This window comes from Macaca mulatta, chromosome 16 (assembly GCF_049350105.2).
Source record: "Macaca mulatta isolate MMU2019108-1 chromosome 16, T2T-MMU8v2.0, whole genome shotgun sequence".
Lineage (NCBI taxonomy): Eukaryota > Metazoa > Chordata > Mammalia > Primates > Cercopithecidae > Macaca > Macaca mulatta.
In genome coordinates, this window is record NC_133421.1 from 61,265,880 (window position 1) to 61,544,985 (window position 279,106).

The 279,106-nt window shown below is 48.4% G+C and overlaps 13 protein-coding genes, 7 long non-coding RNA genes, 2 other non-coding genes and 1 pseudogene across 83 annotated transcripts; 15 read left to right on the top strand and 8 right to left on the bottom strand.

Moving 5' to 3' along the window:
• Positions 1 to 6,127: 6,127 nt before the first annotated feature.
• Positions 6,128 to 28,094, bottom strand: LOC144335621 (uncharacterized). 7 transcript variants are annotated; one of them, XR_013406577.1, is made up of 6 exons: positions 27,176 to 28,094; positions 17,001 to 20,219; positions 15,838 to 16,464; positions 11,556 to 11,688; positions 10,726 to 10,843; positions 6,128 to 6,678 (listed from the first exon to the last, which is right to left on the bottom strand). It is a non-coding gene; the product is annotated as an uncharacterized LOC144335621 (long non-coding RNA). The 7 variants fall into 7 exon arrangements; XR_013406575.1 differs by having other exon boundaries at positions 6,130 to 6,986; positions 16,909 to 20,219; XR_013406572.1 differs by having other exon boundaries at positions 6,132 to 6,986.
• Positions 21,624 to 25,712, top strand: HOXB13 (homeobox B13). The gene is made up of 2 exons (XM_001089620.5): positions 21,624 to 22,462; positions 23,403 to 25,712. Exons 1-2 carry the CDS (start codon positions 21,862 to 21,864, stop codon positions 23,654 to 23,656), a joined length of 855 nt encoding a protein of 284 aa, XP_001089620.2. The 5' UTR covers positions 21,624 to 21,861; the 3' UTR covers positions 23,657 to 25,712.
• PRAC2 (PRAC2 small nuclear protein) lies at positions 25,789 to 27,071 on the bottom strand. Its single transcript, XM_077971290.1, is given in 2 exon segments — positions 25,789 to 25,887; positions 25,890 to 27,071. Coding segments are annotated over 2 exon segments (273 nt in total). The 5' UTR covers positions 26,067 to 27,071; the 3' UTR covers positions 25,789 to 25,791.
• A 1,281-nt stretch (positions 28,095 to 29,375) lies between the features above and the next one.
• Positions 29,376 to 32,349, top strand: LOC144335622 (uncharacterized). The gene is made up of 2 exons (XR_013406579.1): positions 29,376 to 31,622; positions 31,735 to 32,349. It is a non-coding gene; the product is annotated as an uncharacterized LOC144335622 (long non-coding RNA).
• Positions 32,350 to 43,286: 10,937 nt separating this feature from the next.
• Positions 43,287 to 104,137, bottom strand: LOC114673139 (uncharacterized). 22 transcript variants are annotated; one of them, XM_077971297.1, is made up of 10 exons: positions 98,591 to 98,730; positions 93,626 to 93,679; positions 93,087 to 93,190; positions 70,215 to 70,318; positions 68,577 to 68,806; positions 68,247 to 68,340; positions 63,839 to 63,887; positions 54,388 to 54,527; positions 45,045 to 46,646; positions 43,287 to 44,574 (listed from the first exon to the last, which is right to left on the bottom strand). In XM_077971297.1, exons 5-8 carry the CDS (start codon positions 68,784 to 68,786, stop codon positions 54,506 to 54,508), a joined length of 375 nt encoding a protein of 124 aa, XP_077827423.1. In that variant the 5' UTR covers positions 68,787 to 68,806; positions 70,215 to 70,318; positions 93,087 to 93,190; positions 93,626 to 93,679; positions 98,591 to 98,730; the 3' UTR covers positions 43,287 to 44,574; positions 45,045 to 46,646; positions 54,388 to 54,505. The 22 variants fall into 22 exon arrangements, 10 of the variants coding, with proteins under 10 accessions (XP_077827423.1, XP_077827428.1, XP_077827424.1 ...); XR_013406580.1 differs by lacking the exons at positions 45,045 to 46,646; positions 54,388 to 54,527; positions 70,215 to 70,318 and adding exons at positions 75,498 to 75,701; positions 76,045 to 76,164; XM_077971302.1 differs by lacking the exon at positions 54,388 to 54,527.
• On the top strand, positions 54,534 to 60,146 carry LOC144335623 (large ribosomal subunit protein uL6 pseudogene; annotated as a pseudogene).
• On the top strand, positions 98,614 to 133,967 carry LOC114673140 (uncharacterized). 4 transcript variants are annotated; one of them, XM_077971294.1, is made up of 6 exons: positions 98,614 to 98,814; positions 108,641 to 108,785; positions 109,658 to 109,731; positions 111,684 to 111,940; positions 114,436 to 114,483; positions 115,678 to 115,817. In XM_077971294.1, coding segments are annotated over exons 1-6 (726 nt in total). In that variant the 3' UTR covers positions 115,679 to 115,817. The 4 variants fall into 4 exon arrangements, with proteins under 4 accessions (XP_077827420.1, XP_077827418.1, XP_077827419.1 ...); XM_077971292.1 differs by lacking the exons at positions 114,436 to 114,483; positions 115,678 to 115,817 and adding an exon at positions 133,839 to 133,967; XM_077971293.1 differs by lacking the exons at positions 114,436 to 114,483; positions 115,678 to 115,817 and adding an exon at positions 130,164 to 130,294.
• LOC144335624 (uncharacterized) lies at positions 110,629 to 115,881 on the bottom strand. The gene is made up of 2 exons (XR_013406592.1): positions 115,743 to 115,881; positions 110,629 to 111,224 (listed from the first exon to the last, which is right to left on the bottom strand). It is a non-coding gene; the product is annotated as an uncharacterized LOC144335624 (long non-coding RNA).
• MIR196A-1 (microRNA mir-196a-1) lies at positions 112,892 to 112,961 on the top strand. The gene has a single exon (NR_032036.1). It is a non-coding gene; the product is annotated as a microRNA mir-196a-1 (primary transcript).
• On the top strand, positions 119,039 to 124,230 carry HOXB9 (homeobox B9). The gene is made up of 2 exons (XM_015119385.3): positions 119,039 to 119,645; positions 122,259 to 124,230. Exons 1-2 carry the CDS (start codon positions 119,129 to 119,131, stop codon positions 122,492 to 122,494), a joined length of 753 nt encoding a protein of 250 aa, XP_014974871.1. The 5' UTR covers positions 119,039 to 119,128; the 3' UTR covers positions 122,495 to 124,230.
• Positions 130,725 to 132,231, top strand: HOXB8 (homeobox B8). Its single transcript, NM_001190887.1, has 2 exons — positions 130,725 to 131,148; positions 131,924 to 132,231. The coding sequence occupies exons 1-2, from the start codon at positions 130,725 to 130,727 to the stop codon at positions 132,229 to 132,231; spliced, it is 732 nt and encodes a 243-aa protein (NP_001177816.1).
• On the top strand, positions 133,839 to 137,892 carry HOXB7 (homeobox B7). The gene is made up of 2 exons (XM_001088822.4): positions 133,839 to 134,925; positions 137,042 to 137,892. The coding sequence occupies exons 1-2, from the start codon at positions 134,526 to 134,528 to the stop codon at positions 137,293 to 137,295; spliced, it is 654 nt and encodes a 217-aa protein (XP_001088822.3). The 5' UTR covers positions 133,839 to 134,525; the 3' UTR covers positions 137,296 to 137,892.
• Positions 137,893 to 139,896: 2,004 nt separating this feature from the next.
• HOXB6 (homeobox B6) lies at positions 139,897 to 149,329 on the top strand. Of its 3 annotated transcripts, XM_077971330.1 has the most exons (4): positions 139,897 to 140,250; positions 140,501 to 140,637; positions 146,892 to 147,384; positions 148,437 to 149,329. In XM_077971330.1, the coding sequence occupies exons 3-4, from the start codon at positions 146,970 to 146,972 to the stop codon at positions 148,694 to 148,696; spliced, it is 675 nt and encodes a 224-aa protein (XP_077827456.1). In that variant the 5' UTR covers positions 139,897 to 140,250; positions 140,501 to 140,637; positions 146,892 to 146,969; the 3' UTR covers positions 148,697 to 149,329. The 3 variants fall into 3 exon arrangements, with proteins under 3 accessions (XP_077827456.1, XP_028692239.1, XP_014974876.1); XM_028836406.2 differs by having other exon boundaries at positions 139,897 to 140,637; XM_015119390.3 differs by lacking the exon at positions 139,897 to 140,250 and having other exon boundaries at positions 140,497 to 140,637; positions 146,860 to 147,384.
• LOC106994015 (uncharacterized) lies at positions 142,790 to 154,682 on the bottom strand. 2 transcript variants are annotated; one of them, XR_001440403.3, is made up of 3 exons: positions 154,495 to 154,682; positions 144,573 to 144,672; positions 142,790 to 143,052 (listed from the first exon to the last, which is right to left on the bottom strand). It is a non-coding gene; the product is annotated as an uncharacterized LOC106994015 (long non-coding RNA). The 2 variants fall into 2 exon arrangements; XR_013406599.1 differs by lacking the exon at positions 154,495 to 154,682 and adding an exon at positions 152,707 to 152,844.
• On the top strand, positions 149,713 to 153,828 carry HOXB5 (homeobox B5). The gene is made up of 2 exons (XM_001088160.4): positions 149,713 to 151,952; positions 152,615 to 153,828. Exons 1-2 carry the CDS (start codon positions 151,391 to 151,393, stop codon positions 152,860 to 152,862), a joined length of 810 nt encoding a protein of 269 aa, XP_001088160.1. The 5' UTR covers positions 149,713 to 151,390; the 3' UTR covers positions 152,863 to 153,828.
• Positions 154,683 to 154,829: 147 nt separating the features above from the next.
• HOXB3 (homeobox B3) lies at positions 154,830 to 196,222 on the top strand. Of its 23 annotated transcripts, XM_077971314.1 has the most exons (6): positions 154,830 to 154,959; positions 171,017 to 171,194; positions 189,456 to 190,286; positions 190,443 to 192,442; positions 192,588 to 193,048; positions 193,894 to 196,222. In XM_077971314.1, the coding sequence occupies exons 4-6, from the start codon at positions 192,327 to 192,329 to the stop codon at positions 194,745 to 194,747; spliced, it is 1,431 nt and encodes a 476-aa protein (XP_077827440.1). In that variant the 5' UTR covers positions 154,830 to 154,959; positions 171,017 to 171,194; positions 189,456 to 190,286; positions 190,443 to 192,326; the 3' UTR covers positions 194,748 to 196,222. The 23 variants fall into 23 exon arrangements, with proteins under 23 accessions (XP_077827440.1, XP_077827453.1, XP_077827435.1 ...); XM_077971327.1 differs by having other exon boundaries at positions 189,456 to 192,442; positions 192,985 to 193,048; XM_077971309.1 differs by lacking the exon at positions 190,443 to 192,442 and having other exon boundaries at positions 189,456 to 189,543.
• Positions 159,200 to 167,518, bottom strand: LOC106994016 (uncharacterized). The gene is made up of 4 exons (XR_003723782.2): positions 167,397 to 167,518; positions 161,539 to 161,606; positions 160,706 to 160,784; positions 159,200 to 159,336 (listed from the first exon to the last, which is right to left on the bottom strand). It is a non-coding gene; the product is annotated as an uncharacterized LOC106994016 (long non-coding RNA).
• Positions 165,060 to 165,168, top strand: MIR10A (microRNA mir-10a). Its single transcript, NR_032369.1, has one exon. It is a non-coding gene; the product is annotated as a microRNA mir-10a (primary transcript).
• HOXB4 (homeobox B4) lies at positions 166,299 to 169,514 on the top strand. Its single transcript, XM_015119389.3, has 2 exons — positions 166,299 to 167,156; positions 167,996 to 169,514. Exons 1-2 carry the CDS (start codon positions 166,700 to 166,702, stop codon positions 168,292 to 168,294), a joined length of 756 nt encoding a protein of 251 aa, XP_014974875.1. The 5' UTR covers positions 166,299 to 166,699; the 3' UTR covers positions 168,295 to 169,514.
• LOC106994014 (uncharacterized) lies at positions 193,835 to 202,541 on the bottom strand. 6 transcript variants are annotated; one of them, XR_013406594.1, is made up of 7 exons: positions 200,710 to 202,541; positions 199,535 to 199,603; positions 199,152 to 199,277; positions 198,349 to 198,438; positions 196,625 to 196,716; positions 195,130 to 195,180; positions 193,835 to 194,741 (listed from the first exon to the last, which is right to left on the bottom strand). It is a non-coding gene; the product is annotated as an uncharacterized LOC106994014 (long non-coding RNA). The 6 variants fall into 6 exon arrangements; XR_013406596.1 differs by having other exon boundaries at positions 198,349 to 198,433; positions 199,535 to 199,674; XR_013406597.1 differs by having other exon boundaries at positions 198,343 to 198,433; positions 199,535 to 199,674.
• Positions 199,658 to 202,491, top strand: HOXB2 (homeobox B2). Its single transcript, XM_015119387.3, has 2 exons — positions 199,658 to 200,598; positions 201,399 to 202,491. The coding sequence occupies exons 1-2, from the start codon at positions 200,211 to 200,213 to the stop codon at positions 202,079 to 202,081; spliced, it is 1,071 nt and encodes a 356-aa protein (XP_014974873.3). The 5' UTR covers positions 199,658 to 200,210; the 3' UTR covers positions 202,082 to 202,491.
• A 485-nt stretch (positions 202,542 to 203,026) lies between the features above and the next one.
• On the bottom strand, positions 203,027 to 218,786 carry LOC144335625 (uncharacterized). Of its 2 annotated transcripts, XR_013406600.1 has the most exons (4): positions 217,895 to 218,786; positions 216,597 to 217,393; positions 209,904 to 210,013; positions 203,027 to 203,244 (listed from the first exon to the last, which is right to left on the bottom strand). It is a non-coding gene; the product is annotated as an uncharacterized LOC144335625 (long non-coding RNA). The 2 variants fall into 2 exon arrangements; XR_013406601.1 differs by lacking the exon at positions 203,027 to 203,244 and having other exon boundaries at positions 204,427 to 210,013; positions 217,895 to 218,783.
• On the top strand, positions 214,250 to 215,615 carry HOXB1 (homeobox B1). The gene is given in 2 exon segments (NM_001080760.1): positions 214,250 to 214,835; positions 215,287 to 215,615. Coding segments are annotated over 2 exon segments (915 nt in total).
• Positions 218,787 to 279,106: the final 60,320 nt, after the last annotated feature.

Here is a 279,106-nt window from a genome sequence, read left to right on the forward strand (position 1 = left end):
GGCCTCTGAGGTCCCTAGGATCGATCCTTTCGACCCCTGGCTTTCCTACCTGGCCCCCAACTCCTGCCCCGCCAGCCCTCCCGACCCAGCCTAGTCCTTACTGTCCCACTCCTAAGCAGCCGCTTGTCCTCCAGGGAACATACATAAGCTCATGGCGATCACCAGGTCCCAGGAGCTGAGAGTGGGGACCGGCTACTTTCTCTCAGTTCACTGGGAACTGGAGGCCAAGGCGATCGACACCCCTCTGCCTGGGAGGAAGGGGTAATGTCAACAAGCCAGCTGCCTGGAGGGGCTACAGCTTAGACCCTAACCTCCTTTCCTTCTAGTGGTTTTCCGTGAGGCTCCGGCGTCGGAGGCTGATGACCTGCGGAGGGGAGCTTGCTCTAGGCTGAGGCTTAGAGCGAAAGAGGCTGCCGGGGCGGAGATGGGGACGCCAGGACTAAGATCTTGGTTCTGCAGTGATCCAGCCTTTTCCATCCCGGTCCAACGTGGAATTTTCCGTGTCTTCTAACCTTAAAAACAGTCAGAGATGGCGAAAAAATGATTAAGAAACAAAGCAAACCTCTCCCCATCTTTTTCAATAAGGTCGGAATTCCATGAGAGAAAAAAATCTAAGCTGACGATAGTCCACATTCGGCATCCCCTCCATTTTGTCCTCCCTCTCCGGGAAAAATTGTCGGGAAAATTCCAATAAGTATAGACGGATAGACTTTGCATTAGTCACGAGCATAACTTTTATTGACAAAACCAAACCGAAACACAATCTCACATTTTAGCAAAATACCATAAAAACAAATTATGAGAACAACGAAACGCAAAATACAATAAAAACAAATTATGAGAACAATGGAAAACAACAGAAAATGGGAAAACATGAACAAAGTTTTCTGGAAAAGAACATACAAATTGCTTGTAATTCGGAAAATATGTTCAACTACTTCAAAACTTAAAAATGCACAAGTCCTTTGAGATCACCCATTTCTAAGAATATATCATACAGTTATACTTCCATATACACAGAATAGTGTATATTGTGTGCACCACCCGAAAAAAGAAGCAAATAAAATTGGAAACAATCTAAATATTTCTCAATTGTTATCTAGTTACATAAATTAAAATATATTCAGAATACAAAATGGAACCATTATCAAGGAAGAGACCGTAGTAAAGGTACAAAATCATCATTAAGATGCACTGAGTTTTCAAAATACAAGGCAAAATATAAAGCACGATATATGGAATGTTGTCATTTGTGTTAAAAATTTTTATTTATACACATTTCTGTAAGGATACTATGGGAATAGTAGTTGCTTTTCAGAAGCGAAGCTGGGATAAGAGGTGAGAGGAAGACTTATTTTGCTTTTTAATGTATATCCCCAATGTAACTTATGACGCTTTCCTTTAGCATACATTACCTATTTTTTCTTTTTCTCTATTTTATTTTAAAAAATAGAGATGGGGGTCCTCGCTCTAATGCCCAGGCTGGTCTCGAACTCCTGGGCTCAAGAGATCCTCCAGTCTCAGCCTCCCAAAGTGCTGGGATTACAGATGTGAGCCACTACACTGGCCCCTATTTTTTAAAGATAGATCAAAATCGGGAAATTATTTTAGTAGTGCTTGTTTTTATATATGTAGGTAATAAAACTACTATGGACAATTTTGAAAATGTGAAAAATTTTAAATTAATTACATTTCTGCTTATTAAGGTCTGGTCTACATACTGTTTATCACAACTAAAAGGCAGAGTTTTCTCAGATAATTAAAACCAATGAAAATCAGACTGCTGACCTAGTAATTCATTTTGTAAAATAAAAACTTTTTTCTGAGGCACGCTTTCAGAGCTTAATTCAACAAGAACGATATCTAAGCAGTTGCTTAAGCTGGTAGCCCGGGTTAAAAAAAAAATGTTGGAAGGGGTTGGGGAGGAATAGATACTAATTTCCTTTCAGCTCGCAGAGCAGCTCTATGCAGCTGAGATCAACTGAAGAGTGAAGAGGAGAAATTATTTGCACCATTCACACCAAAAACTAAGCCAAACTGAAACCTATTTGTCGTTGCTGGGCTTCCCGAGTTCTCCAGTTCTTTCTGGCAGTGTAGATCTTCGGACCTTTTCGCCCTGGGACCCAGTGGAGCCCGCTCTAGGAGATCCTGTTTCGGCGGGACTTGGCTGGCGGGAGTCAACGCGCAGCACTGGGGCTGCTGCTTCTGGGTGGACGCCTTTGGAGGAACCAAGGGGGCCCTGGGAGTGGAGCGTGGGCCGAGATGGCATTCACCATGCCCCAATGGGAATAGATACTCCTGGAGGGCAATGCCTCCCTCTGCGCCCCTCTGCGCCCCTCTGCGCCCCGCTTCTGCTCGGGTAGGCGATGGGTGACCGAGCAGCCGGAGGAAGGAAATGGGGAGACCCTCTTTCTCTAGACCTACACTCTCGACCGCTGGGCCCCGCTTCGGGCCATCTAGCTGGATTGGACTGTCTCCGGTGCGTTACGCAAAACACAGCCGGCCCTCTGTGCCTGCGTCAGTTCTCAGGGATTTGGTGAGGAAGCTCGCAGGCCGAGAACTCTCACGCTCTCTCCATGGAGCTGGAGGCCCAGGAAAAACATGGGGCGGGAGCGGGGAGGCGGCTGGAGGCCCCTGTGGGTCTGCTGCTTCCCGCTGGACGGCGGCGCGGGCTCTTGGCGGTGCGGGCTCTCGATGTTCCTGGAGCGACCTGAGACAGACTCCGACCCACGCAGGAGAAACACGGGTCTTGGGTCTGGGCCCCTACCCACAGATTTGCCCGAATTCTCCCTTTTCCTCCCCGGACAATAGCCTCAGTTGTCTTCTAAATCCTCCGCAGCGAAAATATAGGGAAACCGAGGCATGGAAATATAAAGAAATATGCCTGAACCGGGTCAAGAAGGAAATCCTGGGGATGCTTTTGTAGTCAGCAGGAGCCTTGGCTACCCCAGAAGATCAATCGTGATGGAGAACAGGGAGATAAGGATGGCCCAAGGTGGGGGTGCGGGGCATCTATGCCAGGAGAGGAGCTGCAGGATGGACAGAGAGACCCCCCTGCCCCGGAGTCCCCAGAAGGAGCCACGGGAAGGGGGACTCTGACTTGAGAACCAGCAAGCGAATTTCCCAGGCTTCTGGTGTCTCCTCAAAACGCAGCCTCTGAGAAGCCAAAATGATGCAAACATCGTGGAATTATGAAGGGACTGATTTACCCCCAACCAGCAACCCCCTCTTTCCTTCCTTCTCCATTTCACTGATGGCAGCATTCCACCTCCTCCACTCCCTTCCTGGGGATTCTGCTCTCCCTCATCAGTCCCTCCGAAGAAACTACTAAACGAAGGAAAGACCACTGTCAGCCAAGCGAATCTTGTTCCTCAATCCCCTATTCCACTCCCATTCCCCTCCCCCGCCCTCTGACTGATGGGGCTAAATGGAGGGGTAGGGGGTTGGGGAGTAGACTGGAATCTGCGTATTTGCCCAAATGCTTCAGCTTTCTTTCTTGTGAATATAGCTGTGACTCTGTCACATCAAACAAGTAGAGATAACCAAGAATAAGACTAATGATGAAAATGAAAATAAAAATAAAAACTTCCCAATACAGGCTACAAAACACACACACACACACACACACACACACACACACACACACACACGTGTAGGCTTTCTAGGGCTTTAAAAATGTGGGTGGGTCTCTAGTACTGTTTTTGGGCCTATAACTTGATGAAAGAGATTAGAGCTGATAAAACTTCTGGATCACTCTAGATTGTTTTGTTTACAAGCAACAAACCAAAACACTTTCCTCTCAATATTCAGTCAGTAGAGGTGAGTGATTGAGAGATTTTCCCCCACTGACAGGTCGATCAGCTCTTGGCTGGGAGAGAAGGCTCTGGGGTCTACTCTTAGCTAAGCACAGGGACCTTGACTAGCTCCCGGCAGGAGCTAACAACTCAGGGAAAGTGAAAATTCCAGCCAGTCAACTATTGTTTGGTCAAAGAAAAGCCAAACAATGGCACTGGCTGATTTCTCCTAGAATTGGCAGGGCTGGTTGGTTATTTTGTCATCCTAGAAAGCCAACCTAGTGGGTGCTGAGCTGAGCGAGGTCTACCTGTGTCAAAACAAGTTCTGGATAATCCCAGCCTCCACTACCGTCCTATCCAGCTCTCTGGGACTTCCCATCGGCTCTGATCTGAGTGCCCTGAAAGTCCCTGATTTCTTTAACTCCAGTTTTCATGCTTCTTCTTTTCCCTATGTGAGCTCCCATCTGTCCCTCTGTCCCTCTGCCTGTCTGTCACAGACTGCTTCCATTTCTCTGGAGTGGGGATTATCTGGATTCAATACCTCGGGTCTGGCGAAGGAATTAACCCATCTCTGGTTAATTGGCTCCTTCAAAGGCTGGATCAGCTCATCTGCGTGTGAGGACGCAGCTGCTGTTGTTCCGGCACTGTATCTTTTTGCAGGTGGGTGCTTGTTGGCACGGTTTCGGATGGCACTGTTTCAGATGCCTCGTGGGGCAGACAAAGCTGTCTTCATGGGGAGAGTGACCCTCCACAGCCTGCATTTATTAAATTCCCACATACTTTGAAACTACATCACATTTATTTCTTTCCTCCTGGAACTGAAAGTTCAAGTAGGTCAGAGAGAGGAAGAAAATTTTATTTTTTTCAAAAGTTTAGAGTCCCTAGGCCTGCCCATGCATGAAAAAGAAATTCCAGGCTGAGACTCTAGCTGAAACACAGACTTTATTCACTGTTTGGAAGGCCCAGAGGAGCTTCAGAGACCAGTCAGGACAGAGTTCTAGGGTCCGCAGGGAGCTGAGGGGGTATTTGCAATCTAGCCTCTCTTTTACTTAGGGAAAAAAAAAAAAAAATGTCTGGCTTCCAGGTCAAGAACGGGAATTAAAGGAGGCAAAAGGGAAAAGAAAACCAGGAAGAAGAAAAGCTGAAAGAGGCTTCCTCTACTTAGAACTGGCTGAGTGCAGGGTCCCTAGCAGAGCCTTCCGCTTCTAACTCAGGGGTCAGACAAAAACGGAGAGAAAATAAGCCATCCCATTCTTCCTTCAGTTTCTCCTTCCTTCCCCGAAAAAAATCAGATCTTACCTTCTTTTCTGGGGCAGAAACCCAGGTGCAATGCCAGAGTCTCCCCTTTCTTCTCTGGCTGAAATCTGGGTAGGGGGCTCACAGTCTCCCTTGGATCCCTTTCCCTCCCCCACCCAAACCCCTCCTCTGCATTGCCCGGGTCTGGAGAGGGCACCTGGCAAACAGGTGGAGCTACATAGAGTAGCCAGATGCACTCCCTCCCCATTTCCAGATTCTGTTTACATGAACAGACTCAGCCCCTCAACCCTACCATCCCAAAAAGGTTTCAAAAACGTAGACTCTCTAATGCTGTAGACCAAGAGGCTCTGCAGTGTTAACGGTTCTATGGGAGAGGCTCACACCCATTCTGAACAGAAGCCTGTTTTGTAGATGTGGGGCCTGGAGTTTTTAAAGTTACACAGAAAGGAGTATAAATCCCAGGCAAGAGCAATTCCACACTGCACAGGAGAGACCTTGAGATATGAGGTGAACACGGATCATGGGTGATAAAGACCAAATTTCAGAGGCCCTGGCAGTAGGAGGAGCTTCGGCTGCCAGGTTCGCTATAGAAAAACTCAGCATCAATTTATATTCTGCAATGAGATGGCTTCACATATCCTTTGCAGATATTGCAAAACAAATGATTAAAATATATAAATGTATATGTGTGTACACATGTATACATATATGTTATATGTATACTATACATATAAAAATACCAGATGTTCTAAGAAGTAAACCTCATCAAATCAGCAGTTGAGAAAACAAGACCCAGTCTCTTGGCACTCCTAGCCAGCCGAGTGAGCTCTCTTTAAACTGAAGTCACCCTTACATTTTGCCCCAATACCCTCAAAGGATAAATATGAGTTTCATGTAAGTCTCTGGAGAGGATAGCTCGCAGCCAGTTACTTAGAATGGATTATGTGAGATTCAGTTTACGAGTGCAAATTGTGTTTCACACATGAGTCACCTTGAATAACCCAATAATTAATTAAAACCATGTCCTGCAGGGGAGAGTTTATTACATTCCCTGGCTTTTTATGAGCTAGGTGTAGTTTGGAAATGAAAAATGTGAGGCCTCTTCAATAATGTCTGTGCTGCATTCTGCACTCACGGAGTCACCCTCTCACCCGGTCCCAGTGAACAAAGTTTTGGACAAGAGAGACTTCAGCTTAGAAGGGTAAAGCAGGTTTATTGCAGCCTGGTTGGGGCCCCTTCAACTTCTGGAACCAGATTGATCAGTGTTTCTTGAAATTCCTCTTGGAGAGAAGTTGGGGCTTTGAGTAGTTGGCGCACCAAAGCTAGGAGCCCTAGAAAGAAGGAAGGGGGGAGGCCGGGCGATTACACACCTGTAATCCCAGCACTTTGGGAGGTGGAGGCGGGCAGATCACCTGAGATCAGGAGTTCCAGACCACTCTGGTCAACTTGGTGAAACCCTACCTCTACTAAAAATACAAAAATTAGCCAGGCGTGATGGAATGTGCCTGTAATCACAGCTACTCGGGAGGCTAAGGCAGGAGAATCACTTGAACCTGGGAGGCGGAGGTTGCAGTGAGCTGAGATTGAGCCATTGCACTCCAGCCTGGGTGACAGAGCAAGACGCCATCTAAAAAAAAAAAAAAAAAAAAAAAAAAAGTTAGGGGTGTGCACGCTGGGAGAGGGGTACTCAGGGCTGAGATAAGGCCAGGCTCCAGACTCCTTGGTGGTTCCTGGGGAAGAGGACTGGGCATCCTGGTACTCTTCCCCATGCTAGGACGTCACAGCTTCTCCAGTGGGTCAACATCCGGCCCAGGTATCTTCCTAGCTTGAGGGATGTGGGGTGTGTTATGGCTTCTTTTTATACACAAGAGAACAAGTTTGTCTGCTGGTTCTTCTTCCAACCAAAATCTTCATCTTCTCCTCAAATACCACCAACTATGAGAAAAACAATACTTTGTTATATAGGCATAACACTCTTTGTAGAATCTCAATTTCCCTCATCGTGATTGATTGTCTCGAAGCAGTCCTGTAAGGAAGGATGGGCAGAGAGGATCACTTCCATTTTATAAATGAGAAGACCGAGGGCTGCAGAGAGGATATGGCCAGTCCAAGGACACACAGCTTGAGCACAAGCCAGAGCAGAGACAGCAGTTCAGGCTTTCCACCTCAGTGGTACCCTAAGGGTAGGAAGGAGTGAGAGATGGCAGAGCTAGACTGGCCACTCCACCTCTGAAACAGACCACATTCTTTCTTTGGTTCCCTTGGGAAGCATTCAGGCCTCTGGGTGCATCCCCAAGGCAGGAAATGAACAGTCCTGCCCCTAGAGCAGCAATCATGGCTTTAGATCTGGAGCTATGTATCCAGTGTTTGAAACTTTCATAATCCAAAGACCCACCAGAGAATCCCATTCTTGGCTGCCTCCAGTGAGAGAAGGAGTGAGGTCTCTCACTCCAAGAGCAATGAAGGGACCAACAGGAGTCAGAAAGTGACTAGTGGGTGGGCAGGGAGGGCGCTGCCTGTTCCAGCTCTCCTTTCTTTGGCAGGGTGCGGAGGGGAGGATGCAGCTCTCCTGTCCATACCTGGCTGCCGCAGCCAGAGGACAAGTAAGAAAGAAACCTGTAAGAATCAGTTGTTTGGTTCAACATAGAGCAGTCATGTTTTCTGAGGATGTCCAATACCTTTTGAGAACTGGGTTGGTCCAGGTTTTTAAATAAAGTAATGGCATGAAAAACAGGGATTTGGAGCAATTGTTATAGGTTATAAGACAGTTAAGAGACATCAAGCAAATGTAATGTGTGAACTTTGTTTAGATCCTGACTTAAACTAATTGTAAAAAGACATTTTTGAGACAACTGAGGACATTCAAACAGGGACAGTATTAAGGAATTATTCTTAATTTTGTCTTGTGTGATAGTCACATAAAGGTTATACATAAAAAAAGAAAAAGAACAGTGGCTTACGCCCATAATCCCAACACTTGGAGAGGCCAAGATCAGAGGATCCCTTGAGGCCAGGAGTTTAGAGACCAGGCTGGGCAACAAGCAAGACCTTGCCTCTACAAAAAATAAAATAAAAATAGGCTGGGCACAGTGGCTCATGCCTATAATCCCACCACTTTGGGAAGCCAAAGCGGCAGACCGCTTGAGCAAGGGAGTTTAAGACCAACCTGGGAACCCCTGTCTCTACCAAAAAAAAAAAAAGTACCCAGGCATGGTAGCACATGCATGTAGTCCTGTAGTCCTAGGCATGGGATCACTTGAGCCCAGGAGTTCAAGGCTTCAGTGACACTGCACTCCAGCCTGGGTGACAGAGCAAGATCCGTCTCTAAAAACAAACAAAAATTTTTTTTAATCTGTTAAAGATTCAAACTGAAGTATTCTGGAGGAAAAGAAAAAAAAGTCTGGGATTTGCTTTAGAATACTCCAGAAAGAAGGCTGGGCACGGTGCTCTTAACTTTGGGAGGCCAAGGTGGGCAGATCACGAGGTCAGGAGATTGAGACCGTCCTGGCTAACACAGTGAAACCCCGTCTAAAAATGCAAAAAATTAGCCAGGCGTGGTGGCGGGCGCCTGTAGTCCCAGCTACTCAGGAGGCTTAATGGTGTGAACCCAGGAGGCGGGCGGGGGTTGCACTGAGCTGACATCGCGCCACTGTGCTTCAGCCTGGGCCATAGAGTGAGACTCCGTCTCAAAAAAAAACAAAAAAAAACAAAAAACAAAAAAAAAACAACTCCAGAAAGAAACGCAATACAATGGGCTATGAGTTGATTATCGTTGAAGCTGGGTGATAGGTATGAGCAGTTGAATTACACTTTTTTTGTTTACTTTTCTGTATCTGTAAAATTTGCCATTAGAAAACAAATCACTAAGCTGGGCGTAGTAGCTCACACCTGTAATCCCAGCACTTTGGGAGGCTGTGGCGGGCAGATCACAAGGTCAGGGGTTCCAGACCAGCCTGACCAACGTGAAACCCCGCCTCTACTAAAAATACAAAAATTAGCCAGGCATGGTGGCGTGTGCCTGTAATCCCAGCTACTCAGGAGGCTGAGGTAGGAGAATAACTTGAACCCGGGAGGTGAAGGTTGCCGTGAGCCGAGATCATACCACCACACTCCAGCCTGGGCAACAGAGTGAGACTCCCTCTTCAAGGAAAAGAAAAGAACAGAAAGGAAAGGAAAAGAAAAGAAAACAAAAGAAAAGAAAAGAAAAGAGAAATCAATAAAGCAGTGGGCTCATGTCCTTAAAAACCACACATATACACCAATGTTTACCCTCAATTTTAAAGGGTGAGACTTTGAGAGCCACCCATAAAATCAAATTCAGAATCCTCAGTGCCCACCAAATACCCATTTTTTTCCCCCATGGAAGGAACAGGCTTGGAAGGTGTTTTGGCACCAGGTTGACCCAACCATACTTCCCTTTCTGCTGTCAGTGTGGGTAACAGAGCCATTAGAGGAGGTTGAGCCTCCCACAATTCAACTCTAGGTGAACATTTGCCAGGTATAGCTCCTTTGTTACTCACATGGACTCAGCCTCCAAAGTGAAACCGGGTGGCATGAATGGGGTGGGAGGAAGAGGACAGAAATTGGTCTCCACTTTTGTAGTTTTAGAAGTCATGGGGGGCACTGATAAAAAAGATGACAGTGGCCGGGCGCGGTGGCTCAAGCCTGTAATCCCAGCACTTTGGGAGGCCGAGACGGGCGGATCACGAGGTCAGGAGATCGAGACCATCCTGGCTAACACGGTGAAACCCCGTCTCTACTAAAAAAAAAATACAAAAAACTAGCCGGGCGAGGTGGCGGGCGCCTGTAGTCCCAGCTACTCGGGAGGCTGAGGCAGGAGAATGGCGTAAACCCGGGAGGCGGAGCTTGCAGTGAGCTGAGATCGCGCCACTGCACTCCAGCCTGGGTGACAGAGCCAGACTCCGTCTCAAAAAAAAAAAAAAAAAAAAAAAAAAAAAAAAAAAAAAGATGACAGTGTATTAAAGGGTTTTATTTATTTTATTTTTATTTTATCTTATTTTCTGAGACAGAGTCTCACTCTGTCACTCAGGCTGGAGTGCAGTGGCTCGATCTTGGCTCACTGCAACCTCTGCCACCTGGGTTCAAGCGATTCTCCTCCCTCAGCCTTCCGAGTGGCTGGGACTACAGGAACATGCCATCCGAGTGGCTGGGACTACAGGAACATGCCACCACGCACGGCTAATTTTTGTATTTTTGTATTTTTTTTTTTTTTTTTAAGTAGAGACAGGATTTCACCATGTTGGCCAAGCTGGTCTTGAACTCCTGACCTCAAGTGATCAACCGCTTTGGCCTCCCAAAATGCTGAGATTATAGGCATGAGCCACCACTCCCCGCCGGGTTTCTTTTCTTTAGAGTTCATGTTTTGATTTTTCCAAATCCCTCAATTTTTCCCTTTTCCCTTTAATAATTTTCCAAATATCTTAGGTCTGTTTTTAATATTAGTTTGAGATACTAATGAGATTTAATGAAATTTATTTCCATTTTAAAACTTGTCATGGCCAGGTGCAGTGGCTCATGCCTGTCATCCCAGCACTTTGGGAGGCTGAGGTGGAAGGGTCGCTTGAGCTCAGGAGTTTGAGACCAGCCTGGGCAACATGGCGAGACCTCGTCTCTATAAAAAATTTTAAAATTAGCTGGGCGTGGTGGTAAGTACCTGTGGTCCCAGCTACTCAGGGGACTGAAGTGGGACGATTGCTCGAGCCCGGGAGGTCGAGGCTGCAGTGAGTCGTGATCGCACCAATGCACTCTAAGCTAGGCGAGGGAATGAGACCCTGTGTCAAAATAAAATAAAATAAAATGTGTCAACGATTTGTGTTTGGAGAGGGAAGAGAAGTAAAAATATCGGAATCAGGATTTGGTGGCATAAAGAGTCGATTTGCCTCTAGAAGTTGGACAAATTAATCTCCTAAACCTCAGCTTTCTTATTTTATTTTTCTTTTTTGAGACTGGTTCTCGCTCTGTCTCCCTGACTGGAGTGCAGCAGCGTAATCACGGCTCACTGTACCCTCCAGCTTCGGATTCAAGCCAGAAGTTCAGGGTTCAAGCCAGGCTGGTCTGGAACTCCTGGGCTCAAGCGATCCGCCGGCCTTGGCCTCCCAAAGTGTTGGGACTGCAGGCGTGAACCACCGCGCCCCGCTCATTTCTCTTATCTACAAAACGGAAGTAACAGTTTCCCCCCCACTCCTGCCCCGTTCTTTTGTTGTGCGGATTAAATCAAAGGCACCTACAGGGTACTTAAAGTACCCGGCACTTCGCAGACTTTCCAAAGGGACCGCCCCAAGGAGCCTTGGAGGGCTATAGGATTAGAGATGTAGGGGTCTGCGCGGCCCAAGGTGCTGGCCATAGTGGCGTCAGGGAGTGCAGCTTCTCAGTCCCGGATCAAGCAGGCGGCAGCTCGCCACCCGCCAACGCACTAAGCGGGTTTTAGCCTTGAGGTACGGCCTCCGCTCAGGGTGGGGATCGGTGGAGGGCAGGTGCACCTACCAGCAGAGAGGAGATCTTTGCGTGCGTGAGTAGAAGGTAGGGACTGCAAGAAGACTCCCCAGCTCTCTAGCTGCGCTGGCTGGACGGTTAAAGACCTCACTCGCGGGCCGCAGAGCGCTTTACCATCGAGGAGCTGGGGAATAAACCCCGGCCGGTGAGATGACTCAGTCCCATTACTGAAAAATCTGCCTGACCAGGTGTTTACACACGCGGAAGGAAGGAAAGAATGTCTCTGGGACAAAAAGGGGAAAAATTCTTTAGGCTGGCCTCTAGTCTTGATGAAGAGTTGGCGGGTTCCCCTTAGTTCCTATGAATTCTCCCACCTGAGAGCGATCCACCTTGCCCGCTTGACCTGCACTGATCTCGGGCCATGCAAGGCCGGGGAGGATGGGCTGGTCGGCGTCAGTCTGTGCCTTCCTGTGTCCAAAGCTTGGCCTGCACTCCCGGGGCAGGTGATTCCCCAGGCTAGAAAAACCATGCAGATGGGGGTGGAGGACAAGCAGGCAAAGGAGGCAGAATCTACCGGTAGACTGGTGTAGGGGATTCCAATTCAAGGGCAGAGAGCACGCCTGCCCCCACAATCCCTATCTGCATCCCCCACCCAAGGCAGCCGGAGATCTGGGCTGGGCCTGGGCCTGACAGGTTATTGAGAGGTTGGAGGGATTGGAGAGACCAGGGTTTGCTGACCAGGGTTTGCTTCCCACGGTTCTTCCCCAGCTCCCCCACCTAAGTCTCTGGGGCTGAGCACCATTTCCAGGGGAAGTTTCCAGGTTCATCTCAAAATTAAGAAACTAGGAGCCCCGGCCTTGCCTCATAGAGCTAGACCAGCAGTTTTTCAACCTGGGAGGTACTACCCTTGTGACCAAGCTTTGGGTTCTTAGGACTTGGTGGGCATTGAGCTGGAACCAGAACACCATCCTGAATGTGTGAGCTTCTACATACGCAAGTCCCAGCCTGCCTGACTTTTTGGACTCCCCTGGGCCAGGCATGGAGAATAGTCAGGGCATCACCAGAAACTCTGAAACTGCATCCAGCGGCCATAGCTGTCTGCCTTTTGTATTCTTATTTCTTCTGCTCCCACTTCAGTAGCTCAGAGCTGCCTGGTACCACAGAACTGGCCATGGGTTGCCTGAGGTCAGTTCTCTCTGAACTGGGCAAGACATCAACCTTGCCTAGGCATCTGCCCCCAGCTACCCAAGCACAATGCTGGTTAGCACTGAATGATCTCTAAGGAGTCTCCTGACCCCAAACACCAACTGACCCGTTTGGGGAGCCAGGGAATGCGGAGCTCTCTGCTCATTAAGAGAAGGGAAAGGCAGGGAGCTCTACATGTCCCCTAAGCTGAGAGTCCTAATTAAGGACTTCATAGGGGGAAGCTCATTCCTTCCTCTCTCTCCTCTCTCTTCTTTCTTTCTTTCTTTCTCTCTCTTCTTTCTTTCTTTCTTTCCTTCTTTCTTTCTTTCTTTCTTTCTCTTATTTCTTCTCTCTCTCTCTCTCTCTCTTTTTCAAAGAAGTCCCTCTTAGTTACCTGGGCTGGAGTGCAGTGGCACCATCTCAGATAACTGCAACCTCCACCTCCTGGGTTCAAGCGATTGATTCTCGTGCCTCAGCCTCCCGAGTTGCTGAGATTACAGGCACCCACCACCATGCCTAGCTAATTTTTTATATTTTTTAGTAGAGATGGAGTTTCACCAAGTTGGCCAGGCTGGTCTTGAACTCCTGACCTCAGGTTATCCATCCGCTTTGGCCTCCCAAAGTGCTGGGATTGCATGCTTGAGCCACTGTGCCTGGCCAGGAGGAAGTTTTCTAAGCTTCTAAGCTTCCCCTGGTGTCAGTTGCAACACAGTAGCCTCCAACATTGGAATCTCCTCTCAAATCCAAGCCCTGCCTATGAGCAACATGAAGGGAGAGCAAAGATCTTCACTGTCTCTTCAGTAGTGGCTAGAGTCCCTTCCAATTATGAACAAAACTATAGACATTACAGGGACCAAATAGAAAACAAACAAACAAAAAAACCTGTGAGTAATTTTTCTCTTTTTTTTTTTTGAGACATGTTCTCAGTCTGTCACCAAGGCTGGAGAGCAGTGGCACAGTCTTGGCTCACTGTAGCCTCAACCTCCCAGGCTCAAGTGATCCTCTCACCTCAGCCTCCCAAGTAGCTGGGACTACAGGCGTGTGCCACCATACTGGGCTATTTTTTGTAGAGATGGGGTTTTGCCATGTTGCCCAGGCTGGTCTCAAAATCCTGAGCTCAAGTGATTCTCCCACCTCGGCCTTTCTAAGTGCATGATTTTACAATTTAAAGTGAAAAGCATTTTACTTTCCCTCTCAGAACTTTTAGAAAACCTCTGAAGGAGTAGAAGGGAAGAATGATCAGTTTAAGCTCAAGTGACTCACAGCCAAGGCAGATTAAAAGCCCAGAGCTCTGTTCCAATCCCAAATCCCACTTTGATGAGGAGTCCTATGTGTATGGTCCGATATCACCTCTGGACTAGTAGGGTCAATGCAGACAGGCTGCAGACAATCAGCCAGACTTCTCCAGTTTCAGAAGGTGTCAGGATTTGGGGTAAATGGCTGGCCCAGAACCTTGAGGGCCTGGCTAACATGGACTTTCCCCAGGTTAGAGTCCTCAGGGCAGTAACTAGGAACTGCCCAGTGCTCATCTCAAGCTGGGGCTGAGATTCAGAAAGGCAGATACTCTTGGAGCAGTGTTATTTTCGAGGCTTCATTGAGTCCCAAGAGGGGTAGTCTTTTGTGGCACTCAAGAGCAGGAACCCATGGGCACCATGAACTGGACAGTACTTGGTAGGGATGAATTATGGACGATTTTTTTGCTCCACCTTGTGTGTCTGTGTGTGTGCGAAATGCCTGCCTTCTTCCTCTCCCAACTTTGTTTCTTGGAACAGAGATCTTAGTGGGAAGAGAAAGGCTTTTGCTATAGGGATTGGGGTTGGGGGGACAGTGAGGAGGGAGGTAGGTCACAAGATGGTCATGTTCTGGGTTTTTGGAAGGATCCCAGGACTTTCATTAAGGTAAATGGGGGAATCAAAGTAAGAAATCATATCTTTCAAACTGTACTTTCCCCTAGGCCTTAACTCTACAGCTCCACTTCAGGCCAAATAGGTGGGTTTGGGACTTGAGGGGCCAGGGCCCTGGTGCTGACATTCTTCTTGATTTAAGGAATGAAGACTCAATCTTTATCTCTGGCAGAGTCTATACTAGCAGTCCTGAGAGCAGCCAGCATTTTCCTAATAGTCATGTCATCAACACCCACATTTCCTGAAAGGAAAAACAAAGTGGAGGTGGTGGGAGAGATGGAAGTGACTCAAATTGCTTTCTTCAATTTGCACATAGATTTTTTGATACATTCCTCATTTCTGAGTCCTATCTAGGATCTCAGGGGTTGGAACAAAGAAAGCCCAGTCTCCCATGACCCTGGAAGTTGCTGAAACCCCTAAAGACACTAACTGTGGGTCCCCATTTGAGTATCCCATTCCTATTCCTTTACTTCCAAGTGTCTCTGTGCTGGGTGACTGGAGGGATTTATAGGAAAAGTATGGAGGAGGTGATCTCCCAGGCAATTTGGTCCCCTTTAATGAGCCACTGCAGAATTTAAACTGTGAGGCTGGCTGCCCCAACTGAGTCAGAACATGACAGTTGCCTCCACAGTGGCTGGGCTCCCTCAAAGCACTAATAACCGTGCCTGCACTAGACACACATGGAAAAATGCGTGGCAGCTTCCTGGACTCTTTATTGTTCCTTCTACTGTTTTCTCCCCTCTCCTTCCGGTAAAGCTCCCTTCCCTTCTGCTGCCCGCCATCACTCTTCTGTTCAAGGTGAACACTGGCAGGGATTCAAAGGTCTGCTGATCCAGTCCTTCCCTCCTTACACAGTGCAGATAGGAAAACTGAGGCACAGAGAGGGCTACTGACTTGGTCCAGCACACTGAGCTAGAACAGAACCTTACATGAGACTCTGGATTGCTCTGCAGTGCGGCCACGTAGGGCCAGACTTCCTAATGGTTGGGGTCTGATCTGGGCTGAGTTTCTCCTAATTGGGTAACTCCCCATTAAAGCCCAGGGTTGGAGAAGGGGGCTGGGGACCCTGGGGCCAGCCAGTCTCCCTATTCAGCACATGTGATGCGTGATAGGCAAGAAACAGCTGGCTTGTTCACCTAGACCTGCCGGACTAAAGGGAGACTCTTGGTCTCTGCTCAGTGACCCTCATATTTGACCCCCTTCCTCCCTCTCTCCTCCCTCCCTCCTCTTTGGACCCCACTCACAGTTCTCTGGGCTTGGCTACGCCCTCCTCTGGTTTCTAGGCCGTGTCAGGGTGCGCAGCAGCTGCCGTGGCCGCCCTGAGGTTGGAGCAAGCCTCTCCCTTCAGCTGTCCATCCTTTGATTCCTCCTCAGATCCATTTGTCCCATGGTTTTGAGGCCATGATGGGCTCTAATTTCATAGCTGGCTCCCTCAGCCCTGGCCTCAGAGGCACTTAGGCTTGTCCTGAGAGGGTTCTAATTCCTGAGGATGTCTCAGGGCTGACTGGGTTGGGGAAGGAAGGAGGAGGTGACAGTGGCCTCCTCCTGAGCAGCCATGCCTCCATCCTCTGAGCTCTTAGCTCTCGGATCCCGCTGTCAAGTTGTCCAAAAGATTTTCCTCTAAGGCCAGGAGAGACCACGCTTGACTTCATTTCAGGGAGAAAGGCCCAAGTCACCCTTCATCTCCAGCTGGTGCTGTTCTAGCCTCAGGCAGAGCCCCAGGGCAGGGCTCCACGGACCCACCAGCCACACTAGGTCGTCCTCCAGGCCGTCGTCCCCTGCCAAGCGCAGGCTCTGGCCCCTGAGAGCTGTAGCCTCGCAAGCCCTTTCCAGACTTCAGAGAAGAACAATGGAAAAACTGGGTGAGAGTGCTGCAAAGGAAAAACGTGTATGGTGGGGTGAGGAAGTGAAGTAAAACGGAGATGAGAGAAAGAAAAAAGAAACAGAGAGGAGAGAGAACAAAAGGAAGAAGGAAGGAAAAATGAGAAAAGAGAAGAAGGAAAAATAAGGAAGAAAAAGCAAACAAAGAGAAAAATAGTGTAAGTGAGATGAGAGACAGGGAGAAAAGTACTAAAGGGAAAATGAAGACAAAGCAACGGGTGGGTGGCGGAACCAGAGTGAACAATAACAAGAAAAGAAAAGAAAGAAATCAAGAAAGAGCACACAAAAAGCAAGATAACTGAAATGGAAGGAAGCAAAGGCGGTGAGAAAAACACAAATATAAAAAGAAAAGAAGCTATCAAGACTAAAGACAGAGGAGATAAAATGCAGACGGAAGGAAAAGATGAAAAGAGGAAGGAAAGAAAAGAGCACACCTCAATTAGGCCATTTTCATAAAACCAAGAGGAGCCAGGCGACCCCAAGCAGTTCAGCCAGACCCGCGCCGCCGGCGGACCGCGGAGCCCACCTTTCGGGAGAGCGGAGCGTCGCGCTGCGGAGAAATCTTCTCTATTCATCACCACCAACCTGACAGCCGCCATCGTCGCCGCCACAGAGGTTGCTCCAGTTGGGAGAACGCAGGCGGCGGGCACTCACTTTACAAAAAATAAAACATAGTTTAGCAAATGCCCTCAAGTGCGGCGGGTGGGCGCCTCCCGCCCCCACCCCTCGTTGGCGGATCCCTAGCCCGGGCGGGGGCGGGAGCTGACACGGAGGTGCCAAGTCCCCGTTGCCGGAACCCCCGGGGACGCGGCGGCTGCGCTCAAAGGCCGGGCTGTAAAGGTCACAGGCGGTCTGTGGGGCCGAGCTGAATGGGCTCCCGGAGGTAAACAGACTCTTAACTTTCAACTTGGCCTTAACCTTCCTGGAGGTGTCTGGCCGGTATGTAAAGGAGCACGCTGAGGCTTTCAGCGCTTTTGGTTGGGTCAGTAAAGAAAGCTGGGGGAGGCTCCGGGCTCCCGGAGGGTCTGCCAGGAGGCTCCCAGCAGGACACAAAGGCATCTGTGGGGCTGGGGGAAGGGCAGGCTCAGTCCAGTCAGTCTGGAAGATCAGGACGCCTGGGTTGTGCAGGGACTTCCTCGCTGAACTCATGTAGAGCCCCAGGGAGGACTTGGAGGCTCTGAGCCTCAGTTTCCCGATGCAAGAACTATGAAGCTTATGCAGGGCTGAGGGGGTGAGAAGTGGCTGGCACTCTTTAGGGCAACTCTTAAGGCAATTACAAGCAGGTTGCTTGTAATTCATTAGAAGCAGATACACATGGAGGCATACAAATAGAGCTCATATTTATTCAGATTGGGAAAGTCTTTTATGTGCAAAATCTCATTATATCACCACAGTATTTATGTGAGGAAAGAATTATTATCCATATTTTACAGATAAGGAGACTTAATCTTACTTTAACTGATGCCAGTTGAGGTCCATGATAGCTCATGGGCAGATGCACACACATACCTATGCACAGGAAATAGGGGCACATACCCAAGTGTTAATAAATATGAGATCCAAGACTGGGTGTGGTGGCTCATGCCTGTAATCCCGGCACATTGGGAGGCCAAGGCAGGGGGATCACTTGAGGCCAGGAGTTGGAAACCAGTCTGGCTAACACAGCAAAACCCCGTCTCTACTAAAAATATAAAAAATTAGCTGGGCCACAGTGGCACTCACCTGTAATCCCAGCTACTCAGGAGGCTGAGGCATGAGAATCACTTGAACCCAGGAGGTGGAGGTTGCAGTGAGCTGAGATGGTGCCACTGCACTCCAGCCTGGGTGACAGAGTGAGACTCTGTCTCAAAATGAATGAAACAAAATGAAATAAAACAAAATAAAAAATGAGATCCAGAACTGTTCCCTGGGATCTAGCAGATGCTAAATAAATTGTAAAGCAAATAAAACAAGCACTATAGAATTTATTTGTACTGAAACGTATCCCTTTATAGGAGGGTCTCCAGCATAGCTGGTGACCTTCTCCCCACTCCATCCACGTTTAAGTTAACCATCTCTGCATTCCACAACACTGCAGTTACATGCACTTAGCTACTTATTTCAATGAACATGGATAAGAACGCTATATATCCAAAAGCACAATTTCAGGAAGTGTTGAAATGAATTTTAAAAATTTTTGTTTTTAATTATTTTTCCTTAGTATTTGAGATACAGCTGATATGCAATAAAGTGCAGAAATCCCAAATGTACAGCTTGATGAATTTTCACATCAACAAAGTCTTGTAACTAGCATACAGATTGAGATGGAGAGTATTTCCAGCACCCCAGAAGCCTTCTTTATGTCCTTTTCCAGTCAGGAGACCTCTCCCCATGGCAATCTCTATTCTGACTTCTATCACTATACCATAATTTTGCTTGTCCTTGAATTGCATAGAAATGTAGAAACTGAATCATACAAAAGCTACTCTTTTGTGTCTGGCTTCTTTCACCCACATATCTGTGATTCATCAGTGTTGTGTATAGTAGTGGTTTATTCTTTTTCAAAACGCTGTGTAGTACTTCATTGTTTAATTATACCATGCTTTCTTTACTCATGCTACTGTTGACAGACATTTGGGTTGTTTCTAATTTTGAGTTACTATATTTTGGTTTCATTTTGAGAAGGGGTATCCCTATTATCCCTATTACCCCTGTTGCCCAGGATTTTTTTTTTTTTTTTTTTTTTTGAGACAGAGTCTCACTTTGTCACCCAGGCTGGAGCGCAGTGGCATGATCTTGGCTCACTGCCTTCCAAATTCAAGTGATTCTCCTGCCTCAGCCTCCTGAATAGCTGGGATTACAGGTGCCCACCACCACACTTGGCTCTTTTTTTTTTTTTTGGTATTTTTAGTAGAGACAGGGTTTCACCATGTTAGCCAGCCTCGTCTCAAACTCCTGATGTCAAATGATCCGCCTGCCTTGGCCTCCCAAAGTGCTGGGATTACAGACCTGAGCCGCCATGCCTGGCCCCAGGCTAGTCTTGAACACCAGGGCTCAAGCGATCCTCCCACCTCTGCTAGGATTAGTTGCTAGGATTACAGGCGTGCACTGCCCTGGGTGGGTTTGAGCAACTATGGATAAAGCTGCTGCGGACCTACTAGTACATGCCTTTCGATGGATATAAACATTCATTTCTGTTGGGTTTATGCCCAGGAATGGAATTGCTGGGTCATAGGGCATGACTATGACTATTACTATTTTTTTAATTTAGGGATCTATTAATCCCTCTACTGTACGAGGATGAATAAATGTGCTTGTGTGTGTGTTTGCCTAGTGGAAGCTAAAACTGTGGACATGCCCTATGTATCTATCATCTACCAAGTAAAAATTGGTGAAAAATTCTTAGTGTTTAGGTAAAAATCTGGATATTTCTGCAGTTCATAATTAGACAAGCAAGAAACTCTGGTGAGAAACTGGAAAGCACTGAAGAGACGACGTCTCCCTTTTCTTCCATATTGTTTTCAAATGCAATAAAATCTAGTGAAGATTTCGTGCTTGGTGTCTTCAGTTACAGCAATGCTCATTAGGAGTGATGTGCACTACAGCCTGTGGGCCCTTTCCCACAAAGTGGCTTAAGTTCAAGGTCAGGTTGGTGAGAGGCTATGATTGAGTCCGCCCAGAGTTTAGGGTAATCCATTCCATATAATTGCCAAGACCCTCGTGTAGAATGGAAACATTCCTGTCTTCTCCAGAAAAAACGGGAGTTCTAGAAAAAGCAGACAGAAGAATTTGATTTGGGAGGGGTAGTAAAGGAAGCGGAAAACCTCTAAAGACAGATTTATGAAACAAACCGTTTGGTTCTTCTGAATTGCACTGCACAATAGGCCCCAACAGAGGGGCCTCAAGCAATTCTGCTAATGGTTGGGGCTTCCCCTCCCATTCCCTTTTCCTTCTAAGGAAGTTTAAAACTTGGAGAAGGCAGATAGGGGTCTTGGACTTTCTGGGCACTTAACTTGGGTGGGAGTGTGCCAGCATCAGGACAGTTTCCTAGGCTCCTTGCAGACCATAGGGAGAGGGCTGCAGGGCAGGGAGACTGGCATCTCCACACAGGCGTCTGTATTCTTGGGGTCCAGAACTCCGACAGCTGGTTTCTGGCAGTCAGCCAGGCCTGGCTTCCTCAGACTTCCTTAGATCCCAAAAAAGGGGGAAAGCGACTCTCTTTTCTTTCTCTTTTCTGACTGGCACTTCAGGATTTTACAAGATTGTGTCCCATCCCCTCTGTCAACTTCTCTCTTTCCCTCTTTGTGTTGCTGTTCTGGGTCTCATCTCTCCCTCTCCCAGTCCCTCCCTCAAGTCCTGTGGGTCTCCGTTCCTCTGTACGTCTTTCCCCACACTTAAAGGGAAATCCAGACCCTTCCACAGGCCACTCTAGAGGCTCCATTTCCCCTTCACGTCCCGACGTGGAGTGTCCTGGGCTCCGTCTAGATCGCGCGTCTTCTACGTCTGAGTTCGTGTCTCCCGCCTCTTCCCTCAGCCTCACCCGAATCAGGGCCTCCAGAGCATTCTGGGCAGTAGTGAGTCCCTGGGCAAGGGGCGTCCAGGGCACCTCCCTGGGGCCCGGAGCAGCTCATTCCAGGACATCTGGGACAGGAAGCGTACCGGGAATGAACCAGAGTGCTAGTACCCAGGACCCAAAGCCAGGGGCTGCCAGAAATACCCATTAACCCCCATTTCCCAGCCTCCTCTTACACAGGCGCATTCCCGGGTTCTCCTTTGAGGCCGGGAGCGGCCTCCAAGCCCCACCCCCGACTCCCCTTCCCCCCCAGGAGATGGACACTTTATAGGGAGAGCTTTTTATTCTCTCGTTAAACCTGCCAAAGCGCAGGAGACAGAGAGCCAGGGAGGGAGGGGAGGAGAAAGAGGTGGGGACCGGCTCCTCATCCCCTCTCCTCCGCCTACCACGCCTCCCCTCCCCCCGGACGTGGAACTGGGACTCTGCAAACTGGAAAGCAGCGAAAGGACGCCTCCTTCCTTTTCTCTCGTGTTGTTTTTAAGTGCAATGAGAGACAGAGAAGAGTGGAGAGGGAAAAGAGAGAGAGAGGAGAGAGCTGAGAGAAAGAGAGAGAGAGAAAGAGCGAGAGAGAAAAAATAAGCTGGGGTAAAGTATTTTCGCAGTTTCTGCCTTTAGGATTTTATTAGCTTCTCTCCCCCAGGCCGCAGCCAATCAGCGCGTGTGCCCGGGCCCCTGCGTCTCTTGCGTCAAGACGGCCGTGCTGAGCGAATGCAGGCGCCTTGCGAGCTGGGAGCGATTTAAAACGCTTTGGATTCCCCGGGCCTGGGTGGGGAAAGCGAGCTGGGTGCCCCCTAGATTCCCCGCCCCCGCACCTCATGAGCCGACCCTCGGCTCCATGGAGCCCGGCAATTATGCCACCTTGGATGGAGCCAAGGATATCGAAGGCTTGCTGGGAGCGGGAGGTGGGCGGAATCTGGTCGCCCACTCCCCTCTGACCAGCCACCCAGCGGCGCCTACGCTGATGCCTGCTGTCAACTATGCCCCCTTGGATCTGCCAGGCTCGGCGGAGCCGCCAAAGCAATGCCACCCATGCCCCGGGGTGCCCCAGGGGACGTCCCCAGCTCCCGTGCCTTATGGCTACTTTGGAGGCGGGTACTACTCCTGCCGAGTTTCCCGGAGCTCACTGAAACCCTGTGCCCAGGCAGCCACCCTGGCTGCCTACCCCGCGGAGACTCCCACGGCCGGGGAAGAGTACCCCAGCCGCCCTACTGAGTTTGCCTTCTATCCGGGATATCCGGGAACCTACCAGCCTATGGCCAGTTACCTGGACGTGTCTGTGGTGCAGACTCTGGGTGCTCCCGGGGAACCGCGACATGACTCCCTGTTGCCCGTGGACAGTTACCAGTCCTGGGCTCTCGCTGGTGGCTGGAACAGTCAGATGTGTTGCCAGGGAGAACAGAACCCACCAGGTCCCTTCTGGAAGGCAGCATTTGCAGGTAACCTCTATTACCCTCGGTCCCCCTGTCTCTGAGCCTGGGATTGTGGGTCCCACTGGCATTTCCCTGGGAGGAGAAGGAGGGAGACTTGGGCTGGTGAGGATGAGCTTGGTGCTCCTCCCTTGGTAATTAGGACTCTGAAGGAGGGTCCAGGCAGCTGGATGGAGGTCTGTGTGAGGGTCCTGAGCTGGGTGCTATCTGAAGCCTGAGGGCCACCTCCCTTCTCCAGGAGGCCCTGGGACCAGCCTTTCAACATGTCTGAGAGGTTTGGATATCTTTGCTGTTGAGTGGGGATCAGGGTGTCCCTACCCAGCACAATTCCAGACTAATTCTACACAAAGGCTAAATAACTCTCAATTCGGTGAGGGGGGAGTGGGTGTGGGAGATAGGATGTACTGTAGAGAATACCACCCCTCACTTTCTTTTAGATGAGTTTTCCAATTCCAAAAAGAAAAATTTAGGTTTCCTGCAGTCATGACATAGATGTGTGCATTGGGATGGGTGGATGTGTGTGTGTGTGTGTGTGCGCGTGTGTGTATATGCATGTAGTGGGAGTGGGAGCAGAAACGTGTTTCCAGAAATTTGCCCGTAGAATCTAAAAGAGTGGTCAAGAGTCTGGAAATGCATGAAGAGTGGACGTATGTGATGGTGGGCAAAGGCCTGTGTGTGGTGTGGGGGTATGTTTGCAGATTCGCGGGTGTGAGAGCAGTGATGGGTGAGGATGGCCTTCAGGAACCAAGGCGGCTGAGCGGTGGTGAGAGAACAAGCCGGAAGCCAGGGTGGTGTCCCGGTATGCTTTGGAGGAACAGGATTGCACGTGTGCCTGTAGGGTGACCTGTGTGCACCTGTGGGATGACTTAGCTTGGGGCTTGCAGGGTCTGGGTCTGCATGGGTGGGGATCTGACCATGCCTTTTCCTCCCTCTCTTTCCCGCCGTGCAGACTCCAGCGGGCAGCACCCTCCTGACGCCTGTGCCTTTCGTCGCGGCCGCAAGAAACGCATTCCATACAGCAAGGGGCAGTTGCGGGAGCTGGAGCGGGAGTATGCGGCTAACAAGTTCATCACCAAGGACAAGAGGCGCAAGATCTCAGCAGCCACTAGCCTCTCGGAGCGCCAGATTACCATCTGGTTTCAAAACCGCCGGGTCAAAGAGAAGAAGGTTCTTGCCAAGGTGAAGAACAGCGCTACTCCTTAAAGAGATCTCCTTGCCTGGGTGGGAGGAGGGAAAGTGGGGGTGTCCTGGGGAGACCAGGAACCTGCCAAGCCCAGGCTGGAGCCACGGACTCTGCTGAGAGGCCCCTAGAGACAACATCCTTCCCAGGCCACTGGCTCCTGGACTGTTCCTCAGGAGTGGCCTGGGTACCCAGTATGTGCAGGTAGAGGGAAGCCCCTTGTGACAGCCCACTCCACCAGGGTCCCCAGAGAATCTGTCCCAGTCATCATCATTCATCCTGACAGTGGCGATAATCACGATAACCAGTACTAGCTGCCATGATCATTAGCCTCATATTTTCTATCTAGAGCTCTGTAGAGCACTTTAGAAACCGCTTTCATGAATTGAGCTGATTATGAATAAACTTGGAAGGCGATCCCCTTGCAGGGAAGCTTTCTCTCAGACCCCCTTCCATTACACCTCCCATCCTGGTAACAGCAGCAAGACTGAGGACAGGGGAAAGGGCAGATTCGCTTATGTGGCTGTGATGTCCGTTTAGCATTTTTCTCAGCTGACAGCTGGGCAGGTGGACAATTGTAGAAGTTGTCTCTTCCTCCCTCGTTGTCCACCCTATAGGTTGTACCCACTGGTCTTGGAAGCCCCCATTCTTAACATGATGATTTTGCCGTCGTGTGAAAATGAAGCCAGCAGGCTACCCCTAGTCAGTCCTTCCTTCCAGAGAAAAAGGTTTGAGAAAGTGCCTGGGATTTCCTCCCGCAAACTCTGTTTTCTTTTAGTATTTCTGGTGGTTCTCACCAAAGCAGGTCATGGTTTGTTGGGCATTTGGGAGCCCAGTGAAGTAGATGTTTGTGACCTTGCCTACTCAGCCCTTCCCAGGCACAAACAGTGGCAGAGTGGTGCCAACCCTGTTTTCCCGGTACACGTAGACAGATCCACAGTGCGGAATTCTGGAAGCGGCAGACAGACGGGCTCTTCGCAGAGCCCGGACTGTGAGAGGGACATGGGGACCTCTGCCTCTGCGTTCATTCTCTGATGTCCTGTACCTGGGCTCAGTGCCCTGTGGTACTCATCGCCTGGCCGCACAGCAAAGCCAACGGCTTCGTGCTGGGCCCTTCTGCATCTTAGGCTGGGGGTGGGGGGTGGAGGGTGGGAGTGAGTGGGCCTGCAGGCCATTCTCCACAATTAAGCCCACAGGCCTGAAGTCTGGAGAACCCGCAGAACCGAAGTTCCGAGCAGCGGGTTGGTGGGTCGGTGGCAAGCAGTGGGTCGGTGGCGAGCAGTCGGTAGGGGGCCGCGTCCGCCACTACCTCGAGGACCTTTCCCTTCCGGAGCCAGCTCTCCAAGAAACCCCGCGGCAGCCGCCGAAGCCAAGGGATTCGAGTGTTTATGGCCTGCGGTCGGGTGGGATCCTAGCCCTGGCTCCTCTCCCGGGAAGGGGTGAGGGTGGGATGTGACTTAGACTCCTACAAATCTGTTTACCAAAGAGGAGCACGGGGCTGAGGGAAAAGGCCAAAGAGTGTGAGTTCATGGGGACTGGGGGTTCGGGGGAAGAGGACCAGGAGGAGGAAGAGGGGGTCGATTTCCTGATTTAAAAAATCGTCCAAGCTCCGTGGTCCAGCTTAAGGTTCTCGGTTACATGCACCGCTCAGAGGAGGTCACTTTCTGCCTTCCACGCCCTCCTTCAAGGAAGCCCCATGTGGGTAGCGTTTAATATCTCAGGTTCTTACTCCTCTGTCTGTATATGCTCAAACCCGACCAACGACCAACGATCCAGCAAGTAAACCCCTCCCTCGCCGACTTCAGAACTGGCCAGAGTTCAGCGGAGATGGGCCTGTGGGGAGGCGGCGAGATAGATGAGGGGGAGCGACATGGTGCGGGGTGCCCCCTTGGAGAGAGGAAAAAGGCCACAAGAGGGGCTGCCACCGCCACTAACTAACGGAGATGGCCCTGGTAGAGGCCTTTGGGGGTCCGGGACCTCTGGACTCCCCGTGCTCTAACTCCCACACTCTGCTATCAGGAACTGAAACTTAAGGGTCTTCTCTGTTTTTCACTCGCAATAAATTCAGAGCAAACAAAAGATGTGGAATCTTAGAGATTTATTCCACTAGTGTGTTAGTACCATTAAAAAGACAAGGGCGCCCCCTCCCGGCAGAGGCTCACCACTCCAGGAGAACTTGCGGGCAGTCTTTCATCTCCCGCGGAGCTACCGGCTTCCCGCAGCCTGGGGCCTCCTGGGTACTTACTGGGCTGCGTGTGGCGGCTCCAGGACGCGATGTCGCCTGCCATTCGGCCAGGGCATCGGCAGATGTATTGGTCCAGCCCCTGAGAGACCCAGGAAGAAGGCAAGGAGGTTCGGTACGAGCGATCTCGAATGGAAGAAGGCGGTCGGGCTCCGGGAGCCAGGCCGCAGCGCCATCCGCCTTCTGTCCATGTCTTCGTTAGTAATATATTTATCTTCCTCGCCATAACAATTCGCGGTGGACCCCCTACTTTTTTTTCGGATTTACTTGTATGGAATCTGTGCAAAGGATACTTAATTTCGTTTTGTATTAAACCCTTTTATTGGAAATCCCTTCCCAAACAATTTTAGTCTCCCACCTATCCCCGGCCGACCACATTGAAATCTCTCACTTATTTGTGTTTAAATAACAACAAAATCTACAAACCTACACTCGCCTGCAGCTATTTACTCTTAAATAAGGGCTATGTTAAGCTACAGGAGGAAATGTTTTGCTTACCATTCGGACAAACACGTGAACACAATGTCACAATAGGTGAATCCAGACAACGATCTCACAGACGAATAAACGCAGAGGCACACACATATACTCCGGAAAATAAGCAGGGTGCCTTTTCACCAACAAGGCGCAGTTGTACTCTGAGCTGCCCTCCAGACCTTTCCCCTCCCTCAGAGCCAAACGCCGCCCCCCGCAGCGAGTCTTTCAGCAAGCTACCAAACGGGATCGGAGGGTCGCGTCTACGCGGACTCTAGACCTGAAATAATTTCTAACTCCAAAGCAGGTGGATGTTATTAGGCCTCCAGAGCCGAGTAAGGGAGTAGTGGCGCAATGCGTAGAAACCACCTCCGGAAGCTCTTTTGGAATCTCGGTTCCGGCACCCGCAACGCAGAGTGCGAACCTGAGGCTCCATCTTTTGGGTTTTACTCCGGCTGGCGAGAGCTTCGGGGACCCTGCGAGGCAGCCGCCAGCCGAGAATCCACCCCGCCTTCCCTGCACGCGATCCGTACTCCAAGTAGTAGTTCCGGGGCCGGAAGGTGGAAAGCCCCCGAAGCAGGAAAAAGCCTCATCCAGACCCCCCAGTTCTCGGGAGCAGCTCCAGCTTTCCTTCCCCAGCCCAGAGCAAACTTCTCGTCCCTGCAGCTCCCCTCCTCCCCTTCATTAAACTTGTATTCAAGGTTCTAAGTGCTGCACTCTAATTAGATTTCCTTCAGGGGAGACCCTGTGCCCCCCAGCCCCACCCCGTCCTGTCTAATAGAAACCCCCGAGCTCCAACCGCGAATTAAATAAATGAACTCGTTACCGTAAACTTGCAATAAAGCCCGGAGGCGACTGCTGCGGAGGGGGCAAAAGAAGATTTCGTTGTTTTTGAAATTTATACCATTCTCACCCTCCCGAACAGTCGCTCTCCAGGAAAGAGGGGAGAAAGCTCAGGAGCAGCCCTGGGCCTCTCGCCCAAGAGCAGGACACCCCGCCCCTCCCCCCCAGGCGCTGGCCTGGGCCTGAGACAGATTTAAAACATCCAATGGGGAACCAATGCCAGCCTTTCTTCCTCTCTCCTTGCCAGTTAGTTCTGTGTAGAGGGGATGAGGGGGAGGGGAGGAAGTGGTAGGGAGAGTGAAGGAAAGAATTCCACCATTACCCCTTCTCCTCCCCTAAAACTGCCCCCCGAACTGGGAGGGGCACAGGGGGTAGCAAAATAGTTTAATCGCTCCTAGAATAATGCTGGCGCCAGCCTCGGGGGAGGGTCAGGGACTTTGCCGTTGGACTTGAAGTTCCAGGCTGGTGGTCTCCACCTCCATTTTCCTAAACGTTTTTTTGGGAAGAGGGAGGAAGGTGAGGGGAAGAGAGGACATCTCTGGCCTTGGGAAAGAGGGAGGAAGCCAGTCAAGGGAGGAAGGGCCACAGCAACCAGGAGTTTCCAGGGAGATTCGGAGGTTTGCCGGGAGGAGAGGAGGCTGCTGGGAGGAGACACTCCAGCTTTCGCCCCGACTTGCAGCTATGAGGTGGGGAGCCACCAACCGCAGGCCTGCTCACTGAGCCCCGCCCCAGACTCTACAGGGAGGGGGGCACCCAGTGCTGTGCTCCCGTCCTTCCTTTCCTAGCCTAAGGTGTGTGAACAGAGCGCCACTGGGAGGCCGAAACCTTCAGGTCGATGCCTGCTTGCGAGCTCAGGCAAGCTGGATTCTGGGCCCCACCTTTGCAGAGAGAACAGCGATGTTGTGCGCCCATTTCTCAGATCAAGGACCGGCCCACCTTACTACCTCCAAGAGTGCTTTTCTCTCTAATAAGGTAAACTAGCTGATCGGTGGGCCAAGGGCGTTACCGATGGATCTCTCAGTATGGTAGCTGCTTCAGGAGGCCTTAGGAGGCGGTCTTCCAGGATTTTGGGAGCCTTCACTGGTTTTGGGAAACAAGAGATGGGTGAGCAGCAGGCTTTCACCGATACCACCTGGCGGGAACACCTACTCGCTGTTTCCTGGGGAGATCAGCAGCCGCCCTGGGCAGAAAGGGACAAAGAAAATATTTCGCAGCACGCGGGACCTGCAGGGCCTGGGCGGGGGAGAGGCTTAGGAGTGGGAACTAGTACCCGCTGTAAGGTCCGCCATAAGACTTAATATTTGTCTCCAATCGGATGGAGTCCTGGCACAAGCAAAATTAATATTGTTAATGTTATTATTATTTAAAACTATAATATTTTACAAAACATCTACTTTGAAAACTGGACGAGGCCGGGCATGGTGGCTCAACCTGTAATTCCAGAATTTTGGGAGGCCGAGGCAGGCGGATTCCTTGAGCACAGGAGTTCGAGACCCGCCTGGGCAATGTAGCAAGACCCCGTCTCTAGTTATATAATAAAAATTTTTTAAAAAGGAAACTGGGTGAAAATTAACTGTGATTATATAACAATTATTATTATTCTTTTTTACAAACTCATCCTTAAGGCAAAAACTCCGGCCCTTAAAAAAATAAAAACGGGCCAGGCATACTGACTCATGGCTGTAATCCGAGCACTTTGGGAGGCTGAAGTGGGCAGATAACTTGAGGCCAAGAGTTTGAGATCAGCCTGGCCAACATAGTGAAACCTGTCTCTACTAAAAATACAAAAATTAGCTGGGCATGGTAGCTCACACCTGTAATTCCAGCTACTCAAGAGGCTGAGGCACAAGAATTGCTCACACCTGGGAGGTGGAGGTTGCAGTGAGCTGAGATTATACCATTGCACTCCAGCCTGGGTCACAGAGCGAGCCTCTATCTCGAATAATAATAATAATAATAATAATAATAATAATAATAATTGCACCTTTTTCTCTAGGCCCCTGGCTTCCTTATTCCCTTTCCTGCACCCTCTCAGAAGCTCTGCCTTGGTAAGTGTGAGATCAGTGCCACAGCAGGCATGTGTGTGTACAGGGGCTCTGGGCCCAGCACAGAAGCAGACTGGGGGCCACATGCTCACATCTTCAGCCAGCCACTGACAGGACTGGTCTTGGGGTGGGCACAGTAATCCACAAAAACACTCAGGACTCACCTAACTCTCTTCTCCCCACAGCTGGCTCCTTCCCTGCCAGTTCCCCCTCCCATAATGACAAAATCCACAATTGAGTGAGCACTTTATAACCTAAAGAAATTGAAACTAAGAGGGTAAGTTACTTGATCTGGGTCCCAAAGCAGGAGGGCTTAACCTCTACCACCAATTGGTAAAATAGAAAGCCCAGTGGCTCCTCCATTGTCAACATACCTCTCCCCACAAGGCCCTTCAGATACTAACAAGCACTTGCTTCCATCTGAAGTCACCCAGCTGAGATCACACAGGTGCACCCAAATGCCCTGGACCCAGTCCCTCCTCAGGCACTGGACAGATCTGCATATATGCAAGCTTGGGAAGCACGGGGGATTAAACACATGTGGACATTTATGTCAACCAACTACTCATTTATCGAGTAAGCAAAATCTTCCACTAGGGGTGGAAGACAGGAGGAAAGAGATGGAAATATGCTCTCCCTTCCCACCAGGCCTGACTCATATGCTGGTAGATCTTGGGTCTGCAGCTTCCCCATATGTGACCTGAGGCCAGAGGATTATATTCCATGACCAAATGACCACAATCAGAACAAATGGGGAATAGGGTGGGGAACAGGGAATGAGAAGGACACACACACACACACACACACACACACACACACACACACACACGGCTTCTGGGAGGCTTCCCTGGAGAAGATGCTTGGAATATCGAATCCGGGAGGGAAGATGTGAGCAAAACTCGGAGGAGGAGGCCAGAAAATGCAGGTCGCGGTGGGTAGAAGGACGGTGTGGATCCTTGCTCCAGGTGAGCTAGAGCTGGACCGGCAGAGAGCAGGGGCATCTCACAGGGTCCTGGACCCCCGGGCGAAGCCTGGGCAGTAATCAGACGTCCCCTTGCCCACTCAGACGCTGATCGCCTTACCCCCACCCAGGCGGGCACGCACCCGCACTACCCGCCAAACTACGCAGACCCCAGGCGGAGGGCAGAGAAGCAGCTCTCGGTCCGCGGGGTCCGTACCCATCCTGTGGACTCTCAGCTGCCTGACTCTAGGTGGGCCCAGCCCGTCGTCCCCGCCCAAAACCTGCGCCCAGCCTTTGTCAGGTTGATGGCTGAAGCTCACCTCACCTCCCATTCCAGGCAGGGTTTTGTCATTGAACTTGAGTCAGGCAATAAACATTCCTTTACCCCTCCGGAGCCAGGCCGAGACGCGGAGGGGTGGATGGGAAGGGCGGAGGGGGCTATGGAGGGACGCGGGACCCGCCAAGCCAGCGCGGCTTTATCAAACAGCTTCCAATCCTTGCCTTCCCGGGAACACTCGCCGGGTCTGCAGCTGAAAGCCGGATTCTTGAGGCCATCCGGCAAGTCAGGCCAATGTTTTGGTCAGGATCGACATGGTGTAACTTTTTCTGTTTTTCTCCTTGGCATTTCATGTTCGTTTACCTTATTTTAGGCAGTCCAATCGTTAATTTATTTTAATAATCAGGATAAACAAATGCGTACACGAACGAATACTAGCTAAGGCCGATGAATTATTAGAGAGTGTTCGAGTCAGTCGTAACGAGGCCGTCGCAGCTCGGTTTTACAAGCGCCCCTCCCTCGGCGGGATTACCCGGGGGGCTGTCGCCCGCCGAGCTATCCGATCCCGGGCGGCCACCAGAGGCTGCCGAGCCCCGCGGGTCTCCCAGCCGCCTTCCCAGGACCTGGAAACTTCAACTTCGCAAATGGGGCGTCACCCTACTCGGTGGCGGAGGAAATAGCGGCCTGGAGAGCCGTCCGACCCGGGAAACCGGCGCGTCTTTCCCGGCGATCCGCCGACTGCGGAGGCTGCTAGGAGCGGCCTGCTCAGACTGTAGTAGTGCTGCGTGTGTGTGTGTGTGCGCGCGCGCACGCTCGTGTGCTTAAAGAATTCAGGATCCTGGAGCAAGGGAAGATCAAACACTCGATCCCCGGGTCTCTCCCTGGCTCAGTAACATCCAGTTGAAGGTGAACCCGGCGCGCCGGGGCTCAGGGAGGCGCGGGGGCCGCTCCGTCTGGCATGGGGCGCTCCGAGCGCGGGGCTTCCTTTCCACTCCGGAGCCCCCCGCGGCTCAGCGACACCGGCTAACGAGATACCAAATCCGGCGAGGCAACGAAAAGCTCCCGGCCTCGGTATCTGGGGCCAGAGACACCGCAGGGAGGCAGGTCCCCGCCGACAAATCGGAAGAGGCCTGCGGGAGTTAGCCGGGTAATGCTCTCTCTTTCCTACCCGCCCCCACCAATTTGGCTTTTACCTGCCACAAAGCTTGCTTGAACCAAAGGGGTTTGCAGTCTTCTCTTCTTCTACTTTTGATCCCCAGGCCTTCGCGGCCCGGGAAAGAATCCATTCAACCCTTCCGCCTTTGTCGGACCTTCGGGAAAAAGAGGCGTGGGCGCCTGGGTCAAGTTCACGGACCTGGTCTGCGTCTTTTAGGACAAGCGGGGGCACCGTTCCCATTCTGACGAGGAGGGTTCTAAGCATTTGGGACAGTGTGAGGGCGAAAATGAAGCTGCGAGAAAGGACTTTCAATTTTAATCTATTGCCTTAGTCTCACATCCCCTCCCTCTCCCTCAGTCCTGCAGAGGAGAAAAAATCAGATCCGAAGGGAGGCCTTTTATTTGGAAAAATGCGAAGGTCTTATGGAATGAGCTTCCCAGAAATGGTCTTTGGCACGCACTTGGGTAGTTTTGCGTGAGTTCGGTGTCGGCGTTTATAAAAGTTAAGGTTTTACAGTATTCGGCACAACGGTTTCTGTGGAATTCGATTCAGAGCAAAAAAGATCGCATCTACACTGCTTTCCAAAAAGCTTCGGACTCAACACATTGAAGTAATTTTCCCCAACATCCTGGTTCCTACCATACCCTTCCACCCCCCTTTTTTTTTACAGCGCCTGATGCAAAATGATATTCCTGCCCCTTAAAAAAAAAAAAAAGAACCTCAAAGTGGAAAAAAACTATCTCGATCGCAGCAAGTAGAATATGGGTCTTAAAACACAGAGCTACCTTTAAAACTTTTTTATAAATAGCCCCTTTTAAATTAAAAAAATTTGTTTCAATGTGTATGTGTTATACTTTTCAACCACTGTTAATAGTTACTTTTTGTTTCCTTTCCCCTCAGCCTAGTTATATACAACATAATCTGGTTTGAAAACATAGTGTACATTTTCTGTGTCATAAGCAATTCCTCAAGTTATTGCAGTCTTCTAAGTGCTGTTTTTAGATTGCATATATGCAGTGAAAGAAGTTGTCATAATTTAGAAAACTATTTCCCTAAGGTTAGGCTGTATCCATATTTTTAAAGAGGAGTTTCAGCTGGACACGGCAGCTAACACCTATAATCTCAACACTTTGGGAGGACAAGGTGGGATGATTGCTTGTGGCCAGGAGTTCAAAACCACCATGGGCAATATAGCCAGATTCAGTCCTACAATTTTTTTTTTTTTTTTAATTGGCCAGGCATAGTGGCGCCTGCCTGTAGTCCCAGCTACTCCAGAGGCAGAGGCAGGAAGATCGCTGGGGAGTTTCAGGCTGCAGTGAGCCTTGATCCTGCCGTTGCACTCCAGCCTGGTCAACAGAGCAAGACCCTGTATCTAGAAAGCAAATAAATAAAAAGAAGATTTTTTTTTCTTGATGAGAAAAGTAACACATTCTTATTATTAAGAATTTCAAAAATATGAAAATAATTATAAAGAAGGAAATAAAATTCACACCATATACTACCATCCAAAGTTTACCAGACTACTCTTTTGTTATACTTTCTTCAGTTCTTTTTCCTTGCACATATGTACAATTTCAAAACTGAGATTCTGCAAGAATTTTTTTGTCTTGCCTTTTATTTAATGTTAGATTATGAACATTTCCCAGTGTTATTAAATATTCTTCAAAAGCATGATTTTAATGATTGCATTTATTTATCTAAAAATCATTTAGATTTTTTGTTTCCATGTTTACTTTTAAAAATAATTCATAAGAGATAAATTGTTATGCCCCTAAGTATGTGTGGTAGAGATGAGAGTAGAATCCCCTGGAATAGGACGCTTCAAAAATTCTAGGTTAAAAATTCCCCCTTCTGAAATAGCCAGGTGTGGTGCATGCCTGTAGTGCTAGCTACTCAGGAGGCTGAAGTGGCAGGATTGCCTAAGACTGGGAGTTCGAGGCTGCAGTGAGCTACGATCACACCACTTCACTCCAGCCTGGGCGACAGAGTGTGACCCTGTCTTCTCTCTCTCTCTCTCTCTCTCTCTCTCTCTCTCTCTCTCGATAGGGTCTTGCTCTGTTGCCCAGGCTAGAGTGCAGTGGTGTGATCACTGTTCGCTGCGGTCTCCACCTCCCTGGCTCTAGTGATCCTCCCCCTCCCACCTCAGCCTCCCAAGTAGCTGAGACTACAGGTATGCACCACCAAGCCTGGCTAATTTTTTGTATTTTTGGTAGAGATGGGGTTTTGCCATGTTTCCCAGGCTGTTCTCAAACTCCTGGGCTCAAATGATCCTCCTGCCTCGGCCTCCCAAAGTGCTAGGATTACAGGCATGAGCCACCAGGCCCAGCAGACACTGTGTCTTAAAAAAAAAAAAAAAAAAAAAAAAAAAAAAAAAGGACCCATTGTTAGGAGGAAATAAAAGGGGGCCTTTTAAGGTGCCCAAAATGTTCCATGTTTTGATCAAGGTGGTGCTTACGTGCATGTATACATGTGTAAAAATTCATTAAACTAAACATTCAAGATTCGTGTGTTTTACTTTAAAATTTTTAACACTGCTCTCCCACCCGCTGAAAGCCTGTATCTGTTTACAAAGAAAAAGAGCAATGCAGGAAATAGGTGGAGGAAGCAAAGAAGGAGTGGAACCAACCAAAACAGGATTGGTTCACCCCTTCCTAGGGTATTATCTTTGGTTCAGAGACCAAAATATTTACCAAAAGTAAATATTTGACAGTTAGTGATGATGGCTGGGTGGGAGAGGGGAGTGCTTGGCCCTTCTTCCCAACCCCTGCTCTAGCTAGCCCTTGTTAGATAGAGAGGATTTTTTTCCTATTATGGTTGCACTCCTGTGGCTTTGACCTTCTCTAATGAATAGAAGAGGGATAAAAATAGGGTAGAAAATATTTTAAAAGAGTTAAAATGAACAGATACGTAGCTGACTCATCTAATACTGTCATGTGAAATAGAAATGCGATTTTAAAATATAAAAATAATTTTTTTCAGAAATAGATGGATTTTTTATTTATTTTGTAATCTACTTTCAGTTAAAAATACAACAGGCAGAACGTGGGGATTGCAAGGACAGCTGCTTTCGCAGGTGACAATAAGGACCTGGAGGGACTGGAGTGGAGTCTGGTGTCTGAGTCTGGTTTTATTGGCACTGTCGTGTGAGGTCACTCGGGCTGCATGCTGGCCAGAGCATGTGCTTAATCCGTGGGATGCTGAGGAGAAGGGGGAAAAAACCCTCTATGCTATTGGGCACCAGAGTTACTTCCTGTTTGTGCTTCAGATAGGGGACTGCTACAATGGCTTCACACATTCATATTTAGTGGTGACTTCTTATTTTTTTATTGTCATTTTATTCCTTTTCCACTTAAAATCAGGATGAAGTTGGATTTTTAATATTTTATAAAGAAAGACATGAGACACCTTTTCATGTCAAAAAAAAAAAAAAACACTGTGGATGTTTTACAAAACAGCTTTCCTTTTTCCAAGTATAACATATATCCAATAAAGTGTATTAATCTTAAGTGTATAGCTTGAAGTTACCTAGTTACCTAGATAACCACCATTCAGAATAAGACAGAAAACATCTCATTTCCTCTAGCCCTGTAGGTTCCCTCCAGACCCTTTCCAGTATAATATTCCAGAGGTAACTGCTTTTTTTTTTTTTTTTTTTTTTTTTTTTTTTTTTTTTTTTTTTTTTTTTGAGACGGAGTCTCACCTGTCGCCCAGGTTGGAGTGTGGCTCACGGCAACCTCTGCCTCCCAGGTTCAAACAATTCTGACTCAGCCTCCTGAGTAGCTAGGATTGCAGGCTCCCGCCTGTAATGTAACCATACCCGGCTAATTTTTCTATTTTTAGTACAGATAGGGTTCATGTTGGTCAGGCTGGTCTCGAACTCCTGACCCTAGGTGATCCACCTGCCTTGGCCTCCCAAAGTGCTGGGATTACAGGCATGAGCCACCGTGCCCGGCCATAACTGCCATTCTGATCAGTCTCAAATCCCCACATCTATTGACATTGATTTGTTTTGGCTGTTCTTGAACTTTGTATAAGTAGAATTACACAGTGTGTACTCTTTGGGGTCTGGTTTCTTCCAATCAACAAAATGTCTGAGAGATTAATCCATGTTGTTGTGTATATTGGTAGTTTATTCTTTTTAATTGCCCTCTGCTATTCTATTGTATAGCTATACCACAACTAGTTTATCCATTCATTTGTTGATGGACATTTGAGTTGTCTGTATTTTTGTCTATTACAAATAAAGCTACTATCAATATTGAACAAGTCTTTCGGTGAACAAATTGAATCATTTCCTATAGAATATCTGGGTTATAGGGTAGGCACTATATATGTTTAATTTACTCTGTGGTATTTTTAAAAGTTAATTATCCATATATCAGTCTCCAATCCCCACAAGCAAGTGGTCAGATTAAAGAACATGATTGATTATATTTGCTTGGATTTCTCTCTCTCTCTCTCTTTTTTTTTTAAGACGGAGTCTCATTGTGTCACCCAGGCCAGAGAGTGCAGTGGTGCAATCTTGGCTCACTGCAACCTCTGCAGGTTCAAGCGATTCTCTTGCCTCAGTCTCCCGAGTGGTAGTGATGGGTCACCACACCCAGCTAATTTTTTCTATTTTTAGTAGAGACAGGGTTTCCCCATGTTGGCCAGGCTGGTCTTGAACTCCTGGCCTCAGGTGATCCTCCCACCTTGGCATCCCAAAGTGCTGGGATTACAGGTGTGAGCCACTACACCTGGCCTCTTTTTTTCATTCCATTCTTTCTTTCTTTCACTTTCCAATAAGTTTTATTATTAGTCAAGTCATGATTCAGGGTCCCAGGGTGGGGATCATCATGTATCCAGGTCCCCTTTTACTGCCCTGGGAGAAGGATGGAGGACAGAGGAAAGGTGGGGTGCTGCCAGTTCAGATCTTCCCAGGAAAATGTGCCTTCTGCCCAGTGTTCGTCCCAGGCTGAGACTCAGGATATGGGAATGAGGGACTTGTACACAGGCTGGTACTATTCACACACACAGACATTGTCCCTTTTAGCAATCATTGCCTTCTCACAGAGGTGGAAGTCCAGGTAGTCCTGCAAGCAGTTCCTGGGCTGGTTCTGGTTGGGGAAGCTGCTGTCAAAGGGAGCAGTCTTGTAGGTTTTTTGGTTTGTTTTTGAGATGGAGTCTCGCTCTGTCACCCAGGCTGGAGTGCAACGGCACGATCTTGGCTCACTGCCACCTCCACTTTGCGGGTTCAAGGAATTCTCCCGCCTCGGCCTCCTAACTAGCTGGAACTAAAGGCACCTGCCATCATGCCCGGCTAATTTTTGTATTTTTGTAGAGATAGGGTTTTACCAAGTTGGCCAGACTGGTCTGGAACTCCTGACCTCAGATAATCCGCCTGCCTTGGCCTCCCAAAGTGTGCTGGGATTACAGGTGTGAGCCACCATGCCCAGCTGGTCTTATAGTTCTTGATTTGGGTGTTCTTTTCTTGTTTGTTTGTTTTTTAGTTAGGGTCTCACTGTGTCACCCAGGCTGCAGTGCAGTGGTGTGATCTTGGCTGACTGCAGCCTCAGCTTACTGGTATCCAGTGATCCCACCGTCTCAGCTTCCCACGTAACTGGGATTATAGGCATGTGCCACCACGCCCAGATAATTTTTGTATTTTTGGTAGAGATGGGGTTTCACCACGTTGGCCAGGCTGGTCTCGAACTCCTGGCTTCAGGTGATCTGCTCACCTTGGCCTCCCAAAATGCTGGGATTACAGGTGTGAGCCACCGTGCGCTTAAAGACACCCCTGATGCCTCAGCAGAGATGCCAGTGTCTGACAGAACTGCTTAAATTTCTATCGTGAGCTTGTTTTGAAGTCTTCATGGCCTGGATCCTTGGGACAGCAGAGATTTGCATTTGCTCACGGCAGAGCATCAAGACTCAAGGCTCTGGTCCTCCCTATGATCTCCCTCCACTGACCCCAGTCCTGGGGCACAGTCACACCTACAAGTTATGCCCTTGTGGATCTCACCAGACTCCCCTAGATGCAAGCACAATGACTTGGGCAAAGAAGAGCTGTGACTGAGGTTAATGGTCAGGGTCAGCAGGGACCAGGGGCCAAAGGGTTCGTGCCAGAAGGTAGAAGTGATTCTCCTGAGACCTGATTTGGAATCTGAGTTATGACTCAGGAAATTTATTGCCCCATGGTCTTTTAACAAGAAGCAATTTATCTTCCCCGGCAGAACTTCCATTACTGGTGACAGGTGCCTGGAGCCAGCTTATTAAAAACCATCATTTCAACCCCCAAAGCGAAGGCCCCACAGTGTGTTGGAATAGAATGCCAATTTCTAGCTCCATATCATAATCTAGGACATGGGGAGAGTATTATGAGGCATTTTAAAATTCAAGAGGAAGGAAACTCAGTGCTATTTCTGCACTCTGGGTGCAGGCAGCATTAGCATCTTTATTTCACAGGTCAGACTCCCCTGTTTCAGCTGGTTAATGCAACTCACCGGCTCTTACCTGCTGCCGTGGGCTGGCCCTGCCCTGACCCAAGATAGAACTGCCTCGTTGCTCAGCAGCTGTGGCAGAATAGAATGAGTGCTGGACTTTGAACTAATGGGTTGGATTCAAGTCCTGCTGTGGTCCAGGGAAAAAGCCCTCTTATATAGGTATGATACTTTTTCATTTTCTAAGTACCTGTGTACTTCACATCTTTTATCTCATGTATGGTGAGGTACAGGGAGAGGGAAAGAATGTCCATTTTACAGAAAGGGTAAATGGGTATTTTGGAGGCAGTTCCTTCTTGTTATTGCAGGTGAGAGGAGCCTCCCCTCATTGGTGCTTTTTTGTTTTGTTTTGTTTTGTTGTTGCTGTTTTTTTTTGTTTGTTTGTTTGTTTTTGAGACAGAGTCTTGCATGAGTGAAGTGGCATGATCTCAGCTCACCACAACCTCTGCCTCCGGGGTTCAAGCGATTCTCCTGCCTCAGCCTCCTGAGTAGCTGGGATTACAGATGCCCACCACCACACTTGGCTAACTTTTGTATTTTTAGTAGAGACAGGGTTTCACCACGTTGGCCAGGCTGGTCTCGAACTCCTGACCTCAGGTGATCCACCCGTGTTGGCCTCCTGAAGTGCTAGGATTATGGGTGTGAGCCGCTGCGCCTGGCAGGCTTTAATTTTAATTTAATTTTATTTTATTTGAGATGGGATATTGCTCAGTCGCCCTGGCTGGCATACAGTGGCACAATCATCACTCAACAGCAACCTTGAACTCCCAGTCTCAAGCGATCCTCCCCCTCCCCCTTTGGAGTAGCTGGGACTACAGGAGCATACCACCACGCTTAGCTAATTTTTTGTATTTTTTGTAGGGTTTCCCTATGTTGCCCAGGCTGGTCTTGAACTCCTGGGTTCAAGTGATCCACCAGCCTCAGCCTTCTAAAGTGCTAGGATTACAGGCATGAGCCACTGCACCTGGCCCCCTCATTGGCTTTTGTCTCCAAATCTTTTCTGTGCAGCTTTGAGAGCAGCTCTGAGAAATTTGGATGGGAGGGAGAGGAATCGTGGGGGAGACTGTTCCTGGAGCTCTACCAGGATTGAGCCAGCTTTTCTGCCTCCATAGAGCTTCTCTACCAGTGTGGTCTTCCAGGGAACCTTCCTGGCTGAATTATTCAAACTGTTAGTGAACTTTCCGTGTCACACAGGCCTGGGTGTGCTTAGGCACAGTAAAAGGGAAATCTAAGCAAATGATATGAATGGCCAGGTCAATAATTGGCCACACAATTGAACAAAGTGCATTTTTAACACGTTGGTAGACATCCCATTGAAAATGCTTGGCATGGAAGCATGGGAATTGAGGAAACTGGTTACTTAGACATGACAATGGCAGAGATCCCCCTAAGGGGTGAAGTTGAAGGATAATTTACAGCTGCATCAGAGCAAAATATCTATGATTTTATGAGTTTTGGTTTCTATCTTAATGATCTGCATGCATTTGACATGGTTGCCATGGAATGTCAGATGTTTCACAATGAATGTGGATGATTTAATGTTCTTTGACAATTTATAGCAGTTAAATAAAACTGCCCTAAAAAGTTTTGTCCCTCTGGGAATTTGGGGAGCACATGCTGTGTCCCTCTTCTTGTCCCTCCTTACCCTGGCAGTCTACCTGATTATTTTCTTCTGCCTCTTCTCCCCTTTATAAAATATTTAGATAAGCAACACAAACTCATCTAAATTTCCAGTTGTTTTAATACCTCAGTAACATGTAGAAAACTAGTGCCTGTGTGTCTAATTGAATTTTTCATCTAGATGTTTGGTGCCACGTGGTCTGAGGCTTGGGAGAGCTGAAAACCTGGTTGTCAGGGGCCCTTGTGGAGTATGTGTACAGGTGACAAAACCAGCATTGGGCTGGGCACAATGGCTCATGCCTGTAATCCCAACGGGAGGCAGAGGCGGGTGGATCATTTGAGGTCAGGAGTTGGCCATCAGTGTGGCCAACATGGTGGAACCCTGTCTGTATTGAAAATACAAAAATTAGCTAGGCTTGGTGGCACACACCTGTAATCCCAGTTACTCAGGAGGCTGAGGCAGGAGAATCACTTGAACCTGGGAGGCAGAGGTTGCAGTGAGCCTAAATTGCACCACTGCACTCCAGTCTGGGTGACAAAGTGAGATGCTGTTTCAAAAAAAAAAAACAAAGGTAAAAATAAAAACAAAAAAATAAAACCAGTGTTGCTTCATTCCCAGCTTGGCCAAAGGTGGGGCTCACTCCGCCTTAGAGGCGGAACTACTTTCTGGGCTTTGGACCTAAGAATCAACTGTCTCCCTTCCTAATGCCCTTTCTCTGAACGGTAAGCCATGGCTCAAAAACAAAGCATTCCCCATTCATGTGTAAAGCCACAAGGGATTCCCCAGAGGAGCGGCTCCTTCAACCCAGGTGTGAGTAACCGGAGACTGTTGTTTCATTTTAGAGATGATTTAGATGATAGATGCAAGCCCTTTCTCAATAAAAACATTTTATTTGTCCCCCAGAAGGTTTCCTTGGAAGCATCTCAATATGCCCCATATACTATTTTTACTCTGAATGTTTCCATGGCCCAGAATCATATTTGGCACAGCTGTTAGGTATAAGTGTGACTCTGGGCTGAGGGGTCTTCCTCCAACTTGGCAACGGTTTTTCCAGTGGCTGGGCTGAGGGTGCCATCTCTGCCACCTCAGCTCATTAAAGAGGCAGATGGGCTAGGCGCGGTGGCTCACGCCTGTAATCCCAGCACTTTAGGAGGCCAAGGTGGGCGGACCACTTGAGGTCAGGAGTTCAAGACCAGCCTGACCAACAAGGAGAAACCTCGTCTCTACTAAAAATACAAAATTAGCCAGAGGTGGTGGTGCATGCCTGTAATTCCAGCTACTTAGGAGACTGAGGCAGAAGAATTGCTTGAACCCGGGAGGCAGAGGTTTCAGTGAGTGAGACTGCGCCATTGCACTCCAGCCTAGGCAATAATAAAAAAAATGAGCCAGAGTGAAACTCCGTCTCAATAATTAAAAAAATGAGCCAGATAAGGCTCACTCTGTAGTTTCTACCATACCTCAATCTATATCCTCAGCTCCCTAAAAGCAGAAAACTGCATCACTGCAGGAGAATCTGGTCAGAAAGGCAAGTGGGAATGAAGCATTTCCTCTACTTGGCTTGAATCCCCAATGGGAGAACAGAGCCTAGTAATGATACATCATCAATTCCCAGTTACCTGAAATAAAATGTTCTGCCCTGGACTTCTCTTGGTTTGGCTAATCTTTTTTCTCTTCTCTTCTCTTCTCTTCTCTTCTCTTCTCTTCTCTTCTCTTCTCTTCTCTTCTCTTCTCTTCTCTTCTCTTCTCTTCTCTTCTCCTCTCCTCTCTTCCCTCCCCTCCCCTCCCCTCCCCTCCCTTCCCCTCTCCTCTCTCTTTCTTCCTTTCTTTCTCTCTTTCGATGGGGGTCTCACTATGTTGCCCAGGCTAGACTTGAACTCCAGCACTCAAGCAATCCTCCTGCCTCAGCCTCTTGAGTAGTTGGAACTACAGGTGTGTACTATTGCACCCAGTCTTGGCCAGTCTTGATCCACACTGTTGACATCAATGACTTTATCCTCTGGACCTGACTCTTCTGTTGTCCTCAGCCCTGCCGTGGTTGACTTCTTCTAAACGCAGGGAGCTAGAAGTCAGAGAAATATGTGATCTTGCTTTCTCTGCCATGATGTTCCAAAGAGGCACTGGGGTACGATTGAGAGTTATGAAACTCAGCAGACCCTCTTTAGTCAGCCTTCGTGGTATGTTGTCTGGTAAACTGACTTCAGGATAGAAGGTATGGCACAAGTGCCAAACTGTTCGTAGGTGCTGGACAAATGTTGGTTGAATGAATAAATAAATGAAGAGTGAATAAATCATATATTCCAAGGATGCCACCATACAGTTACAGAGTTACTACGCACTGAAATTGCATCCCTAAGTGAAACTATCAATCATTTTTATAATAAAGTAAAAGTTTATCTGATGTGTAGTTGTCTTTCATTGGTAACCAAGAGATAAGATTTATAGCATTTCATGAAATGCCTGTCCTACCACCCGCACCTTCTCTCCTTGGTCCTATATGTCATTTCTTTATCCCAAACACTTCACTGTTCCCTTCTCCAAAACCTTCAGTATAAGGCCTGAGCTCTGATTCATGGCCCCCAGGGCCATATAAGATCAAATTCCTATCTGTCTTTTCAGGCTTAATACCTCACACTGTGCAGTCCTTCATTGTGAGGTCTTCATGATGTTGCCTCATTTAATCCTCTAATAATGCAGGAGATAATTTTTATCCCATTCCACAGATGAAGAACTGACTAGCTAGTAGGATTAGACCCAGGACTTAAATCCAGGTGGATGACCCTGGTTCTCTGTTTCCCACTGCACACACTACCCCTCCAGCTGTATCCTCCTCCAACCCCCTGGGCTTCTGCCTTTCACTTCCTTGTATATGCCATGTGCCAGAACTTTCTCACCTTGTCTCTGACCACATGAAACCCTCCACTTCCCCAGCTCTGTGTGTGCAGAATCCCATCCATTCTGCGAAGTTCAGCTCAGACACCATCCCCATCATGAGTCCTCAAGGTTGGATTTAATCTCCTTCCTCTTCTGTGCTCTCATTGTTCCTTGATTTTACTTATTTTATTTATTAGTTTTTTGAGACAGGGTCTCGCTCTGTCACCCCAGGCTGGAATGCAGTGGCACAAACCATGACTCACTGCAGCCTCAACATCCTGGGCTCAAGCAAACCTCCTACCTCAGCCTCCTATGTAGCTGAAACTACAGGCACACACCACCACACCATGCCCAGCTAATTTTTTATTTTTTGTGCAGACAGGGTCTCACTATGTTGCCCAGGCTGTTCTTGAACTGCTGGACACAAGCGATCCTCCTGCCTTGGCCTCCCAATGTGCTGGGATTACAGGGATGAGCCACCATGCCTGGCTGACTTTACTTATTTAAAAATATTCAGCCCTCTATAGCATGGCTGAATGTGGATGAGCCTGTTGGTCATTTGTCACCAGACTGTCTTCAGATCCTTGAATATGGGGATAGTGATTGTGTCTTGTTTACCCGTGTATGTTCCACAGTGCCCAGCAGGCACATAGCACATGGTAATCACTCCATAAACACCCGTTAATAAAATCATGTTTTTATTATCAAGTGATAAAAGAAAGTGCAGAATGGAATTATGGTAGTCTACCTTTTGTGTAGTAAGGGGAAAAATAGGAATATATTATCACAATAATTTTCATTTGCATAAAGACACTCTGGAAGGACATAGAATAAACTAATCACAATGGTTTCCCCTTTCAAAGCACAATGGAGAGACCAGGAGAGGTGGAGACAGTGTGAGAGAAAGATTTTTTTACTTTATACATTTTTATAGTTTCTTAAAATCATGTGAACATATTTATTTAAAAAATAAAAAAGATAGCTGAAGTGGTTTAGACATCAGGGCTGTTTTTGATGCTGTCCCTGCACTTGTGACATAGCAATATCCACAAAATGTCATTAGCCTATCAACTCTATGGCAGTGGCAGGGCTGCCCCTGCATAAGGTGATAAAACTTTGCTTGATATATTGAAGGCCAGGCAGGGGGTGGGAAGAGAGGGAGGGAGAGAAACAGAAGGGAAAGGGAGGGGTGAGAGAACAGAGTGAAATATGAGGAGAAAGAAAGAGAAGTGAGAGACTGGAAAAAAGATGGAGACAACAGAGGGAAAAAGGAGAAAATCAGACTTAAGAAGATTGATAAAAGAAGAGAGAATGGGAGAGAAAGCATGTGCCTGGGAAAGGCTTGGAGGGAAACTCCAAAATCAGGCCACTTCCAAAAAAACTCACACACTGGGTGAGAGAAGCCCATCCCGCCAGAGGCCTGCTGGACTGTGAGATGAGGATGAGGCTCCACATTGAGGGAGCAGAGTGTCATCAAACGTATGGTCCCAGCTGCCTCACCGGATGTGGGCAGCCCTCCCCAGTACCGCCTCTACAGCATGAAGCAACAGAGAGAGGCAGGGTCCTCCGGGCTTCCATGGATCTTCTCAGGACCCAATCCCAATTTACCTTCAGGAGTTGATTTCCCAAGGGCAGGTACCTTTGGCAGCCTGAATTGTGTGACCTCCGGGGATAGTGTAGTCCATCAGAAACACATCTGTCCTGCTATTGGTAATGGGGGTGATTGCCAGAGGACCACCCCTGGCTTCGGGTTCCTTGCTTAACAACTCTGGGGAGGTGTGGCTGGTACAGTCTTGGCTCCAGAATCTCCCTTCCTGGGTGGAGAGGGTTTTGAAAAGGAAGAGAGAGGGCTAGGGCAGGAGTTAAAGTTGGTGGTGGGAGAACTCTGGCCTTAAGGATGGATGTCCAGTTCAGACAGGATGAGGCTCTCTGCTCCCCACTATGGACAGTTTCCATTCAATTGGCAGAACATCTGCAAAAGAGGAATTCAACAGCATCTTGTTAAAAGGAGTTAAAAAAAAAAGAAAAGTTGCATTCTGACTTTTGCCCAGGATGCCCTCCCTAACTAAAACCAGCTAGGAAGTTCTCTTCTGTCACCCACCACCTGGGTGCCCGGCTTCTATCCCCTTCTACATATTTCTCTCAGTGAAAGTCCTATCCTCAGGCTACACACTGGATTTTGGGTGAAGGGGACATTTATTTCCTAGGGCTTTTGAAGCCTTTCCACTCCTCCCTTTGGAGACGACAGAGAGAGTTGCCTGACTGCTAATGGGAGAATGGGGACCCCAAAATCCTTTGAAAGCAGGTAAGATCGTGTGTTCCTCCATTTAAATCTTAAGTGGTTTATACCTCCTTGAGCTTTTAGGAATAACAGACACTAGTCTTCTACGACCATATACTTCTCAGCTTCATCTTTAGAGGCTTTGGTTCTTCTCTGACTACCTGTGTCCTTACTGAGGCTGACTCTGCAGATCGTCTCCACTCTAGACCACGAGGATGCTGATCAGATTCATGTTTTCTCTGATCTCTCCCTTGACCTCCAAGCTCTTGTTTCCTGCAGTCTTGAAACTTCCTTCTATCCTTCCCGTCCTGCCCTTGCTCTCCTCGGAGGTCTGCTGGGGAGGTGCTCTCCTCTGAGGAAGGAAGGCTTCTGAATGGTTAAGATAACTTTTCTTTAAAGATATACCCGACCTGCCTTTGTGGACCCAGCTGTCAAGGGCAGCACTGTGTCTGGATATGAGCTATATTTGCCAAGATGTAGCATGAAGCTGAGTTGGGGAGGATGTGGGGAGCAGCGTGAAGAGGGAGCAGGATTAGAGAAGCAGGAGACTCTAGATGAACACCCTAGATTTTATTTCTATCTCTTCCCCAGTCCTCTGACCAGTTGGACCCAACATCTGCATGTAAGCTGGAAAAAAAAAAAAAGAAATGAAAAAACGAGCTCATAATCCAGACATTTGGTTTGCATGCCACTGAACATCTGGACACCGGAAAATATCTGGTTTGGGAACTGTGACTTTCAGTTTCCTTCAAATTTTTGGAAACCTGTAGTCATATTGGATTGCTTGAAGAACTTAAACACATCTTTAACTCTTGTACATCTTTAGAGGATCATTATCTAGCTGATTCATACTTTTCAAGACTTCACAGCAGGTAAAGGAAAAATCCACAGTCCAAGAGATTCAGATCACTGAGTGTGGTTAGGGAAGACATGACCTCTATTTACCTCAGAGGACAAAGAGAAATCTCTAGAGAGCATTCTTCCCCTTCTCTCCCCACTCCCACCACTCAGGATATGTATTGGAACATCCTCTCCTTTGTCCATCAGGCAAATGAAATCCCAGGCAGACTGGTGCTTGGATACCAGGGCAGCGATGAAGCCTGAGTTCGTTGACTTTAATAAGCTCTGCTTTATTGGCCATCCAGTAACCACCTAAGGAGCTGGTCCAGGAAATGAGGCAGGATCCAGGCCACTCTGGGCTCCATGCAGCCTTCTTTTTCCAGGACACTGCTTATCTTGGCTTTGGAGTGGTTTTCCCAGCCCATCTCTGACCCGATGCAGAACATAACCATTAGCTCTCTTGCCCAAATCGTCAGTTTTTCTGTAACAGCATGATTCTTCTCCTCCTCCGGGAGGAGGCCAGGGTGGGATAGAGATTACCTTGTCCAAATGGTCTTGGGAAGTTTGGGCCCAGCCGGAAGATGCTGAGAAGGTCTGACTCTGACGGGCAACATCTTCCTAAATGCCAGTTGAATAGCTTTGTAGATGCCTGCAGCTTCTCAGTTCCCTCTCCTACTAATTCCTCTCAGAATCCTCAGAACAACTGATGACATTGTTATCAGTTTTCTCATTTTGCAGGCAAAGAGACTGGGGCTCAGGGAAGTCACACGCAATCGGCCTAAAGTCACGCAGCTCTTTAGCACTGGAATTGGGGTCTGAACCTGGACTGCCTGATTTGAAGCCTTGCGCTCTCCATTCTACCCTGAGGTGCACAATATTCACTGTAGAGACAGCACCAGCCTTCGTGAGGCAGGAGTCAATAGCTAAATGTGAGAGGAAAAAGAGAAGTGAGTTGGGGTAGTTATGGGAGGCTTTCATGAAGAGGTGCTACTTGGGACTCGAAGGAAAAGCAGGATTTGGCTAGAGGAAGGGGAAGGCATTTCAGCCAGTGAATGATGTGAGCAAAAAATATAGGCAGAAATGGGCATGGGCAGTTCACAGCCCAACAGGCGAGTTGGTTGCTTAACTGGTATTCTTTTTTTAATGCTTTAATTGGTATTATTGACTAATTGGTATTCTTTATTTTATGCTTGAGTTTTATTTGAAATGCTCCTTTTCTATAAAATCATCTAAATATTTAACAAATAATTTGGAACTTTTGACAGCATTCTAAATATAAACTTTTAAATATTCCTTCTAAACAAAAATATTCTTTCTAAAACCGAAAATGTGTGTGAAATAGATTTTTTTCCAAACCAGAACAGATATTCCCTTGCTTGAAATGCTATTTCTTTTTAATTATTGGTATTCTGATTCCAAATAATAACCAGAAATGGGAAGAACTGAAAAATCCACAAATGGGCCCCATGGAAAAGAGTTAGCCTTTGGCTACATCTGGAGAGCTCCAACACCTGATTAAAACTATAACAGACACAGGATCTTTTCCTGCCCCGTATTTCTCCTTGATCTCTCTCACTTCAACACTAGTGGAGCCAGATGTAACACAGAAAATAAAGGGGAGCTGAGTGCTGTAGTCCCAGCTACTTATGAAGCTGAGGCAAGAGGATCACTTGAGCCTAGGATTTGAGTCTAGCCTGGGCAATATAGCGAGTCTCTAGCTCTAAAAATAAATAGAAAAGAAAGAGGGAGATAGGGGAGGAGAAAAGAGTAAGGAGGGGAAATAGTAAAGAAGTTAACCAAGACTCCCAAGACCCCCTCTTTCTACCATAGATATAGATAGGCCCTGAGATAGGTCCAAGTTTGGGAGGGCAAAAGATTAGATTAGACAAGAGTTCAGAAGATTGATGTTAATACAAACAAACATGCATGCACATATTTATAACTGAAAGGGATTGAAAAGGCTAAGAATCTGCCTAAAATTTCATCTAGAAGAATGAGGCCACAGGCCAATTTGAAAGAGATAGTTGTGAGAAAGAATAAAATTGCTTTCTGCTTGCCCTCTTGTGAGTTTGGCTTGTTTAAAATCAGAGAGGCAGAGAATTCCACTCCAGGAAAACAGAGGAGCTGTACTTCTCCCTATTCCTCCTCCTAAATACAGCTAAGAACTCTGGACATTGTCTATAAAACAGACATTAGAACACTAGGAAAGATACGAAGACGGCAGACAGGCTGTGGACCTGGGCCGAGGAAAACATGGTGGTGCATTCCCTCGATTTTCTTATGGTGTCATATATCCAAGGCTTGGAGCAGCAACCCAGAGATGCCAATGGGTTCAGACAGGAGGAGAAGAAGAAGGAGAAGGAGGAGCCTGAATAAAAGCCTGCTCTCACTAGCCAAAAGACTAGGAAAGGGACAGCCCAGCAAGACAGAAAACTTTGAAGACAATAACTGTTCTGCTCCAATCAAACACTACAGAAAAAACTGTGGTCCCACCCACACCAGCAAAGGTTGAGGGAGAAGCTGAGACTTTCATGCTTTTGAAGGCAAAGCTGTAACAAGGCCCCCCAGCACCTCTACTGGGTGGTGTCAGAGGAGGCCATGTAGAGATCAGGGACTTTTATCCTTGTAGGCCTGTATCCACATCCCTGGGTCCCACCCCCACCTCCCCAATGTAAACCAATGTCAGTGGAAACTACATGGGAAACCTACTCTTCACCTGGAAGCAATGAGATGTCCTTCTCCCTTTCCACTAGAGTAGAGACCTAGTAAAGAGGCAGGACTTTCACCATTATGTAGTAGTAACAAGGCTATCCCCACCATGATATCAGCAGAAACCATGTGGGGAGGCAGAACTCCCACCCCTGACCAGCAGTAGTGAGAAATATCCACTCCTTCAAGTGTGAATGGAGGCCAAGTGGAGAAGCTGGACTTCTACCTCTACCTGGCAATAAAGAAGTAACAGTCCCCCACCCGTCCTGTGTAGGAGCAGAGAAAACCAGCTAAGACTGAAGACTTAAATAAGATCCAGAGCCTATAAAATAATATGAGATATCGAGGTATCAATTGAAAATCACGCATGATACCAAGAATCAGAAAAATCTCAAACTGATTTTAAAAAAGACAATCAACAGATGCCAATACAAAGATGACAGATGTTAACATTATCTGACAAAGGCTTTAAAGCAGCCATCATAGAAATGCTTCAACAAGTAATTAAGAACACACTTGAAACAAAGCAAAAAAGTAGAAAGTATTAGTAAAGAAACAGAAAATATAAAGAAGAGCTAAATGGAATGTTTAAACCTGAAAAACATAATAACCAAAGTAAAAAAACCTCAGTAAATGGACTAAACAGTAGAATGGAGGGGACAGAGGAAAGAACAAGTGAACCTGAAAATAGAATAATTAAAAATCACTCCATCTGAAAAACAGAGAGAAAACAGTTTGAAGAAAATGAAAAAAGCCACACGGACCTGTGGAACTAGATGAAAAGATCTAAAATTCATGTAATCAGAATCCTGGAAGAAATGAGAAAGAGGGTACAACTAAAAAAAGTACTCAAGAAGTAATGGCTGGCCTGGCGCAGTGGCCCATGCCTGTAATCCCAGCACTTTGGGAAGGCGAGGTGGGTGGATCATTTGAGGTCAGGAGTTTGAGACCAGCCTAGCCAACATGGAGAAACCCCATCTCTAATAAAAATGCAAAAATTAGCCAGGCATGGTGGCAGGTGCCTGTAGTCCCAGCTGCTCAGGAGGCTGAGGCAGAAGAATCACTTGAATCCAGGAGGCAGAGGTTGCAGTGAGCCGAGATTGCGCCATCGCACTGCAGTCTGGGTGGCAGAGCGAGACTCCATCTCAAAAAGGAAAAAACAAACAAACAAACAAAAAAACCCATATTTGGCAAAAAAGAGCCACATTAGCTTACAGATTCAAGAAGCTGAGCGAAAAGGATAACACATCAAAACAGGATAAACTCAAGAAATACATACCAAGATATATTAAAGTCAAACTTCTAAATATTAGAGGCAGGCCGGGCATGATGGCTTATGTCTGTAATCCCAGTAATTTGGTAGGCCGAGGCAAGAGGATCACTTGAGCCCAGGAGTTCAAGACCAGTCTGGGTAACAGTGAGACCCTGTTTCTACAGAATTAAGAAAATAAAAATAGGCCGGGCGTGGTGGCTCAAGTCTGTAATCCCAGCACTTTGTGAGGCCGAGACGGGCGGATCACAAGGTCAGGAGATCGAGACCATCCTGGCTAACATGGTGAAACCCCGTCTCTACTAAAAAACATACAAAAAACTAGCCGGGTGAGGTGGCGGGCGCCTGTAGTCCCAGCTACTCGGGAGGCTGAGGCAGGAGAATGGCGTAAACCCGGGAGGTGGAGCTTGCAGTGAGCTGGGATCCGGCCACTGCACTCCAGCCTGGGTGACAGAGTGAGACTCCGTCTCAAAAAATAAATAAATAAATAAATAAATAAATAAATAAATAAAATAAAAATAAAAAGTAAAAATTAAAGGCAAAGAAAACTCTTGAAAGCAGCAAGACAGAAATGATACTTTACCTGTAGAGAAAAATAATTCAAACAACAGCAAATGTTTAAAAAGAAACCACGGGGGTCAGAAGGAAATAACACAATATTTTCAAGTGCTGAAAGAAAACAAATAGTCAACCCAGAATTCTATTGCCTGTGAAACTATATTTCAGAAATAAAGAGTAAAGCAAGATATTCCCAGATGAAGAAAAACTAAGAGAATTTGTCACAAGCAGACATACCCTAAAAGAATGCTCGATAAATTTCTCTAAAAAGAAAGAAAACAAACATCAGGAAGGGAGAAAGAACATAGTGAGCAAAGACATGGGTAAATATAAAACACTTTTCTTCTTCTTCTTTTTTTTAAATTATACTCTAAGTTCTGGGGTACAGGTGCAGAAAGTGCAGGTTTGTTACATAGCTATACACATGCCATGGTGGTTTGCTGCACCCATCAACCTGTCATCTACATTAAGTATTTCTCCTAATGCTATCCCTCCCCTAGCTCCCCACTCCCCAACTGGCCCTGCTGTGTGATTGCCCCGCCCTGTCCACGTATTCTCATTGTTCAAAACACATTTTTTCTTCTTCTCCGTCCCTTCCCTTCCCTTCCCCTTCCTCCTCCTCCTCCTCCTCCTCCTCCTCCTCCTCAATATAGGGTCTCACTCTGCCACCCAGACTAGAGGGCAGTGGCACAATCTAGGCTCACTGCAACCTCCGTCTCCCAGGTTCAAGCTATTCTCATGCCTCAGCCTCCTGAGTAGCTGGGATTACAGGTGCCCACCATCACACCTGGCTAATTTTTGTATTTTTAGTAGAGACAGGTTTTTGCCATGTTAGCCAGGCTGGTTTCAAGCTTCTGACCTCAAGTGATCGGCTCACATCGTCCTCCCCAAGTGCTGGTATTACAGGTGTAATACCAAGCCCAGCCTCTTCTCCTTCTCCTTCTCCTTCTCCTTCTCCTTCTCCTTCTCCTTCTTCTTCTTTTCTTCTCCTTCTCCTTCTCCTTCTTCTTTTTTTTTTTTGAGACTGAGTCTTGTTCTATCACCAGGCTGGACTGCAGTGGCACTATCTCGGCTCACTGCAACCTCTGCCTCCAGGGTTCAAGTGATCCTCGTGCCCCAGCCTCCCCAGTAGCTGGGACTATAGGCGCCCACCACCATGCCTGGCTAATTTTATTTGTATTTTTAGTAGAGACGGGGTTTTGCCATGTTGGCCAGGCTAGTCTTCAACTGATCTCAAGTGATCTGCCTGCCTTGGCCTCCCAAAGTACTGGGATTACAGGCGTGAGCCACCTCATCTGGCCTCCTTTTCTTCTTGAGTTTTCTTTCTTTCTTTTCTTTTCTTTTTTTTTGAGACAGTCTTGCTCTCTAGCCAGACTGGAGTGCAATGGGTGTGATCTCGGCTCACTGCAACTCTGCATCCCAGGTTCAAGCGATTCTCCTGCCTCAGCCTCCCAAGTAGCTGGAACCAGAGGCATGCACCACCACGCCCAGCTGTTTTTGTATTTTAGTAGAGACAGTGTTTCACCATGTTGGCCAGGATGGTCTCGATCTCCTGATCTTGTGATCCGCCTACCCCGGCCTTCCAAAATGCTGGGATTACAAGCATGAGCCACTGCACCTGGCCTCTTCTTGAGTTTTCTAAATTATTTTTGATAGTTGAAGCAAAAATTACAATACAGTCTGTTGTGGTTCTAAAAATATGCAGAGGAAATATTTAAGGCAATCATATCATAAATGAAGGTAGGCAAAGGGATGTAAAGAGAAGTAAGATTTCTTTTTTTTTTCTTTTTGAGACAGGGTCTCACTCTGTTGCCCAGGCTGTAGTGTAGTGGCATGATAATGGCTCACTGCAGTCTCAACTTCCTAGACTTAACTGATCCTCCCATCTCAGCCTCCCGAGTAACTGGGACTACAGGCACACCACCACACCCAGCTAATTTTTAAACTTTTTTACAGACAAGGTCTCACTATGTTGCCCAGGCTAATCTTGAACTCTAGGTCCAAAGGATCCTTCCATCTGGGCCTCCCAAAGTGCTAGAATCACAGGAGTGAGTCACCATGTCCAGCTTGGGAGGTAAGGTTTCTATATTTCACTTTAACTGGTAAAATCAGTACACTGTATTAAGCCATGTACATACAATGTAATACCTAGATAAGTCACTTAAAAAGTTACATGTAGGCCAGGTTTGGTGGCTCACATCTGTAATCCCAGTACTTTGAGAAGCCAAGGCGGGTGGATCATGTGAGGCCTATAATTCGAGACCAGCCTGGCTAACATCTCTACTAAAAATACAAAAATTAGCTTGTCGTGGTGGTGCCTGCCTGTAATCCCAGCTACTTGGGTGGCTGAGGCATTAGAGTCACTTGAACCCAGGAGGCAGACGCTGCAGTGAACTGAGATGGTGCCACAGCACTCCAGCTTGGGCGACAGAGTGAGACCCCCATCTCAAAAAAAAAAAAGTTACATGTAAAGAAATACCCCCAAATACTACAGATAAATAAAAAAAAGATTCTAAAGAAAATGTTCAAGTAGCCCACAGGAAGGTAGGGAGAAGAAAATAGAAAAATTAAAAGTGGACTGGGCATGGTGGCTCCTGTCTGTAATCCCAGCACTTTGGGAGGCTGAGGCAGGTGGATCACTTGAGGTCAGAAGTTCAAGACCAGCCTGGCCAACAATGAAACCATGTCGCTACTTAAAATACAAAAACTAGCCAGGCATGGTGGCAGCTGCCTGTAATCCCAGCTACTCAGGAGGCTGAGGCACGAGAATCACTTGAACCCGGGAGGCAGAGGTTGCAGTGAGCCGAGATCATGCCACTGCATTCCAGCCTGGGAAATAGACCAAGACTCCGTCTCAGGACAAAAAAAAAAAAAAGTGGAGAAAACAAACATAAAACAAAAAAATAAAACAGTAGGCTTATTCCCTAACATATCAATAGTTATATTGAATGTAAATGGTCTAAATGCAATTAAAAGATTGATATCTAATTAAAAGATAGAGATTGGTAGAGTGGATTAAAAAACATGACCTAACTAGATGTGGTGCATAAGAAAGTCATTGTAAGTATAGCAATAAAGGTAGATTGGAAGTAAAAAGATGAAAAAAGATATGTTATGTAAACATGAAACAAAAGAAAGCAGGAGTGGCTATATATATATATATATCGTGTATGTGTATATATGTCAGATAAAGTGGGCTTCAAGCAAAGAAACTTTTCTAGAGACAGAGACATTGTACAATGATATAAGAGAAGCGAGAAAACAAATCATCCTAAATGTGTATGCACCAAACAACAGAACTGCAATCCATATGAAGCCAAAACTGATAGAATTGAAAGGAGAGATAGAAAAATCTGCAACTGTGGCTGAAGACTTCAATCCTCCTCTCTTAATAGTTGATATGACAGCTAGACAGAAAATCAACAAGGATATAGAAGAGTTCAACAAAACCATCAACCAACAGGATCTGATAGAATATTTATAGAACACTCCACCCAACAACAGCAAAATGTTCATTCTTTTTGACTACTCAGGTAACACATTTCAAAATAGACCATATCCTGGGCCATAAAATAAACCAATGAAAAACAACTGAATTAATACCAAGTGTGTTCTCTGACCACAATGGAATCAAACTAGAAATCAATAACAAAAAGGTAACAGAAAAATTTCCAAATGCTTGGAAACTAAACAACACACTTCTATGTACTTCATGGACCAAAAAGGGAAGTCTCAAGAGAAATTATATATGTATATATAAAAACTATTTTTATATACTATATATACACACATCTATATAATGTATGTGTATATATAATACATGTATAAATATACACATATATAGTATATGTATTACATATATTATTATATATTATATAATAGCATACTATAATAGTATACTATTATTATATTAATATATAATATATTAATAGTATACTATTATAGTATGCTATTATATAATAGTATACATAGTACATATAATAATATATACATTTATTTATTTATTTATTTATTCTTTTTTTAGAGATGGGCTCTCGCTCTGTTGCCCAGGCTGGAATGCAGTGGCACTATCACAGCTCAGTGCAGCCTCAACCTCCCGAGTGTCTAGGACTACAAGAGCACATTACCATGCTTGGCTAATTTTTGGATTTTTTGTAGAGATGGGGTCTCCCTGTTTTGCCCAGGCTGGTCTCCAACTCCTGCACTCAGGTGATTCACCTGCCTCTGCCTCCCAAAGTGCTGACATCACAGGTATGAGCCACTGCATCTGGCAAAGAGAAATTGTAAAATACACTGAAGCCAGTGATATGAAAATATAACGTAACAAAATCTGTGGGACACAGATGAAGAAAATGTATAGCATTAAATGCACATATTAGAATAGTAGAGGCTGGTATGGTAACTCATGCCCATAATCCTAGTATTTTGGGGGGCCGAGGTGGACAGATTGCTTGAGCCCAGGAGTTTGAGACCAGCCTGGGTAACATGGCGAAACTCCATCTCTACAAAAACACACACACACACACACAAACAAACAAACAACAAAAACCCAAATACAAAAATTAGCCGGGTATGGTGGCGTGTCCTTGTGGTCTCAGCTACTCAGGAGGCTGAGGTGGCAGGATCACTTGAGCTGGGGAGATCAAGGCTGCAGAGAGCTGAGATTGTGCCACTGCACTCCTCCAGCCTGGGTGACAGAGCGAGATCCTGTCTCAAAAAGAAAGAAAGGAAAAAAGAAAATAAATGAAAAGTAGGAAAGTCTTTATTAAATCAATGATCTAAGCTCATACCTCAAGAACCTGGGAAAAAAATAAATCCAAAGCAAGCAGAAGGAAGGAAATAATAGGATAAGAGCAGGGCTGGGCATGGTGGCTCACACCTATAATCCCAACAGTCTGGGAGACCAAGGTGGGGGAAGTGCTTGAGTTCAGGAGTTTGAGAGCAGCCTGGGCAGCACAGCAAGTCCCCATTTCTAAAAAACATTAAAAATTAAAAATTAACCAATCACGGTGGTACACAGCTGTGGTCCCAGCTACTTGGGAGGCTAAGGTGGGAGGCTCAGTTGAGCTGAGGAACTGGAAGCTGCAGTGAGCTATGATCATGCCACTACCCTCCAGCCTGGGCAACAGAGAGAGACTTTGTCTCAAAAAAAAAAAAAAAAATCCATGAAATTGAAAATTAAAAAAGAAACAAAATCGAAAAGAAAAAGAGAAAACCAACGAAACAAGGAGCTAATTATTTGAAAAGATCAATAAATCTCTAGCAAGACTGACAAATTTTAAAAGAGAGGAGAAATATATTAGCAATGAAAGAAGAGATATATGGACCCTGTAGGCATCAAAAGGATAATAGGGAAACACTATGGAACTTAATAATAGGGAAATAAAGAGAAATAGAGAATTATCTTTGGAGGCCATTAGTCAGCCTCAGTAGGCCTCCAAAGCATTAATTAGGTCCTAATATTGGGAACCTGTAAATATTACCTTATATGGAAAAAGGGTCTTTGTAGATGTGATTAAGTAAGGATCTTGAGATGAGATCATCCTAGTAGACCTTAAGTGCAATGACAGATGTCTTTATAAGAGAGAGAGAGGGACTTGTGGACGAAAGAAAAGGGAATGCAACCATGGAGGCAGAGATTGAAGCAATGTGGCCACCAGCCAAGGAATGTTGGTTGCCACCAGAAACTTGAAGAGGCAAGAAATGAATTCTTCTATAGAGCTTCTGAAAAGTGTGTGGTCCTGCCAATGCCTTGATTTGACCATTGATGCTGACTTTGAACTTCTGGCCTCCGTAACTGTGAGAGAATAAATTTCTGTTGTTTCAAGTTATTAAGTTGTGTTAATTTGTTGCAGCAGCCCTAGGAAATTTATATCCTCCAAAAAATCTCTACACACATAAATTTGGCAACTTAAATAAAATAAACCAATTTCCCTGAAAACACAAACTACCTAACTCATCCAGTATGAGTTTATATGTGTAGAGGTTTTTTTTTTTAAGGGTATTAGTTTAAATTAGTTTAATTTTAGGGTATTAGTTTAATTTGAATAGCCCTATAACCATTAAGAGAATTGAATTTGTAATAAAAACCATCCTCCCTCCCTCTCAATATTTCCTGATCCAGATGGTTTCACTGGAGAATTCTACCAAACACTCAAAGAAGAATTTAATTCTTCACAATCTCTTCCAGAGAACAGAAGAGAGAAAATGTTTTCCAATTAATTTTATAAGGTTAATATTATCAAAACCAGATGAGGACAGTAGAACAAAAAGAAAACTATAAACCAATATCCTATATGAATATACAGGCAAAAATCCTTAACAGAATAGTAGCAAATGGACTCCAGCAATATAGAAAAAGGATTATACACTTGCATTTCAGGGATGCAAGGCTGATTCAATATTCAAAAAGTGATCAGTAATCCACCATGTTAACAGTATAAAGAGGAAAACCCACATAATCATATCAATGATGCAGAAAAGACATTTGATGGAATTCAACACCCATTTAATAATTAAAAAAAAAACAAAACTGGCGGGGTGTAGTGTAATCCCAGCACTTTGGGAGGCTGAGGCAGGCGGATCACCTGAGGTCAGGAGTTGGAGACCAGCCTGACCAACATGGAGAAACACCATCTCTACTAAAAATGCAAAATTAGCTGGGTATGGTGGCACATGCCTATAATTCCAGCTACTCAGGAGGCTGAGGCAAGAGAATATCTTGAACCCGGGAGGCAGAGGTTGCAGTGAGCGAAGATCGTGCCATTGCTCTGCAGCCTGGGCAACAAGAGCGAAATTCTATCTCAAAAAACAAAAAACAAAAACAAACAAACAAACAAAAAACATCTGTCAGAAAAAATAGGCATACAGGGGAATGGCCTCAACTTGATAAGGAGCACCTGTGAAAAACCCACTAACATTATACTTAATGGTAAAAGACTGAGTGCTTTGCCCCTAATAGTGGAAATAAAGCACTGCTTTTATTCAACATAGTGCTGGTACCTCCAGTCCGTGCAATAAGATAAGACAAGGAAATAAAAGATTGGCAATGAAGAGGCAAAACTCTTCCTATTTGCAGGTGACGTGATTATATATACAGAAAAATCTCAGGGAGTCTACAAAAACAAACAAACCTCCTAGAAATAAGTGAGTTCAAGAATGTCACAGGATATAAGATAAACATGTAGGCTGGATGTGGTGGCTCATGCCTATAGTCCCAGCACTTTGGGAAACTCCATCTCTACAAAAAAAAAAAAAAACCAAATACAAAAATTGGCCAGTTGTGGTGGCACATGCTTGTAATCCCAGCTACTTCGGAGGCTGAGGCAGGAGAATTGCTTGAGCCTGGGAGATCAAGGCTGCAAGAGCTGTGATTGTGCCACTGCACTTCAGCCTGGGTGACAGAGTGAGACCCTGTCTCAGAAAAAAAAAAAAAAAAGAAAAAAGTAAAAAGAAAAGAAAAAAAAAACCTTTTAGAAAAAAAATAGAAGAAAATCTTCACGGTCTAGGACTAAGCAAACAGCTCTTAAAGTTGACACCAAAGTACAATCCACAAAAGAAAAATTGATAAATTGGAAATTATCAAAACTTAAAACTTTTGTGAAATAATCTGTAAAAAGACAAAAAGACAAGCTAGAGAGGAGAAAATATTTGCAAACCACTTATCCAACAAAAGACTAGTAAATAAAATATTAAAGAACTCTAAAAATGCAACAATAAAAACACAAATAATCCAATTAGAAAATGGGCAAAAGGCATGAAGAGATACTTCACAAAAGTGGACATACAGATGGCAAATAAGCACATGAAAGTTAATCAATGTCATTAGTCAACAGGGAAATGTAAAATAAAACCATAATGAGATATGGCTACACACCGATCAGAATGCTAACATTTTTAAAAGTGACAACACCAAATGTTGGTGAGGATGTGGAGAAACTAAGTCACTCACACATTGATGGTGGAAATGTAGAAGGATACAGCCACTGTAGAAACAGTTTGGAAAATTTTGTGTGTGTTTTGAGGCTGGAGTGCAGTGGCGTGATCACTGCTCACTGCAACCTCTGCCTCCCAGGCTCAAGTGATCCTCCCACCCCAGCCTCCAAAGCAGTATGGAACAACACGCATACACCACCATGCATAGCTAATTTTTTGTATGAGATAGGATTTTGCCATGTTGCTTAGGCTAGTCTTGAACTCCTGGGCTCAAGCGATCTGCCCACTTCGGCATCCCAAAGTGCTGGGATAATAGGTGTGAGCCACCACGCCCAGCCAGCAGTTTCTTAAAAATACTAAACATGGAACTACTGTATGGATTCTTGGGAATTTATTCCAGAGAAATAAAAATTTATGTTCACAAAAAAGAATACATGAGTGTTTATAGCAACTCTAAGTGGCCAAAAACTGGAAACAACTCAAAAGTCCATCAATGGCTGAATGGTTAAAGAAACTGTAGTACATCCATACCATGGAATACTATATAGCAATAAAAAAGAATGAACTGTTGACCCATGCAACAAACTGGATGAATCTCCTGAGCATTATGCTGAGTGAAGAAAGTCAATCCCAAAAGGCTACATACTGCTTGATTCCATTATATATATAACACTCTTGAAAAAAAAAATTGTAGAAATGGAGAACAGATTAGTAGTTGCCAGGGGTTAAGTGGGGAGCAGAAGGCCTGGCACAGTGGCTCCCACCTGTAATCCCAGCACCTGGGGAGGCCAAGGTGTGAGGACTGCTTGAGCCCAGGAGTTTGAGATTAGCCTGGGCAACATAGGGAGACCCAACTCTAAAAATAATTTTTAGCCACGTCTACTGCGAGAATGAAGACCATTCTCAGAAATCAGACTGTCAACATTCCAAAAAATGTTGACATTACTCTGAAGGGACACAGTTATTGTGAAGGGCCCCAGAGGAACCCTGTGGAGGGACTTCAGTCACATCAGTATAGAACTCAGTCTTCTTGAAAAGAAAAAAATGAGGCTCCGGGATGACAAACGGTGGGGTAACAGAAAGGAACTGGCTGCTGTTCAGAGTATTTGTAGTCATGTACAGAACATGATCAAGGGTGTTACACTGGGCCTCAGTTACAAGATGAGGTCTGTGTACGCTCACTTCCCCATCAACGTTATCTAGGAGAATGGGTCTCTTGTTGAAATCCAAAATTTATTGGGTGAAAGATATATCCACAAGGTTCAGATGAGACTACGTGTTGCTCGTTCAGTATCTCAAGCCCAGAAAGATGAATTCATCCTTGAAGGAAATGACATTGAGCTTGTTTCAAATTCAGCAGCTTTGATTCAGCAAGCCACAACAGTTAAAAACAAGGATATCAGGAAATCTTTGAATGGTATCTATGTCTCTGAAAAGGGAACTGTTCAGCAGGCTGATGAATAAGATCTCAGAGTTGTCCAGCTACAGAAACAGGATGCTGGATGATTCCTACCTATTTGTGATATTTAAATAATACAATAAAAGACCAACAGATTTGGAAAAAATAATAATAATAATTTTTAAAAATTAGCCAGGCATGGCGGCATGAGCCTGTGATCCCAACTATACAGGAGGCTGAGGCAGGAGGATCGCCTGAACCCAGGAGGTCAAGGCTGCAGTTAGCCATGATGGTACCTAGTGATCGCCAGCCTGGGTGACAGAATGATATCCTGTCAAAAAAAGAAATAAAGAAAGAAAGAGAGAAAGAGAGAGAGAGAAGGAGGCAGGGAGGGAGGGAGGGAAGGAAGGAAGGAAGGAAGGAAGGAAAGAAGGAAGGACAAAGAGGGGGGAAAAACCCCTCTTTCGGTGGCTGAATCCGGAATGTCACATTTTTCCATTGAGATTTGGTTGTGTGAGGAGCTGGTCTGCAGATAAAGAAAAATGCATCAGACCTGAAGAAAAAAGAAGCAGAGATGAGAAGTAGATTACAACTTGCTCTGTGAGAGGAGGTCTGGATTGAGTGCATTCTATTTTCTTTTCATCAATTCCCCCTCTTTTTGTTCTAGCTATATATATGTGTGTGTGTGTGCATATATACACATATGTATATATGTGTGTGCATATATACACATATGTATATGTGTGCATATATACACATATATAATTATACACATTTATGTATGTATAGATACACACACACACACACACACACACACGGCTCACTGCAGCCTCGAACTCCTGGGCTCAGCTTCCCCCAGAAGCTGGGACTACAGGCTGGGACTGTGTATATATATTTTTGAGACAGGGTCTCACTCTGTCACCCAGGCTGGAGTGCAGTGGTGCAATCATAGCTCACCGCAGTCTTGACCTCCTGTGCTGAAGTGATCCTCCCACCTCAGCCTCCCAAGCTGAAACTACATATGCACACCATCGTGCCCAGCTAATTCTTTTGTGTTTGTAGAGATGGGATTTCTCCATGTTGCCCAGGCTGTTCTTGAACTGGGCTCAAGCCATCTGCCTGCCTCAGCCTCCCACAGTGCTGGAATTACAGGCGTGAGCCACCACGCCTGGCTAAGCTATCTTGTTTTTCGTACAATCCATGGGGTACATGTGACATTTTATTACATGTATATAATACATAACAAACAAGTCAGGGTTTTTAGGGTATCCATCCCCCCAATACAATACATTTTTATTAACAGTAGTCACCCTACTCTGCTATCAAACATTGAATTTATGCCTTCTGTCTAACCGTATGTTTGTACCCTTTAACCCACTTCTCTTCATCCTCCCCTCTGCCCCCAACTTGTTTAAGCTATCTTGAGTTGGTTTCTGGTGTTTCAACAAGATTCATAATGAATGCAACTGCTAATATTCCTCAGTAGTTTGTCAAATACCATTTGGCATCTTCTGTTGTTCAGTCATCGACTCTACATCTACTCTCGGGTCTCCCTGAACTTCTCCACTCCGTCCATCCTCCTCCTCCTCCTCCACATTCAGGGACCCTTTCATAATTCACGTCAGGCTTTCACATACGCTATCTGTGATTGTTCCAGTAAGCCTGTGAGCTAGTTCTTGTTCTTATTTCAGTTCAGCAGTCCTTTATCAAGTACCTACTAAGTGCCAGGAACCAAGCTGTAGGGTCCATTCTCCTGTTCTCCCATAGCACGAGTACACAGTCCCTCTCTAAAATCTCTGGGGCTCAGCCAGGCACGGTGGCTCATGCCTGTAATCCCAGCACTTTGGGAGGCCAAGGTGGGTGGATCACCTGAGGTCAGGAGTTTGAGACTGAGACCAGCCTGACCAACATGGTGAAACCCCGTCTCTACTAAAAATACAAAAATTAGCCAGGTATGTTGATGGGCACCTGTAATTCCAGCTACCCAGGAGGCTGAGGCAGGAGAATCGCTTGAACCCGGGAGGTGGAGGTTGCAGTGAGCCGAGATCGCGCCATTGCACTCCAGCCTGGGCGACAGAGACTCCATCTCAAAAAATAAAATAAAATAAAATAAAATAAACAAAATATCTGGGGTTGATGTACAGACTCACTTGAACACGCAGGCCTGGAGGCCCACACATCCATGCCTAATATATTTACGATATGTAAATCAAGTTAATAAGCTACTAAATAAGAACTGTCTTCTGAGCTGCGCGTGGTGGCTCATGCCTATTATCTGAGCACTTTGAGAGGCTGAGACAGGATGATCACTTGAGCCCAGGAGTTCAAGAACAGCCTGGGCACCATAGTGAGACCCTATCTCTATTTGAAAAATAAATAAATAAGAACTGTGCTCTGTCCTACGTTGATAGGTATGGCCAGGGTCAAATTTACAATTTTGGATAACTACTCTGTCCCCTTTCTCTTTGCACACTCGATTCTATCCTTACCTTGAGTGGTTTCATGGGCACGTGTGTGGACATTTTAGTTTGCACAACCAGCCTCTATCCATACCTGCTGCAAACAGCTGCTCTTTGGTTATGTCTTGGGCTTAAGAGTGCATATGACAGCGGTAACCCCCACCCTGCACCCATCCAGAAGGTTGACCTATTAAAGAGATCTGCACAGGCTGCGGACCACTTGGGCAGCAAACTCCAGTGTCTCAGGTACCTGGGACATGGTCTAGAGTTGAGGGGTGCTCAGGTGGTTAGAGGCCCTTCATTTTGCCTCACAGTCCTACCTAATTAGCAAGGGCTATCTAGAAGAAGGGCAAAGTAAGGCCCTCCAAAGTGTGGGGTCCTCTTGCGTGGGTCTAAGAGGAGCCCTGAAATTTAGAAGTGTTTGGTTTTCAGAGAGATAATATGCTCCACACACTGCATATTATTCAATCCCCCAGTGGGGTCTGGGGAGAGCTTAAGCAAATATGTTGGCACTTCTGCAATAAAATACATTGATATTCATTCTAAGAGAATGAAATAAAGACTATAAAGACTATAAATAGTCTTTATAGATGTCTCTATAAATTCCTCATGTCATTTCAAGTCAGATTTTGCCACCACTTGAGTCTGTGCCAAACTTAAGAAAAAACTTTTGGCTGGCCTCATGCCTGTAATTCTAACACTTTGGGAGGCCAAGGCAGGACGATCGCTTGAGCCTGGGTGTTCAAGCCCAGCCTGGGCAACATAACAAGACCCCGGTCTCTACAAAAGTAAGAAAATTAGCTGGGCACAATAGCACACACCTGTAGCCCTAGTTGCTTGGGAGTCTGAGGTGGGAAAATCCCTTGAGCTTGGTAGGTTGAGGCTGCAGTGAGCCGTGATCATGCCACTGCACTCCAGCCTGGATGACAGAGAAAGACCTTGTCTCAACAACAACAACAACAACAACGACAACACACACACACACACACACACACACACACAACCTTTCAATTTTCACAGCTTTTGAGATTTCAGAACTTGGAGATAAGGAATTATGGAGCTATAACAGAGTTGTAATACAGTCATTGCTGTTCAATTGATGACACATTTCTAGCCTTCCTTTCAACTAAGTGTAGCCATGTGGCTAAGCGCTCAGCAAGAGAATATGAGCAGAAGTTATGAGGGCCGCTTTGGGTCTGAACTTTTAGGCACCAGGCATGTATTTTCCCACAGTCTTTTCCCTCTTCCTCCAACCTGGAAGACAGATGTGCTTGTTATCCAGCTTCTGTCAAGCAGATGAGGACACAGTCCTTATATTTGCAGCACAACAATCTGGAAAGAACTAGAGTCCTCGGCCAGGTGGGGCAAGATCCTTACCGAACTGCACTGCTCGACTCAGGACTGCTATGAGGGAGGGAAATGAGCTTCTATTCCTCCTTAAGTCACTGTATTTTTTTTGTAAAGATGAGGTCTGGCTCTATTTCACAGACTGATCTTGAACTCCTGGGCTCAAGTGACCCTCTGCCTTGGCCTCTCAAAGTGCTGGGATTACAGGCATGAGCCACCATGCCTGGCAAGCTACTGTATTTTTGAGCCTCCAACCCACTTAGTCTTGAACTAATTAATATAAGAGACAAGTGCTGGGCATATTAAAGATGGAAAAGATACAGTCCTTACCCCCAAGGGATGATAAGGATATTTTAAGTAAGGAAAACCAACCCATATGTGGAGACAACTAAATGTGCTGCGTGCTGATGTGGCCGCCATGGAAGAACACAGGCCTACCTCAGGGCTTCAGGGAAAACTTCCTCGAAGAGAAGGCGGCTCAGCTGGCCTGTGAAGGTTCAAGAGAGGTTGGTCAGATGAGAAAATGGAAAAGGGTATGTTAAGGGTTAAATTGTGTCACCCTCCAGCAAAAGACATGTTGAAGTCCTAAATCCCAGTACCTCGGAATGTGACCTTATTTAGAAATAAGGTCATTGAAAATGTGGTGGCTTATGCCTGTAATCCCAGCACTTTTGGAGACCGAGACAGGAAGATCGCTTGAGTCCAGGAATTTGAGACCAGCTTCAGCAACATGGTGAGACCCCATCTCCACAAAAAATAAACAAAATTAGCAAGGCGTGGTGACACACATCTGTGGTCTCAGCTACTTGGAAAGCTGAGGTGGGAAGATTGCTTGAGCCCGGGATGTTGAGGCTGCAGGGAGCCTTAGCATACTGGAGTAGGGTGGGCTAGAATCCAATACAACTGGTGTCCTTTTTTGTTTTTTCTTTTTCTTTTGAGACAGAGTCTTGCTCTGCCACCCAGGCTGGAGTGCAGTGGTGTAATCATAGCTCACTGCAGCCTCCATCTCCAGGGCTCAAGAGATCCTTCTGTCTGTCTCCCGAGTAGTTGGGACTAGAGGTACATTACTAACGCCCAGCAATTTTTTGTATTTTTTGTGGAGAACGGGGACTTACTATGCTTTCCAGGCTGGTCTTGAACTCTTGGCCTCAATCCTCTTGCCTCAGCCTCCCAAAGTGCTGAGATTACAGATGTGAACCATCATGCCTGGCTGGGTGTCCTTTTAAGAAGAAGAAAATTTAGACACAGAGACAGACACTCAGGGATAATGCCATGTGAAGATATAGAGACACACAGACTCAGAGACGATGGCCACATGAAGATGACCACATGAGTTTGGTGTTGTGCTATACAAGTCAAGGAATGCCTGGGCCTACCAGGAACTGAAAGAAGCAAGGAAAGATCCTCCCCTGGAAGTTCTGGAAGGGGCATGATTTCAGACTTCTAGCTTCCAGAACTGTGAGTGGATAAATTTCAGCTGTTTTTAAGTCCTGCACTTTGTTACTTCAACCCTAGGAAATTAATACAGGGCGTATCAGGCATAAGCAGAGGCAGAGAGGTGAGAAACAACATGGTGTACTAAAAGAGACTATAGGCAACTCTGTATTTACAGCTATAATGTGCAAGGCAAGGCATGTCCTGCAATGAAGCTGGAGAGTGGAAAAAACCCACTCACTGCATGTATGATACATAATTTTTAAAAACAGGAATGAAAAATGCAAAGAAGAATGATCACCAAAATAACATAGTTCTTTCATGGTGGTAAAATTTTAGGCAAAGTTTACATTCTTTTTATTTTTTTCCTTATTAATTTTTAAAATGATTATGTCTTTTGTTGTTGTTTTCTTTGAGACACGTCTCGCTCTGTCACCCAGGCTGGAGTGCTGTGGCAGGGTCTTGGCTCACTGCAGCCTTGACCTCCCGTGATTCAAGCTATTCTCCCACCTCAGTCTCCCCAGTAGCTTGGACAACAGGTGTGTGGCACCATGCCCGGCTAATTTTTAAATTTCTTACAGAGATGAGATCTCACTATGTTGCCCATACTGGCCTCAAGCAATCTTCCTGCCTCAGCCTCCCAAAGTGATGGCATTACAAGATTGAGCCACCATACCCGACTGAACATGTATTTTTAATGTAATCAGAAAATAATCTATTTCATTTAGGAAAACAAAGGCAGATGCTGCCAGCAGTGAGGACAGTAGATTAGGGGAGCAGGACTAGAAGCAGAGAGACCAGCTAAGAAACTATTGCAGGCCAGGAGCAGTGGCTCACACCTGTAATTCCAGAACTTTGGGAGACCGAGGCGGGCAGATTGCTTGAGGTCAGGAGTTCAAGACCAGCCTGGCTAACATGGCGAAACCCTGTCTCCAGTAAAAATACAAAACTTAGCTGGACACTCCAGCCTGGGCAACAGAGCAAGACTCTGTCAAAAGAAAAGAAAGAAGAAAGAAAGAAAGGAAGGAAGGAAGGAAGGAAGGAAGGAAGGAAGGAAGGAAGGGAAAGAAAGAAACTATTGCAATTGCAATGTTCCAGATCTGTGAGGAGCGTCTGAGCTCAGAAAACCGAAGTAGCAACAGACAAGAGAAATATTTAGAAGGTGGAATTAGAGAGACATGGTGAATAGCTAGAAGTATTTGGGTTGGCGATAGGGAGGATTCCAGAATGATTCTCAGATCTCTAGGTGGGGTGACTTGGTAGATGACAGCCCCTTCATGGGGACTAGGAGAAGAGGAGATTCAGGTTTTCAGGAGAAAATGATGAGTTCAGAGGAAGATGGTGAAATACCCGTGGGGGTATCCAAGTAGCAATGTCCTCAGCTGGTAACTTTACATGGTGGTCTGTCCAGCACTCCACTCTAGGCTTCCTCTGGTAAATTCTCCTGCCCCATTCATCTCCATGATTCTCATGGTGGTTTGTTGTGTTTGTAGGACTCCACTTCCCTAGCTACAGCTAATTGGTCAAGGATGGATGCTTGACCCAAAGTTGGGTTTTGTTTGTTTGTTTGTTTGTTTTTTGAGACAGTCTCACTCTGTCATTCAGGCTGGAGTGCAGTGATGCGATCTCAGCTCACTGCAACCTCCGCCTTCTGGGTTCAAGCGATTCTCCTGCCTCAGCCTCCCAAGTAGCTGGGACTACAGGTGCTTGCCACCATGCCCAGCTAATTTTGTATTTTTTATAGGGATGAGGTTTTGTCATATTGCCCAGGCTGGTCTCAAACTCCTGGCCTCAAGTGATCCGGCTGCCTCGGCCTCCCAAAGTGCCAGGATCTCAGGCGTAAGCCACCGCACCCGGCCCTTGTTTTCAAATTTAAAGAGTAGTAGAGAAGACAGGACTGGCGACATAAACCTGGGAATCACCCCACATGGGCAGCAGTTGGATTCACAAAAGGATGAGATTTTCTAATGAGAGCATATAAGAGGAGAAAAATAAAAGTCAGCATAGAATCTACCAAGGGTGCAGGAGAGAGCAGCAGAAGATCTCACAACCAAAATGAAAAGGATGTTCAGAGAAACTGGAGGAAACCAGGAGAGAGGAGAGAATACAGCCCCAGTTAGAGTGGAGGAAACTGGAGCCTGGAGGTGAAGCTAAGAAGCTCACTGATCCAAGACTCAGATTCAGGTCTTTGCTCTTTGCATGGCACCACTGCCCATGGCTTTGATGGTACTGAGCCTCTTTTTTCTTTAAATGGACTTCTAGGGAGACAGTCTGTATAGACAACTTGTTTTCATTTCCCAGTTTCCTTCTCCAAACCTACGCCTGCTCTGAACTGAAGCCTACCTCTACTCTGCCCTCTCGATGTTGCTGTCCTGTGGGTTCATGCATCTGCCTAGGATTTGATATTTTAGGCCTGTGCGCCTGATTAACACAGGGAAGAAGAGCAACAAGGTCCTCAAAAATGCTTTGGACAAGGACAAATTGATTACTGAAGCGGAGTGAGGGTGGACATGGGACTGAAGGTTGCTGAAGCCCCTAGAGCCACATGGGAGAGCATTCAGGGCCACATGCCTATGACATTTTCTCAGAGCCATCGGTTTTATCACATTTATCATTACCCCACATCTTATTCTTAATGTCATAAGTCATGAAGATGAGTCATTAAGCTGGGTTACTCAGTTTGTCTTGTGAACATACCAATAAAAAGACTGTTATTGAATCCCCATGATTTAGAGGATTGTAGGAGTTTCAGGGGATCCAATAAAACCGATGAATTAAGCTCAACAATGGTCATGAGAACTAGTAATTGGCATGACTTGCCTGGTACTTGCATGGTTGGTATGAAAAATGACTCTGTGTTAGAAACTATCTTATAATGAAGGTAGGAGGTGTACACATGTATACATTTCTTCATATTTCTTGTGCATCTACTATATATCAGGAATTATGTGAGCAACAGACTCAAGACAAGTGAGACCTCTGCCCTTCTGGAGCTTGTATTCTAGTGGGCTATTTCCATTTCATACCCCACTAACTGAGGATGTTTCTAACCATTGAAAAATGCCTTTCCCTGCTTCCCCCGTTAGTAGAAGTGAAAGTTCACCCGCCAGGATCCAGGCCAAACTTCCAGAAGAGAATAATATACATTCTACATTTAAATTCTCACTACAGCCCTGCAAGGCAGGTTAACATGATAGAAATAGATAGACCTGGGTTCAGAGGCTGGTTCTGCTACTTCCTGCTGCTTGTTCATCTCTCCGGGCCATAGTCTCCTCCTATTAAACCCTCGAGATGATAACACACACAGTGTATGGCATATAAATCCTTGGCATGTGGCATCATAGCCATTCCTATTGAGATCAGCTCATTTTTGAAGATGAGAAACTTGACACAGAGAGGTAAAGCGACTTACCCAACATCATACAGCTGGTAATTGGCAGAGCGGGAACTTGAACCCAAATCTTCTGACTCCATGCCATGTCCTCTTTCCAGTCTCGCATCACTGTCTGGTATAAGGCCAGGAAGTAATTATCCATGTGTTCAGGGATCTATGCTTCTGGAAGGGTGCAGGCCTAGTGACTTAGGAAGGACAGTATGGAGGTAGTGGTCGGGGGGTGGGGAGAATATGAGGAGTCTCGATAGGCTAGAACAAATTAATGGCCGGGGGACAAGTCCAGGCAGATTGGCACGGGCAAGACCCAGCTAGAAGAACCCGATTCAGCCCCGGCCGCTGCCTGCTCACCTGCGGCCAAACACTGACCCCTGCCGACCGCCCAAGGGAAGGCGGCGCAAGGCCCAGCTCCGGGAGTGTTCGGGGGCCCTCGCGGCTGGAGCGGGCGGGGGAACGCTCATCGCGCAGGCAGGAGCCTAGGGGGCTGGGGTCACAGCGCGTCCCCCTCCTAGAACCTCGAGACCTGAGTGACTGCCTTGGCCACCCAGGGTGACGTTGCATCACCTCCTTCGCTCACCTGGCTTTTGACAAGAGAAAGGGGACAGAGCTGAGGGTTTTCCCTGCCCTGGGCCCCGACCCCAGCATCTCCTGGGTTTCTCCTTGCCGCGCAGCCCCCCACCGTGTTTGAGACTTGAGGCTGGAGGCCTGCCCTTTCTGTCCTGTCTAGGGTGCTGGCCACCTGGAGCAGGTGGGGGGGCGTTTCTAGGGCTGGATTTGAGTCTCGTATGGGGCAGATGGACCAACTCTAGACCAAAGGCCACTTGCTGGGGCTGAGGGGACGCTGTGGCAGTGCCACCAAATACGGCTGCTTCTTGCCCCTCCTGGCTGCTCCCATCCAGATGGGTCCAGAGATGTTGTCCCTGCAGAAGGAGCTCACTAAGGACTCTTTACCTCTTCCCTCCTTGTTCAGAACTGAGAGAGAGAGAGAGAGAGAGAGAGAGAGAGAGAGAGAGAGAGAGAGAGAGAGAGATGGGGGAGTTCTCTAGCATCCTATGCAGGGCTCAGCATTTTATTCTTTAAGATAAAAACAAGGCAGACAGGCTTGTTAGCAATTCAAATATATTGATTTGGGAGGATTTTTTTTTAATTTCAATAATATTTAGAAAGTAACAACATGCTTTCAAGAGTAAGGATTGATGTCAGGTCCTTTATCTTATTCTCTCCAAATCAAGAATCTCCATTTGCAATGGAAGGGATCTGACTCTTAAGTTTCCTGTGAAAAGGGAGGGAGGGAGGGAAGGAGGGAGAGGAGGAGGAGGGTGGAGAGGGGGAGTTGACTGAGCTGACCACTGCTCAGGGTGAGAAGCCTGTAGCCAGTTGCCTGTAGAGTGAAGGCAGTTGAGCCTGACAGGAGTAGGCAACTCTCATTTACAATGCATAAAGAACTTTCTAGTGCATCCTTGGGTCATCTGAACTTCAGTTTGACCCTTTGAGGTGGACCTGGATGCTAGTGCTATTCTCATTTTCAGATCAGAAAGAGGGAACTTGAGGTCAGGCTTAGTGGCTCACGCCTGTAATCCTAACACTTTGGGAGGCCGAGGTGGGTGGATCACCTGAGGTCAGGAGTTCAAGATCAGCCTGGTCAACATTGTGAAATCCCATCTTTAGAAAAAATAAAAAAATTAGCCAGGTATCTGACACACACTTGTGATCCCAGCTACATGGGAGGCTGAGGCATGAGAATTGCTTGAGCCCAGGAGGTGGAGGTTGCAGTAAACTGAGATAATACCATTGCAATCCAGTTTGGGTGGCAGAGGAAGACCCTGAAGAAGGAAGGAAGGAAGGAAAGAGGGAAAGAAGGAAGGAAGGAAGGAAGGAAGGAAGGAAGGAAGGAAGGAAGGCAGGCAGGCAGGCAGGCAGGCAAAAACCCATCTCTACTAAAAATACAAAAAATTAGCTGGGCATGGTGGCGCATCCCTGTAGTCCCACCAGGGGCTAAGCGGGGAGGATCTCTTGAGCCTGGAAGGTTGAGGCCGCAGTAAGCCCTGATTGTGTCACTGAACTCCAGCCTGGACGACAGAGTAAGATCCTGTCTAAAAACAAACAAACAAACAAATAACAACAACAACAAAAACATGATAGACCGACTGAAAAATTTACGGTTTCAGGTTCCACATTGCAATTAACCTTTAAGAAACTACACTTGTCCAGTTTTGGTGTGTAATCTAAGAAAAATATCCACAATTATTTGAAAAGGCTATTAAGATAGTCTTCCTTTTTTCAACTACATAACTGTGTGAAGACAGACTTTTTTCATATATTTCAACCAAAACAACCTGTCTCAACACATTGAATGTAAATAGAAGCAGGTATGAGAATGCAGCTATCTTCTACTCAGCTCTAGACATTTAACAGACAACAAAAATCCAAAACAATGTCACTCTTCTCACTAATTCTTTTGTTTTGGAAAATACAATTATTTTTCAACTGCTACTTATGCTAATATGTATAGCATATGGTTTATTAATGCTATTTTAAATGAATTAATACATATTTTTAAAATTTCTGTTTTACTTTCTAACATGGTAAATTTAATGGATATTGAATATAAGCACACAAAAACAAAAACAAAATACATAAACAAGAGCTATTTGGGGCTATTTCAGTAATTGTTAAGAGTCTAAAGGGGTTTTGAGGCCAAAATGTTTGAGAATCATGGAGTTATCTGTGAAGAAAATATCAACTTTTTTCTCTTTTTTAAATTGAGCTATAATTCATATACCATAAAATTCACCATTTAAAAATATATGACTCAATGTTTTTTAGCAGATTCACAAGGTTGTTCAACAATCACTACTATCCAATTCCAGAGCCTGTGCCTGTGTGCAGCCATTTCTCATTGCTCCCTACTTCTAGCCTCTGACAACCACAAAGCTCAGTGAATGTGCCTATCTGAATATTTAATATAAATGGAATCATATAATATGTGGCCTTTTGTGACTGGCTTCTTTCACTTAGCATAATGTTTACAAGGTTCATCCATGCTGTAGCTTGTATCAGTACTTCGTTCCTTTTTATGGTAGAATAATATTTCACTGCATGGATAGACCACATATTTGTTTATCCACTCATTGATTGATAAACACCTGGGTTGTTCCCTGATATGGTTTGGCTCTGTGTCCCCACCCAAACCTCACCTTGAATTGTATTAATCCCCACATGTCAAGGGTGGGACCAGGTAGAGGTAATTGGATCATGGGGATGGTTTCCCCCATGCTGTTCTCGTGATAATGAGTGAGTCTCAGGAGATGTGATGGTTTTATAAGCATCTGGCATTTCCCCTGCTTGCACTCACTCCCGTCCTGCCGCCCTGTGAAGAAGGTGCCTGTTTCTCCTTTGCCTCCTGTTTCTCCTTTGCCTCCTGCCATGATTGTAAGTTTCCTGAGGCCTCCCCAGCAAAGCGGAACTGTGAGTCAATTAAAACCCTTTCCTGTATAAATTACCCAGTCTCAGGCAATTCTTTATAGCAGTGTTAGAATGGACTGATACATTCCCACTTTTTGGCCATTATAAATAATGCTGCTATGAGCATTCATGTATACTTTTTTTTTTTTCTTTCCTTTGAGACAGAGTCTCATTTTGTTGGCCAGGCTGGAGTGCAATGGCACAATTTCGGTCCACTGCAACCTCCACCTCCCAGGTTCAAGCAATTCTCCCATCTCAGCTTCCTGAGTAGCTGGGATTACAGGTGTGCGCCATCATGCCCGGCTAATTTTTGTATTTTTAGTAGAGATAGGGTTTCACCATGTTGGCCAGGCTGGTCTCGATCTCCTGATCTCATGTGATCTGCCCGCCTCGGCCTCCCAAAGTGCTGGGATTACAGGCATGAGCTACTGCGCCCAGCTACACATTTTTTTTTTTTTTTTTTGAGACAGAGTCTTGCTGTGTTACCCAGGCTGGAGTGCAATGGTATGATCATAGCTCATTGCAGCCTCCAACTCCTAGGCTTAAGCAATCCTCCCACCTCAGCCTCCCCAGTAGCTGGGATTATAGGCATGTACCACCACACCCCGCTAACTTTTTATATTTTGTAGAGATAGGATCTCATTATGTTGCTCAGGCTGGTCTCAAATTCCTGGGCTCAAGGGATCCTCCTGCCTTGGCCTCCCCAAGTTCTGGGTTTGTAGGTGTGAGTCAATGCTCCTGGTCTCATGTACAAGTATATATAATGTTCTCAGTTATCTTGGGTATATAGCTAGCAGTGGAATTGCTAGGTCTTATGGTAACTCTATGTTGAACTCTTTGAGGACCTGCCAAACCGTTTTCCACAGAGGCTGCACCTCTTTATATTCTCACTAGTAATTTATGAGGGTTCCAATTCATCTACATCCTTGCTAATACTAGTTATTGTCTTTTTGACTATAGCCATGGTAGTGGGTTTGAAAGTTTTGATTTTCATTTCCCTAATAGTTAATGATGCTGAGTTTTTTTGTTTTGTTTTGTTTTGTTTTTTTTTAGATGGAATTTCGCTCTTGTTGCCAAGGCTGGAGTGTAGTGGTGCAATCTTGGCTCACTGCAACATCCACCTTCCAGGTTCAAGCAGTTCTCTTGCCTCAGTCTCCCTAGTAGCTGGGATTACAGGCGCCTGCCACCACACCCGGCTAATTTTTCTATTTTTAGTAGAGGCGGGGTTTCACCATGTTGGCCAGGTTGGTCTCGAACTCTTGACCTCAAGTGATCCACCTGCCTCGGCTTCCCAAAGTGCTGGGATTACAGGCATGAGCCACCATGCCTGGCCGACGCTGAGTATCTTATCATGTGCTTCTTTGCATTTGTATATTTTCTTTGGAGAAATGCTTATTCCAGTCATTTGCCCAAATTTAAATTGGGTTATTTGTCTTTTTATTATTAAATTTTAAGAGCTCTTATAGGCTGGACGAGGTGGCTCACTCTAATCCCAACACTTTGGATGGCAGAGGCGGGAGGATCGCTTGAGGCCAGGAGTTCAAGACCAGCCTGGGCAACGTAGTGAGATCTCGTCTATACAAAAAAATTTAAAAACTTATCCAAGCATGGTGGTGTCACCTACAGTTCCAGCTACTCGGGAGCGAGGTGAGAGGATTGCTTGAGCCCAGGAGGTGGAAGCTGCAGTGAGCTATGATGATGCCACTGCACTTTAGGCTGGATGACAGAGCAAGACCCTGTCTCAACAACAACAGAAAACAGCTCTTCTATCTTCTAGACACAAGATCCTTTCTAGATCTATGATTTGCAAAGATTTTCTCCCATTCTGTGATTTATCTTTTAACTTTGATAGGGCCTTGACACTCAAATTTTTAATTTTGATGAAGTCTAATTGATCTATTTTTTCTTCAGTTGATTGTGCTTTTGGTGTTGTATGTAAGAAACCATTGCTTAATCCAAGGTAATAGAGGTTTACACCTATGTTTTTTCTAAGAGTTTTATAGTTTTAGTTCTTTCTTTCCTTTTCTTTCTTTCTTTCTTTTTTTTTTTTTTTTTTTTGACAGAGGTTTGCTCTTGTAGCCCAGGCTGGAGTGCAGTGGCACCATCTCAGCTCACTGCAACCTCTGCCTCCCGGGTTCAAGCGATTCTCTTGTGTCAGCCTCCTGAATAGTTGTGATTACAGGCATGCACCACCATGCCCGGCTAATTTTTTGTATTTTCAGTAGAGACAGGGTTTCACCATGTTGGCCAGGCTGGTCTCGAACTCCTGACCTTAGGGGATCCGCCCACCTCGGCCTCCCAAAGTGCTGGGATTACAAGCGTGAGCCACCGCACCCGGCCTAGTTTTAGTTCTTATCTTTAGGTCTTTGATTAGTTTTGAGTTAATTTTTGTAGACAATAAAAGATAGGAATCCAAATTCATTCTTTTGCATGTGGCTATCCAGATGTCCCAGCACTATTTGTGGGGGAAAAAATTATTTCCTCATTTAATTATCTTGATACCTTGACCATAAACATACAGGTTTATTTCTGGACTCAATTCTATTCCACTGATGTACATGTTGATCTCTGTGCCAGTACCACATTGTTTTATTACTGTAGCTTTTGAAATTGGAAAGTGTAAGTTCTCCAACTTTTTTTTTTTTTTTTTTTTTTTTAGACAAGATCTTGCTCTTTTGCCTAGGCTAGAGTGCAGTGGCACTATCTTGGCTCACTGCAGCCTCAGCCTCCCTGGGCCCAGGTGATCCTCCCACCTCAGCCTCCTGAGTAGCTGGGACCACAGGCGAGCACCACCACACCAGGCTAATTTTTGTATTTTTTTGTAGAAACTTTTTTTTTGTAGAAATTTTTTTTTTTTTTTTTTTACCACATTGCCCAGACTGGTCTCGAACTCCTGAGCTCAAGCAATCCACGTGCCTTGGCCTCCCAAAATGCTGGGATTACAGGCATGAGCCACTGCACTGGGCCAAGTTCTCCAACCTTGTTCTTTTTCAAGATTTTTGCAGCTGGATGATATAAACTTTAATCTTTTTTTCATGCCAGGTGATGAGTACATGGGTGTTTGTTATATCATTCTCTTCACTTTTCAGTACTAGCAATGTACTAATAGAAAGGATGACATCTAAGTGTATAGCAATTAAATGACTTAAATGAGTTAATAAATGTAAAACATAGAAAAGTATCTGGCCCCCTCCATACTGTTAGTTGCTGTTGTTGTTATTCTTTTAAGTGAAAATTTTTAAAAGCATCTTTTGCTACTAGACTATCTGGGTTCAAATACTGTCCTGTCACTCCCTGATGGTGTGATCTTGGGCCCGTTATCAAACCTCGCCAAGTTCTAATCTGTAGAATGCGGATAATAACCTTAGTCTCAGAGAGTTGTTGTAGGGATTAAATGAGATAAAGACACAATTAAATCAGATAATGGAGATTATAGGAGATGCTTGAACCCAGTAGGTGCTAAACTATTATTTGCCTTCCTATAAGTCTGCAGGGAGCGATCAACTTAGTGAAAAGCCTAGCAATCATTCCACAGAAAGGACATGAAAGAAATGGAGCAGGAAGCTGTTTTTAAATATCCAAAAGCCAGATGTGGAAGATCTTTTCTGTGTACTCCAGAGAGTGCCAGGGCTCCTGAATTTCAGGAAGCCATTCTGGCCAGTCATCCCCAGCCCCCATTCTTCTGGGAGAGCCCTTAATGCTCCGTGATCATCGTGCCAGCACTCCCCAATTCGGAATTATAATTATTTAGGTCTTAGACGCCCCCATCGGTTGGTCCCATTCCATAAATATTTACAAAGCGCTTACTATCTGCCAGACACTATGTGTGCTACACCCTGGGACTCCTGGGTGAATGAGACACTGCTCGTATTCTCCAAGTCACAGTCCAGCAGAACGCCAATTGGTGAAAGTTTGGAGGAGCCCCATTTCTGCTCCATGTAGCCGCTTGCAGTCTCCTCCTCCTTCCGTAAAAGCCTTTAGTTTCAGAACCAAGGCAGCAGATACTTCTCCCTAGTAAATTACCAGACCCAAAGAGAAAGTTTCAGGACCGGCAGTCCAAGCGCTTCCTGGCAGAGGTCCCAGGCCTGGCAATACGCGGCTTTCTGAGCGAGGAGCACCCTCTAGTGTCTGTCCACGGTAAGGCGGGTCCAACGTAAAACCTTTCAAACATCCCTATTTATTGCGAAGAATTTCTTCGCTTAGTTGAGTGCTGCTCATGGTTAAGCTGCTTTCAGGTCTCCGCCATAAGACAACAACATTGACAGTTTAAAAAATAATAAATACCATAGTTGCCAACATCTTTTGAGCACTTACTATGTGCCAGGCCCTGTGTTAATTGTCTTACATGGCTTACCCAGGAGGCAGGTACTATTAGGATGATGATGTCCCAGATATTGATGAAGAAACTGAGGCAGGTGGGGCAGCCAGCTCAAGCAGTCAGACTCCATAACCATGCGCTTAATTTTTTGGTTTACTGTCAAAAAGAAGCAACAACCAGGGGCAATACCAAGATAGTTCTAGTCAAATTTCTCCTGGTTATTTGGGCGAATTGTAATTTAGCTAAATCCAGCAGATTTATGTCAAAATATCAAATATGGAATGATGATGAGCCTTTCTCATGTTCATACTGAAGGGAGTAGCAAGAAAAAAATCTAGACTAGGGTTTTCAAACTGTGGATTGTAACTCGTTGATGAGTTGGGTAAACAATTTAGTGGATTTTTTACTAGCACTTTAGAAATTGAAATAGCCGGGCGAGGTCTGCAATCCCAGAACTTTGGGAGGAGGCCAAGGTGGGCAGATTACTTGAGCTTAAGAGTTCAAGACCAGCCTGGGCAACATGGAGAAACCCCATCTCAAAAAAAAAAAAAAAAAAAAAAAAAGCCGGGCATGGTGGCGTGTGTCTGTAATCCCAGCTACTTGGGCGCTGAGGGGGAAGGACTGCTTGAGCCCAGGAAGTCAAGGCTTCAGTGAGTCGAGTTTGCACCACTGCACTCCAGCTTGGGTGACAGAGAATGACCCTGAAAAAAAAAAAAAGAGAAAGGAAGAAAGAGAGAGAGAGAGAGAAAGAAAGAGAGAGAGAGAGAAAGAGAGAGAGAAAGAAAGAAGGAAAGAAAGAGAAAAGAAAGAAAGAAAGAAAGGAAGGAAGAAAAGAAAGAAGAAACTGAAATACAGTCATGTGCCATTTAGCAAGAGGGAAACATTCTGAGAAATGCATGGCTAGGTGACTTTATCGTTGTGATAACATCAGAGTATACTTACACAAACCTAGATGGTATAACCCACTACACACCTAAGTTATATGGTGTAGCCTTTCGCTCCTAGGCTACAAACTCATCCAGCATGTTGAGTACTGTATACTGAATGCTCTAGGCAACTATAACATAGTGGTGTTTGTGTATCTAAACATAGAAATGGTACAGTGAAAATATGGTATTATAATCTTTTTTTTTTTTTTTTGAGATGGAGTTTTGCTCTTGTTGCCCAGCCTGGAGTACAATGGTGGGGTCTAGGCTCACTGCAACCTCCGCCTCCTGGGTTCAAGCGATTCTCCTGCCTCAGCCTCCCGAGTAGCTGGGATGACAGGCGCATGCCACCAAGCCCAGCTAATTTTTGTATTTTTAGTAGAGACAGGGTTTCTCCACATTGGCCAGACTGGTCTTGAACTCCTGACCTGAGGTTATCCCCCTGCCTAGGCTTCCCAAAGTGCTGGGATTACAGGCGTGAGCCACTGTGCCTGGCCTGGTATTATAACCTTATAGGATGACTACCATATATGTGGTTCATTGCTGACCCAAACACTGTTATATATCACATGACAGCATAACAAATCAGGACTATACTAGCATGCATAACGAGGCAGTACATATTCTCCTGCCCCACCTGCCTCTCTCTCTCCACACACACGTGATACATGATATATATTTAAGTGACTCAAATCTTCCATCCAGAAACCTTTCAAGAAGGTTCCACCTGGCAGCCCACTCCTATCCTGAGGTTACTGATTGCCTTAGGCAGTTTGAGCTGCTATAGCAAAAATATCCTAGACTGGGCAGCTTAAACCACAAACACTTCTCAGAGTTCTAGAGGCTGAGAAGGACAAGGTGAAGGCGCTGGCAGATTTGGTGTCTGGCGAAGGCCTGCTTCCTGGGTTGTAGATGGTCATCTTCTCAGTATCCTCACATGGCAGATGGGAGTCTCTTTTATAAGGGCTCTAATCCCATTCATGAAGGCTTATGACCTAATTACCTCTCAAAGGCCTCACCTCCAAATACCATCACACTGGAGATTCTATTTCAACATATACATTTTGGAGACAGATAAATGTTTGGTCTACAACATTGATGAAGCACTACATCGTTTGCATCTTCTCTTTCAGCCAGGGTGAGAAGCAGCTTTCCCACCCAGCACAGTGCTGTGGATGTGTGGATGCTTTGCTGATTGGGTTGGAGGCATGCTAGGCCCCTGTCCTGTCACTCTCCTCTGCCCCAGCACACAGCAGCTCCCCAGTTGCTCCACTGATCCACCATCATTTCTCCATAATTTTGTATGCACTCCTTGTCCACACATATATGAGCCTTTACTTATCCTTTAATATCCACTTGACCAGGTGAACTTATCATGATGAATGTAAAATATTCATAAAATGGTACAAAAAAGTGAGCATGTGTGATTATGTGCTTTTTTCTGTGGTGAGGGTCTGTAGCTTAGGTAAGATTCTCACAGGAGTCTGTGACCCCCAAAATATTAAGAATTAACCACTACATTTGCCTGGAAGCCCCACAGGGTCAGGATCTATCTCTTTTATTAATCTGTTATTTCTCTGTCATGTGTTTCTAGCTGACAAACACATAGTAGATATTCGAACACCGCTAGTCCCTAAACACTTCTGCCTACTTCTGCTGTCACCACCTTTATTCAAGTCACTATTTGTCCCCTTGACTACAACAGCAGCTTCCTAAATGGTCTCTATTTCTGCCTTTGCCCCCTAGAAGCCATCATTCATACAGCAATGTGATCTTTAAAATCAGATCATGCCACCCTCTTGCTTAAAACCTTTCAGTGACCTCCCATTACACCTGGAATAAAATCCAAGCTTCTCACTCTGATGTCCCAGGCCTGGCATCATCTGGCTTCTAGCTGGCTCTCTAATCTCATCCTACACCACTCTCCTCTCTTCCTCTGCTCTGGCCACATCTAGCCAAGTTCCTATTCCTCCAATGTCCCAAGCTCTTTCTTCCCTGGCTTGGTAAAAGGTTCTTGGGAAAATCTTCCAGAGACGAAATCACCTTCAAACCAATTAAATATACACTTAAGTAGGTGAAGCAGGAGAATTGCTTGAACTCAGGAGGTGGAAGTTGTAGTAGCCGAGATCATGCCACTGCACTCCAGCCTGGGCAACATAGCTAGACTCTGTCTCAAAATATATATTAATAATAATAATAATAATAAAGCTAGATACATCTAAAAGTTTGAATTATAGAGCCATTTCAGTACTTCATTTGAAATATTAAGTACATGGTTGGGTTTTAGACATGTATTTTATTTATTTATTTATTTATTTATGTTTTTTTGAGACAGAGTCTTCTCTGCTGCCCAGCTAGATGCAGTGGTGTGATCTTGGCTCACTGCAAGCTCCACTTCCTAGGTTCAAGTGATTCTTGTGCCTCAGCCTCCAGAGTAGCTGGGACTACAGGTACATACCACCATGCCCGGCTCATTTTTGTATTTTTAGTAGAGATGGGGTTTCATCACGTTGCCCAGACTGGTCTAGAACTCCTGGCTTCAAGCAATCCACCTGCCTTGGCATCCCAAAGTCTTAGGATTACAGGCATGAGCCACTGCACCTGGCCTAGCCATGTATTTTAAAGGGATCACTGTGGGGCTTCCACTTCTGCGCATGAAGGATAAACTGTTGTAGAGATTGCTTCCCCCACCGCACACACCCAAAACTAGTAAATTAAACAAAATATATGAAACAACTGTTTTCACTCATTGGACAGCAGGCAGTGCAAGACTAAGATCTCTGAGAAAAGAAAAATAAGTTCAGCCTCACCAGAGCCCCAACTTACTACAAGGAGACAGTGAAGAGAGTGCTACATGGAGTACCCAAACAAAGCCCCGTGGTCTCACTGAGTTTAGGAGACAGGGTTTAGAGTTCAAGGACGTGAAGGCAGCTAGAATTTGTGGGAGAGAGTGCCAGAGAAGCAAGAGCTGCATGGGGGGAGAGAGAGAGAAAGCAACAAAGTCTCATAGATCATTAGAGATTCCCTCAAGTCTTTGGGGACTGATCTACACAGGTGTGGGGTGAAATTCCAGACGGTTAGAAAAAGTAAAATCAGAAAGCAGAAGACTGAACAAGTGTTGGAGTTTACACAGGGCTGGGCACAGTTTGTGTTTCCATCAACCAGAGTGAAGAGACCTCATAACACACAGGTATTGGGTAGAGTCTTCAGGAGGATAGAGACTTAGTGGGGCTAAATTATTAACAGCTCTAGAATAGAGGCCAACCTGGGCTTTTCCTAACAAAGCTTAATAGCAAGACTTAAAAGAAGAAAACAAATCACAAGTAACTTAATTATAGGCCAGGACAAAATTCAGAACTCTGTTTTTTTGTTTGAGTGTTTGTTTTGTTTTGTTTTGTTTTGAGACAGAGTCTCACTCTGTCTGTCACCCAAGTTGGAGTGCAGTGGCATGATCTCGGCTCACTGCAACCTCTGCTTCCTGAGTAACTGGGACCACAGACGTGTGCCACTATGCCCAGCTAATTTTTGTATTTTTCTCCAGTACTCTTTAAAAGAATACAACAATATCTTGCACTCAACAACCCAAAATACATGATATTCAGCATCCAATAAAAAATTGCCAGGTAGTCAAATAAATGGGAAAAAATTACCCATAACCAGCAGATAAATGAAGCAATAGGAACAGACCACAAAATTCAGAGATGATGACATTAGTAGGCAAGGATCTTAAAATAGCCATTATAAATCTCATAAATTATGCCCAAGGGTATAAAGAAAAACATAAATATGATGAAGAGAGAAAAGAAATATATTTTTAAAGTACCCAAAATGGAACTTCAAGAGATGAAAAGCATATGATCTAAAAATGAAAGATGCACAGGAGGAATTAACAGCAGATTATACACTGCAGAAGCACTGCATAAGAAAAGATTGGTGAATTTAAAAATATAGCAATAAAAACTATTGAAAATAAAGCACAAAAAATCCACAAAAATAACAGAGCATCAATGACTTATAAGATAGTATCAAAACCAAGACACATCATAATCAAATTATTGAAAATGTTGACTGGGCACGTGGCTCAAGCCTGTAATCCCAGCACTTTGGGAGGCCAAAGTAGGTGGATCACTTGGGAACAGGAATTCGAGAGCAGCCTGGCCAACACAGCAAAACCTTGTCTCTAGTAAAAATACAAAAATTAGGCGTAGTGGTGCACGCCTGTAGTCCCAGCTACTCAGGAGGCTGAGGCAGGAGAATTGCTTGAACCTGGGAGGCAGAGGTTGAAGTGAGCTAAGATTGCACCACTGCACTGCACTCCAGCTTGGGCAACAGAGTGAGACTCTGTCTTAAAAAAATAAGTAAGTAAAAACAAATAAAAGAGGCTGGGCATGGTAGCCCATGCCTGTAATTTCAGCACTTTGGGAGGCCGAGGCAGGCAGATTACATCAGGTCAGGAGTTTGAGACGAGCCTGGCCAACATGGCAAAACCCCATCTCCATTAAAAATACAAAAATTAGGCTGGGTGAGTTGGCTCACACCTATAATGCCAGCACTTTGGGAGGCTGAAGTGGGTGGATTATCTGAGGTCAGGTGTTAAGAGACCAGCCTGGCCAACATAGTGAAATCCTATCTCTACTAAAAATACACAAATTAGCCAGGTGTGGTGGCAGGTGCCCGTAATCCCACCTACTCAGGAGGCTGAGGCTGGAGAATCACTTGAACCCAGGAGGCGGTGGTTGCAGTGAGCTGAGATTGCACCATTGCACTCCAGCCTGGGTGACAAGAGCGAAACTCTGTCTAAAAAAAAAAAAATGCAAAAATTAGCCGAGCATGGTGGCACATGCCTGTAATCCCAGCTACTCGGGAGGCTGAGACAGGAAAATTGCTTGAACTCAGGAGACAGAGGTTTCAGTGAGCCAAGATCACACCACTGCACTCCAGCCTGGGCAACAGAGTGAGATTCCATCTAAAAATAAATAAATAAATATTAATAAAAATTAATAAAGAAAATCTTAGAGTACCTAGAAAAAAATGAACACATTACCTAGAAGAGCAAAGAAGACAAATACAATGGACTTCTTGTCATAAACTATGCATACCAGAAGATAATGGAATAACATCTTTAAAGTGCTAAAATAAAAACTATTAACTTAAAAATTTTTCCATCTTTAAACTATGAACATGAGAGACCTATTAGCATCCTGTACCTCATAATGTCATGAACTGAGATGGGTACAACATCACATCTGTGGTTTTCATGCCAAGAGGTATGCTTATATATTTAGTCATGAGGGATATCAAATTCAAATTGAGACGCATTTTACAAAATAATTGACCAGTGTAATAAATTACTTGATTCCATTTTTGATGTTTGACTGCTGAGTTTTCAAGTCCACAGCCCCACTCCTCCTTTCCCTTTTACCCAAAACCTGGGCAAGCCAATAATAAAGGCAGAAGCTGGGCATGGTGGCTCACACCTCAGCACTGTGGGAGGCCAAGGTGGATGGATCACCTGAGGCCAGGAGTTTGAGACCAGCCTGGCCAACATGGTGAAACCCTATCTCTACTAAAAATACAAGATTAGCTGGGCATGGTGGCGCATGCCTGTAATCCCAGCTACTTGGGAGGCTGAGGCACAAGAATTGCTTGAATTTAGGAGGCAGAGGTTGCAATGAACCGAGATTGCACCACTGCGCTCCAGCCTGGGCAACAGGGTGAGACTCTGTCTCCAAAATAATAATAATAATGATAATAATAATAATGCCAGGGTACTCTCCTCCTTTAATGCCAGGGTACTCTCCTCTCTTGCACCAGTAGGGAAATTCAAACCACAAAACCCTGGCCTGTGCATCAGAACCCTCACCCCGGCTTTACTCCCTAACAATAAAACCCAGAGCCACTTGCCTCTCCTTGTTCTCAAGCTGTTTTTAGGCCTGCTTAAGAGCCTGCCCTGTTCTGAACAGAAAACCTCATAACACGAGTAATAAGCTTTTCCAAACCCTCCGTATGTGTGTATTTGGCATCACCAATCTTGACGTCTAAACCAAATCTGGGGTAGAGATTTGATCCCTTCCCCTGTGGGGCAATCACAAGACAGCTGGCACAGAGAACAGCGTGCCTTAGATGATAGCCACCTACCATCAGGGGTCTCTCTCCTCTCGCTTTGGCTTGCTATTGATTCTGCTGCCTATTGGCAAGCTCACACTTTGAGCTGTGCTGCTTTGTTCCACATTTGCTGAGTACTACTAAATCTCTGTTATGGATGTAACTGACCTGAATTGAAAGTTTCTGTAATTGGCATTCTGAGACAGAAGTATAAAATTGAAGATGTCCTTAAAGTGGCCCTAAAATATGAGCCCCATCTGGACCTATCTGTGCATCTCAGATTGAATCATATGTCTTGATTCTGGCATAAACCATGGCTGATACTAGACTCAAGGGCATGACACTTATTATTTTGTGACTATTGGTTGTGTGTCCCAACTAGGCATTAGCCTATGTTCTATAGAGTGTGCAGGAGAAAGGCTGATACCCTGTGCAATATACAGGGCCATCTGGTGGTTGCTCTGGTGAGGAAGCACAGTCACCAGGATTAAAGATAAAAACACTCAATAGCACTCCATGGCATGAACCCTTATAAAAACTAGGCCAGAATGCATTACTCCATCTCTCTTAAAGGGTCAGAGGACACCATCATCACCCTACCAGATAACTATAAAACAGACCCAGAAAGAAGCTGGGTTTGATTAAGTGCTTCAGCTTAACCTATCAAGGGATTCATTCAAATCCAACTCAAGGCTGGGTGCAGTGGTTCATGCCTGTAGTTCAAACGCTTTGGGAGGCTGAGGTGGGAGAATTGCTTGAGCCTAGGAGTTCAAGATCAGCCTGGGAAACATAGTAAGACCTCGTCTAGGCCGGGCGTAGGGGCTCACCCCTGTAATCCCAGCACTTTGGGAGGCTGAGGCAGGTGGATCACAAGGTCAAAAGATTGAGACCATGCTGGCCAACGTGGTGAAACCCCATCTCTACTAAAAATACAAAAATTAGCTAGGTGTGGTGGTGCGCACCTGTAGTCCCAGCTACTCGGGAGACTGAGACAGTAGAATTGCCTGAACCCAGGAGATGGAGGTTGCAGTGAGCTGAGATTGTGTCACTGCACTTCAGCCTGGCAACAGAGCGAGATTTTGTAAACAAACAAACAAACAAACAAAAAACACCTCATCTATATAAAAAGATTTAAAATTAGCCAGGTATGGTGGCATGTACCTGTAGTCCCAGCTACTTGTGGGGGCTGAGGTGGGAAGATTGCCTGAGGTTGAGGCTGCAGTGAGCCATGATTGTGCCACTGCACTCCAGCCTGGGTGACAGAGTAAGACCTTGCCATTAAAAAAAATCCAGGGGTTGGGTGCAGTGGCTCATGCCTGTACCTGTAATCCCAACACTTGGGAGGCCGAGGCGGGCAGATCACTTGAGGTCAGCAGTTTGAGACCAGCCTGGCCAACATGGTGAAACCCCATCTCTACCAAAAATACAAAATTAGCCAGATGTGAGGGTGTGCCCCTGTAGTCCCAGCTACTCAGGAGACTGAGGCATGAGAATCATTTGAACCCAGTAGCAGAGGTTGCACTGAGCTGAGATTGTGCCTCTGCACTCCAGCCTGGGCAACAGAGTAAGACCCTGTCTCAAAAAAAAAAAAAAAATTCCACCAGCCTGGGCAACACAGCAAAATCCCATCTCTACAAAAAATACAGAAATCAGCTGCGTGTGGTGGTGGGTGCCTATAGTCCCAGCTACTCTGGAGGATGAGGTGGTAGGATCACTTGAGCTGATGAAGTTGAGGCTTCAGTGAGCTGACATCACACCATTGCACTCCAACCTGGGAGAGAGAGTGAGACTGTCTAAAAAAAAAAAAATCCAGCTTAAGTCCAGGGTCCCTAAATCAAATAAAATAACAATCGCCATGAAAGTGGCTGCCGCGAAAGTGGCCCCTTACCCTGAGGGTACTGATTTGTGACTCTCCAGAAGAATAAACATAAATATGAGCAGAGAAGAGAAGCTTCCTCCTCCTGAAGTACATCCAGTAACTCCCCCAGACACACACACACACACACACACACACACACACACACACACACAACTTAACAGAGGTTCATGATTTAACCCAATTGTAAATCTGAAATTTACTCTAAAACCTATACAATAAAAAAGATATTTAAAGGAGGAAGGCGGGGGGTCTCTTTGGCTTTCGCACTTGTACAACATAAATTCTAAATTAACTTTAGGCCAGGCACAGTGGCTCATGCCTATAATCCCAACCCTTTGGGAGGCCACGGCGGGTGGATTACCTGAGGTCAGGAGTTCGAGACCAGCCTGGCCAACATGGTGAAACCCCATGTCTACTTAAAAAAATACAAAACTTGGCCAGACGCGGACTCACGCCTATAATTCCAACACTTTGGGAGGCCGTGACAGGCGAATTATCTGAGGTCAGGAGTTTGAGACCAGCCTGGCCAACATGGTAAAACTCTGTCTCTACTAAAAAAATACAAAACTTGGCTGGGCGCGGTGTCTCACACCTGTAATCCCAGCACTTTGGGATGCCGAGGCAGGCAGATCACGAGGTCAGGAGATCGAGACCATCCTGGATAATACAAAAAAATTAGCCAGGCGCGGTGGCAGGTGCCTGTAGTCCCAGCCACTCAGGAGGCTGAGGCAGGAGAATCGCTTGAACCCAGGAGGCGGAGGTTGCAGTGAGCCGAGATCGTGCCACTGCACTCCAGCCTGGGCAACAGAGCAAGACTCCGTCTCAAAAAAAAAAAAAAAAAAAGAACTATTGATTTCCCTAAATTCCCCATATTCATAGTGCCTGTTGCCCTAAAATATTCTACAATGGGCATGTACTCTGGCCTAGTCAGTACTAAACAAAAGCAAAATTAAGTTTTTGGCAATTACAACTGGCTTAACAAAATGAGAACCTGAGCCTTTATCGTAACCTATTAAAACTGTTCACACAGACCAACATAGATTAAACTAGGTATCCTGAGAGTGACTCTGTATAAAATACAAATAAATAAAATGAACTAGGACCTTTTAGAGACAGGGTCTCACTCTGTGGCCCAGGCTGGAGTGATCACTGCAGCTTCCCCTTCCCAGGTTCAGGTCATCCTGCCATCTCGGCTCACTGCAGCTTCCCCTTCCCAGGTTCAGGTCATCCTGCCACCTCAGCCTCCCAAGTAGCTAGGACTACAGGCACATGCCACTTGGCTCGGCTAATTTTTGTTTGTTTGTTTGTTTGTTTGTAGAGACGGTTTTCCCCCCATGTTTCCCAGGCTGGTCTCAAACTCCTGGATGCAAGCAATCTACCTGCTGCAGCCTCCCAAAGTGCTGGGATTACAAGTGTAAGCCACCGCACCCAGCCATAAGCTCAAAACCCATTACATAAGACCTATTTAGAGAAGGGTGATTGTCCCCAGTTTTTCTCCACTCCAAATTGTCCTGGTCTTACTAGAATGAATGAAGGATGCCTGATGGTGGATTACCACAATCATAATGCTGCAGTTCCACTTAATGAGTTCCTGGCACTCCTGAAACCCTTGAAATCTTTAGGCTAATACATGTCTTTTGCATGTTAATGAAATGATTAGCTGGGGGTGCTAGATAGCTTCAAGATGGGAGCTGATGATCAGAAAGACCAAGGCATTAAAAGGTTGGAACTTTCAGGCTCATCTCAGACCTATGGGGCGGGGAGAGGGCTGGAGATTGAATCAGTCACCAATGGCCAATGATTTAATCAATTATGCCTATGTAATGAAACCTCCATAACCCCTCTACCCTACAGGGTTCTGTGAACATGTGGAAGTCCTGGGAAAGTGAAGCACTCAGGGCATGGAAACTCTGGGTGTACCCTCCCCGACCCCCGCTCAATATCCTGCCCTGGGCATGTCTTCCAACTGGTTGTTCCTGAGTTGCATCCTTTATAATAAGCCAGTAAATGTAAGTAAAGTATTTTCCCGAGTTCTGTGAGCTATTCCAGTAAATTATGGAAACTGAGGAGGGGGTCATGAGAACATCCGATTTTTAACTGGTCAGTCAGAAGTACAAGAGGCCTGGGACTTGTGATTGGTCTCTACAGATGGGGCAATTTCATGGGAACTGATGCTAACTCCAGGTAGATAGTGTCAGAATGAAACAGAATTGCTGGACACCCAGCTGGTGTTCAGAGACTTGGAAAATTGGTTGGTGTATTAGGCTGTTTTCATGCTGCTGATAAAGATATACCTGAGACTGGGAAGAAAAGAGGTATAATGGACTTACAATTCCACATGGCTGGAGAGGCCTCACGATCATGGCAGAAGGCAAGGAGGAACAAGTCACATCTTACATGGATGGCAGCAGGCAAAAGAAAGAGAGCTTGTGCAGGGAAACGCCCATTTTTAAAACCATTAGATCTTGTGAGACTTATTCACTATCCTGAGAATAGCACAGGAAAGACCCACCCCCATGTTTCAATTACTTCCCACCAGGTTCCTCCCACGACACGTGGGAATTGTGGGAGTTACAATTCAGGATGAGATTTGGGTGGAGACACAGTCAAACCATATCAGTTGGTATAGGGGGAAAAAATCCATACATTTAGTGTCAGAAGTGTTGTGAGTAAAAAACAGGACAGCTTCTATATTACTAAAATTACTGCCTCCCTCCAGTCAGCAACTGGCAAATACTTTGCTATCATATATTTGAGCTAATATGTTCCTTAAGTTCCCATTTCAACCAGCTTGTCCATTGCATGGACACAATATACTTTTATCTAGCTACCCATGGGACCCCCAACAGACCTGTCATTGCACACAGTCTTTACAAACAAAACCTTAACTGCATCCAACTGTCTCCAGAAACACAAGTATGATGTTAGATTGATGACATCCTTCTCAGAGGAAATTAATTTTTTAAAAAGACAGGATCTTACTATGTTGCCCAGGCTGGAGCACGGTAGCTATTTGCAAGCACAGTCATAGCACACTGCAGCCTCAAACTCCTGGGCTCAAATGATCTTCCCCTCTCAGCCTCCTGAAGTAGCTGGGTGCAATGGAAATTCATTTGACACACTAATTTAAGGCATACAAACATTCAAAAGGGAGCTCATAAAAAAGGATGGGTCATTGCTTCCACACAAAGTACAAGGTAAAAGCACAAGCATACCTCAGTAAAATTTCTGGGCATTATTTGGTAAACAGAGCTGTTTATCCCTGGCATTGTCAAGAAATCTCTGTTGATCCTCTTAGCACCCATAATGCTAAAAGCCCAGTATCTTTTAGAACTTTGGGGGTCCTGAAGCAACATATTCCTCCTTTACACATTTTACTTAAGGCATTTTTTTTTTTTTTGAGTCAGAATCTCCCTCTGCCACCACGGCTGGACTGCAGTGGCATGATCTTGGCTCACTGCGACTTCCACTTCTCAGGTTCAAGCGATTCTCCTGCCTCTGCCTCCCAAGAAGTTGGGATAACACGCACCCACCACCAGGCTCAGCTAATTTGTTTTTGTATTTTTTTAGTAGAAACGGGGTTTCAGCATGTTGGCCAGGCTGGTCTCAAACTCCTGACCTCAAGTGATTCACCCGCTTCGGCCTCCCAAAGTGCTGGGATAACAGGTGTGAGCCATCACACCTGGCCCTACTTAAGCCCCTTTTTGCTGTTCCTTACAAATTTGTTCACCTAAATGGGGTCCGCTATAACAAAAGGCTTAGAACCTATTCAAATTGCAAAAGGACAGAACCTACTGTTAGTGCTCCCCAGAAATTCCTTCACTGTAGAGGCTTTAGCAACCTCCTCTCATACTTCTATAGTCTTTGGTTCACTTGTGATGGCCATAAATTGCAGGTTTCTGATGCAAGAAATCGCCTTCCTCAGCCCAATGCTATACATCATTAGAGTGACAATTGCTGATTGCATACTGGACTCTTCCAAAAAGGGAGGCTCTTACAGGCCTTGAGACCATGGCACACTAGCTGCCCGCTATGCCTTGGGCCATGGAAGCCACACCTCCAAAGCTTGGCATGGCTATTGAGGCTTCCTTGCTAAAATGAAAATAATATCTATAGTATGGAGCCAAATCTGGATCCTGTAGCATATCCCACCTGCAGGATGCCATGGGCTCCCCTGTCCTCGGTTCCTGACCAGATACCACAGTGCTGAAGGAGGCCATTCCTTTCTCAGACCTCTTGGCTTCTTGGGGATCCCTTGGGATCAACTAAGTGAACAGCAAAGGGAATTCGTATACTTTAAAAATGGCAGTGCTACCGTCATATCTGATTCTACGTTTTCCATCTCTTAACAGACATCCCTGATAAAATACAGGACCCAAGGATCCACACAATTTGCCAAACTTCAAGCAGTCATCGTGGCAACAAAGGATGCCCTGGCCAATAAGCGACCCCATCTTAACATTTTTCAGACCCTAGGCCATTGCCAATTACCTGGCTATCTGGTCCGACTAATGGCAACAACAGTTCTTTATCCAAAGTCATCCTCTTTGGGGTAAAGAACTCTGGAAATGTCTTGCTTGAAGATACCCAGAAATATAAATCAAGGTCAGATATATCTCTGCACATACTCAAGCCACAATACAAGGCCTCGCCAAGACACTCCTTATCCCCTTCAGAGTTCCACAAATCTTGAGAGTGACCAAGGCATTCATTTCATTTCTCAAAATACATAACATTGGGTTCTTTAATAAGAAGGAATTCAACAGAAATTATCCCTGCTTTACTGGCCTCAGGCTGCAGGTGTCATAGAGTACCATCATAGCATACTTAAACAAGTTTAAATTTAATTAAATGAAACAGGACACATTTCAGTAATCCATTAAACATCAGGGGTGAATTGTAACAGAATCTGATTCCATATTTGATGTTTGACCACTGACAGTTTTGAAGCCCCACAACTCCTCCTTAATCTTTGCCTTCCATTTGGTAGACAAAAAAGCCTAGGTGTTTCCTCCCTTGGCTCCAGCAGGTAAGTTCAAACACTGACTTGTGCATGGGAAAACCATGACCTATTCCCAGCCCTTAACCCCAATAAGACCCAAGGCAACTTGCCCCTCCCTTGTTCTCAAGCCATTTGGGGGCCTTTTGGGGAGCCTGTTGTGCTCTGCCCAGAATGTCTCATGCCGTCTTTGTGTATATGTGGCATTATCAGTCTCCACATTCAAACCACATTTGGGTAGAGGAGCTGATCTTTGCTCTGCAGGGCAACCGTAAACAACCGGCACAAGTGTCAAGAAAGGAAGCCTGAGGAACTATCCCAGATTAAAGGAGACTAAGAAGAAAAGACAATTAAAGGCAATAAGCAACCCTGGACTGAATACTGGTCAAGAAAAGGGGCAATAGTAGGACAATGGACAAAACTGGAATGAAGTCTCCAGGTGAATTAATAGTATTGTATCAATGTCAATCTTCTGGTTTGGATGGTAGTTTTGTTGATGTTACCATATGAAGAAATTGGGAGATACGTTTATGGAAATTTTGTGTGCAATTTTGTAATTCTTCATAAGTATAATATTATTGCAAATTGTAAAGTTTTAAAATGTTTTAACTTTAAATGACTTTTCCAGACAAAAACTGAAAGAAACTGTCACCAGCATACCTGCGGTATACAAATGTTAAAGAAAATATATCAGGAAGAAGGAAAGTTACAAAGATGGATATTTGGGTCTACACAAAGGTATAAAGAGCACCAGAAATGGCAAATATGCACATAAACATAAAACACCTTATTTCATTTTAATATGTTTAAAAGACAATTTACTATTTAAGCAAAACATAATAGCAATGTACTGCAGGGCTCATAGCTATAGACAAATTATATGTCAGCAATAGCCACAAAAGAGGAGGAAATAGAAGTATACTATCGTATCACTCACTATACATGAGGTAATATTCTTTTTATTTATTTATTTATTTTTTTAGAGACAAGCTCTTGCTCTCTCGCCCAGGCTGAAGAGCAGTGATGTGATCACAGCTCACTGCAGCCTCAAACTTCAGGGCTCAAGCAATCCTCCCCACTTAGCCTCCTGAGTAGCTGGGACTATAAGCACACAGCACTACGCCCAGATAAGTGATATAATATTCTTTGCAGAAAGACTGTGATAAGTTAAAGACGCAAATTGTGCATCTCAGATGTGATGGTTAATTTTATGTGTCAACTTGCCTAGGCCATGGGGTGCCAGATATTCAGTTAAACATTATTCTGGGTATGTCTATGAGGGTGTTTCTGCATGACGTTATTTGAATCAATAGACTGAGTAAAGCACATTGCCCTCCCTAATGTGGGTGGACCACATCCAATCATTTGAAGAACTGACAAGAACAAAAAGGCACTCCTGCCAGAAGATGAAGGCTCTCCCTGCCTGTTTTTGAGCTGGAACACTGATCTTCTCCAGCCTTTGGACTCAGATTCAGACTGGAGTTATGCCACTGATACTCCTAGGTCCTCAACTTGTCAACTGCAGATCTTGGGACTTCTCAGCCTCCATAATCACGCAAGCCAATTCCTTACAATAAATCCTCCTCTGTCTATGTATGTATGTATGTATGTATCTATCTATCCATCTACCCATCTCCTATAGGTTTTGTTTTTCTTGAAAAATCTGACTAATACATTAAATAACAGTAACCACTAAAAATTAAAACAAAAAAGTAGAGTTAATAAGCCAACAGTCAGTTGAAATGAAAGAAATCCTGGCCAGGCCCGGTGGCTCACACCTGTAATCCCAGCACTCTGGGAGGCTGAGGTTGGCAGATCACCTGAGGTCAGGAGTTCGAGACCAGCCTAGCCAACATGGTGAAACCCCGTCTCTACTGAAAATACAAAAATTAGCCGGGTGTGGTGACATGCACCTGTAATTCCAGCTACTCAGGAGGTTGAGACAGGAGAATCGCTTGAACCCAGAAGGCGGAGGTTGCAGTGAGCCCAGATTGCGCCATTGCACTCTAGCCTGGGCAACAAGAACGAAACTCTGTCTCAAAAACAAAACAACAACAACAAAAAGAAATCCTAAAACATATTCAATCTAAAAAAAGGCAGAAAAAGAGGAAAAGGGGAACAAATAACAGATAGTATAAATAAAAAGCAGATAGCAAGATGGTAGATATCAATCTCACCAAGTCCAATAGGTTTAAATATCAATATAAGAGTCAGATTGAATAAAAACACAAGACTCAACCATATTCTGCCCACAAGAAATTGCTTTTAAATATAGAGACACAGATAGGTCAATAATAAAAGGATAAAAATTCCCATTCACATAAAAAAATCAAAAGAAAGTTTGAGTGACTGTATTAATATGATATATATACATATACTATATATATATATATTTTTTTTTTTTTTTTTGAGACAGGATCTCTGTTGCCCAGGTTGGAGTACAGTGGTGGTGATCATGGCTCACTGCAACCTTTGCCTCCCAGGTTCAAGAGATTCTTGTGTCTCAGCCTCCTCAGTGGCTGGGATTACAAGCACACGCCATCATGCCAGGTTATTTTTTTATTTTTATTTTTATTTTTTGAGACAGAGTCTTGCTCTGTTGCCCAGGCTGGAGTGCAATGGCGCCATCTTGGCTCACTGCAACCTCCGCCTCCCTGGTTCAAGTGATTCTCCTGCCTCAGTCTCCAGAGTAACTAGGATTGCAGGCATGCACCACCACGCCCGGCTAATTTTTGTATTTTTAGTAGAGATGGAGTTTCACCATGTTGGCCAGGCTGGTCTTGAACTGCTGACCTCAAGTGATCCACCTGCCTCGGCCTCTTAAAGTGCTGTGATTACAGGCGTGAGCCACCACGTCTGGCCTAATTTTTATATTTTTAGTAGAGGTGGGGTTTTGCCATGTTGGCCAGTCTGTCTCAAACTCCTGGACTGAAAAGATCTGCCCACCTCATCCTCCCAAAGTGCTGGAATTACAGGCGTAAGCCACCACGCCTGTAATTCCAGCACCTCCTAGGAGCCAAGGGAAGAAACACCTATTTTATACATATAAAATAGAAAACAAGTTACACTTTAGAACAAGGACTACAGCCATGAATAAAGAAAAGCATTACATAATGACAAAAGGGTCATTTCACTAAGAAAATATATAAATCCTAAATGTGGTACATACCTAAAAATAGAGCTTCAAAAATACATGAAGCACCAAAAATGATAGTATTGAAAGGAGAAATCCACAAATTATAGTTGGATATTTCAACACTCCTCACTTGGTAACTGATAAAAGAAGTAAAAAGAAAATCAGTAAGTATACAGAAGATTTGAACAACATTAAATACTTTGACCTTATTGATCTCTACAGATATTCCACTCAGTGATAGTGGAGTCCACATTCATTTCAAGTGCACATGGTGCATTCACCAAAATAGACCATAATCTGAGCCATAAATTAATTCTCAATAAATTGAAAAGGATTGAAATTATACAAATTATGTTCCCTGACCAGAACAGAAGTAAACAGAAAATCAATAACAACAATAGCCAAAACTTCTGGAAATGAAACAACACAATCTTAACCCGTAGATCAAATTAGAAAGCATGAAGAAAATTAGAAAATATTTTGAACTAAAGGAAATTGAACAATACCACATGTCACAAAGTGTGAATGCAGTTAAGGATGCTCACAGGGACATTATAGCATTAAATACTTACATTACAAGAGAAGAAAGGTCTAGCAGCAACACTTTAAGCTTGTACCTTAAGAAGCTAGGAAAAAATAAAAGAGCAAATTAAACCCAAAGTAAGCAGAAGGAAGGAAATAACATAGATGAGTGAAAATCACTGAAATAGAAACTGTAAGCAATAGAGAAAATGAAATCAGCCAGTTTTAAAAACAGCCAGTTTTTTAAAAGGCAGACTGATCAAGAAAAAAAGAGAAAACACAAATTACCATTATCAGGAATGAATGAACATCACTACAGATCATATAGACATTAAAAGAATACTAAGGAATATTCAGAACAACTATATGCAAATAAACTCAACACTATGGAATACATTAACAAATTTATTGAAAAACACAAACTACCAAAGCTTTCCCAAGAAGAAATATATAATATGAATAGTCTTATGTATGTACAGAAATTGAATTGAATTTGTATCAAAACTCTCCCCACAGCTGTGCATGGAGGCTCATGCCTGTAATCCCAGTGCTTTTTAAAATAAGCCAGGAGTGGTGGCATATGCCTGTAGTCCCAGATACTTGGGAGGCTGAGGTGGGAGAATCACTTGAGCCCAGAAGTTCAAGGCTGCAGTGAGCTATGATTGTGGCGACAGAGAAAGACTCTATCTTTAAAAAAAAAAAAAAAAAAAAAAAAAAGCCAAAGAACAAAAAACTACAGTGAGACATCACCTCACACCCATTAGGATAGCCACTATCAAAAAACAAAACAAAACAAAAATTAACAGATGCTGACAAGGATGTGGAGAAATTGGAACTCTGTGCACTATTGGTGGGACTGTAAAATGGTGCAGCCACCATGGAGAACAGTATGGAGGTTCCTCAAAAAAAAATTAAAAATAGAATTACCATATGACTCAGCAATACTACTTCTTTTATTTATTGACAGATTTTTTTTTTTTTTTTGAGATGGAGTTTTGCTCTTGTCGCCTAGCGCAATGGAGTGCAATGGTGTGATCTCGGCTCACTGCAACCTCTGCCTCCCAGATTCAAGCGACTCTCCTACCTCAGCCTTCCGAATAGCTGGGATTATAGGTACCCGCCATCATGCCAGGCTAATTTTGTGTTTTTAGTAGAAATGGGGTTTCACCATGTTGGCCAGACTGGTCTCAAACTCCTAACCTCAGGTGATCCACCTGTCTTGGCCTCACAAACTGCTGGGATTACAGGCATGAGTCACTGCACTTGGCGGATACTACTTCTTAATATCTACCCAAAGGAACTGAAAGTAAGAGAGAGCTTGAGGAGATACTTGCACACCCATATTCATTGCAGCACTGTTCACAACAGCTAAGAGGTGGAAGCAAGCTAAATGGCCATCAACAGTTGAATGGATAAGCAAAATATAGTATATAAATATAATGGAATATTACCTAGCCTTAAAAATAAAGAAATCCTATTACATGCTACAATGTGGGTGAACCTTGAAGACATGCAAAGTGAAACAAATCAGTCAGAAAAAGACAAATACAGTATGATTCCACTTATATGAGGTATCTAAAGTATTCAAACTTATAGAAACAAAGTAAAATGATAATTGCCAGGTGCTGGGGAAAGGGGGGAATGGGGCGGCAACTTTTACTCAGTGGGTATTGAGTCCTGTTTTGAAAGATGAAAATATTCTAGAGATCTGTGGCACGACAGTGTGAATATGCTTAACATACTGAACTGTACACTTAAAAAAGGTTAAGATGGGCTGGGTGTGGTGGCTCACGCCTGTAATCCCAGCACTTTGGGAGGCCAAGGTGGGCGGATCATGAGGTCAGGAGATCGAGACCTTCCTGGCTAACACGGTGAAACCCTGCCTCTACTAAAAGTATAAAAAATTAGCCAGGCATGGTGGCAGGCGCCTGTAGTCCCAGCTACCCGGGAGACTGAGGCAGGACAATGGCCTGAACCCGGGAGAAGTAGCTGGCAGTGAGTCAAGATCATGCACTCCAGCCTAGGAGACAGAGCAAGACTCCGTCTCAAAAAAAAAAAAAAAAAAAAAAAAAGGTTAAGATGGAAAATTTTATTACATGTTTTTACCACATTTTTTAAAATGTACAAAAAAAAAAAAAAAAAACCCAAAAAGCAAACAAGCAAAAAACCTCATTGCAAGATTACCACAAACCCACCAGAATGAAGAGACAGACAGTGTCAGGTGTTGGTAGGCATATGCGGTAACTGAGTCCTCTTTGTCTTTTTTTTTTTTTTTTTGTAAAGCTTACTTCTCTATGTATCTCACACATTACTAGTAGGGGTGTAAACTGGTCAACCACTTTGGAAAACTGTCATTATTTAGCAAACATAAACATATTCCTACTCTGTTAACCAATATTGTCCACTCCTGGGTCTCCAAGTGCAGGCATCCATCAAAAGACACAGATGTAATGTTCATAACAGCTTTTTCATAATAGCTCCAAACTGAAAACAACCCTTAAGGCCACCAAGAGTCAAACAGGTTAAATACATTGTAATAAGTTCATACAATTAATATAACACAATAATAAAATGAATGAACTACTGCCATATACAGCACCATGGATAGGTCCCACACAAGTAATATTGAGCAGATGAAGCCAAACAAAATAATACATACTCATGTTTATATGAAGTTGAAGGATTAGACAAAACTAATATATGCTGATAGAAAGCCAAATAATTGTTAGGGGGTATGGAGGGATTGACCAGAGGGCTATTAATTGGAAGGAGTTACAAGGGGCCTTCTGGTAAGCAGGAAACATCTTGATCTAGGTGGTAGTTACACAGATGGGATCTATGCAAAAATATATTGAGCCAGAGGTTTAACATTAGATTCTTTACCTCATGTATACTATATATCAACAAAAAGTGAAGAAAAAGTAGAAAAATAGACCCAAACAGAAAAAATTCTGGGGCCGGGCACGGTGACTCACGCCTGTAATCCCAGCTACTCAGGAGAATCGCTTGAACCTGGGAGGCTGAGGCTGCGGTGAGCCGAGATCGCGCCATTGCACTCCAGCCTGGGCAACAATAGCGAAACTCCGTTTCAAAAAAAAAAAAAAAAAAAAAAAAAAGGAAAAAAGAAAGAAAACATTTTGGAAGCAAAATTTAGTTTTGTCATACTTCTACATTCATGTTTAAGTGGATATAGAATAAAATTCCCATTTGGACGTATTTTCTCTCAGCAGTTCAAGCTCAACAGAACCTGCAAATGAGAGGAGGCTGCAGAAGCAAAGGATAAGAAGACACATCATGGCTGGCGCGGTGGCTTATGCCTCTAATCCCAGCACTTTAGGAGGCTGAGGAAGGCGGATCACCTGACGTCAGGAGTCAAGACCAGCCTGGCCAACATGGTGAAAACCCGTCCCTACTAAAAATACAAAAATTAGCTGGGCGTGGTGGCGCACGCCTGTGGTCCCAGCTGCTCGGGAGGCTGAAGTGGGAGAATCGCTTGAACACAGGAGGCGGAGGTTGCAGTGAGCCGAGATTGCACCACTGCACTCCAGTCTGGGCTGGATCAAGACTCCATCTCAAAAAAAAAAAAAAAAAAAAAAAAGAAAAAGAAAAAGGACACATCAATCCTAAATCTAAATGTGGTACACACCTAAGAAGACACATCAATCCTAAATGTGGTACACACCTAATAACAGAGCTTCAAAAATACATGAAGCACCAAAAATGATAGAATTGAAAGGAGAAATGGGCAAATTCACAATTATAATTAGATATTTCCACACTTCTCACTTGGTAAAATCACTTGTAAAACCACTCTGCCCATTTTACAGAGGAAAAAACTGAGGCCTAAAAGGATAAGGGGTGGGGGCTGAAGTCAGTGGCAGAGCCAGGCTTAGGACCCAGACCTCAGACACTCTCTACCTGCCTCCTGGACCACCACCTGCAGGAAGGGACTGGATTGTGAGGGGGTGTCCCCAGTCCCATGCAGGCTAAGGAGGAAGCAGGGTCTCAGGGCTGAGGTCAGGCAGGGGGGCCACTCCTTAGATACCAACCAGCCAGGAATGCCACTGTTTGTCATAGTTTCACTGATTGTAGGTAGGTTAGAACCTCTATTTGCGTCTCAGAAATAAAGAGAAGAGCCTGCAATTCCAGGATAGCACGCTAACGAAGGGCCAAAACGCAAAGGCGTCCTGAGGGCTGAGATGGAAAGTGAAACTTTCAAGCTCCTTCTCTGACCTTGGCCAAGGTCGTTCCCTCTGGGTTCATAGAATAGGAATGAACCCATGTAAGGCACAGGGAACAGAAAAAAGGAGGCAGGTAGAGAGACAGCCTTCAGCCTGGTGCAGCCATCCCGGTGGGACAACCCCAGGCAGGAGCCGCTCGGTGTCCGAGGATGGCGGGAAGTCACTGGGCTGCGGCTGGGGCCGGAGGTGGGCGGAGGAGGGTCCGGCGCTCTCTTTTTCTCCAGATACGGAGCCCTACGTGTAGATCAGTCGCCTCCCGCCCAGGGTGTGAGCGCCCCCTCTCTTCTCAGCCTCCTTCGGCCTCGCCCCTCCCTCTCACATTTCCAACTCCCAAGGATAACTTGTCGCTCGCTTCAGACGCCCATGGCTTCTTTCAGTCCCTGGGACTCGGCTTTCTCCTCTACCTCTTTTGTCTATTTGTGCATTTGATGGTTTCTCTGGGCGCGCCCTTGGATCTGCTTCTCTCTTGCCTGTTATATTCTCTCTCTCTCTCTCTCCCTCTCCCCCACCCCGCTCTTCTCTCTCTCTCTCTCTCTCTCTCTCTCTCTCTCTCTCTCTCTCTCACTCTCTGCTCTCTCCGGCCATCTGGGCGCTGCTCCTCCGCGCCTCTGGCCTTCCCGCGGCGCGCCAGGCCCATCTCCTCACCAGCCGCTCTGGGATCCGACGGCGCCGCGGGTGGGGGCAGGTGAGACGGCCGAGCCCCCCCCCGCGGGCGGAGGCAGGAAGCGCTCGCGCCAATCCCCCTCCCGGACCCTGTTCTCGCCCGCAACTCACCGGCGCCAGGGGGACGCAGGAGCATGAGCCCCTTCGCGCCCCAACGCCGTCGGCGTCGCTGCCCCAGACACAGACACTGCCTCGAGAGGCCTCACAGAGCGGGGGGGCAGAGGGCGGTGACCCGGAGCCGCCTTATCCCCCGCCTTGGGCGCCGTCACAGTCCCCAGAAGCCCTGGGCTCCTGCAGTCTACCAGGACGCGCGGCGGACGGCGTGGTTCCGAGAGGTAGGTGAGGAGGCGGGCGCAGCCCTTCCTCTCGCAGCTGGGGACTGCGGCGTGAAAGGCCCCTCTCTAAGCTGGCCAGCCCCGTGGCCTGAGCTTTCAGGACCGACCGCCCATGGCAGGCGTGGGCTACCCAGGGCCACCGGCTTAACCTTGATCTCCAGACCGAGGCAGTTCCCCGGGTGGGGCTCGGGGCGCACCCGAAACGCCTTGGCCTTCCCATCCGCTCGCACCCGACCCTACCTCTCCAAGAGAAGGTTTGTGTATGGGGAAAAGGGTTGCCTCCCCTCGTTCTACCGGAAACCCTGGCTCCCCAGAGCCGGGTGCTCAGTGCCCCGCCCAGCCTGAGGCCCTGCGTCCTGGGCCGCCTGCTCACAACCCCCGATTCCAGGCGGATGAGAGAGGCATGGGCCAGGCACCCTGAGCAGCCTTGGGGATGAGGAATCGCTTGGGAAGGAAGAAGGGCCACTTTTCCTAATGGAAATTAGAAATTGGCCTGGAACTCTTAGTCTAGACAGAAGCCCCCAGGTCCCCAAGGTGCAGAATCAGCTCTCCCGCGCGCTGTCTCTCTAGCTGCCTCCTAGCGTGGAAGGGGCAGAATACTTGGGGGAGTCTCTTGCTTTAGCTTTTGGGGGCCGCATAGGTTTCCTTCCCCTCTGGACTGTGAGCAGCCTCCTGCCTGAGAGACTGTGTATCTGAATCTAAGGAATGCCAGGAGCCGCCATCTTATTTGAAACTCACACTCACAAAAACAGGGCATATGCATTTTTGTGGAGGGGCCTGTTGTTTATGGGAGTGGGCAGAGGGCATCCAAAGGATTTCAAACTGTATGGACTGACTCATGGGTCAATACAAAAATTATTCGCCTTTGAAAAGGCATGTAGAGAAAAGCAAGCATAAAGGGGTGTGCATCGTGCATCGTGGGTATTGTGGAGTCTGGGAGGAATTAGTAACCCGCAGGAGTCGGCTAGGAATCTTATATGACAGCAACTGTGCCTCTCGGAGTAGTTAACCACCGTTTAAAGATTAAGGATTTATACAGACATGCGAAAGAGACATGAAATTATGTGCTCCCAATTGTGCTCAATAATAAAGGCAGTAGAAGGGAAATTCATATTTTCATCTATATGCCTCCTCCCTCCCAAAGTAGACCATTGCTTGGTATATTTCACATATTCCACATAGCAGAGGCGGAATGTGCAACTGACTGCCCAGGACTGTGCTTTCCAGTACAAATGGAAGCACAAAGACGCCTAATGGAGAAGACTTGAGTTCTCTTTTCTCAGTGCACTTCCCTAATCCTTTGAGGAAGCAAGTCGGGGGAGCCTTTCCTGATATGATCTTCCCTCAAAATCCCCTTTTGGAGCTGCAGCTCCTCGCTTTCCCTAAAGTCTGGTGCACTTGGCTCCAAGTCCCCATTTCCCCAGTTCAGAAAGGATGAAGCCTCCGCCACCCCAAACATATAGCCCTTGGCTCACCAGGAGAATTGCTCACCTTCTGCCGTGGTTTAGAACACCACCCTACACAGGCATACACATACACACTGCCCCAGAAGAAATACAAAGAAAAGCTTTGCTAGTCCAAGCAAGGTGTTGTGGGAGACCTCAGAGACCCTTAGAAAGAGCCTTATTCTCCACACTGCAACTTGAAAGACCCAGGACATCCCTCCCACCCCCACAACAGACATGGTTCTCACCACCTGGGAAGGCACCAAGCCCATGAGGACAGGAGAATCTGTGGGGCTGGGAACTTCACATCCTACCCACCCTGCCTCCAACTTCTTTTTGTTTCTGGCCAGATTAAAAGTCAAGCTTAAAGTGCTGTTGGGTTGGAGAGTTTTGTTATTTTAGTCTATTGATTCCTCTCCCTCGTTTTCTTCTCCCTCATCTTCCTTTTACTCCCAGGTTTTGCCCATTTTTTTCTCTCTCTCCAAACAGAAAATCTGTGAATTTTCTGGGCTTGAACAGAAGGAATGAGGAGGGAAAGGAGGGAATATTTGACCTATCCAGGCAGCAATCAGAACTGTAATTGACACCAAGTCATCCTAGCAGACCTTGTCCTCACAGGCTTAGAGGATATCTGATTCTACAATCCCCCACCAGCACCCCAAGATCGAATGATACCTCCTTCCTCAAGAGGGACTAAGGATTTGGGGCTTCTGCAGTTTTCAAAAATGGGAGAAGACAAAAATGCCATCATTATTCCAGTGGCCAGGTGTGGAAGGAGTCTGCAGTTTGGCCAGAGGCCTGGTCTCAGAGAAAGGAGTCTTGAGGGCTGACCTAGGGCCGACTTGGTTCTGACCCTGCCTGCCAGTGGGGAACCTTGGGCTCTTCACCAAGTAAAGGCAAGATCAAGGAATTGGAGGTCTGAGTCCCTCTCTTGCCTAACTGCCCCAAAGGCCCCAGAAACTACTCTGGGCCAAAACTCAGGCATAGTTGAAAGAAAGAAACAAATACTGGAAATACCCAGATTTATAATCTGCTTAGACACCCAAACTCATCCTTAAAGCGGTAAATACAATTTATCTCCTTGGCTGCCTTGCAACTTTCCACTCAGTTTGGCAATGTGTAGATGGGGTCAGCTTGAGTTTCAGAGCTTGGGGGTCCAGCGCTCAATGTCTAGAGAGCTAGATCTGGGGCCTCTCACCTCCTTTCCTCATGTACCTCCTCTTGCGTCCTTCCCCTCCCAGGGCTTCTCAGAAAGTGACAGCTGACTTTCTTGTAGAACTGTGAAATCCCACAATTTCAGAGGATTTCAAATTCCTTGAACTTCAGGTTGAGAACTATTTGGATTAATCAGAGAAGTTTGTGTCTGGAAAATGTTGAGACCAAATGTGGGTCTTTACTTTGTTTTTCCTTTAGCTGATCTCAGTGCTTACCAGGTCAACCTTCACCTTTAAAAACACCCTGGTGGCAGTGTTTCTTTGCCACCACTGTCTGTAAAGCAAAGGGCAAAAGCATCTCGGAGCTTTTAGTTGGGCCGGGAATTCAAATGCCTCCTTTCTCAAGAAGATGCCAAAGTGGCCACCCTCGGCCCACTTTCCATCCTTGCCTCCTCTGCCCTTTCCCCAGCTGCAGTTATAGGAATAATGGCCTTTAACTTGCAGAGATCATTAAAGCCAAAGCCCCCACTCTTTCCCATCACCCCTCTTGGGGCCGTCTGAATCGCTTCTTCCACAGCCCTCCTCTTTTGAAGCACTCTCTAGTACTGTTAAAGGTCGAATTTCGGCTGGAGCGAAGGTGGGGGCTTAGTCCAAAATAACCTAGATATTAAGTAACAGTAATGACTTTTTAAAAGATAACTATGAACTCTCAAGCCTCGACCACCCAGAAAAGTTCCTCCTTAAATTGTTGACGGCGCTGGGTGCAGACACGCAAGGACTGGCCAGAACGCCAGAACCTCCTTTAAGGAGAGAGAAGTCAGTGCCCAAATTCCTCATGCTTTAAAGCAATATAAGAGGAGACAGTCCAAATTTTTACTCGTTAAACCTCCTCTTACCTCTTCCTCAGGTCTGTTCACTCCTTGGTCCAGGGAGCTCCTGGGCTCCAAGGTGAACTAGAGGGAACCAGAGGCTCCCCGCAGCAACCTTCTCGCTTCTGGGCTCCTCCTGGGGGCTGAGTGGTCCCCTTTGCCTTGCTATTCCCGCTGCGGCTCCTAGGGGGACAGCTCCACGGGACCAGGTCTCTTCGAGGGGTGGAGGGTCGCGGAAGTCGTGACCAAGGGTTGGAGACCGCTGAGTCCCTCCGCTGCGGACCTGCCTGGGACTGCGTGGAATGGACCAAGTCCTCCGTCTAGGATTCCCTAGTGCACGACGGCGAGCACTCCGCAGTGCTCCGCTGGCGATCTGCACCTGTGTCCCGGGGCTGGGCGCAGAGTGAAGAACTCCGTGCAAGCTGCTGACCGGCTCCGCTACTGCCTCCCTGCTGTGAGCGGGAGAACAGGAAGTCTGCCCCATAGGGAGATGGCCGGGCGGGAGCCGCAGAGTCAGCGTTGAGAGGAAGGTCAGCGGCACCTCGGGATTCCGCGCACCTTCAGCTCCCTCTCGCAGACAGCCCAGCCGCGGGTTGGCGCCGCAGTGATGGAAACTGGGGAGGAACTAGGTTGGAGTCCCAGCAGTCCGGAGGAGGGGGCCAAAGCAGAGGATTAGGAACCGGGCTTTCATATCCAGCCTCGGTGCCCGGAAGCGGTACTTAAGGGGCGAAGTGAGGCCACAATTACAAAGGTGCGCCCTCCGACGCCTCAACGTCAAGGGCCTGTAGATTCACAACCTCCGCCGTCGGGGAAGGGGGAAGATGAGGTGTGATAGGGAGGCTATGTCCAGCCACCAGCGCAGGGAGTGGCTCTAAACGCTGACCCAGCGCCTCGCCCCAAGCGGGATCTTGGCGCGCGGATAGACCGAGCCCGGGGTGGGGCGCCTTGCAGGGCTCCCTCGCCCTTACCGAATGAGCATCTTCTTCCCGATTTGCTGCTCAGAGAGGGAGTGGGTCCTGGTCTCTGAATCTCAGCGCTCCCGACTACCTCGCTGCTCCTAACGAACAGTTCATCTGCTCCCTCCTGGCCGCCTGTGCCAGCGCCGCTCACCCACTTTTCCAGCCCTGGATTTCCTCTCCCCGAATACGACCTTCCTTCCCACAATTAACAAATGATCTAGCGAAACCCCGCCAGGTCCCCAGCAGAGGAGCACCTCCATCCGCCCGAACCAGCCAATTAATCAGAGCATTAAGGAGCCTGAGGAGTTGTAATTGGGTGGTTTGGGACGAGGGGGCGCTGAGGAGGTCATTAACCCCAGCGTAAAGATGGGGAACGGAGACGCGCCTGGCCGCCTCTGCCGCCCCTCTGGACTCTTCTTAGCACGCGGGTTTTGGCCACTCCACCTGCCTGCTGCGCTCCAGTTCCCGCCTCCAGTCCAGCTACTTCACTTCTCTCTTTGTCATTCTCCATCTTTTCTCTGACAGCCGTCCAGGGCCCCTTTCTTTGTGCCTACTTCTGTCTACCTGTCCAGCTGTCTCTTGCACCCTTTTTGTGGCCCAGCGGCCAAGAAAACTCAAAGGTCATGGCTGTTGGCCCCCGCTGATGGTCTCTGGGCTCTGGGGTTTCAGACAGTTCCTCAGGGCTGGTTGGAAATGATGGGAGTTGGAGATTTGGACATTATACCCATTCCCCAAGAGAAGGGCATTTGCACAGGGGAGGTGTTTCCTGAAACGTTCAATTCTCTTTCGGTATGAGATGGCTTTGGACGAGGTGGCAAATGGCGGAAGGTCCAGGCCCCAGTGGATAAAAGCTCCATATCACTTTGATTAGAGACACAGAGACCTTGCATACTCCTTGTCTGAAAAGGCAAATACGGAGGAGGTAGTGACTGGGTGTTGTGGCCTGCCTGGTCTCAGTCCAAGAGTCCCCAGCACCTGTGACCTGGTGCCTGGTGTTCCAGGAAATCCAGGTGACAGTGTCTATTCAACCTTGTGGAACAAGAAATTGTTTGTCCTTTTAATTTGTCTTGTCAGATACCCAAGTCTATTACAACGCCTCCCTTTGCATTACGTTTTTGGTTGGTTGTATAAGATTAGCGGATGAGAGGTTCTTAACATTTTGGGGGGCCGCTCCCTGATAAGATAATTTAAATTTTGATGAACAATATTGATTTCCCTCTACCGAGAAAAAAAAATGCACTTATGTAGTACTCACCAAATCCCACAATTTCAGAGAGTTTCAGTCTCCTCAGACACCAAGTTAAGAACTACAATTTGGATAGATCAAAGGAGCTGGTGTCTGGGAAATGCCGAGGCCAAATATAGTCAGTTTACGTAGCTCTTCACCCTTTCTCTTGGCTGACATCTCCATTTTGCCAGGTCAACCTTCACCTTTAAAAACAGTCCAGTGGCAGTGTCCTCTCCCCACCATTACCTGTAGGGTCTGGTCTCCCAGTGGGAGTCAGTCTTTCCTTCCCAGCGGGAGTCAGTCTTTCCTTCCCAGCAGCTGGGAGCCCGAGAACGTGGGAAGAGCTTTGCTAGGGAAAGCTGATCTTGCAGTGGCCAGCAGTTGGAAGTGCAATGGAAGGAAATCAGGCTTAAGCAGCTTCCCAGGAACTTAAAACCATACCAGAACTCCTGAAAGGGAAGACTATCTGGAAACAGCCTCCTAACTAAAGCTGTCTGTAAGTCAAGCAAATGGGGATTGGGCAATAGAATGTTCCTTTGTGTCCCTTATTGACTCACTTATTACTTTTTCTCAGGGACCCCGGCTCTACTTGGGGCTGATTTAGCCAAGGTTAGAGGCTGGGGAATACCAAATGCTGGACTTAAAGGGGAAGGATTTGCTCCCTAATATTTTAGTAATCTTGTTTGTAAGAGATAAACAGCATGTGACCCCTGACTATCCTGGGGGACCTCCTAATTACGCCCAGCCTCATGCGTTGTGGCCTGTTTAGACACAGAGTGTAAAGAAGGACTTAGCTGTTCTTCCCCAGCCTATTAAGTTTCCTGGCCATCTCCCCACCTGTGTGAATTGACCAAGCTAAATCTCCCAGGAGAAAAATCAGGCTTCTTTGGGGTCTGGGAAGTAAATAAACTTCATTTTTCGAGGACTATGTTAAGACAAATTAGGATAACTGGAAATTATCTGGCTAATTGTACCCTCCCCCTCCAAACATACTTATACTCCAAACCCAAGCCCTCCTGGCTGCTCCTCAATTGTCTATATATTTCAAACAAATGTGACTTGGCACAGGAAAGACTCCAACTCATTTCTAGTTGCCACTCTCTGCGCTGTACAACCACCACCCACCTGCCCAGCAGTTCGAGGCTGTGACAAGAAACCAATGGTTGGCTAATAGTATTCAGACCCCTGCCTGAAAATACAAAGAAAAAAATAAACAATTCTCTTCTTGGGACAGCTTAAACTGGATAATCCTGGCTGTGAAAACCTGACCTAAATGCTTTTAATCAGAGCAGAAGAAATATATGCTCATTGGCTCCTTACTTTACTAATTAAAGAAAGCTAATTGGTGTTCTCAGAAACTTCCGACTGAGGGTCAGGAGCCTCTAGCCATCTCTTTGCCTGCCCCACCCCTCCCTGCACTGGGCCCTGCACCGTGGAGTTGGCCTTTTTCTGATAGACAATTGGAAGGGGGTGCTCCCGACCTTCTGGCTCCGCCCCTGCATTAGGACTTTGGCCCTGAAAAGGCAGTGCTGCTATTGGCCAGAAGTTTTGGCCCAGCAGGCTTGTCCCCTTTCTTGTGTCCTGGACTTGTTTCTAGGAGCCAAGACCTCTTGCTGGCTGCCACATCAGCACTGCCAACTGGTAGGGTGCAGCCCTGCTGAAGCTCCAGAGCTCAGCCCAGTGCTGGGCACAGTAGGTGCTCAGGAAATGATTGCTGAATGCGGAATGAAAGTCCCCAGCAGGCAAAAGCCTATGACTTCTTTCGGTGGGGCGGTGGTCCTCTGGGGAGAGTGCATAGAGAACTTCAGGGCCGCCTCCTGGGTACCCAGGAAGTGGGTAAGACCTGGTTTTTGTCAAGCATTTCTCAGATGTTCTGTTTAATTCCAGCTTCCTGGCCCCCTATTTCTTGTCTACCCATTTTCTAAGGCAGGACCGTGCTCACCACAGCAAAGAGAAAGAACTCCTTGAAAAGTCAAAGGAATACAAGTCACCACTTCTCAGACCTTTCTCCCATGAGATCCAGATACTTCAGGCTAAAGGGAGTTTGAACCTGAAATGAGCCAGATAATTGCCCCAATTCTCTGTACCTTATTGAAGAGGTAGTTACAGGTCAAGGGGTCCAAGGGGCCTCACTTTTATAGACGTTGCTCTAAGTCAAAAGAATACATTATACATATACAGCTGAGACACACACTCTCCGTCCTAGGCCGGCTCTCTGTGAACAAAGCAGATTTCCTCCTTGCCACTCACCCCCTATTCCCGTTTTCCCCCTCCTCTTTTCTCTTCTTTCTCCTCCTTGTTATTAGTAGTTACTGTTTACTAAATGCTGCCTCTGCACCAGGTGTTGTGCTAAATGCTAGACACATAGTAAATCATAGTACATTAATTAATCCTTACATTAACTTTAAGAGTTAAGATACCAGATTTTACAGATGCAGAAACTAAGAGTTACTTTTCAAGCATGAAACACGTGTGTGTGTGTGTGTGTGTGTGTGTGTGTGTGTGAGAGAGAGAGAGAGAGAGAGAGAGAGAGAGAGAGAGATACGGGCAGATCTGAGTGCTCAAGTGTTATAAAGATAGAAATAAAGAAAATTGAGAATGAGGAGATCTTAAAGTTTTGAAATATAGAATGCTTTAATAGGATGCAGATAGTTTCTCCTGCCCTAAAGTGAACAAAGAAGTGAGGCAATTAACTGGCTAATTCCAAGACCCAAATGCTTTCCCTTGAAATGGGCGGATAATGAGGCTGACAGTATGTTCGCAGTTGAATTCGCCTGATGTTGCTCCATTTTTTCCCCTTAACTTTAGCGAATCCATTGGGCAATCACAGTGAGATGCACAGACGTCGCCCCGGACGTGCACATATTCACACACACACTCACACACAGGAATGCTGACACACACAGACCTGACTTTATTCTGCCTCTAGAGTCTTTTATGACTCAACCTCCGGAATGAAAATAGGGGTTGGAGTGAAATAATGTGTCCGAGGGCGCAGCTGCTCCAGATGTGCGCTGGGTAATTAGGCATCCTCAAGAGCTCGTGCCCGGCTGGGAAATGCACCTCTTGTGGGACTGCAGATCCCAGCAGGCACCCCATCGTAGTCTGGCCCATAGTAGGTGCCTGTCCTTTGCTGCCTGGTCCCAGCAGCCTGTCCCTCCTCTTCTTCCCTTCTTCCTCCACAAATGATTCTCTGGCGCCTCTGTTTTAGGAATAACTGCAGAAATGTCTCTCAGAGGGCTCTGCAGTATAAAATGGCATCTCTGCCACAGGGGAACGGGAAGAGGGACCCTGGTTTCTCCTATCCTGCTCTTCCTAGGCCCTGGACGTCTCTGAGGGGCTCATTCCAGAATAAGACCTCTCTTTCCTTGCTCCACAAGAATTTAACAAAGAGGCCCTATTTGGGTCAAGTAGGAGAGTGGCCTGACTGGCCCTAACACCCCTGGTTTGGGGGCTGCGGAGCAGTCCTGTTGCTGGCAGCTTCTCTTAGTTGTGGAGCCTCTTTCACAAAGTGTTCGCACTTCTCAACTTCCCTGTCCAGTAGGTCTTAATCTGGGCACCTCGGGGCCTAAGGCACTTGGCCAGGGTTGTGCAGCCAGGGAGGTCATAAGTGAGGAGTTAGCATTTATTGGAAGAGAGGGGACTGGATTTGTCCTGGCTCTGAATCCTGGCCCAGCTGTCCCTATGTCCGCCTCCAGTTTTCTCATGGGCCTCCACAAATTTGAAACTCAAGAAACGCCAAACGTCCAACATAGAAAACACCAAAAAGCTGCCTTTCTGGAGATGAATTTTGCTTACAAGAAAGACACGTTTTGAGGGGGTGAATGGTTATGGTAATTTCGGATAAAGAACATTACCCTTGGAATAGAGGGCTCCCCCTCCAGCCCTGCTTCACCACTTTTAATAGCTGCTCTGATCTTGGGCTAATCACTTAATTCCTTCGGACCTCAGTGTCTTCTTTTGCAAGCTGGGGGAGGGGGTTAAAGATGCTGGCGCTGCCCTCTAGCCTGCTGCTGGGGAGATCAAAGGAGATTCGGGCTGTGGAAGGCTCCCTAGCGTAGGAGATGGGGTTAGAAGGTAAGGGCCAGGGGGTGGGGGCGGATGGGGCCTTGATTAGCTGTGGATTTCTGTCCCAGCGCACTCATTTAACCGTGTTTCTCTTGGTTGGCAGAGGGCGCCAAAGGCGACATGCCGGCGGCCAGCTCCAGGCCGAGTCCCGAGCGCCTGCGGGAACAGGCCCCTTCACCCGGCGCGGGACGCAGAGCTGGGCGAGAATCTTGTTCAGCGCGGACTCAACGCCAGGGCGCCGCCTAGAGGTCGGTTTCTCTCTCGGCCTCACCCGCCGGGAGACCACAAGAGCTGCTTCCCCAGCCGCCCGCCGCCAGAAATAGGAAAAAAAAAAAAAAAAAAAAAAAAAAAAAATCCAGCTGGGGTCTAGGAACTCGGCTTCTGGCACCTCTGACTTCTCCGAGACTGTCTCCTCCCTCCCCGCCCCGTAATGAACCCCGTGAAGGGAGACGGGCCAGGAAGTCCCAGAAATATTTATTCTTGTGACTCTCACAAAATGGAAGAGGGTCTCAATTTTTAAGGATCTTGTGTTCTGCGTCTGTTGTCTACACTGCCTTCTCTCACTATCCAAATTGCCAGCCCCCCCTCCAGTTATGCTAGAACTCTGCTTTATCTTCAAGGAAGAAAGGGAGTGGGGAGAAGCTACCTCTAAACCCTCCAGCGCGGCCATCAATTTTCTTAATTTGGAGATCAACATGCTTTTGGAAAAATGTTTGGAAAACGTTTGGGGGTGAAAAGAAATGTTGCCTAACTGGCCTTTACTCTCTGAGTGACCATCATCTCAGCTAGTTAGTGTATGAGCGGCACCAGCACCCCGGCCATGGGGGTCCGTGCTGAGCTTCTGAAAGTTGACTTCTCCTTTGGGGAGCCCTCGGAAAGACACAGCTGGTATCTGTGGGAACGGCTTTGGGGTGTCCTTTGGCACCATACAGAGAATTTTATTTTTTTTAACTGGAATCCATGGCCTGGGTTCTTGGGATGGGGGTAGGAGGAAGCCACAAACCCCCTGGAAATGTATGCAAAACATATGGGTGTGCAGGTGCATCATCATAGGGCTATAGTCTCTTCAGTTTTTCCTAAGAGTCTAAGACTATAAAAGATTTCCATCTCCTTTTCTCAGCCAGGGAGCCACAGCGACCCAGGCCAGCAACAGGCTGGGAACCAGCACACCGACCGGCCCCCACCAGGTGCCTGGTAGGTGATGGGTAATAACACTCTTGAATGGTCTGGAAACTGCTGGCCCCTCAGTCCAGCCCTCCTCCCAGAGGGAAATCCTGATAGAAGGAGTGACAGCCAGTAGCTGCCATCTCAGTATTTTGAATAAAAATATAACATGATAAAGAGCAAATGAGGGAGGTTGGAGGGGCCTCCCCATGCAAATCCTGGAATATGAATGTTGGCCAGAAATAAGATACTTCCTGTCCTCCAGCAGTTAAAGAGCTCCCCACTTCCTCCCTCTTGGTGCTGGGAAGGGGCCAGAGGGCACGGCCCCCAAACCACCACCCACCTCTGGAGAGCTGGAGCAGAGTGGGATTGCCTGCAGCAGAGTTAGCCCTTCAGAAAATTCAAAACCTGTACTGCCTAGTATTTTCCCTGCCTGTTTCTTTTTTTTTTTTTTTTTTTAAATCAGATTTTTAAAACATCCAGCAGCACTTTGGTGCCTTTTCTTGGGGTTGGGGAGTGGGGTTATCTATGTGTGTATCTATGGGAAGGTGGATGCCTTCAGTGCACTAAACCCCCTCCTGGGCCTGCAGCTGGACCTCACTCCTGTACCTGAACACTCTGCCTCAGCCTGAGCTAATCTTAGCCATCCATTGTGTCTCAAAACTGAACTCGCGGTGTTTTGGGGTGAATAACTGTGAGGCAGGATGGAGAACCTTTTGCTCTCCCATCCAGAAAGGCACCTAACCAGGCCCCTGGAGCAGACAAAAGGAGCAGGACGTCAATCACTTTGCTCCCAGTTCTCTGAAGCCCAAGATGAAAAGGGATTGTCCTTCATTTTGGTTCGGAGGCCTAGTAGAGAATTTGGATTCCACGAAGTTTTGAACAAAGTAAATGGTTCAGAGCAGGCAAAAACTATGGAAACTTGAGGCCTGGGTAGTAGTGGTTTTATTTGATGTTGAGGCTTTAAAGAGATGAGGAGATGGTGGTGGAGCTCCGCCACGCAGAGTGGCTCTCACTTCCACCCCGAGGAAGACCGACGGACCCCTGGGTTTATCCTCTGGGAGCCCGCGGCCCACTCAGCCCCCTTCAGGCCTTGGGAGTCACCCGGACGCAGTCTTATCTTCTGCCCGCTTCCAGCAAGTACCCGGCAATAAACAGGCAGGTCTGGGCAAAGGTCTGGTCGCTAGAAACGGAAAAGGAAAGATAAAAGTAAAGTTAAACAAAAAACAAAAACAAAAAACCCTTGGGCTGGGCGCTGTGGCTTACGCCTGTAATCCCAGCACTTTGGGAGGCCAAGGAGGGTGGATCACGAGGTCAGGAGTTCGAGATCAGCCTGGCCAATATCGTGAAACCCCGTCTGTACTAAAAATACAAAAATTAGCAGGGCGTGGTGGCGGGCGCCTGTAGTTCCAGCTACCTGGGAGGCTGAGGCAGGAGAATCGCTTGAACCCGGGAGGCGAAGGTTGCAGTGAGCCGAGATCCTGCCACTGCACCCCAACCTGGGTGACACAGCGGGACTCTGTCTGAAAAAAAAAAAAAAAGAAAGAAAGAAAGAAAAGAAAAAACCCGCTTTCAGCGGAAAGATGCAAAAAATGGAGGCCACCGGGCGTGGTTGGGAGAGCCTGGGCTTTCACAAGGAAGCGCCAGGGAGCCCAGCTCTGCTTTGGCGAGGAGCGGGGAACCTCATCCCAAGCCGGGCGAGCCGAGTGGATCGTAGGGTGTGCGCGGGGTTCTGTGGATTTTCCGTGTAGGCGGCGGCTTCCAGTCTCTGCCCCGCGCGGGCTGGGTCAGCGCGGACTCCTCCGAAAGAAGAGCGCGCCTGGCGGCCGGTTCGGCGGACGCCAAGGCCCGGGGGCCGGGGCTGCTTCTCTCCACGCGGACAAAGTGTGAGGGCAAAGAAAGGGGCCGAGGCGGGTGCTTCTACCGCTCGTAAATTTGTTTCCCCTTCCTTTTAATCCGCCCCCGGACGTCTTTCTTTTCAGGACAGGAGGGGATGTAAACCGTTTGAAGTTCATCAACACGGTGAAGTTTTATTGTATTTCCGGTCCCCAAGATTTATACCCGGGAGGGGGAGCGGGCGGCCAGGCGGACTCCCTCGCTACCTCGGACTTCCCTGCCGGACACGTGGCCACTCGGACCCTCGCTTCGGGGCGAGGGCGGGCGGGAGCCTGGACTGGGCCGCGGCCGCTGGCTCCGCACCTTCCCATGGCGGTGCACGGCCGGCACCGCCGCCGCCCAGGTAAGTCCGCCGCCGCCCTCGGCCTGCACAGCCGCGGTTCTGGGATGGGTGCGGGTGCGGGTGTGGGCGTGAGTACCTGTGACCAGGCGGGTGTCTGGGGAGGCACGGGTGAGGAGCTGGCACGTTAGGGGGCCAAGTACCCAGACCCAAGGTCAGGAAGGAGGAAGCAAATTTGTTCTCTGCGCCCCAATCACAGTCCTTAGCCTCTTAGTCCTTATTCTGCGAAGATTCTGAATGAATTGTCTTACCTGGAGCAGCGCGGCCTCTGCAGAGCCAGGGCCCTGGGACATTTTGGGCAGGGTGCCTTCACAGCAACTGTTCAGATCAACCAGCTTTCCCCTCCAAATCCCATTCTTCCTCTGTTTGTTCCTAGAATTCCCGATACTTTCTGACACTCTGCTTTTCCACCTTTCTCTCTGGCACTTTCTCGGCGCTCTTTTGCCCCACTCTCCTGTCTGCGCCCCAGTCTCAAAGCTGGAGGATGTGTAGGACTTGAAGATCTAGCCTCTCAGAGCTACACTGGGAAGCTGGGTGAGTTGAAATACAGGGGCTAGCGGGGTGCTGAGTGTAGATGCACCTTTGTATCGGTTTGAAGTTGAGAATTCTTTTTATCTGTGGAGACCTCCAGCTGGGCTGAGAGACAGAGACTGAGCAGGTATATCAAAGAGGCCCTGCCCAGGCTTGTGCCTGTGCCTAGGGTCTTCTCTGGCCAGGGCTCCTGGAAGGGAGTAAATGTCTCTGCAATCTGAGCTGTCAGGATTGGCTACAAAATGGTTTTGCCTAGAGTCCTGGGTTCAGTTCTTCCGACGTGTTGTTTAGTAGCAACTGGGTTCTTCTCTTGGGGAAGAGGTGGAGGAAAATGAAGTTAAGCCGCTTTTTGGCCCACAAAAAATGGCCACAAGGTTTGCCCCCAGTGAGCCCTTGACCTAGAGCTTGAACTGGAACTGCTGAGTGAATTAGGTAGTTTCATGTTGTTGGGCCTGGGTTTCTGAACACAACAACATTAAACCACCCGATTCACGGCAGTTACTGCTCCTCGCTTAGCTGGAGGAGTTGGGGGGAGGGGAGCAGAATCAGGACTGGAGGATCAGCCTTGCAAAATGGGGAAGAGGTTTGAGGTCCTTCATCCAGGAGCAACAAGGATGTTTCCCAGAAAAGATCTGGGAAGTGTGTGTGTGTGTGTGAGAGGAGGGAAAGGGGGATAAGGAGCAGTCATCTCTCCCAAGGCACCCCCCTGGCCCTGTTGAGCTGTTCAGCCCAACCCAAAGATGGCAGTCAGAGCTCCAAGCTTCCAGCCTTAGGGTCTCTGAGCTCTCACCTACATCCAAAACTTTCCAGAGAAAGTCTCCCCAACTTCACAAATATTTGATTTCAAAAGAAACACAGGGGGGTTCTTGAGGTTTCTGTAACTCTTTGGGGGTTGGTGCTCCACCTCAGCGGGAAGCTTCAGGTCCTTGAAGAGGGCTTAGTAGGTCTCATTCTGAAAGGGAAACATCTAGAGCTCTTGCACTCTTAGTCTGAAGCCCTTAGGGTCTTGTCGAAGGCCCCCTATGGGACCGGACCTACAGAAATAGGTCAAAAAAGTTCTTCCTTTCCTAATCCCTCAGTTGACTTTTTCCTCACCACCCACCCCAGTGGCCAGAGCTTCCCTCTGGCCTTGGGCTGGGCTGGGGGTACACATAGGTCCTGAGTGCCACCCCCTTGGAGAGGGGCCTGACTTGCAAGCTAATGGGGAGCCCAGGTTGTTGGACAATTCAACCCCAACTGATGCAGTGACAAAGGACAGAACCAGGGGTTGGACAGGGTGAGACTGTGATACCCTCTCTGACCTCGGTCCTCTTAAGGCTGCTGGTCCTGTGGCCAGGAAAGGAATAACTAGAAGTGCTGGTGGAAGAAGGGGGACTTTCCAAAGCATAAGCTAACTTTTGTTCCCAAACTCCCCCACCCCCCAGCCCGCCTGCTTGAGGCAGAGGAAATGTGCAAAAGGGCCCAGGAAAGAGGCCGGACCGGATGGGGCTTCGGCGCCAGGCTGACTTGGAGGGCCAGGGGCTTCTGCTAGAGCAGAGGGGCATTAGGGAGACCCACCCCTAGCCTAGGGGAAATGCAACCTTCAACCCACTGTCCTGATAAGCAAAGGCCAACAACTCTGTCCCTTGACAGTTTCTCATCCTCTGGTCTGGGTGGAGATGGCCTGGCACGTCCCTGCAGCCTTATCTCACTTCTCCCTGGGCCTCTCACAAACCTGCCCAGTCACTCAGAGCCTGACTGTCTTCCATCCCTGGCGTCCCTTGGCCACCCCCTCCCAGGAAAAGTGCTGTAAAAAGAAAAAAGGGGAATGTTAGAGAGAAAGGAGGAAATAAAGTCTTTGGAAAGCAGAGTTTTACAACAGCCACAGGTTTTATGGAAGCAATTTCGTAATAACCTTCTACCTGCTCGCCTCCTTTCCGCCTGCCTGCCGCCCACCCCGTTTGGCCTCCTGGATGCCCCCTCCCAAGGAGTCAGCCACCCCCACCGCCTTGGATATCCTTGATGGCTGAGAGTTGGTAAGAAGATTCCTGAGGTCGGCTTGGGCCACTGACCTCTCAGTCCTTCCTTTCACCTCTGACATCCTGGGAGGGAGGTTTGGCAGAAGATTTCGTTACTTCACTATTAAGATCCCCTCTTGGGGGGTATGGAAGCACCGAGGTTTGCACCTGAGTGTGCAGATTCAATGTGATACCTGTTTTGGAGGCCGTTTTGCGTAAAGGGTAAGGATTCTGGGATCTTGTGCCCTTTCCCACTGGGACAAGTGTCCTCATGCCTCACTCTTTCCCAGAGTGGGTCTGGACTGTGATCTGGAGTCAGAAAAAATACCTCTGGTGCTTGAGGACATAGATTTGGGGACTTTTCTAATTTTGTTGTACACAGCAGTGCTTTTGCTTGACCTCCACAGTCACTTTCACACTCGGCTCATCTCTGTCCACTGCTGCTTCATAATTCTGTGAGACACATGTGCTTGTAAGTAACTGTGCCTCCACCCCCGCACCCATCGCTATCATGAAATAAGCATCACACAATGCACATCGTCCCTGTGGTCTTGGGTAAGAAGCACAGTAAAGGATTTTATGGTCCAACAAAGAAGTCACAAAATTTCATAACCTCTTCTGGGCCAATATGAAGCATTTCTTTTACCTTCCAGAGAAACATTTTGGAAAGAAGTTGTCGTAGAATCTATCTAGTGTTAAGTCATATGCATTTGTTTGAGGATACGCTGTATATTTTGCTTGAATATCAAGTCAAGGGACAGATTTTCAAGTGCGACATCCGAATTAGCTAGTATTTTATAGCCATAATTCAAGTACACAAATACCCAAGCTTTTGCTTTTCCATAGGTGTGTGATGGTTATAAAAATGTACACACAAGCTTTTGGACAACTGATCTTCTTACATGAGCAGAATCTTAAACCTCCATCACTCACAGGGGTTACCTGCATACACGAATACCCAAGCACATCAAGTTTCATAGCTGGGCAGATTTATTTATTACATATTCTATACACAGTATAGAGCACAGTGCATTTGCACACTGGGTTTCCCGTACAGAAATATTGATTTGAAATATACATATAGGACACACACATCTATTTACATAAAACATGCATACATTTCAGCTAAGCTTATTAATTAAAAACAAACTATTTTTCCCCATTCTCACTTACTGTTTTTCTTTCTTCTCCCATTTCCTTCCCTTCCTCTAGATTTTATCTCTCTTCTTACTGACAAGGACTGTTCCAAAAGTCACCCCCACAGCACAGGCACTCACCGGCTGGTCGGCCTCTGCTCTTCAAACCTCGGCCTCGCTGTTGGCTTCTCTGGGCCCCAGTGTGGCCGGGAGCTGCCGCTTTTTCCTGCTTGCCCTTCTCCAAGCTACCAGCTACTGGCCCCAGCTGTGTTCAGGCGAGGCTCCAGTGCAGGGAATGGCAAAAGGCTGCAAGGGAAGGCAGGGTTTTCCTTCTTTCTGTTTAGGATTGGGGGTGGGGTACGGAGCAGTTTCACTCTCTTAGGATAAAGTGACCCCCACTGAAGCAACCCCTCTATTAAGTGTCTTTAGAAGCTGGGCTCCAGGGGCCACAATCCTGTTTGCTGTGCTCTTTCATAGTGGGTACCATTGTCTGGGGAGAAAACAAGACTTTTTTGGTGGGAGGGAGTCCACAGGCTCTCAGCTGACCCTTTAATCATTTGCCCGAGCTGGAGTTGAACTACAGTTTGGAGCAGCAGTGCTTTCTAGAAAGCTTGGCTGGGGTGGGACTCCTTGCTTGGCGCATTTACCTGGAGGGCAAAGAGCTGGGATGCAGACTACAGGGCTTAGGGGCCAGTTCATTCTCTTTCCTCTGGAGTCATTGCTCCTTGAGAAGACCAAGACCTCCAAAACCTGTCATTTTAAAATTGTCTCCACTCTCCAGCTTCTTCGTGAGCAAAGGCTAAGTTCCGATCTCAGAAAAGAGGCCTGAGTCCCCTCCTCACCCAGCACTCAGGAGCCACCAGGGAATAAAGGGCAACTCCTCAGGCAGATAGCAACCCACAAACCCAAATCTTGTCTGCTGGGAGAATTCACCCTTGGAGAACACAAGCCATCAGCCCAAATGTTCTTCTTCCTCTAACTTCTTCCCTAAACTGAGTGGCCCTCTTGACTCCTCTCGTTGCAGAGAGGCAGCTGCAAAGTCAGGGCAGGGGAGGGAAGGGGAACCGGGAAGCCGGCAGTCAGAGCCCAGTGCCTGCTTTGCTTGGGTCTTACGGACAGCCCAGCACTGACTTTTCCATAAATAAAAAATCCCCAGGCCATAGTACGCATGTCCTTTTAGGTCCTAATTTATATATTACAGAAATCATATACTCAGCCCACCATGCTTCATAAAGCCATTATTTATGGCAGGGGAGGGAATCTTTTTTCTTGAAGAGTATATTTATGACAGGTAAAGCCTACAGCAGACTTCATAGGGCTGGCAAATTGAGAACAGGTGCTTTGCCTTAACTGTGATTCATTCGCTCAGCGCCCAGCTTTTTCGCTGGTGAGTCCGGGGAGCTCCCTCGACTTTCCCAAACGTCCAACAGCTACTTGGAAGAATTTGCATTGGATTTTTGTTTCCCCACTTGGGTCCTATGGAAAAGGCAGATCTTCATGCTGTTTGGTTATGGATCTGCCAGGCTGTCACCCTCGGAGAGCAGGGGTGGGAAAGGAGGGGACCGGCTGGGCCCCGGCATTGATCTTTAAAAAATCATTTTGAAATCGCCATAATGTGAAGAAATATGGCGCTTCACCCTCGTATTTCACATGTAACGACACGAGATGGCTTCATTTGGAAAGAAAAGCGGGTGGGAGTGTGTGCCTGTGTGGGAGGTGATCCACAGCCTTCTACAAGGCAGAGGGGTAGGTGGCCAAAAAGATACGGCCTCAAGTTAGAGAGGCCCCACTTTTGCTAAAAGGACCAGACTGAGGGCAGCCTACCTTATTAGGATGCAGAGTCAGAGAGTTGCGGAGAAATCCTTCCCAATCTACCCCTGAGCCCAACCCCAGGAGAACTGGGTCTGTCCAAGGGTCACACCTCCGCCAGGAGAGGCAACTGCAACCAGGGCAGAAGCTGAGGAGCAGGGGCTGCCAGAGGAGCGAGGAAACCAGTCGGTGGGCCCCAGGGGTCCCTGCCCAGGGCCACAGAGTAGATATATATAAAAAGGGCTATTTGGAAGTTCCAGTGAGACAGTCTGCAGGGGGTAAGGCAGCGAGGGGAAGAGACTGACTGTGGGCTCCCTGTCCACACTGGCCCCTATATCGGTGTTTGGAAGTCTCCAGAGCAGGAGCCCTGGGTGAGAGGAGTGATACAGGAGGGCTGAAAACTCAGCCCAGGCTCCTTCCTCTTTGGATGGAAGGGGAGATAACTTGGGACCCCTTCCCTTGCTGACTGGGGATCCTTTCCCAGGCCTCTACTCTGGTGACACCTCAGGGGAGTGTCCTTAACCCTTTCTGCTATTCAGCTCCTTCATCAGGGCAATTTTAGGGGCCTGGGTGGTTATTCAGTTATTCAGTGGAGAAAAGGAGAAATGGCAATTCCCCCCCCCCTGCCGCCCCCACCTCACCACCACCATCTTAAATCCATCCTTCTGGCCAGAGTCAGAAAGGCCCAATAAATGTAAAGGCGCTCTGGTTCCTTGTATTAAACTCTTTCCTAGGCTCACGTTTCCGGGGCCTGATGGATCCCTTTAACCTCAAGCAGTTTCTAATTTCAGGACAAATAGTGGATTCTTGGACACTCAGCCGTTTTATTCACCTCTCTCCTCTTCCCTCAGCTACTGAGGGGTCCAGGGAAGCTCCCAGTCATGTAAATCTCTACAAATAGTGCACAGAGAGCCCCCTCCAAAGCGGACAACGTCCTAAAATCCCCAACTTTTCCCCTCATCCTTTTACTTCATCTCCTGTGGATTGCTGCTGCTGCTGTTGTTTAATAAACATCTTCTGTCAAGGGGACAGAGAAGAGGAAATGAGGGCCTGTGGGGTGGAGGTGGAGGTGTGTGTTGGGGGGGACAGGACCACCTCCTCTTCCAGTATCCTCTCGGGCCTCTGTGGCTGCTCCCCGGGCTGGGGCTCTCTCCCTCCCTCCGCCCTTGCTCTCCCTCCCTCCCCGACCCGCCTGGGGAGAGGGCTCCACAGCCTGCGTCCCTCCCGAGGCAGCCCGCCGCTTCCCTCCGCCTCTCCTCCGCCCCCGCCGCCCCATGTCGAGAACTGCCCCCCTTCCTGCAGCGGGAGGGGGGACCGGGCAGCCGGCAGCTCAGGCTGAGGTTACGTGGCCGCCGGAGCCCTGACGTGATAGCACATTGCATCAGCATAAAACAATCCATCCTCGATATGGAATGCGGTGCGGACGGATGACAGCGAGAGCGCAGCCCCCTCGCCCGATTGATTTATGTCGGAGCTGACGCTTTATCAGGCAGTCGGAAAAACTTTGACCAATCATTTTGCAAGGAGCGCTGAGCCTGGCTGCTCCACTGTACTTTGTTGGCTGAGAAGTTGAGCAGGGGGTGGGGGTGGGAGGGTGGGGGGCTGGGGGGGTCGCGTCCGAAAGCCCTCACACCGGTCCGGGTGCCACCTCTCCCTGCTTGGGCGCCGCCGCGCGAGCGCTTCCCTTCCCCCTGCGAGCGCCCGGATAATGTCTGAGAATGTCCATTTCTGGGACGCTTAGCAGCTATTATGTCGACTCGATCATAAGTCACGAGAGTGAGGACGCGCCTCCAGCCAAGTTTCCTTCTGGCCAGTACGCGAGCCCGCGGCAGCCGGGCCACGCGGAGCACCTGGAGTTCCCCTCGTGCAGCTTCCAGCCCAAAGCGCCGGTGTTCGGCGCCTCCTGGGCGCCGCTGAGCCCGCACGCGTCCGGGAGCCTGCCGTCGGTCTACCACCCTTACATCCAGCCCCAGGGCGTCCCGCCGGCCGAGAGCAGGTACCTCCGCACCTGGCTGGAGCCGGCGCCGCGCGGCGAAGCGACCCCGGGGCAGGGCCAGGCGGCGGTGAAGGCGGAGCCGCTGCTGGGCGCGCCTGGGGAGCTGCTTAAACAGGGCACGCCCGAGTACAGTTTGGAAACTTCGGCGGGCAGGGAGGCCGTGCTGTCTAATCAAAGACCCGGCTACGGGGACAATAAAATTTGCGAAGGAAGCGAGGACAAAGAGAGGCCGGATCAAAGTAAGTTATAAAAAGTGAGGAAATACCCAGGCCGAAGGCCAGGAGGGGGCGGGGAGGGGAAAGGCAATAAACTGCCGACCATGTGAAGGGAAACTGCGGCGGTGGCCGGAGAGCGGGCCGGGAGGAGGGGAGAGGAAGGAAAGTCGGAGGGAAGGGGGAAAGCTGCGTGCTCTGGAAGGGGAGACTGAGGCCGCCAGAGGAGCGCTGCCCCCACTTCTTCAAGTAGTGCGGGGAACAGGGGCTCTGGGATCGACTTGCAGCTCTCTCGGCCCTCTTTCCCCTGTCTCCCGGAGGCCCCAGCTGAAAGCCCGGCCAGAGACCGGCGACGGCCGGGAGAGGAGCTGGTGGGGCCGAGGGCCAGCGGCCAGCAAGGCGGAGAGCCGGCGAGGGCAAGGGCCGGAGCGCACTGGGCTGCCCGGGACCGTGCGGCTGGCAGAGCTCCCCGCTCCACGCGCAGACCGTAAAAGCCGGCCAAGGGGAAGGGGGAGGGGGCTCATTAGGATTTTATTTGCGATGCAACAGCTTGGCGGAGAATTGTTCCTAGCAGATCTCGTGCTGTAGCCGCTCAGAGTCCGCAACCGGCGCCGGGAGGGGCGGGGGAAGCCCAGGACGCGGTGACTGAGCCCCCTCCCCGGATGCGCCGGCCCCTCCCCGGGAGCCTTCCCTCTGGTGGCCCCTCTCCTCCTCGGCATCTTCGCCGGGGCTGCCGCTTCCTTTTCTGCGGTCCTTCCTCCACCCCGCTGCTCTCTGCGGGGCTCCCTAGCCCCAGCCCGGGCTGTCCGCCTCTTGGGGAGTCGGGGAATCGCTTCCGAATATCGGGACATCCCGGGGAGAGGAGGGGTGGGGGAAGAGAGGGTTGCAGAGAGGCGGAGAACTTTACCGTTTATGGGTAGTTTCCCATCACCTCCCACTCCTCAAAAGCACCCCAGTCAGAACGCCAAGTCTGGCTGATTTCCAGGAGGTGCTACTAGGTGAGAAGAGAGGGTTCTCCTATTACTTATTTTTAAGGTTGAGAAGGGCCCTTCGGCGAGGGAACTCAGCCCCAAACAATGACTCGCAGGCTGGTGAATCAAGTCCTCGTTTCTTACTCTTTTTGGGAAGTAGGGATTTTTTCGTCTCTCCTTGCCCTGCTAGGTTTCCCATTGACGGAGTGGCCCCAGGGCTCTTTAGTGCATCCTTGCCTGCTGGAGAGTAAAGAGCTGCTCCATTCCCTGCAGGGTCCTGTCACCTCCAACCCGCCAGGTGGAATCCTAAGAGCTGGCATTTGGGGAAGACATTCTTCCCCAACTCTCCCCGCACACTCCCAAACCGACCCACCACCCTAAAACCCCAAACTCTCCCTGAAAAGCCCATTATTGCAAGGCAGCCATTTGGCTAGAATCAATTATTAACAGTTTTTTCCCTCTTTCATATTTAATGCGGCTGCGGGTCCCATCCCAGGCAATCACATTAAGGAAATAGCACTGCAAATTGGTAAGACAGGGTACTTAGTGTAGGATGAACCAAATTTTTTATATATAAAAAAAATCCAGTGTTTTTCACTTGGGGAGAAGGAAGCTAGTAGCTGGTGGCTATTATTTTTAATTGGCTTAGCTTTATTTGGCAACTTTTTTGAGTTCCAGAGCAGGGGGAGAGAGGGTAAGAAGAAGAGAAGCCTGTATATATTTTTGTTTCCTCTCTTCCACTCAGTTACCCTCTTCTCCCCTCCAGCCCCCACATAGGACCAGTTAAGGCTAGGTGTGCTGTGAAGGGCTTCCTTTTACCTCCACATCACCCCTGGCTCCCCACCTTGGGACTGGAGCAATTTTACTCCCCAATTTCCCTGAACTTGTGTTAGCCAAACTGTGAGCTGAGCAGGAGCCGAAAAGGAGAGAGACTATTGCAACCATAAGTTATCTGTGAGCCCCTGGCGCTCCCCTGTCCATAGGCTGGAGTTGATAAATGGTTGCAATTGCGTTGCGTGTGAATTGGAGTGTGCTGCCTGTTTGTGGCTCTAAGTGCAGACCCATATTTGTGGTGTGTGGTGGTAACAGAGGGGGAGATTTCTACACAGACACACATGCCTGCTGCCATGTGGTCTAGAGACACAAGTTTGTGATCAAGGCAGGGTGTACTGGGACTAGACTGAAGGGCTGAAAGGTCTCTTGGGGTGAAGTGACACCCCAAATGTGGTAACTGAACAGACATCTCACTTCCCCACCCAAATCCTCCTCTCACCTCCTAGAGCCAGGACCCTTCAAGTCAGCTACCCACCCCTAGCCAGCCTGGGGGTGCTGCTGGAGGGGCTTCAACCATGTTGAACTCTGACCTGAGTCCTAAGCAGTTTGGACCCAAGTGGAGAAAAATTGAGAGGGAACTTGATATAGGCAGAGCTTTGGAAATGTTGAAGAAGCCTGGGCCTACGTTTGGCTCCATCCTTTCCACACAGCTTCTCACCTGGAGGTGTCTATAGCAGTGGCTGGCCCATCTGTGACACCCTTCCTGAGAACTTGAAGGCCCAGGTTGCCTCTTCTCCAGTGCAAGATGGGGAGTGGAGACCAAGGGTGTGCCCTCTTGGTCTGGGGCCCTTCAACCCCTTTCCTTTCTTTGATTCTATCGCTGCTTCTCTTTCAGCCAACCCCTCCGCCAACTGGCTGCACGCTCGCTCCTCCCGGAAAAAGCGCTGTCCCTACACCAAATACCAGACGCTGGAGCTAGAGAAGGAGTTTCTGTTCAATATGTACCTCACCAGGGACCGTAGGCACGAAGTGGCCAGACTCCTCAATCTGAGTGAGAGACAAGTCAAAATCTGGTTTCAGAACCGGCGGATGAAAATGAAGAAAATGAATAAGGAGCAGGGCAAAGAGTAAAGATTAAAGATTACCCCCAGTCCTCCCCAGCTCTTCCCCATCTCACTCTTATTTATGTGACGACTGCAAAGCCAGCGTTGTCTGGGATGTATTCAAGTGAATGGGGAAGGGAGTCTCTCTTCTAAGTCCTTTATCTGCACCTAGAGCCTCTCTCCTTTCCTTTGCCCTTACCTGTCTCTCTCTTCTCCCTGGGTGTCAGGAGAAAGTTTTGTTGATTTAGAAGATAGAAGTAGCTGGTTCCTAAGAATGTGATTGGCCACAAGGAAAGAGAGACCCTAGTCAAGCTCCTAGTATGCCCTGTAATTTTTCTGGGAAGTCCTAGCCCCTCACTTCCAGCTTGCCTGTTTCTTCTCTACACCCACCCAAAAGTCACCCAGGAACACTCCAACTCCACACAGCTCAGCAGACACCCACACAGTAATAATGGGGCAAGCTCACAACCACCCTTCAGTCAAGTGAAATGACGCTCCAGATGCAGACCATCGCACACCAAATTTGGCAAAACAGCCCTCAGATCATCAGGCAAGCCCGGATTCTATCCCTGATGCAAATACCCACTGGGGAGATGTCTAGAGGCAGACTCCTGAGTGAGGTGTTGCAGCCCAAAGGCTGTAGCATTGCCATACCATCCCCATGGAGTTGCCAACTATTCTCAGGCCAAGGGCCATGGGGAAGATGGGGCAAACCTAGCCCCCAAGCTGGTGGGCTAGAAAGTACAAGAAAAGGCAGCACTTGGTTTTATGAAGGTATCTTAGGTGGAGCTACTCGCCACCTCCCACCAACATGTACATTTTGTTGCAGGAAATGTTTAATTCTGCATGATGTTTCCCTCTCCTTCCAACAAAAGAAGGTCAAACTGTGGGTCGTAGAGCCTTGACAATGTTGTCCTCCTGTTCATCTGTGCACCACTTGACAGACTGTAGCTTCTCTTACTCTCCACCGGCCCTGCATTCTTCCGCATCCTCCCTAGCTCTGAAATCAACTCTCGAATCCACCTTGCACCCGCGAGTAAAGCCGCCCCTTGTAGAAAACCCCCTCCACCCTCCATTCCCCGCTAGGTCAAACCCCACTGTAGACAGGAAAGCCAGGCCAGGAGAGTCCGAATGAAAATTTATTGTGAATCGATTCCCAAGCTCCCTTCCGGGACAAGTGGTCTGGGACAGGGAGGAGCAATGGCCCCAGCGCTCAAAGCTCTACGCGTTCCTCCGAATCCCGTCGGCTTCTCGACCCACGCGGAGGATCCCCGGGCCTGGCGGCTGCAGCCCCAGCGCTAAAGGAGACCGGCCTCAGGGCCGGGCTTTGCCTCCTGCTTCATGGGCCTGGATGCCGATCTGCGCGGCTGGTGCGTGCGCGCGCTTCTGGGGAACAGTCCCGCGTGCAAAGGAAAGAGGCAAAATCGCACCTAAGCATCAGATGGAAGCTTACTCTCTGCTTCCCCTCCTCCCCCTGCTCCCCTACTTCTCAATCCCCTTCAATTCGTAGACTCTTGCTCCTGCTTCTCCTGATCCTGCAAGGGGACATTCCAGTAGAAGTTTTTTGCTTTGTCGGTGGCTGTCGTGAAATTGTGCTTGTGTTTCGTGATTTTGGGGGTGATCGTCTCGCCTGTTTTCAGTTGTCGATTATATGGGAGGGTTCTGGGTGGGAGTGGGGAGGGGTAGGGGCCTAGAGCTCTAATTGTTTGTTTTGGAAGAAAAAAAGAAAAAGAACAAAAAATATATATCACTATAGAAAATAAATCTCTCCTGTGTCTTATTCTGTGTTGGCTCTCTGGGCCTGACCATAGGTAGAGATCCCAGTTGTCAGGAGAAAGGCTTGGAAAAAAAAAAAAAAAAAAAGATAGCTGAGTTCAGGAGGTTTCTCCTTAGACCCTGCAGGGCAAGGTCCCCTGCAGAGCTCTCTAGAGGTGGAGCTGAGAGCCAGTCCCAGACCTCAGGTCCCAAGACTACTGGTTAAACTGATCAAGAGCCTTCCAACAGGAGAACTGGAAAACTGGAGGTGGTGGGGAAGGAAATGTGGGTTGTCTGGAGAGGGGACAGGGTCTGGAGAGCAATGAGGTCCTGAGACCTCCTCACTGACTTGAAAATAGGAGGGAAGGTAGGTCTTCCTGCAGCTCCTGAGAATGTCACCTTAGTTTGGCCACTTTAAAATATGATGCAAGGGAGGAACACAGTAATTTCCCTCTGTTCTTCCCTGCAGCAGGGTGCCTAGGTCTAGACAGAGGCCTCCAGAGGGCTGGAATCTCCTTCCTTCCATTCAAAGGGAGCCAACCCCTTAGGGTTCTCGGCCTCCAGCTGGCGTTGGAGGCTCCAGTTTGAGCCACAGGGTAGCAGCCTTGGTCTGAGCTGGGTTGGGTTGGTAGGGGCTGAAACCTGGGTAAGCACCTCTGCAAAGGGTGGAGAGGGCATTGAGTGTGAAGCAGAAATGTGTTAGTAGAAAAATTCACCTCCCAAAAGGACCCCAGAATTAAACTCAGTTTCAAGAGGCACCTTTTTGTCCCTCTCAGACGGAGGGATTTCGCCAGAGCCTCTCATGAAGACCGCAGTTTTGGGCAGCCTGCGCTTCTCATCCAGGCCTTGGGATTCCACTTCGGCCGGGCCGGCGCTCCCGAGCCGGCCTTCCGCAGGAGCCTCTCCCCAACCCAAGCCGACAACACTGCGGCCCGCGGAGACCCTGCGGGTTGGGGTAGAGTTGGGAACAAAGCATGGCCGAGTGAAGGGAGCCTGCAAGTGAAAAGGCCAGGCCTACCCTCCTCCAACGAAAGGACAAACTGATCCGAGTGAGGGCAGGAGGCAGGAGAAAGCGGAACTCGGCGTCAGGCAGGCCCGGACAGGCACCCTCCAAGGAGGGTTTCACTGGGGATACAAAATGAATCTGACTTTACTGCGGGTGTAGACCAGGCTCCTGCCCCATCCTGGGCTACCCAGGCCCAGCCAGTGCTGACAGCAAACACAGAACGTCGGTTTCTGCCTAAAGCAAACGCTCAGCGAGGCGGGAACAGAGGGGAACAGAGGGCAGTGCTGCGTGGTAGGGGCGAGGGCGCTTGGAGGGGCCTCTGCCAGCAGCGTCTGGGTCCCCAGCCCAGGGCTGCTTCTTTAAAGACAAACAAAGGCGAAGATGCGGAGGCTCGGAAGCTGGAGATGGGGAAATCAGTTGTCATAAAAGAGAGATTCAGAGAGGGAGACCGCCAGAGTGCGAGGCAGAGAGAAGCCGGGAGAGGAATTCAATGCCGTGTGCGCAGCAATAAAAGAATATGACCGCTATAAAAGTTTATAGCGTATAAATTTCTGAAGGTTAAGAAACTAAACAGCAGCAAAGCAAACAGCGAGGGGAAACTTTCCGGAGCTGAGAGAGCCGCAGCTGGGCCGGGGCTGCCGGCCGGGCGGGGGAATGGGAGGGCCGCGCTCCGGCAGCCTTCACCCTCACACACCCAGAACGCGGGACTCCGGGTTTCCGAGGCTGGGGATGAGGGGGCTGGGGTCAGAGAGGGAGAGGAGGGAAGCCGGGGAAGAACACTCTGTTGTCTCAAATGCTTCAGAGATTGCAATTGGGACTCTTGTCTTTGTTCTTCACACCCCCTCCAAAATCAGGCGTCCGAAACGAGGAGTCTCCTGCGCGCGCGCGCGCGCGCACACACACACACACACACACACACACACACACACACACGCAGGTCCGGCGGGGCCAGACGTCTGGGCGCGGGCAGCCTCTTGATTCTTTTACAGTCTCGTCCCATCCTGTCAGGCCTCCTCTCCCCCGACGACAAAAAGCCCAATTGTTTCTCCTCAGGATTTGAAACAGTCGTGTGAAGTTTGAAAAGTGCGCGGTCCCCCTTTTTACAGGCCACAAAGGGCGCACTGGTTTGTGGTCTCCACTAGAAATTAGGGACAGGGGTGGAAGGTGTACGTAGAAAGAAAAAAGCTTAGGGCTTCTTTTGTTTTCCTCCTCTGTGTGGTGTTTTTTCTTTTTTTTTTTTTTTTCTGTTTTTTAGCTTATCTACACAATTTCATGCACCGTTTCCTGATCCCGACGCCCGCTACCTATCCCTCCCCTTTTCCTGCTAGTTTTGAAAGTTTTTCCTGCTGGCCGCTTCTGCGGCTACTCTCCCAGAAAACTGGTGGAGCCGGTGGCTGCGGCGCCTTTTCGCAAAGGAGCCGCTAGATGGCACCCTTGCTCCATGTGAAACTCCCGGGAGCGGCGGCTCAGGATGTCTGCGCCCCGCACCGCGCCTTGGTCGGCCCTGAATCCAGGAACTGAGTGCTACCAAAAGTCATGAATAATTTGCCCCCAATAAAAAAAAATAGGGCTCTTTATGGCCTTACCCCCATTTTATAGATTTCAGTTATAGTAGTGTTCCCCATCTTCTCAAATGGTCAATTTCTGAATTTTCCCCACGAGGAGGGCTCAGTGCTTCTCACCCAGTTGCTGTGTTCCGTGGGGCAACAAATGCGTGAAAACGGGGAATAATAGTAATAATAGGAATAATGGGTCCAAATCCAAAAGAAGAATTGATTCGAAAAAACGAGATTTTCAGTGAAGGGAGGCGAAAGGAATGTCCTTGGATGCGGGTGAGCAGGTCAGGTGAGAGGGGCGAGTCGGCAAAAGAAGGTAGGATGGAGAGGAAGCTGCCCTGAGGCGGGCTGCCCACCAGCTAGAGAGAAAATCAATCGCATAAGCCAGCCCGAGACCCCCCAATTTGTGTGGGGGAATGGAGCCATAGCTTTTGTGGGGATTCGGAGGTGCTCGGAGCCGGCAGGGCGGCTTCGCACCGGCGCAAGCTCTGGTGTGCAAGCTCTGGGCGCAAGCCTTTGTATGAGTCCGGGGCTGGGCTGGGCTCGCACAGGGCGATCTAGGCAAGGGGCAGGGGCTCCCCAGGGCAGCGGGGTGCGGGAAAGCTCGGATATCGCCTCTGGATGCTTTGCGCGGCCCCAAAGAATGAGCGTTTTCCCATGGGCGCAAAGGCGGGCGCGGCGTCAGGACGCTGGAGCTCGGTTCTCCCTGGGTTCCTCGGCTTCCAGGTGAGAGTTGCGGCTTCCGCGCGCCTTGGCCCTGGCCGCAGGCAAACCTGGGGGCGCCGGTCCTTTCCTCATTGAGCAGCTGGAGGTCTGGACTCCGGGCACTTTCGTTTTGAGACCCGCACCCTGGTGACTGTCCACAGCCCCTTGCATTCCAAATCTCCTATGTCCTCCCGGCCCCGCCGGATCCCTGCCTTCCATCCGACAAACCTGCGCCAGCAATAGATACACCCTCCCCTTCAAAATCACCCCAGCTGCAACATCTCCTCTCCCCCACCAAGACTCAATGTAAGGAGGTAAGCGGAGTTTCTCCTCAACTTGAATTTCTCTAATAAATCTGCCCTCCGCTGGGTGTTTATAAATTGTCTCCTCGCTCTTTCTGGTCCCCCCCCCCCATAATAGAAACATTTTCCTTCCATCAGGAATTTCTGGCACGGTGTGGAGATGATTTAGAACAAGCCATTGAATTTGTACCTCGCCGGTGAGTTTTCAAATAATGACCATAAAATCCTCTGCACTTGATAAAAATGTTTGCTTCCGCAACAACTTAACTCGGCCCTCCGTTGCCTCACGGTCCCCTCAGCCACGCGCTGAAAATTCAAAGCCCTGGTTCTCTCCACTCCTCCTTTCCTTTACCTCTCTCCCCCTTCTAGCCCCTCTCTCATTCTCTGGGTTCACTTTTGAAGAACTAAATGACCTCACTGGTAAGGTTCCCTTTGGAAAAGTGAGTTTCATTTTTACAAATGTTGGGGTGTATGGGGTCCCCAAAAGGTGCCCGTCGAAAAACAAACCACTGTTTCCTGAATAAACAATGGATTGAATGTATTTGTAAAGCCTCCACTTCTGTTGCTCAAAATTTTCTTTCTTTCTCTCCTTCCTCTTCCTTACCAATCTGCTGCTACAGGAGGCTATTGGTTCTGACCCTCAGACTGAGGCCTTCTAAAGCCTGGCCACCATCATCGTGAGGCCCGGTAGGCAGGGAATGCAGTGGCCACAGAGTGTGGCACCCAGTCAGCTTGTTCCAGCTTTCCGTGTTCAGGCCTCTGGTCCCCAGGTCTGCAGGGAGAGCCAGGTTTAACCAGAGGCTCCCCAAGGGGAAAGGAGAGAAAATGGGGGACTTAGAAACCTTACTCTATCTGAATCCCACACCGAAGTCAGTTTAAGTGGTGACTGGCTCAAAAGGTCTTGGGGACACTGAGGACTAATAGATGCCTCCCAAACACATACTCTTCAGGCACTGCCTAGGGCGGCTGAGAGCATAGGACAGCAGACACCAAGGCCAGGTGCCAGGGTCTGATACCGAACCTTCTTTCCTTTTGATGCGTTGATGGGCTCAGTGGTGCCCTCTCACCCTAGGGCACTGCAGAAGGTGTGGGGGTCGGCCTGAGAAGGTTGGGAGCTGCTAATAATTGGGCTTGGCTACTGGGTCCTGAGGTGCAGTTGTGGGGTAGCCCAGTGGGGCTTCATCCCTCTGATGGCATCAGGCCCTCTCCCCTCATGCAAAGTCTGCCCTCAAAAGTGCTGACTGGGCTGAAGGGCCTTCGGGAGACCCCCTTTTCAGCAAGCAGAGATTGCACAAACCTGCAGAATCGGCAGTGGCAGCTCGAACTTTGCTCTGTGCTTCAACCACTGCTCATTAACCAGAAAGTTTCTTCTTCCCTCCCGTTCCCTTCTTAAGATCTCCCAGATCCCTGTTTCACAGAAAATCTTTGCTTATTTGTTTAATGAGAGGAAGTTTTGTGACTGGCCAGGGCAGGGCAGAGAGGGCAGGGCAGAGAGGGGACCTTTTGGGGGCTCCAGAGAAGGGGTGGGGGCAGGTGCTTGCCAGGATAGAAGGAGATGAAAATCTCAGAAAAGTCACCGTTTGTGCCGAAAAAAATCCCCATAATCATTCTCATTTCGGCTTCGTCACCCCCACCGTGCTGCAGTCGGGCGGCGGGGGCGATCGAAGCTGCAGTTTTATAGCTGTAGAGGAAAGAACTCGTAAAATGCTAACAGCTTTTATGCGCTGCGGCATAAACAACAACAGACTCCGGCTTTATTGCGTTTTATAGTTTGTTAAAGAGTTTACAGCCGTTTTTTGGGGGGCCGGTTACCCAGCCAATTCCCTCCACACGATAGTTAAACCTTTATCAATAATAAGGAAATTGATCATTAAAGCTTTAAATATGACTACCTCGTTTGTTTGAAAATATGTTTAGGAGAGGAAGCTGTATGATTTGATAACTTGTATTAAAATACCAATTACATTTATAGGACCTTTTAAAACTCGGCGCAATTAAACCGTGTTCTTTTACATTTTTCCGAAGCGACCCTGACATTTAGAAAGACTCCAATTGCCTCGTTAAAATCGCGAAATTAACAGCGTGCCTACGCCTGGCGCGTTGTGTATGTGTGTGTGCGTGTTTTTTTCCGTGACTCCCCCACATCAGTCTTTGGGGGTGGTCTGCGAAGGTATTTGATTTGTTGTGAGGCGAGAGATATCTCATTAATGTAGGTAGTTAAACAGATTTAATCCGTATTCATTCTCTCTCACCCTCTCTCCCTCTCCCCCTCTCTCTCCCCCTCTCCCCTTCTCTCTCCCTGGTTGTTTTTTTCTTCCCCTCCTTTTTTTTTTTTCCGCTCTCTCCTCACTCCCTGGCGCTCTCTCGCTCTAGCTCTCTCTCTCGCTTGCTCTCTCTCGCTCTCACCCTCGCTCTGCGTTCTGTCCGGGAGGAGTACGAAGAAGCCAATAGGATGCGGGGTCTCTAATGGATGCAAATGATCATGAAAAGACAGTGCAAAATATGAAACAACTCATTTGCAGGGAAGTAAATCACCGAAAACTGTTTATGAACTGGCATCCCTTCTTCGAAATGTAAAGCGAGGACCTCTTTAAGTGGCGGTATATTTTTGTTTGGGGGGTGGGGGGTGGGGGGAGGGCGAGCGAGCCGCGGCTGCCATGCAAGCTTAGACTTTTGGAGGCTTCTCTGTCCTTTTCTATTCCTGGAAATCACAAAAAGTGTGGCGACTTCGAGATCTTCTTCGCCTTTTCTTTCTTTTCTTTTCTTTTCTTTTTTTTCCTCCTCTCTTTCCCTCTCCTTTCCTGGCGAGGGTGACTAGAAGCCGGCGAATCCGCGTTTTTTTTTCTCTCTCCCTCCCTTTCCCCCTCCCCACCCCCTCCCCAACAGCCCCCAACTACAGCCTCCGCCGCCGCCGCCGCCTCAAAATTCAATAAAATGAGCTCTTATTTCGTCAACTCACTGTTCTCCAAATACAAAACCGGGGAGTCCCTGCGCCCCAATTATTATGACTGCGGCTTCGCCCAGGACTTGGGCGGCCGACCCACCGTGGTGTACGGTCCCAGCAGCGGCGGCAGCTTCCAGCACCCTTCGCAAATCCAGGAGTTCTACCACGGGCCGTCGTCGCTGTCCACGGCTCCCTACCAGCAGAACCCGTGCGCCGTGGCGTGCCACGGGGACCCCGGCAATTTCTACGGCTACGACCCGCTGCAACGCCAGAGCCTATTCGGTGCGCAGGATCCAGACCTGGTGCAGTACGCAGACTGCAAGCTTGCCGCCGCCAGCGGCCTGGGCGAGGAGGCCGAGGGCTCCGAGCAGAGTCCGTCGCCCACACAGCTCTTCCCCTGGATGCGCCCGCAAGGTGAGCTCGCCTCGGGGCCGGCAGGGGCAGGAGGGGGCCGGGAGGGCCCAAGGCCGGGCAGGGGGCCGGGCAGGCCAGGGCGCATTTCCTCCAGCTTCTGGAAGACTTGCCGGCTCCGTCCCGATCGCCTGCCGCTTTTTCCCTTTCTTTCTTCTTTCTTTCTTTTTTCTTTCCCTTGAAGGGGGTCGCTTAGAAACATTTCCTGAATCTATAAACCCCTCACCCTGCCTTACTTTTCTTCTTCTTCCTCTCCTTTTTTTTTTTCCCCGTTTACTGTTTTATGGGGGGTAGTGAAGAGAGGGTGGTGGGAGTGGGGGCGCTCAACTTTTGCACTTCTCAATTGCTTTATAGTTTAATTACCCTGAAGAAACTTTTCTTCTGGGGCAGAGGCTCTGGGGAATTTTCAAGGTGGGTTCATTCGTCCCCACCCGGCTTTTTTATTCTTATTTTCCCCCCTCCTTCACATCCTTCCTCCTAAAGTTTATGGCACTTTTAATAGATCTGAACCACCTCCTACCCAACTCTGGTGCTGGGTACCAGGGGAGGGGGCTCCCCTTTCTGGCTCCCTTAGATTCACTGGTGTCTGATCCCCCTCGCCCCTCCTCCTCCGCTGACCGCGGCCTTCTCGCGCCCCCCGCCCCCGCACGGGGTAGACGGTCCCCTGCCCTTATTATACTGGTCTCCTAGGCTCGTTCACGAATCTTCCATCCTTCTCCGTCTCTGCCCCCTCCCCCACCCTCCCTCCCCTCTGTCTCGCTCTTTCCCCCATTCCCAGCAGCCGCCGGACGCAGGCGAGGCCGACAGACCTACAGCCGCTACCAGACCCTGGAGCTGGAGAAGGAGTTCCTATTTAATCCCTATCTGACTCGCAAGCGGCGAATCGAGGTATCGCACGCGCTGGGACTGACAGAGAGACAGGTCAAAATCTGGTTCCAGAACCGGAGGATGAAGTGGAAAAAAGAGAACAACAAAGACAAGTTCCCCAGTAGCAAATGCGAGCAGGAGGAGCTGGAGAAACAGAAGCTGGAGCGGGCCCCAGAGGCGGCGGACGAGGGCGACGCGCAGAAGGGGGACAAGAAGTAGGCTCCAGCTGGGACTGCCAGGGCCGCGGCCGCCCGCACGTCCGCGGGTCCCGGCCGCGCCGCCGCCGCGCGCCCCTGCCGGAGAGAGCTCTCGCCCCGCTAGCGGGGCCAGGAGCCCGGCCTCCCACCGCAGAGTCCCCCGCCGCGCTAGTCCCCGCTAGTGGTAGTATCTCGTAATAGCTTCTGTGTGTGAGCTACCGTGGATCTCCTTCCCTTCTCTTGGGGGCCGGGGGGGAAAGAAAAGGATTTAAGCAAGGACCCCCTCGCCTTGTGAGGCTGAGAGGCCAAGGCTCGGCTGAGCCCCCCATGCCCCTTCCCACCCCATGTAAAAAGCCTCCTTGTGCAATGGTCTTTTTTTCCTTTGAACGTGCTTCTTTGTAATGACCGAGGTACCGATTTCTGCTAAGTTCTCCCAACAACATGAAACTGCCTATTCACGCCGTAATTCTTTCTGTCTCCCTTCTCTCTCTCTGTCTCTCTCTCTCTGTCTCTCTCTCTCTCTCTCTCTCTCTCTCTCTCTCGCTGCGTCCTCATTTCCCCTCCCAATCCTCTCTCCTCGCTGCACCCCCCAGCTCGCTGGCTTTCTCTCTGGCTTCTCTCTTTTCCTCTCCACCCACCCCCTTTGGTTTGACAATTTTGTCTTAAGTGTTTCTCAAAAGAGGTTACTTTAGTTAGCATGCGCGCTGTGGGCAATTGTTACAAGTGTTCTTAGGTTTACTGTGAAGAGAATGTATCCTGTATCCGTGAATTGCTTTATGGGGGGGAGGGAGGGCTAATTATATATTTTGTTGTTCCTCTATACTTTGTTCTGTTGTCTGCGCCTGAAAAGGGCGGAAGAGTTACAATAAAGTTTACAAGCGAGAAACCGAGACTGGCCCGGCCAGAGCTCCTCATTTGCTCCCGGGTGCCTTGCAGAACCTGTGGGGAGCCTGTCACAGGGCTCCTGCGCCTGCTGAGGCTAGGCCGCAGAGAGGAGGGGGCGGGGGCTGGAGGCAGGTGGTGCGAGTCCTTCGGCCCAGGGGCGCTGGGGGTGAAGGAGGCGGCTGCGCCTGATTGGAGGAGAGAAAAACGAGGGAGGGGAGCCAAGAGAAACCCCCTCCTCTCGCGTTCCGAGGCTGCCCTGCCCGGGAGACCAGGGCGCCCAGGCCACGCTGGAGACATGCGGCTGGGCTGGTGGCTGTGTCCCCCGCCACCTCCCTCTTTGTTTTGCTGTGTGTCCTCCCGAGTGTGTGTGTTTCGGGGGTGGGGGGGGAGGTGGGGGGGTGGCAGGCATAAAGGAGGAGTGCAGGCCTGCTGAGCATACTTTTTTTTCCTCTTGGACTCTTGTTGTTGGGGGAGCAGAAGAAGGGAGACCGCTCTTCCCTGCCTCTTCCTCTCTGGGACTTGGCCACCTTCTCTCTGTTCTGAGGCCATGGCTGGCTGCCTTCCTTCCTTGGCTGCCTCTGCTTCTCTGGTAGTCACGCTCCACTGAGGCATCCGCCTCCGGGAACCGGGAGAGCAGCGCGCCCGGACTACCCTCCACCCTTCCTTTCTCTCCCCACCCACCCAACCCCTTTCTTTCTTTTACTTTCAAACCTTTTTATTTATTTATTTATTTTTTGCCACCAGAAACCGCAGCGTTCAAGGCCGGTGGACTGGATCCTGTGCCCTAGGAGCACCTAGGAAGCCTTGCTCCATCTCCGCCCGCATATCTGGGGCACCAAGAGAGACAGAGCCGTGAGCCAGGCTCGCCTCATTCCTCGTCTTGGGAGAACCGGACCAACTTCCCCAAAAGGCCTTGCCGTGCACAATTGGCCCGGATTAATAAAGAACAGACCTGCCCCAAGCACCCACCCACCCAGTTGCATGCATTCAATCCCTGCATTTGTCTCTCGCTGGGTAACGGGCTGAAGAGGATGGGTGGGGGGGGTGACAATACGGATCGCCCCGAGGTTATTTTCCCTTCCACTCAATCTCTTCCTCCCCAAATCTCGCCTGCAAGCTGCCTCCAGCCCGCGGGAGTCGGCAGCGGCCCTTGAGCCCCTAGCCCCAATCCACAGGGTTCGGCTATCCCATTCATTATTGATCATATTTTATAAATCCAACGCCACACAATTTTTCCGTATTACCGGGAGCCGTGGGGAGGCGGCCCGGCCATTGGCGGAGGGGACGTCACGTGGGCGGGGGTCACGTGGTCCGGAGAGGAAAAAGGGGGTCCTTTTTGGTGTAAATCTGGACTCTAATTCTGTAATATATCAAGGAATCTCGTAAAACCGACACTAAAACGTCCCTGCCTACAAATCATCCGGCCAAATTATGAGTTCATTGTATTATGCGAATGCTTTATTTTCTAAATATCCAGCCTCAAGTTCGGTTTTCGCTACCGGAGCCTTCCCCGAACAAACTTCTTGTGCGTTTGCTTCCAACCCCCAGCGCCCGGGCTATGGAGCGGGTTCGGGCGCTTCCTTCGCCGCCTCGATGCAGGGCTTGTACCCCGGCGGGGGGGGCATGGCGGGCCAGAGCGCGGCCGGCGTCTACGCGGCCGGCTACGGGCTCGAGCCGAGTTCCTTCAACATGCACTGCGCGCCCTTTGAGCAGAACCTCTCCGGGGTGTGTCCCGGCGACTCCGCCAAGGCGGCGGGCGCCAAGGAGCAGAGGGACTCGGACTTGGCGGCCGAGAGTAACTTCCGGATCTACCCCTGGATGCGAAGCTCAGGTAACGCCGCGCACCGAGCTGTCCCGAGCCCCAGGGGCCGGGGCACATTACCCGGAAGGCGCCCCCTTCCCGGCAGGGCGCCCCTTTCCGCGTCCAGAGTGCTCTCCAGCCGGAGGTCGGCCTGGAAGGCTGCACCCACTGGGCCGCGACCCAGCAGGCCGTCCCCGCCCCCATATTTGCTCGGTGCTCTCAGGCTTGCTCTGCTTCCCGGCGGATCTCTCTTCGCCGACACCACGGCGCTGCGAGCCCCCAGCCCGCCCCCACCCTTCCTCTCGGCCTTTTAGCTTTAAATATTTATCAGCAGCGCCGGCACGGGCTAGAGACGAGGCCGTTTGTCTTGCGGAGGAAGGCCGGTGTTTGCAGAGAATAGCTATTAGGGTCTCCCCCCTTCTCCCCCCTTCCCAGCTAAGGATCTCAGCCCTGGGTGTGTCCCACTGCCCCAGCTCGGATAAGGTATGGGGGAGGGGGCCATAGCGCTAAGCAATTCTCCCCTCCCCCTTCCTTTCCAGCCAACCCCGCTCCCCGATTATTCCCATCAGGACAATTAGAGGTGGGCTCTAGAGGCCTGGCGGGAGGAGAAAAGGACCCAGCCAGGGACACAGAGCTAGAGAGGCAGGTGGAGGGAGGGGGCTGAGGCCGAGGGAGATGAGCCTCCTGATCCCAGTGAACTTGGGTGGGGGAGTGGAACAGGAGAGCTAGAAAGGGGCAGAGGCTTCATGGGAGTGCAGCTGGTTTCCTCAGGTGCTCTTCCTAGGGCTCCTAGGAACCCCTAAAGAACTGGCCAAGTTTGGAGGTGTCAATCCAGATAAGTGGCTCTCTTCTTGGGGAAGGGGCTAGGACTCCCTGGAGCCAAATAAAAACTTAGGGAGTGCAGTTCACCCAGCCAGCTGCTACAGGAACCCCAAGAGGCTGAGGTTCCATGGAGTCCCTGCCAAGTCTGACCCAGACATCCTTTTCTGCACTGTTTCAAAGCAGATGAACGTGGGAACTAGCCCCAAAGTCCAGAAGACCCAAGACTCATGGTCAGAGGCACACAACCCAGTGATGATCAGGGGCCAGAAGGAGCCCAGCTCTCACACCATCAGTATTGGTGGTTATAGACCCCTTTACCTGCTCCATAGTTTAACTGCCTTTCCAGTTGATTTATCAAAGCCCCACTTTTTCTTCTCATAAGCATTTCAGCTTGGCTTTTATCTGACTTGAAACTAGGGCCCCTAGCCCCTCCTCCCCTGACTCCTTCCCAGGAGGGCTGACATCAGCACCTCTTTCAGTCTCCTCAGGGTTCTGGGCCTAAGGCAGAAGTTCCCCTCTACCCTTCAGCCCCACCACCCAGATACTCCATGTTCCATCCTATCCCAGGCTACTGTCTCTCCTCTTCCCCTGTGCCTTCCTGGAGGCCCAAAGATTGCTTTAAAGAGCTGGGCTGTCTAGGCAAGCAGGCAAGCAGGACAGCCTGGCCCTGGCTGAAGCTTAGCCACTCACTGGAAAAGAATCATCAGAGGGTCACTGCTGTCAGACCAACTGTTTGCTCCAAGGAAATCTACAAATTCTTACCTTCTCATTCCACAACATGCTGGGGATGAGTTGGGGAGACTGGGCCTTTGGGGCCCCTTTGTCTCCTTTTCTTCTTGGGAAATGCTCTCAAGCCAGGCCTGGCACCCCACTCCAGGGTCACTTGCATGGTTTCTGTTGGTCTCTACTTGAAAGACCATCAGATCAGCATTCAAAAGAGGGGGTTTAGGGTCCTTGATCCCAGAGAGTGAAAGGAGATTTAACCTCCCCTCATCCCACTTGCACCCCTTAGGGGCAGAGCTGTTTAAGAGCCAGCAGGTTACTTTCCTGGGTTCAGAAGCTCCAGGCTGAAAAAGACTTATTGGATGGAAAATGGGAATGTTTGCCTTGAGAAGCCTGTAGAAAATTCTGCAATTAGGGGAAACTGCAGCTGGAGTAAGGGTTGGGGTATGGAAAGCCAGAATTTGGTTTAGTGGGAAAATGGGCTTCTTCACCCATCGACTTCAAATCACATACAGGGTCTAAAAGAGAGGTGGGCACTATCTTGGCATTTTCCGTACTCACTGATTTTACTCACTGATTTTCCTCTAAATGCTGTGCACAGGAACTGACCGCAAACGAGGCCGCCAGACCTACACTCGCTACCAGACCCTGGAGCTGGAGAAAGAATTTCACTACAATCGCTACCTGACTCGGCGGCGGCGCATCGAGATCGCGCACGCGCTCTGCCTCACGGAAAGACAGATCAAGATTTGGTTTCAGAACCGGCGCATGAAGTGGAAAAAGGAGAACAAGACCGCTGGTCCCTGGACCACCAGCCAGGACAAGGCTGAAGCAGAGGAGGAAGAGGAAGAGTGAGGGACGGAGAAAGGGCAGAGGAAGAGACATGAGAAAGGGAGAGGAATAGAAGCCCAGCTCTGGGAGCTGAATCAGGAAACTCAAATCAAATAGGGAAGTTACAAAAAAAAAAAAAAAAAAAAAAAAAAAAACTATTTAAATGAAAGGAGTTAAAAAACATTTTTTAAGGAGAAAGGTGAAATTTTGGTTTTTCAACACTGAAAAAATACTACCTATAGGAAAGTCTGTCAGGTTTGGTTTTTTTGTACAATATGAGAAGGACATTATCTACCTGTTCTGTAGCTTTCTGGAATTTACCTCCCCTTTTCTATGTTGCTATTGTAAGGTCTTTGTAAAATCTTGCTGTTTTGTAAGCCCTCTTTAATGCTGTCATTGTGGACTGTGGGTCTGGACTAACCCTGTGGTTGCCTGCCCTCCTGAGCCTCCGCCTTCCCAGTAGTGGCACCAAGGGGCCTTAGGGAGCCCCAAAACCTACCACTCGCGTGTTCCCCAAGCACCTGGCTGCTGCTCCTTGCTCCCCATCCCCCGGCCCTGTGCTCCCTTTTACGTTCTATGTGTATCTAAAGGATGGAAAAATAAAACCCAATTAAAAATAAACAGATGCCTTATCTTCTGTGTCTTCCTAAAGCTGGGAAGGGGCTCAGCGTTAGCGATGAGTAAGCTTCCCAGAGCCCCTTGGCTCTGACTTCTGATGCAGGTTCATTTCTGTGCTGAGTTTGTTCTTTTTCTTGGTGGTGCCTCCTGCTCTGGGGGGCTGCCAACTAGTGAACCCCGATATTGCACTCATGCATTCCCTTTACACGCTTTTACACATATTGACTTATATGATGCACTGTCACATGTGTTACAGGCTGACATCAGATACACACTGTCACAGTCACAAACACTCCTATCCATATGTTAACAAATAAACATACAGGCATTCACATAACACCAAATCCACGCCCAGAACATATGCATTCATGTTCCCACACGCTCACCAGTAAACATTCACAATCGCAGACACATTGATACCAACGTACATTCACACATTGGCTTATAAACACAGATTCACATTTGCCCCCAAGTAAACGCATTCAGGAGCCCACATGCTTAGTCACACATGCTCACAAAACAACAAAACAAAAACCTCACAATTTCACAAACCCGCTTCCTCATTCAGGCCTGGAAACCAAGCTGCAGGATCTGGATCTGGGCTGCAGCCCAGGCACAAACACGGAGCTGAAATCCAAGCTGCTAGGCCCCATATGAAGGAATAGTGGAAAGAAAGGGAAAATGAACACCCAAATCCACTCTGGCTTCTTGGGTGGCGTTGGGTAGAGGCCAGGCCCTGGAGTAGAGGCCTCTCAGTCGGTGCAGAGCAGCCTCCAGCTAGGGCGCTCACAGCTTCTTGCTTGCACGGCAAACATTTTCGGCAAGAGCTATTCTTTTATTTTATTTCGATTTATTTTACTTTCCTTTGTCTTAATTTATCTCGTTCTAAATTGACACAGACTACCGAAATAAAACTTTAAAATGGGGGGTGGGGAAGGGAATGAGTCCGGGAGCAAGATCCTGAGCAGTGCGAGTTTACCAGGCTGGTGTGGCCGCATCCCGGCCGCTCTCGGAGCCTGGCCGAGCCACGCCCGGGGCTTCCTCCGCGCCTCTCCGCCCGCTCTCTGAGCCGCCGCTAGCAGCCTGGAACCATCTCCGCAGCACATAGAGAGAGGGGGAAAAATATGTGGGGAGAGGTTATTTCGTTTCCTCAATTTGGGCATTGGTAGGTCAACTTGAAAGACGGGGTTATTTCAGGGGACCTGAGAAACCCGGGCTGAATTTTTATTTTGTTTTTTGCTTCCAAACACCCGCTGATTGCAGGACCAAAACTTAGAGGATGGTGTCTATGCAGCTAGACCCGCTGAAATGATTTTTAGCATTTATTCGATTATAAACCCTGGATTGTTTAAATTTAAACAGACTTTGGACAGAAAAAGGGAGGGGAGTTGGTTTTAGGATAATCTGTTTAATTTGAATTTGTATGTAAAATGCTTCTAAACCTGCGGTTTCCCCCATTAATGACCACGTACCGCCCTGGAGAGCGCATGGGCTGTCAAAGGGAACCTGGACTTGGCTGCATTTGGGCGGGAGAAGCCAGGATCCGGGTTTACCCTCCCCCAGTTTCTGGGTTGCGGAGGGGAGAATCTGACTATCTGCCTTGGCCCCCATCCAGGCCACTTCTCCTTCTGGGGCAAACACTAAGCCCTAGGGGATTTAAGGCCCCCATGCCTGCAATGCCGCAAACCTCACAGGTGGGGGTCCTGCCATCTACAGGGCTAGCAATGAGGGGGCCAGTTCAGAGGGGGAAAGGGGACACTGAATCTTTCATTTTGCCCTTATGAAGGTGTCTACTCTAGGCACCGGCTCCTGCTCCTGCCTCACCCCAAAATTGTCTCAGAACAGTCCCTATGCAGAGGATTTGGGGTAGACTTTTACTCGAAGAGGGAGCAGAGCTTCTGTGGAAAATAGGGAGGTTCGGAAAAGAACCCCCTTCCCAGCTGTACGGTTATGGCTTCTCCACTCTGATTCCCTGCCCCCCCAAATCTCACCCCTTCTCAGATTGGGGTTTCCCCAAAAAGAGAGAAGGAGAAGAAAAGAAGATGGCGACCGAGAAAAGGGTTGCTGGTGGAGCAGCCATGAAGAAATGCAATAAATTCCTTGTTGTTTTATGAAAATTTACAACTTTGTGATAGAAGTTTATGAGTGGTTGAATCCAGCGATTGGCCGGCGCCGGTCATGTGGCCGGGCGATCGTGAACATGAACTTTTTATCATTTCCCTGGTGGTTATAATGCAGCATTCTTTTGGACACCACACCTAGGTCGGAGCACTGTCGTCCTTCAGGGCTCCAGCCTCTTGATATTTTTATACTTCAGTATCAGCTCGATACAGCAAAAGAGAGAGAGGACGAGAGAGGGGGGTGAGGAGAAAAGAGAGAGAGAGCGCGCAAGAGGGAGAGGGAGAGAAGGAGGGGTGGGAATTACACAAAGAGAGAACCAAAAATAATTTTGATTCCTAAGTTAATTTTCTCACTGATCTGGGATTTTAGTCACCATGGAAGGTAAATGGACAATCTGCCCAGGACCGCAGCACGATACTATTTTTCAAAGCCAGAACTTACTCCGTTTTCTATGCAAATGTCAGAAAAATGAAACACCCTCTCTCCCAAGTCAGAGAAGGGGAGGCAACGGCTCTCACGTTGGGACAATATTATCTGGAAGCTGAAGAAGAAACTGAATACTCCTTCTTTCCTCCCTACCCATTCCTTTCAATCCGGAGGGGGAAAAAAATCCCAAGGTCTGCAAAGGTAAGGGAGATTCTACAATTTTCTTGTTCTTTTGCATCGCTTTTGTGTGTGGGGGGGTGGGGCTTGGGTTTTTCTCCCTCCTCCCCCGCTCCAAGACGGGGCTGAACCCCATCTCTGGGCGCTGCAGGGAAAAGCTTCCCAGGAAATTCGGTGGTGGAGAGAGGGGTGGCTGCTTCCTGGAGGGGGAGCCAAGGCAGGGAAAGCGGGAAGAGGAATCAAAAGAGGGCCAGGAGATCAGCTCTAAGTCGCCTTCTTAAGCTTGGAGGAGAGACTCAAGCAAGGGGGCAGCGAAAGAGAGGATGGGGGTGTATCTGGACTTCAGTGGCACCTAAAGAAGCCAGTCGTTATGGCCCCCGTGGGCTTGCCCCCTCCCCCTCCTGCCATCCCTCCCTTGTCCCGGCCTCTGGCTATTGCCTCCGCGCAGTTATCTTGCCTGGTGCGGATATCGCTGGGTTCCCAGAAGCATTGGCATGTGGGGCGGTGGCGTTAAGGGACGTCCTGGTCTCTATAGGGCCTGGAATCTCCGCCGAGGCCGGCGAGGGAGAGGAAACGGCTAGAGAAACACAGAAAAGACAATTCACAGAGAAATGTTCACTATCTCCCTTCGGAGACATTTTTGAAATTAAAGGGCTGTGGGTGGAGACACCAAAAACGAGAGAGACCCCCCCACACACACCCACCAGGAAGCCTGCCCGAGAATGCCCAAGTATCTCGCCACTCCCGCAGGAGGGAGCCTCGCTCTGCAGGGAGACAGTTTTGTGGTTTTAATGCGGTAGGTTACAGCTGTTGGTTTCTGCACGATATTGATTCTATTACTTGCGTTGTATTGGTATGGGATGTGTGGATTTCGATGGAGGAAAAAATTGCCATGTGTATGTCTGATATGATAACATTTCAAACTTTCCTGGGTCCAGACGTGGTGATTGTGAAGAAGCCATTAAGTGCATTTTTGTTTTAGGCTTATAAATAAAAATAAAAAAGAAAGAAATGAAAGAAGAAAATAAAAAGAAAATCCAATTATGGGACCTAGCGGCGTCTAAACTGAAAAGCTAACTGGCACCGAGCTCAGACAGTCCCGTCCCTCGGGTGTCCAATTTTATCCCTCAGTCAGGCCTTCTAGAGGGTGGGGAGGGCAGAGAACCATTGGGCAGGAGACAGAGATTCCTAAAGTGGCTGGTGGGGTGGAAGTAGGTGCCAGCCTTGAGGCAAGTACTTTAAAATGAGGTAAGAGAGTTTCTGGGGAAGCTTCCAGCCAAGAGATAAGTGATGCTGGCTGTGCAGGGCAGGAGAGATTGTGATTTTTAGTTAGGTGTGCATGAACATGTAATTGCTTTTCTCTTTCTTAAGACCAGATGCAGGGCTTTCAGCCTCGGGCCTCTGGTTGCCCCGGAGTTATAGGGTCTGGGGCGTTTTGGAAGTGGGGATATATTTATTATCCCAGTCCTAAGCTAGGAGAGGGACGACGCGGCCACTTGTGGCACGAAAGAGGCAGCTCTGTGGCCCCAGGTAGATGCCCTAGGTTCAGGCCCAGCCTGAGAGCCCGGAGGGACCGCTGGGCTTCGTAGCGAGAGTTCTCCGCCAGCACCCACGGCACTCGGGGCCTATTCTCAAGGGAAAAATTTCCCAAACCCACCCATACTAAAGGTCTTTTTCTCCTGTAGTCTTGGAGGGTTATAAATCCTCCCTTAGACAGTGCGCTGTGACCCAAATTATGCGGTTTGCTGCCATCTACCGTCCGTTCGGAGACAAGCGGCTTAGGCGCCGCAAGCCCCGCGACACTGTCCAGCGGTGCCCCCGACGCCTGGAGACCCGGTCGCGCAGGGTCCACGGGATTCGGGGGATTTCGGGCCCACGCCGACGCTCTCAGCTGGATCTTGGTTCCCCGGTGTGGGTTAGAGAAGTCTCTCCTCCACCCATCATCCCCAATTTCCCACTCCCCCAGTCTCCGCCCATCCCAGCCCCAAACCTGGCGGCTGGCAGGGGAAGCGGCTTCCTCTAGGGCATATTTTAGAATGTCTAATTCTGCTTCCAGCGGGCAGGGGCCCTGAATCAAAGAGTAGAGGGATCAGGGACAAGACCCCCACCGCCATCCCCACCCCACCCCCACCCCACCAAGGCGCGGGAGAGGATGAGGCAGCTTGAGACACCCGAAGCCAAAGCTGTTCAAGGTTTATTTGGTTTTCTTCTCTGCCAAGGGAGGGGACCCGCAGGGCAGGCGCCGGCCCCGGCAGTTCCACTCGGTTGTCAAAAGACAAACCGGGTCTGTGTTCTCCTGGTTGGCTGGTGGGTCTCGCCAGTTCCTTGGTTGGTGGGTTCGTGGTGAAGGAATTGAACGGAGTTTTCTGGAAACTGTTGATGTCTGCAAGTGAGTGTCAATCCCCTCCCCCATTCTCGATCTTTTCAAGCGAAGTCGACCTAAATATGATTTGGGAAAAATTTGGTAGTGGACTGGGGCCAAATCATTAAGGAACCACACCGTCGTAATTTCTGTTCCTGTTGGACCCTTCACACCAGCTTAACTCGACCACCTTCCCAAGAGGGGGTGGCCAGGGCTAGGCTATGCGCCTCTGCTGCAGCGTTTGAATATTGGCCCCTGTCTCACGGGTTACTGATTAGCTTGGGCTTTCAAGCCGTAGGAGGAAGCTCTGGCAGTTCCTTTAAAGGTGCTGTGGTCCCATTCCTGGGTGGGGGTGGGGTTCCAGGAAATTGCCTGCGGTGCCAGTCAGATCAAGGTGTTCTCAGAGTCTGGCCCAGGGCTAGAGGAGCTGATGAGGTTAAGGTGCCTGGTGGTGCTGGGGACAAACACTGTGGCTGCGGCCCCCACCCGCTTTTGGTGCCTCTGGAGCAGCTCTTTTCATCTTTTCTGCAGCGAGAGTGACTTTCTGGTGGCTATATGGCCCGGCTCAGCGAGGTGCTCTATAGGAGGCCCCCACGGAGCCAGCCCTAGAAGGTCCTTGGCCCCTCGGAGATTGTTTTACTTTTGGACAATCCAAAAGACATGTAGAGAAGTCAAGCTGGTACATGGTACTGAAACACTTCAGGGCCTTTAGGTTGCGCCCTGGGTGCGGGTAGGAAACCGGGAGAATGAGCTCAGCGCTACTGCTCACTCCCCCTAAAGATCAAAGAGGATGCCGCTCATTTGCATAATGAAAATGAAGTCTTTGTACTTTGATTTGGACGGACCAATTTTAGGGCAAAGTGTCTCATCTAAAGAGCCTTCCTCAACCTATGGGAGTGATCACTCAGTACCCCTGGGAACATTTATTTATGTTCCCCAAACCCAGAGAAACAGAGTCCAGGGTGAGAATTGAGTTGAATTATTTTCATTCCACCCCACCCCAGCCAAAGTTGGGAGTAGTGGGGGAAGGTGCTCATCACCCCCAAAGAGCTGAGGGAGAGGGCCTTATAGCTTAGAGGAAATCAGAAGCCTGGACAATGTCTCAGCACCCCCCACACACACCACACACACACACACACACACACATAGAGGCAAATATCCCTCCTGAGGTTACCTATCAAGAATTTTTCTCCTGAACTGAACACAACTTAGGAAACATTTTCCTGGGAGCTGGAATGTGTTAGCTTGCCCACAGGACTGCAGACTCACAGCATAGAAAATTACAATTATAAATCCTGCCTGTGGGGTATCTGTGCAATCCCTCTGTTATGTACTCAAGAATTGGTACACACTTCTATCCATCTCTCTGAACACACACTTCCTCGTTGAGGCAGGGAGAGACACCCCAGACTGGCGGATGGCTGAGCCCGCTGTGTATTTACATATTCCCCCATGGAGACAGACAGAGGGCGGTGGACCGAACCACAGACAGATTCGTAGGGATCTGGCTCCAGAAAGGAGTCGGTCTCTGGCCCGCCCTGCCCGCCTGCTCTTTTTCCCAAACAAACGGATCAGACGAATAAACGCTCATAAATACCTCTGGGCTTAGATAAGAGCGATGAGGCGCTATTTCCTTTCATGCCCAACTCCAGGCGCCCAGGCCCTGCCCGTAGTGGCTCCATCTCCAGACAAGCAACCTGCAGAGGTGAGGTAAATTTGGGGGCTGTGATTCTAAAGATAGGGCAATTATTTTCCTGCTTTTGACACAGGGAAATGCTCCCTTCCTCACCAGATCTTATTTTGTTCAGACTCCACTGAGAAAATCACACTATTTAGTGCTAGGATGGGGACATTGTTGGGCCAGGAGGAGGCACGGAAGGCTGAGGCCCAGGGCTCAGCCTCAGCAGCAGGGAGGGAGGTGCATGCAAGCCCTCTCTCCCACTTTTTTTCCCCCTGTTCAAATGGCCCCTAGTCCTCTCTAGAAGCGAGCCCAACCGTAGCTAGGTTTGGAATATTTATCCTTCTTCATGATCAGGGGGTTTAAATTTGTTTTCTTAAATGCTTATCAAAAACTCCCATAGAGTCAGGTTAGGAAGTGATTGGAGGGACATCCAGGGATGGCCATTTTGCCATTAAGGTACAGCCTAGAAGTTGCCCTGAGTTCAGAGAGCCTTGGAGACCATGTTGCAACCAAATAAGTTCCCACCCTTGGTCATCTAAGCTCAGTCCTCTACCACCTTCCCTAGTGTCTTGTTCCATCTTCAGTGTGGAGAACTTGGCCAGAAAAAGGAGCTCAAAGGAAGGACAAGGCAGAGGAGGGTCAGCCTGGCCTGACATCTGACTTTGTTCCATGCCCTGGCCCCTTCTTGTCCCCAGGTGTGAAGGTTGTCACCCTTCACTATGTGGCCTGTGTATGCATATTAGAATGTTGGAAATGCTCTGTGGCCCTGTCTCCCAGCCTGGGCTCAATGCTCATTTTCCTTGGATGAAAGAGCCAGAGATACACATTCTCTCACACACCCAAATTTGTAAGGCAGCAAAGCTGATGATATGAACATGGGGTGTGGGAGGGAATTGTAGCGATGCTGAGACACAGACAGAAGGGAGAGGGAATGCTGGCTGATGGCTGGAAGCTGCCTGCTGAGTCCCCAAGAGAACGCAAATGCCCTTCTATCACTATCAAACTAAAGCAAAAACCAAGTCTTGGGAAAAAAATAATTTCAAAAAGAACTGGCAGCTCCTACAGAGACTTGGAAGAAGAGTGAGGGTGCCTTTCTTCCCAGTGGTCTCTGACTGCCTCAACTATCAGGAGGGTTTGAAGCCCACAACTGGAAGAAGAATGATTTCTTCCTTGTGCCCAGATTTATAGGGACATACTTGATTCCTGAAAATCCTATAGCCCAGGCTATTCTTAAGTCTTTTGGGATTGCAGAGGGTACCGGTGTGAGGGTTGCAGGCAGGATAGAGGTCAGACAAATAAAGCCGCCTAGGCTGAGGGATACCCCTCACTCCTTCACTCCATATCGCTAAGTGAGAAGAGGGTTAGTCGCTTTCCCCAGTGCCCCTTCCCCTGCCAAGAGTGAGAAGCTGCATACAAGAACCAGGCAGAATGTTTTGGGTAGCCGCCCCCATCGCCACCTTCCAAGAAGCTCCTAGTCTAGCCACAGAGCCAGAAGGGGAAGCTTGGGCTCAGTCCCTCCTGCCAGCTCCTCCTCTTCTGGGTCTTCTAGGCAGTGGGATCTGGCCTGCCCCCTCAGAACAGAAGGGTTGTGGAGAAGCAGGAACAATAACCCGAGGCTTGGAGGAGAGAGATCAGATCTGATAAACAGGAAGAACGATGTTCAAAACCTGGGGAGGAGGGTGTTTCTTCTTTGCTTGTCTTAGCGGAGAACTCTTCTCACCTTCTACCGACACAAAACCCTAGAAACAAATCTTCTTTAGTTCTCTCTCAAGGAGATTCGGAGACATGTACCCACCCCTCCCTGGAGAGAAGGGGCCCAAGCAACGCAGGGGTTAACTTTTCTGAAAACACAATTAACTTTTTCCAATCCTGCGTGGGGTGGGGGAGAGATATATTTATTTAATCACCCAGGAGTGGGGTGGTCTCAATCTAAACGCTCCCTCCTCCCTCAAAGGCACAGAGCCTGTTTCACAGATCCTACGTAGGTGGAACAGGACGCGCTGTGTTGTTGGGGAGAGAGAGAGAGAAAGGCGAAGGAGAAGGAGGAAAAAAAAGGTTGATAGGTTTGTGCGCGGGTCCCTCGTGCGGGCTGCGCTCCTCCTGGGTGCTATTTGACAATTCCTGCCTCTGCCATTGGTCAGTGTTGGATCAGATGGTTGTATTTCCTTCTGGCCCTCACTGGCACCTCGCCATCCCCCCTCAGCTAAAACCCAATCTCGGATATACTACTAATAGGCGCGGCGCTCGGACTATAAAACACAACAAATCATAAACCCGGCGGAGCAGCAGCGGCCGCGCGCGCCTCCCCTCCCAATGAGTTCCTATTTCGTGAACTCCACCTTCCCCGTCACTCTGGCCAGCGGGCAGGAGTCCTTCCTGGGCCAGCTACCGCTCTACTCGTCGGGCTATGCGGACCCGCTGAGGCATTACCCCGCGCCCTATGGGCCAGGGCCGGGCCAGGACAAGGGCTTTGCCACTTCCTCCTATTACCCGCCGGCGGGCGGTGGCTACGGCCGAGCGGCGCCCTGCGACTACGGGCCGGCGCCGGCCTTCTACCGCGAGAAGGAGTCGGCCTGCGCACTCTCGGGCGCCGAAGAGCCGCCCCCGTTCCACCCCGAGCCGCGGAAGTCGGACTGCGCGCAGGACAAGAGCGTGTTCGGCGAGACAGAAGAGCAGAAGTGCTCCACTCCGGTCTATCCGTGGATGCAGCGGATGAATTCGTGCAACAGTGAGTGAGACTTCCCGTCGCCGTAGCCCTGACTCCCCTGGGCCCCCACCCCGGGACACAGAACTAGTGAGCGCCCCCTGCCCCAATCTCCCACAGGGTGCTGGGTGGGCATCTCAGTTAGAAGATAGAAGAAGATTGGGTGCCTGCCCGGGATCTCGCTGTGTCTCCTATTAGGCAGGAGTTACAAAGTTTGCAAAGTCTCAGCCGCACTGGGAGTAATGAGGAGCGAGTGTGCTCTCCTGGGGCCCCTGGCCAGAGCCGGGGTTCCAGGACAGGAAAGGGAGCAGGGGCCCGCAATCACGGGCTTGGCTTTACTTTGCGCCCCCAGCCCCCCTCTCCCAGCCCTGGTAGGGTTCCCCAACCAAAGACGGCTCCATTAAAAACGGAGTGCGTCATGCAAGGGGGTAGGAGGTGACGCTGAAGAGGAAGAGTTGAGTCTGACTGGGACTGTGTTTCCCTGAGGGTGGGGGGCTGGGGCAAGATGAGGCACCAGGAAAGGAGTGGTAATCAGAGGAGGGAGGAGGAATAAGGGGAAGGAAGAGAGAGGGAGCAGGCGGAGCGAGAGAGGAAGAAACAGGCGCGGGGTCTCAGGTTGGATTATTTGTTGGCCTTAAGTCCCGACTGATGTCCATTAGCTGGACTCGAAAGTGAGGAGCCGTTAATGTGGACTATGGATCGATCTACGTCATTACGGATTAAGGGCCTGGATTTATCACTGGGTTGGCGGAATGGGGGTTGGGGAGAAAGATGGATGGAAAGCCAGGGAAAGACAAGATGCAACTAGGAAGAGACACACCTGACCAGCCCCTCCCCCCAGGCTCAGGTGGGAGTTCAAACTGCTCCTCCCCTCCCCCATCTAGACTGACGGCACAGGCCTAGGAGACCAGGAGGGAATCTGGAGGGGGCGCTGGAGGAGTGCGAAAGGGGGGAAGGGAACCGGCAGAGTGGAGGGTATCCCTGTACTGGCTGGAGTCTGTGTTCGAGGGTCGACTAGGGGAGGGGGCCCTGGGCCCGGTGACCCCAGGCCTCAGCATCTCCACTCTGCGTAACAGGTTCCTCCTTTGGGCCCAGTGGCCGGCGAGGCCGCCAGACATACACGCGTTACCAGACGCTGGAGCTGGAGAAGGAGTTTCACTACAATCGCTACCTGACGCGGCGGCGGCGCATCGAGATCGCGCACGCCCTGTGCCTGACTGAGCGGCAGATCAAGATATGGTTCCAGAACCGACGCATGAAGTGGAAAAAGGAGAGCAAACTGCTCAGCGCGTCTCAGCTCAGTGCCGAGGAGGAGGAAGAAAAACCGGCCGAGTGAAGGTGCTGGAAAGGGAGGGAGGACGCGAGGGGAAAGGCCTGTGGGGAGCCGAGAGGGTCGGAGAGACCCGGGAAGGAAGGCTCTCGGGTGGGGGAGCCAGGAGACCTGCTCTCCAGCGCACGACAGGCGAGGTCCAGCTCTCTCCTGGACGCCCCCGCCCGCACAGCTCCCGGTGGGTGCTCTGAGGCCTCACTACTCGAGCCCACCCAGCACCCTGCGCGCCCTTCCTTCCCGAGGAACTCGCCTCAGCCTGATCAGGCTTCCTGGTGAGAAATGAGGATCGGACTCACTTGATGTTTCCTGGAAGCAGAGCAAAATGCTCTTGTCCCTGTCGCGTCTCATTTCGTCCATGTCCCCCATGCACGGTTCAATGGTAGATTCGCTGTCCCCTCAGCGGAGGCCTTGAAGACTCCCTGATCCCAGACCTGTTGTCTCTCCCACCCCCTCCCCAAAGCCACTGGAAGGAGCACATACTACCTAGAAGTAAGAAGAGGAGCCTCAGAAGAAAACAAAGTTCTATTTTATTAATTTTCTATGTGTTGTGTTTGTAGTCTTGTCTTAGCTCGGGACGTGAAATACTTCGATGATGATGATAATAATAATAATAACAATAATAAAGATGTGAAAACTCGACGCTGGGTCACCTCCGATCCTCCCCTGCCGTTTTTCACTCTCCCCTCAACCCCCAGCCTCTCCATCTGTCTTGAGCCAGAATTCTTCAGCAAAAGCGAGAGCCCTGGCCCGCTGAAGCGAGCCCTGTTCGACTGGGAAGTTACAGCTGAGATAAAGGCTGGAGCGATCAGTCCTGCCCAGGCCCCAGCGCTGCGTTTCCCTGGTGCTGAGGCTCACAGCCGCCTCTCCCCGTGCAGACTTGGGGGATGGAGAGGGGCTGTTTCCCTCTCATTCTCTAGCCTCTCCTCCTGTGTCCACAGCACTAAGGGAGCCACTGAGGCCCCTAAAGCTCTCTTGCGGAGACGGAGCCATCGAGTCTGGGGGCCTCTGCAGCACTTTTCTGTGCTCACCTTCGCAGAGACCCCTGGCCTTTGGCCCGTCCACATGGCCAGGTTTTTTTGCCAGCCTTGGCCCTCCGCTCCTGGCCTGTGGCTCCGGAGACTAAAAAACGGGGCCACTGGGTATCTCTCGCCCTGTAGCTGAAGGCTCCAGGTGCCCCTTCCCACCTCAAATAGGAGGTCAGCCTCAAGTAGGAGATCAGCCTCAAGCAGGGGAATGTAAAGCCACCAGCCAGGCACAGGCCGAAGGGCACAACTTTCCCTTGCTCCTTGGAGACCCCAGGGCAGGAGGCCAGGTGATGGGGCATTTAGTGTCATCCTCTCAACCGGGAATGGCCCATTCTCTCTCTGCTTGCACCGGCACCCAGAGGGCAAGTTGCGGCCACTGTTTTCCTTTATTCCTCCGCCCTCTGGCTTCCTTTATTATTTTTAAAGAAAATAATCCCCTTCTAATAGGGGACCAGCTGCGGGCGGTCTCTGGCCGCCCAGGGTGCTCAGCAAAGCATGCGGGTCCTTGGAACCCCTTTTCCGGGAAGGCGGCTGACACCAGGCAAATTCTCAAACTGCCCAGCTGCGAGTGAGGGGCCTGGAGTGGGGCCTCCGAATGCAATAGCGTAGGACGAGGGGAAGGGGCTCCGCTTTACAAACTCTCAGACACATGTTACTACTCAAACCCAAGCAGCAGACGCGGTGGCCGCTGCGGTCTTTTCGGCAACTAGGCCACTTAGCCCCAGCTGTGTTCGGCTTCTGGGGTCCCTGTCCTGCTCTGTCACTTCCCACGCCTGGGTTAAGGACCACCAAGGAGGTCAGGAAGGGGATTTCGAACTTCCAAGTGGCCCAGGAGAAGTGAGCGCTTCTCCTGCTTGTTTTTCAAGCCTCCCGCCCAGTCCTGCCGGCTCGGCCTGGTGGCTGTGGACCGGCAACAGCAGCCCCACCAGCATGCAGGCAGGGCTAAGCTCCCGGGGAAAACCCGTTGCAATAATTGTTTTTCACACACAACTTCCAACCCTTCCCCCATTTCCGCCTCCAACTCGGAGACTTGCAAAGCCCAAGAAAGGGAAAAGCAACTCAATCTTTGATCTTCTCATCCAAAGTTAAAATAATAACGACAGTGATGATGTAGGGAGAAGGAACCAAATAGAGAGGCTAACCCCACCCACAAGAAAGTGGGTAAAAAGCCCAACCCCTGCTCGAAAAGGCTCAACCCTGTGGCTGAGCCTTGGCCGGGTTTCTTTCTCTCCCGGCGGCTGCAGGGAGCCGGCAGGAAGGCAGCCTCTGCCGCCATGGCGGTCTCCCGCCCGCGCTCCCATCGATCGCCGGGAGGTGGCGCGCTCTGCTCAGAGGCCAACGCCAACCTTCTCCCTGTTTCTCCCCCTTCTCCTTTTTCCCCCTCTCTCGGAGGCTCGCATTGAATCGGCCCTAACGATTCTCGGATCGTCATTATTTGTAACCATAGAGCATGAATTACCTCTTGAGGTCATCAGCGAGAATTTACGACTGGTCAACAAAAGCACGTGATTCCCTAACGCCCCCCCACCCCCCTTCCAACCCCCCCCATATTTGGCCGCATACATAGCAAAACGAAGTACAGTGCATCGCTATAATTCATTAATACATCATAAATCGTGAAGCACAGGGTTATAACGACCACGATCCACAAATCAAGCCCTCCAAAATCACCCAAATGAGCTCGTACTTTGTAAACTCCTTCTCGGGGCGTTATCCAAATGGCCCGGACTATCAGTTGCTAAATTATGGCAGTGGCAGCTCTCTGAGCGGCTCTTACAGGGATCCCGCTGCCATGCACACCGGCTCTTACGGCTACAATTACAATGGGATGGACCTCAGCGTCAACCGCTCCTCGGCCTCCTCCAGCCACTTTGGGGCGGTGGGCGAGAGCTCGCGCGCCTTCCCCGCGCCCGCCCAGGAGCCCCGCTTCAGGCAAGCGGCTTCGAGCTGCTCCCTGTCCTCGCCCGAGTCCCTGCCCTGCACCAACGGCGACAGCCACGGCGCCAAGCCCTCTGCTTCGTCCCCCTCCGACCAGGCGACCCCAGCCAGTTCCAGCGCCAATTTCACCGAAATAGACGAGGCCAGTGCGTCCTCGGAGCCTGAGGAAGCGGCGAGCCAGCTAAGCAGCCCCAGCCTAGCTCGGGCACAGCCAGAGCCCATGGCCACCTCCACAGCCGCGCCCGAGGGGCAGACTCCGCAGATATTCCCCTGGATGAGGAAGCTTCACATCAGCCATGGTAATTCTCTCTCTCTTTTTTGTATTCTCAGCTTTCCTTCTCTGCGTTTTGGGGTGGGATGGGGGGAACAAGGAGAGCTTGGCTTTACCCTAAATATGGATTCATTTTTCCAAGGGGGAGAAGTCTCTAAGAGGGGCCTCATAGCTTGGTAGACAGAGCCAAACAGGGTCTCTCTGTTAGAGGGGGGTATTTTTAATAATTTGTTTCAGCTTCGGCTTAGGTTTTTATTAGCGCAGCTGTACCAGCTTTAGAATAAAGGATGGGGTTCATGTAATGTGGGGAAGGGTCCTGCTTACCCCTGAAATTTTGAGACTACCGCTAGCAAAGAAGGGGTGAGCAGTAAAAGGAGCTTTCCAGGGCAAAAGTGCAACCGCTCTCCTCCCTCCCGGGGCGAGCGGCCGCCTGAGCCCAGCCAAGGGTGAGGCACTAGGAGCGAGCAAAAGACAAAGCCGGGCGCACTAGCTGCCGGCAGAAGTGGGAGATGCAGGAGAAAGGGGTGCAGAAATCGAGCTTGAATGTGGGCATCTGGAGTAGAGAAGATTGGAGCTGTGGTGAGCTGGGTGCCTGGACGCCTGGGTCCTGCTCCCCCGCCCCCTCCCACCCAGTGCCCCCTCCCTTAACCGGAATAACGTTGCCTTGCGGCTTTCCTCTGTCTGCTCCAGATATGACCGGGCCGGACGGGAAAAGGGCCCGGACCGCGTATACCCGCTACCAGACCCTGGAGCTGGAAAAGGAGTTCCACTTCAACCGCTACCTGACCCGGCGACGGCGCATCGAGATCGCCCACGCACTCTGCCTGTCCGAGCGCCAGATCAAGATCTGGTTCCAGAACCGGCGCATGAAGTGGAAGAAGGACAACAAACTGAAAAGTATGAGCCTGGCTACAGCCGGCAGCGCCTTCCAGCCCTGAGCCCGCCCAGAGGAGCCCAGCGGCCCAAGAGCCCATGCCACCCCCAGCCCTGGCCCCTCCAATCCTCCCCGCGCTGCCGCCGCCCGCTGGGGACCGGTTCCCACAAGCCTGCCTCGCCCCGGCCTTGTGTTACGATATTTCGTTTGGTCTTAGGTCTTCCTGTGGCGCCCTCTCTCCTGGACTGGTTATCTTGTTATTATTGTTAATAATAATAATAATTATTATTTTCCTTCCATGCTCCCAACTCCCTTCTGCTTGCCCCAAATCCGCCAGCGTTTCTGAATGTTTGTGTCTGTGATTGCAGTCCTTCCCCCAGGAAAAAAAAAAAAAAAAAAAAAGAAATTCGCATGTTTAATGTGAACTCTCCCCTCCCCATCTGTGTTCTAACTTATTTATAAAAAGATGATCGCTGTATTTTGAGTTTCAGCTGGAAACTTCTGCAAGGGGCAGCAGTTGAGGTGGGGTAGTGCCGCAGTGGGGCCAAGCTGAGCTGGCCTCGGAGATGGAGTCTCTTTTCATTCTCCTCCTCCTCTCTCTCCACTCCCCAGGCCCAAGTCTCCTAGGGGCTTGGTCCTAGGGTGGGAAGGGGCTAGGGAGGACCAAAGGGATGATATTGAGAAAAAAGAAAAAAGATAGTGAGATTTAAGTTCCTGCTGCCTGAGTAGGCCCCGCAAGGCCTGGTCTGGGAGTATACGGAAACAAAAATGATCCTCAGTGCAAAATGTCTTGTGTATTTCTCTGTGAATCTATGGGTCTGGCTAGAGGGCCCAAAGCTTGTAAATATGGGGATAGTCTGGGTCAGACCCATCTCTCCCTTACCCATTTTGCTTCCAAGACCATTTGTAGTGAGCGAGTGGATGCTGTGCTACATGTGAAATCTGTCTTTGCGGGGCCTGTCTCAGTGATTCGCTTTTGGTATTTGTTTGTAGCTTTCCTGGAAGTCAAATAAATGTTTCCCCCACTCCATTGCCCTTCCACTTGTCTTTTCTCCGAGGGGTCTGCCTCTTCCATCCCAGGCACACCCTGCACCATTCTCAATGGATCTGGGGTGCAGGGAAGAAAAAGTAGGCTGCTCCCCAACAGCTCTTCTCAGCCATGTAAGTCCCTGGCTTGGTCAACAGTACCCGGGCTAGAGAACAGACCTTTGTGCCTGGGGAACTCCAAGGCCCAGAAACCCTATGTGGGGCTGGGGCAGGGGAAAGGCTGAACTAGACTCCATCCTGGTCTTCCATTAGCTGGCCAAGGAAGCCTCTGGAAAACTCTTCTGGGAAAGTAATTTGGGCCTAAGTCCTCAGCAGGAGGCTCCTAGCCTTTTGGGAGTGGTAGAGGCCTGCCCAGCCCCCTGTCTCCTACTGCAAGTCCCAATTCAGCTCTGCCACCAACTAAAGCAAAAAAAAAAAAAAAAAAATCAGTTGGATTTCAAAGGATTTCTCTCATCCTCAGCCTTCCCTACCCTTATCAAGGGCTCCTTCTCTCCAAGGGTCCAACTGATCTTCCCTCTTGATTAGGAGTTAGAGTCCTTTCAGAAAGACCCCTGGTTCCCCCTTCAGCCTGGCCCAGGGCCAGGGCCCAGTCCACCTCCATCCAAGTCAGCCTCCACCCTGATCGCAAGAGTCAAGTCTGGACACTTACCCGGTCAATCCCTTCCAGCTTGGCCCAACTTCTTACTGGACTTGGGGGGAGGGGGAGCTGGTGAGGAGGCAGCCGAGGGTCGTGGAGGCTCTACTTGGCCCTCCTTTCCCTTCACCCCTTGACTTTGTCCCCCTTTGTCGATAGCAAACTATCCCAAAAGTCGCTATGACATTTAGATGTCAAATGGATAGGGGTTTTATCTCGAAGTTAGATCGTAAAAATCGCCGAGAAGTCAGACAGATACCCCTCACTGGCTCGAGAAAGTCACGTGAGGTCCATAAAGTTAGTTTTATGGTTTTGGGGAGTTGACACCGCGCAGTATATTTCACATTCTCCAGAATGTTAAGTGACACTTTAACTGCTCGCTGTGATGGGGAAGGGGGCAGAAGTAGGTGAGCACTCTTCCAGCCTGGAGCAGCCGGACCAGCCCAGAAGGCAGCAGCGGCCCAGGCCAGCATTCCCACAGTAAGTCGCTTTCAGTTTTCGCTTTTACCCCTTGCAATTCTGGGACTTGGGACTGGGGGAAGAAAACTTGTTTCCAGCTGGGGCTGTGGGGTGATGTGGGGGAAATTTAGCCTGTTTTATGCACCCAGTTCTAAGGGACTGTGTGCCTGAAATGAGTGCTCTCAGTTTCATAAGGCCTCATGGGTCGGGGGTGCCTGATTTTTACTAGCAGGAGTGTCTGACTTTGTGGGGAAAAGGGTTTGTGTAGGGGATTCATACTCCCTCAGTGCCAGTGGAAATTTAGGGACCAAGAAGGAGGGGTGTGTATTGCTGAAAGAAGGGGCCGTTGTGGGGGGCCACTTCACTGCTGGATATCTTCAGACAGCTATTTCCCCACCCTCAGTAAAGAAACTTTATGACATTCATTTGTCAGAGGTGTGGGGGGGTGCACCTCTGGGCACTTTTATCCGGATACATGTGAGCTGAGAAAAAGCACCGGGTAGGTGGCTGCTGTGGGCTGCCTTGCTCTGGGATGCTCTCTGGCTTTCAGATCTTTGAAGCCCATAAAAAGGGGTCCCTCCAGTTATCTTTGGCTTCATCAGGCTTCTCTGGGATGGGGAGCACAGTGCTGCTTTTGCTTCCACCTTCAGCCTGTTGGTCTCAAGCTAATCTTTCTCCTTGCCTCAAAGTAGGATCCTGAAGTCAGACTACGGAGCGGACAGAGTGGGCAATCCCCCCAGTTCAAAACCTAATTCCTGAACCAGGAGTGGGGGAAGGGAAGAGCTTCTTCTCTTGCCTAGAGGTGTTAGGTGTTTAAGTAGAACTCTGGCATGCCCTCCATAAATAAAATTAGCTCAAGAATACAAATCCCTCAACTGTCAGGAGGAAATAGGTTCAGGAGCTGGAAGAGAAAATAGGAAAGGTGCTCTTTTTCCCTCTTCTCTTCCGGGCACACCCTCAAAGGCCCCTTTGTTTTGTGGCACCATAAACCAGAGAGACTTCAGGATTTTATCCCCAGGGGTTCTGTTATTTTCTAGGGAAAAGTCACCCTTCTAAAAGTCAGAGGCCTCTTCCCCACCAAATTGATCCCCCTCCAATTTAAGACCTATGGGGCTAACTACCCTGTCACTCCTGCTTTCACCAGCCTGCCATCCCTTGATTCACCTCACCAACTGCCATAGGTAGTTTCTGGGATTGGATATGTGGCACCTCGAGGGGCTTCTGATCTTTGGGACAAGGATGGGGTCATAAGACTCCCTTTCTCCCATTAAGGGACATTGGAATTCTCCCCCTCTCCTCTTTCTCCTGAAGCCACTCTCTATTCCCTGAGCTCTCTATCCACTGTCCAAGCCTGACTTACAGGAGATCCTTAACAGGCTTTAAAAGCAGAGTCACCCTGGTTTGAAGACACATCATCCCAAGAATGATGAGGGCATTTGTATCCCTTAGAAAGGAGACACAGGTCGACTCCCAAAGGATCCCCAGAACCATTGAAAATATAAAGAAGTGCCAGAGGCACAGCTTCCACAGTCTTCCACTGTACAAGGCAGCGGAGTTGACAGACATGCAGAGAAAGAGTTCCGCAAGGGAGAGTCTGACCTGGGTCTCCAGGGGAACCCCATTCCTACTGTGCCCCTGGCTTCACTCTAATATACTTCCCTTTCTTAAAGCCCTCCTGGAAGCTAAAACCCCAGATAGCAAGGCCTGCTGCTGAAAAATTGTTTCTTCGCCCCCTCTCATGTCAGTTCTGCAGGCTCTGACATCTACTAAGCATATCTGGCTGGATTTTGCAGGATGGCAAAGAGCAACTTGGGGTGCCAGTTCCACCTCAGTGACCAAACCCTTGAAGGGTCTCCTCCAGCTCTAAGCGGGTCCTGGAGAAGATGCCTAGGCTGGGCTTTCCTCTTCTCCACTTCAGGCTCCCTAAGCTGAACCCCAGTCTGGTCTGAACCCCAACCAGGACAAGTTGGGGGAGGCAATGGGAAGTGTGAAGGGATTTCTGGCGCCAAGAACTCTCTCCTCTGCCCCAGACCTCTGTCATCTCCTCCTGCCCTCCTCAGGCTATCTCCCTCTAAGAAAGCAGCTCTACTCTCTCCAGAGCTTTGCTCTCCCTCCTCTCCCACCCGCTTTTTCTCTCTGCCAGTCCAGGCTTCAGCCTCTTGAGCTACAAGCCAGGCCGATACCCTCTGGCCAAATCTTCAACCTGGGGCAGGCCCCAGGAGGTGACAGCTGGAGATTAAGGCTGCAGTTTCTCTTTTCCCTTTGAGGCCAGCCTGGCCACCACTCAGTGGACAATTCAATTTGGATTTTTTTTTTGTTTTGTTTTATTTGGTTATTTGTTTTGTTTCTCTGAGGCCAATGGGTGGGAGGAAGTATAAAGAAGTGTAAACAGGAAAGCCAGCCGGGCCTGGAGTTCCAATTGCCCATATTTCATCGGCTTCCTCTCCATAACTGTGGCAGGGACACTTAACCCTTCCCTGGCTGTGAGAAGTTATTCTCTGAGGGCTGGTGAGCAGAATGGGAATATCCAAGAGGAAGCTCCTTTCCTTGACTGGTTCCTTTATCCCTGGGATTTGCATACCAAGGATTCAGAGCAATGGAGAAGACAGAAGCTCAGCACAACCCCCCAAACTCAGTCCCTTCCCAGGACTAGTCTCCCCAGCATGGACTTCTCAGCTTGGGGGACCAACCTGGTCAATCTTGGAAGACAGGGCTAGCAAGAATGGGCTCCCCTCTTTTAAGGGAGGGGATACTGGTAATCCTCCCCATTTTTGGAGTTTCTCAGAGTAATCGGATTTTGAGGCTGAGATCTGCCCACAGTGAGATTTATCGATTGCTGCAGCGTGGTTACACATCCATATTAATTAACACCGCCTGGAAACCGAGCTGTTTGGAGAGGGGAAGGGAGAAATGGGGGTTCCTGAAGCAGAATGGATATTTCTCCCTAAGTGACTCTGAGGTTGAGATTGGAGGACCCTCTCCACATGAATCCCCAGGCTTGAGGCCCCTGGAGTTCTCAGCAAGGGCAAGAATGACTTAGTCTCTACAGTCAACTTCACACACAAGTCTCATGGTGGTGATGGTTGTGGGGGTGGGGCAGGAGTGGATTAAATACCCCTCAGGTCGTTCCTGCAGGCCCCACCCCACTCTTCCTTGTCTCTGGTGGGTTTCCCCAGCCCTCTAAAGGTCTGTCTCCAGCAGAGGTTAACGAGCATCCTTTCTAGAGGGGTTAACCTCCCTCTCTTCACCTTCCTTTCAACTTCTCAAAGGTAGAGGCTTATGATGGTTTTTGACTTTGGTTTGTTTTATTTTGCTTTAGCGTCCCGTTGTTGTTGGTAGTGATGGTCTTATGGCCTTCTCCTTTCTCCTACCCCTCCCTCCAAAAAGTGATTAAAATCTGTTAAAGGATTTAATTAAGAGAGTTAAATGAAAAGGAAGGAGGCGCAAATGAGTTGGGGGAAAAAACCCACACCAAAGCTATTCTCAACGATTAAATCGCCATTTTAACAATATAATGGAGTTTGCATCCTGAAAGGGGAAATCAACGCTCATATCTCATCAATAATTCATAGAGTCCGGGATCATGCAGAGGTCAGCAGACGGGGGCAGCAGCGCCGGCCTACGTGGGGCTCCGAGCCGCTGCAGCATACATTACGCGCCACCGGCCACACCGCCGCAGCACCTCCACCGCTGCAGACCTGGGGTGGGGGCACGCCGGCAGGTTTAGGCGGATCTTTCGTTCTTTCTTTTGGCGAATTTACTGATTGCAGGCTCCAAGAGGAAGAGGGGAAATTTGGGAGCCTGGAGAGGATTGGACTTCCGGCAATTCGGGAACCTGTCGGATCCCAAAAAGCACCTTTTCCCCAAGTTTTAACGTTTCTCTTCCCTCCTTTTTCCTTTTCTCGGTGATTTAGGCGTCTCCTCTCTTGTCTCTTCTCCCCCTAAAGTTCCTCTTGGAGAGAAAAATGCACTCTCTGCAGTATCCTTTAGCTTCTGCTCCCTGGAAACGGTTCCTAGGCTGCAAGGCCGCCCTCTGGCCTGCCTCTCCCCGAGTGGATCCGGGCTGAGCCTTGCGGCTTCGGAGCACAGAGGCTGGTTTTGGTCACAGCGATCCCTGACCTCGGAGCCCAGTGGGGTAGGGCTGAATGCATCCAGGGAGGAAAGGTACCTCGCAGGCCCCAGACCATTTTGCCGTACCAAAAGATGACCCAGGCCAGTTGGGAAAGACACACTTAGGGGAGAAGTGGAGGGAAAGTGCCAACCTGTGTGGGGCGTCGCCTCTTGGGGGATTTGGAGGCATCATGGAGGATACCCTATTTCGGGGCTTCTGCAGGTTTGTCCTTAGGTGCGTGCATCTCTAATTCGTTTTCTTTTCTGTTTTCTGAATCCCAAAGGATCCTAAGGAAGGAGAAAGGAAATCCTTCCCAGTGAGAGGTGGTGGTCTGGGAGGCGATATTTGGGCAGAAGGGAAACCGAAAGCGCGCGGGTTGTCCGCACGGCCGCAGCTCTGGACTAGAGGCAGAGGCTGTAACATCCCGGAGCTGCCAGTAGAGTCCGCCTTAGACCAAGTTCACAGCCGGGCTGGGGCCTCCGAGGCGCCAGCGAACGGCCGCGCAAGGTGGCCCCGGGCCCCGCATTGTTGGGACACTGAGCTCTCCCTCCAGCCCTGTGAGCACAGTGGCCCCCTCTGCTCCCGAGGAGCCCCTGCTCCAAGCTCTTTCCACCCTTCACCCCAAAAATGCCCTTCTCCAGGTCAGCCCATTCTACTGCTCACCATAGGTCTCTTCCTCCAGCAACCTCTGCCCCACTTGGGGGTCAAAAATGAAGAAGGGTGAGTGGTCAAAAGCCCTTCCAGGCATCCCAATAGAAGAGACCGTTGAAAATGCGTGAAGTGGGTTCCGCGTCTTTTTCCAAGGAGTTATTTAATAGTCAAAAGACTCATCTTGCCCAGGTCTAAGGCCCTGGGGGAGTGGGGACATTGGCGAAAGGGGGAGGGGTAAGGAGAGCGTTTTGCCCTGGGGTTTCTGCGGCCGGCCGGCATAGCAGAATGAGACCCTGGGTGGTGAGGCCAGTGTTATTGCCGGAGGGGTCGCAAAGTTGGAGGGTCAAAAGTTTACACCATGCGTGAGCGAGCACGGCGGAGGCGACTGGGGCGGGGGTGGGGTGGAGCGGTGGGGGAGGGGGCTGTATGTGTGTGAAGACGGACCAGGGAGCCAGGGATGCTGGAGGTAAGGAAGATTTGTGGGTTGCAGAAGTGGGGGAGCAGAACTGGGCAGCGAAGAGGCAGATATCTGGGGAGGGGAAACTGAGGAAGGAAAAATCCCTTCTCCAAAAAGGGTGAGACTGGTGGTGGTGGTGAGTTGTAGAAAAGACAGCGCTTAGGGTGTGGTGAACCCTCTGAGCAATTTTCTCTTCCAAAGATAATCTTTGAGTCACCATATTAAATTTAATTAAACCTTCCTAGCCACACACATTTTAGAAATTCAATTAAATTACCCCCACGTCTTTGTAGGACTTCTGGCAGGGCCAAAGAATACTTCCAATGTGAAGGTTTGATTTTCACCAACATCAATTCACCCTGCTTGCCCTAAAGGGATCAAACTACTGACTCTTTCAATCCCCCAACCCTGGGAGAGGCAGGCCTGTTTTCCAGCACCCTTAACCCCCAGGCTGTGTCAGGAAGGTAGGGTCCATGAGCATGGGCCAACACTGGAGCCTTTCCAAACTCTCATTTGTCTCTCCAAATTGCTGCAGTTTAAGAACTTACCTATTGAAAGATTAGCTTGTTAATTCTCTCACTCTCTCCCAAGCCTCCATTTTTGTGTTTATCTTGACTCCTTCTCTTCCTATTTGGATGAGGGAGGAGAAATGCAAAGGAAAAGTACCAAATGGCCTCACAGAGATCTTTTTTACTGGAGTTGAAACAGGCAACCTGAAATGAACTTTGAATCCATGCATTGAGCTTAGCTCATAAGTAAATGCCTAGAGAGACTCAGTAATTATAACACTGGGGCATATGCCTATTTTGGGTCTTTAAATGACTGTTGTATTATGAGATGTCATTATGTTCTCTTCCAAGCGTTTACTATAGGAGGTACACTGTGGGCGTTTTTCCTTCTAGGATGAAGATAACCTGAGAGTTTCTGTAAAGATTCCTTTTTGAAACATGGCCAGACGAGACAAAGGTTTAATATCAAATTTCAAATAGATTTAACCCAGGGTTTTGACTAAACCAATTGGGTGTAGGTCCCTATTTCTGCTTAGTCCTTAGGCGAGTTTCTCTGCAGTGTCAGACCAGGAGGGAATTCCTGGAGTCCTGAAGAGACAGATGTCAAAGCCTGAACTGAAGAATCCATCTCCTTCTGTTCCAGGACGGAACGTTAGCAAATTTCGGTATAGACTGGAGCAGCCCAAGGTCCTGGGCTAGAGGGACCTAGGATGGGGAAGAAGTGGCCTCTGCCATTCTAGACCAAGCTGGGTGCCTTGGGGAGTTCTTTCTTGACCTCTCCCTACTAGGAGGCTACCACCCGACCAACTAGGCTGGAGCCCTGTCTCAGTCTATAGACTTGAACTGGGAGGAAGGGGAGTCACTTGACTCACCTCTGCAGGTCCCTAGGAGGCTGGAGAATGGGAGAAGTGTGTTGTAGGCAATCCACCAGATTCTAATCCTGGAGAGACAAACCCAAGAAAATCTCACTGTTTTAAATGCCTTCTTGATCTGCTCCTGAACCTCCTTGTGTGGTTGATGGGGGTAGGCAAAAGTGTTACTGTATTGATGAGAACGATTATTTGGGGGAAGGGGGAAGCTATTGTTTTGTATTTAAAGGACAGTTAAAGCTCTGAAAGTTATGTCCCCAGCTTTGACCATCCCAGCCCAGCACGTCTCTCAGGGTTCTATCTTCCTGGAAACTGCTGGGTTGTGTGGACCAAAATCTTGGCCCCAAGAGGTGGAGTGGTCATTTCTAGGCCCTGGAGCTTCCAAAGCTTTTGTAGAAATGAGGGTATCTCTGACACTTAGGGGAGCCAACAAAGCAGATGGAGTGTGCAATGGAGTGGGGATCCGGGCCCTGGCCATACAGGCATTTAGGGGTAAGGTTCAGGGAAGTGGCCTCTTGCTCAGGCCTGCTCTCTGGGGCCCAGATGCCCAAAGCCACGCTTTCAGTTTTCCCCGTGCCAGCCTCCTTCTCAGGCCTCAAAAGGATCCCACGTGAAACCCCACACTCTCTCTGGAACCAGAGCTGACAAAAATATGGGAATGATGGAAAGTCAAAACAGGGGCGTGGCCGACTGACTCTTATCCGAATGGGACTTTTTTGGGGTGGGGGTTGGGTGAAGAGAAGAGAAGACTGGCGAAAAGTCGAGCTGGAGAGGATGAGCTGAATCAAATTTCTGCTCTGTCATTTTTCTCCCAAGTAATGACCTACGCAAAATTCAATATGACCCAGCGAACTGCGCGAGCGTATTATAGTAACTGCCTGCTGGTGGGGGAGGCCGGGAGAGGGGTGAACCGCAGGTCACGGCGTCTAAAAATTATTAAAATGTTTGAGAGCCTCGTGACGCGCCTGTTTAACAAAGACTGCCAAAGTATGAGATTAATACGAAAACTTGCGCTTCCAAAACAAAAACACACCAAAAAAAAAAAAAAAAAAAAGTCATGTTCCGGCTTCTGAGGGAGCCCGTGGGTCTGCCCGCCGCCGCGGTCCGGTTTTCCGGACACACAATAGTGGACAGGAGCGAGCTCAGCTGTCGCCCAGCGCGTCCGCGGGCGGCTCGGCGGCCGGCGGGGCTGGGGAGCCTCCCGGTGAGTACCCTCGCCCTCGCTCGCTCTGGGCCTTTCCTCCGCGCCGCCGCCGCCGATGCGCAGGCCGGCTGGGGACTCGCCTCCGCTCGGGCCTTCGGTTTCACTCCCTCGCTGAGTCCCTTCTCCCCTCCGACAAAAGGTGATTCCTCGCGGGCTGGACACGCCCGGACGGCGGAGGGTGGCTGGGCGGCGCGAGGTCATGCTAGCAACCTGTGGCTGCCAGGAGAAGGCGGTCGGGAAGCCGCGGAAAGACCCGGGAGCGCAGTGGAGGTGGCTCCGATAGCGCGCAGCCCCTGCTCTTATTTTATTATTATGCGTGTTGCTGTTCGTATCCTTCTGGGCGGTGGAGGGGAGAGGCAGCCTCCCGCTCCGATGAAACCCGTCCTGGGAGTCGCCCATAAACCTTGTTCTCTGTCTCGGGCGGCTAGAGGGGTGTGGGGGGTGCGGCGCCTTGGTGGGATTGGCAGGTGGCGGCTTCCAGCCCACAGAGGAGAAAAATCTTTGCTCTCGGGCGCCAGTATCAAGGATACCCAAACCCGCGGTGGCTCTGCCCCCTGTTCCTCTCTCTTGGGGTGCTGGGGCACCTGGGCCGCATCCCTTGTGAAGTGTAGAGCAGCAGAGAGGCCCGGCAGCCGGCCCAGCGGCCCTCCCAAACTTCCGAAATGCCGATGGGTTGGAAGGGTTTCCGAGAGCTGTCGAGTTGAGAAGGACAGGAGGTATGGGGTGGGGGAGGGGCCTGGACGGTTGGAGTGGGTCCTGGAGACCCTAAGTGGCCTTTGACAAGATTTGTAAAAGGTCCCTGGTTGACGCTAGGGAGCTGGTGGGGATCCTAGCAGCGCATTTTGTCTGTGGGCCCTGGGCCAGACTCTAGTCTCCCTGACTGCCCAGATGGGGGTCTGAGATTACCTATTGGACCTTCTCTTGGCAAAGACAACAGTAGTGTAATAATAGTTTGCTTTTTTCTCCCAAATATGTGTGAGTTCAGCCTGTCTGGGAGAATGTTGATGTTAGAAATCAGGCCCAGAGGCCAACATTGGCAATTCCTAGATTTAAGATGAAAAGAAAATCAGAGGGTCTCTGGACCTAGTTGTGGGCAGATGGGAACTCTCCTCCTACCCACCTGCAAGGTCCCAGGACTGGGGATAGGCAGAGATCTCTGGAGTTTTGCAGTTAGAGGGTTGTTTTTGTGTTGTTCCTGTATTTGTTAATGAAATTGATATTATTTTGACTTCCTCACTAGAGATGCAAATATTTCTCAGACCTAGGGAGTTGAGTAGGGAGTCTGGGTGGGGTGGAGGTTTTTTCTATGCACATTTTCCCTTACTCTGTCACAGCTTTCACAGTCTCAGTTCCCTCCAGCCTCTCAGCTTAGTAAATTCACGACTTCTGGGAGCCTCAGAAAGTTGGTTCCGAAACCCCAGATGCCCATTTTGGTCCTACCACTACCAACCCAAGCAGGTGGCTAAGCGAGTTCGTATGTGTTTAGAAGGAAAGGACCCGCCTGGGGCTAGGAAGCTGGGGAAATGGGGTTCCTCCCACACCTCCCCAGGATAGACCCCCTCTCCTGGCTCCCAGGATGTGTGAGAGGCTGGGAGGGACCCTATATCATCTGGCTGCATCTTTTATTGTTCCTCATTGCCCTTCATTCGGAAATGAAACGCCTTTGATCTTTTCTCAGGTTGTAAACGGAATTGCCCGTCATTAAATATCGGGGCCCCATCTGCTTGGTCTCCCAGCATTTTTCTTTACAGCTGTTTCTCTCTCTTTTTACCACTGAATTTTTCCAAAAGGACTTTTATTACACCTCCTTCACACCCAGCCCTTTTCCTCCTCCCTTTGCTGAGAGGCGCTTTGGAAAATATCTAGATATTCGTTTGATCACAAACTAAAGGCTTGGAGGGGCAGGGAGGAGCCGATTGGAGTTTTGTTTTTTCTAAAAAAAAAAAAAAAAGTCCTGGGGGGAGGGGAGGGGCGCGAAGGCACCCAGAAAGGCTTGAATCTGACTTCGCGGCAGCCTCAGAATGACCCTTCCTCCTTTTGTGCTTAGCTAATGTTTACATCTCATAATTCATGCGCCACCGAGAGTTGCACGGCGGCGGCGGCGGCGGCAAGGTTCCCGTCCCTTTCCGAACTGGCTACTTGTAATTCTAATAGAAGAGAATTGAAAACCTTGTAATCCCAAGAACGGACTCGCAGTGCCTTTTTCTGTTCCCAGCGCTCAAAACTAGAACAAAACGAAATAAAACCAAAGCACTCAAACCACACCCCAAACGAAGAAGGCGCGGAAAGTAGGAGAACTGGAAAATTTCTGGGCCAAGAAGATCTGTCTGTCTTCTGTATATACCCTGTAGATCCGAATTTGTGTAAGGAATTTTGTGGTCACAAATTCGTATCTAGGGGAATATGTAGTTGACATAAACACTCCGCTCGTATTTTTCCAGAAGAAAAAAAATATATATATATATGTATTATTTTTCTGAATGAGGACAATCTGGTGACTGGCCACACGAAGACTCCTTCCTCTTTATTCCTCTTTCTTTTCCTCCTTCAACTGGTTAGAGATGGAGAAATCATCTACCTGAACTCTCCCCACGCCTGCCCCTGGGAGCCTTGGTCCTTTTTCACCTCTCTTTAAGAGGTTAATGTTATTGTTGTTGAAGTTTTAAATTTATATTCTCGTCCCAAACGCACCCACTTTCCATTCTGGGCTCAGAGAGGCTTTATTGGAAATTTCGAAAAAAATGACTCGTCTTCGGTGTGCGAAGAAGGCAAAGGAAATTTGCTTAACAAACGGATGCTGAGGTCGCCTTTACGTTTCAGTTCAGAACAAGATGACCTGGAAATACTCGATTACCAAGGGGTGTTATTTTGTGTGGGGGTACACACATAATACAACCTCTAGGGCTGTATTCCCAGTATCACAGGGATGTGAGATTTCTATTCGCCGCGGAGGCGGCGGCATTAGCAACAATTAGAACGTCTCAGACCCATGGTTAGTATTGCTCGGGTGGTTATGGAATTAGCAAATTGCTAATCAATTCTGCTCTCAAAAGTTGCAGGTTTTTTACCCCAGCGCTCTATCCATAGTGTGGGAAACCAAGTCGTTTCTCCGGGCTTGAGCCGCGTGGATTAAAGGGAGGAGTGGATAGGAGACGGGGGACAGACGGACTGACTGATACAGTCTAGCTAACTGCGCAGCTAAATGCGATTTGGAAGGCGAGGTCTCCCCGAATTAGTGCATGAATTTCCTATCGATCCGCCCGCGGTTCCATTCATCTCTGACAAGTCCCTCTGCGCACCCGCCCTCTAGCTCTGGACGCCTCCTCTCTCACCCCTACCCCTCCCCATCCGGCTGCAGAGAAAAGCCCCAAGCTCTATGCTCTGGCCCCCGTATGGGTTCCCCTTTCGAGACGGAGCCCCCAGCCCGCCAGTAACCTAACTCCCCATAGAGACGCAGGGTGCTAGGGCTCCCTCCTGCCGAGGGGAGGAGACTGGGGCCTATGGAAGGTAGAGAATGCTGGGCAGAGGTGAGGCAGAACAGGAGGGGCTACACCGGGAGCCCCAACTTCTTAAGGGATCTAGGGTTTGCGCTCTGCCCAGCGCCCCAACAGGCCCTCCAGTCGCAACCTGCGCGCGCTCTCTCCCTCTCTCTGATCCCAGAGAGAGCGAGGCAAGGAGGGGGTCGCCCCGCAGGAGCCCTATGTAAATCCTGGTGTTGGGTGGGTGGGTGGGGAGGGGGAAGAGAAGAAGGGGAAATAAACCTCTGTGGCTGGAGTGGGGTCCGGGTGAGCAGATTTCCTTATCCGGGAATCGCAGGCGGGTCGGCCATTGGCTCGGAGGATCACGTGGGCGCCTAACTTTGTTCACTTGACAGTAAGTAGGAGGGCTTTCGGAAACAGGAAAACGAGTCAGGGGTCGGAATAAATTTTAGTATATTTTGTGGGCAATTCCCAGAAATTAATGGCTATGAGTTCTTTTTTGATCAACTCAAACTATGTCGACCCCAAGTTCCCTCCATGCGAGGAATATTCACAGAGCGATTACCTACCCAGCGACCACTCGCCCGGGTACTACGCCGGCGGCCAGAGGCGAGAGAGCAGCTTCCAGCCGGAGGCGGGCTTCGGGCGGCGCGCGGCGTGCACCGTGCAGCGCTATGCGGCCTGCCGGGACCCTGGGCCCCCGCCGCCTCCGCCACCACCCCCGCCGCCCCCGCCACCGCCCGGGCTGTCCCCTCGGGCTCCTGCGCCGCCACCCGCCGGGGCCCTCCTCCCGGAGCCCGGCCAGCGCTGCGAGGCGGTCAGCAGCAGCCCCCCGCCGCCTCCCTGCGCCCAGAACCCCCTGCACCCCAGTCCGTCCCACTCCGCGTGCAAAGAGCCAGTCGTCTACCCCTGGATGCGCAAAGTTCACGTGAGCACGGGTGAGTGCGTGGGCACCCTTTCCCCCTCCCACCCCTGGAGCTTTACACCAAAGGGACCTCGGAGGCATGGGTGGGGGGGTGAGCTGGGGAAGCCAATTGTCCCCGCTATAAACTCGCCATTGCCAGAGATTTACGGTCGCCTGTTTTCAGAGCCACGTAATTACATCCCCCATAAATTTTTATGGCCTCGTGGGCCCTGAGCCTTTGAAGTAGGTTCCCCATCCTCTTCACCATTCTTACCAGCGACTTTTTCGCCAGGGAGATACAGTCTCAGTGAAGTTGGAAGTTGGGGAGGGGTGTAGGAGATGGAGGAGGAGAAGGAGGAGGAGGTAATCCGTATTTAAGCAGAGAGTTGAGTCAACTCCCAGTATTTATTTTTTCCTTTCTTCCAGTCTGACTCCTTGGCTGGAGAAGTAGGTAAAAGTTTTCAGTAGGGGCAGGCACTGCTTGGAATCTTGAGCAGCAAGGGTGGGACCTAAACAGAGGAAAGGTTTAGGGAAACCTCCCCTCCCTCTTCCACCCCCTTATTCTCCCATTCTGGGGGCCCCAAGCTGAGGGAGAGAGAGGAGCAATTAAAACCTTGGGGGAGTTCTCACATGTCCCCCCTCCCCACCAGACACCCAAACAACAAGGACACAGCACAGCTCTCCAAAACTTGGAGGTCTCTCTCATTCTTGGGTCTTGCATTCTTCCCTTTTCGTTTTTCCCCCTCTCCCTCGGAAGGAAGAAGAGGTGTCGGGAGAGGGAGGGAGGGAAACACTGTGTTCGCTGGAAGAAAGGGCTCTTCCTTTCGGGGGCAATAAAACTTTCTCTTTCTCCCTCTCTCCGTGTGTGTCCAGTAAACCCCAATTACGCCGGCGGGGAGCCCAAGCGCTCTCGGACCGCCTACACTCGCCAGCAGGTCTTGGAGCTGGAGAAGGAATTTCACTACAACCGCTACCTGACACGGCGCCGGAGGGTGGAGATCGCCCACGCGCTCTGCCTCTCCGAGCGCCAGATCAAGATCTGGTTCCAGAACCGGCGCATGAAGTGGAAAAAAGACCACAAGTTGCCCAACACCAAGATCCGCTCGGGTGGTGCGGCAGGCTCAGCCGGAGGGACCCCTGGCCGGCCCAATGGAGGACCCCCCGCGCTCTAGTGCCCCCGCACGCGGGAGCCACGAACCTCGGGGTGGGGATGGGCAGTGAGTGCAGGGGATGGGGTGGGGGGACAGGAGGGGGCCCTGGGGCCTGGGCCCCGGAAAAATCTATCTGCCCTCCCCCACACTTTATATGCGAATAAACGCAGAAGAGGGGGAGGGGAAGCTTTATTTATAGAAATGACAATAGAGGGCCACGGGGAGGCCCCCCCAGAAGCAAGATTCAAATCTCTTGCTTTCTTCCTTAAAAAGAAAAAAAAAAAGAAAAAAGAAAAAGAAGAAGGAAGAAAGAAAAAAACAGAAAGAGAAATAGGAGGAGGCTGCAGCTCCTCGTTTTCAGCTTTGGCGAAGATGGATCCACGTTTCATCTTTAATCACGCCAGGCCCAGGCCCATCTGTCTTATTTACTCTGCCGAGGAGAGGACGGGCCTCGGTGGCGACCATTACCTCGACACCCGCTAACAAATGAGGCCCGGCTCGGCCGCCTCCGCCTCTGCTGCTGCCGTTGCTGGAAGACAGCCTGGATTTCCTTTCTTTGTCCCCCACTCCCGATACCCAGCGAAAGCACCCTCTGACTGCCAGATAGTGCAGTGTTTTGGCCACGGTAACAAACGCACACACACTCTCCCTCATCCTCCGTGCCCGTTCACGGAGGGTCAGAATGACTGCTGCCCCACTTCCACCGTGGGGTTGGGGGGTGGGGAACAGAGGAGGGGAGCAAGTAGGGGAGCGGGTGGCCTTGACAACTCAGGAGTGAGGAGGGAAATTGAGTCCAAGGAAAAAGAGAGACTCAGAGACCCCGGAGGGCCTTCCTCTGGAAGGCCAAGCCAAGCCATGCCTGGCAGGGTGAGGGGCCAGTTGAGTTCTGGGAGCTGGGCACTACTCTGCCAGTCCAGAGTTGTACAGCAGAGGCCTCTCTCCTAGACTGAAAATGAATGTGAAACTAGGAAATAAAATGTGCCCCTCCCAGTCTGGGAGGAGGATGTTGCAGAGCCCTCTCCCATAGTTTATCGTGTTGCATCGTTTATTATTAGTATTGATAATATTATTATTACTATTTTTTTGTGTCATGTGCGTCCTCTCTCCTTTTCTCTTTCTGACATTCCAAAACCAGGCCCTTTCCTACCTCTGGGGCTGCTTGAGTTTAGAACCCTTCCTACTTGTGAATATCTGTGTGCTGTACAGAGTGACAATAGAAATAAATGTTTGGTTTCTTGTGACCAGCATAGCGTGTTTTTGTTGAAACATTGGCGTAAAGATATGGACAAATGCCACCCAGTGTATATTTTAAGCACCCTAGTGGGTTCAGCCTCACATTGTGTGTGGTTGAAGATTTTTTGTCAAAGAGTCTGATGGGAATTTTTATCTCAGAGGACTCCAAATTGTGGTGGTTGGTTTGTTTTCCTTTTAGGGTGGGTGTGTTTTGTTTTGGGGCTTTTAATTTTTTCCCTTCAGTCCAAAAATGGATTGAAAGGACTGGGAGGGCTGATTCCAGTCCCTAATGGGGGAAAATGTTTCATTGTAGGACACAAGAGGCTTAAGTATGGCAAAGCCTTTCATATCGTGATTTATTTGTCATAAGCAAATAAAATGCGGTTAAGCTGTCTCCTTCTAGACAGACGGCTCTTTGGTTATTAAAGTTCCGAGAGAGGATTCCATGAGGCTGGCCTCTTTCCTCGCAGCATAAGAAGGTATCGCTTTCCTCTGAGGTGTTTAAGGCTTTAATGAGTCTAATTTTTTGCACAGATGTTTCTGGGTGTTTGCAGGTTTTCAGAGTATTTTTATATTACAAAGGAGCTAGCCAGTGCCATAGCTCAAACTCTGACAAGCAAATAGATAATCAAGAAGACAAATGGCCTCTTTTGTGAAGCCTTGCTCCAGTATTAATTTTCATTTTCTTTCTCATAGAAAGTATCGAAAGTATGACTGGGGACCAAATAGCTTTCTGTCTCTGAGGTCCCAGTCACCCCTAGAATGGAGTGGGGGTAGGGGAAAGGGGTGCAGGTGACCCTCAGAAGTTCTGTCAGGCTGGAATTGCTTTTGTGCAGCACTGCTTAGAAGTTCTGAGGTCTGGGAGCTCCAGCCTCAGGGTCTCTGGTCCATTGGTCGTCCAGGGTGCAACCACCCCACCTCCAAAAAGCTCGGGGCTCGGGAGAGCATATGCAATTAAAAGTCGTTTTTTCAGTCCCATTTCCTTTCAGAAAATAAAAAGAACCAACCCCCCCGCCCGCGCATTTTATTGTTATTTATTTTGCATTCCTCCAGCTTGCAGCTCTGGTAGTTGGAGGCTGGGTAGGGCAGGGGGAACCGGCAGGCCGGTGTCCCCAGCCGCGAAAGGGCTGCTGAACTGTCCGTTTAAATGCTGCTGGGAGACTCATAAAAAATCGTCGTGGACCTGGAGGATGAGAGGGGCGAGCTTTATTTCGGTCGGATTGCGGTGTGGTGTTTTAGCTGCAAGGGGATGCCGAAGCCCCGAGTTGAGGGGGAAAATAGTTCTTAAAAAAGCATATGCCCCCCCAAGGAATGTCTCTAAAGAACCAAATCAAAGCTGCTCTTTGGAAGGTATGAATAGAATTTAAAAAAAAAGATTTCTATGGAGCTTAAAGTTCACAGCCATTCTGTGTAGACAAGAGCTAAGAAAAATGTGAGAATTATACAGAAAACCATTAATCACTTCTTTTCTTTAAATACGTATCCTCTCTCCTTTGTTATTATTCAACAGCAAATCTCCTCAGACCGGCTGTTGGGGGAAAAAAGTGTTAGCCGTCTCTCCCGGATCTGCAAGGGAGAAAAAATTTGGAACCATAAAGTTGAAAACTTTTTTCTCTCAGTTTGGAAGAAGCCCTTCGTCATGAATGGGATCGGCGGAGTTCGGGCGAGAGGAGGCGAGAGGCGCAAAGGTAACAAAGCCCTGGCCCAGGCTGGCGTGTTTTGATCGTTTTATGAGCTCTTTTCACAAGCGAAAGAAGAAACACTCTCTCGCCTCCTCCTTTTTGTTTTTTAACTCTCTTGGCTGGGTTTTTACGGTGGATGCTTGGGCAGGTTTGCTCCCTTTTATGATGACTGATGCTTGGGTCAGAGGGAGAGAGAGAGGGGCCTCAACACCTGGAGAGTGTTTGAATTGGTTGGGACTGAGGTGTCAGGACCCATGAAAAACCCCAGAGAAGAAGGTTGTTCTGTGAGGCAGTTCAGAAGCGCTTTTCTGGTTTTGGAAAATGCAGGCAGGCACAGCGAGCTCCAGCATGTGTGCATGGGTGTGTCTAGTGAGGTCCACATGTGGTCGGTGTGTTTCTGTGACTCTGCTTGTCTACACTGGGGACTGGTGTCCCCTATGCCTGTTTACCGGTGCGATGCTGTCACTGCTGCCTCCTGGAAAAATCAAATCCAGTGCTTGAATGGAATGTTCCAGCTTTGGAGCGGGTATAAATGGATATATGTTCTTGTTTTTCTTCTTGTGTCTAGCTTGGGATTCTAGACAAATACGTGCTGCTCTCTGGAGCAGGAAACTGCTCAGTTCACAGGCGAGGTGCACTGATGCAGAAATATTTCTCTTCTGCTCTGTCCCCCCAGCCTTCTTCCTGAAGGAGCAATGTTGGTTTGGTTTCCCTTTGCTCTCCTAATTTGAGGTCTCTGTTCTCTCCTCTGCAGCCCTGTTTCTTAGGCTGAGGGAGTCAGTGGGCTCTGCAGCCGACCTGAATGTGTTGGCCCTTTTTCCCTGAGGCCTCACTTAGGGTTTGGAGGCGGGAGGCTGGCAGGAGAGAGAGTTCATGGAGAGGCCACGTTTTCTAGGCGATTAGCTCAGTATTAGAACCACAAAATGACCTCGGAAGCCCCTTGACCTCGCTGAGACTGGACATTGTGTTGGCTTTTGCCTCCTGCCCAGGAGGGAGAGTCACACCTCTGCAGGGAGAGGTCCTTGGCCCATCATATGTCCCATCTTCTCCAACCCCTCTAGGCCCCAAACCCATCTTTGCTATTTTGAAACTTTTGGATTATTTTTCTATTACTGTCCATTGGGGGAAAAGACATAAAGATTTTTAGCCCAACGGTCCAGTCGGGGTAGGAAAGTAGGGTGGTTATCTGTCTCTCTGTACACAGTACCTTTAGCAGTCCAGACTCCAGCCATCCTCCCGGCACCCCTCCCAGGTCCAGTTCATCTCTTTACTGTTTCACTTGGAGGGAACTGAACTGAAGGAAGAAAGACAAAGGGAGAAGATATGAGAGGTTGGAGGGGCCTAATCCTCAAGGCCTCAGAGGGCCCGAGGAATAAACTCCTGAGCTGCGAGAGAAAGGGCTTCTGCCATGAACATTGCTTCACAGGCTGTCATCTCTCTGAGGGCTGACATCCAAATCCACAGCCTATCAACCCATTTTCTGAAGTTCCTTTGTTTAGGAAGCTATTTCTACAATCACCTTTACCTCTTTCCCCTAATTCTTAATCTCCCCAATAACCAAAAAAAGCCCTTGGAGTGCCTCACCCACCAGAGGAGCAAGGGAAATGGGAGGAGGATCAGTGCAGACTATTCTGAGTACTTTCCAGGGCCTGCTGTCCCAGCTTAGCCAAAGTTTCCAGAAACTTTTAAGAAATAGGTGGAGGATTTGTCAAAGAGTGAGCCCTGAACATAGAGCCTTTCCAAAAACTGTTTTCTGTTTGCTGTATCTTAAAAATCCATACCAGCAGCCACCCTCTTGGGGAGAGACAGAGACAAAGAGAAAGAGAGACAGACACAGACAGACGCTGGCTGGGAGGACGAAATGTTCCCCTTCAGTTAAGACTAGGAGAGACAGAACCTTGCTGGGATATGTGGGTTGTTGGTTTGCATTTTGTAAATGGTTTCTTGAAATTTGGGGACTCTATTTCAGGCAATAAATAGCTGGAGTGGTTGATAGTCTCTCCTTTATCCCTGGGTGGCATAAGTAGAGGGGCTGGAGGCCTCAGGAAGGAAAGAGGATGAGCACAAAGCAAGCTAGGCTGCTCCTGGACTAAAAATATTTGGGGCTCAGGGAGATGTGCATTCATTACCTATAAGGGCAGATAGCCAGTTGTGGGCCCTCTATAGGCTCAAGTGACAAAGACCTAGTCGCCAGGGACTTTACAAACTGCTTTCTGCAGTGTGAGGATTAGGGCCCATCAAAGGGAAAACGAGACAGACCATAGTCAGAGAAAGCTGGGGTTCACGAAGGAGAACTGCCAGATCTCCCATTTCCTTCACTCCAGACAATCCTAGTGCCACTCCAGTTCTCCCAACCTTCTGATTTCTTTCCCTCTTTCTCCCCAGTTCCCTCGGCCCTCCCCATTCTCTCTCCTACTTCCACCCGCTTGTCCTGGGCAGAGGGGGGTTGCCCAGTCCTGCCAGAGCCCTCGGAGGCGGCCCCAGCACTGGCAGTGGGTCTCCCTGGGAAGTGGTGGCTGGGGAGGGGGTCTGGTTGGAAAACGGAGTTGGGAAGTTTCCCAGCGTGAGTTGAGCGCTGACGGATTTGTGATCAGCCATAAAACTGGCGCGTTCAGATTCGTAAATCAATCTCGCCTTTCTCACAGTGTAAACGTTCACTTTATCGGCAGCAAGAAAGTGCTCGGCTCGCGATCAGGAGCTTGTTTATTTGGACGTGGACATTCCCAGGATCCAAAAAGAGTGTGGTCATTTTAACAGAACCTGCTGGCGTGCCTTCGTGTCATTTTGCTGTTCTTTTTCTTGTCCTTAAAAATTATTTCTCCGTTTTAGAGATTGCTCTCTTCCCACATCCAGCATTTCTCTCTCCTCTCTCTCTCTGCTCTCTATTTTTATTTTAGACTTTAGCAGAGTTTTTCTTTGGAGGACCATTTTTAATGGATTTGTGGCCAGAACCTTTCAGGGAGTTGCCCTCGCTGGAGCCGGGAGCAGGGCCCACGTCGGGATCAGGCTGAATTCAATACCAGTCTGTGTTTTGTATCTGGACAATCAAAGCTGACCACCTCCCCTACAGAGTCCAGGCCTGGCCGGCGCCCCCACCCCATGAGGCCAGAGCAGATTCCAGTGCTTTTGGCTGGGGCAGAAGCTGTGCAGCTGCCACTGTAGCTGGAACCTCCGAGGCTGAGACCGGGGTGGCTGTTTCTTTGGGGTTTGTTAAGACAACCGGGCCCTCAACCTTCTCTCCACTGAGTTGCTTTTGGTTTAGACCCCTTCAAACAAGCTGGGGGAGGCTCCTCAGATCCCTGCTCCCCTACCCTAAAGCTCATTCTTCCTGGATTCCCCGCCTGCCCTGGAGGCTGTGGTCCTGGCTGCCTCGAGAGCTGCTGAGGACAGATAAGGCTGCGGCTTCTTCAGGAATGTCTTTTCTGCTTCCCTTTGCATCCCCACCCCCACCCCATGCCCCGGCCGAGAACTCTGATTCTACTTGCAAGTAACTGGTCAAGTTTGGGCGGGGGATTGTTCTTGTTTTATTTTGTTTATATTTGAGGTGAAGGGGTCTGTGTGTCTCTCTCTTTAGGCCTAGGGAATAGATAGTCCCTGATATTTAACCCTTTAACAGGCACAGCCGTTCCCCATCTTTTTCCCATTGATCAGCCTCCATTGTTTGTTGATTGGAAACTCGGGGTGCTAACACCTGGGAAATAGGGATCCTGGGGCTGCCAGGCTGACTTCAAAGCTTTTCGTCTCTTTTCCCTCCTCTTCTGTTCAAATCTCCAGCTGTCTTCACTGGTGGGTTTGGGAAGCGGGGGGAAATGAGACAGGGTGTGACATAGGTAGGGAGAGGCTGACAGTCCGATTCTTTTGTGTAGAAACCTTAGTCCCAGTCTTTGTCTCTAGAATCTATTTTCAAACGGTCAGTCACATTTGGTTTCCTATAGTAGTAACAACACAAGAGGGAAAAAAAGTCCCCCTTGTGGTTATTCTCAACTCTAAAAGCTCCAGAGTAATCTCTTCACCCTGTCCCTTTTTTGCTCCTTCAAAAGGTACCAGAAAAGATCAAAATGAGAATAAAGCCAGAAGTCCCATTCTTTATCCACTTATACCACGGACTTATGAAGTGTTTATTTTCAAAGTGGCTCCTTCAGAAATTTTGTCCATTATTTAGGAAGTCCCACTCAAATAAATACCCCCAGGAGTGGGGGAGAAAATGCAGCTGGGGAGGAAATCTTAATCCTAAAGGATGCAGAGAGAAGAACTGGAAGCTGAGAAATCCAGGGGCTTGGAGAAGGGCTCTGTGCCCACCCCACCCCCACCCCCCAGACGCCCCTGCAGACTATTTCTGCACCTCCACGAACTAAGCAGAAGCAAGAGGAGAAGGGAGAGAGGAGAGGTGGGCTGTGGGTAAGTGTGTGTCCAGAGGGGTTAAGGAGCTGCAGATGTAGTAGGTATGGATGTGAGTGTGGGAGACAGACGGAGACCTCACTACTGTTCCATTGGTGGGTTCGGGGGGAACTTATTTTGCAGGAAAATTTCTCCTCCTGAAGGGGAAGGTCATAGTGGTCCTTTGAGCCTGAAATCGAAAGACCCCCTTCCCCCTCCCGGTCACGTGATTCATTAAATAATTAATGCCGAGGTTGCAGAATAGATATGTATTCGTCAGGAAAATCGCAGGCTCGGTCTCCCTGTTTCTGACGTGCAATTCAACTGTCCTTTGAAAAACAAGCCTGTACCCCGAGAAAAAAAAAAGAGAGAGGGGGAGAGAGAGGGAGAGAGAGAGAAAAAGAAAGGGAGACAGCAATAAAACAGCCCCGCAGCCGGAGCCACACCGCGGGCTGGGGTATTGTAAGTAGAAGGGATTTCTCACTACCTACCGCGTCTTATATGTCCATGTAAATTTATTGTTTGTTATTAATGTTATTGTCGTAAAATGTGACAAATAGCCATCTTCATTTCCTGCCATTTCTCTTCACACGGTGCTCTGTGTGTTTATACCCATTGAGGCATTGCATAGAGATTTTAGGAATATTCTTCTTTTCTCTCTCTCTCTCTCTCTTTCTCTCTCTCTCTCTCCCTCTCTCTCTCCCTCTCTCTCCCTCCCTCCCTCCCTCTCCCTCTCTCCTCCAACCTTTTTCTTGATTTATAGCAATATGGGTGTCAGCTTCTCGGCCGGCATGCCAGCCATTGTGTGTGTGTGCGCGCGCGTGCGTCTGTGTGTGTTTGTGAGCGAGTTGTGTTGTTTATGGCCATGTCTTCGATAAATCATTTTTCACGGAAAATGATGTGGAAGCTGGGCTGTTTCTGCGGCCGGCCAGGAGAGAGTCGCTCTCGGAGGCACTTCCTCCCTCTCTGCTCTGCTCTGCTCCCAGGAGTTGGTTATTTCAGACGATTTACAGTAATATATCAGCAGTTAATATGAAAGCTCTATAGCTGGAGGTCTTAAATTACAGCATCTGTGATTATCAATTAAAGCGAGATTTGTATAAATTTGGTAAACCAGAAATGCCTCATTGGCATACAAACCCAGTCAAAGACCACAGTCTAATATAAAAATTATATTTGTGAGCCTGATAGAGCCAACATTCCTGCAGCAGCAGACAGAGCTCTATTTTTTAGCAGCTCCCCTCCAGGAGTTTGGCTTCTCCAACTCCAGCCCTGGGTGAACAAATCCAACTCTGAAGGCAGAAGGAGCCTTAAGAGTAAGAGAGGTGGAAGTGGAGAAAGAAATTACTGGAGTTGAAGGCAAAGATTTTTGTGATCAATGGAGACCAAATCAAAGTTCTGCGCGATTGGAAAGGGATGGGAGGGGTTCCGTTACATTATTAAAGCTTAATTTATAGGACTGATGTGTCTGGGCGGTGGTTGAAGGTGGAAAAGGAGTTACCCAAATTGGGGGAGACAATGGAGGCAAGCAGAGGGTGAAGGGCAGGGGGAGAAGCTGAAAGCTTTGGCTCCCCACCCTCCTGGCTAACAAAACAAGGAAATGAATTCATACCCCAGGAGCCTTCCTTTGACCTGCTGAAACAAAGAAAAGTTTCCTCGGCAGTGAGGGACTCTGTGTTTGGGGCTAAAGTGGGGAGAAGTTCTCTGAAGTTTTTCTAGAAATGTTCTAGGAATCAGGTGGTCCCAGAAAGTTGGAGTATTGGAGGATGTCAAGTGTGTTCTTTTAACTAAGTCCCCATCCAAAAAGGGAGCAAACGGGGTGCAGATTGGAGAGGCAGGGGAAGAGCTGTTAACTTTCCCCTATAATTTCATGTGGAGGTCACAGTTCCTTCCTACTAGGGGAGAGGCTGCTGGTCAAGAGCAAAGCCAGAGGTGGCTTTGGGGAATGTTCTACACTGTACCCCAAAGTTGTGATGGATGAAGTGCAGAGGGCCAGAGCCTTCGCCAACTCCAGTCCCAGCTGTTGGCCGCTCATTCCCTGACTGGAGCCAGGCCAACTGACTTTATAGCCACGATTATCTGTGATATTTAACTCTGCCTGCTAGTGTAAACCTTTGAGCAGGGAAGTTAGAGCAACGCCGCACCCAGGTGTTAATTATTCATGGCATCCGCTAGCTACGTGGAGTGGCAGCTCAGGCCCCAGTCCCCGCAGCATCCAGGAGCTCGCTCCCACACTCTCCTCCAAGTCTCATCCATGTTAACAAGGGAGTTAACACACTGAGTCTCATCCATGTTAACAAGGGATTCTCAATGGGTGGTGGGTGAAGCCTCCCAATTCGGGAGTCTCTGTTGAAAAGGGTTTGAGGAGAAAGAGAAGGCCAGGACCCAAGGCTGGGATAGGTAGAGGCACTGCCTGACCTGGATAAAAGGAACTGGGGAAAGTCTGGATTCAGGGGCAGCTTTGACAGCACTGAAGATTGTGAGGAGGTGGGAAGGGCTGGCAGAAGCAGCAAAGAGACCTGGGGCATAGGGGTTCCAAACCTTTCAGTCTCATTCCCCACCCACTCCTTGAGTGTTGGAGAATCCCTCATACATTCAGTGTGGGAGGCAAGCATTTCTACTTCTCCCTCACCTGGAAAGTGTCGGGTGGTGGAACTGTGAAGAGGGTGAGTTCTCCCTCAAACTGGTGGTCCACAATTAGGGCAAAGTCTTGGAGTTTTTGAGAGAGCAGGGAAGGATCACCTCATCCATGGGGAGGAGGAGGAACATGAAAGAGAAGGAAGAGGGTAGAATCATTTGTATTAGCTTCTGAATTCAGCATGCTTTGAAAGATGGGAAAGATCTGCTCTTTGGGCCAGCCCATAACTAACGTGGAGAGCCAGTCCCACAGGCCCCCTTCCCCCTGCCTGCGTTTGCAACTCCTCCTCCCCAACCCTTTTCCATCTCCCCTCCTGCTGCTACCTTTGCCTGTGACGTGGAAGTCTGACCAACCACCCCCCCACTCCAGCAGCTTTTCCTCTTTATTCTTTCAGCCCTCTTCAGGTCTTTGTCTCCTCTGGCCCAGAGAAGGGGAGATGACACTGATACCCCCTCCCTCCCCCTTTCCCCGACGCGCACAGACTCTTCCCCAGGAGACAAAGCAAGGGCACCATCCCTTGCCACCATTTTCTGGTATATCCCCTCATGTGATGCCCAATGCCTTCCATCCAGGCATGTGGGCCTACCCCAAATCAGCAAGTTTGAAAGGATTTTGTTGTTTATATGTACATTTGCTTCATTTAGCTATGAAGCACCCTGTCTCTTACAAGTCCTGCACCCTCCACCCCATTGATTTGCTTTTGTGTTGTTCAGGGGTTGGGGTAGAATGCATCTGGGAGACAGAGCTCTGGGAAAGCCGCTGACTCTGTCTTCTCCGGTAATTCTCTGCTGGTATCCTCTCTATATAATTGCAGTATTTATCTCTGTGCCTTTAAGAAGCCAGGCTGCTAACGCTTGCTTTAGTGACCAGAGGAATTGTACAGAAAGATGAAGAGTGACAAGAGGAAGAGAGGGACCCAGAGAGAGAACAAGCAGCAGGATCCCTTTCTGGGGTGGAAAGTCAAGGCTGAGCCCAAGGAGGGGATGACAGGGAGAGTGGAAACAAAGGCCAGTCAGAGGGGAAGGGAGGCTGTCCTGGAGCAAGGAGCCCCACAACTCACAAAGGGACGCGCACACACAGTTAAGTGAGAAGGGAAGTGGGAAGGAAACTACTCCCTTTGTCCTCTTCTCTCTAGAAGATAATTTCTCTGGACAGAGGGTGGGTTCCCCCACAGAGGAAAGGGAAGAAGAGACTCAACCTAATGAGTGAGCCCAGAAGTGATTTCTGGAGACACTCCTAAATCCTTTGCAAGGCTCAATTCAAATTCACTAAAGACACTGAGAGAGACAGAGTTTGAAAAAGACAAAGGGGCCGTGAGAAAGGAACCGAGACAACAGAGATGGTTAGAAAAGACAGAGAGACCCAACACAGATAAAGAGCCCAAAGACCTTGGGGAGCAGGCACAGAGGGAAGCTCCTCCAGGATCCCTGGTCCCTAGTAGCCTTCTTTACAGGAAGCTGCCCAAAGCCCAGGCCATCTCAGAAACAACTAACTCTAGAGTAGGCCCTTGGGGGTGCTAAATCAGGTGTGAGGCAGCTGTGGCAGGATCTGAAGTGCCAGGGAATGGCCAAGATGACCAGGACACTTCAGCCTCCACCACCATCGCCAGCGTCAGTAACTTAATCATTGGGACCTCCCCAAACAGAATTTCATCATGGGGGTGGGGGAGTTGGGACTAGTCGTTGACACCTGGACCCTGCAATCCTTTCTTGGCTTTTCTTCCCCTTTGTGGGTTTGGTCTCTTTTTTCTCTAGGGACCTGGAGAAGTTGTTGATCTTCCAGCCGCCTAAGAACTTTCACCTCCATTCCACATCTCCCTCAAACTCCCAGCCTTAACAAGCGGATGCTTCCCCTACTAATCTCCTTCCTCCCCCACCTTACAGGAAAGAACAAGAAAAGGAAAAAGGGAAAGAAAGTTCCTACCAGCCTAAGCAGCTTTAGAAAACTCGAGGGAAAAAGGGAGATGCAAACGTTTCTCGCCCCTCTGATCCTTCCCATTGGCCCCTCGCCATTGCTCTGTTGCCTCCATTGCCCCCCTCCCTGTCCCCACTCCTGTCCTGCCCAGAACTCTCTCCCTTCCCCTCCCTTCTCTGCCGGGTCGGACATATGGAACCCATTTCGCTGGTGACATTGAAGAGCCGCCCGTGTGCCCGCCTTCCGCCATGGCGCCCCCGGCGCTCCCCTCGCCTCGCCGTTCCCCTGTCAGTCGCCGCTCCTCTCGCCTGGCAACTTGGCCCGCTCTCAAATCCCGAGCCCAGCTCGGTGCCAGACGAGCCCGGGGTTCCCGCAGCCCCGCGCGGCCGGGTCGGAGTGGGAGCTTCTCAGGAAACCGGCGCCTGCCGCGCCCGGAGTGCCAGATCCGCGCGCTCCTGGGGCCCTGGAGGCCGAACAAAGCCGGGGGCGGGGGCGCGGGCGGGGGCGGGGTGGGGGCGAGCGCATCCGGGCCTCTCCCCCAGCTCGGCGGGACGCTCGGGGGTTGCTGGGGGTTGAGCGACTAGGATGCGGCTGGCTGCGGCGGCGGAGCCCCAGCCGGGGCCGAGGGTCCGGGGCCTGGCAGTCGGCCCCCGCGTGCACCCAGCGCCCGGCTGCCAGCCGCTGCCCGCGTCCTAGCGGAAGACCGCACAGGTAAGTGTGGGGTGCGGAGCCGGGGCGCTCGGGTACTGGCGGGGGTGCAGAGGTGGGTGGCTGAGATGCCCGCCCCCAGGCCTCTCTCCTGGGACAGGCTGGGATCCGACTTGAACATGAAGATGAGAGCAACTTTGAGAGGCAGGGTGGGGGCTTCGAGGGGGTAGAGGGACCTGGGGTGGAGGACGAGTGTGGAGGAATGTGGAGCTGTTTGGGTGGGCGTGTGGACATGATCGTGTTAGGGGATCGGAGAGGTCTCCCGCTCAGGAAGGGTGTTGAGGCCCAGGAGGGTTTTTCAGGGCAGTTGGGAGCTGTGGGTACTGAGGGAAATGTGAGGTGCATCTGCTAGGGGCAGTGGGGTTGGGGAGCGACCACTGGGTCAGCTTCCACAACCCAGCTGCCACCATTGCCCAACCCTTTAGCATCTAGCGGGTTATTTGAAGCCAAAACTACAAGGGATTGCACTGAGGCTGAGTGTCAAGCCCAGAAGATAGCAAAGGGGGTGATTTATGGCTTCAGAGAAGCTGTGTTTACTGCTGCCTGCTCTGGAAACCAAAAACCAAACAGAGCAGAGCCCAGAGAAGCCCCTCTCCTTGGAGTGGGAAGCGATGCCAGCCTGACACACTGGGATTTATTTTCCCAGATGAGGGAGGATAGTGGGAACTGTCCGTTTGCTGGCGCACGGTGTGGTGGGTGTATGCAAAGCAGGCACACGGGTAGGTATGCTTGTGTACTGTGTGAGTGCATCTGCACATTGGGAGCTGTATGTACTCCAGGTGGGGCTTTGCGGGTGGGTTTGCGGAATCACTTTGTGAGCTGGGAGACTGGGAGCCAGGATAGAGACCCCATGTTCTCTGGTTCTGGAACTCTGGGATGGGGTAGCTGTAGACACATTGCCCCTTGTCCTCTTCGCGTAGTAGTGCTCTTTCCTGCTTTTTTCTTCCCGCAGCCACATGCAGCAGAGCCCACTTGGCCTGGCCTCCTGGCCCCTGCCCCTCTACCCTTTCCCTATATGCCTCCTGTGCCTTCTGCCCACCCAACCTCATCTTCACTTTGAATTTTTAACTTTGTGGTGGGAAGCCAAGGAATTAATGAGTATGGTTGGTTCAGGAGGGGAGGCCAAAAGGAGAAAAGGCTTGGTGTGGTAGGGAAGATCAGGGAGATCCGTGGTTTGAGGCTGGACCTTGGCAGCCTTGTGTCCCACCATTACTGCTCAAATTCTCCCAAAATCTCTGTTTGGGAGTGGGGAGCAAGTGAATACAAAGACGAACAGAGTAAGGGAGGCACGCAGGATGATGGGGGTGGGGAGAAAAACATTTTGACCCCCAGATAGTAATTTCCGCAGGCCAACTAGTGGCTCTTGCATTTCTGTCCAGACGCCCAACTTTGCCTGGAAATTGTTTTGCATTAAATTTTCTCAGCCGCAGAATTATCTTTCCTCGCCTCCAGCTAAACTTGCATTTTTCCACCAGACACTTGGGCCCCGCACCAATGAAATCTGAGAGGAAGCGGCTGGGCCCTAAGTGGCCGTAATTTAATTGATTTTATCATAAATCATCAACTTGATGAAGAACCCGAGGTTTCAGTGAAGTAAATTGATATTAATGGGAGTTTCTTGAAATGCAAACTCGCTGTATTGTTGGGGCATCTTGAGCTGGGGAGGTAGATTACACATTTCCCAAGAGCAGAGAGCAGAGACCTGGAGCCCAGCACAGCTTTGGGGGTAGGGAAAGCAAGCTTTGAGGTGCAGCTGCTGGCAGACCTATTTCTATGGGGAAGCACACCAGTGCGCGGAACTTTGTCATGAGGGACACAGTCTGGCCCTGTGGACCCTGCTAGCCATCTGGGGGAATGCTGGTCTCCAACTGAGGGGAAGGCAACTGGGGAGGCTGGTAGGTGTATGGGCAGGGAGGGGGTCGGGTGAGAAGGCTCGGCTGGTACAATGGGTGCATTGATGCCTGGTTAAAAATTGCCAGGTTGAAACCTTCCTCCTTTAATTAGACAAATTAATTATTTACTGCCTAAGTTGCAGTGTCTAAAAATAGCACTTTTGGTTTGGTAATGAGGGTAGAAAACAACCCACCCTACACACAGAAGAGCAGTAAAACCCAGTGCATGAGCCTCTATGGGGCAAGGGAGGGTCAGGCACCAGGTTGGTGCTCGGTGGTAAGCATTTAAACCCCAAGGGAAATACCACGAATCTGGTCACAATGGTGCTGGTTATTGTCTGAACTCAGTTTATTACTTCTTATTGGCACACACTTTTACATCAGCACATGGAGAATCACTAACATTCAGTCCAAAAAGAGATCTTACAGATCTTTTAGCTAAACCCCTTCCCTCCATATACATGCCTGTGCTTTACGGAAGGGGACACTGAGGCCCAAGGAGTGCCCTGCCTCATGTCACACAGCCAAGCTGGAACATCTGTAATTCAAGCCTTCCAACTCCCAAGCCTATCCCAAGTATAACTCCAGACAAATCACTTCCTTGCTCTGGGCCTCAGTTTCCTGATCTGTAACAATGGCAAGAGTTGGACTGGACACTTCCTGATTTCTCTCCTGTTCTGAAATTGGGTACCTCTGTGTGTACCCATCCTCAGCAGGACAGTACATGGGAGGCACTCCCTTGTGTGTCCTGGAGCTCTGTGGGCATCTGGGTATAGAAGTTACTGCATGTTTATTTGCAATATTCAGAGTTTACATATACCCAGAGCAGTGTATGCTTACTCAGTCTGGCTCTAGGAAATCCACTGGAATCTGGACTGTTCCTCCTTTTGAAGGTGCCTTTATTCTCAGCTGAGAAGTAGCCCCGAGGAGAGCGGTGGAACTAGAAGGCAGTGGAGAGGGGCCAGCTAGCTGGGTTGGGTTGAGATTGACATTTGGAGAGGGACTAAGGAAAGAAGGGCTGGACCTTACTGAGCAAGACCCTTTCCCTGCCAGGCACTGGGCTAAGGCTTTCGTTGTGTGTGTGTGTGTGTGTGTGTGTGTGTGTGTATGTGTTTTGAGATGGAGTTTTGCTCTTGTTGCCCAGGCTGGAGTGCAATGGTGTGATCTCCACTCACCGCAACCTCCGCCTCCCTGATTCAAGCGATTCTCCTGCCTCAGCCTCCTGAGTAGCTGGGATTACGGGCATGTGCCACGACACCCGGCTAATTTTGTATTTTTAGTAGAGACAGGGTTTCTCCATATTGGTCAGGCTGGTGTCCAACTCCCAACCTCAGGTGATCCGCCCGCCTCGGCCTCCCAACACAGTAGGTTTTTAAGGTGCCCCCTACCCCAGCCCAGGGACTGAACAGTGGTTTCAGAGTTTAGATTCTGTGACAGCAGGTGCCCCCCTTCTCAGCCTCACCCCAACCCTGGGCCTTTGAGCCCTCGCTTCTTGGGAGGAGGCACACACAGGGTGCCACAGCACTCTACCGGGTCTCCTCTAGAGTAGCCAGGACAGAGCCTGCAAGGTGGAAGACCCCCACGCTATACTTGCTTTTATTTTCCAGCTCCTCCCGCAGTTCCAAAGGAGTGGTGGCTTCTCAGTTGCATGGTTGTGAGCAAGGAAATTTCTTGCAGGATCAGGGATGTGAAGAGGCTAGCAGGGGAGGGGAGGGGAGGTTTCCAGGCTGCCTTGGGAAGTGTGGTTTGGAATATGAATTCTGGGGGAGGAGGGAAGGAGATGGGAAGAGATGGGAAACAACCTTATCTTTGGGGCTCTGGAAATCTCAGACACTGGGCAGATAATCCACTTCCTAAAGCCTAGCCCAAAACACTAATTTGAGAGAGAGAAAAAACAAAAGGACTAGCAGCCCCAGACTCTGGCCCTGTCCCATTCTGACTTCGGAGTTTTATATTTGGAGGCAATTCGGAACGCCTTTCGCTGATTGGTCATTAATCCACTGAGTTATTGTCTGCTAAACAGAGGTCACCGGGAGAGAAACATCCAGTCTGTCAGGAGAGGCCCGCTCAGCCTCAGGGACTGGGCCTGTTCCTCTTTTCCTGCTTCTGCCTCCCTTTCCCAGCACCCCCTGCAGCCCCCAAGCTGCCCAGGATTTGCAGCCTCCCTTCCTCTGCCTTCTCTGCTCTGCCCACCTTTGTCTCAACACTTGCTGGGGTTGGGGTTTGCCAGGCTAAGGCTGAGCTTCTAGATGAGGCGGGAGCCCTGATTCAAATTGGGATCTATCATCACCAAGGAGCCCACCTGCCTGAGGCTCCCAACTCGCTGGCAGCACCGCCATCCCCTCAGCATGTTCAGGCGGCCTCCATGGTCATTGAGTGGACTTCGCAGACCCTTGTGGCTGCCCTTTTTGTCCTACCACCCCTTCACAGGCTCGGCTGGGGAGAGGGCAGTGCCCCCACACATGGGGTGGGGAAAATGTACAGCTTGGATTTTTCTTCATCCACTGCAGCGACCTTTTTCTTCTTTTGATCCCCACTATTGCTGAGCAGGGTCTATGCGGGCCTCCTCTTCTCCATTCTGGGTGCCCCTTTGTTCCCTCCTGCTCTGGCTTATTGGAGAGCTGGAGATGGGGATCCAAATGCCAAGAGCCTTCTTCATTAGCAATTCCCACTTTACAACCCCCAGCTTTGAAATCTTTATTAATACTTAAGGGAAAATGGAGATTCGGGTGAGTGTGTGAACTTTACACCCCTCTGCTAGGGCTACAAAGTTGGGCAGTGAAGCTGGAAAACAGTGTGGGACCGGGAACTCAGACAGGGCCAGGAAGAAACACATCGCTAAACATCTGAGAACCCAGGCTCCCAGGTCCTAGCTCCCCAGCTAGCCAGTGGGCTAGGCAAATTTTGTGCTGATTGAGTCAGGAGCAGGATCCTTGACTGCTCCAAGTCTGAGATCAGAAATCAGTTTTAAAAGAGCCAACCAGTATGCCCTTATTGAGAGAATTTTTGTTTGCTAGTTGATGCATTTCTGGGGGAAGAGAGAAACAGGCGCGATCCCGTTGAGGTCTATAAGGGCGGGTAGCCCTTGATTGCTCCAGAATGTTTAAAGTGCTCCCGTTGCCTGATACTGGTTACCCAGTAGGGTGGGGGAGAGAAGTGCCAGAGTGAGTGCTCTGGCTCTGAAGAAACGGAATGGAAGAGGAAAGGATATCTGTGAAGAAGGGCATTTTCTCTAATCTTTACCCTTATTATTATTTTTTTTTACTTCATTATGCTAGTGTCTCTGTCTCTTACTCAATTTTTCTCTTTTTCAATTTCTCTTTCTCCTCCTTTCTCTCTCTCTGTCTCTCTCTCTCTCTGTCTCTCTCTCTCTCTCTCTCTCTCACACACACACACATACACACACACACACACACCCTACACATGGGCACACACACAAAGTTTCCCAGGTTTCCCTCCCAAATCCAAGAAGAAATTGTTCCCTCTTCTGTATTTCCAGTCTGCTCCGAAATCATGGCTTCACGCCTTTCTCCTGCTTCTCTTTTCCCAGACCCCAAAGTCTCCCCTCAGACTGCTCTGGCCTCCCCCACCCCAAGTTCCTTGCCCAAACTCCTTACTACCAGCCTTTGTCCCCTGAAGTTTGAAAAGCCCCTGGCCAGCAGCAACACCTCAGTCCAAACGGGGGCCCTCAGGGGTGCCCGTTCCACCCTCCGTCCTCCAGCCTCCCAGCCCTAATCAGAGGGCAGCCCGCCTGCTGGCCAGAGACCTCTGAGAAAGGAAGAAAAAAGGCAAGACAGAAACTAAACTGGGATCTAATTGCCTCCCAAGCATTCCAAATGGGCGCTGTACTCCAGAATTAAGAAGCCCCCACTCCATCTCCTACCGCATTTGGGGGTGTATGTCCTCTGAGATTTTCTCCAGGTTCGTTTTCTTGCTTCTCCGTCCTCTTTTTCACTCCCACCCCACTATGCCCCACTGCCTTCTGTAGCCCGAGGGACCACAAAGGGTTGAGGAGGCTTGAGGAAGGGAGGGGTCTGTCGTTGTCTCTGGAACACTCCTCCACCCCCAGCTCAGCTCCGGCCTGCTTCTCCAGCAGCCGGCCCGGGGCTGGCTGGGTGCCTTCTGGACTCTCGTATTATTCCTAGAGGCAAAGCTGCGCAGTCCCAAAAGCGATGAAGTTCTCCTCTTCTCTGTTTTACAATGACCTTCTCTAACCCAATGATAGTAACAGCTAGGACAGTAGAGTTTTGAGGTACATTCTTGGCTTTTTTTAAATTTGGGGGATTGATAGAAAAAAACTCAAAGGTACTGGTTTCTTTAAGCTTCTGGCAACCTCCCTGGCCTGAGTTACCGACCCACCAGGCTCAAAGTTACATGGGGTCTGACCTGTGTATCTCTATCTAGTGTAGAGATATCAGGACAGACATTTTGCAGCCACATACTCAGGTACCCCTAACAGGTCTGTTTGGGGGTCCAGGCTGGCTTGAGCCCCAAGTCTAGGTCTGACTTGGATGTTTTCTTTTCTTGATACTACTAATATACACAGAAAAATACTAATAAACACAGAATAATAGCTACTAATAAACACAGAAAAATAGTTCCCACCCTCCATCCTGAAGTCCCCCAACCCGTGCTTCCCCCCAGCCATCAACTTTCTAGGTAGGAGATGGGGTCCTCAGGACATTACATTCTGAGGCTCTGCAAGTGGCTCCTGTTGCTGGAGGGCAGGAAGGCCACAGGTACCCCCAGTTTATCAGGGTCCCCGGAAACCGGCTGCTCCAAATCACCTGGCCTGACTTAGCCTTGCCCAGAAGAAGTAGGGCCTGGAGGCCAGGGGCCACTCCCTATCTCATCCCAAAGTAGAGCCTGTGAGTAGGGAGAGAGAGGGAATGAGGGAAGCTTTGCCAGACACTGCCAGCCTTTGCTGGAGGGGACACAATAGCTGGAAGTCAAGTCTCACCTTTGTTGTCCCCAGTCCCGTTCCCTCTCCTGGTGCATCCAGATGGGAGAAGGCAAAAGCTAAGTATTCTAACCAGGAAATCACAGGGTAGTGCCTTACACGAAGTTAAGAGAACTAGTTTTCCAAGCTGCCTTTAGAGAAGAGGGTCAGCTTTCTATTTCATCCCCTAGCTCCGAGTCAGCAGTTAGGTAGAGTTGCAAACACTCCTGCTTTGAGAAATGTCCTGGTGCTCTTTTTGTCTTTTCCTTCCTCCCGGAATGACTATTCCCCACCCCCTGTCCCAAATCTGCAGACACCTACATTTTTGGCTCCTGTCTTCCTCCTACAGGCCTCCTCCTTGCCTTTTCCTGCCCTGCTCAAACACACCCTAAGAAAACTTTAGCTTTTGTGGCCTTCCTCACTTGTGCCAAGAGTCATAAATCTTGCAGGGCAGAGAGAAACAAACAGGGTTGTTCTGAATAATAATAATAACCATATTCCATCTCTTCTGCCAGTGCATTTAAAATTAAGCCACCCTGCTAGTTCTTCTCAGAAGTACAAATGTCCTTATCACCTCTTAGCTCCTTCTGCCTATCTGGAGGTGAGAATCCTAACAGAAACTTCTCCGTAAAGTTCTTTCAGCCTGTCTACTGCCAGCCAGTCTGGAGCTCAAGCTAAAACACAGAGTTCTCCTTTTGTCACCCTTTTCTCAACCCTCCTCCCCCTGCAAGATGTTCTGGGTTTTTAAAATCATCACTCACCGCTTGTTGTCTGTTCTCAAAAAGAAAAAGGGGGAGGAGTGTTGTTGTTGTTGTTGTTGTTTTAAAAGGTCTGGTTTTTCCCTCTCCCTCGGTTAGTGACTGGGCCTGGAGATTGGGGGGAGATTTGGGAGGAATGGAGAGGGTGTAGTGGAGGGAAGAAGACGGGGCTGGAGACTCAGAAGGAGGGAGCCAGAGTGTGAGGGTTGGAGACCCAGCCACCAGTCCCTGAGGAGCGAAACTACTTTCTAAAAAAGTCCTGGTCTTCCAATTGCGAATGAGTGCAGAGGGGCACCCGGCACCCTCACCCCCCCGGGCGAGGCCTGTCTTTGACTCAGCCTCCAAATGCTACTTCTCAAATTAGCATAATGGTTCACTAGTGGGGTATGGGGGAGCTGTGAACTTCACCGCCCTTCCTTGCCTTTGCTCACCTCTTCCTCCCTGTCCCCCCAATCTAGATTTAAATTTTTACCCGTTCTTAAAAAACAAACAAACAAACAAACAAAAAAAACCCTCCCTTCTTTCCTTCTCACTCTTTTTTTGGGGAGCGGGGTATTTTAAAATTTCCCCCCTTTGCCATCACCACCATCACCTTCCCTCCTTATCAGGCATCTAAGCTTGCTAAAGGGGGAGAGGTGGGGGGGTATGTGAGCTTGTGTGTGAGTGAGTGAGTGTGTGTGTGTGTGTGTCTGTGTGGTTTTTTTTCCCTGTGCAAAAGCAGAGGCCATTGTTACGGAGAGTAGGGCGTACCAGTCTTATAGGGCAACCACACTGTGGCGGCTTAGCCCTGCTGGAGCCCGGAGCTGGATTCTGGCGAGCTGAGCTGCCCGGCACCTTTCGGTCTTCTATTTTTTTTCCCGCTCCCCCACCCCCTCCCTCCTGCGCACCCCTGCTCCTAAGCCGAGTGAATTGAAGCGGACGCCGCGCGGCTCCTCTGGCCGGTCTGCCCCTCGGGCTCCCCAGCCGGGGTGGCTTTGCGGGGCGGGGGAGCGGGGGGCGACGCAGCTTTAAACAGTGGTCTTTTTTTCCTTTGCCTTCAAGGAGGGGAGATTTCTCGCCTGCCGCTCGCGCTGGGGCTCGATGTGAATATATATTATGTCTGCCTGTTCTCCCCTCGTCGGTGGCTAAGGTAAGCTGGACTGAAATAGGCTATCAGTTTGTGAATGGCGGAGAGTATGTCTCAATGATTTATGGCCCATATGACTCCAATCTCGGTTCAAGAAGAGTTCACAAGCTTTAAGCTTCCTTCCACGCAGCGACTCTCTCTCTCTCTCTCCCTCCCTCCCTCCCTCCCTCTCTCTCCCTCTCTCTCTCTCTCCCTCTCTCCCCTCTCTCTTCCTGCTTCTCTCCTCTTTTCTCCTCTCTTTTCTTTCAGCAGCCAGATCCAGGGCTGAATTTTCTCCCCGGCTGCTAAGAAAGTCTCAGCCTTTCTCTCTCTTCCTTTCTTGTTATTTTATTTTTCTTCCTCCCATTAATTTTTTTAAGTCCTGGAAGATGGCCTATCTCCTCTCTCGGGGCTTCCCCAGCTATTGTTAGTCTCCTGGCAGTCCCTGGGGTGTGCTTGGCAAGGTGGGGTTCTTGGGGGGGCTCATCTCCCTTCTCCAGCGAGACCCTGGGGGGAAGCCGGCAGCCACCGTCTCCCTCCCTCCCTCCCTCCCTCCCGAGGAGCCATATGGAACCAGAATTTTTCCAACATGGAGGCAAGGGAAATAGATCTGTTTGGCTTGGTAGAGCTGTTCCCCACCCCCTCTTGTTCTAGATCCCAGATCTCGGGTCCCCTCGGCACCTTTCCCTCTTCCCACTGTCCTGTCCGCCAGGCCTCAGCGCCCTCCAACCCGGAGCCCTGCTGAGCCAAGTCCCGAAGCGGAGTTTGTAAGGCGCTTTTTAATTCGGTTACCTCCGGCTCCCAAACTTGCTGCCGCCCGCGGGGCTCGGCCCTCGGCCGGCTGGTGTGCTGGGAACCTGTCTCCGATAACCGTTTTGGTGTCCTGATCGCTTGCTCTTCTTCCCCTCCTTGGGCCATCGTAGGTGGCTGGTAGGTCGTCGCCAGCCGCTGCGGCAGCAGCGACCGGCCGAGGCAGCCTGGCAGCAGCAGCCAGGGACTACCCGGGTGCACAAACCTTCCCAGCCCTGTCTGCACCACCGGCGGAGTCTCCATTCTTTCCTATCGCGTCTCTGGCTCCTTCGCTTTCCACACTGGCCTCCGTCCGGCGATGGTTTGGGGTTTATTGCAAGGGGAGCGGCAGAAATTTCGGCCCCAGGCGTCTAGTTAAATTATTGTTTTATTATTATTACTATAATCATCATCATTATTATTGCTGTAACAATCATTTAGACTAAATAAAGCCAGGGCCCAGCCAGCCAACCCCCTCCAACGTTTTTATTTCATTCTCTTCTCTATTAATAACAACCACAACTAATGCCTGTTAATTAATTCCCCCTTCAGCCAGGGCTGCTCGGAAGCTAATTTTGGTTAAATCAGCAGAGGCTAATGGTAATAATAATAAAGGGATTGGGTCAGCCTGGTCAATTGAACTCTGGTTCTCCCTTGAAGGACCTGCTGCTTTGCAGACCCATGTGTATTTCCAGAAACCAATCGGAACTCAGGGTTACACTGATTCCTTTTTGAGTATAAATCTGTGCCATGAAGAAGGGGATTTATGTGAGGGAGGGACTTTCTTCACCTGCACTTCTTTTATTTTGTTTTCCTATGTTTAGTTTTATTTGGAGTTGACCAGCTAGGCTGAATGAGATTAAAGTTTTCCAAACACACATGGCAGTATGGAGGTTTTATGAAAAGTGGTGGTGAAGAGTTGGGAGAGAGAGAGGAAAAAAAAATGTAGTCAGAAGTTTCAGAACAAATACACAAAATCCTATGTTAGTTTGAATCTTTATTTTTCTGGCACACTTTTAAAAGGCTGTATTAAAATAGTTATTATTATTATTATTATTATTATTATTTGCCTCAGGGAACCTCAGTCAACAGGAATACCTCTGTTTCTAACCCAGAGAATAATATTGTTAAAATTGCTTTGTTGATTATTTTTCTCGGGAATAACTTTCTCTTTTGGAAAGCACTTTCCCTGTCTCAGTAGAAAAGTCTAGCAGTTGTAACTTCTTGTTTCTTATTTTCTTTGGGGGAAATCAAAGAAAACAGACTGTGAAGGAAAGGGTGGGAAAAATTAAGTCTCATGAAAAAAAAAAAAGAGAGGTCCAGGGAGAGACCTGGGCCAAATGGTCACAGCACCAACTGGCATGGCCCAGGAAATTGAAACAATCCTGCTCCATTTGGGGGCCCCACAGGGCCATTGGCTGCCCAATCCCAGGTTTGGCTGAGCAAAGACAGGAGCTGGAGGTGGTGGTACCTGCAGCAGGGCCATGGACAGATGAGTCTCAGTTCAGCTGACTCTTGAGGTTAAAAATCCTCAGGAGGTATCTAGGTCAGGCTGTTGTTGTCTTCCTGGTGGGGGAGTGGTGGGAAGTGGAGAGGACACCTCACAAGAGAAGCTTCTCTGACGAACTTGCTTCTCCTGCATGTCTTTTCAGAAGATCCTTTGGTTTCCCTTCAGGCTAGACTTTGCTTGGGCAAGAGACCTAAACCGACTTGGAAGGAGGCAAAGGCTGGAAGCACAGAAGCCTCTGGGCTCAGAGGAAGGTGTTGATGATGCTTTTATTTTGGAGTCTCCTAGTGTCCCCTCCCTTGAGCCATCCTATCCCAGAGTTGGGGAGGAGAGAGAGGGAGAGAGGAACTAGGGGAGGTGAGGGGTTAGTGCACAGGCAGGAGAGAAGCAATGGCCTTTGCCATAGATTCTACATCTAGGCAGTCTTGAAAGGCATATAGTATTTATTTGTTTATTTTTTTAGTGGAAATGAAAACTGGTGGGCTTTTTTTCCTCGGCATCTGCTTTGGAGATGTTGGGGAGGGGAGAAGAAAAAACCCTATTGATGTCAGTTCCCTTTTCAGTTCCTAAGATGGATTCGAGCCCCAGTCCTCTTCTCCGCCTTGTGTCTCTTCTCTCGCCCCGCAGGTCAGCCTCTTGGAACAGACCCTGGAGGAGGGGGGCAGAGAGGGGAGGGGGTTGGGGGGGGTCCGGCGTGTCACGTGACCCCCAGGGTTGCCAATGTCCGGTCCTGAGGGTATCAGGCCTTTCCAAGTTGCCACCCACTGCCCAGGCCTCACCCAGCGATGCAGAAAGCCACCTACTACGACAACGCTGCGGCTGCTCTCTTCGGAGGCTATTCCTCGTACCCTGGCAGCAATGGCTTCGGCTTCGACGGCCCCCCCCAACCCCCATTTCAGGCCGCCACGCACCTGGAGGGCGACTACCAGCGCTCAGCATGCTCGCTGCAGTCCCTGGGCAACGGTGCCCCACATGCCAAGAGCAAGGAGCTCAACGGCAGCTGCATGAGGCCGGGTCTGGCCCCCGAGCCCCTGCCCGCTCCGCCCGGCTCACCCCCGCCCAGCGCCGCACCTACCAGTGCCACTAGCAACAGCAGTAATGGGGGCGGGCCCAGCAAAAGTGGTCCCCCAAAGTGCGGTCCCGGCACCAACTCCACCCTCACCAAACAGATATTCCCCTGGATGAAAGAGTCGAGGCAAACGTCCAAGCTGAAAAACAGCTCCCCCGGCACAGGTACCAGTTCTCTGCCTTCCTTGTCCTCAGCTTTTGTCCGAGCCAGGAATGTCACTGTTATTCTAGCATCCAGCCCCTAGGCGCCCAGGAGGCTGCCTGGGAACAATATTAGGTGGCCGGCGGGTACATTTTTGATACCCCCACCCCCTAATGACCCTTTACCCTGCCAACACCCTCCTCCCTCTAGCCGCCCTCCACCAGAGCTTCTGAAAGCTCCAGAAGGCCAGGTCCATGGCCTCAAAGCCCTTCCCAAGGCCACAGAGCCAAGACGAGGCGCTGCCAGGAGGATGCAGAGTCGTCAAGGATTGATTATTATTAAGTATGATTACTGTGGGTATTAATCACAATCGCTCGGACGGCCCAGGGTCCCGGCCTCCAGGCACGGCAGCCTCTTCGTGCCACACTTCTTGCCCACGAGTGTCCAGATTACCCCGAGGGTTCTCCTCAGTCTCCCATCCTGTCCTCAGGACGGGGTGGGCAGGGAGGGGAAATGTGTTCCCTGACCTGGAATTGGGGATAGAGGGGAGAAAGCACGCACGCGAAAATCCAGCCCTAAATAAATGGCCATGCGGCTCTGTCTGCGTGACATGATCAAATTTTCATAAGCTGGGGCAGCGAAAGGAGAACAGGTCTCTTAATAAATGCCACTATTATAGAGTGTCCGCTAATGCGACGGGCGGTGGGGTGGGGGAGTGAGGAGGAGGCGGGGACGCGAAGGGGAGGGCAGCGGGGGCTCCGAGTCCAGGCCTGGATTTATTAAGAAACGATGCATTCAATTTCGGCGTGTTCAGTAATTATCTTTTATTTCATTTTCTCCCCTTCCCACCCCTCCCCCTCGAATCCAGCAGAGGGCTGTGGTGGTGGCGGCGGCGGCGGTGGCGGTGGCGGCGGCAGTGGTGGCAGCGGGGGCGGTGGCGGCGGCGGCGGCGGGGGAGGGGACAAGAGCCCCCCGGGGTCGGCGGCGTCCAAGCGGGCGCGGACGGCATACACGAGCGCGCAGCTGGTGGAGCTGGAGAAGGAGTTCCATTTTAACCGCTACCTGTGCCGGCCTCGCCGTGTGGAGATGGCCAACCTGCTGAACCTCAGCGAGCGGCAGATCAAGATCTGGTTCCAGAACCGGCGCATGAAGTACAAGAAGGACCAGAAGGCCAAGGGACTGGCCTCGTCGTCAGGGGGCCCATCTCCAGCTGGCAGTCCCCCGCAGCCCATGCAGTCCACGGCCGGCTTCATGAACGCCTTACACTCCATGACCCCCAGCTACGAGAGCCCGTCCCCACCCGCCTTCGGTAAAGCCCACCAGAATGCCTACGCGCTGCCCTCCAACTACCAGCCCCCTCTCAAAGGCTGCGGCGCCCCGCAGAAGTACCCTCCGACCCCGGCGCCCGAGTATGAGCCGCACGTCCTCCAAGCCAACGGGGGCGCCTACGGGACGCCCACCATGCAGGGCAGTCCGGTGTATGTGGGCGGGGGCGGCTACGCGGATCCACTGCCGCCCCCTGCCGGCCCCTCCCTCTATGGCCTCAACCACCTTTCCCATCATCCTTCCGGGAACCTGGACTACAACGGGGCGCCCCCTATGGCGCCCAGCCAGCACCACGGACCCTGCGACCCCCACCCCACCTACACAGACCTCTCCTCTCACCACGCGCCTCCTCCTCAGGGTAGAATCCAAGAAGCGCCCAAATTAACACACCTGTGATGGGAAAAGGCGGACGAGGGTTAGGAGATGGGGAGGAAGAGGGAGACTGTGGAGCTCTGGGGGGCAGTTTGGAGGTCTGAAAGAGGGACCAGGGAGGTGGTAGCTAGGCTTCCTGGTCAGAAGGGGCCTGGAGCTCCTTCCCCTCCCCCTGGCCTGAGAGATTGCTTTTAAGTCCACCCCTTGTTCCATCTGCCTGCCAACCCATCGGAAAGGAATCCACAGCAGATTGGAGATGACCCCGTCAACCCCAGGGCTCCAGCACTACCAAGCTGGAATTCCACGCCCTGGAGTGGGGTAGAGGAAGACAAGATAGGATGAGGCAGAGAAGCACATTTTACAAACCAGACGAGATGGCTAGGCCATCACCAACCAACGGACTTACCTTACATCTTTGTAGGTAATTCCCCCCAAATCTTGATTTTTTTCAGTTATCCTTTAAAAAACAAGAAAACACATTTCAAACCCAAAGGGCACAAAGCACGTTCCCTTCCAACTTTCCCAAAACCTCAAATTTGTTTCCATTTATTTGAAGTTTATTGAGGTATCTACCCCCTCCATTTCTAGCCCCAGGTTTTTCTGCTCTAGGACATTGATATCTATACATCCCACCCCCATCAATTACAATTTTTAGAGGGCTCAGGGATGGTGAAAGATCCTGAAAGAGCTGCCTATATTATAAATTATATATTTTTTTCTTTTAAGGAAAAGTGTGTAGGCTAGGGCAGGCAGGTTGTTAGGACTGAAGGTTTGCCCATTCTGCTGCCTCCATCTCAGCTCCAGCTCCATCCCCCTCTCTCCACAGAAAGCAGTTGGTGACACGAGGTTCTATACTTTTCTTTTCTTCTGTTGCTCTCTTGACTTAACGTGAAAACAGGGTATATTTGAACAAACTGTCTGTCCCAGGCAGGGGCTGGGCAGGGCCTGCGTGCCTTGCTCAGCCTCCTGACAGGACACTTTTGTTGCACTTAGAGTTTACATTTTAATGGATGTAAAAACAACTGTGAGAGATGTCTGGGCCTGCAGAAGTCCAGCATTGCTCAAAAAAGCGTGTGTTCTAGTGAACATTTTCATATATATTTATTGGTTATAGCCTGTTAAAATATTTTCTTTTTTGTATTATTTATCCCCCTACATTATGTATTTATATGAGGGAAAAAAAAGGAAAAAATTGTACTTTTTTAGTATTTACTTGTTATAAAGGACATTGTGTTTCCTGTCATGTAAAACCAGCTATTTTAGTTACTATTGTACTCTAGAAAAGAGCTGTAGATTTATGTTAAACTCGTACTTATGAGCAATTGTAATTAGTTCTAAAAGGCATGAACTCAGCTCCTGATTGTCACTGTATAGTCCTGAATTTGTAGAACTAGAGTTAATTCCCTCTTGGAACTTTCTTTGTTCTTCAGTAGTTACTTTTTTCCTTACCTAAAAGGGTTGTCTGTCAAACAATTCTTGAATAAACTTTCTGTTATCAATTTTATCTTGTCCTGGTGGTCCAATTTAGATAGCAGAGCAAGGCTGTTGACTGCCAAATTTCCCCCAAGGGAAGAAGGACAAGGACATTAAAGACCCTTCCCTGGCCTTTTTGTCCACTGCCCAGGTTCCGGTCTCCCCCTTGATATGTCTTAAGTTTAAATACCATTTTCTCACTCATAAGAGCCTGTAACATTTTGCCAACTTCTTTAGCTGTGGTTTAAGTGACAAGTTGGGAGAAGTAAGGGGGACTCTTGGGTGCTCTCTGTAGGTTTTTCTGTTTGGCCTCTATGCCTCTAGGTTTTTCATTCATTGGCCTTTCGTCTGTTAGTGCCTTTGGCCACAATCTCCATGCACCACCCCCCACCCCTTCCCACTACCAACAAGAAAATCTGGCAGATTACTGTTTCTTCCACGAAACCTAAACTTCTTCACAATCCTCTTCCGGAGCCACAAAGAAGATGTCACGTGACCCGAAGCCCAACCACCATTGGGTCTAAAATGAAAACAAAGAAAAATGATTTAAAAAAAAAATCTGAGGCCTAGACTTCTCAGGTCAAACTTTAAAACTAAGTAAAATTAAATCACTAAATAAAACTCGAGGCGGAGGGAGGGGAAGCTCGTTTGATTTCCCCTGCCAGAGAAAGGGGAGAGGAGGGTGGGAGAAGCTATTGGATCTAAGCATAAATAAAATGGTCCCCAGGCTAAAGTGCGGCTCTGTTTCCACCATCCTTGGGAAAACTTCATTTCTTAGTCGTGGTTCCATAAAAGTTTTATCACATTGGAGTGAGAATAGAGAGGGTCTGTCAAAGATGAAATGTCACCGCCGAGTCGCTGGAGCCGATAAGAGTGAGAAGACAGGGCGGCTGAAATATGGAGCTAATTCGTTGAAAGAGAAGCGATGGCTGCTTGCTGAAGAGCTGCATAATTCTAATTGTAAGCGATGTGCCTGCATTGCTTAATTAGGAGCATATATTTGGTGGTAGTCATGGTGGGGGAGTGAGAATCGTTCCAGGCCGTGCCTTAAAGCGAGGGCTGATTTTCATTTTTATGTTGCATCCTGGCAGTCCAAGGTTAGTAATTATAGTCTTTATGCAACAATAAATAACAATAAAAAAGCAACCTGAATTCTACACCCTCCCCCTTCCCCACCACCAAGTAGGATTTTAACTGGACTCGGCTCATCCAAGCAGCAAGCAATTTAGCATTGGGTCAGGCTATAATTTAAAGGCATAAGAGCGTGCAAAGTTTGATTGGGATCAAATAACGCTCAAGGGTTTTTCTTTCTTTCTCTTTCTCTCTTCTTCCCTGAATAACATTTTCTGAATGATATAACTAGATGAAGCACCATGTTTGATTCTGGGGGTGGGTTGGGTTGCTTATTTATCTAGCAGGAAAGAGGCCAAGAAAGAGAATTTAGCTTAAGTTTGAAAAACAGAGCTTTGGCTCGGAGCTGGAATTGCAAACAAGAAAAATAAGAACCAACTTGGCTTGGTGTTCCCTATCCTTCTCTTTGGAAGATTCCAGGCGCTCAGCTAAAGCAGCCAAAGACGAGGAATAAAATATCCTTGCTGTAAAATTCACAGCAGGACAGGGGGGCGGGGGAGAGATGTCTCTGAGGAGGGTTCTCTTGGCCCCTTTTAACACCCAAGTTTTCCGCTGTTTGCTAATCTGGCCATAAAATCTGTCAGTAAGGGTTAGAGAGAGCTGTATTTCCTGCAGGGACAGTCTCTGCCCGAGTTGCCCAAGATAAGCTCTGGATCCTTCAGCCAGCTGGAGAAGCTGTTGCTAAACTTTCAGAGGTGTTCAAGGGGATGGCCAGAGGGAGAAGCCACTCTCAGGCCTCCCTGCATGACTTCCAGACACTGCTTACTATTTGGATTCTTCTATGCCCCATCCACACCTCTAAACGGCAATAATTGTTTTATTTGGAGCCGAGTTGCACACTACTGTTGCTGGCCACTTTGCCCAGGTCAGAGTAGCTCTCTCTGTTCTCAGCCCTCCAGAGCATGACTCCCCGGTCCCTGCAGCCCCCACCTCCAACTCCCCTTTCTTCATCCTCCGCTCCCCCATCCTCATGCTTCTACTCAAGACTTCTCTGCTCTTCTTTTTAAATACTCACCACCACCCACGCAGATGTTACATTGACAGAAAGTTTCTAGTTCCAGCTCCGGGCTCAGTTGCCATTTCTCTGCTAACCAGCCTTCTCCTGGCTGGGCTGCAGAGAGAGAGGAGGGGGAGGGGAGGCCAGAGCCGTGGGAGTTCTCCAGGCAAACTTTCCACCCAACTTAGCGCTTTCCCTCTGTCCCCATTTCCCATCTGTTTCCCAGCTCTCCCAGAATCACCTTTCTCTTTTGCACCCCCACCTCCACCCCCACCCCCAGGCCTTTTTAAGAGATGTGAAATTTTGGCTGTTCCCTCTGCTTTCCCAAAGAGCCAAATTCTTTGATGCAATCGGAGGGAGCTGTCAGGGGGCTAAGATTGATCGCCTCATCTCCTCTCCGTCCCTCTGACCCACTTATTTAAAAATCTTCCCCCAGATCGACTTTTCATTTTCTGCTTTGAGGCCTAGTTTCCCACCAATTGCTTGGGGCTTAGAGTCTTGTGCCCTCTTTCTATAGTAAATTACAACACTCTAAACTTCAGACTATCTCGGTCTCCTCAAAATAAAATAAATTTTAAAAGCATTTCCCCTCAGGAGCCAGAAATGGAATATCATCTCAGTGGTCATTATTTCCACCCGCGCCATTTTCAGGGAATTCTTCCTTGTCAGGGATTTTTTTTTTTTTTTTTTTTTTTTTTAAACTAGCACAATGGCAAAAATGGGAGGGAAAGTCTCTTTGTCCTAGGGGAAAAGCTCCCCACCACATTCATGCACACACATACGCTGATCTGAACTTTGAGAGTGCTCTAAGTTAAATCAGTGGCTACCTGAGTTCTTGTTCATGTCCCTGGATATGGATACAGATATGAGCTTGAGGCTTGAGTGGGTACATGCACATCTTAGACTCTGCTTGTTTTCGGGGGGAGGGAGGTGTCACAGAGAAGCATGGATGCCTGAAAGTGAGGAAAGCAGGGGGACATAAGGGGAAGAGGCAGTGCTGCAAACACTGGGCAGAGACGAGAACCCAGGCCACACAGCGATGGAGGCCAGAGGCCCAAAAATGCCCCTCATGCTCCATCTCACTCTTATGTGTCCGCCTGGGAGTTCCTGTCCATTTCCCAAGATTTAACTGTTGCTTTTGGAGGGTTAACATGGGGATAGTGGTGCTGATGATTATAAATCTCTTTCTTATTTGCACCTTAACACTGACCTTTTTCAAAGAGTGGAAGCCTCTTTCGACTCCCTCTTCCTCCAACGCAGGGATCCTCACTCATCTTTTCTTGGGGAAGGGGAGAAGGGAAGACGATGCTGCTGGCCACGTAAGCCACGAAAGGAAAGCCTTAATTTACTCTATTAAAACATTTGGAAAAGAGGAAGGTTTCTCCCTTAGAGTCTCTTCTTTTCCAAGCTTCTGAAACCTTCTAACCTCCGAAAGGGATGAGGAAGTGGTTTCTCTAGCTTTTCTGGAGAAAGGGAGGCACTGGGGAGAGAGCGTGTGAGGCACTGGTGTAGGAATGGGGGCTCATGGTGTCCAGGTCATGGTCCTCTGGTGTTTTTGAATCAATTAAAGCAAATAATGCTCTCTGTTTTCCACCAGGCCCAGACGAGCGATTGGCGGAGACCGGTCCCGTGACCACGAATTCCCTGTAATTTCGCCGGAGTCCTGGGTTTAATAGAGAGAGTCCCCATACGCTTGTATTTATCAGCAATATACAAATATAAAGGCCCAAAATTTAAAAAAAAAAAAAAAAAGAGAGAGAGACCGAAATCTCCCCCTCCCAAAATCGCTCCATTACATAAATCTGGGGGGGGCAGGAGGGGGGGTCCCTTCCGATCCTCCCTCCTGACGCCCCCCCCAGCAGCCCCCTCCCCCACCATTGAAAGCCATGAATTTTGAATTTGAGAGGGAGATTGGGTTTATAAACAGCCAGCCATCGCTCGCCGAGTGTCTGACTTCCTTCCCCGCTGTCTTGGAGACATTTCAAACTTCATCAATCAAGGAGTCGACATTAATTCCTCCTCCTCCTCCTTTCGAGCAAACCTTCCCCAGCCTCCAGCCCGGCGCCTCCACCCTTCAGAGACCCAGGAGCCAAAAGCGAGCCGAAGATGGGCCTGCTCTGCCGCCGCCACCGCCGCTGCTCCCCGCTGCCCCCCCGGCCCCCGAGTTCCCTTGGATGAAAGAGAAGAAATCCGCCAAGAAACCCAGCCAATCCGCCACGTCTCCTTCCCCGGCCGCCTCCGCTGTCCCGGCCTCCGGGGTCGGATCGCCTGCAGGTCGGTAAGCCTGGTGGGGGTGGGGTGAGGGGCACCCTACAAGAGGGGGAGAAAAAGCAGTGGAAGGAGGTTAAAAAAAAAAAAGGTGGCAAGCCTGTTGGGGTTCCTTACCCCGTCCATTCCCGGCATGGGGAAGAAGAATATCCCACTGGGGGACAAGCCTGGCCTCTGCCAGCGTCTTTTTTTTTTTTTTTTTTCCTCTCTCTCTCTCTCTCTCTCTCTCTCTCTCTCTCTCCCTACAGCTGATTTTGAAAGCTGGTTGGGGAAACGCCTTTTTTCTGCTAGAAGAAAATGATTTGATTGAGGTTTTCATCCGTATCTGTGTAGGGGAATGAATATGTTGTTGCTGGGATAGACTCTAGAAGCAGAAAAAGATTCGGTCCTTTCTGCCCCAACTCTAGGAGAAGAGGAAGAATTGAGAGCTAGGGAGGAAGAGGGGTGAAGAACAATCTTTATGACCCTCGCTCCGGTTGAGTTGGAAAGTTCCGAATTGAGGGGTCCACTGGGAGGGCTTGGGAGGGGGGATCTGAGGTTTCGGCGCCAAAGGGAGCGGCTCTCCGCCCCCTGCGTGGCCCGTGGGCGGCTCTGAATGCTTTGCCGTGACCTGGGCCGGGGCTGTCGACTAGGGAGGGAGAGAAGAAAACCCAAAAGCAGTGAAAGCGAGCCGCTGTGGGGTGGGGGCGGGGGTGGGGTGGCGAGGAAGGGGAGAGGTGATACTGGTTTTGGCGGATGGGTTAGTCCGAACTAAGGTTGGGCTGAGTACACTGCCCGCTTTGACGCCCAGCTTGTTTTCCCTGCAGATGGCCTGGGACTGCCGGAGGCTGGTGGCGGCGGGGCGCGCAGGCTGCGCACGGCTTACACCAACACACAGCTGCTGGAACTGGAGAAGGAATTCCACTTTAATAAGTACCTGTGCCGGCCACGCCGCGTCGAGATCGCAGCCTTGCTGGATCTCACCGAAAGGCAGGTCAAAGTCTGGTTCCAGAACCGGCGCATGAAGCACAAGCGGCAGACGCAGCACCAAGAGCCGCCGGATGGGGAGCCTGCCTGCCCGGGCGCCCTGGAGGACACCGGCGACCCTGTCAAGGAGCCCGCGGTCAGCCCGGGCGGCCCCTCCGCCTCGCGGGCGGCGTGGGAAGCCTGCTCTCACCCGCCGGAGGTGGTGCCGGGGGCCTTAAGCGCCGCGGACCCCCGACATTTAGCCGGTGGCTTAGAGGGCGCGGGCGCGCCGAGCCCTGGCTGCGCGCTGCGCGGGGCGGGCGGGCCGGAGCCGGGACCATTGCCAGAAGATGTCTTCCCGGAGCGCCAGGATTCGCCTTTCCTTCCCGACCTTAACTTCTTCGCGGCCGACTCCTGTCTCCAGCTATCCGGAGGCCTCTCCCCTAGCCTGCAGGGTTCTCTCGACAGCCCCGTCCCCTTTTCCGAGGAAGAGCTGGACTTCTTCACCAGCACGCTCTGTGCCATCGACCTGCAGTTTCCCTAACCCGTTTCCTCCTCCCGGTCCTTTCCACCCCCGCGCTCCTTGGTCATCTACTGGAAAAATCGAGCCTCTCCTACCCCCAGTCGCATAGACTTATGTGTTTTCCTAAAATTCAGGTATTACTGAATTAGCGTTTAATCCACTCCCTTTTTTCTTCTAAAATATTGGGCACTCGGGCATCTTTTAAAATTCACACAGAAAAATTCCGTTTGGTAGACTCCTTCCAATGAAATCTCAGGAATAATTAAACTCTAGGGGGACTTTCTTAAAAATAACTAGAGGGACTTATTTTCCTCTTTTTTATGTTTTAGACTGTAGATAATTTATTAAAATTCTTTAATAATAGGAAAAGGGGAAAGTATTTATTGTACATTATTTTCATAGATTAAATAAATGTCTTTATAATACGAAAACGAGTGTTTGTGTTGGGACTTAACCTCTTTCCCCGCGGCCCCAAGGCCGGTCCTTACCCCTCCAGCACCTGTGCGAAGTTGATTCGGTTCAGCGGCCCATGTGGCAGCAAAGCCTCCTGGGCCGGCGAAGTCCGGGTGGTACAAAGGTGACCCGATTGATGGCCGCTTCGCCCACGGCTCCGGCAAGAGTCGGGAGTTTGCAGGAAGCTCGGTCACCTCCCTGCCCCTCAGCAGAGGGCCTCTGGTCCTGAGCGGGTGGTCCTGGGGCCTCTGCTTAGAAATAAAGGTGGGCAGGTGGAGGGAGAAAGTATACAGCGAACAGTGGAAGGTGCAAGGAGAGGAAGCCTGGGGACAGGCTTTTGGGGTCGTGGCGGGGGCAGAAGTTTCCTGGAATTGGGAAGAATCCAAGGGCTTCCTTAGACTTCTTGCTTCTTATGACCGAAGCCGGTGTAGGGCCTTTTTCTGAACTCAAGAAGCCTAGGGACGAGAGGCCTGGGGCTTGAGCCGGGCCTCTTTGGGAGTTGTAGGTGGCTCTCCAAGGAGTGGAGTGGAGTCGGGGATTTTCTCGGGAAGCCGGGCCCCGCACCCAGGGATGGTAACTGCTTCCAAGTGGGCAAGAAAAGAGGCCAGCTGAGAAATGTGGCGCTGCCGGGACACCCATGGACTCGGGGGCTTCTGGGCTTTGGGGGACCATCCGAGAAGCAGCCGGGCGAGAAGCCCAGGGAGGCCCGGCAGCGTCGCCAGGCGCTGGACCTGCAGGGAGAGAAGGAGGAGCGAGGAGAGCGGGACTGAGACAGGGAAGCAAAGACGATGCTCAAAATGGCGCTGGGGCCGGGCGGCGGGCGGGGGGGGCGCGAGGGAAGAGGCTGTGACCGCCATGACAGCCGCTGCGGGAGGCGCCGGCCCAGCCGGGATCTGCCCCCGCCCCCGCGTCCTCCCAGCCGGATTTTCCAGAGGCCAGGGAAGAAGGGGAGCCTGGGAGTCCCACCTTAGTTTTTGTTTGTTTGATTTTTTTTTTATTTTTAAAGTGAGCTCAACGGACGCTGAGGACGCGAGATGGAAGGAGAGTCCGGGTGGGAAGGGAAGGGAAGGAGAGCGGCGGGTCTGCGGGCCTGGGTGTGCCTCATCCGGTCTGACTTTTGATCCTTCGCTGTGGTATTTGAAGCCAGGCCAGAGCTTTCTCTAAATGCAGACCCACCTGTCTTGACCAACAACTTCATTTTCCATATCAACACCATGTCCTGTCTATCCCCCACCACAGCCTGCCTGGTTCCTTGTAAACCTGGTAAGCGGGAAGCAAGGATCGATCTCCCCCATCTGCCTCCTGGTTTGTTCTGGGAAGGTGGAGATTTAAAGGGCTCCGGAAAGCCATCCATCCTCCTTAGGTTTCTTTAATATTTCTCCCGCTCAGAAACAGACACTGCGGGGCTATCTCCCTGGCAGATGTTGCCCTTCTCAAAAAGCAGTTTATTTCCTGGGCCTCCAGACTTTCCCCTGGACCAACAGGACCAGGATTTAGAGTACCAGGCACCCAGAAGCAGCAATTGTCAGGATAAGCCAGGAGCCAACATAGGTTGTGACACAGAGGACTAGACAGGCCCTTTGCATAGTTTTAAATGGATCCCTCAGTGTGGGAAGTACACACATCTTAGTTAGCTGGAACTTAATCCCTTAAACTGTCTTAATACAGATTTCATCTCGTGCATTAAATAATCTTACATCATGTTAAATTGCACTTATTTCTCTCATAAATAAATTAATATAGAACAATTAGATGTGTTATAATAATAGCGTGTATCTTAGTTTATTTTCCCTCATAAAACATATAGGTATGAAATAAATTCAATATATTAAAGTAATAATACACAGCTTATTGGCTTGTGTGTTTATTTTCCCCATAAATAAGTGAATATACAATATATTAAAACAACGCTATACATCTCATTGGGCTGCGTGTTTATTTCTCCATAAAATATGCCCACAGGCAGTGTTTAACATCTTAAAAATCACAGCACACAAGCCATCTCTACACTAGCAAAATGAACAGATATTTCAGCTGGGGCTTTGATTTCTATGGACAGTCAAACTAGATAATTTGGTCTAATTAAAAATGCTCTTGCAGCTAGCTATAGCAGGTTGTTACATAGATCAAGAATATCAGAAGGATCTTGCTAATGGCCTACCTTCCAGTTTCTTTGGTCAAAAGGAGAGCACCCTTCCTCAGTGCCAAAAAAAATGCAGAGTTGGCTCTGCAGGAGATAATTTCTATCCCCCATCACGGTTTGCAGCACTCAAGGGCATCTGATGTACCAGTTCTCTGGAGCCTGGCTGCTCCATGGACCAGCAGGATCAGCACTACCTGTGAGCTACTTAGAAATACAGAATCTTAGGCCCCTGCATCAGACCTACTGAATCAGAATTTGCAGTTTAGCAGCTCCCCAAGTGATTTATATACACTTAAAATTTGAGAAGTACTGCTAGATCATAGTGCCACCTTGCTTTCTGCCTTCCTCCATGCTTCAGAATTTTTGACTCACTTTACCCGGCCCCTGGCTTCCAATTCTCCTAACCCAAACCAGTAGCTCAAATGGCAGGGAATCTTTGTTCCTGCCTGGGCCTGCATCAGTCCTGATTCCTTCCTGCCAAAGTAGTGGGGAGCCAACCAAAGGCTCAATGTACCTGTTTAGATTCAGGTACTTTGGATATGCTAGGGGTGAGAGTTCTTAGTCCAGGTATTGCCTTTGGCTGATTATTGGAGAGGAGTTGAAACTCTTTTTACGGGAAACACACAAGGTTGCTGGCTCTCTCCTTTCCAAATTTATGAAACTCATCATCTCCGATGATACCACAACAGAACAAAGAGGCAATGCATTTGCAGAAGAAAGTGACTCCCAGTTTCAGTTTCCCCACCCAATTCAGATTCAAGGGAATGCCTGGCAATTTGGGATTCATAAAGCATTGCAATTCAGGATCCCTGTGTTCCAGATTAACTTCTTTTCCTTCTTTCATCTCTGGGGTCATCCTTTTTAGCTTAAGTTTTCCCAGTTGGCCATGGAGAAGTAAGAGGAAGAGGGGTGGTTCCCAGATAGGGCAGCAGACCCCAGTGGTGGTGGCAGATTAGAGGGCAGCTCCAAGTGGCTGCACTCACTTATTCCATCCTGACTGGGGCAGGGTTCCTCTTGGGTCAGGACCAATTGTGAGTGATCTGTAGCACAGAGTGGTTATAAATTCGCTGTGGTTGGAGTGGGAAGGTTTCAGTGCAGCCCGGAAAGCTGCTGGTCAGTCTGCCCTGCTCTTAGTGAATCATTCTTTCAAGAAGCATGTCTCATTAATATTACAGTGAAAGCAAAGGACCATTAGACTGAAGAATTACTTGCAATCATGATAACCCTGAGTCATTAAAAAAAAAAAGTTAACTTATGTCTGAGCAAGTCTCTTCCCCTTTCTGGACCTCAGTTTCTCTATCTGTGAAATAAATGGAAGAATTAAATGCCTCTAATGTACTCTACATTAATATATATGTATATTCTTTAGTATATATTATTTAGTCTTCACAAACAATGTATTAACTGTTTATTATGGCTGATGTCTTGTGCTCTTAAGTAATTCTTGGTGTTCGACAATGACCTACCCCACATGAATCTGGTGGGGGCAATTTTAACAAATTTTCTTTTATTTTTTGAGATAAAGTCTCACTTTGTCACCCAGGCTGGAGTGGAGTGGTGCAGTCACAGCTCACTGCAGCCTCAACCTCCTAGGCTCACGTGGTCCTCCCATCTCAGCCACCTGAGTAACTAGGACTACAGGTGCGAGCCACCATGTTTGGCTAATTATTTATTTATTTATTTTTGGCAGAGTCTCACTCTTATTGCCCAGGTTGGAGTGCAGTGGCGCAATCTCAGCTCGCTTCAACCTCTGCCTCCTGGGTTCAAGCAATTCTCCTGCTTCACCTTCCTGAGTAGCTTGGATTACAGGCACCTGCCACCATGCCCGGCTAATTTTTGTAGTTTTAGTAGAGACAGGGTTTCGCTATGTTGGCCAGGCTGGCCTCAAACTCCTGACCTCAGGTGATCTGCCTGCCTCGGCCTTCCAAAGTGCTGGGATTACAGGCATGAGCTACCGCGCCAGGCCGCCTATTTATTTATTTATTTATTTTTGAGACGGAGTCTTACTCTGTCACCCAGGCTGAAGTGCAGTGGCAGGATCTCGGCTCACTGCAACCTCCACCTTCTGGGTTCAAGCGATTCTCCTATCTCAGCCTCCCAAGTAGCTGGGACTACAGGCACCTGCCACCACATCTGGCTAATTTTTATATTTTTAGTAGAGATGGAGTTTCACCATGTTGGCCACGCTGGCGTTGAACTCCTGACCTCAAGTGATCCGCCCGCCTCGGCCTCCCAAAGTGCTGGGATTACAGGCATGAGCCACCTCCTCTGGCCTTTTATTTATTTATTTTTTACAGATAATTTTAAAATATTCTGTGGAGACGATATCGCACTGTGTTGCCCAGGTTGGTCTTGAACTCCTGGCTCAAGTGATCCTCCTGCCTCAGCCTCCTGAAGTGCTAGGATTACAGGCGTGAGCCACTGTGCCTGATCAATAAATTTTAATTAGTATCTTTACACCAATAATCATGCATTTACCTTTATTTAAATGAGTAGAGAGTGAAATCTTTTCAACAAGCAGGTAATTGGGTGCAGTGTTGTCTGCCAGGTGCCCGGTATTCGATAAATATGAGTATTAAAAAGTATCCTGGCCAAGTTTTCCTCTGACTTTCATCCTCTGCCACCTCCCCCAACATTTGGTCATGTTTACTCTTTTTGTTTTTTGGTTTTTGTTTGTTTTTTTTAAGTAAGCCATTTCATATAAAAAGAGCCACCAAACTTCTTTTTTGACACGATGTTCTAGACTTTAACAGTCCCTTTTAGTTATGTTTAATCTTGTTGCTGGGGCATCAGAGCATAGGCACAATTTCTGAGACTCCCTAAAGAGCACTGCTGAATTCACCTACCCATCTTTCACCCAAGTCTCTGACAAGCACTTGCTGGCCCCACTGCAGATCTTCTTGGGATGTGCTCTCAGTCCTCACTTTGCAGAAGGTGGCCTGTAGGGCCCCACTTCATCCTCTGCCTGCTGAGGGTAATTACAGCCCAGATCCTCCACTGACCTCTCCACCCCAGCTCTGCCCATCCCTCTTCTCTCCTCCCAGCCATCCCTCTATCTACACTGAGGGGTAAGCTAGATATTTAGTGCCGGAAAGAGATCTTCCTCTTCAGAGGAGAGAATGAATAGTAAAGGAGCCCTCTTAAAACTTTCTCTCCCTCGACACAACTGCAGAAAAATCACAATCTGTATAGTCATTCAGACCCAAATTCAGCTTGATCAGTATTTGGCTAAGATTTCCAAAGCAGATATTTTGGCCAAAAAAACTATTGCATTTAGATACACTCGATTAAGTAGAAAATTATTTTAATCCTTCATGTCACTCTAACCTTTCCTTTTAGAAAGATCCCAATCATTATTTAGTCATGCCCCCAGTTATTGGCTCCAGATGGAAGGTTACATCTTGCTGATCTGTCTAGATTCCAGAAGTCAGGTCCCCTCCAGGATGGACAGTTTCCAAGCTAAATCCCTTAAGGAAGAAGAGACAACATCCTCCCTAGAAAACTTTTCCCCAACATTTGGAAAATCAAGAAGTTCTTTCTAATATCCAACCACAAACCTTTCTGTTGCAATTTTAATAATTTGGATTCTTTATAGGTATAAAATATTAGGCTTTGGTTTTCAAGAAACAAAATCGTTTGCCTAAACAGAGCCAATCTTCTCAATTCTCAATGAAATTTGCATATGATAAAGTACATATTATATTGTATAATATATGATGCTTTGTTACATGAAAATATAGCCTAAATGCTATTCTCCTATCACGTCTGTCTGTCTGTCTGTCTGTCTGTCTATCTATCTATCTATCTATCTATCTATCTATCTATCTATCTATTTTTTGAGACAGAGTCTCAGTCTGTCACCCAGACTGGAGTGCAATGGCGTAATCTCGGCTCACTGCAGCCTCCGCCTCCCAGGGTCAAGCAATTCTCCTACCTCAGCCTCCCGAGTAACAGACCACAGGTGTGTGCCACCACGCCCGGCTAATTTTTGTATTTTTAGTAGAGACAGGATTTAACCACGTTGGCCAGGCTGGTCTTGAACCCCTGACCTCTGGTGATCTGCCTGCCTCCGCCTCCCAAAGTGCTGGGATTACAGGCGTGAGCCACCGCACCTAGCCTACATATTTCCATATTTTAATATGCTAGTTATATATACATATATATATATATATTTTTTTTTTTTACTTTTTTTTTTTTTTTTTTTTGAGACGGAGCCTCTATCTGTTGCCCAGGCTGGAGTGTAGTGGTGCGATCTCAATCTTGACTCACTGCAACCTCTGCCTCCCGGGTTCACTCCATTCTCCTGCCAAGTAGCTGGGACTACAGGCACCTGCCACAACGCCCGGCTAATTTTTTGTTTTTGGTAGAGATGAGTTTCACCGGGTTAGCTAGGATGGTCTCGATCTCCTGATCTCGTGATCCGGCCACCTCGGCCTCCCAAAGTGCTGGAATTACAGGCGTGAGCCACTGTGCCCGGCCTATGCTAGTTATATTAAAAGCAGACTGACTCATATCATTTCAGAATGTGATTTAAAGTTGATGTCATACATTTAGAGAGTTCCCTATGGTTCGTATTTTCTTGTTTGCTTTAATCCTACTAACAAGGCAGCAAGATAAGTAGTATTAAACCCATTCTTTTTCTCCAAGGCTGAGATTCATAGAAATCAAGAAACTTGTCTAGTGTCACAATGCTAAGAAATGGCCAAGCAAAGGCCAGGCACAGTGACTCACGCCTGTAATCCCACACTTTGGGAGGCTGAGGTGGGTGAATTGCCCAAGCTCGGGAGTTCGAGACCAGCCTGTGCCACATGGCAAAACCCCATCTCTACCAAAAATACAAAAAATTAGCTGGGTATGTTGGCATACACCTGTGATCCCAGCTACTTGGGAGGTTGACGTGGGAGGATTGCTTGGGCCTGGGAGGCAGAGGTTGCAGTGAGCCAAGATTGCACCACTGCACTCCAGCCTAGGTGACAAAGTGAGACCCTGTATCAAAAAAAAAAAACAAAACCAAAAAAAACCAAAAAAAAAAACAGATGGCCAAGCAAGGACTTGAACCCAACTATTCTGGCTCCACAGCTAGCACTAATCCCATTACAATATGTACTACCTACAGTCTAAGGTTCTCAACCAGATTTATGACAGTTTAATTAGCTTGAATTAAAAGGAACGTCCTTTCCCTAACAGCAACAAAAACAAATCATCTCATAGTGAAAAACTTGTGGTGGTGCATGCTTGTAGTCCTACCTACTCAGGAGGCTGAGGTGGGAGGATTGCTTGAGCCCAGGAGGTCAAAGCTGCAGGGAGCCGTGATTGCACCATTGCACTCTAGCCTGGGTAACAGAGCGAAACCCTGCCTGGAAAAAAAAAAAGAAAGAAGGAAAAAAATTATGAATATTCTTTTACCTCCTAAGCCCCAATCTTCTTTTTTTTTTAATTTGAGACGGAGTCTCACTCTGTCACCCAGGCTGGAGGGCAATGGCGCGATCTCGGCTCACTGCAACCTCTGCCTTCCGGGTTCAAGTGATTCTCCTGCCTCAGCCTCTTAAGTAGCTGGGATTACAGGTGCCTGCCACTATGCCTGGCTAATTTTTGTATTTTTTAGTAGAGATGGGGTTTCACCATGTTGGTCAGGCTGGTCTCGAACTCCCGACCTCAGGTGATCCGCCCGTCTTGGCCTCCCAAAGTGCTGGGATTACAGGCGTGAGCCACCGCGCCGGCCTAGCCCCAACCTTTGATCTTGGGTTTGGCCTCCCAAGATTCGGGCTGGAGAGAGCAGATAGAGACATTTAAGATCTAATGAAAGAATTTAGATTGCTCCTGCCAAGCCCCCAGCTGAAGCAGCTTCCTCCACAGAAAGGACCAGAATCTAAGGTTAAACTTCTAATATATCCCCATTCCGGTTAGAATGGTTTCCTTGACCGCATTCTCAGTGTGATAAGGAGTGAAAACTGTCAAAGATAACTTCAGTTCCAAACATGTCTATGTTCTCCTTGCTGTCTTTTATGCACAAGCAGATCATACAAACTAGGACATCAACTTTATTTCATTTGGTGTTCGGTCCACCCAGACCCTCTCTGGTGAGTTTAATTTGGTCAACCAAAAATCCTATGGGCCATAGGTTATTCCAGTCAGTGAAGCTTCTTTTAGGGAGGAGGAGGAGATTGGGAACCTAGGGATCAAAGTTACTTGGTTCTCCCAGTCCTTTCTGCTGGGGCTGGGAGAACCAGCAGGAATTTGGGGAAGTTTTAATGTCCCTGCTAACACAAGAGAAGGTGGCATGACTCAGGGATGAATTGGGGAGCATAGTAAATTTGGAAAGCTGAGGCAATCACTGCAACTGACAGTATAACTTGAGGCACTTTTTTTTTTTTTTTCCTTTTTTTAAATAGAGACAGGGTCTTTGTCACCCAGGCTAGAGTGCAGTGGTGTGGTCATAGCTCATTGCAGCCTTGAACTCCGGGGCTCAAGCAATCTTCTCTTCTGAGCAGCTGGGACTTCGTGGAGGCAACACCACACCCAGCTAATTTTAAAATTTCTTTATTTTTGTAGAGATGTGGTCTCACCATCTTGACCAGGCTGGTCTCGAAGTCCTGGGCTCAAGTGATCCTCTCGCCTTGGCCTTCCAAAATGCTGGGATTAAATGTGCGAGTCATTGCGCCCAGCTGACTTGCCTCAGTCTTTAACTTCAGCTGTTATAGAGGGAATGCATTCCTCAATTCCCGGACAGATTTGTGATGTTTTATTAAACTGATTTGAAATTCACTTCTTCCTTTAGACCTCAAATTGTTCCCTTAATTATGAAGGCAAAGGATGGGGTGAGAAGGTTCTCCCTGGGATGAGGAAAAGGTGGAAGGTGAAGAAGTCTTAAGTCTGTCAGAAGCAGAGCAGTGAGATCGGATATAGGCCTAGTTCAAATTTGGGGTTAGAAGACAAATCCTAGTTTCCTCCAGACAAGTTATTCTTAGTGTCTGTGGAAGACATGTTAAAATGAAAGGATGAAGCATCTGCAAATCTTCTCCCCAAAAAAGTAAAATAGAAAGAAATAAGCTTGCTCTCACCTCAATAATCTCTTTCTCTTCAATTCCTCTGCAGGTCACCTCCTCCCATCTCAATTTTCCTTTCTTTTGTCTGCCCTCATTCCCTTGGCAAGTGAACATTCTCTCTCTCCCCCATTGCATCTCTTAAAGAAGTTACCAGCTGGTCCCCCTCCCCCTCAGCTTGAAGCAGGGTCTGAAGCAGAGTACACATGATCAGGGAAAGGAGACAGGGGTTCTGTGAAATGCTTTGAGCTCTTTCAGAGTTGGGGGTGATGGCCAGGTGCAGCAGCTTAGGCCTGCAATCCTAGCACTTTGGGAGGCCGAAGCAGGCAGATCATTGAAGCCAGAGGTTCAAGACCAGCCTGGCCAACATGGCGAAACCCTGTCTCTACTAAACACACACACACACAAAAATTAGCCAGGCCCAGTGGTGCATGACTGTGGTCCCAGCTACTTGGGAGGCTGAGGTGAGAGGATTGCTTGAAACTGGGAGGCAGAGAGGTTGCAGTAAGCGGAGATCACGCCACTGCACTCCAATCTAGATGACAGAGTGAGACCCCATCTCAAAAAACAAAAACAAAACAAAACCCTTTCCCCGAAAAAAACAGAGTTGGGCTAGGCCCACAATTACTAGAGAAGAGAAAGGCAGTGTGATGCTGGTGGTATAGAGCAGAAAGCAGGAGAGGCAGCTATGGCAAGGTCAAGCAAAACAAGAGGGAATGGGAGACAAAGATGGAGGGGCAAGACACAGACTGAGGGGGACAACTTTGGGGTCCCTTGCAGAGGAAGGAATATTCATCCTGCCCTTTTTGGAGTGTGGAAACCTGAGAAGTTTTGAGGGTCCTCCCTAAACCTGTCCCACCTGCTTCCCTTTCCTCTCCTGAGCTTCATTGTTTACAGAGATCACTCCCTGAACTCTTGCCCTCCTGGACTTGCCCTAGCTTCGGCCCCAGGCCTCCGACCAGGCAGACACCCTGACAGGTTACAAATGAGCGTGGGTGTTGGATTGCGCCAAACTCTTGCCCTCGAGTTGCCTGGAGGAGGAGAATCAATGAGCTCTACCTAAGGGCTTCTCTTCTAGTCCCATCTGGGTTTGGAGTCTGAGAAAGTGAAGAAGACACATCCCGTGTCCCTCCACAACAGCCACACAGAACAAAAAGGGGCGAGATGCCACTCCTCACTCCGGAGTCTTAGAATTCAGAGCCACAGGGCCTCCACCCTGATTTTCCCACTCTCTAACCAAACTCCCTTTATCAATTCTAGAAAAATCACTGAAATCTGGAGTAATCTTTAAGATTTAACTGGTATTAAATTTATGCATCTGAGGTTTGGAATTTTTTTTTTTTGGAAGGAGATGGAGGGTGGTGAAGGAGAGACAGGTAGGAGGGAACCAGGAGATTACAGGTCTCTACTAGTTTTAAACACTTCAAGAAGAGAATAAAAAATTCCCCTCCTCTTCACCTCCCTGTAAACATCACCTGGCTGTGCTTATTGTGGCTCTCTAGAGAGATATAGGGAGTTATTTAAGTCTGAGTGAGTGAGCTAGCTACAGCTATGGATGGCTAGAGAGAGGATAAATACATCTAGAGAGATGAGTTGATGGATAGGTAGGGAACGAATATAAATATGGAGAAAGATGGACGAACAGAGAGATGGATTGAGACAGAGAATATAAAGAGAGGTTGAGGGAGAGAAATGGATGTGTGAATGAGGACAGAACATTTATGCAAAGAGAGAGAGAGGGAAGATGGGGCATTTCTCATCCTTTTCTCCACATTTCTGTAGTCCTGCCTTGCTCCCTGAAATGCCATTTTCCCACCCCGGCTTCATGAATTCTTCCTCTAGATTCTAGATCCTGCCCCACACCCTTAGGTGTTTTTGCACCACCTCCCCCAACCGCCCTACCACACAGTAATCCATTTGGCCCAAGATAACATACCTCACCCGGCTGTCCTAGCCCATCACCCTAAGACAAATTGGAAGAAAGGAACATGGTTCGGGAGTTCTGGGCAAAGTAAGGAAGCTGGATTCCCCACCTCCCGGTCCACAGACTTGGGGGGAAGATTTCTTTGAGGGGTAGGAAGAGTGAGGGGCAGCTGGCTTGAATTTGTCCCAATCTAATAACCCAGGAGCCTATTGAAGGCCTTGGGGGTTGGGAGGGAAGGAAAGTCTTGAATATTCTCCTAACTTTTTCCCCCCTCCCTCTAGTCCCTTCTTTCCAAAAGTCTTTGAAGAAAGATGTTTTTGACGCTTCCATGTCGCTCTCAGATGGATGGGCTGAGGGTGATTGAAGTGTCTTTGTCATGCTAATGCTTGGGGGGTGATGGATGGGCGCTGGGGCTGCCAAACTCTGGCCCGCTTAGCCCATTGGCCTGGGAGAGATCACATGTGCCCCCTCACCCCCACTCCCTACCCCCTTCCTAGGGAAGCGCTGGCCCAGGCGAGCGGGCCAGGCCATGGATTCGAGCCCCAGCGCTGTGACATACTGCCGAAAGGTTGTAGGGCAAGAGGGTGTCTCCCCCAAACGGGCCGACCCTCCTGTGGCCTTGACGCATGGACTATAATAGGATGAACTCCTTCTTAGAGTACCCACTCTGTAACCGGGGACCCAGCGCCTACAGCGCCCACAGCGCCCACAGCGCCCCAACCTCCTTTCCCCCAAGCTCGACTCAGGCGGTTGACAGCTATGCAAGCGAGGGCCGCTACGGTGGGGGGCTGTCCAGCCCCGCGTTTCAGCAGAACTCCGGCTATCCCGCCCAGCAGCCTCCTTCGGCCCTGGGGGTACCCTTCCCCAGCTCCGCGCCCTCGGGGTATGCCCCAGCCGCCTGCAGCCCCAGCTATGGGCCTTCTCAGTACTACCCTCTGGGTCAATCAGAAGGAGATGGAGGCTATTTTCATCCCACCAGCTACGGGGCCCAGCTAGGGGGCTTGTCCGATGGCTACGGAGCAGGTGGAGCCGGTCCGGGGCCGTATCCTCCGCAGCATCCCCCTTATGGGAACGAGCAGACCGCGAGCTTTGCACCGGCCTATGCTGATCTCCTCTCCGAGGACAAGGAAGCGCCCTGCCCTTCAGAACCTAACACCCCCACGGCCCGGACCTTCGACTGGATGAAGGTTAAGAGAAACCCACCCAAGACAGGTAGGGCTCAGATGTGGCCACCCCTTCTCCGGGGCCCAAAGTATCTCTGCTTCCCCTGCAGTGACATGTCCTGGGCCTGGGCTGGGTTCTTCTCTTTCAGCGGCTCTGGTAGACACAGGTAAGAGCACAACCCATGTCTCAGGTCAGGTGAGGTCTCCTCACCCAGTATGTAACCGGTCACCCCAGGAGTAAGTTTCCATACACACCCCACTTCCTGATCTGTGCACCCAGCACAGGCCCAGGACCTGGTGTGCATCGGGGGATGGAAGTATGGGGAAGGCTGCTCTGGACTTGATGATCACCATGGGGGTACCTGGGTCCCTGGGAACTTTGACAACTGTACTTGGGCAAAATAGTGAATGGAGGTCCAGAGCCAGCCCCGGGAGGAGGGAAGGGGAAGGAGGAAGAGGTGACAGAATTGACCTGGGCTTTCTCCCTGCCCCGCCCCTAGGGAAGGTGTCAGAGCCCGGCCTGGGCTCGCCCAGTGGCCTCCGCACCAACTTCACCACAAGGCAGCTGACAGAACTGGAAAAGGAGTTCCATTTCAACAAGTACCTGAGCCGGGCCCGGAGGGTGGAGATCGCAGCCACCCTGGAGCTCAATGAAACGCAGGTCAAGATTTGGTTCCAGAACCGACGAATGAAGCAGAAGAAGCGCGAGCGAGAGGGAGGTCGGGTGCCCCCAGCCCCACCAGGCTGCCCCAAGGAGGCGGCTGGAGATGCCTCAGACCAGTCAATATGCACCTCCCCAGAAGCCTCACCCAGCTCTGTCACCTCCTGAACTGAACCTAGCCACCAATGGGGCTTCCAGGCACTGGAGCGCCCCAGTCCAGCCCTATCCCAGGCTCTCCCCAACCCCAGGCCTGGGCTTCACTGGCCTGGGGATCCTCTCTAGGGCTGAAATGCCAGTTTAGAGCTGCCTGGGAGTAGGAGGGGGGATAGGGAAACATTTTTCTCAGACTTGGGTGACTGGGGGCCCTACACGACCAGTGGCCTGGGAGGCATGGAACCTGTCAAAGGTAGAGGGAAGGGCTTCTGCCTTTGATCTGGGGATCAACTCAGTGTCAACATGAGGTGGGGGTGGGGGCCAGCCTCATCCTCCTGGATTCATTCTCCTTTCCCTTCCAACTTCTGTTTATTCAGTTCAGTGCCTTCCGAGCTTTGAGGAGTCTCCTCACGCACTCTTATCCTAACTCCCCCATTCTAGGCCTGAGACAGAACCTTAAATTTTCTTGTGTGGGAAGTGTTTGGGTGCAGCCATATTATTATCAATGCTTAATCCAGTCACCACAGACCTTACAATAGCACCAGCTGCCTTGTGACAGACCAAAAAGCCCCCGCCCCCATCTAACCCCATTAGCCCTCTCCTGGCACATTTATATTGCACTAATGCAGCCTCCAGAGGTTGTTTTCTGAGACCTGCCTCCTCACACCAGCGACCTCATCACTATGTCACCAAAGTGTTTTGGAACTTGGTATTCCAGAGACTTCTGGAACGCTGTGCAAGTCCTGCCCCCAGCAAGCCACAACCAGGAAGGTACAGGCACGCCCCCACTAGCTCCTCCCCTATTTATTGCCTCCTGGAAAACCCAGGACCCTCTTCCCCATCTCCACCCCTACCCCTGGGGGCAGCCCAGGGAGAGCCAGGCACAGTGAGGGCTCCCAATAGCTGCAAGGATTTATCTGAACCTTGGAGAAAGAGGAGGAGCCATCTAAGTTTCTGGAAACCTGAGCCCCAAGTGAGCCGGGGTTCGCTTTGTACCTGCAACTACCTCATTTCAATAAAGTCTGTGTTTTCCCTTCTTCCTGCCTGCTTCTGTTTCTCCATTCAGGGGTAGAGGAGGCTTCATACTCTGTCCACCGTGGAGAAGAGGTGAAGAAAGAGTGGCCATTGGCTGGTTGGGCTGGAATGAACTGAGCTTTAAGATCTCAGCTGGATAAAGAGAAGGACTTACTGGGTGTGGCCTAAGCAGAATTGGGTCCCAGGCACTCAGGCTTGACAGTTGTCAGTCCCTTGGTTATTGCAAGAATCCAGAAAAGCATGGAAGAAGTGGGATGAATGCAATTCCCAGAGATTTTTCTTTTTCTTTTCTTTCTTTCTTTTTTTTTTTTTTGAGACAGGGTCTGACTCTGTCGCTCAGGCTGGAGTGCAGTTCTTGTGTTTGTTTGTATTTTGTTTTTTGGGTTTGTGTTTTGTTTTTGTTGTTGTTGTTGTTCGTTTTTTGTTTGTTTTTTGAGACAGGGTCTCGCTCTGTTGCTCAGGCTGGAGTACAGTGGCATAATCTCCGTTCACTGCAACCTCTGCCTCTCAGGTTCAAGCGATTCTCCACCTCAGTCTCCAGAGTAGCTGGGACCACAGGTACACACCACCATTCCCGGCTAATTTTTGTATTTTTGTAGAGACGGGGTTTTGCCATTTCGCCCAGGATGGTCTCCAACTCCGGGGCTCAAGTTATCCACCCGCCTCCGCCTCCCAAAGTGCTGGGATTACAAGCGTGAGCCCCCGCGCCGGGCCAGCCCCGAGGGTCTTGAGAGGAAGACGGGAAAGAAGAGAAACATCTGTTTGGAGAGGACAAAAAGAGGGTGTAAAAAGAGGAGGAAGTGTGGGGGAAGGCGACGCGAACTCTACCCCTTCCCTTCCCCCTCAACTCCCTCCTTCCCGCCCAGAGCCAGGCCTGGCTTAGACCCCAGAGGGGGTCGCTAACAAACTCCAAATTGGCACACAGCTTAACACCCCCACTCCCACTCCAGCCCAGCGCCCCTCCACCCAGCCACTCCGCGGGGACGTCAGGGGTGGCTGCCTGAGTCCGGCCGCAGCCGGCCAGCCTTCGCAAGGCCTTTCCGCCTGGGCTCAAGGTGAAAGCCCTTGGTCTCCGGGCGCTGGACGGCAGGAAGGAGGTGGCCGCGAAGGGGCCTAGTGGGGGGCAGTGTGCGGGGCGGGGAAGGGGAGCCCGAGATCGAGAGAGGGAGGAAGACGTCGGGGGCTGGGGGAGTCCAAGGATGGTCGGGGGCCTGACGGCGGGCGGAGGAGGCCGAGGTAACCCGGGATCCCGGACTGACCTTTTTACCTCGAAGCGTCTCTGGGCTTTCCAAACAAGCCGACAGCGCGCCCACGGGGGCAGCTATTGTCTCCGGGCGGGTCCTACTGGCAAACCTTTGGTCGGCGGAGGCGGGGGGCCGGGGCTCAGGAAGCTCCGCGGCGGCCAACAAACCTCGATCGCTCACTGGCCCCGCTAAGCCGTCGAGATGCCGCGGGCCTCGGGGATCCGGCCCTGGTTTGATTCCGGTTACCCCGGGAACCCAGATGCCCAGGGGCCAGGATGGAGGCGGGCCAGACCAAGGCGGGGTGTCTTCTCCATATCATCTGATCTATTTAATTCTTGGTCTTTCGAGGGAAAAGAGGCAGCCAAAGGATTAAAAGCGTACGTGAGAAACGCTGAGCATTTGATTCCTAATGAAATTGGTGCCATTACATGAGAGGCAACGCTATCAATAATTGTGCAGCCCAGCTGGAGAGGAAGAGAAGTGTGTTGCAAGAGGAAGCCTAGCTTTTCCAAAGGCTGATGTCTTACCCTTTGTCAAAAAAAAAAAAAAAAAAAATTATATCAACTGCTTTTCTGCATTTAATTGAAATTGCCACCAAGCTTGGCTTCCCCAAAGGGGTCACCTTGACAGAGGGGAGAGAATGAGTGTCGGTGGAAACAAAACTCCCTTGCTTGGAGACATTCAGTGTGAGCCACTCAAGCTTTCTGGGTTGTGTACTTGTGGATCCTCCAAACTTTGGACAAGTGGGCAAGAAAGCAGGAGGAGGAAGGTGCGGTGGTGAGAGTAAAGCAGAACCATGAGTATGGTGGAGCAGGGCCTCAGATGGGTCGACAGGTCCTTGAGGAGGATTGATGAAGGGGCCAGGAGGAAAGAAGAAGGCTGCTGGCACATTTGATTTTTGGTCATAGCAGAGGGGAGCCACCAGATTCCCCCAGGGAAGGGTGAGGGGCAAATCAATTCTCTGTTCACAAGGGCAGGCTCAAAATAATATCCAGTGAATGTAAGCCTTCTACCTCCTTCCATGCAGAGATCCTGACCTGTTCCTCTCTCCTACTTGCACTCTCCTACTTGAATCCCACTTCCAATCTGAGGCCCTATACAGGCCTACATGGGAGACATTAGGACAAAGGAGAGAACAGTAAAGTAACAAAAACATTTTGCTCCCATTGAGATAAATTGATAGTCTTCTTCTTCTTCTTCTTTTTTTTTTTTTTTTGAGACAGGGTCTCCCTCTGTCTCCCAGGCTGGAGTGCAGTGGCCTGATCTCAGCTTGCTGCAGCTTTGACCTCTTGGGCTCAAGTGATCCTCCCACCTCAGCCTCCCAAGTAGCTGGGACCACAGGCACATGCCACCATGCCTGGTTAGCTTTTGTATCTCTTTGTTGTAGAGACGGGATTTCGCCATGTTGCCCAGGCTGGTCTTGAACTCCTGAGCTCAAGCAATCTGCCCACCTTGGCCTCCTAAAGTGCTGGGAGCCACGGTGCCCAGCCCTTCATTGTTAAACTTTCCAGAATAGATGCCAAATTGCTTCACTCATAGAATTCTTCATGCCTTTCAGATTGCCGTTTTTTTAATAGCTCTGGGAGGGAGGGTATTACATTTACTAGGAAGTCTGAAAGTAATTTTTGTTTTTTTCTTTTGCAAAATTTGAAAGCTCTCCACCCACATCTCCACTTCCCAAATGTCAAAAAATATCTCCAGTTTGAAAATAAAAATCTTGAGTTTTTTGAGTATTGACTGTCTTTTTAAAAAATTTAATTTAAGAGATGGGGGTCTCGCTATGTTGTTCAGGCTGGTCTTGAACTCCTGGGTTTAAGGAATCTTCCCACATTGGCCTTCCAAGGCATTAACACTGGAATGACAGACATGAGCCACCATGCTTGCCTAGTCTTCATTCTTCACAGGAGGGAGAATTCTCTAGGCTGGTTGAAAGTTTGTCAAGATTTCTGAGGAGCCCTCCACTCCCCACAAACCCGGGCATCACGTGGGGGCCAGTCAAGTCTTCACTCCACCCAACCCTCTGCACCATCTGTTTCTCAGCCCAAGTGTGAACTTTTCCTCTTTCCTTTGCCTTTTCCCTCAGCATTTGTTCTCCCAATGTGAGGCCCTTTGATCTCCTGAACAAGAGAGAGAGGAAAAAAAAGATTTTGAAAACCCTGAAGCTCTTCTTTTTTTTTTTTTTTTTTTTTGAGACGGAGTTTAGCTCTTGTTGCCCAGGGTAGAGTACAATGGCGTGACCTTGGCTCACCGCAACCTCTACTTCCCAGGTTCAAGCGATTCTTCTGCCTCAGCCTACCCGAATAGCTGGGATTACAGGCATGCGCCATCATGCCCGGCTAATTTTTGTATTTTTAGTAGAGACAGGGTTTCTCCATGTTGGTCAGGCTGGTCTTGAACTCCCGACCTCAGGTGATCCGCCCGCCTTGGCCTCCCAAAGTGCTGGGATTACAGGAGTGAGCCACTGCGCCCGGCCAACCCTGAAGCTCTTCTAACTGTTAATGTAGGTTTCTTTTTTTTCTTTTTCTTTTTCTTTTTTTTTTTTGAGATGGAGTTTGCCTCTTATGGACCAGGCTGTGTGATCTTGTCTCATTGCAACCTTGGCCTCCCGGGTTCAAGCGATTCTCCTGCCTCAATCTCCCGAGTAGGAATAGCTGGGATTACAGGCATGCGCCACCACGACCGGCTAATTTTGTATTTTTAGTAGAGACGGGGTTTCTCCATGTTGGTCAGGCTGGTCTCGAACTCCTGACCTCAGGTGATCTGCCCGCCTCCGCCTCCCAAAGTGCTGGGATTACAGGTGTGAGCCACTGTGCCTGCCCGGCCAATGCAGGTTTCTTTGTTGTGAGCATTCCTTGTGCAGATAGCACCGGGCTGCTGGGAAGGAGTTGGTGGGGATGGTGTTTAGAAGAGAGTGTGGATGGGAGGCTTGGAGGAATCTCTCCAGATGACACAAGGGAGATCAAAATGAGCCAGAGAGCAGCACCAAGGAGTTGGGGGAAATGCCTAGGATATCTGGGTTCAAATCCAAGCCCTGCCTCTCACTAGCCCTGTGGCCTTGGGCAAGTTGCCTAATTCCCTGTGCCCAGTTTCATTATCTACAAAATAGGGATAATGACAGTACCTGTTTCGTGGGGTTGATGTTGGGATTTAATGAGTTAATATGTGTAAAACGCTTGGAATGGTCCCACATAAACAAATATGAGCAGTAACAAAGTATTATCATATTAAAAGGGACTGTGATCTTCCCTTCTGTAGTCCCCAATGTATTCCAGAGATTATTTTGACTATGCCCACTTCTCACACTCATAGCTTATTTGATCCCTGATAGGTGTATGGAGCTAGAGACAAATTGAAGGGATTCCCTTCTTAGCAGCTGAGAATACTGAAGGTGCATTTGGCTGAGACACCTTTTTGTTCTGTTCTCAGCCTACCCACCTGTCGAAGAGGAAAGTTATCCTGGCCTCTCACACTTATTCCCTCTCTTCTCCATTATGGAAGATGGATAAGAAGTCTGGAAGGCAGGAACTTCAATTCCCTGACTTAGAGCGGTGGAGAGCAAGGGTTCTGGAGTATAACTTAGTGTTCAAAATGGTCCCTTCATGTGAGTTATTCAGTTTCCCTGTGCTTCAGTTTCTTCAGATATACAATGAAAGATATTGAATAATAAACGATATATGTGAGAGATGTGAGAGATGCTTAGAACACAGCCTGGTGTATGGTGAGTGTTCAGCGGAGGCTTCCTATTTTACATAGTCACATAGGACATTTTCCTATTACTTTCTTACACTGAGTTATTCTTGGTCTTGGCATGATGAAAGCAGATGTTGTCCAGCCTTAGCGCCCCTGCACTGCACCAGCAGACCCAGCCAGCACCATAAGCTTGGGACTTGCTTCTAGACAGTAAAAGAATTATGAACCAAAGGGTTCAGAAGAGTCCATGGAATACAGGCTTTACAGGCTTACAGTTAAGTACAGTATTATAACGAGGGATGTCCTTGACAGGACAGCCTCATTGAATAACTTGGGGAGGATATTCTCATTGTAGTCCACGAGATTGGTGGCCCCTGCAGTTGTACCAGATTTTTTCCTCTGTGACTCAGTCCTGGTTCTGACTTCCTTGCATGACTCAACCAGAGTATTCCAGAGGCTTCAGCTTTTGCTATTTCCGTGGCTCTCAAAATGCTTCCTATAATCAGAGTGTATCCTGGGTGGGACAAAAGTCGGAGATGTAAAATACTTAATGTCCATTCCTGGGAGAACATGGAGGCTCAAGTAGCTGCAGGATTCAGCTCCAAGGCTGACCTCCTGGCCCTCATCCACTGTTATTCTCTTCATCAGGAAAGGAATGGATCAGATGCTTCAGAGAAGAAAGACTTTTGTAGGAAGTCAGGAGACCTGAGTTTAGTCTACTAAGACCCTTCCTTGTGTCCTTGGGTAAGTCACTTAACCTCTCTGGGCCTATTTTCCCAGTTTTTAATATAAGTTAAATTATCCCACGCAGCTGGACTCATTCTTTCCTTTGAGGGTAGATGAAGACTTATGTAAGAAAGAGTGTAAACTTGGTGGGAGATGGGAATGGGAGGGTTGGGTGGAGAAGCACCCTGTTGGATATATTTTACTGGCCTAGTTAGAGCTAATTAAAATCACCCCTTTCCTTCTGCCGCTCCAGATCGCTGGCCTGAGTCCAGACAATTTCGAGCCCTGCAGCCCTTTCTGCCTGGAGGGGAACCGAGCAGGGAGGGAGCTGCACCAAACATGCGCCCTCTGCTCCTTAGTGGCCCGAAGCTCCCTTCAGTTTACTCTGGCCTGACAGCTCCATTTCAACCCCCACCTTGGAGATGAGGCAGCTCAATATTTACTCAGCCAGAGAGGTTTGTCCAGAAGCCTGCCTCCCCAGCCTACTCCTGTTGGCTCTGCTCTGTTGCCCCCACTCCCTCCCTTCCTGGTTCATGGAGAGTTCAGCCCTGCAATGGCTTGCAGCCCCCCACTCCCCAGCCCTGACAGAGCCGCCTATCCTGGGGACTGCTGAGGCCAGAAGCGCGGGGGAAGGGTACTAGTCAGTTGTGGGGTCATGCCCTGGTCTCTCCACCCTTACTGGACCAGCAGCCTGGGCCTCTAGAAGAAGAGAAGACTCAGCAAATGATTATCTTTTGGGGGAAGAGTGCATGGAGATTGGCTAAAATGGAACTGTCGGGTTGGGGACATGATCCAGGAGTATAAAGGCTTCACATAGCTGTGTATCATTAGTGCAATATTATAAACCATGGTTTATGGTAGAGGAACTCGGTAAATTTGTAACAGTCTGAACTCTTTCCAAAGACACTAAAAGAGCCAATACAATAAAGAAGTGACACTTGTGTTCTCAGCAACACATATGAAAACTGATCTCTTACCTCCTAACATTCTAGAATGTAAGATCCATGAAGACAGGGCTTTTTTTTTTTCCTTAGAAACAAAGTCTTGCTATATTGTCCAGGCTGGACTTGAACTCCTGGGCTCAAGCCATCCTCTGGCCTCAGCCTCCTGAGTAGCTGGGACTGTACAGGTGTGTGCCTACTGCACCTGGTTAAGCAGGGATTTTTGTCTGTTTTCTTCCTTGTTCCATTTCTAGTGCCTATAACAATGCCTGGAATATAGTAGATGCTCAGTAAATATCTGTTAAATAAACAAATATTGAAGCAAAATTATTCTGCCTAGAAGACAGGCACCCCAAAAATGGTGTTCTGAAATGATGTTATGCTGGGCATGGTGGCTCACGCCTGTAATCCCAGCACTCTGGGAGGCCAAGGCGGGCGAATTGCTTGAGGTCAGGAGTTCGAGACCAGTCTAGCCAACATGGTGAAACCCCGTCTCTACTACAAATACAAAAAAAAAAAAAAAAAAAATTAGCTGGGCATGGTGGCATGCGCCTGTAATCCCAGTTACTCATGAGGCTGAGGCAGAGGAATTACTTGAACCAGCAAGGTGGAGGTTTCAGTGAGCTGAGATCACTGCACTCCAGCCTGGGCGACAGAGTGAGACTCCGTCTCAAAAAAAATAAATAAATAAAAAATAAGTGAAGAAATTATGTTAGCTTTAGATGTTTGATTAGTCTAATAGTACTATCATAGTGTATATGTTAATATGAAGATATTTCAGACAGGGTTAGAGATGGATGAGGATTTGGGAGGCATTTGCTTTCTCCCTCCCTTCTGTTGGAGGAATTTATCTCAGGCAAATGACAAAGCAGTCACTGGATAGCTTTAGGGCGAGTTTGATCTAAGGGTTCTCCCACAGAGTTTTTGTTTGTTCTTTTGTTTTGTTTGGGCTTCCTTTACTTTAGCAAGTGTAAACCCAAGAAAAGACTCAACTTTGGAAATGTAAAGGATTTGAAGGACCAGCTGGATATTTCTATTGGTAGAAAATGGACAGAGAAGACCTCCTGCAGGGACACCCAAGAGAAGTGGGCCTGTCTCAAACCTTACTTCCCATCTTCCAACTTCCCACAGAAGCTAGTGTCAGATTCCCTTCTGCACCACTGTACCAAGATTTGGTTTCATCTTTTCCAAAAGCATTTGGGTTGTCTTCTCCCTTCTAGGGCGAGTAAGGTGAATTCACACAGGGGTGTGGGTTCAGGTTTTTTGGGATCAGAAAGGGGACAACATTACTGAAACTCAAGGGCAACGATGGCCACCTGTTGGAAGCTTCACAGAGCCCTTGGGAAGATCAGTCTGGCATGGTCGGTTACCATCAGTGGAACTTCTTGGGAATTGATGATGTCTTCTTGCTTCCTTCCTCCACACATGGATCTACACACATGCGTCCTGATGCCACAGGAACAGGATCTGGAACCTGACTTGAGTCAGGCAGAGGGAAAGAGAAAACTGGCCAGGAACAGGAGAAAAAAGAAGGTCACCTGGTTGGGCGCGGTAGCTCATGCCTGTAATCCCAACACTTTGGAAGGCCAAGGCGGGCAGATCACCTGAGGTTGGGAGTTCAAGACCAGCCTGACCAACATGGAGAAACCCCACCTCTAATTAAAATACAAAATTAGCCGGACGTGGCGGCGCATACTCAGGAGGCTGAGGCAGGAGAATCGCTTGAATCCAGGAGGCAGAGGTTGTGGTGAGCCAAGATCGTGCCATTCATTGCACTCCACCCTGGGCAACAAGAGTGAAACTCTGTCTCAAAAAAAAAAAAAGGAAAACAAAGATCACCTGCCTGTTCCACCCTGGGGTTAGATTTCTACATTAGGACCCCCGCTAGGGAGAACGAAGCTAGGAGAGGGAATTTCTCAGCAGCACTTGGAGGAAAATGAAGGTTCAAGAGTCCAGGGCATGGATCTAACAATTTTGGCCAGAGTTCTTTGATTCCTCATTTCAGACCAGCTCAAAGCTTCTGCCAGAAGCTTTCAAGCCAGAAAGTCTGAAGAAGCAAAATGTATACAACAAGCTTTGCAGGGGCACGCCTTTGAGGTGTATCTTCCTGGAAGCACAGCTGGCAGATAGATGGCAGGAAGAGCTACTTCATGTTCTCAGGCCTGGAACTGCCTCTCTTCTATCACATCCAGTTACTCCACTATCTCTCCTATTCACACTCAGTCTTCTTCCAAAACTTCCTTTTTTTTTTTTTTTTTTTTTTTTTTTTTTGATATGGAGCCCCGCTGTGTCGCCCAGGCTGGAGTGCAGTGGTGCGATATCAGCTCACTGCAACCTCCACTTCCCGGGTTCAAGTGATTCTCTGCCTCAGCCTCCTGAGTAGCTGGGATTACAGGCGCCCACCACCACGGCCAACTAATTTTTGTATTTTTAATAGAAATGGGGTTTCGCCATCTTGGTCTGGCTAGTCTTGAACTCCTGGCCTTGTGATCCACCTGCCTCGGCCTTCCAAAATGCTGGGATTACAGGCGTGAGACACTGTGCCCAGCTTTTTTTTTTTTTTTTTGAGACAGAATCTTGCTCTGTCTCCCAGGCTGGAGTGCAGTGGCACCATCCCATCTCACCGCAACCTCCGCCTCCTGGGTTCAGGTGATTCTCTTGCCTCAGCTTCCTGAGTAGCTGGGACCACAGTTGTGAGCTACCACACCTGGCAAATTTTTGTAATTTTTTAGTAGAGACAGGGTTTCACCATGATGTCCAGGCTAGTCTCGAGCTCCTGGCCTCAAGTGATCCACCTGTCTCAGCCTCCCAAAGTGCTGGGATTACAGGCATGAGCCACTGTGCCCAGCCCCAAAACTCAATTTTCAATCTCCACACTTGAGCAGGGCAGGAGAGACCCTAGACTAGAAAGAGTCTGAGCAAAGCAGGAAGGCGCCCCTGGAGGATGGGTGGGCTGGGATGGGGCAAGGCCTGAATCCAGCATGGGGTCCCCATTCAGAACACTCAAATCCAGTAATCTGGATGTTGGAAATGGGGAATTGCAAAAAATGAATTTGAAAGACTCCGAGTGCTTGCAGGTTCCCACCTACAGTGCAAACATTTTAAACTCATTGAAAAACCATTGAAATCCACACCTGGACACATTGCTGCAGACTTGCTGGCCTCCCTTACACATTTGCAGACCTATCTGTAAATAAGCATTGTTGCCAGGCACAGTGGCTCATGCTTGTAATCCCAGCAGTTTGGGAGGCCGAGGTGGGTGGATCATCTGAGGTCAGGAGTTTGAGACCAGCCTGGCTAGCATGGTGAAACCTTGTCTCTACTAAAAATACAAAACTTAGCTGAGCGTGGTGATGCACACCTGTAATCCCAGCTACTTGGGAGGCTGAGGCAGGGAGAGTTGCTTTAACCTGGGAGGCGAAGGTTGCCATGAGCTGAGATCACACCCCTGCACTCCAGCATGGGCAACAGAGCGAGACTCCATCTCAAAAACAAACAAACAAACAAACAAAACACAAGCATTATTCCTTGTGTTCTCAGCCAGAAAACAAATTGACCTTGTACACAGCTTTGCAGACCTGGTTTCCGCATAGCCAGAGAAAGCTGGTGAGGGAGACAAGTATTGTACTTATGAGAAAACAGTCTCTTTCTCTTTCACTCTCTGGAGTTTCTATTTGAGCCTCAACCTCAGCCTTGACCTCCTGGGCTCAAGCTAATCCTCCTACCTCAGCCTCCCAAGTTGCTGGGACTACAGGCATGCACCACCACACTCGGGTAATTTTTTTCTACTTTTTTTGGACACGGGCTCTCACTATGTTGCTTAGGCTGGTCTTGAACTCCTGGGCTCAAGTGATCCTCCCGTCTTGGCCTCCCAAAGTGCTGGCATTACAGACATGAGCCACATCTGACCTCTTTATTTTTTCAAAATCAAAGGAATATGGGAGACTGGAAAAAAATTCAATGCAGATTTTGCTTTATTCTTTCTCTTCCTCTAGTCCTCTTGTACACAAATCTCCGGACAAAAACAGTGCCCTAGGTTTCCATTTAATTTAATGGATACCATAAACCTCTTGTTCAGTATATCCTCTGCATTGGGCAGGTGCTGAGTTCGTGTCAATGTCAGATTCCTCCCTTAGTAAACAAGAAAATACCCAGTTCCCTCTTTTTATCCTTCCCAGAACCTTTAAGTTTAATTCTCAGTTTTGTTTTTGGTGACAAGTGTAAATGTTTGCCCAGTCCCTGAGAAATAACTCAGATTCTTGTCTTAGGTCATGTGGAAACCTAGAGGAGCCCTCTTCCATCCTCTCCTTTCAATTGAGGCAGGCTTTAAAACTCAGACGGAGGCTGGTTGCGGTGGCTCACACTTGTAAACCCAACACTTTTGGAAGCCGAGGTGGGAGGATCCCTTGAGCCCAGGAGCTCAAGATCAGCCTGAGCAACATAGGGAGACTGCCTCTATTAAAAAAATTAACCAAATTAGCCAGGCACGGTAGTGCATACCTGTAGCTCAACTCCTCAGGAGGCTGATGTGGACTATCGCTTGAGCCCAGGAGGCAGTCTGCAGTGAGCCAAGATAGTGCCACTGCACTCCAGCCTGGGCAACAGAGTGAGACCTTGTCTCAAAAACCAAAAAGACTGAGATGGTGAATTTTTGGTTTTTTGTTTGTTTTCTTTTTTTTGAGACGGAGTCTCGCTCTGTTACTCAGGCTGGAGTGCAGTGGCACAATCTCAACTCACTGCAACCTCCGCCTCCTGGGTTCAAGCAATTCTCCCTGCCTCAGCCTCCCAAGTAGCTGAGATTACAGGCACCCACCACCATGCCTGGCTAATTTTTATATTTCTTAGTAGAGACGGGATTTCATCATGTTGGCCAGGCTGGTCTCGAACTCCTGACCTCAAGTGATCCACCCTCCTTAGCCTCCCAAAGTGCTGGGATTACAAGTGTGAGCCACTGTGCCTGGCCAAGATCACTATTTATAAGGAAGACTCCCATAATGCTAGGCTGCTGTAAATGATATAAAATGGTTCTTTATATGGAATGGGAGTTTACCTTCTTGGCACTTACACCCATTGATTCTACTTCTTTGTTGCCCTCTGGAGCCAACACAAGAACTCTTAATTCCTCTTCCATAGGCTACCCCTCCAAATATTTGAAGAGAGCTGTCATGTGTGCCCATAGCTCTTTCCCTCTGTTGAGCAATATATATTCTCGATTTCTTCATTTGTTCCTCCTGAGACCTGATTTCCAGATCTTTCCCCACTCTGTTTTTCCATCCTTAGTTAATATATTCTATAAAATGAGGTATCCAGAACGGAACAGAAAATATTGTATAATCAGATAAATTCTAATACAATGGAAATACCATATCCCTTGAGCTAGCACTGTATTTCTATTGACATAAGCAGGATAGCCTGGGCAGGGAAGGACTATGGCGCAGACTGGGAGTGAGAAATGAGAGGAATTCTCTTTCTCTTGCAAATTGTGTCCATCTACTTGACCTCTGGGGCTGCATCAGTCACTGATACCTTAATCCATACAAATCTCCAAGCTCAGGAAGGGAGCTGCCACATCAGCAGCCATTTGTGGGGAGCAAATATTTGCTGAGCAGAATCTGTAATTTATGAGGAGGGAAAGGAGCGTTAGTGCAGAGAAACAATGTGGATAGGTGAGGAGAGGCCCTGTTATCTCAAGGGAAGGAAGTGCAGATGACCTAGGCTAGGGAAGCTAACCATTTCCATTCCTCTTTATCATTGCTGTTAGGTAATTCCTTCCTTCCTCCCTCCCTCTCTCTCTCCTTTCCTCCCTCCTGCTGGCCCTTCCTCCCTTCCTTCCTTCCTTCCTTCCTTCCTTCCTTCCTTCCTTCCTTCCTTCCTTCCTTCTTCCTTCCTTCTTCCTCTCTCTCTTTCTTTCTTCTCTGTCTCTTTTCTTTTCTTTTTTAGAGACAGGGTCTCTCTCTTTTGCCCATGCTGGGGTGTGGTGATGCCATCATAGCTCACTGCAGCCTCAAACTCCTGGGCTCAAGAGATCTCAAGAGATCCTCACAAGTCAGCCTCCCAAGTAGCTGGGACTACAGGTGTGCGTCACCATGGTTGATGAATTTATTTCATTTTTTTTAGAGACAGAACCTCACTAAGTTGCCCAGGCTGGTCTGGAACTCCTCAGCTCAAGCGATCCTCCAGCCGCAGCCTCCTGAGTCACTGGAATTACAGACATGAGTTATGATGCCTGACTATTTCTTTCATGATACTGTATCCCCACCTTCCTCCTTGGTGGCAGCTGTTATTAGCTTTGTTGTCATTATTGTTATTGACATTTATCTAGCACTTTGCTATTAGCCCTTATTTCTCACTACATCTCTGGGAGGTTAGTATGATCATTATTCTCACTTTACATATGAAGAGCCCAAGGCTTGAAGAAAATAAGTAATGTATTCAAGATCATATATCTGAAAAGCAACATATAATTTTCTTTTTCTGCCTCTGGTCCTCAAGAATTTATATAAATTTACATATGTTGAATATGCAGTACATTTAGGATGATGGCCTCTCTTTCTCCCTACTCCTCAACACCACCCCTAAGTATCAGATCATCAAGCATTGTTCAGGGTCTTAGGTCACTCTCTCCTCTTTTTCCTTTTGGAAAAGAAAAATCAAGCAGACTACCCAAATAGCCAAGACCATTAGGTTCAGCAAGAGAATACCCCTGTCTGTGTAACCCTTTAAGAATTAGAATCACTGCAAATAGGGTCCAAGTCAGACACTGACTCACAGATTTTGCGAAAACCTCTAATGGTCTATGGCTTGGCTGTGATGGGTAGTTTTGCTTTAGGGATCTTCTGCTTGGGGTGGTCTTCTCCATGTTTGGAAATATATTGTTTGAACGTGACTGATCTTGCAGTTGAAGCGCTCCAGTTTGTATACTACAGCAAGCCTGGGAAAATGAGAAGGGGGTTATTAAAATTAATTTGAGAAGCATTTTCTTTTTTGTTTTTTGTTTTTTTTTTTGAGATGGAGTCTCGCTCTGTCGCCCAGGTTGGAGTGCAGTGGCAGGATCTCGACTCACTGCAAGCTCCGCCTCCTGGGTTCACACCATTCTCCTGCCTCAGCCTCCTGAGTAGCTAGGATTACAGGCGCCCGCCACCGTGCCCGGCTACTTTTTGCGTTTTTAGTAGAGACGGGGTTTCACCTTGTTAGCCAGGATGGTCTCTATCTCCTGACCTCGTGATCTGCCCGCCGCGGCCTTCCGAAGTGCTGGGATTACAGGCATGAACCACCGTGCCCGGCTGAGAAGCATTTTCTTTAAGGACATCTCTTTCTAAATCCTTCCGATGGGCATTGAATGCTATGACTATACAGATAGTGGAAGTCATGATTAGAGACCACAGCATTGCCCAGTTTCCTGCCCTCACATAAATCAGCCTCCCTGCACATCGCTTCCTCCCTTACCTTGTTAAAAACCCCATCATGGTAGATATATGGGTCAGAGCTTTGAAGACTTTGGGGAATAAGCAGATCAAAAGTCCAAATCTCCAACTCCTTTCACCTGTGCATCTCCCATCGGACTGCAGAGCCAGCTGCAAGGCAGATGGAAGGCAGAAACCTGGAGACCACAAGCAGCTTCCCATCCTATAACTCAGCCCAGGTTCTGGGGAATCTGTAGAGGGTCCTGACAGCAGAATTAACATGATGGGGAGAGGCAGGCAGGGGAGAGGAAAGGGACACAGAGCCAGATTAGGGGCAGTAGATCACTTGGGTCTGGCATCTGCTCTTCTGCTTTATGCAAATGTTGCTTTAGCCCCAAAGAAGCCACATTCCGAGACTAGCTTGCTGTTTATTTAAAAATATGCAGACTTTGCAGCCTATCTGTAAAGCTCTGAGGGGCTCCTGATACGGGCATCTCGTCATATCCCAGTAGCAGGGCAGTAAATCGAGAACATGCAGAAACATCAAAAAAGCCCTTCCTTGATCAGATGTTGTAAAGAATTTGCCAAGTCTGCAGATAAGGAGATCACTGGAGTGCCTGTGTGAGACCCTCAGAGAAAGCCCATTTATTTTCTCCTTCCCATTACCTTCTGCTCTCTGGATGAGCAAGGCATGCACAAGAAGGGGGAGGTGGGTGAGCCACTGGTAGTGAGGCCACGCGGTCCACATCACATATGGCCCATCCTCATCAAGTGCTCTGAGGAAACAACGTGGGAGGATCTTGCCTTTCCTTATCAGTTTTGAAATACAAGGCACAGAGCCTCAGTGGCTGCCAAGGTAAAAGGCTATCACAGAGCAAATACCTGAATGGGAGCGACATATTTGAGAAAGAACAGATAACATTTTCAACATATTTAGAGATCCTAGCTCTCGTCCAACTTCAGTATGTCTTTACCTGAGCTTTTACCAGCAAGAGGTGTCAAACAGATTAAATAGTTTATGGGGAGGCAGGATCCAGGCACCTTACCAGTTCTTTTTTCATGTGTTGGAGCCGGCCTGGAGACAACCAGGCTGAAATAATGGGTCTTGGTAATTTTCACAAGCTAAGGGACTCCAAATCTGCAATATTTCACTTACTTTGCAGATAGTCACTCAGCCCCCTGACCAAGGGGAATATCAATTTTTGCCGAGAATCAGTAAAAATCATTAGACGACAGTGAGAGTATAAGGGGGTGGGGTGGGATTTACAGTTTCTTTTTATAAGACCAAGTTAAAGCCTCATGAGTCTCCTGCACTTTCACTTTCGCCTCTCCCATCATCAGCCCTGATTGTTAGCTACAGAAATGGAGGCCCACGGAATTTCTATTAGCTGGAGGCGATATCAGAGGAAACCGAGAGCTCTCCACACATGACAAGCTTTCAGGGAGTGTCATGGCGAGAGAGCCAAGATAAGCCTATTAAAGGGCAGAGTGGGCAGGTAGGACGTACTGTGTGGGGTCAAAAAATCTGAAATCTACAAATCCTCTTAAAATGCAAGGATACCTGCGAGGAGAGAAAATTCTAAGAACAAAAAGATACTGGGTTTTAGGAGACAGGCTCTGAAAATGGGAAAAAGAAGATAAATAGAAGGTTGGTGCTTAAGTAATTCTCTCCTTTAAGAACTGTGACACATGTTCCTAATGTTTCTGGCTTTTCATATTTCCTTGAGATTCAGTCTTACCTGGTTACTTGTCCCTCTAAAACACGGCACTCTTGGCCAGACACGGTGGCTCACACCTGTAATCCCAGCACTTTGGGAGGCCAAGGCAGGCGGATCCCCTGAGGTCAGGAGTTCAAGACCAGCCTGGTCAACATGGTGAAACCCCGTCTCTACTAAAAATAGAAAAATTAGCCGGGTGTGGTGGCATGCACGTGTAATCCCAGTTACTCGGGAGGCTAAGGCAGGAGAATCACTTGAACCTGGGAGGTAGAACTTGCAGTGGGCTGAGATTGCGCCACTGCACTACAGCTTGGGTGACAGAGCAAGATTCTGTCTCAAAAACAAAACAACAAAAACAAAAGTGGCACTCTTTCTGTCTTGATTTTTTTTTTTTTTTTTTTTTTTTGAGATGGAGTCTCGCTCTGTCCCCCAGGCTGGAGTGCAGTGGCCGGATCTCAGCTCACTGCAAGCTCCACCTCCCGGGTTCACGCCATTCTCCTGCCTCAGCCTCCCGAGCAGCTGGGACTACAGGCGCCCGCCACTGCTCCCGGCTAATTTTTGTATTTTTTTAGTAGAGACGGGGTTTCACGTGTTAGCCAGGATGGTCTCGATCTCCTGACCTCGTGATCCACCCACCTCGGCCTCCCAAAGTGCTGGGATTACAGGCTTGAGCCACCGCGCCCGGCCTCTGTCTTGATTTTTAATAAGTCCTTTCATTTGTCCGAATGATCTTCTACTCATTCTCTGTCTAGAAAATCTTTATCATCCCAGATGCAGTTCAAATGTCACTTTCTTGCAGAAGCCTTCCCCGCTATACCTAGACAGAGTAAAACTCTCTCCTTGTTTGCTCTCCCTGTGCCATGGTCAGCCCACTGCTGGGCACATAGCACGTTGCTGTTTTCACCTGTTCATACATCTATTCGTTTCTGTATCCTTAGTATCTAGGAAAATTATATCTTGTAAGTATATATGAACTGTTGAAAAGATAAATGAATGAATATGACGGTAAAGATGAGACAGATCCAACACTTCGCATAGATAGTATGATATTATAGCTGACAGATACAGCAAATCTATTCACTTTTTTTGTTTTCTCTCTTCAGATAAAGTAAAGATCTTCAAGATTTAAATGACAAGACTAACCATATTTACTTTTTGCCATAACCCCAAGAAGCAAAGTATTATTATAATACCCATTTACATCCAATAGAATTGACACTTACAGAGGATAAGTAACCTGTCCATGCTCATACTAAAATATTATATCTCTAGCGGTTGGGCTCAGTGGCTCACGCCTGTAATTCCACACTTTGGGAGGCTGAGGCGGGTGGATCACTTGAGGTCAGGAGTTCGAGACCAGCCTGGCCAACATGATGAAACCTCATCTCTACTAAAAATACAAAAATTAGCCGGGTGCTATGGCATGCACCTGTAATCCCAGCTACTCAGGAAGCTGAGGCATGAGAATCATTTAAACCTGGGAGGCACAGGTTACAGTGAGCCGAGATTGCACCACTACACTCCAGCTGAGGCAACAGAGTGAGACTCTGTCTCAAAAAATAATTAAAAAATAAAAAATAAAATATTATATTTCTAGTAATACAGCCCATGGTTACTTTCATGTTTTGTTTTGCTAACTTTTTTTGGAGGGGGCAGACACCCAGAGTTGACTCATATTGAAACATCTTTTTTTTTTTTTTTGTGGCACATATGGTGGTTTGGTTTTATTTTCTCAATATTGAGAAAATTTCAATATTGAAATTAGCTAATATATTCTATAAAATTATATGAAATTTATATTCTATAAAATTTCAATATTAAAGTTTTCTCAGTATTGAAACAATAGTACAATGAACACTATACATCCACTGCCTGACATCCATTGTTGCCATTTTGCCAGTTTGCCTTTATGTTATTATGCAAGCACTCATTCTTCCATCCAAGCATCAAAATAAGTTATACTTCAACCTTGAGTTTCAGCACACATCTCCTAGGAATAAGGGCATTGTTCAATATAACCACAGTGCCATTGTCATACCTAAAAAATTAGCAGTAAAATCCTGTCCATATCAAATTTCTCTAATTTTCTCAGAATGTTTTTTAAAATTGTGGTTAAACACACAAAACATAAAATTTACCATCTTAATCATGTTTAATGTGCAGTTCAGTGGTGACAAGTATGTTGACATTATTGTGCAACTAACCTCTAGAGCTCTTTTCATCCTGAAAAACTGGAGCTCTGTACCCATTACACAACAACTCCCCATTCACCTGTCCCTCTGGTCCCTATAAACCACCATACTACTTTCTGTCTCTGTGAATTTGACTATTTGAGGTGCCTTATATAAGTGGAATCATACAGTTTTTGTCTTTTGTGCCTGATTTATTTTACTTAGCATAATGTCCAGATTCATCCATATTGTAGTATGTGTCAGAATTTCCTTCCTTTTTAAGGCTGAATAATATTCCATTGTATGGTTATACCATATTTTGTTTTTCCATTTATCCGTTGATGGACACCTGGATTGCTTCCATCTTTTGGTATTGTGAATACTGTTGCTATCAACATGAGACTCAGCTTTCAGTTATTTTGGGTATACACACAGAAGCGGAATTTCTAGATTATATTTTAATGCTATTTTTAGTTTTTTGAGGAACTGTCATAGTGTTTTCCATAATGGCTATACCATCTTACATTCTCATTAAGACTTCACAAGGATTCCACTTTCTCCACATCTATGCCATCTATTAATTATTATTACTATTATTATTTATTTATTTATTTTTTGAGATGGAGTCTCGCTCTTGTTGCCCAGGCTGGTGTGCAGTGGCATGATCTTGGCTCACTGCAACCTTGGCCTCCCGTGTTCAAGCAATTCTCCTGTCTCAGCCTCCCGAGTAGCCGGGACTACAGGTGCATGCCACCATGCCCAGCTAATTTTTGTATTTTTAGTAGAGACAGAGTTTCACCATATTGGTCAGGCTTGTCTCAAACTCCTGACCTCAGGTGATCCACCCACCTTGGCCTCCCAAAGTGCTGGAATTACAGGCATGAGCCACTGCGCCTGGCCTTGGTTTTTTTTTTTTTTTTTTTTTTTTTTTTTTTTTTTTTTATACAGAGTTTTGCTCTTGTTGCTCAGGCTAGAGTGCAATGGTGTGATTTCGGCTCACTGCAACCTCCGCCTCCCTGGTTCGAGTAATTCTCCTACCTCAGCCTCCCGAGTAGCTGGGACTACAGGCGCCTGCCACCATGCCCAGCTAATTTTTTGTATTTTTAGTAGAGACGGGGTTTCACTGCATTGGCCAGGCTGGTCTTGAACTCCTGACCTCAGGCAACCCACCCACTGTGGCCTCCCAAAGTGCTGGTATTACAGGCCTCAGCCACCATACCTGGCCCCCCCTTTTTTTTTTTTTTAATGGTAGCCACCCTAATTGGTATGAGGTGATATTGTGGTTTTGATTTGGATCTCCCTAATGATTAGTGATGTTGACCATCTTTTCATGTGCTTATTGGTCATTTGTATATCTTCTTTGGAGAAATGTCTATTCAAGTCCTTTACTCATTTTTAATTGAATTGTTTGGGGCTTTTGTTGTTGTTGAATTGTAGGAATTCTTTATATATTCTGGACATTAACCCCTTATCAGATATGTAATTTGCAAATATTTTCTTCCATTCTGTGGATTGCCTTTTTACTCTGTTGATTGCGTCCTTTGATGGAGCAATGACTTTTTTTTTTTTTTTTGAGATGGAGTCTCACTCGGTCACCAGGCTGGAGCACAGTGGGGTGATCTCAGCTCACTGCAACCTCTGCCTCATGAGTTCAAGTGATTCTCCTGCCTCAGCCTCTTGAGTAGCTGGGACTACAGGTGCCTGCCACCATGCCCAGCTAATTTTTGTATTTTTAGTAGATATGGGATTTCACCATGTTGGCCAGGATGATCTTGATCTCTTGACCTCGTGATCTGCCCGCCTTGGCATCCCAAAGTGCTAGGATTATAGGCGTGAGCCACCGTGCCCGGCCAACAATGACTTTTTGAATTCAAAATAGCTTATCTTTATCCCAACTAAACTTCATGGCTTTGCATGTTTTCATCCCTGCCTAGAATGCCCTCTTACATTCCTCTGGTCTAGATAACTTCTATGCATTCTCTAAGACCCATTCCAGGTGTTGCTTCCTTCTGCCCTGAGTTAGGACCCCTTCCCCTGTATTCTAATAGTACTCCACATGCACACCTGTACTATGGCTTTTATACCAGTGCATTTATAATCCCCTTATTACCTTGAAGACAGAGATCATCTTGTTAGTCCTTGTTTTCCCCAGTGCCTAGTACAGTGTTTGGCTCACAGATGCCTATTGAACTAACAAATGCTATTTTAGCTGAACACTATGAACTAGAGAGATCCAGAGGAGGTCAGCCAGAGCAGAGGAGAGTAATGGTGGTGATTACAAAGCATATGTATAATGTTTTATAATAATCAAATAATGTAGGCATATATCATCTCATTTAATCCTTTCAACCATAAGTAAGTTATATACACGTAGTCTCCTCATTATGGAGAAAGAAAGTAAACCTCAGGGAAGTTAAATGACTAGGTGACAAGGTCATCCAGCTGATAACTGATGGAATTAGAACTTGAATCCAAGGCCAGGCGCAGTGGCTCACACCTGTAATCCCAGCACTTTGGGAGGCTGAAGCAGGCCGATCACCTGAGGTCGGGAGTTTGAGACCAGCCTGACCAACATGGAGAAACCCCATCTCTACTAAAAATACAAAATTAGCGGGATATAGTGGTGCAAGCCTGTAATGCCAGCTACTTGGAAGGCTGAGACAGGAGAATTGCTTGAACCCAGGAGGCAGAGGTTGTGGTGAGCTGAGATCGTGCCATTGCACTCCAGCCTGGGCAACAAGAGCGAAATACCATCTCAAAAAAAAAAGAAAAAAAAAAAGAACTTGAATCCAGGTCTTTTCACCCCCAGTTAATTGTTATTTCCCTGCATAAGGGGTTGTTGAAGTAACCTGAAATGCTTACTTTAGAGGAGAAAAGACTCAGTGCAGACATCATAAATATTTTCATAGATTTGAAGGGATGTCACATGAGGTTCTTGAAAGGGCTTCCATTCATCCCGTTTTGCTTCTTTGAGTGAAATTAGAAAATGAATAGAAAAAAGTTTTTTGTTTGTTTGTTTTTGTTTTGTTTTGTTTTCTTAAATAAAAACTGTCCAAAATTGAGTTGGGCTTCCAAATGAGGTCCCTACCACTTGAGCTGTTAAAGCATCAGTGTATGGCCATCCATCAGTGATACAGTAGGGGAGAGTCTTGGGTGGGAGCTTGGACCAGATGCCTTGAGATCTCTCAGTGACTCTAGGATTCCTTTTGGGTTTTCCCTATACCCTGTCATGTGAACATCTACATGCCTGGCTTAACCACAACTACCACCAAAAATGGGCATCACCTTTTTGCAGAGAAGTGGATAGTGCCAGGCATGGTGGCTCATGCCTATAGTCCCAGCTTTTCGCGAGACTGAGGCAGGTAGGTTGCTTGAATCCAGGAGTTTGAGACCAGCCCGGGCAATATGGCAAGACCCCCGTCTCTAAAAAAAAATACAAAAATTAGCTGGGTATGGTGGTGTGCAACTGTAGTTCTAGTTACTCAAAAGGCTGAGGTGGGAGGATCACTTGAGCCCAGGAGGTTGAGTTTGCAATGAGCCAAATCATGCCACTGCACTCAAGCCTGGGTGACAGAGTGAGACCCTGTTTCAAAAAAAAAAAAAAGAGGGAGAGAAGTGGATAGTATCTTGCTCCTAGAAGCCGATAAAGAAAACAACTCTGAAGTGGAAGAAAGAAAGACTGCTTCCCACCAGCAAACATATTCTTCCCAGTGATAGAACCAGGAAATCACGATCTCTGAAATTCAAATGTGTGACCAAATGAAAATATGGGGAACAGCTGAATTAAGGAGAGGCTAGAACAGACCTCTGAGCAAGATTTCCCTTCTGCAGGCCACATCTTTCTCCTGGAGCCATTTTGGAAACTTGGCTGTGGATTCTTTCTGGGGAAAAGGAGAAGTCAGAAACCTGGAGAGTCAGAGTGGGAATCAAATTCTTAAGACATAACCCAGTTGTCAACTGTCCTTCATACTCCTCTGACAGCGTGAAGTCAAAGGCTTCCAGAAGATCGGGAGCCCTGACTGCTCAGGGCAACACTGAGCCCCTGAGAGGAATGGGTATTGAGGAACAGTGATGTCTGCACAGTGAGGATTTAATAATCCAGACGCATATTGTGCTTGCTCTTCTGTGAACTCTGACCTTCCTTTCAGGTCCCTGGACTCCATGTTCATTAAAAACTGGGATCACCAGTGACCTGGACCTTAGTGCACTGACACTGCCTTGGTCCTTTCATTTCTGCTCTCGCCCTGACGTGCTCCACGGATGCAAAACAGCTGGGGCTCGGTAGTGAGAAAATCACTGGCTGAGAAATTCATCTACAACGGGGACCTCAGTGTGGAGCTATAGGATGGGTAAAGGACAGCTGGAAATAGGAGGTTTTGCCCTGCTGAGCAGGACAATATTGTTTTCATGGGCCACCAGGATGCAGAGGTTAGGGCAAAGATGAAATTCTAAAATTATCTTCTCTGTAAGGGAAGAAAAATAAGGGAGAAATGGTAGTCTCTCTGGCTGTAGTCAAAATAGTTTTTGGACCAACCTTTGGGTCAGGCATTCCCCTATAGTCTCCTCTTGCAGCTTTAAATTCTGTCTCTGAGACTTATCTCCAAATTCTTTTTGAAAGGGTGATTTGGCTTGAGTTCACAACAGCTGCTTTTTCAAAATATAATTTTCAGGTCTTGCCCACTGGCTCTGCAGTTCTCACTCTGAACCTTCACGGAGATATAGGACTGGAGACTTTTGACATGATTTGACATTTTCCAGGCCTTGACATTGAACAAGGACATGCAGTATGAGAAGTGACTCTCCTGGTCCAACAGGATGTGCATACTAGGTTGGAGCAGGATGAGTCATCCATTCTGTCTGGTCCAGTTGCCTTAGTGACCACATTTGCAATGTGACCAGAGAAGCTCAATAGTGCAACCTAAAATTGAAGACTTGGGGGTTTTTTTGGTTGTTTGTTTTTTTGGCATGACCTAATACTTAACAATAACCTTGATAAATGTTTGTTGAGCGCACACCTGGTGCTGTACACAGTGGCAGGTGTTTACATAGCGCTTCCTTTTTGAGCCTCTTTCACAGACGTCTCACTTCCTGTACACTTTTTGTATGTGTAGCCAGTGTTATAGATTTTATTTTACAGATGAAAGATCTTCATTTTACTGAGAATCAAAAGAATTAAGTGACCTACCCAAGGTCATACATCTAATCAAAGGTGAAACACATTTTTAGACTCTAAGTCCTGAATTTTCTCTCCTATAAGAAAATACCTACTCTTGTGACCAAAATAACTATATTAAAATGGACTAGATCTATCTAGGGCAGTTTGCATGATATAAAAATGGCCTTGATTGATAATTGTTGAAGCTGGGTGGTGTTGGGTATATGAAAGTTCATTATTTTCTTTTATTTATGTATATGTTTGAATTTTTCTGCAATAAAATTTTTTTAAAAAAGAATAAATCTGTTTTCCATGCTGAAATCTGCCCCTTTGAAACTTTCTTCCATAAATCCTATCTCCAAGTTTTATTTTAATGGTCGAGATCTCATTGCTGACAATGATGGCCATTTACTGAGAGTTTAGTGTATCGGGTGCTCTGATAAGTGCTTTCTTTACATGTCTTAGTGTTTAACCCTCACAACGACCCTTTGACTTACGTACTAGTATCCTCATTCTACAGATAAGGAAACTGAAGCTCAGAGGGGTCATATAACATGCCCAAGATCACACCATTAGTAGATATTAGAGCTGAGACTTGAACTCAGGTGTGTCTAGTCCCAAAGCAGCCCCCTCTCCCTTTTTTTTGAGAGTCTTGCTCTATCACTCAGGCTGGAGTGCAGTGGTGCAGTGGTGTGATCTTGGCTCACTGCAACCTCTGCCTCCTGGGTTCACGTGATTCTCATGTCTCAGCCTCCCAAGTAGCTGAGATTATAGGCATGTGTCACTATGCCTGCCTAATTTTTGTATTTTGGGTAGAGACGGGGTCTTGCCATGTTGGCCAGGTTGGTCTCGAACTGCTGGCCTCAAGTGATCCACCACCCTTGGCCTGCCAAGTGCTGGGATTACAGGTGTGAGCCACCGTGCCCAACCCAGAGTCTCATTTTTAACTATTTCCACTGCTTCACTTCCTTACAACCAGAGGGGAACATCTTTCTCTTGGAGGCAATACCATTTGAAATGTCCTTTCATTTGCCTATCTTACAAGAAACTTGAAACACGGAATTGGAGACATTTTCATCCCCCCTGCTGGAAAAATAGGACTTGTAAACAGAATAGCTCTTTCATTCAGCCAGGCTTGTCTGTCCCCAGCTCCCTGAGGGGATTCAAGCACTTAACTTTGTTTTGTAATCTCAGGTTGAGGAACCTGGCATCCATCTACCCTCTGAACACAGGGGTCATGGTAATTTTTTCAGCTCCTGCAAGCAAAACCTCTATCAAAGGAGTGGGGGAGGCAGGTGGAATGGGGTGGGGAGAAGATAACTGCCTTTGAAAGGGATTTAGGTTCCATTTCTCTTCATGGATTTATAGAGGACCAACTTCTGGTGGGCAACCTCTTTGCTCTTAATTGGCCCTAACCTGGCCAAGGTTAAAGGACACCAAAAATTTGAGGTGGGAGCTAGGATGCCCCCACCTTAAGTCCTGCCTGATTGCAGCCAAGCCCAGCACTGGCTAGGCCTCTCTCCTCTGTAGCAGCAGCCTTCTCAAACTAGTGGGAAGAGCCTTGGGCTGTTATCTGATGCGGTATCAAATATTTAGCTGGAGAACTTTCAGAGCGCTTCAGGGACGCAGGGAACTGTTTAGATATCAGATTCTCTCCTGCCAGGTCAGGCAAACCCCCTGGTGACGAATGACTGTGTTTCCTCAAGCATCCTTCTCAGCAGTGAGCTATCTTGTGCGCCCTTTAACTCTCTGTCCAGCTGAGAGGCCCCAGGCCTGCAGAAGCTGTTCTTCTAATCCTCATCTCAGGCTCAAGCTGCTGCAGTGGGCGATGGAAGATTGTTTACAGAAGATGAAGGCTCACTGCCTCACACCTGGTTTCTGTCTGGCCCACGCTGATGGGGATGAAGGATACTTCATTTATCTCAGCCTCTCTTCTCAGGCAGCTCCTGCTGTCATGGCAAGCTTGGGCCAGTGTTTCATTCCCTGATAAGCAGCTTTCTAAAGAGCTGGGGAGAGCCACTTATAGGCTTTACATACCTCTCTTGAGCCCCCATCCCAGTTACCAGGGGCAGCAGGGCTGGATGGGGTGAGGGCTGCTGAGGTTTTATATCAAGAGGTCAAGTGAGACTTGCTTTCCAGCTGTCTGGTGTGCAGGGTGTTTTACTCTTTCTCTATTTACAGATTTTGGAAACAGGTAGTCAAATAATCCATCTGTCCTTCTTGCCTTTGGAGAAGTAAGAGAGAAGGGGTATCTGCTGGGCAGAGGGCATCAGAGACAAACCTTGTTTTATAATGGAGGGGGATGGATAGACGAAGAGAAAGGCCCACTGGGACAGACGTAGCATTCTAGAAGGATGCACTTGGAAGTGGAGAGTGAGGAAGCCCCCTCCCTAAAAGCCTCTAAAGATAAAGTTAATGATAACAAATTTATGGGGTGCTTACCATGCACCCAAGCCCTGTGCTAAGAACTTGATCTCATTTAATCCCAAGAAATAAATACTCTTATTATATCCATTTAACAGATGAGGAACTAGAGGCTTAGAGGGATTAAGTATACAGCTTGTAAGATGACGAGCTGAAATGTAAATGTGGAATAGCCTGGCTCCGGGGCCCCAAGCCCTTAACAACTGTGCTCTAGTAGAGAGACATACCATGGGCAGCTGAGTCTGAGGGTACAGAGTTCTGTGGGCTCTGGTTTGAACTTAGAGTTGCTCAGTGGACCGAGTGTCAAACTGTCTCAGCCCTTATGCAGTCTCACAACATCAAACCCTGCTACTTGCAGAGGTCCAGGATCCTGACACATCCACTCCTCCTCTTTCTACCTCTTGAGAGGCAAGCAGTTATGAACTTGAGGCAAGGAACCATTGCCCTCTGAGGGAGGCCACTTCAATTTCTTCTAAAATTTCCTTGTTGAGTTAACAACAATAAATGTCTTCCATACGTCCAGCCACGCTGGGCATGGTGGCTCACTCCTGTAATCCCAGCACTTTGGGAGGCCGAGGTGGGAGGATTGCTTGAGCCCAGGAATTCTAGACTAGCCTGGGCAACATAGTGAGACCTTGTTTCTACAAAACAAACAAACAAAACCCAAATACTTCCAGCCAAGAAACTCAAAAAGTGGCACAGCGGCCCCCTTCACAGCCTTACTCTTCCTAGGTCTTTGCCAGTGCAGGCTTTGAGCCCAGCCACCTCCTGGCCAAACTGTTCACTCTCCCTCAGCCACAACTCTACCCTCCAATGTAAGGACACACTGTGGCTGGTTTCTCTCCTGAGGGTAAAGAGGGCTGTGGGGGCTTACAGACCAGTGTGAGATCTCTCAGAAATATTGGTGCCTGCTTTTGCTTGGTGGCATCCTGGGTACTTGAACCTGGAGTGAGGCAGCAATTCTAGGGGGTCATGGATCAAGCGGATAGCAAAGGGTAAGTGTGAATTGGACCCTCAGAGAAGCTGAATTTGGAGATGGGCTTTGCAGGTTTGGGGCTGACAGCTTTTGGAGTTTTGAAGAGGCAGATTTTCATTAAACAACCATTTCTCCTTTACTTGGATAGATCCACTTGCTGCCTCCTACCTTCCTAGGAAAAGTCAATAGCCCTTTGGAAATGAACTCCAATAGTAGATACAGTGGTGGTACTCTTCCAATAGAGTAGGAAGTTGACCATCTCAGTTTTTGGGGTCTACTCCAAATAGTTGAAAGATGCACTGATGCTCTAGGAAGGTGCCTCCTCCCTCCTGAGACAGGTGTCTTGAGTTGTTTGGACAAGTCACAGACCTGCCCTGAACTGAAGGAATACTGGGCCTGGCCAGAGAATGGATCTTTCCCCTGTTTCACAGGCTGGGCCTTTAAGCCCAGGCAGGCACACCTGTTGTGCTGATGATCCTGGAGAACCAGGCAAGAGAGCACGGATGGTGCAGTGTGATACATCCTGACCATCCGACTATCCTGCAGAGGGCTCTGGAACATCTTCATTTTTAAAGCTGGTTGTGATAATGAGAACGGTGTGAAGACAGACTGAAGAACTCACTTCAGGGTCCAGGAATGACTGGTCCAGGATTCAGGAGGTGTGTGTTGTATCCTTGATGCTTTCACTGAGTTGCCGTGGGATATTAAGAAAAAGCCTTACCATCCCTGGGCTTCCCCTTCTGCAATACAGAAGTTCATCCCATTTCCCATCATGAGAATGTGACGTAGACAAAGACAAATGGCATCACTTAAAATACATGTCACCTACATTCAAGGCAAGGTGGCTTTGATAAAGGTAAGTCCATGTCTCTACTCTCCACCTCCTCCACTGAGCTGTAGACTACTCCTTTCTGGGAGCAGTCAAATCAGTTCAGAGGACCTCACTGTCTGCAGGGCAGAAAGCATTGACAGGAGGGCTTCTAGCTTCTTTCCTACAATTGCAGCTCCTATCTGACCCCTTGAGGACAGATAGTTGGAGACAAGGGGAGATTGAGGTCGGGGGAGAGAGAGGACGCTGTGTTTTACACCCTTCCAACCTGACGCCGCCAGGGCTGGGATGGTGACAGGCCCTGGACTCAGTGTTCAGAGCAGCTGACTCCGTGGACAAGAAGCAGATAAACTGCACCAGGTCTCTTAATGAACCCAGCGCCAGCTTCAGATAAACTGTCGCCACTTACTCCTCCCCGCCCTCCTTCAGGAAAGACTCCGCTTTGCATCAGCCGTGGGCTTGGAGCAGAAGCTAAGATCCCAGTGCTGGCTGCTCTCCAGGGAAGTTCTGGAGGAAGCAGAGACTTAAGGGAACTCTGATGAGAACCTTGATTCCTCTTAACTCCAGCTGAACCCAAGTTTCCAGGACCAATGACAAGCAGAAAACTCACAACTGTCTGAAAAACACAGGTAAAAACCACTAGGGCATGTTAACTTAAAAAAACTGGGTGTTTTATTTACTTTCTTGCTTTTTACTACTCTTCTTCACTTCATATTGCCTTTGACTCACACATTCTTTCCATCCACAAGAGCGGTGTGTACATTACAAGCAGGCAAATTCTACTGAGTGAAGTGGAGAGCCCCATCCCAGATCAACGGGACAATGGCAAAGATAAGACGAAAATCTGAGAATCCTGCCTCCCATCCAGGGATGTTTCATTATAGTATTTACCCCTCCCATTTATCTCAATAATTGCCTTAATTTTATGTTTTGTCTTGGCCCTTGGAGGCCTGGCCACGCAGGCTCTGAGAAGTGGATCATCTCTTTGCAGGCGACTAGAACAAACAGATTTAAGCTCGTTTCTTCTAGGTTGCAGATTGCTGGGATAATTCCATGAGCTCATAAGAGTTATACAAATGTTAACTAATTAATATTCCTATGGGTGTGAATAAGTGGTCATTTGTATTTGGGAAGTGAAGAAACTTGTTCTGAAGGCATTTGAGTGAGAGGAAGATGTTTCAGTGCCCAGAAACAGGTTGAAGTGACCCCAAAAGTGTCTTCAAACACTTGGAGAAGGCCCAGGGCAGGGGAGGATTTGTGGTTTCCACCCTCAAACATTATCTGTTCTAACAGTTTTAACATTCCCAGGGAATGTGGCAGGAGACAGTTACAGTGGGATGGATATGATCTGGCAGGATCAAAGCTTGTCTGATCTTTATCTCAGTGTTTTACATGCAGGGTAAATGTTTTTCACTGAAAGAGATAGGAAAAATTTTTGACCTCGCTGCTGTGTTTGGATGGATTGGTATTATTGTCTAATGGTTTCACCTAAATAAGCAAATACCGTGACGTAAATTTCTTCTGTTGACCACACCGGCTGTTGAACACAGCTCTAGTCACTTCATGAGGCTGAATGAGTTTTAGATGTTTACTTAGCTGGTGGGCCTCATCAGCATCATCATCTTTTCCATATGACCAGTGAACAGCCCACAGCTTGCTGCTCAAAGCGTGATCTACAGGCTGTCCTCAGCGGCGTCATCTGGGAGCTTGTTAGGCCTGCACTCCGGGCTTGGTGGCTCATGCCTGTAATCCCAGCACTTCGGGAGGCTGAGTGGGGAGGATCACTTGAGCCCAGGAATTCAAGACCAGCCTGGGCAACATAGCAAGACCTCATCTCTACGAATAATAATTTAAAAATATTAGCTGGATGTGGCAGCACAGGCCTGTAGTCCCAGCTACTCTGGAGGCTGAGGCAGGAAGATTGTTTGAGCCTAGGAGGTTGAGGCTGCAATGAACTGTGATTGCACCACTGCACTCCAGCCTGGGCAACATAATGAGACTTTGTCTCAGAAAAAACAAACAAATAAAAAAGAAGTGCAGAATCTCAGATCCACCCAGACTTACTGACTCACAGTCTGCAATTTAACAACATCTCCCGATGATTCATACGTACATTAAAGTTTGGGAAGCACTGGTCCATATTACATTATCTCCCTTGATTCTTCTACCTATGAGGTAGATAGGGCAATTATTATTATTATTATTATTTTTTGAGGTGGGGTCTTGCTCTGTTGCCCAGATTGGAATGCAATGGCATGATCTTGGCTCACTGCAACCTCCACCCCCCGGGTTCAAGTGATTCTCTTGCCTCAGCCTCCCAAGTAGCTGAGATTATAGACGCCCACCACCATGCCCGGCTAATTTTTGTATTTTTAGTGGAGACGGGGTTTCACCACGTTGGCCTGGCTGTTCTCAAACTCCTGACCTCAAGTGATCTGGACAGGGCAAGTATTTTTATTCCAAATTCATACCATTGGAAACCGAGGCTCAGAGGTCAGGCTACTTGCCCATGCTCACACAACTAAATGGAGAGGTTGGAATCTGAGCCCAGCTCTTTTGACTCCAGATGCCAAGCTCTGCCTACTATGCCATGATTCAGAAGTGGAGACAAAGTAGCTGACTCGATGCGAATGTGTTATCCTGAGACATGACCCCTTTGTGCGGCTGATTGCGTTTCTCACCTGAAGTAGTGTAAGAAGCTTTCTGAAAGAGGATAAGCTATGATGTGATGAGTTCAGTTCTCCCTTCAGTCCTTTTTTTTCCCCAGCCACCTAACAGCATCTCTAACCCTGGCCAAATACTACACAAGCACAGGTTGTTAGCAATAATTGCCAGCACCTGTCACAGTGCCTGGCATTTAGTAGGCACTCAACAAATGTTTGTTGAGCCAAATAGAATTACCTAGCATTAGCAAAAGCTCTCAGTCTGATTACCAAGGCACACTGGTAAAGAAGTGTTCTGGGTCTTCATGACTTCTCTCTCTAGTCCTGGAGAAACATTCAAATTACAGGTCCTCCAGACAAGAATTAGTGACACCATCTTTTTAACTCAAAGGACAGATTTTCAAAACAAATTATATTGTCTGTTTCTCTCTGTATCCCGAGCAGGACTCAAGCCAGGAGCCGCAAAAGCCTGAAGTTGATGAATGTGGAATTTACATGCTTACACTAGAAAACAGGCTCTGCTGCATTTTCTTTGACTGGAAGCATGGAGTGTGGGAAAAGTTAAGCATGTTGACTGAACCCAGTTTGGAGCCAGGGGTCAGCAGAAGGAGATTGTTGGGTGGCAATAACTGGGACTGCCTGTTAACATCCACTAATGTTTGGGGCTTTCTCTGAGATTGTTGATAGGAAAAACCTGAAGTTAACCAGGCAGGGGATCTCAGTGCATCAAACGGACACAGGGCTGAGTGGGAAATGCCTAGTTTTCTTGCTGCCTTCCCCAAGAGGGCAGAAATGAAGCAAAGTTCTGAGGAGAGTTGAATTATTATGCTGCAAGAAGTTTTCTGAAGATCTGGGTTACGATGATGGATCCCATTAGCAAATTTGACAGCTATCCACTCCTCCTTGCATTTTAGCATCTCAAGCCAAAATGTAAATGAAAGGAATACACTGTATCTCAGAGGAAGCTATCAATCCTTACCCTCCCTGAGTGGGCACAATCTGAGGGTTCTTCTACCTGGGTTGGGCTGGTTTTGCTGCTTTACACACATACTCTCATCCAACACTCTTTGTGTCTGGTGAAGTCTGTGAGCCATCAGACAGAGAAGTCTATAATTTTACCTCCCTTTGTGTGCATCAGATCCTAAGCTGCTGAGTGAGGGACGCCTACATGCAACAAGACACAATGTGGCTTTTGATCATATGAAGATTGGAGAGGCTTGGTTCATCCTTGCCCAACTTCTTTGGAAATCAGCACAAGGACTTTTTTCCTTCTATATAATGATCTGGATAGGCAGGGATAATATAATATAATATGGTATAATATAATATAATATAATATAAATGACTTTTTTCCTTCTATGTAATGATCTGGGTAGTCAGGGATTCAGATCTTCTGGTACAGGTGGGAGAAAGCCCTCCCTTTGCCTTTACCCTGCTCAACTTGTTTTGGCTAGGAAATCTAGCCTTGGGATTTTCTTTTTTTTTTTTTTTTTTTTTTTGAGACGGAGTCTCGCTCTGTCGCCCAGGCTGGAGTGCAGTGGCCGGATCTCAGCTCACTGCAAGCTCCGCCTCCCGGGTTCACGCCATTCTCCGGCCTCAGCCTCCCGAGTAGCTGGGACTACAGGCGTCCGCCACCTCACCCGGCTAGTTTTTTGTATTTCTTAATAGAGACGGGGTTTCACCGTGTTAGCCAGGATGGTTTCGATCTCCTGACCTCGTGATCCGCCCGTCTCGGCCTCCCAAAGTGCTGGGATTACAGGCTTGAGCCACCGCGCCCGGCCTAGCCTTGGGATTTTCTAAGAGTTAGGTCAGAAAGGAAGAGAGTACTAGGCTGGGAGTGGTGGCTTACGTCTGAGACATACTAGGCAGGGAGTGGTGGCTCATGCTTGTAATCCAAGCACTTTGGGAAGCTGAGACAGGAAGATCACTTGAGCCCAGGAGTTTGAGACCAACCTGGGTAGCATAGTGAGACCCTGACTCATTTATTTAACTTTAAAAAAAAATTAAAATAAAATAAGAGAGTACCAGCTTCAGGGTATATCTATTAGATATGTCAGTTTCCAGGGGTTGTTTGCAGGGATGTAAAACCCCATTCTTATTCCCTTTAATTCAGCTGGTTTGTTTGTCTCATAGCATTGTTGCGGGCAGGTAGGTTTCTTTCCTGTCCTATTATTCCTCCCACTCAGATCTTCTACTCCAAGCTATTTTCTGGTTCATTCATTCATCCAACACATATGGGACAACAATAGTGTGCAGACCACCATGTAGGCATGGGAGAGAACTGACCACTTCCTCTTTGGCACCCCAGTGTTCCCTATGCAGATTTCTATCACAAAACTAACAGCATTTTATTGCATTTATTTGATATGTCTTCATATATCTCCCTTTAAAAGACAATACACAGCTCAAGGGAAGGAATCATACTAGTATTTGTTTTCATCCTAAGCGTCTAGCCAGGGTCTGGCATGTGGGAGATATTTAGTATATGTTGACTAAATGTAATGAACACGGAAGGTTGAGAGGACAAGGACGAATTAATCAGAGAGATCCACGTTTTGGAAAGAAAATAGATCTAAGTTCTTTCTGTGAGTATCTTGGGCTTGGAGAAAACTTTTCCCAATAATCCTGGGTTTGGAAATTTGACCTCTTCAACCTTGACATTGCTACAGCCTCAGCATGGTTGCTGTGCTGTTAATAGTGTCACAAAGATATTTGACAGGACTGAGAACAGTTGATATGTCATCATTTTGAGCACCACATAGGGCATTTATCAGTGACAGAACATTACTTAAAACTGTTGCAGCAATGCGTTTTGTTAGTTGATTTGTAAAATTATTAATATACCTGTTATATATTTGTGTGCATTTAAAAAACACTTTATTAAGGTATAATTGGCACACAAAAAGCTGAACATATTTAATGTGTACAACTTGATTAGTTGTATCTTTGTGAAGCCTTCATCACAATCAATGCCATAAACATATCCACACCTGCAAAATTTGTGTGCATTCTTGAACACAGCCATCCAATGTTAAAAGTGAAAATACCGTAGAAGGGAGTTTGCCCCTTTCTTTTTACAAATGAGGAGTGGGAGTTCCAGAGACTGAGCAAGGGTGTATTACCAGCTAACGGAAGAGCTGGGATTAGAGTCAAGGCCTCCCAATTCACAATAAAGGCTTAGAAACCATGGAGAAGATGGCAGTGGCTGTGTAAGAGTTATTTCTCTCTTATTCAGGGGACTTGAGCATTTTTTCCTAGTTCCTATACACAGAGGCATTCCTTTCTCTTTCTCTCTCTCTTTTTCCTTCCTTCCTTCCTTCATTTATTTCTATTCCTAACATTTACAGTATGGAACACTTACGGTGCAAAAGGAAAGAGTTTATACACATTCTCTCACTTAATCTTTTTTTTTTTAGATGGAGTTTTGCTCTTGTTGCCCAGGCTGAAGTGCAATGGCACCATCTCGGCTCACTGCAACCTCCACCTCCCGGGTTCAAGCGATTCTCCTGCCTCAGCCTCCTGAGTAGCTGGCATTACAGGCACCTGCCACTATGCCTGGCTAAATTTTGTATTTTTAGTAGAGACAGGGTTTCGCCAGGTTGGCTGGGTTGGTCTCGAACTCCTGACCTCAGGTGATCCACCCACCTCAGCCTCCCAAAGTGCTGGTATTACAGGCATGAGCCACTATGCCCAGCCCTCTCATTTAATCTTCACTACAACCCTATGAAATAAACATAATAATAACAACAACAACAGTTATTATTCCCCTTTTACAGAAGAGGTACAAGGAAGTTAAACAACTTGCCCAAGATCCCAAAATCAGTAAATGGCAGGGTTGGAATTCAAACCCAAATATGTCTCACTGCAGAGTCCACACTCTTAACCACGGCTCTATAATTTTTGCTTTTTTGTTTCTTTCTTCGTTTTTAACACCATTACTCAGACTTCAGCAATGCCCCACTATGGAGAACTGGGCTCACTTGCGGACAGAGGAATCACCATTGCTAAGTAGGTGCCAGACTCCATCCTATTTTGTATACATCTCCACTATAGCTGTTTGTAATTATTTGTTTTATTCCCATCTCTTACATGAGAGTAGAAGCTGAAGAAACTGTGTCTTTCAAATGAGCCGGGCGTGGTGGCGGGCGCCTGTAGTCCCAGCTACGCGGGAGGCTGAGGCAGGAGAATGGCGTGAACCCAGGAGGCGGAGCTTGCAGTGAGCCGAGATCGCCCCACTGCACTCCAGCCTGGGCGACAGAGCGAGACTCTGTCCCCCACCCCCAAAACAAAACAAAACAAAACAAAACAAAACTGTGTCTTTCATCATTGTATTTTCAACACCTAGCACAGAGAAGGTGTGTCATACGTGCTGAATAAATGAAGAGATGAATGAAACCCTGACACAGCTCCCAGGGTTATCCAACACTAACAGAACGACTCAGAGCCTCTGAATTGGAGACTTGATCCACTACATCTGTTCTCTTGGCTTGGTTTCCTTGTGGGAGAAAGAACAACCTCTTTCATGCCCTACCAAATACAAATGTCAATAGATAATCTTCCAATCTCTGAAACCAGAATTTGGCCTATGTACTCCTTTGCTGGGTGCATTTTGGCCTAGAGGCATGGCATGGGCAGTGAGGATCGTAGCCATAGAACCCAGGGGCCATGGTGCCTGACGTATCAGTATGCACACATTCGATGCGGGAAGATGGCTCTGCTCTCTGGGGGTAATGCAGAGCCCTTGGGGAGGTCTGTGCATGGGGAAAAGAGCAGTGGTTGTGTGGTGCCCCTCCCCATTTCAGCAGTACTTTGATGTCTGAAGCCAGGAATCAGTTTCCTTGGTGGTTTGGCTGGACCTTCCCAAACCATGAATGACCTAACCTGGCATTATGGGCCTCATAAGAAGATTATAAGGCTTATTGGTTGCTGAAGGCTAACTTGTTTTTGTTTGTTTGTTTTTTATTTTGTTTTGTTTTGAGATGGAGTCTTGCCCTGTGGCCCAGGCTGGAGTGCAATGGTGCGATCACGGCTCACTGCAACCTCTGCCTCCCGGGTTCGAGCGATTCACCTGCCTCAGCCTCCTGGGTAGCTGAGATTACAGGTGCGTGCCACCATGCCCAGCTAATCGGGTGTGAGTGGCTCACACCTGTAATCCCAGCACTTTGGGAGGCCAAGGCGGGTGGATCACAAGGTCAGGAGTTCAAGACCAGCCTGGCAAACATGGTGAAACCCCGTCTCTAGTAAAGAGGCTAACTTGTTATTTTTACACAAGACTAATTTCCCCAAATCCAGTTTCCTTTTACACAAGACTAATTTCCTTCTCCCAGTTTCTAAACTGGGAAAAGGGTCCATGGCACTGGCCCTGATGTCTGACATGAGCCCCTGTGGTGCCCACTCTGATTCAAAACCTCTGTGAGGGAAGGCGCTGGTCCGGGGACGATATTCAGGTCCCTGTAGGGTTAATCACCTCTGCATTGGGTCTGTTTAGATGCTTCTAGTCAAAGCCTGATAAGCCCAGCGTTGGACTCCCCACACCCAGCTCCCTTTTCCTGCGAAGGGAACTGATCAGACCCAGGCCTGTCTAGCCAGGGTGGCTTGCCATCCAGGTCTTTGCCCTTTCTAATGACATGAGAGTTCCAAACTCCCATTGGGAGACAGGCCTACTGTCCACAACCCTCTCCAAGAATGCACTCTCCCATGGGAAAGGGCATGGGCCCTTCCACCCTGAGCCCCCAAGAGAGGCGCAGACAGTCACAGGAGCGTAAAGAACGGTCCCCATACTATAAATATTTCTCAAATGTCTCCTGTAAATCTCCAGATGTGTCATCAGGGCATAGGGAAGAGATCTTGAATTAGTGCCGATTAGAGACCATATTCTCCCAGAGGAGGGCAAGTCTGCCCGTCAACCGAGCCCCACTTGGCTGCCGGGACCACCTTGGAAGGAAGCGTCTCCTGACAGCTTTCCTGGCGGCTGCCCCGTACCCTTCCGGGGCGCTGCGAGCTCTGGGAAGCACAGACACCATTTCCCCTTTGCCCTCCTGCCCTTTGTGGTGACAGCTCCCGGAGTCGTCCCCGGGTGTGCCCTCTTCCGAGGTGAGTGGGGGGACAGGGAGCGCGCGGAGGGAGAACCGAGACGTGGCAGCAGCAAACTGCCCGGGCGGATGGGTGATTTATGAAGTGCTGAAAAGCATCTTCGAAGCTGTCATTTATCTTACAGCTCTCAGCCTAAATAAACATTGAATCCGCCTAATTATAGTTACAGTGGAAACACAACACCCGAACCTCCTAGCCAGCTCTGCCGGCCCGGCTCCGGCGCGGCTCCACCCTATGCCTGGCTCCGGCGTCGACCCACAGCTGCACCCTAGCGGCGGCCTCTGCGCCCGCGGCTCCCGCATTCCCGCGCGCCTCTCCGGGCGCCCTTTCGTCCCTTCTCCCCTCTCCCTCTCACTATCCCACGCAGGTACAGTCCTGAAAACAATTTCGGTCAAGAACAGAGGCACTATCTCCATCCTGCTGGGAAACTGCACCTGCGGCATTCCTCCAGCTGCGGTAGGGGCTGGGGCTGGAGAGGACCCTTGGCCTGGACGCTCCCACTCTTTCCCAGTCCTGGGATTCCTTGGGGTGTGGTCAGCTGGTCTAGCCTGGCCCAAGGGTCTACTGCAAGGGCAAGGGAACTCTCTCTTTGCCAGATCAGGAAAAGCAGTGGGGGTGAGGGGTGGGACTGGGAGGATGGGGGTTGGTGGTTAGGAATCACTTAGGGTAGAGAAAGGAGGACATCCTTTTTGTTCCCTGGTGATTTTGTGTCCTCCCAAGGAGAGAGGAAAGGTTCCTCCTGTTTGATGGTCCTTCCTTTCTCTATTTCTGTTCCTGGCCCTGAACTTGGAACATCCCTTCCTCTTTGACATATGGGAGGCATCCCGTCTTTAGAGATTCTTCTAACCTGGACTTCAAAGTGAGACAGGAGTTGGGCAGGACTTATTTTGCAAGGTACAGGTCACAAAGACCCATCTGATAAAATGAGGTGTAAAAAAGCTGGCCAAAACCTACCAAAACCAAGATGGTAACAAAAGTGAACTCCAATTATCCTCACTGCTCATTGTACATTAATTATAATATATTAGCATGCTAAAAAACACTCTACTAGTGCCATGACAGTTTACAAACACTATGACAACGTCCGGAAATTACTCTATATTGTCTGAAAGAGGAAGGAACACTCACTTCCGGGAATTCCCCCACCTGTTTCCTGGAAAATTCATATGACCAATAAATAACCATAAAAATAGCCAACCAGCAGCACTTGGAGCTGCTCTGCCTATGGAGTAGCCACCTTTTTATTCCTTTACTTTTTTTTTTTTTTTTTTGAGACAGAGTCTTGCTGTGTCGCCCAGGCTAGAGTGCAGTGACGTGATCTGGGCTCACTGCAACTTCTGCCTTCTGAGTTCAAGCAATTCTCCTGCCTCAGCCTCCCAAGTAGCTGTGATTACAGACACCCACCACCACACCCAGCTAATTTTTGTACTTCTAGTAAAGATGGGATTTCACCATGTTGGCCAGGCTGGTCTAGAACTCCTGACTTCAAGTGATCCATCTGCCTGCCTCGGTCTCCCAAAGTGCTGGGATTACAGGCATGAGTCACCACACCTGGCCTATTCTTTTACTTTCTTTTTTTTTTTTTTTTTTTTTTTTTTTTTTTTTTTTTTTTTTTGAGACGGAGTCTCACGCTGTTGCCCAGGCTGGAGTGCAGTGGCGCGATCTCGGCTCACTGCAAGCTCCGCCTCCCAGGTTCCCGCCATTCTCCTGCCTCAGCCTCCTGAGTAGCTGGGACTACAGGCGCCCGCCACCGCGCCCGGCTAATTTTTTGTATTTTTAGTAGAGACGGGGTTTCACTGTGGTCTCGATCTCCTGATCTTGTGATCCGCCCGCCTCGGCCTCCCAAAGTGCTGGGATTACAGGCTTGAGCCACCGCGCCCGGCCCCTATTCTTTTACTTTCTTAATGAACTTTCTTCCACTTCACTGTATTGGCTCACTCTTGAAGTCCTTCCTGCATGAAGTTAAGAACCCACGTGAACCCCAATTTCCCAAATTTGGGGTTCCAAAATTGGGGTTTATCCTGTGACAAAAGCAGAGGCAGATGCTTCAGAAGCAATCCGACTTCGATGCCCCAGAGTGGTTCTGAATGAAGCCATCATCCACTGGGTCTCCCTCTCTAACTTAGTCTTTGTCCTTGAGGAGGTAGAGCTTAGGGCTTAGGGTGAGGGCTGGATTTGACACAGCAAAAGCATCCAGTTATTCTAACAACCATGGGACTCTTAGTCCTGTGCCTGATGGAATCATAGTCCCTGCAACTCTGCAGAAACCGGTTTCCTGAAAATGAGAATTTCAGAGCCCAAGGGGTTGCATCAACAGGGGCAGATCTAGATTTCATCCACATGGTATTAACTTACATGCTAGCATATAAATTACACTAGGCATATAACTCACCCCTAATTTATTGCTGTCTTTTTGGGTGTGCAGGGTCTTGTTCTTACAGACAAATTTAGAGATCTAATAACAAAGTAAAGAAGGAATCCTCAATGGCAGGTGTAACCTGAGTAGCCTCCTGGAGGATGTGATTTGGAAGAGTATAAATAAAAAAGGGACGGCCACCTACAAGTTGAATAGGAATGAAGAGAAGACCTTGTGGAAAGAGAAACTGGAAGTGAGCACATAAGAAAGGACAGAAGAGGAAATAACTCTCCCTGCTCATTAAGAGCCTAGGCTGGGAATTCTTAATCCTGATTTTACTTCCGCACTCACCCCTGACTTGCTCTATCAGAGAGTTATGGAATGTAGTCCTGCTTCAGTTCCAGCATTGAAACCAAGCCAGAGCAACCGAGGCTGTGAACCCACATAACTGCGAGGGACTTGGGTAGCTGGGTTCAGGCGAGAAGCTCTGGGTTTGAGCTTTTCCACGACACCAGCAGCCTCCCTGCTAGTCTATGTGTCCCTTCCCTCTCCAAAGAGCAGGATTTGCCCACCCAAATCTAGTCTTCTCAGCCTAGTCTCTGAATTCTATCCCAAGGAGAAAGGTAGGGCCTTTTCTATAGTATACATCAGAGTGTAACAAAAGAGAGGTTTTTTTTGTTTTGTTTTGCTTTTTTTTTTTTTTTTTCTTTTTTCACTAGTTACACTACTGCTTATCCACTAAAGTAAGATAAAAATACCTGTTCCCTGCCTGGCTCCCAGAGCACCAATTCAAATGAATGAGGATGTAAAAGCTCATGGTAAGAAAATCTCTCCCTAGGTAGTTCCAGATGAAAGAACAGCTCTTTAGCACTTCTAGTGAGTTAGACAATGAGGGCTCTTCTTATAGCCGGCTGGGGTAATCTCTGCATTTTTTTTCTTTTAAATAAAAGAGAGGCATGAAACCTCAGTACAGTTGAGTGACTTTCCAGAAGTCACATAGTAAATCACTCTCGAAGACTTGATCCTTTGTTTATTGGATCACAAATGCATTTTAAGAATATTTGGTTTGCATTCACTCTTTGAAGGCCAAGGCAGAAGAAAAGCATGTTTTAAAATGACATGCCTACAGGTAGATGAGAAAATACTTTTTTTTTTTTTTGAGACGGAGTTTCGCTCTTGTTGCCCAAGCTGGAGTGCAGTGGTGTGATCTCGACTCACTGCAACCTCCGCCTCTCGGGTTCAAGCGATTCTCCTGTCTCAGACTCCTGAGTAGCTGGGATTATAGGAGCCCGACACTATGCCCAGCTAATTTTTGGTATTTTTAGTAGAAAGGGGGTTTCACTATGTTGGCCAGGCTGGTCTCAAACGCCTGACCTCAGGTGATCCGCCCGCCTTGGCCTCTCAAAGTGCTGGGATTACAGGTGTGAGCCACTGCACCCAGCCGAGAAAATACATTTTTAATAGAAAGGGGAAAACTCCCCTGATTTCTGCTTTGCTGAGTCTCTTTAGGTTTTGTGGGTCTTTCTGCCTTTCCAATGTTCTCCCCTTGCACATTGATTCTCCTTTTTCTTCCCCCCTGTTTCTTAGCAGTCCAGTCAGCAGTTTTGTCCCCAGGATGCTTTTTTTTTTTGCTGCCAGCCCTTTCCTGCCAGCCGACAGGGCCTCCCCACCCTCCTGACTTCCTCGGTTGATCCTGTGCAGAAGTCGATAGCTTATCTCCACGCAGCAACCAGAAAGTGAGACAGTGAGAGCAGAAGCCAGCAACCCTGAGCATCTTGGGAAATGGCCTGCTGTTGTGAGCAGCTCTGTCCCCTACCCACCCCCACCCCCAAGTAAAGATCACCCACAGATACATTTTGCCTGTCTCTCTGGTCTGTGATCCTACAATCAGAGGGGTCACTGGATTGGCAGAGAAAAAAGAAAAGGTGCTGGATAGCTGGGGGTGCACCACATCCCCTTGTCTTTCTGATGTCTATCTCAAAGGGAGTTAAAGTGCTGGTTTTGTCTCTGATGTGCTGTGCAGTATCAGAAAGGTCACTCTGAAACTCCAATTTCAGTAGGCAGGTAGGCTCCAACCATAGTGGCCTTTATGTATTTGAACCCAGGTTCAGAGCCCTAGCATGTCCCAAGGAATGGAAAGTAATTGCTGTTTCCAGTAACTTCTGATGGGGCATGCCCTTACCCCCAGCGCTTCCCTCTTCTGTCACTGTGTTGTGCACTCCAGTGGTTAGACAAGGGCATTTTGTCCCTGGCAAGGATTTTCTCACCTGGAGTCCTCCCGGGTTCAATTTTGAGAACCCCTGGGAGTTAGAAGTACATTTTTCATCAATTCTTTTTTTTTTTTTTTTTTCTTTTCCAGATGGAGTCTCGCTCTGTCACCCGGGATGCAGTGCAGTGGCACGATCTTGGCTCACTGCAGCCTCTGCCTCCTGGTTCAAGTGATTCTTCTGTCTCAACCCCCCGAGTAGCTGGGATTACAGGTACACGCCACCATGCCTGGCTAATTTTTTTGTATTTTTAGTAGAGACGGAGTTTCATCATATTGCCCGGTCTCAAACTCCTGACCTCAAGTGATCCACCCACCTTGGCCTCCCAAAGTGCTGGGATTACAGGTGTGAGCCACCACACCCAGCCCAATTCTTAATCTAATAAATATTCGACTTCTCTGCTAGAAAAATATTTTCCATTCCCACAGGCAATAAAAAGTAGAGAAATCCCTTCTGGTTTTGCTTCAGTCTAAGTCAGTAGTTCTCAACTGGGAGTGATTTTATGCCTCTTCATTCACCCAAACACAGGGGACATCTGTTGTCATCTGGAGGCATTTTTGGTTGTCACAACTGGGAGGGGGTTGCTATGGGCATCTAGTGGGTACAGACCAGGGATGTCCCTGAACATCTTACAATGCACAAGTCAGCTCCCCACATCAGAGAATGATCTGGCCCAGAATGTCAATAATGCTGAGGTTGAGAAACCCTGGTCTAAGTCATCATTAAGCAAGGTCCTTGATGGAGTTTTGGGAGCTCATAGAATGTGGAGGTGGCATGGGCTTGCCCTCACAATGCTCCTGTATAATCTGGGCTAGGAGGCATCTTGTCTAATGAGAGAGACACAGTTCTTAATTTTGTGCTTGAGGAGTTTACAGTCTAAAGAGAATTGTATAGAAACATGATGCACTTAACCAATATTTATCCATTTAACATGTATTAATTGAGCTCCTACTGTATTCCAGGTTCTAGGTATGGCACTAAGGATGACCTAAATGAGTTCCCACTCCATGCACCTGGGAAAGAGTTTTCCTTCCCCTCAGTCCTGTTTCCATTTACCACAGTGGGCAAGTTTTGGCCAATATACTTGTGGGTGGGAAGGAAGGATATTCCAGAAGAATAAAAGTAGTATAAAGAGATGCTAGACAGCTGAGTACTTACAACACAGGGTATATTATGAACAGCGCTTAGAAAAGTAGAAGCCAAACTTGTGGGAAATGAAAAAAAAAAAAAGACTTGAGCTTCATTGTAAGAACAGGAATGCCTCCTGGAGTCAAGAAGGCAGCCCAACACTGGAGATTCTGCTGAGACTTGAGACGGGTAACTGCGGTCAGACCTGGGTCAGGTGATTGGAATTCTCTCAGTTGCATAGACTAACAGGATTTAACATGGACAGCCCTGCTCTTCAACATGCTTTGGAGCTCACAGCAAGTGTTCTGTGAACATGGCAGAAAGAGAGAAAGCTTAGCAAGCCCAGTGCAGACTGAAGTGCTCGGTTACTCTCATATGGAGATCTTCCTTCTTTGTATCCCTTGCACAGTGGAATTTGCCATGAATGATGGAAAAGGAGGATCCCTGGAAAGTTGGGAGTAGGTCAATACTTGATTCTGAATTGTCCTTCAGGAACTTTAGGGACATGAGCAAATTCCTTTTCTCATGAAGTAGGATGCAGAAGAAATAGGCCTTATATAGGATTATTACATGCATTCATTTGACATTTATTAAACACCCACAATGTGCAGGAATTATTCTATGTACTTCATAGGTTTTGTTTTGTTTTGTTTTTGTTTTTCTTTGAGATGGAGTCTTGCTCTTGTCTCCCAGACTGGAGTGCAATGGCACGATCTCGGCTCACTGTAACCTCTGCCTCCCAGGTTCAAGTGATTCTCCTACCTCAGCTTTCCGAGTAGCTGGGATTACAGGCACCTGCCACCATGCCCGGCTAATTTTTGTATTTTTAGTAGAGACAAGTTTCACCACGTTGGCCAGGCCTCAACTCCTGACCTTAGGTGATCCACCTGCCTTGGCCTCCCAAAGTACTGGGATTACAGGTGTGAGCCACTGTGCCCGCCATACTTCAAAGTTACAAGGATATGTTTGTTCATTATTCATTCATTCACTAACAGTCATATATTGAACTCCTCCTATACATCTGGCGCCATGCTAAATGCTTAGATACCAAAATGAAACAGTCTCCCTCTTCAAGAGTTCATAGGAAACAACCAGTTCTTAAATTTCAACCATGTACCAGGCATTGAGCCAAGAGCTTTATGCACATGATTTCTTTAATACTCACAATAACCTCAAGTCTATTTTATAGATGAGGAAAATAAAAGCCCAATCAGTTTCAGCCAACATTATGGTTATTCTTCCAAAAATTGATAATAGAACTACCATAGGATCCATCAGTTCTACTTCTGAATATATATCCAAAAGAATTGAGGAAGTCAGGGTCTCAGAAAGATATCTGTACCTGCATGTTCATAGCAGCATTATTCACAATGACCAAAAAGTGGAAGCAACCCAAGTGTCCATCTGTGGATAAATAGGTAACAAAATGTGGTATATCCATACAATGGAATATTATTCAGCCTTGAAAAGGAAAGAAATTTTGACATGTGCTACAACATGAATGAATCTTGAGGACGTTATGCTAAGTGAAATAAGTGATTCACAAAAGGACAAATACTGTGTGGTTCCACTCATGAGTAGTCAAATTCACAGTGATGGAAAGTAGAATGGTGGTTGTCAGGGACTGAAAGGGAATGGAGAATGAGGAACCATTGTTTAATGGGTACAGCTTCAGTTGTTCAAGATGAAAAAGGGTATGGAGACTGGTTGCAGTATAACGTAAATATGCTTAACACTGCTGAACTGTACACTTAAAAATCATAAAGATGGTGAATTTTATGTTGTGCGTATTTTACCACCATTAATTTTTTTTTTTAAGTTTAAGCCATGTTACCCAAGTCTGATTCTAAGATCCCATTAGTTTTTTTCATCACAGAACAACTATAAGATAAGGGGAATGTGATGTTAGAAGTATAAGCAAGGAATAATTTACTAATGTGTTACCCTTTGCATCCGAAGATAACAGCATTACTAGTTCTCTTTGGGCAACTGTGGCTACAAAGAGAGGCAAAAGCCAATAGCCCCTGAGTCAAGATTTAACACCGTTCACTGAGTCTGATGGAGTTAAAGATTCAGACTTGTCCTTGCTAAGTCTTTGTTCAGGAAGATCTTCACCCCATCTCCCTTCTCACTCACATTCCTTTTTTGTCCACTCAAGTGACCTCTGCAACTGCTCACAGCCAAGAACAGAGATTCACTCGGGATGGAAACAAATATTCTGAAGGCAGAAAGTGCGAGCCCCCATCAAATTTTGAAGGAGGCCAAGTTTATCTTTCAGGCCTTGGACTTTCATTTTCTGCAACTGGCACCTGGCTAAGAGTCGTGACACTTGAGTTCTAGCATCCTAAGCCATACTAACTTGCTGTATGATGCTGTGAAAGATGCTCCTCTCTGGGCTTTGGTTTCCTCATCTGCAACAGGAGGGGTCTGGCTCATGATCACTGAAGCTTCCCCTCCAGCGCTAACCTTGTAGGAGTTTTGAACCATTTGGCCCCTTAACTCCATTCCCTCACCAGGCTCTCTCAGAAAAACTAAATTTCTCTTTCAGCAAAACTGCTGTGGACAGGGTCTGATAAATTCATTCCCACAGAGGCACATTCTCTCCCACGGTATTTGCATTTCCATTTGGATCCAGATGAAAGGGAATGAGACTCTCACTTAGGAATGTCTTTTGATTCAATGAGCAATGGGTTTTTTGAAGGGGCAGGGTGGAGGTGGGGAGAGGGACTCACCCCAAGCTGCCAAATAGTGAAGCAAGCCCTGGGCCAGGACTCAGCCCTCAGGTAGAGATCTTGGTACATCTCTCCAAGCAGGCCCTTTTTGTACTGGCCCAGGTGTGAACCCACCATGCAGCCTCCTCTTTTTTCAGGGGCTCTGCAGGGATGCTGGCAGCCTCTCTGTCCCTGGAGAAGAGACTTCCAGCTCAGATACCAATGAAGTCATCGAGATCCGTGGTCTGAGCTGGAATCCGGAATCTGGCAGGAGGGCCCACGCGGCAGCTGTTTGTGGTTTCTCTTTTCCTCTGAAGGAAAGTCTGAGCAGATGATGGCCTAGGTGCTGCCTGTTTCCATGTGAGGGAGGAGCAGGATGTGGCTGCAGATCAGTGGAACAGGAGGGGAATTGGCAAGCAGAGTCTGGGTGATACACAGGTTACTTATTTCATGAGATGAAAGATCCCAACCTCTCCTAGAGAACTTCCTCAAATCTGCTTTTGTTCTCGGGAAACCTCATTTCTTCCCTAATATTTATTCATGAGGATTTTTGTTTTCAGAGACTTCGAGGAGCAGCTGCTTTGGGTCTGAGGGAATTCATTCCACCGCGAAGATAGCTCTTCATCTTCGGCACAGCTAGGCTCCTCATCAAGAAACATCAGCACCTCGGAGGGATGGGCCTCCAATTCCAGCGGGATGAGTGTGCCGTTGTGGAGAATTCCCAGCTTCCCAGCTCCTGGCCCAGCATCCCCGGGGCCTGCGGACAGGGCAGAGAAGGGCAGGGAAGGGGCAGCTTCCAGAACACAGGGAAGGTCATGTGACAGGTCAGACATACCTGCCTGAGGACCTCTTGGAGCCTTGTTGGCCAGCAAAACACTAAGTGGAGGCTCCAAGAGTTACAAGTTCCAGACTGCCATAATCTTTTCAAAGTTCATGTCTAATTGGAGAAACCAGGGACTTCTCCCACCAGAATGCAAATCCAATGGAATAAAAACTTAAGTGCCCCCGGGGGAGGGCCAGGCTGGTTCAGATGTGCAGAGGGAGGACAGAATTAGAAAAAGATGTGCACAGGGTGGTTTTGATTGGGGACATCAAGAATTTTAGAATATCAAAGTTGAGACAGAATTTGAGTTCTGGCTCAACCCTCCTATTTTCCAGATGCAGAAATTGTGGGAAGTGATTTGTTCAAAATCTGCATCAAAGAGGAGATTCACATAGACATGTTCTGACCCCAGTCCAGGGTTTTTTTCTCTACATTTGATCTCTAAATGTCTGGTTTGCCCAACATTATAGGGCTCCAAGGTTCACTACCCCTATGACTTCCCAACCAGCCCTACCTCATACACATCCTTTTTGTGCTGGGTTTCTACTTATCCCTCCCGCCCTCTCTTCACCACTGTTTTGTTTTGTTTTGGTTTTGAGACAGAGTCTCACTGTTGCCCAGGCTGGAGTGCAGTGGCACGATCTCCACTCACTGCAACCTCCACCTCCTGGGCTCAAGCGATCCTCGTGACTCAGCCTCCTGAGTAGCTGGGATTACAGGCACACGCCACCATGCTCAGCTAATTTTTTTGTATTTTTAGTACAGATGAGGTTTTGCCATGTTGCCTAGGCTGGTCTGGAACTCCCAACCTCCAGTGATTCGCCCACCTCGATCTCCCAAAGCGCTGGGATTACAGGCTGAGGCACCACAGCCCAGCCCACTGCTCTTTTTAAATGCCCATCTGAGCAAACCCTGCTTTGTCACTGGCCACTGTAATGCTCACAGGGTTGTGAATGTAGAGCTCCAGCTTCCATGTAAGTAAGAAACATCCTGGAAATGTTTTTGCCCAAAAAAGGTGGCACTGACCTTCTATAAGGAAAGATGCAGGGAAAACAGGACTGAGCTTAGGTTCTTCCTGAGGCTGTAGACTGGTTTCTCTTATCGTCCGCTGTCAGCACTTCAACATGACACTTGGTTCCATCCTCCAGGGTTTTCACCTGGTCTTGACTGCCTGGTCATCTCTCTCCACCTCCCACTCATTCAAGAACTGGAGCTTCAAAAAGTGTTTGTCATTGAGCACTTGGGTATATGGATTAATGCTCCTTATTCCGCTTTTGTCACTGGCTTTGCTTCCCCTTCTCAAACCCTGGACACAGCCCTGATGTCATTTTAAATTTTTTAAAAATTTGAGCATTCTTGGATAACTGCACTTGGGGGATACGAGAGATAATAGTAATTGGGATCGTAAGCGTGGTAAAAGAGTGGAAGATAGACTACGAATCAAGCTCTCTGGCTAGGCTCTCCTGCTACCTTGCTGTGTGGTCTTGGGCAAAGCCTTTAATGTATCTGTGCTTCAGTGTCTTATTTTTCAGGTGAGGATAATACTGCCTGATGCATTGGCCTTTGAGATATATTGAAAATCAAATGGGCCGGACATGGTACCACACACCTTTAGTCTCAGCTACTTGGGAAGCTGCAGCAAGAGGCCGCTTGAACCCAGGGGTTCAAGACTGCAGTGCACTATGATGACACCTGTGAATAGCAACTGCACTCCGGGCTGGACAACATAGCAAGACCTCACCACTAAAAAAAATTAAAAATCATGTGGGAGGGCAGATTTGAACTTTTTCTTAATTGAAAAAAATAATATTGTAACATATTTTAAATCATCCTCCTTCATCAGTGTCCTCTGAGATAAACTGGTAAGCAGCTATCTGCTAAGCCAAGTCTGAATTTCATCTCCTTTTATATCTTCTCTTCTGGGCAGAGGGAGCTGACAAGCAGTAATATACGCATAATGGAGGTTGGGGAAAAAGAAGACCTATACACTCCAGAAGGATCTGAACAATCTCATGTCCACTATGAAGAAAAACCAAGGGAAATTGCAATAGAACAAGGTTCTGGGTTCCCTCTTCTCATCTTAACAACACTTGGTCATCTGGATGTTGTTAGGGTTGGATTTAGATTAGGTTTCATTTATAATCATTGTCTATGTTAAGATTAGGGTTAGGGTTGGGTTCCAGCTAGGTTTAGATTTCAAATTGGGATTCAGGTTTAGGTTAGGGCTAGTTTAGAGTTAGGAATGAGAAATTAGGTTTATTTATTTATTTACTCATTCATTCATTCATTTATTGAGACAAGGTTTTGCTCTGTTGTCCAGGCTAGACCACAGTGGCATGGTCATGGCTCACGGCGACTTCTGCCTCCTCGGCTCAAGCAATCTTCCCTGCTCAGCCTTCTGAGTAGCTAGAACTACAGGTGAATGCCACCATGCCAAGCTTATTTTTGTTTTCATTTTTTAAATTTTTGAGACAGGGTCTTGCTCTGTCACCCAGGCTGGAGTGCAATGATGTGATCTCAGCTCACTGCAGCCTTGACCTTCCCAGCTCAAACAATTCTCCCACCTCAGTCTCACAGGTAGCTGGGACTATGGGTGCACATCACCATGCCAGGCCAATTTTTGTATTTTTTGTAGAGACAGTTTTCGCCATGTTGCCCAGGCTGGTCTCAAACCCTTGACCACAGGTGATCCACTCACCTTGGCCTTCTAAAGTGCTGGGATTACAGGCATGAGCCACTGCGCTTGGCCTCCTTAGGGTTATTCTTTTTTTTTTTTTTTTGAGACAGAGTTTCTCTCTCATTACCCAGGCTGGAGTGCAATGGCACGATCTCGGCTCACTGCTACCTCTGCCTCCCGGGTTCAAGCAATTCTCCTGCCTCAGCCCCCCAAGTAGCTGGGATTACAGGCATGCGCCACCACACCTGGCTAATTTTGTATGTTTAGTAGAGACGGGATTTCTCCATGTTGGTCAGGCTGGTCATGAACTCCCGACCTCAGGTGATCTGCCTGCCTCGGCCTCCCAAAGTGCTGGGATTACAGGTGTGAACCACCATGCCGGGCCAGGTTTATTCTTAAAGTTAAGGTTGATAGTATTAGTTTATTTTAGAATTAGGGTTAAAGTTGAGACAGCGTTTCTAAAGTTGACAATATGGACATTTAGAGCTGAATAATTCTGTTTTGAGGGTGGTGTTCTGTGTATCCTCAACATTTTAGAATGTTTAGCAGTATTCGTGGCCTCTACCCGTTAGATTCTTCTTTTTTTTTCTTTTCTTTTTTTTTTTTTTTTTGAGGCTAGTCAAGTGAAGCAGTGGGAGTGGATAAGGAACAAAGAAATCTGTAACCGGTTGTGATCAATTAGTTCTAAACACCACTACACTCAGATCAGCCTACACATTAGATTCTAGTATTTCCCCTCTCTCTGCATTGTAGGACCCCAAAATATCTCTAGTCATTGCCAAATATTCCCTGAGAAGAAGAGGGGTAATCACCTCTGACTGAGTTAAAATAAGGATTTGGGTTAATGTTAAGATTGTTTTTAGAGTTAGGATTAGGATCTGGGATCAGGTTATGTTTACATTTTGAGTTGGGTTCAAGTTTAGATTAGGATTAGAGTTAGGGTTTGGAAACGATTTAGATTTAGAGTTAGGAGTAAGGCTAAGGCTCAGGTTCAGGTTCAGGTTCATGTTCGGGCTAGGTCTAGAGTTTGCACTTTGGTTAGGTTCAGGTTAGCACCTTGCAGAGACAAATGTACTTCAAAAATATTACACAATGAATTTCAAGTCTGAGTACGAACAATTGTAGGGCTGCCAAGGCACTATTTCTCTCCATTAGCCCTACTGGGAAGCGGCTGTCAGCACACTGCTAGGAAATATACCCACACAGGGGAGCTGCCCATTGAACCTTGCTGAGTCTGGGGAAGGTGACTTCATAATGGCCTTCAGGACTAAGGAGGGTGGTAATTTGGGGTTGTTCCTTATCTATACGCTGTGTGACATACAGACTTCTGGAAACTGGCCTGTGTGTGCTCACATGCATGTGCATACATACTCTTTGTGCAGAGTGATGATTTACATCTTATTTCATATCCCTATTTGCATATGGTGGCCACAAATGTCCTTATGCTTACTGTTAAGAAACCAGTGCAGCCGGACATGGTGGCTCACGCCTGTAATCCCAGCACTTTGGGAGACCGAGGCAGGCGGATCACTTGAGGTTAAGAGTTTGAAACCAGCCTGGTCAACATGGCGAAACCCTGTTTGTAGTAAAAAAAAAAAAAAAAAAAAAAAAAAAAAAAAAAATTAACTGGTGGGTGCCTGTAATCCCAGCTACTTGGGAGCGCAGAGAATTGCTTGAACCCAGGAAGTGGAGGCTGCAGTGAGTCAAGATCACGCCACTGAACTCCAGCCTGGGTGACCGAGTGTGACCCTATCTCCAAAAAACAAAACAAAACAAAACAAAAAAGCAGTGCATATATGAGGGCTCTCCTTCTGTCAAGCTGTGCAGATATGAGGAAAGGGTTCCTAGCAACAGTAAGGTGACCCAAAGACCCCAGCAATGGGAGGATCTTGGAGCTGGACACCATGGCACCAATTTATTCTCATCTTTATTGTCCTACTGTGTGTAAAATCACAGACAAGTTCACCTCTCTGTCTCAGTGCTCTCATTTGTAAAATAACCAGAATAAACCTTACCTGAAATCTTACCTGGAAGTTCCATCAGGGATGAAGTTTATTTCAACAAGCTCTTGAAATGTTTGGGAAAGAAGATGCTGCGTCAACCCAAAATGTTTTTATTGTTTCTTGTTTCCAGAAGGAAAGGGTGTACAGAGCTTCCTCTAGCACAGCACCCATCTGCCCATGTCAGAGAACACAGGAGGAATGGTGGTGCCAGAGGCAGATGCAACAGAGAGGGAGCCATGCTTCACTAGCTTGTCAACATGTCATTAGGGTGTTCCTGTGGGAACCAAGAGCAGAGGCAGGAGGCAGGAGCCGTGGGAGGGAGGGAGGAGGGAGGAAGAGAGAGAAATGGAAGAGATGAAGGGGTCCATGCCAGTACCACATTCATCCCTGTCATGAGGAGAGCTCTATCAAACCAAGGCCAGGCCTATAAATCAGGCCATAATTAGTTGCAAAGAGAAAGCTTTAACATCCTCATCAAATTGATTAATACATCTTCCAGCACAGGACAGGCTGGCCCTGCCTTGGAAAAACTGCAGGCTCGCCCAGCGAGGTGGGAATGGAGTGGGGAGAAAGGATAGCTCTATCCCTGGCAGCACGAAGCGAGGTGAGTCCTGCCCGTCTCTTTACTCCCTTGAAGAAGGCTCTGACAGGTGGCAGTGAGACTGGCTCTTAGTCCAGGAGGTCCTCATGGGCCTGAAGCCTGGAGAACCAAAGCAATATGTTAGTTTTGCCAGGAAATAGCCCTGATACTGTTGGCAAGTTATTTTTCCCCCCTCTGGGTCTTAGTTTTATCATCTATAAAAGGGCCATGTTGGACCAGAGAACGTTTAAGTTTGTTTCCAGTTCTGACATCACAAATGACTGAGCCTAATGGACAAGGATTTTTGAGGGTCATGGCTAGCGAAGACCTCACTTTAGGTTCAACTTCTAGGACATCCAATGAGAAGTCAGGAATTTGGGACAAATTTAAATAAATTGTTCGTACTTCAGGCTTGAGATTACCAAACATTGCCTGTGTGTCCATTCCTGAGGCCTGAGCAGCAGATACCCCTCGTCCTTCAAGGCAGCACTGAGAGAGAAGATAGCAGATCAACTTGGATTCATGACCTGGCTTAACGACTTACTAGCTCTCTGTTTGAGAAAAGTGACCTAACCTCTTCAGCTTCCTCCTCTGCAAGATAGGTATAATAATGTCTACCTTGCTGGGTCATGAGGAGGAATAAACAAGATATAAATAAAGTGTCCAGCTCAGGGACTGGCTCACAGTAGGTGGTCACCAAGTGATAACCAGTATTATCTTTGTGGACATGACTCTTGACATCTTCACAATGACATCCAAATCACATGGAAACTGAAAAAGTAAAGTCCAGTGAAAAAGTAAAGTCCTTACTCCATTCGAGAGGTCAAACTAGTCACTCTCCCAGGATAAAAAAAAAAATGGATATAGCATTTTGTTTTGTAAAAAGCACTGGACTGAAACTGGACTTGGGTTCAGATCCCACCTTTGCTATTTATGAATTGTGTGATTTTGTGCAAGACCTTCCACCTCTCTAAGTCTAGCTGTCCCTAATGAGGAATGTTTTCAACATCCAATCAAATAATATATACAAATGATCCTTGTAAACTATAAAGTATTACTAAAAATATAAATCATTTCATAAGCAATGTTCTGGGTATCCATCACCCTTGTCTGCTGCTGAATGCCTCTGAACTCCCCTGTCTGGAAGGACAAACAAAACAGGCTCTTTTCAAGCCCCTGAGACATGTTCCATTACTTGAAGGGATCCTATGTCCTTATGTCCTCTATGGATCATACTTTTCCCATTTCTACTTTAACACAAAATCTGACCTAATTGCTTATAATAAATGAAGAGCCTCTACTTGGTGGTATCTGGGTCACATCTAGGTTGATATAATGACACTATCCCAAAACCTATTATTTCCTTCTTCTACAATAATTGAACTACTGGGCATATGGCTGCATATATATATTTTTTTTCCCAGCCACCCTGCAGTTAGGGTTGGTCATGTGACTAACCTCCTGATCATGGAATGTAGGCAGAAGTGATGTGGGCCACCTATGGGCTGGGACCTTAAGAAAGGTGCCTCAGCTGGGCGCAGTGGCTCACGCCTGTAACCCCAGCACTTGGGAGGTTGAGGCTGGCAGATCATGAGATCAGGAGATCAAGACCATCCTAGCTAACATGGTGAAACCCCGTCTCTACTAAAAACACAAAAAATTAGACAGGCGTGGTGGCGGACACCTGTAGTCCCAGCTACCCAGGAGGCTGAGGCAGGAGAATCGCTTGAACCCGGGAAGCAGAGGTTGCAGTGAGCCGAGATCGCGGCACCGCACTCCAGCCTGGGTGACAGAGTGAGATTCTCTCTCAAAAAAAATAAAAGAAAAGAAAAAGAGAAAGAAAAAAGAAAGGTGCCTCGTCCATACTTTTTATTCTTCTTGAAACCTAGAACATGAGTGTGCCTGCAATCTAGCCTGGATTATGCAGACAAAGGCTACACCTGACTGGGTGTGGTCCTGTAATCCCAGCATTTTGGGAGGCCAAGGTGAGAAGATTACTTGAGCCCAAGAGTTTGAGATTAGCCTTGGCAGCATAGCAAGAGATTGCCGCTATTTATTTATTTATTTATATTTAAAAAGGTGGGGGGGTGGTGGTGGCACTGGGCACAGTGGGCTCATACCTGTAATCCCAGACCTTTGGGAGGCTGAGGCAAGAGGATCACTGGTGGCCAGGAGTTTGAGACCAGCCTGGGTAACCTAATAAGAACCTGTCTATACAAAAATACAAAAATTAGCTGGGCAAAGTGGTATGCCCTTGTAGTCCCAGCTACTTGGGATGCTGAGGCAGGAGGATTACTTGAGCCCCAGAGTTCAAGGCTGCAATGAGCTATGATCATGCACTGCACTCCAGCCTGGGCAACAGAGTGAAAAACTTGTCCCAGGAAAAAAAAAAAAAAAAAAAATAGGTTACAGGCTAAGGAATGGTGGGAAAGTAAGATAGAAGGAATCTGGGCCCCTGCATGACTGCATGAAGGAGAGCCCTTGCTAAAAAATACACTTCTATCTTGAACCATTGAATTCTGGGACATCTTTATTAGATAAGCTTAATCTTTTATTGTAACTATTTGCAAGAGTCCGGAAGTTTTCTGACCAATTCTACTATCTCTAGGTCACAGTGCCAATCCATACTAAATGTGTAAGATGTTCTCCATTTAATTTTTTTTTTTTTTTTTTTTTTTTGAGATAGAGTCTCTCCCTGTCACTCAGGCTAGAGAACAGTGGTGCAATTACAACTCACTGAGGTCTTGCTTCCCAGGGCCATGTGATCCTCCCACCTTAACCTCCCAAGTAGCTCTGACTACAGGTGCGCACCACCACTCCCAGCTAATTTTTTTTTCTACCTTTTGTAGAGATGGGGTCTGATATGGTTTGGCTGTGTCCCCACTGAAATCTCAACTTGAATTGTATCTCCCAGAATTCCCACATGTTGTGGGAGGGACCTGGGGTATGGGGTAATTGAATCATGGAGGTTGGTCTTTCCTGTGCTATTCTCGTGATAGTGACTAACTCTCACGAGATCTGATGGGTTTATCAGGGGTTTCTGCTTTTGCTTATTCCTCATTTTCTCTTGCCTCTGCCATGTAAGAAGAACCTTTTGCCTCTTGCCATGATTCTGAGGCCTCTTCGGCCATGTGGAACTGTAAGTCCAATTAAACCTCTTTTTCTTCCCAGTCTTGGATATGTATTTATCAGCAGCGTGAAAACGGACTAATACAGTAAATTGGTACCAGTAGAGTGGGGCGTTGCTGAAAAGATACCCAAAAATGTGGAAGCGACTTCAGAATTGGGTAACAGGCAGAGATTGGAACAGTTTGGAGGGCTCAGAAGAAGACAGGAAAATGTGGGAAAGCTTGGAACTTCCTAGAGACTTGTTGAATGGCTTTGCCCAAAATGCTGATAGAGATATGGACAATAAGGTCCAGGCTGAGGTGATCTCAGATGGAGATGAGGAACTTGTTGGGAACTAGATCAAAAGTGACTCCTGTTATGTTTTAGCAGAGACTGGTGGCATTTTGCCTCTGCCCTAGAGATTTGTGGAACTTTGAACAAGAGAGAAATGATTTAGGGTATCTGCCAGAAGAAATCTCCAAGCAGCAAAGCATTCAAGAGGTGACTTGGGTACTGTTAAAGGCATTCAGTTTTTTTGTTTGTTTGTTTGTTATTTTTTGTTTGTTTGCTTGTTTTAAAATGGAGTCCCACTCTGTTGCCCAGGCTGGAGTACAGTAATGTGATCTCCACTCACTGCAACCTCCACCTCCCAGATTCAAACCATTCTCCTGCCTCATCCTCCTGCATAGCTGGTATCACCAGCACCCGCCACCACACTGAGCTAATTTTTATATTTTTAGTAGAGATGGGGTTTTACCATGTTGGCCAGGCTAGTCTCGAACTCCTGACCTCAAGTGATCCACCCACCTAAACTCCCTAAGTGCTGGGATTACAGGTGTAAGCCACTGTGCCCTGCCAGGCATTCAATTTTATAAGGGAAGCAGAGCATAAAAGTTTGAAAAATTTGCAGCCTGAAAATGTGATAGAAAAGAAAAACCCATTTTCTGGGGAGAAATTGAAGTCAGCTGCAGAAATTTGCATAAGTAGCAAGGAGCCTAATGTTAATCCCCAAGACCACGGGGAAAATGTCTCCAGGCCATGTCAGAGACCTTCATGGCAGCCCTTCCCATCACAGGCCTGGAGGCCCAGGAGGAAAAAGTGATTTCATGGGCCAGGCCCAGGGTCCCTGTGCTGTGTGCAGCCTAGTGACTTGGTGCCCTGTGTCCCAACTGTTCCAGCCATGGCTGAAAGGGGCCAACGTACAGCTCAGGCTGTGGCTTCAGAGGGTGGAAGCCCCAAACCTTGGCAGCTTCCATGTGATTTTGAGCCTGTGGGTGCACAGAAGTCAAGAACTGAGGTTTGGGAATCTCTGCCTAGATTTCAGAAGATGGAAACGCCTGGATGCCCAGGCAAAAGTTTGCTGTGGGGTGGGGCCCTCATGGAGAAACTCTACTAGGGCAGTGCAGAAGGAAAATGTGGGGTCGGAGCCCCCACACAGAGTCCCTAGTGAGGTGCTGCCTAGTGGAGCCATGAGAAGAGGGCCACCATCCTCTAAACCCCAGAATGGTAGATCCACCAACAGCTTGAACAACGAGCCTGGAAAAGCTGCAGATACTCAACGTCAGCCCATGAAAGCAGCTGGCAAGGAGGCTGTACCCTGCAAAGCCATAGGGGCGGAGCTGCCCAAGACAATGGGAACCCACTTTTTGCATCAGCATAACCTCGATGTGAGACCTGGAGTCAAAGGAGATCATTTTGGAGCTTTAAAGTTTGACTGCCCCACTGGATTTTGGACTTGCATGGGCCCTGTATCACCTTTATTTTGGCCAATTTCTCCCATTTGGAACCACTGTATTTACCCAATACCTGTACCACCATTCTATCTAGGAAGTAACTAGCTTGCTTTTGATTTTATAGGTTCATAGGTGGAAGGGACTTGCCTTGTCTCAGATGAGACTTTGGACTGTGGACTTTAGGGTTAATGCTGAAATGAGTTAAGATTTTATGGGACTGTTGAGAAGGCATGATTGGTTTTGAAATGTGAGGACATGAGATTTGGAGAGGCCAGGTGCGGAATGATATGATTTGGCTGCGTCTGCACTGAAATCTCAGTTTGAGTTGTATCTCCCAGAATTCCCACATGTTGTGGGAGGGACTCATGGGGAGGTAGCTGAATCATGGGTATTGGTCTTTCCCGTGCTATTCTCATGATAGTGAATAAGTCTCACAATATCTGATGGGTTTATCAGGAGTTTCTGCTTTTGCTTCTTCCTCATTTTCTTTTGCCTCTGCCATGTAAGAAGAGCCTTTCGCCTCTTGCCATGATTCTGAGGCCTCTCCAGCCATGCGGAACTGTTAAGTCCAATTAAACCACTTTTTCTTCCCAGTCTCGGGTATGCCTTTATCAGCAGCGTGAAAATGGACTAATACAGGATCTCGCTATGTTGCCTAGGCTGAACACTCCCCAGTTTTAAAGACATTTTAGGAGAGCTCTCTGTTCCTGTTTTCTTGAAGTCTGGTTCTGTATCTAGCTCAGAATCAGTAATAATTTTATTACACACTCTCTCTATAATAATAATAGTAATTATTATTATTTTTGAGTCTGAGTCTCACTCTGTTGCCCAGGCTGAAGTGCAATGGCATGATCTCGGCTCACTGCAACCTCTGCCTCCTCGGTTCAAGTGATTCTCCTGCCTCAGTCTCTCCAGTAGCTGGGATTACAGGTGCCCACCACCATGCCCAGCTAATTTTTGTATTTTTAGTAGAGACAGGGCATCACCATGTTGGTCAGGCTGGTCTCAAACTCTTGACCTCAAGTGATCTGCCTACCTCGCCCTCCCAAAGTGCTGGGATTACAGGCGTAAGTCACTGCACCTGGCCTCTATTAATATATACTCAAAACTATCCCATAAAAATGTTTAATTTTCTTCCTACTTGTACCATCATATTATGACAGATCTTACTCTATTCCTGGAAGGCAGCTGCAACTGGAAGGGGTGGGAAGATGGGACAGAAATTAAGACAACTGCAGATAAGAAGGAAGATGCCTGGGGGGACCCGCAGGAATCCGAACTTCAACCCTGGCTCAGGGAATGGGGCAGGAAGGGCTCAGAGAATACAGACCTGGCGAAAAGGACTAGAGATGCTCAAATGACTCATCGTGCGCCTCAGGAAGAGGAATTTTGAAAGTATGGACACTGCGTCTTATGTTTCTAATCTCCAAGAAAACGTGACGCTTTCTAGCTGGCCCACTTCCTCATCAGTTAAGATTTTTACAGAGCCTCTGACATTTAGAGAGCTATCTCCTGACACCCACCTTTTGGAATGTGGTCCTGGGCAGACTCAGAATTGCTGTTTAAAATGTTTAATTGAGCAGATGGTTTGGAATGTGAGGACTGAATACCCCCTTTCGAAAGCCAAGAGCTATGGGAGTCTAGCAGGCATGGGATGGGGGAAGAGGAGAAAACAAAGGAAGGACATCATGCCAGAGAGCCACAGGTGGGAAGCCAGAGTGGGGAGGAGGGGCGGCCTCACTTTGTCACACCACTGACCTGAATCACAGGGCAGGGCCGGAAGGGAATGCCAGTTGCAAATGTTCCCACCTCATCTCACAGCTCACCAAATATTACGGCCTCACACATAAAAACCAGAGTGCTAAGCTGCCAGGAGTGTTAAACTCAAGTAGCTGTGACCAGAAGCAGGCAGGCTCCGGGGACAGGAGTGGGGAGGCTGTCACAGCAGGGCCAGCAGCTCCCATTGGACCCTCCCAGCTCTTAGGTAGCAACGGAAACCGAGCAGGAAATGTAGCTGTTGCCCTGAGAGCCACCTCTGCTACTCGCCTCTCCATGGTGACAGTATTTAGGGGAGTCCTGCACCTCCTTAGCAGGAGCTGGGCTGCCTCTGAGCAGAAAATAAATGCTTTCAAGCCACATAAATCAATGAAAATTAGCAGGAGTCAAGGTAAAAATCCATCCTCCACCACTTGGATGTTTGAGCCAAGGTTCTTCTCAGTGATTTAGAGCCGTATAATTAGAGTGATCCAATCTCAGTTGCTGTTGTTTTTTCATCCTCCCTTCTCTTTCCAGACAAAGTCCTCTCCTATGAGGCAGGTTCCCACTGGCCTCTAGCTCCTCTGGCTAGAAGCAGGTGTGTGCACCTGTCAACTTGGCACCTTGATGGATCTCTGTGCTATCTTGGTTCGCCTCCTCCCTGCCTGCCCCTAATGAACAGTCCGCCCCAGGCTAGGTATGAGATGTGGGTGGGGAGACACACCATCCTTCATAGTCGCCCTCTCTCCTCCGCAGAAGTAGAGAGGTGTGGCTGCTAATCCCCAGGTGAAATGTGGCCCCATCCCAGAGGTGGAGGAGGGGGCTGGAGTAAAGAGAGCCTCTGACCTCTGAACTGGGGAGAAGATTGATAATGGCATGAAGGTTTCCCAGTCTTGCGACCCCTGCCAGATTAGGAACATAATCCAGCAGTTGACAGACATGTGAGGTGGGATTCAGAGAAGTTAGGTGCCTGGATTTACATTTAAAAAGGCCCCAAGGCCCAGAGCGACAACATGATATGAGGAAATGCAGATAGAATTGAGAGTCCCAGAGACAGAGATTCAAATCCCATCTCCATCATTTCCTATCCATATGACCATGAACAAATTTCATCAGCTCTTTGAGCCTCAGTTTCCACAATTTAATTTTGCTTACAATTAAAATATTGATACTATCTCACACAGAATTCTAGTGAAGATTAGATGAAGTAATCAATGTAAAGTTCTAACATATGATGCCTGGAACATAGCATTTTTTCCTAATATGCTACCTTTCTGCCTCTCAAATCTTCTCCTTGCTCGAGGCTGTACAACAAGCTAGGAAAGGAATTACAACCCTAACCCAGCTCCTGACATCTAGCTCAGGAAGTGACCTACATGGGGCTCTCAATCTAGATGCTCACTGAATGGCAGAGAGAACAGAATTAGTAGTTTCCTTCAGAAGGCCAACTAGAACATACCCATTCTGAAGAGGGAGGAAGCACGACCAGCATGGTGTGATGTACCTTGCCAGGTTCAAGTCCTGCCTCAGCCTTTTTTTTTTTTTTGAGATAGGGTCTCTCCTGTTGTCACCCAGGCTGCAGTACAGTAGTGTGACCATGGCTTACCACAGCCTCGACCTCCCAGGCTCAAGTGATCCTCCTACCTTAGCCTCCCAAGTAGCTGGGAGCAGCACCCCCAGCTAATTTTAAAAATATTTTAGGCCGGGCGCGGTGGCTCAAGCCTGTAATCCCAGCACTTTGGGAGGCCGAGACGGGCGGATCACGAGGTCAGGAGATCGAGACCATCCTGGCTAACACGGTGAAACCCCGTCTCTACTAAAAATACAAAAACTTAGCCGGGCGAGGTGGCGGGCGCCTGTAGTCCCAGCTACTCGGGAGGCTGAGGCAGGAGAATGGCGTGAACCCGGGAGGCGGAGCTTGCAGTGAGCTGAGATCCGGCCACTGCACTCCAGCCTGGGTGACAGAGCGAGACTCCATCTCAAAAAAAAAAAATAAAAATAAATAAATAAATAAATAAATAAAAATATTTTGTTGAGACAAGGTCTCACCATGTTCCCCGGGCTGGTCTTGAACTCCTGGGCTCAAGAGATCCTCCTGCCTCGGCCTCTCAAAGTGCTGGAATTACAGGTATGAGTCACCACACTTAGCCCCTCAGCCACTTTTAAGTTATGACCCTGAGCAATTTCCTGAGCCTCAGTATCTCCCAGTGTAAAGTGGTTATAATTGTAATTCTTACCACAGGGTGGCTCTGAGATTCAAAGGAAATAGTGAATGGGAATATCCTTTGCAAATGATTCTGTACGTATAATGAAGTAACAACTTTACTAACAGAATTTCTCTTAGGAAGGGAATTCTGCTTAAAAGAATGGCTTGATATGCTTCACACATGGCAGATGTGCTCACAACTTCAGAGAAGGGAGAATATTGCTGTGCATGAGAGAGAGAAGAGAGAAAAGAGGAGGAGGAGCAAGGCACCAATGGGATGGAGAGAGGCCGGGTGTGGAGAAGGAAGAAGTGAAACTCGTACGGTTGGATTGGCCTATGTGTGTTTAAGAACAATGATGCCCATTGTGCCCCTTCAACTTGTCTGTGCTGCGTAATATAAGCTCTTCCTCTTTCTCCCCTACAAAATCTTTGAGTATATCTATCAAACTCACAATTTTTAGAGCATCAGTCACAAAATCTGGTGATTTACACATATTCTTTCATTTATTTCCCCTATAACTTTTCACAGATGAAGATACAGGCTCAGAAAATACAGACAACTTGCTCAAGGTCACACAAATGACAGCTGTTGGAGGAGGGGTCTGGATACTGTAGTGGGTTGCCCTTCTGGGCCTCAGTTTTTGAGGTTAAAAAGGTCACTTAACCTCCATGGGGCCCCAGTTTTTCTATATTTAAGAAGTATCTTAGTTGGGCACAGTGGGTCACGCCTGTAATCCCAGCATTTTGAGAGGCTAAGGCAGGTGGATCACTTGAGGCCAGGGGTTCGAGACCAGCCTGGCCAACATGGCAAACCTCATCTCTATACAAAAATTAGCCGGGCATGGTGGCATGCGCCTGTAGTCTCAGCTACTTGGGAGGCTGAGGCAGGAGGCTTGCCTGAACCCAGGAGGCAGAGGTTGCAGTGAGCCAAGATTGTGCCACTGTACTCCAGCTTAGGTGACAGAGTAAGTCTCTGTCTCAAAAACACACAAAAATCTTTATTGCTTCTTTCCTTGGTCACTCAGATACTTGATAGATGAAAGAGGTCATAGATGTAAAGTACTTTCAGAGATTTTGAACAAACAACTGTGAAAGAAAGCTGTTTATTAATATAATACACATCTCCCCATGCTAACAGGTCTACTTAATCCATCCTGTCCTAAGGAGCCAAAGAGAACTAACCTTCTCCCCTGTTTAGAGAGAACAGTTTAGTTTGTCCTTTCTAGTCCAGTGCCAAGTCTATTGCACTTTGCTTTCTCACAACAGAAACCAAGCATGTTGATCTCCCTTAAAACCACACAAGTCCAAACAACATGATCATCTCAAAGGATTCCCTTTCTCCTGGAAAATACTTAACAAATAGCTGTCCAGAAAAAAGTTCAGTCCTAATTTGTTGCATTTGTCTATATCCTTGGTGTAAATACTTCCACCATGCCTGATTTCTACTTTCTTCATGACACCATCGAAAACAGTATTAGGAAGAGATGTGCAGTAGCACATCATCATATAGTGTTTCTACCGCCTAGGTACACCAGACATAAGTAACCCCAAAAGGTTAGATAGCAATGAAATTTAGCAGAATAATTAGGAAGTGATGATATTTAGTACCTTTTTTTCTTTTAAATATAATTTGGGTCACCTACAGGCACGGTGTCACACCTATAATCCCAGCATTTTGGGTGGCTGAGGCGGGAGGATCACTTGAGGCCAGGAGTTCAAGACCAGACTGGCCAACATGGCAAAATCCCGTCTCTACTAAAAATACAAAAATTACCCAGGCACTTTGGCACGCACCTACAATCCCAGCTACTCGGGAGGCTGAGGCATGAGAATCGCCTGAACCTGGGAGGTTCAAGGGTGACAGAATGAGACTCTGCCTCAAAAAAACATATATATATATGTGTGTGTGTGTGTGTGTGTGTAAACATATATGTAAATATATACATAATTTATTGTAACTTTATACCATTTTAGTTTGCTTTCTTTTCTTTTTTTTGAAATGGAGTTTTGCTCTTATCGCCCAGGCTGAAGTGCAATGGTGTGATCTTGGCTCACTGCAACCTCTGCCTCCTGGGTTCAAGAGATTCTCCTGCCCCAGCCTCCTGAGTAGCTGGGATTACAGGCACCCACCATCATGCCTGGCTAATTTTTGTATTTTTAGTAGAGACAGGGTTTCACCATGATGGCCAGGCTGGTCTCTAACTCCTGACCTCAGGTGATCTGCATGCCTTGGCCTCCCAAAGTGCTGGGATTACAGGTGTGAGCCATGACATCCGGCCAATTTTAGTTCTTTTTTAAAACAACTTATTTTTGCAAAATTCTTGACAGTTTAGCAATCAGTGCTCATGAGCAAGAATGTGGCAGCTTCAGTTTACTCCTTGTGACCTGCACTTGCACTTGCAGACAGGCAGGCTGGAGCACAGAAGCTGAGGCATGTTGGAGAAAGTGCCAAGTGCTTTTGCGATATATTTTTCATTTCTAAAAACACGATTCGCAAAGAAATAACATGCTGGATTGAAAAATGGTTATTTCAATCTCAAAGATCCTTTAATTGAAAATACTCATCTAGGTCAATTCCCTAGCCATGAGCAAGAATTCTTTCTGGGTCTGTTCTCCAGGGTACCTTATTGATCACAGTCCTGTTGGAAAACAGATGGCACCCTCAAACGGGGTTTGTCTGAGAAAAGTTTAATGAAGGTATATTTACAAAGACATGGGCTCAGAGAAACCCATAAGAAATGGTGAGGTTAGCCAGAATAGGGAATAATGACCACTTGAGGCCTGAAGGATTGGGAAGGAGCAGTCCTCACAGTCTGGAGAGAGTTGTAGGAGAGGGTTGGCCCACAGGAGCTGTGGCCTTTAGTTGAGGAACATAGCCACTGTCAACCTGAGGCCCAGCTGGGGGAATAAATATCTTGATGCTACCCTCACCCTTTTCCAGTGGCTTGCTGCATAAAAAATTATGAATGCATTCTGCTGTTTCCCTATAAAAACTTCAGGTAAATTCACTATTTTTTTTTTCTTTTCTTTTTTGAGACAGAGTTTCTGTCTGTTGCCCAGGCTGGAGTACAATGGCATGATCTCAGCTCAC

Coding starts and splice junctions, on each gene's coding strand:
- LOC114673140 (XM_077971292.1), top strand. CDS start 98,614: ATGAGCCCCTTCGCGCCCCAACGCCGTCGGCGTCGCTGCCCCAGACAC. Junction 108,786..109,657: donor CGCCAGGGCGCCGCCTAGAG/GTCGGTTTCTCT, acceptor TCCTTTTCTCAG/CCAGGGAGCCACAGCGACCC. Junction 109,732..111,683: donor CGGCCCCCACCAGGTGCCTG/GTAGGTGATGGG, acceptor CTTTCTTTTCAG/GACAGGAGGGGATGTAAACC.
- LOC114673139 (XM_077971295.1), bottom strand. CDS start 68,786: ATGCAACGTCACCCTGGGTGGCCAAGGCAGTCACTCAGGTCTCGAGGT. Junction 63,888..68,246: donor TACCAGCTGTATGATGTTGG/GTAAGTCGCTTT, acceptor GAACCTTCACAG/GCCAGCTGAGCCGCCTTCTC. Junction 44,575..62,874: donor CCAAGCAACTAGGGCTACAG/GTGTGTGCTATT, acceptor CCTCTTTTGCAG/ATGTTCTGCCAATTGAATGG.
- HOXB4 (XM_015119389.3), top strand. CDS start 166,700: ATGGCTATGAGTTCTTTTTTGATCAACTCAAACTATGTCGACCCCAAG. Junction 167,157..167,995: donor CAAAGTTCACGTGAGCACGG/GTGAGTGCGTGG, acceptor GTGTGTGTCCAG/TAAACCCCAATTACGCCGGC.
- HOXB9 (XM_015119385.3), top strand. CDS start 119,129: ATGTCCATTTCTGGGACGCTTAGCAGCTATTATGTCGACTCGATCATA. Junction 119,646..122,258: donor CAAAGAGAGGCCGGATCAAA/GTAAGTTATAAA, acceptor CTTCTCTTTCAG/CCAACCCCTCCGCCAACTGG.
- HOXB3 (XM_077971306.1), top strand. CDS start 162,593: ATGTTCCGGCTTCTGAGGGAGCCCGTGGGTCTGCCCGCCGCCGCGGTC. Junction 162,740..171,016: donor CGGGGCTGGGGAGCCTCCCG/GTGAGTACCCTC, acceptor ATTATTCAACAG/CAAATCTCCTCAGACCGGCT. Junction 189,544..192,587: donor TCCCCTCGTCGGTGGCTAAG/GTAAGCTGGACT, acceptor CCCACTGCCCAG/GCCTCACCCAGCGATGCAGA.
- HOXB2 (XM_015119387.3), top strand. CDS start 200,211: ATGAATTTTGAATTTGAGAGGGAGATTGGGTTTATAAACAGCCAGCCA. Junction 200,599..201,398: donor CGGGGTCGGATCGCCTGCAG/GTCGGTAAGCCT, acceptor TTTTCCCTGCAG/ATGGCCTGGGACTGCCGGAG.
- HOXB7 (XM_001088822.4), top strand. CDS start 134,526: ATGAGTTCATTGTATTATGCGAATGCTTTATTTTCTAAATATCCAGCC. Junction 134,926..137,041: donor CCCCTGGATGCGAAGCTCAG/GTAACGCCGCGC, acceptor TGCTGTGCACAG/GAACTGACCGCAAACGAGGC.
- HOXB13 (XM_001089620.5), top strand. CDS start 21,862: ATGGAGCCCGGCAATTATGCCACCTTGGATGGAGCCAAGGATATCGAA. Junction 22,463..23,402: donor CTGGAAGGCAGCATTTGCAG/GTAACCTCTATT, acceptor CCCGCCGTGCAG/ACTCCAGCGGGCAGCACCCT.
- HOXB5 (XM_001088160.4), top strand. CDS start 151,391: ATGAGCTCGTACTTTGTAAACTCCTTCTCGGGGCGTTATCCAAATGGC. Junction 151,953..152,614: donor GAAGCTTCACATCAGCCATG/GTAATTCTCTCT, acceptor TGTCTGCTCCAG/ATATGACCGGGCCGGACGGG.
- HOXB8 (NM_001190887.1), top strand. CDS start 130,725: ATGAGCTCTTATTTCGTCAACTCACTGTTCTCCAAATACAAAACCGGG. Junction 131,149..131,923: donor CCCCTGGATGCGCCCGCAAG/GTGAGCTCGCCT, acceptor CCCCATTCCCAG/CAGCCGCCGGACGCAGGCGA.
- HOXB6 (XM_028836406.2), top strand. CDS start 140,479: ATGAAACACCCTCTCTCCCAAGTCAGAGAAGGGGAGGCAACGGCTCTC. Junction 140,638..146,891: donor AAATCCCAAGGTCTGCAAAG/GTAAGGGAGATT, acceptor TACTACTAATAG/GCGCGGCGCTCGGACTATAA. Junction 147,385..148,436: donor GCGGATGAATTCGTGCAACA/GTGAGTGAGACT, acceptor TCTGCGTAACAG/GTTCCTCCTTTGGGCCCAGT.